The sequence below is a fragment of the Gymnogyps californianus genome, chromosome 1 (genome assembly GCF_018139145.2).
Source record: "Gymnogyps californianus isolate 813 chromosome 1, ASM1813914v2, whole genome shotgun sequence".
Taxonomy (NCBI): domain Eukaryota; kingdom Metazoa; phylum Chordata; class Aves; order Accipitriformes; family Cathartidae; genus Gymnogyps; species Gymnogyps californianus.
The window spans coordinates 70,848,597-71,092,725 of record NC_059471.1 but is presented as its reverse complement, the minus strand read 5'-3'; the positions used below and the strand labels follow the sequence as shown (position 1 = coordinate 71,092,725).

Genomic DNA, 244,129 nt, shown 5'->3' with positions numbered 1-244,129 from the left:
TTCATGAAGCATTTGCAGAATGGCTTCTAATCACCAATAGATAAACCATTATGTTATCTCAGAAATTGCAGTAAATGAAATGATGTGGTTTTATTTGCTGTGCACCTAAATGTTTTATTTACTCTTTGAAAAGAGCTATAAGCTAAATTCCTCTTTCTGAAACTATTAATGGGCATATTTTCTGTCACAGCCGGAGTTGCATATGTATTATGTGACAAGCTGTCTTGTTAAATTCCTTTGAGCAAATCTTCATTTAGTACCGCATGTGCAAATTCTTCTGGAGCCAGTGGGAGCAGCGAGTGCATATCCGAGAGCTGCGTTTCGTCTGTTGAATCAAATTGCCCAGACCACCAGAAGACCAAAGGGGATGAGGGGAAAGATGCGAGCGACAAATTGCGGTACCATTAATGTGCTGGTATGCTGGAAGGATATAGAGGGACATGCCTTTCTGGACACGTAACCACTTGCCAGTGATGAGGAAAGCTGGGGAAAGTGAGGACATTTGAGAAGCTGGGAAAGAGATGTAGCAACTGAAGCTAGTGGGAGAGCATGACTGTACCCACTGTCAGAGTTTCAGTGCACCAAAGCCAGGGTGCCTCACCCCGTAATGACACAGCTAAATGGAAAGATTTTGTTTCTTTTGTGTCTCCACCCAGTTAGATAAAGGTATAGCTAACGAAAGCCAGGTCACACCTGTCTACTGGCATCTTTTCCTCTCTCATTACGTGTGTTACCTTCACAGATAGATTTATCTCGGAACAGAGATAAAGGGGGTTCTTTTTGTTTGTTTTCTGTTTTCTTTTTAATTTTAGAGGAAGCGTTTCATACCTGAAAGGTACATATTACAGTTGCTTTTACTTTCTCTAAGCTTAACTCTGGTGGCAGGACGAGAGCTGCTGAATCTGTTATGCTTGATCCACTGGAGAATAAATATGTAAATAAAAAGTTGGGGCTGCACAGATTATAGCCCTCTGACAATAGTCCATTAAAAGCCATGAAGTAAAACCAGGGATATCTTAAGTAATTTCATGGAATGAAAAAGATTTATGCTTTTGTTTTTAATATGTTTACATATCTTTTTGCATATTATGATTTGAAGGAATTTTGATTCACCTCGAAATACTTGTTAATGCAATGGAAACACTTCACTGTCTAGTGTAGTTCGTTCTAGACCTGCATCTTTCATCAATACTTTCTCTGGGGAAATCCTCCTTATTTCTAACAGACAACACAAACCAGGATAACAGAATTTGACCTACAATGAATTAGGGATGCAGACATGGCTCAGCTGAGAAAGCACAGGTTTCAGTTAGTTGTGGAATTATCTGTCCTGAAGCAAAAATCCTTCTTGAATGTACTATGTGCTCAGATGATAGAATATTTTTTCAACTTCAAGCCTCTAGCAGAATGATAAAAGTCCTCATGTTGAAATTTTTACAGGTGCTTCATGCAACATTGAGTAAATTACTCCGGAGTGAGCTTGGCTGAGGAGAAGTGACAGTACTTTTATTCATTGCACAAGCACCTCAGTCAGTCTGTCTGCTCAGGTTTCTGGAAACCTCTGTGGTCTGATTCACTATTTCCCTACTGTTTGTTCTGGGACTGGGAGTAACTATGCAAACACGATGTTGATGCAATATTGTAGGGAGTATCTAGGCTAATCCCTGCATTCAACTTCTGAACATGTTTGTTGAGAGCAAGGGGTTGGATTCCTTACTGTCTTCTGTCCTGTGCTGTCTGTAAGCCTATGGAGCTATAGCCACAAACAAAGAGTTTTACACTTATTTTCTAACTGTAAATCACCATGCGCAAGCCAGTGAAAGAGATAATTTCTCGTGTACAGTGGACATGTTCTGACAGTTGGCATAAGGACATAGCTAGCACAAGAAATGTATTATCACACTCAAAACCTTTTTACAAATTGTCAGTTTCTGAGAAATCATCTTTGTCTTCAAAATCATCTGATGTAGTCAAGCTAACAGCTTGGTTTTGGTATTGATGGCTAGGCGCTTTCGGGGAAGAATTAGAATTTGCTTCCCTCCAGATTTGCTCTAATATGTCCAAAGATTTAGTTGTTCTACCAGGACTCTTCTGGTGACTCAGAGTTCAGCTGAAGGGCCAGTATAGGAGCCAGGAACATGTTTTCAGAGATCTGTGCCACTTTTTAATACGCATTTCGGGCAGCATCCATCTCAGCTAACACTGAGCACCTTCAGTGTAGACATCTACATCTGAGCTGATCCTGTATGTCCCATTCCAGTAACTGTGAGAAACCTCTGACCAGTTTTAGATATCCACCTTATGAGGAAAGGTAGGAAAGCCTGCTTCCCTCCATCAACTGTGAAGGGATCTGTGCAACGCACTCAGATGTGGAAGTCTGCAGCCAGTTTGGCCATGGGACATCCCACCCTTCGCAGCTGAGCAAGAAGCAGGATTTGATACAAGAAGTAGCTTATTTACAGTAGCAGAATGTGTGAAGGAAGAAAAACCAGCAGACCTTCCAGACCTGCTTTCCAGTTCCTGATTCTCCAGGGAGTGTCGTGTTGTTTTTGGAGACATTTATGAGGGAGGAGAATTTAACTTTTCCATTAAGGACTGCGAAGTTTCTAAGAGCAGGGTGCAAGCCTTTTTAGGAAGGAAAAGATTGACTTCCATCTCTCTGCAGACACTGCCGCTTTTAGTTGCGAAGCAGCAGTATGGAGATCAGAAAGGTTTTCTGTTTTGTCTCCCAGCCAGAACTACAAAGAGATCATTCTCTAGAAAAACACAGCTATGAGATTGCACTTCCTGGCATTGGCTGTGTAACATCAAATTGTAGGTGGATGTGGTGTTCTGATATTGTAAAGTATACGTGGCCTGCAGACAGGCAGGACAGTAGTCCATGGGACTTGGGTTGCATCTGAGGGTGCTGAGGGAGACAGCTATGGCTTTCTGCCATCTTTGAAAGGCTGTGGTCATCGAGGAAGGTCTCCAATGACTGGAAAAAGGCGAATGTCACATCTGAAGGGTGAGAAAGGATCCAAGGAATTGCAGGCCGATTGGCCTAACCTGGAAAGATTATGAGCATATCTTCTGGAAGCTGTGACTGGACACATGAAGAACAAGCACATAACTGGGAACAGCCAGCATGGGCTTAGCAAGGACAAATCATGCCTGACCACCCTGCCTGCCTTCTGTGCTGAGATGGCTGGCTCTGTGAACAAGGGGAGAGCAACGCTCATTAACAAAGATGTTAAATGGTACTGGCCCCAGTACTGACCCCTGAGGGAGGCCACTAGCAACCAGCTGCCAGTGGGACTTTGTACCTCTGACCACAAACCTTTGAGACCAGCGATCCAGCCAGCTTTCCACCCACCATACAGTACACTCATTCGTTTCAGCAGTTTGGCTCTAAGGATGCTATGAGAGGCTACAGGGAAGGCAAAGCTCAAGTCAAGAGGCAGCCAGCACAGGTTGCAACAAAGGCAATCCCGATCAGATAAAAGGAAAACCAAACCTCACAGGGGGGTTGGCTGCCCCACGAGACTCTAGAACCCCCGTCCTTGGAGATGCTCGCAACACAGCTACCCAAGGCCCTGAGCAACCTGATCCGAGAGAGCCCTGTTCCAGTGAAGGGATGGACCAGACGGATGAGAGGCACCCAGACAGGTCCCTTCCGAACTGAATTATTCTATGATCTATTTTGTGGTGTATGTGTTTATATGTAGGTGTGCAGGAGACTTTCAGCACCATCTCTGGCCTTGTGTGGGAGGCTGTTTTGTTCCTTAATTCAAAACAGTCATGTCTATCTTTCTCTGAGAGAAGAGACAACCTTCTGAGAGCTGATGTTTTCGTCTCCACTTCTGTTATGGAGGTGTCAGGATCACCAAAGCTACCACTGTGTGCAGGACTAATTACTGCCTATTTGAGAAAAGGAATATGGGTCTGTATTGCCCTCTTACAAGGTCAGCTGTGGAAGCTGTCTGGGCAATGGGAGTGGGCCTGTGCTGTCCGACAGAGGAAGGGCTCCAGGACAGAGCTGTCAGTCTACTGCTTATCAACCCCAATACACATCTCCGTTTTGTGTGCAAGTTTGTTGTTTGTTCCCCCCTACCCCTGTTCTAAATTAAAGATATTAGAAATCTGTAACAATATTTCAACATGGCCTTACCACGCAGAAGCAGCTAAAGAGAAATAACAGCAAGGATAGACCCACAGGGAACAGCAGTGAGGGGCAGTACATACCTTCTCTGTCCTCCGGATAGGAAACGGAATAACCTTTAAGGGCTCAGCCAACAGTAAACATTTTCATGACATCATCAGAGTTTAATCTAAGAAATTTATGTTAATATTGCCTCCAATACCATGATAGAGATAATGCCTGTGAATGGATAGGAAGCCTCCACATTATGGGGCTATATCCTTGTATACTTCTTGCCATCTGTGCTCATTCTGGATCTTTTTAATGGTACATCAGGCAGGGCTCCTCTGACCCATTTTACAGCAAACCCATCTACACTGAGATTCCCTGTGCGGTCAGAGGAGAGATATAGGTATTTTCAGGGAGTATTTTCTCTCTTTTGATAGCATATCTTCAGAATAGATGACACAGCTTCCTGGCAGCACCTGCTTCTTTTCAGCTTCTGGAGAGGAAGCGTGGGTGACAGGCTCAAACGCAGATATCTGCACTGTAAACATCAAGGGTGAGGATTCAGCTCACCCTGATTTTAGGGTGTTAGGGTCCTGCGTGCACTATAGGAGGTTTTAATTGCCCTGAGCAGCCTCCCACAGGACCCCCAGACGTGCACCCTGTACCCCTTGTGCCAGGGGCTGCATGTGAGCTCAGACCCCCTGGTGCCCAGTCCTTGCCCCAGCTATGTTGTAGGTGTACCTGTGCCCTCTTCTGCTCATCCTGACTTGCTCCCTGGATTCCCCACATTGACTTCACACCTGACTCCTTGCCTGCTTCTCCCCTCTGAAGGACTTGGTTCAATCACCTCAACTCCGATGCCATTTGATGTTGGATATCCTGCTTAGCCTTGAGCTGCAGCTCCAGTAGTTTCCCACAGGTCCTCCACCAGCCCCATGGGGATGTCACAGCCACCCAAAGGGGTCTGAAATGGTGTTAGACACCAATGGGCAGGCAGCTGGACTGCACCTCAGGTGTCTAAAGCATAAGTGTCTGCATGGGAGCAAGGTGTCTAAGCTCTTGGTACAGTCAGTAAGGATCTAGATCATGTAGTTAGCGGAGTCAGGAGAGCAATTTGGCTGACCAAGTGTTGGGGTCTACCTCAGGAGGAGAAGAGTAGCTTGCTAGGCTCCACTGACTGTATGGGCTCAGTCTTCCTTAGCTGCCATGGGAGTTTAGGCTGTATCTCACTACCAGGCACTATAGTTTAGGCAAGCTAAATCCCACCCATGGTGACTAAAAAGAGAAGAAATAAATACATTTATGAGAAAAATATGAAAATGATCACTCTTTGTGTTAAACATTATGATTTTCATCTGAGAAGTATAGAAAGGCAAGAGCTTCATGGATATTTAAGGTTCAGTCGCTGTGTCCGTATGTGAAACCACACACTCCCAGTATATTATATACACTCTCACAAAACATATCCTTTGTTTAGTCATATGGATTTACAAACACTCCCTGGAAGAACAACGATACACTCATTGTATACAATATATTTTTTACTTCTGTAAACTATAAATGTGAAACTATAAATAATAATTTTGGATATTTTGCATATGGTTTTCTGCATTTTGTGATTCTATCTCTACAACGAGTAAATGAAAATATTGGTGGTGTATAATGATGATCTCTTTTAGCCCAGTCTGCTCTGCTCAGTTCCACGGTATTGTTATATCCTCCTCTGTTGCCATAGAAATGATTGATATGTCCAATCACAGCATTCTTGCCATACCCTTGCCTCTACATATTATGTATCTTGCTCTTTAAACCAGACTCTCACTTGGCTCTTTGATATTTTGGGTTATGTTCTGCAGAGAAAAAAGAAAAAAAAGGAAGGAAACTTTGGCTTTCAGAAGGCTGAAACTAATCCAAAAGACAAAGTTACATGTATTAATATTGTGAATCTCCATGATTTTACTCTAAGCCTTGTGACATTTGGTGTTTTTATTAACCCCTGACTCTGGCAAGTGACGACTTTGTGAGAATCTCAGCATCTTCTCATGCAAAACAAGTATTTGCATTGTTCAAAGCTTCCTAGCTATGGAACTTGAAAATGCAAAAGCAAATTTAAAGACCTGCCTTTTTTGGGGCGTGCTGATTTTAGGGGGAATGAATGATGATTTTTGCAGATTTGGGTTTCCCTCTCGAGAAAGCAGGAGAGAAAAATAACTACTCAAGCTATTCTTTGACATGATGCAATGAGTAGCGGTTAGATTGACCAATTCAATTTTGCTTCACATGTTTCAAAACTTAGTAATGCAGGCTGGCTACTTCCAGACTCGGATGTCCATTCCACAGCAGTTTATCACCCTAAGAAATACCCTGGGGCTGCCTGGGCTTCCTTTCCACTGGCTTCCCCTTCCTCCCCAGCAGTGCCTGGAGGGATATGGCACCAGACAGACCTCCCCTTTCCCTGCCTCCGGACAATAACCTTTTTTTTTTTTTTAATTCCTTTGCCCAGAGCCCCATGAAGGCCCCTACGCAGTCCCCCATACATCCTCTATACAGGAGAGAGGGCTTTCTGTTCGTCTAAGGCATTTGCAACACGTGAGTGCTTTCAGCTTGGAGCAAAGGAAACCAATGCAAAGGAAACCAACGCAAGCCGGGTCTTGGGAAAGGGAGCTGCACGGCTTTGCACCCCCTGCTACCTCCTATCGAGATACTCAGCATTTGGTCCGTGCCCCAAAGAATCTTCTAGGAACAGGGCGGCCCAGCCAGCACCAAAAAGGGCTTTCAGTGCAATTCGAGCAAGGCGTGGACGAACCACAAAGCTGCCACTGAACCTCTTTCTCAACCTCTTGCCTTTTTTAGGGGGGCTCTGTAGCCTGATGTCGCCTGTAACACCGATTTCTAGCCAATGCCACTAGGTGGCCCAAGACTGAACCCGCTACAGGCAGCAGCTCTCAGTAGGATGTGCGTGTGTGAGGGGGAGGAATTTAGGAATTATCCTTGGGTGGTGAGCACCACCCTCATCGCTTCGGTAATTTTCAGATCTTGGTTGCAGATGCTGGAGGAGGGAAAGGGGCATCCCAGCAAACCCTCTGAAATGGGAACAAGCTCATTCTCATTTCTCACATGAAATGAAACACTGGGAGTTTTCTCTTGATTTATTCCTTGAGAATCGGGACAAGCAATAGCCTGGAGCCTAATAGTCCTCCCTGGAATACCAGTCACGCTCCCCCCCCCCCCCCCAAAAAAAAAGAAAAATGTGTATTATTCTTCTCTTTTAAGCTTTATCAAAGGCAACTGTTACTATCACCAAGGGCTTATTTTGACCTGAGTTTGCCTTGAGAACACACAATGGATGAGAGGTCTGAGTCCAATATACTGGAGAAGAGAAGGGCTTTCACAGGCCCAGCACATGACAAGGGTGATCCCCACAAGGATCACTTTTGTGACTGCCACCCTTCTGACCTCTTTCCCAGGGGTGCCCTGAAGGAATTGATTACTGCCTATTTCTCGCTTCCCTCCATTCCAAACCTCTGTGTTTTCTGCCCATTCCCGTTCACTCTTATTCCAGGGTGTTCCTTGGGTTGCCCTTGCCTCCGCGCGCGGGGCTTTACGTGTTTTCCTGTAGCAGGAGCTCTGCAGGCATCTCTTTTCCTCCTCTGCCAGACAGTCCAATTCCACATCCCAGGAGGGCTGCGTCCCTCTCTCCTTTCCCTCACTGGCATTTGTCCGGGCATCAAACCTGTGGTTTGGCGCACAGCCCCTGCGATGGTGGTGGCGGCGGCAGCCCGGGCATCTCCCACCACTCTGTCCCACCTGCCACCCTGAGCTGCTCCAGCTGCCTGGGGGGGGCACGTCAGAGGATGCTGTGGGCAAGAGCTGGGAGGAGCAGGGAAGCCGGGCTGCACAGCTCAGCCCTCCCTGGGAAACCTCGCCCTGCTCCCTGGGGAAGGCCAGGGCTGAGTTTGTCAGGGTGTCAACACCTCAAAGGCAAGGAGGAGGTGGGGGAAAGAGGAGATAGAGGCATTGTTGAGCAAGAAGGTGCAAGTGGGTGCCATCAGCCAGTTGTTTGAACTATAAACAATTGCAGAGATGCTGGAAGCTGTAGCTATGCTAAACAGTTGGCCCATCCCCCTCCTGTGGTGTTTCCATTCCCCTTTCCCTCCCTCACAGTCAACAGGGTTTTGGCCAGTGATACCTTCCCTGACATTTTGGATTTGATTAGAAAGCAACATATATCCTATGACATGCAGGCAGGCGAGCACAGAAACGCAAGTCAAGCGTGTGGTCTCACAAGCCCTGACAGCAAGTCAAATATCCCCCCCATCCCCTTACAGGCTTTAAAAATTCCTCATTTAGGGCCTGAGACAGCAAAGGTGAGTAACACCAAAGCGCTCGCCCAGCTCTGCGGTAGAGCATGGGGAGATTTCATTTGGCTTCTGCACGGCAGCTACCGGAGCTCCCACTAACCATTGACAAATTAGATGCTTGTTTTAAAGTATAAAAATATACTTCTTCTGAACTTCGCTTTTATTGAGAGAAAAGGGATGAAAAATGAACTCATAAGCCCCACCTAAAGCCTCTTCCCCAGAGTTGGCTCTGCCTCAGCTTCTCTCCCCACAAACACTACCTGCCTCCCCCCAGAGGGCTCCTCCTGTCTTCCTCGTTTTTAGGGTGGAGGCTAATAAGCCTCCCCAGCCCTGGTAAGTCAGGATTAATTAACCTGCAGATCCCTGCAGGCTTCCAACACCTGCTAACTGAGAGAACCCAGCCAGTCTCTCACGGTGCTTTTTTTGCACACAGCGAGCTTTAGCACCTGGAATAAGGGAAGGTTACAAGCTCTGGCTTTGCCTGGGTGCTTTACAATGAAGGGGGGGAAAAAATGCAAAAAAAGAGAATATTTTGTAGGGTCTGTTTTCTTTCTTTCTTCTTTCTTTTTTTTTCTTTTTTTTTTTTTTTAAATTTAGACCAGCAAACTCTTTTGCATGGGAGGGGCATCTGCTAGCAAGCAGCTCTGTTTCATGCCATTACGACCTTTCTGAGGCTGGGGGAGGCACTTCTGGCTGAGTTCTCCCTCTCTGCTAATGGGCACCCCTCTCTCCTGGCTGGTGGCTGCCATCTGTGGCAACTGTTGTAGAGTGTGTAGTCAGTCACTGTGGGATGCAGTTATCTGATGCAATGGCTCTCTAGGGACTGATTTAGGACCACTATAGTAAGGACAGTTGGAGCTAATTGGATTTTTTTTTCCCCCCCAACCTGGGTTTCCAGATATGACAGGGCAGCATTGCTTTATTAACCCAGCCATGTTCATCCACGCTCCCTGTTACAGAGGAAGGGATTTCTTTTTTTTTTTTCTCTTGGTGTTGAATCACAGCTTAGTGGGGGTTGTTTCCTGCCAGTTCCTGAACAAGAGCCAGGCGGCCTTCCTTGCCTGCTGGAATTTTACAGCATGCACTGAGCAGGGGTGCTACCCTGCTGAATGCTGGCATTTTTTATTTCCGTGAACACTTTTCGTTATCTCCACTGGTAACTGACTCATTTCAGTGGACTGGGCAAACCAGAAAAAAAAAATTTCCCAGCAATGTTCTTCAGTGACTCATTCAGGTGAATAAAGCTTTTACAAATGTCCCCTCATAGCTAACAGGACACTGGCTTGTGTGCAGAAAAATTAAGACGGTGTTTTGCTGGCTCCCCTCCCACAAGAGCCTTGGCCACTCTGCCTGTGAATTGCCACCACCCAGCCCTTCCCTGCCCAGGCGCTCGGCTCTGTCTTGGTGCCAGCTTTGGTGCTCTCTGGGTCCTCCCCACAGCCATTTCATCACCCTAACCGGATGAAAACACAGAGCTGTTTTCTGCTAGTGCTTTGGCCCAACACCTACCAGGCCATGAGGGAGGAGATGGGCCCACCTGGCTGGGAAGACGTTAGATCACTGCGGAGCAGCAGCCTCAGTTCATCTGCCAGTGCTGCTCACCGGCTGTGCGTTCTTTTTCACAGCGCCTTTCTGAGAGAGATGAGAAATAAAGGCCCAAGGGGAGATGAAATGACCTGCTGAAGGTCATAATACAACAAACCTAGCTTCTCTCACAAGTTTTGCTAGAGTGTTGTACCAAAACATCCGGAAAATGACTTGTATGCTATATTTGTTTAGATAATCCTATGCTTTAGATAATGGACAGCTTGGCCCCTGTGCACTGTGATCTACTCATAGGGCAAAAGGAGTGTGTTTCAGAGAGCAGAAATTATATTCTGTCATGGCCATTGATCCTTTATATTCTGCAGTTTTTCCCTGAGGATCTCCGCAGGAATAAGTGCTCCATCTTTATCTGTCCTGAAGATCTTTAAAAGAGGCCGAAGGCTTGCTAGTACCGTGCACAATATCACTTCAAAGCCAGAAGGGAGAACACACTTCCAATCAGCATGGTAAATCTGTGTTCTTCACAGTGCAGGCAAGGGTGGTGGGGGCCCCTTTCAACCCAAGTGCCTCTGGCAGGATCCTATGCTTGAAAGGACTCTCCAGCCACCTGTGAACAACCATGGCAGCATCCTTGATAAATGTGGGTCTGGATCAAGAAGGACCACAGGCAACGTCATCTACATAAATATCAGAGGCTTCATGCCCTTGGAGACCCTATACCTGTGGACACACCTGCTTGTGCCTGGCCACCACTTTCTCCCTTCTTCACACTCTACCTCTCTTCTTTTTTTTACCCCATCTGCCAGCAAAAGGGCAAATCTCCCTTTGTGTGTAGAGCAGCTGCCCCTTCCTTACCACCCACCCATCAACCACAAGATCTCTTCCAACCTAAATGATTCTATGATTCTACAATTCTATATAGCTCTTCTTTCAGCAGCAACTGAAGGCTAGTACCAGAATAGTGGTTCTCCTTATGAACTCCCTACCTGCCCTCCCACACATACAGTTTCCCCGTGAAGCATCCTCCCTAGCATACTGTACTTGGCTTGCCTAAAGGCTGCAGCTCTTTAACCAGAAGACATGCTTCTGGCATTCCTGGGAAGTGAATTACAGTCACGCTGGCAGCTGCCCTCTGCCCTTGTCTATTGCAATAGCTCAAGATGATGCCAGCAGCCCCTGGGCTGCATTAGGAAGAGGGTCGCCAGCAGGTCAAGGGAGGTGATTATTCCCATCTGTTCAGCACTGGTAGACACATCAGGGGTGCTGGGTCCAGTTCTGGGCTCCCCAGTACAACACAGACAGGAACTTACTGCAGCAAGTCAGTGAAGGGCCATGAAGATGATGAAGGGACTGGAGCATCTGACATATGAGGAGAGGCTGAGAGAGCTGGGATTGTTCAGCCTGGAGAAGAGAAGGCTCAGGGGGGATCTGATCCATGTGTACGAATACCCAATGGGGCAACTAAAGAAGATGAAGTCAGACTCTAAGTGGTGCCCAGTAAAAGGACAAGAGGCAATTGGCATAAATGGAAATACAAGAAATACCACTTCAACATTAACACCCCCCATAACTTCTTTACTAAAAGGGTGACCATCCAGACAGTTTGTGGAGTCTCCATCCTTGGAGATACTCAAAACTTGACTGTATGGGATCCTGAGCAACCCGTACTAGCTGACCCTCCTCTGAGCAGGGGTTGGACTAGACAATTCCCAGAGGTGCCTCCCAACCTTAACTATTCTGTGATCCTGCTTGCCGATCCTCGTGTCCTGCGGTCAAGTCCCACTACCCTTACTTGTATTTTCCCTCATCCATCTTGATGGAGTGGTGTTTGGCACTCCTGGGTGAAGGGACAAATTAGCTCTTCTGCAGCATATACTCAGAGACACCTGAGCAGCTGACAAATGAACACCTGATACAGGAGTAGATGAGGAAAAAAGTCTTTCCATAGGGTGTTAAGTCCGGACAAGGCATGTGGGATTCATCCCATCTAACTCTGGACATTTGCAATACAACCATTTATGCCTGAGTTATGTATCTAGACTCCCTTCAGGGTCAAAACAGAGAAATAGGCATTTCTAGAAAGTGATTCATGTGACCTATTTTACATGAGATGAATCATGCCCAAGAAGCGCCTTTCTTTCTCTGCTGACTATTATGAAGAGAGAGAGATGTGAAGAGGTCAGGTTTGGACTTCTACACTGTAGACATCTTATGGCATTTGGGATGATTCCCACCTCTGATACTTGTGCAGAAGTCTATCTGTTATTGCCTAGAATAAATTTTTACACACCAAAAAATGCAGTCAAATTTGACGAACGTCTCTTCGCCTACAAACAGGACTAAACAAACAGACAACTGAAAAGGACAGGCAAACCCCAGAGCACTGGAGATGATTAAAAATTCATACAAGCAATCTAGGGGCAGCTTTATTAGTCCAACAGTGAGCATTTTAGGGGTACAGCTCAAAGGCGCTTTGAATAATGGGACCTCATCTACTACACTGGGCCAAACTCAAGGGCCCCCAACCCTACAGATTCTTTGTGTGGCTGGGCTCCTCAGCCCTGAGTCCAGGGGAGTCTAGGGAACTGGTTAATTGATCAGTCCATGCTACCATCTCTGGGGTGAACAGAGGAGAGCTGTGGAAAACTGCAGCCAGGACAAGATGGCTCAGTAAGGAGATATCTTAGATCTTCCTTTGCAATTGTTAGTCAAGATTCCTTTGCAGGGATCTTACCGGGGCAGAAGATCTTCACCTCATCATGCTGTTGATTGAACTTTCTTACTCATAAACTATCCTTGGCCTGCAACGACAAGCAGCAAGGAGGTAATGTACATCCTTGGCAGTGACAGGCCCTATGCTGGAGTGTCAAATGCTTGAAGGGCACTGCAAGATGACACGACCTGTCTCGTTTTGTCTTTTGAAATATGATGAGGCAACATAGCATAAAACTGTTAGCCCTTTTTGCACTGGCTGGCGCACATCTGGACAGCATCTGGACAGAAGACTGATCAAACTTGGCCGAGGTGGTTTGGCTATGCAGCATGATGCCTGCACACACTATAGGAAGCCAGATTGCATACACACACTCTGGTGGTATGGGTGCTGGGGTGCAGAGTGGTCCTGGGTGCCTTAGACAGTCAGTCTAGGAGCTTGACCTTAAAGTTGCTGCAAGGGTTCTGTGAAAAGGCAGTACAGCTGCAGATTTCATCAGGCAAGTCATCTTTGGGCAAGATGCTTAGCCCCGGGATTTTTCAAGGGAAGCCACAACTTTCAGAGATCTGCATGCATTTTGGGATGTTAGGGTTGTAGAAAAAGAAAGGATTGAGAAAGAGTATATAAAGTCAACTGCCAAGAAAAATGACGTGCAAAGTGTGAATGAAAATAGTTTGTCTCAAGTTAGGTACCCCAAATCCCAAATTAGTTCCTGGTATAAAAGAACTTGTGACCTCCAATTTCTCAGCATTTTGATAAAGACAATAATCTTTTTTTCTCTAAAGTGTTCAGAGATGTCGGATAACTATATAAGATTTAAGTGATACTAAGTGTAGATATTAGTTGTTGTCCTGTAAAATGTAGTATGCAAACATGTTGGAAACTGCTGTGTGATACAGGGGAAAGGCTGATATTTAAACACAATTTTACACCTTGCCAGTGTAAAATTTCATCATCAAAAAATTGTAAAGTGTTTCCGTCCTGCGTTATTTTGGTGGTGAGAGGAAAGTGACTAACTGTTACAAAATGCTTGGAATGCCTGACACTAGGGTAACTGGCCCTTATTTAAAACTCAGTAGTTTCACCCACTTGGTATTGCATTTCCAATGGTATGAAAATACATCTACATGTTATTTCCCAGCAGAGCTGAGGGAACACCAAGTCTGGGCCTTTTTTTCTCTACTGCACAAGCGTCCACCTTGGTGGAGATACATGATCTCCACCACTTCTTGCACTGGTGTGATTCCATGGAGGTCAAGAGCATTCCAGCTGCAGAGGTTTTTACCCCCAACCTTGTCAAGATTCAAGTGCAAGGGAAAACTAGTTTGGTTAGCTCACATTCATCCTCAGTGAGAAGAATTTCAGATCCCGACACTAGTGTAAAGATATCCTTTCTCTCATGCAGGAAATCAAGGACTTGATCAGCAAGGGAACTGCAGGCAGGGTTTGAGCACATCTGGCAGTGTCCTGGGGAACTCTGCAAAGCACTCTTGCCAAGTACTTAGGATCTGAGCTGGGGGAACGCCCTTATTCAGAAGCGTGCATTTGCATGCCATTAACATCCCACCGCCTTCAGTACTTAAGCTCTCTTCTGAACTGGGACTTTATCCTGTGGTGTAAGCCTTCATCTCATCATTTGTCCCTATGTATTTACACCTACCCCAAGTAACGGCTCCAGTCTGGGCTTGTGAGAGGAGGGAACAATAACGATCAAAACAGCAGAAAAAGTTTTCAAGTGCTGTTAGGAAATCATGTGCTGTTTTTCTATCCTTCATATAAATTTTCCTGCTTTTTCCATTTCAGAGCTAATTGAGCTAAGGGCAAATTGCCTATTCACCATTGCCTAACAGCATACTTGTTTCTGATGATGACTGCTTATAGTAAATACACTAGTCTTAAATGGGAGAAGTTGGTCAACAGAGCTTCCGTGCAGTTTCACAAGAAGAGCTAACTAATTCACAGCAGTTAAATATCTGTCCCTTTGACTTCACTTTGCTAGTCAAATGGGTAAACAACTTCCAAACCACGCAGGACTGCACAGCTGAAAATCTTAAAAACTGGCATTGCATGAAAGAGCATTGACCGGCTGCATAGGATTCATCGCACCAGCACGAGATGTCTTCAGCGCAGGCTTCAGCATCCAAACTCACCGTGCCTTCTTCGCAGTCAGTGCTAAGGTACCGTTCCTCCGAGCCACGTTAGCTGTCTGTTTCAGGATGAGATGAACTGTACCCTGGAGGTGCTTACTTCTTTCAGTCAACTGTTAAAGGAAGCTTAGGTGATCAGTTTAGATATAGGCATGCAAAATGGACAGGTGAATCCCATGTTTTATCTGGAGATGACAGCTCTCTGTAGACTCTCTTTGTTCAAAGTGTTTCTGTTATGACCAGAGGACCCCTAAAAGCCTCCACATTTCAGAAGATAAAATGATTATATTGATTAGGAAGTTCTTCACTAACAGTTACACTGAGGAGGTTTACCAAACTGCCGTGTCACAGCAGCCCTGATACTTGGCTTACTTAAAACCAGATCACAGAGGGTAAATATATCATACAGAAGAGCCACCTGGTAAATCAACAAGATCTAGAAGAAAAGAAAAGGACAGAAAATGCCCTTTCAAGCCAAACTGTAGCTAAAATACTTTGCCGCACATCAAAACCGAGCAATGCCCCATACCATTCAACCTTTTGCTATGTTTTGATGACAAGGTTTTGTTTAAAAAAACAATACCTGGAGGATTATATTGTGTCAATCACCGGCCCAAGGGTGACTAATGCTTTTCATTTCAACCATCTATTATGACCAATGGGTGTCCTGTTAAATCATATGCTGCGTGGCGATGCCTAAAGGCTTTGTCTCTTCCCACGGACCTTTCCCTGGCATTTTTATTGGCATGTCAGCAGCAGCTTCATGAGATCTTGGCTTTGCTGTCAGAGCTAACTTAAGAAGTTGCCAATGCCATTTCACCATTTCAGTCTCCCACGTGCTCCTCTTTGCTGTCACGGCCTCCTCGGTGATGCCACTGCCAGAAGTCAGAACCAATTCACTTCTTCTGGGGGAGCGTTATTTTTAAGCCGGTGTGCGGCTCAGCCCTGCAAACCCTTGTTCTGGCAATAGGAGCTGCCCACGGAGAGGGCAGTGCTCTGCGGTGCGAAACCAGGTACGAGGCGCCAGGGAAGGGAGCAGAGGGAACATTTTAAGTTAGCTTCGCTGGCAAAGCCAGAGTTTCGTGAAATTATGGCCTCATGCTCTATAAAATGAAAGGGAAACTTAAACCAATTAAGCCTGTGTATTAATTGTGGAAATCCTTTCGTCGTTCTACATTTCCTTCAACAGCACTGGGTTTTTAATTTTTCATTTGAAAGGACAGTTAATTCTCACCTATGCTTTTTTTTTTCTTTCTTTTGCATTTTGGTCATAATTCACTCTTCATTTTTAGAGTTACTTTCAAAACATAACTCCCTACTCATTGTAAAATATAACACAAAATGAAAATCCCTTCAACATTCAAATAAAAGTCATTTGGAAACTGAAGAAGAAAGCTTTCAAAGGGCATACTTCAGTAGCCTTAATGTTTGTTTAAAATATATGCTTTACACTTTAATTTCGATTTCTATAATTTACCTCACTTAAGCCACAGTTCTCAAAGATTTATGAATTCACAGGGAGTTTGCACAATGCATGAAGTTCAACACGGGGAAAAATTTGCAGGATTAAAAGCAGCTGTACTCAGACTAGGGGCACTGTGGGAATTTATGCTTTCACAGCTTTCTTGCAGAAGCCCACTGTTGGTAGAAGCGCACTGGCTTCATTCTGGTAATGCGATGATTTCTGTACCAACTCAGGCCATGGTTACAGGTTGGTTATTACCAGATCTGTGGGCTTTTTGGGATCAGCTTGCTCTGGATCAGATGTAAGCACACAACAATCTTCTTTCCGTTCAGTTAGCCCAAGTATACAGAAATATTTCTGTGCCAGCTTTATGCTTTTTTACCAGGTTTAAGCTGACAACAGTACCTGCCCCATCAGAAGATGTCCTGGGACAAAAGGACTCCTTCAGAATTTTTTGAACACATTTGAATTGACAGAGTAAGTTCATACAGGTTCAGTGCTCTGCATCAAGTCGTTGTGGCATTTCTGACTCAGTACATGGCAAATCAAGACCATATTCAGGGCCATGCCAAAACAAGGCCTAAGTTCTTGAGAAGTAATCCCCACCTATCTCCTGCTAGGCTTGCAGACTTGACTTGAACTGTGTTCATATAAGTTGGAGGCCTACGAAAGAGCAACCCAATCACCTCCATGCTCACTGCTTTGCTTGTTTCTGCTCTTTCACCACACTGTGAGCACAACTGAGCTGGATAAAACAAAACAAAATCTGAAAATGGGTTATTTCCAACACTGATCTGTGCGATCACATGGCTCTGCAAGTAAAGGCAGCAGCACACCAACAAGGACAGTGCAGTGACAGGAACCAAAGACCAGGAGGAAAAACGTAGGATACATGCCCATGTGCTTGGTGGAGAAGGCTTGGGAGATCCTTTCACAAGCACTGCCTGTAGAGAAATGGCCTGCAGAGCCACAGCCACCGTCACGTTGGTAGAGCAGCTTTTCTTATTCCAGGGCACCAACGTGGTGTGAGCAGGTTGTCTCTCTGCCTTGCTTGTCATCCCGAAGCACGGATCTCAGAAACTCTGGGTGAGCATCCCCAGGTGCCCCTGGGTGAGATAAGGTGCATCAAGACAAACGTGAGGAGGGACAATACTCCCCGAGGAGTTCTGACTCAGAGGAAAGGGAAGGAAAAAAGTTTGCTCATAGCCGCTACATATATGGCTCAGGGCCCTGTATAAGAGGTGAAATAAGTGTCACAGTTGGGTCATGGGAAGATAACTACAAGCCAGCTTAGCTGCAAGCAGAGATAGCCTGTGACAGCCAGCCGCACTCGGTAATTGCATGCTTTGTGTGATAGATAGCAGGACCAGAAACAGCTAGCTTGTTAAAACTTAGAGCACGGGCAGTGTCCGAAAATATACACGGGATCTTCTCAATTAGCCCAAGCATGCAACAGTATTTTCATGCCGGGTTTATGCATTTTTGCCAACTTCAAGCCTGGCTGCAGGACTGACAATTCCCAGTCTGATGTGAAGTGCGAGATCCGGGGCTGCGCTGCGAATTCAGTCTGAGTAGATCAATTAGGGATGTGGAGTCAGCGAAAGACTGTGGCAACATGAAATCACCCCTCCTTGTCCTGTTCTGTTCCAGGGACAGGAGCAGCCTCCTCACAGAGGCTGTGGCTCCATGGATGTAAGTCCTGTGTGGGCACTTCAGAACCAGATTCAAAATGCCCCAGCTAGGTGATGCAAATTGCTGAACTTTACTCTGCTGGTTCAGATTTGTTCACAGATTTCTCTGGGAGCATATTGTCCTGGCAAACTTCATACCATTTCAGCTATCAGCTTCTCATGTCCTATGGCTTTAGATGGACCAGGTACCGTCTTTCTTCAACCACATCCAGCATAAAAGCATAAAGATGATATAAACACCATATTATATTATTTTCATAAGAACATTGTCATATGTTCATTTGTTATCTGGATCAAGTTAGAACTGCTGGGTGCTCCAGTACTGCACAGGTGTGATATTAATTACTACAAGACTAAGGTTAACTTGTCTCCCTAGGCTATACTGCAATGCCATTTGAGGTAACTCTTTCACTCCAAAACGAATTTTAGGACATAGTTTCGTGGTGCCTAAGATCTCTGTGCAGTAACAACTTGAGGAATTCCTGCTCTCACATTACTGCCCACCACTCCTTCAAAGCAGGGCGTTAATAAGAGCTAAAGCAAAGCCTGCAAAAAATAAAGAAAAAAAGTGTTTTCTTTCTTGCTACGATCAGCCCAGCTACCTGACTACTATACAGGGGAGCTGTACTGGCATAGCTGAAAGCACAGCACAGATGTGGAGCCTGGCAGGGGATGGGGAAAGGTGGGCACCTCTAAAGTGCTGACAGTGCTGATAGTACTGTGCCTTCCCTCCAGGTACGGAGCAGCTGTGGAAAGTGCTCTGCCTCTCTTTGCCACTCTTCCCGTGCTAGCGGGATTGCTATATTTAGGCAGCTCCTGTGTTTCAGGAGTCCTTTCAATCCAGTCGCTGATCTGCTAACAGAGGAAGCCAGGGGGTGGACAGTGATGGCCATGAAGCGCACAGCTGGTGGAAAGCTGCTCCTTTTGGGCCCTGCGCAACTCAGTGTCACCTACAGCGACACCTATGCATGCTTCCCTGCGCTCGGGTCCAACTACATGGCTGAGCCTTGCCTGCATGTCAGGATGAGGGTAGCCCATCGGTCTGGGAGGCAGTGCAGTATCCTGGGGAGGGGGGAAGCAGCAGAACGTCACCAGCAGCAGTGTGTGCACAACTGGGCAACCAGAGCTGCAGGAACACGTCCACCTACACAACATTCAGCTGCAGCATCTAAGAACCTGGGTGTGCCGGCAGTGCTCACGCGGAGCAGCCCTCACACGGAGGTGTGAGATAGCAGTGGTGGAAGCAGCAGAGGAGGAGAGGAGCGTAAGCTGCAGGAAGGCTGACTGTGTGGCATCCTTCTGTATATGATCTGCTCCCAGTATGTGTTGTAATCACCAGCACGAGGAGAACTCAGCAGCATGAGAAAAACAAGCAGGCTTTAAAGCCTCCCAACCTCCCTCTGGTCTTGGGAGCCCACTTGCAGCAGGAGAGCTGGACTGTGCAAAGCCTCAGTCAGCCTCGCTCGTGACTCTGTCCTCTGATATTCCTCACCCTAGCTTGAGCCTCCCCCATGGACTTTCCCGGCCAAGGCGAGACCCATTTCCCTAGACAGTACAACAGGGCACATGTCTAACACTTCACACTATCAAGTAGGTCAAAATCACTCCCATTTTCCACATAGGGAACAGAGTGGAGGCAGGAAGTGAGATGCCCCAAGGCTATGGGATGAATCAGTAGCAAAAACAAAATGAAAATTCAGAACTTCCTGCCTCTTTACTCATCTCCTTGAATACTGTTGATGATTAAGCTCTTAAAGTTAGTGCAGTTGATGACCTGTGCATCTCTGGTCAGTGATTAGGGCCCCAGTGTATTAAATGCGGAAAAGAATAAAACAAAGACAATTTCAAAGAACTGGGAAAAAAAATAGAGGGCAAGGAATTTCTTTTGTGGCTAGAACATAAATGTTGGGTTCCCATTACTCCCACAGTGCCTCTTCCAGTAAGGAAGGAAGTTTCTCTAGTTCTACCCCTACGGGTCCACCGAGAGTTGAAATTGGCCTAAGCCACAGCTACCACCAAGAGGCAATGCTATGGTTACACTTCCTCCCCTGCGCGCAGTTTCTGCCCCCCCTCCCTCTTGTCAACACAACCGCTCAAGCAGGCACACGATGAACCAGCCCGGGGAACTGATCAACAGTAACATTAAAAATTCTTTTCCTTTCCTGGGCTAGTTTGCTATGAGTCCTGGGTCACTGCACATCTGTACGAACGCTTATGCTGACACAAGGGACGAGGTGCCAGAGGGCAGGAACAAACGGCCGGAGAAAGGGAGGCTCAGCCTCCCTCTTTCAGGGATGCTGAATCTGCTCAGGAAACTACAGCTCCTCTGTTCCCTCCGCTGCCGCGAGCACAGCGAGCAGGAACGGGTGCAACTGTGTCTGAGGGTGACAGAAAGCAGCACACTGGCCCTGCAGCTTTCTCCTGCTTTGTTCCCGAACAGACGGAGCTGACTCAGATTTTTTGATGCTTGTACCTAGTTTCTCATTAGAAGACACAGTCATTTACTGCTCCGTGTGTGGGGTGACTATCCACAGGGCTGAAATTGCCTTTCCTTGCATTTCATCTGCATTATGATTTTCGATGGCTATCTCACTCTGTCTCCTTCAGGGGTGCTGGTTTCACTCTGTGAGGAAGAGTTAAAACAGACCGCTCATCTTCTTTCCAGTGGTTTTAGGTTTGGTCTTTTAACCTTTAGACTTTCCAAACTGGGTAAGTACGCTGTGCTGGTGAAGAGCATGATGAACATGTGAACAGAGTGGTTTTGGCCACAGCCAGAGAGACTTCTTCCTCAAGAAAGCAACCCTTTCATCCCTCCGTTTGTGCAGGAAGGAAAAGGAAGGTGAGGCGGTGCGGTGCTTCACCCTGGGAACTAGCAGGAAGCTCTCCTGTGGCATTTACTTCTTTATGAAAACTATTTTTTTCCCTAAAGTTAGGGGATGCGCCAGTTCTCAAGGATTCAGAATCTTGTCGTTAGCACTTTTGCTTCTTTAGCGGTCTTCCGGTATAATGCTAAAACAAACCAAAGAACAAAACTCTCTATAATAAAATATAAGCTCAAAGCAGAGAGGAGACACTATGGTGGAGCCACGTCACAGTTATAATAGTGAAAAGGTGTATTTGGGCTGAGAGCTTCAGCTCTAAAAAACTGAGACTGTATTTTTCAGGGGCACAAGAAAGGTGTTACATACTGGGTTTGGAAAACTTGCAGTTCAGAGTTTGGGCTTGAAAACCTTTGCAGCATCCAGAAGTACGCAGCAACAGTCTCTGAGGTAGTATTACCACTATGGAAAGGAGTTATATAATTGTGGAGTTATAATAGACATGTTCCACAGAGATGTCATTTTCATACTCAACAACAGTGAAAAAAGGGAGTATGAGGAGATGACTGGAAATCAGGACATTGCCGTGATGCTGCATGGGGAACCCATCGCGAACACGATATGGAAATCCATTCCCCTGTCTTAAAAAAGAAGGCATTAGAAGCAGAAGTGGTTCAATGAAGGGCAAGTATGGAATGGCCTTCAGCCGTTGTATCACTAAAAAGACCAGAACTTGCTAGCTGGCAAAACCTGAGGGCGAACACAACAGAAGCCTATAAAAAAATGAATGTAATGGAGACAATGAACAGGAAATGACTGTTGTCTCTTCCAACACAAGAACCAGTGGGCGGTTCTTGCAATCTAGCAGATGTTGCTTCAAAGCCAATGAGCAAAGGTGGTCTCCACATAACAAGCAGCTAGTTCATCTTTGGAACTCCCTGCCAGAGGACACTGTAAGAGCCAGAAGCATGTATGAATCCACAAAGTAAATGGGCAACCTAATGGAACGAAAAAATCATCAGAGACTATGAAATGCGGTGACACCAAATGCTGCCGAAGAACTCCCTGAGCTGCAGAGAGCTGGGAGGATGCCCCAGGGAAGTATCACTGGATGGTTAAAGTATCCCTGTGCTCTTCCCTCAGCATTCACCACTGGCTACATCTGGAGACAGGATGCTGGGCTAGACAGGCAATGGCTCTGACCTACCAAGGCTGCTCTTATGCACAAAACGGCAGAGTTAAATAAGCCATGTAATGCAAACCAGGCCGTTGATAAGAAACCTTTGTGGAAATCCACTTTTCAAAACTTATTGCTCCTCTAGACCTGACCCTACTACTGTGTGCATGCACTCGGACAGACCCAGCATCGAGCCCATTTGAAATCATTTGCCTTCTTATGACTACAGGTTCCTGTACAGAGAAAAACAGTTGCCTGGTCCAGGCCTGAGTTTCCTTTCTTTGTAACGACACTTGAAGTGAAAATAAAGTACACCATTAAACTGTTATGGTAATTTATCCTTACACTTTCTGCTCAACAGGTTTGCTTTGTTTTAAAAGTATGTTTCTGTGATACTTATAGCTATGTATATGTAATTTTGCGGTTAAAGTAGAAGAGACAGGAAAACCTTGGTTCCCACAGGAAATGTAACTCGACCTCTCGCAAGCAGGTAACATTTTTGCTGTATCAGTGTGATAAAGAACTTCAATGAGAGGCAAATCCTGCCAAGGTTTACACCTGCGTGCAACTGCCTGATGTGACTAGCTCGAGAGAAGTTAATGAGATTTTTCCACGATTCTGGTTCTGCTGGAGGATGCTTCTGGGCGGGAACGGGGCCTGAGACAATTCTGGCTGTCAGTAAATGATGTGTTAAAATGCCATCTTATGAGCGTTGGATCCGGGTCTGGAGGCTAGGATTTGTCTCTGTTTCTGCAGAGGTCTCTGATGGGGCACGAATGTTTTTCCTGTGGGCCGGGGGGGTGTGTGGGGGGGTGTGGGTGGGGGAGGAAGAGAAAATGAGAGATTCTGCTGGTCATCTCACCGGGGATGGGAAGGGAAAATAGCACCACCACCCACCCCACGGGCAGCGGGGCAGCGCCAGCCACCCTCGTGCGCCTTTTTAATTATTATTTCCAACAAGTGCGTCGCAATATCGGTCGCGACAGTCTAACGCTGATCGTGCTGTCCCCCCAAAAGGCGCGGCGGAGGCAGCAGGGCGGCTGGCAGCGCCCCGCACACGGGCCCCCTCGTTGCCCACGCCGCGGGGCAGAGGCAGGGTGGGCTGCCAACAGCAGCCGGCCAGGCGGCGCGGCAGAACCCGCCCCCTCCAGTCGCGTAGTCCCACGGCCCTGCCGCGGACACGCGTGGGCCTGCCCGCCGGCCGGGCCCGGGCGTTGTTCGCGGCGGGGCGGGGGCCGCCCTCGCTCGCCCCCTCCCCGTCGGGGCTATCGCTGGGCGGCGGGCAGCGGCGGTGGGGCGGGCAGGGCTGCCGGTCCCGGTCCCGGTCCCGGTCCCGGTCCCGGTCCCGGTCCCGGTCCCGGTCCCGGTCCCGGTCCCGGTCCCCTCCCGTCCTCCCTCTCTCTTTCTCTCCCCGCGAGTTTACCCAGCAGTGCTTTGGTGCGGGCGCGTTTCCGCCGGTTTTTCCTGTTGGAGAAGGGAAGGGGGAGCTGTTTTCTCTCTCTCTCTCTCTCTCCCCGCTCGCAGTATATTTTGTATCCCTTTTCTCCTCCTCCTCCTCCTCCTCCTTCTCCTCCTCCTCCCCGGCTATCTTTGTCTGGCTCGCAGCACCCCGCTCCAGCCCCGCGCCCGTGCCCCGCCGCCGCCGGGACGCGCAGCCCCTGCCCGCCGGTGCCCGGCGCCGTTTCATGCGAGGGCAGCGCCGCGGGAAGGGCTCGGAGGCGGCGGGGGCTCCGCCGCGGCGCTGGGCGTGAGCCCCCCATGCGAGAGCGGGGCCGCGGCTGCCGCTGCCGGCTCCCGGCGTGAGCGCCGCCCCGCCGCCGGCCGGGCCGGGCCGAGCCGAGCCGAGCCGTGCCATGCCCGGGCGCGGGGCGCACCGTGAGGCTGCCAGAGGCTGCCGGCCCCGGCGCCGCTCCTGCCGCCGCCGCCGCGACATGGTGTGAGCCCGCTGCCGCCGGGGACGCGCGGGCACCCACCGACCGACCCGACCCACCCCACCGACCGACCGACCGGCCGGCCGGCCAGGGCACCCCCGCCCGCCTCGGGGGGATCCAGCCCCGCACTGCACCGCGGGGAGACAGACGGACCGCAGCAGCACCCCCTCTCCTCCCTCCCTCCCTCCTTCCTTCCTTCACCTCCCTCTCCCCCTCCTCCTCCTCCCACCATCCATCTATCTATCCATCATCCCCCCCGCCAACCCCTCCCAATGCTGAAGAGTTTCAACCCGGCGGGGCTGGAGTGAAGAAGGGAAGGGCGGAAGGGAGGAGAGGAGCTCCGCGCAATTCACAGCTGCTTCGGGGAGGGGAGGGGGGGCGGCCTCGCTATTATTTAACAGAGAAGAAAAAATAAAAAGAAAAAAAAAAAAAAAAAGGAAGAGACGGGAAAATGGCGAACGATTCTCCTGCAAAAAGTCTGGTGGATATCGACCTTTCCTCCCTGCGGGTGAGTGCCCGGGCGGGGGGCCGAGGCGGCGGGGCGGAGGTCCCCCCCCCGCCTCCCGGGGCCGGTGGGGCGGAGGCCGGCGCGCCCCTTGCCGGGGCTGCCGGGCCGGCGGGGGTGGGAGCGGGAGCGGCCGGGCCGGGGCCGGGGCCGGGGCTGGGGCCGGGGCCGGGGCGCGGGGGGCAGGCGGCCGCGTGGGGGGGAGCCCCGCGGGGGCGGGCGGGGGAGCGCGGCCCTGGGCTGCTTTTCCTTTGTTTGCATGTATTGGCATGTGCGTGGAAAAACAGGGCGCAACAGCTGCACGCCGCCAGCAGCCGGGCTCGCTCGCTGGGCTCTGCCAGCAGCCATCGCCTGACAAAAATGTAACCCCGCTTCTCTTCTCCTCCCCTCCCCTCCCCTCCCCCCCCCCCGCCCCCTCTGCCCCTTCCCCCCCCCCACCAGGACCCCGCTGGGATTTTTGAGCTGGTGGAAGTGGTTGGCAATGGCACGTATGGGCAAGTCTACAAGGTTTGTGGCAGAATTTCTTCTCCTTTTATTATTGCCATTTTTCGAGTGGGTACCCGGTGCCTCTGCCGGGCTGACCACACGGCTGAAGGCGAGCCACCCGCTGTGGCAAGCGGAACAGTTAGGGATGATAAAAATGTTGTCCTTGTCATTGTTGCTGCCCGTGACAAGTTTGTCAGCCTCTTGGCTTCTGCTTTTCCAGAAGGGCATGAATTACACTCCCAAGTACCCATCCTGAAATGATGTAGTCCTTTATTGTCCTTATTCCCCCCTCTCCCCCCTCCAGAGAAATGACCAAACCGAGTGGACACTGTCAGCATGTGTCTGGGCTATACAAATAGGTCCATAGGCTTATTCAGAATTGCTGCTGGAAGTCCTCATAGAAGTTACTGCTGCTGCTGCGGTGACTTTAGACAAAGGCATTGGCCTTCATTAAAATTGTCACTCGGTTTCCTTGTTGGAAAACCTTCAAAGTGCTGAAGCTGTCGAGTCGCGGGGGTGAGTGGTGCTGCATCCGATCCCGCTGTGCTGTGCTGTGCAGTGATGGGGGGGGCAGAGTGACAATAATAAGCGATCGAAGCAGGGAAGCTTATTTTGTGAAAATCAGAATTCCCAGAATAACCTGTTTGACAAGTGTATGACTTTAAAAAATAGAAATCGGAGAGTGCCCATGTGGGTGTGAAACTAGCCGACTTTTTTTTTCCCCCTTCGTGTGCATTCAGTGGAACAAACGAATCTTGAGATTGCATGACTTTGCAGTGAGTGCTAGCTAGCAGAATGACTAATTATTCACACAGTCTTAATACTTGGCTAAAGACTGAAGGCTCTAGCCTTAAACTGAGTAGAAATGCAAGGCACGTTTGCAGAGGGAAGGAGAGTTAACTGAAAGTAACCAAGTATGCCTAGCTGCTTGGGTTGTGTTTTGTTGTTTTTTTTTTTTTTTGCTTATAAACAAGGCAGTATAATTGCTGAGTTTCCCTGATGGCAAGATACTGCTGCTTGCAGCTTCAGTAACTAAGTAAAGCACTTCGGTGCCTCTTCTGCAAATGCAGCACATGTCAGTTTGTTTTGAGGGCGTGAACCTCAGCCTTCGTGATGGAGAAGTAGTCTGTCTGTGCAGCGTGCAAGTTGCATTTTAAGACTAGAAGTGGAATAATCAGGCTGCTGCTGTTGGCAGAAAGCTGGAAAAAAGGATATAGCTCAAAAGGCCAGAGGGGAGGGGGGAGATGAGTGAGAAGCTGCACTTTGACACCACCTTGACCATTTCATTTTTTTTCTGACAAATTAAATGACACCATTTAATTTTTTTCTGTGATCATTCTGCTCCCAGAGCTTGCATCACCTTACAAAAAAAAAAAAAAAGTAGGGCGTGAATGTGTGACTTGAAACTCTCCTGTTAATTATTGCAATTTGGTGCATTGTTTCTCGGCTTACTTGTTAATGCTTTGACTTAATGAGCAAAGTCCTCTGTGGTTTAACAGTCTTGACAATAGAAATTTTAAATTTCATTTTCCTTAAGTATGCTAGAACTCTCCTGGACTACCATTAGAAATGAAACTCAGCACATGCATTTATTGATGTGGAAGAGTGAATGAACACCTGAGGTCTAAGGGCATCGGTGTCACTCTGATAACAGGGGGAGCAGCAGGCGGTTTCTGTCAGGGCACTAGTTTTACTGTATGTCTGATGAGATTTCCCCTGCCCTTCCTCACTGGTTAGGCAACGGTGGCAATGTTTCCTCTTGCCTGGTAACTGAAGGGCATGGTGGTTTGGGTGCCAGGAGTAAAAGAAATAGGTAAATACTGCTTTGCTATAGAGCCTGTCAGACAGTAGTGGATTGACAGGTGTGTAAGTTTGGATTGGCGCTGCTACTTCTTAGGCATTTGTCCACATTTGTGTACATAGTCTTAAAATGTGGGCACCTAACAGGGTTGTACGTAAACAAAAAATACCAAAACAAAAAACTTCCTTGCTGTGATTAAGCCTCGTCTTTCTTCATAAAAGAATGCAGTTACGTAAAAAAAAAATCAGTGCAATAGTATTTAACTTTTCTCAGCCACTTTTCTGTTAGGAAAAATGCTCCAGGGACACCCAAAGATGAAACTGTGTGTGTATGTTTTGAGGGCTTTCGGAGGAACTGCGTAACTGAGGCAAAAACGTGGTTATGCTGTGTTTGCTTGTTGCCTTCCGCTTTCCTCCTACCCAGCCACCTCTCCTTGAAATCCCTCTTCCCAGATGGTTTTATTTCCCTTTTAACCGGTCTGTCATCCCAAGGGACTGGCGGAGGGTAGGTTGCCTTTGAGGAGCCGTGCCCAGAGATCTCTGGGGCAGTGCTAGTTTGATGTACTTCCACATTTGTGTATCGGCATCAGCGATGATGTCACCCGGGCGCGGGGAGCGGGATTGGCTGGCTACCTGCCACTGCGGGGAGGACGGAGGGAGCGGGAGAGGGCATGACGTTATCTCTTTGTCTAGCTCATACACCCCGGCGATGATACCGAAGGTCGTTTGCCTTGCTGGGGAGTCCGCTTTCCAGCGGTGGTGGGAAGGAGGCTGCGCCGACCTGTTGAAAAGCAGAAAATAGTCCTGTTTTTCTCCTCTCTGCCTTAGCTGAGCTTGCTGGAAATAGCTCAGATCTATCTAGCTAGCGATATTTCTATAGATGGTTCTGCCTTAGCTATTTATTTAGCTGTATATAGGTGTATAGATGTATATACGTGCATGAAATATGAGGGCGGCCCTTGGTTGTTTGGCACCTAAATGCAAGTGAAGTTACTCCCTGTCACAGAGCAGTGTGGATCCTCCTGGGGTTTTATGCCATTAAATGGGTTGGCTTATGTGGAGTGTGCTGTGGGCCTGGGACCTCGGCGGTGAGGTATTAAAAAATACTAAGTTTTCAGCTGCTCCGCTTAAACTCCGTAGAGTTTACATTATTTTCATCTTCATAACCTCGCTTACACCTCTCCTGTGTGAAGGAGCCTTGCGTTTCAAGAGGAGCTTGTTGCACAGCGGTGGATCGGGGCAAAAAAATGAGCCCGAGGTTCCCCAGCCCTGGGTGCCGAAAAGAAAGGGGGTGTTCTTGGGAAGTGTTTGCCCAGCGCAGGGGCAGGGGCAGCGGCAGGGGTGGCTCGTTCATCCTGGGGCAAAGCAGAGCTCCTCTGCTGCTCATCTGAAATCCTGGGGAATGAAAGGCTGGCCTGGAAGTTGTTTGCCCTTTCGTAGTTAGCTCAAAATCTGAGAATGATGGCACGGAAGGAAGAAGGAAGCTTCTGCAAGTTGCGTCGCTTCTAAGTTAGAAAGCAAAGGGTTAAACGTTGCAAAGTACAGCGAGCGGAGTTCCCTCCGAGCTGATGCAGAAATAACTGGCCGCAGAACCCCCTGAGTCTGTACTTTAACACTTTTAAGGAGCCCCACGCCTCTGCTGGAGTTTGGAGAGAGAAATTTCCCTTCAACAGGTTGGTATCAGCTGATGGGAGCTGAGAGACATGTGCGGGCTTGTCCGGAGCAGGGCCCTGCCTGCCCGCAGCAGGCAGAGCTGGCAGAGGAGCACACCTACCTGGGGCTCAGTGCCCCTAAGCCCTCTTTTAAGCAACAGGGTAGCGATGTACCACCTTTAACTAAGTGATGGTGCAAGGAGGGGATGATGTGAATGGCACAGAATTCGGCAGAAAAATGGTGTGAGCCTGTAACTGTGCTTTCTGTGCCTGCTGCTGTGTTGTGGGATGGCTGTGCCTGCCGTCTCCTTTCCTCCTGAGCTCAGTCCCGCTTCATCAGAGCACTTCGGTGTAACTGGAACTTGTAGCCAGCTTACCAAATGATTAGCTGCCTTAAGGACTTTTTTTGATCTTTTGCAAATACCGGAGAAGCATTTTTAGCATTGTCGCAGTTAGATTTTAGTTCTTCACGTCCAGTAGTAAGCTTAATTTCAAGTTTGGCTTGCATAAAATGAAAACACTCCCGAAATTTTCCTTGAGATAAGATTTGAACTGGGTGTTTGCTTCCTTTCTTTTTTGAATGCAAAAATGACCTGTGAACTAAAGGCATTGGTTAATATTTTGCAAATTTTAACGTCTCTACCATCGGATCGTTCATACAGGCATAAGGCTTATTAATTTTGCTGTTGAGACTGAACTGTGTTAACTTGCTCAGTCACTTTCTCTTTGGTTTTTTTTTTTGAGTGTGTGTGTATGTGTTTTTAAAGACAGCTAACACTTTAAAATAGCTGTTGTGAGTGTGCTGTTACATCTCACAGATAGACATGGTAATTCTCTTGTAGCAGCGATGACTGGGGGGAAGGATGTTTTTGTGCGAGTTCTGAGGCATAACAGGAGCGCAGCAGAAAGATGAGAATTAGGGATGATACTCCTAATTGCCCTCAACGCAGGCCGGTGTGGCTTTCTAAGAGCCTTGTAATAGTTAATTCATAGTGAAGGCTTCTTTTGTTGATTTATGTTGCAGCCTTCCAAAACTGCATGTAAATGATGTGTATTGTCTAACTGCTGGCTCATAAAAGGAAATGATGTAAGATGTGATCGTTTAAATGCTGATTTGAAAATAAATTAAAAGTTGGATAAATGTTTTCCCACGCTAAGGATACTCTATTTTTGTCTTAATGGACTTTCTATCTTACAAGGTGACTGTGTTGGGGGGTAGGAGGAGAGGACAGTGCTTGGTATTCTCTACTAATTCAGTTGATTTCCCCCCCTCCCCTCTCCCCTTTCTTTCTTTCACTGCTAAAGGGACATCATTGTGGATTCAAATGATTTTGTTAAACATGAATACAATTCCAGTCTTATCGCTATAAAGACAAACTGTACTGCAGATCAGTGAGGTCACTGGCTTTCAGGAACTGGTCCAGACCAGCTCTCTTAAGTATGAACTGCCCTTCTTCCCTTCCTCCTCTGATTTTTTTGTGGATTGTGTTGCAAAGGGAGAGTTTGCCGTTGGAGACATCAGGAAGGACCAGGCAGCGGCTGGAATACTGGCATTTCTCTGGGTCGTGCGGCTAGATGTTTGCCCCCCTGTCCTCCCCCAAATTGGCTGAACTTTTGGCCAGTTCTCTATCACCCAAATCCTTCTTAATTAAATATACAAAAGCTAGGCAGGTGGCCAGTTGGGATTACTGATATTTATTTTTATTAAAAAAAAAAAAAAAAAGAAAAGAAAGCAACCTGCCAGTTGTGGGTAACCACATGTCCCTCTTGTTCTTCCTCCCCCAGTCCATCTGTCTGTTTGTCAAAACGTCTTTTTCTTTTTTCCTTTTTTTTTTTTTTTAATCTTGTCTTAAATCAAATTGCAGGCTCCTGGGGCAGGGACTCCTTATTCCTGGAGTAATTAGAAGAGGGCCTGGCACTCTGGGACTTGGGTGTGTGCAGGGCTTCGGGGTGATGGATGTAACAAAATACAGCCCAGAGTCTTACGCTGACTCCTAGGAAATTTTTTCAGCTTTCTGTAGGAAGATTTTTCAACTGATGTGGATAAAATTTCAGTTGAAATCGTCTCGTACTCTCTCCTCGCTTTTTGTGTGCGTGTGCTCTCTCCCCGTTGGCAGTGGTAGGGGGTCATTTCCCCAGGCCTGCGAAGGCGGATGGTTTTCCCCATGAAGGTCTCTGCACCTTGCTCCAGGCATGGGGAAGGTCAGCTTTATTCCTAAGGCCCGGGATAGGGATTTGTATTAGTTTAGGGATATTAAAGAAGAGGAGAAAACCTGGAACGTATGCCTTCCATTTCCTTGCTTTATTTTTGCTGTCTTCTGGTAATGGAAATTTTGGTGACATGTTATCAACTTCCAGGCACCAGGGCCTCGGCGGTAGTGTGCAGAAGTGCTTTTTTTGGCCTTTGTGCTGATGGCAGGTCCGCGCCTCCCACCCTAGGGGATGAGGTAGAGGAATGTCCCCAAAGGGAATCCAGCATTACAAGAGGTGTTCACCCTTTGCATTTCCCTGCCTTCAGCATATACATTTTTTAGTATAAATTTTTGGACTAGAATGCTAGCTGATTTTTCTCATGTGGTCTAGTGCGTGTTTGTGTATACACATTATGTTCTAGTCATCTTCTTTTCAAGTGGTACTTTCTGTTGCAAGAGTGATTTCAGCTGGGTAGGTTGTGTGCCTACCTTCTCGAGATCTGTTTTCCTTGGAGGAAAGTGGTATTTTTGTTTTTCCCATTTTACATTTCTGACTGTACATTCTGGCTCCACCAGAAGTATTTCTCCCTGCCTTTGGATGACGTTGATATTTAAGCTCAATAGCATTGACTTGCACAATGTGAGCTTGACTGTACTCAAAAGTTACAGTAAGATCCTTATCTGCCGCGTTATTTTAGGTCCCAGTCCAACTCCCACTGGAGCTGGTGGAAAGAATTCAACTTGCTTGAACGAGAGGTGGATTTGGGAGGGGATCTCATAGCTTTGCACAAGAGTTTTCTTATCAAATACCTTATGTTTGTAGCATTATGGGTTCCTGATTGTTTCTCAGGTCGGCACAGGCTCAAGAAAAGATACTGTTGGCTCTAAAATCAGGCAACTATGGGAAGGGGGAGGAAAGAACCCGCAACTGTGCATACTTCTTGGGAACCTTGAGGTAGCTTTGAATGTAGAGGACTTGGAGATTTTGACATTGCATCTCAGTATTACTTCCAAAGTGTATTTTCTGCCTTGGATGTGGCGTGAAACACTTGCACAGAGGCACAAAATATGACACTGATTACGAACTGCAGAGTGCTGCCAAATGGTCAATACGCTATTGTGAAGTTCACGATGCTTCCACCTAACCCTCATTCCTGGTCCCCTGTCCTGTCCTGAGCAAGGCTCAGTGTATCTTCTCCTGGGTGGCCACTGGGCTCAGCAATCCTAACTTCTGTGGTATCTATTTCAGTGTTAGAAAAAGGACAGAGCAGCTTTCTGAAAGAGAAACAAGTACAGACTGGAGACACGATAGTCCTGCAGGCAGAGCAGTCCCTTGCTCTGCCAGGCTTTGCTGTCCTGCAACAGAGTGAAATCTGCTGTTCTGAATGTAATGAAGAACTACAATTTGACCTCAGTGGTGTTGATTTCAGTTTGCTGCTGACTGGGAAACCTGTGAGAAGCACCACTGAAGAAGGATGAAATCCCAGAGATTGGGGAATGCTCACCCTTGCAGAGGTCTTGCACTTCTGAGGCACGTAGGTACCAGATGGACATATGGATGGAGTGGGCTTCTCTCCACTTTATTTAGAAATTGGTGCTACTAACTCCTATCTCAAGTGCCCTGTGCAACTCACTGTAGCAAGCATGAAGGGTGTTGACTTCTTCTCCCTGGGGTTTTCCCATGCCCTGCTGCTTGATCTTGCATCATACTGACAAGTGAAGGACCAAGTCTGTGGGAAGATGTGGAGTTAGGAAGAGATAGTGGGACAGCTCAGAGAGAAGCAGTCTACTGAGGGTGAATTTACAGAGGGAATCAGAGGGTGGAGAAGGAGAAGCTGGCTTAAATGTTGAAAATGAATTAGTGGACTATTCATAGTTGTGGGAAACAAAAAGTAGTGTGGAGTCGGGGAAGTGCTTAATGTAAGAAAAAGTGAGGGACCATGTAATTGTCAGTAGAAATACATTAGCATATATAATTTATATTAAAAAAATAATATATAGATATATATTGTGAAAGAGATTAGCTTTTACCCGTGGCGGTTCACTAGCTTTCACTAGCCAGCCAAGCTTTGGGCTTATGCATACCAGGGGAAGGTTTATTGATGCAGGTTTTTGTGCTGATTTCAGCATGGCCGGGGCTGACGAGACCTCCCTCAGCCCACGTAGCTGCGTTGTGACCATGTGCCAGAATAAGTGATGTCTTTTGGGGGAGATTGTTTAACACTCCTGGCAAAATGCTTCTTTCCCACCGAAGCTGCGCCTCCCTGGGTTGCTCTGCCGCTGTAGCTGTCATTATCGCTATACAAACAGGACACTGCAAGTGCCAACAGGCCCTGATCAGCCTGTCTAGTAATAAAACAGCTAATGTGGTAAAACTCCTAATGTGGATGCAGTTATACTGGTATTGTAGTGCTTATCTGGTGTGTCTCCGTCACCTCCCTTTTGAGCTGTCCCATGGCGTGTTGATAAGAGCTGCTCTCCGTGCAGGGATCGCAGTGACTCATGGGTTTGTACCTGGGGCTGAAGGAGCCGCATGGGCTGTAGGCAGACGCTTCCTGGAGCAAGGTAGCACTGCCCCTGGAGAAGGTCTGCTGTGGGCTGGGGTCAGCAACGTGGCTGCTGGGGCTGTTGGTGGTGCGCCATGGCCGCTCGTCTGCTTCCTTCCCTGCCCCTGTGTGCCTCGAGCGCCCCAGTAACTCCCTGGCTCTGGGGCTGCTCGCGAGGTCCAGTTGCTTATTGCTCTTCCCACCACCCTGGCCGGGGGAGTCCTAAAAGATCCCTCTGGGCACCTTGCATTTGCAGCTTTGGAGGCATGGGTGCTGCCCCGCTCCTTACCTGACTCCGAAGGCTTTCCTTCTAGTGCCGCTCTCCACGTGGAAATGCTGGTCCTCACGTCCATCCATAACAGCCATCTGCCTGGTCTTTGGCTCCTCACTCTGTGTTGTGTTATCCCCAAAAGTGGCTTTTCTTTTCTGTATGCCTGTGGAGTTCCCCTTAGCTTCACTGGACGTTTTAGGGCTCTGAAAATCGGGCTGGTTTTAGGTTTGAATGTTTGGGTTACTGTCTTTTTGTGTTGTACCAGTCCATCGTGTGGACTTGTTGCCTCTCGTTCCTGCGCCTGGCAGCTTCACCAGAGGACAGAGGTGAAATGGGAGGACGTTACTTAGGTAGGTAAAAGAATGACAGCAGCTTGAAATACTCCGTTGCACCAAATCTGAATTTTATTAACTTCCTGAGGATTACCAAAGCAATAGTTTACTCCTGCTGGTTAACCTCAAAGCTAATGCACTTTATTTGGGATTTTTGCATTTGGAACTGTTAAAAATTACTTGAGGTCTTAAAAATACAACAGTCAATTTCAGTTAAGCTCTGGTAGTTTCAATTGCTTCTTCCCAGGATTTTGTGAGAGTAGCTGTAGGGGATGACAGTGGGAGAGAGTTCATGATTCTAATTTAAACAGTAAGCTCAAAACAAAATAAACTTGTCTCAAAACCTGCCCCCTACAATTCAAGCTATCTAATGATATTGGCTTGTTTTGTTTTCAAACCCAGGAAAGAAAAGCTTAAGGTCTATGGGCCTTAATGTGTTACAGTGAAGTACACTATGCTGTACTTGGGTTTATGTATCTTAAAGTCTGGGACCACCCAACATTATTGCAATTCATTATTTTTCTTCATTTTTGTGCTTCACAAGGAAAATTCAATAGAATACCTAAAAGGAAGCACAACTGTACCCATCTTACAAGGCTGTCATCAAGAGGGAATACTTGTAGCTGAGTTATAAACCCTTGCAGGTAGGGGTACATAAAGAAAATCAAAATGCTGATGGACTCTTAGCTGTAGTCCACTAGCATGTGCTACTGCAATAATCAAAATAATTCTCGGGGGAACTGGCACAGCAGTGTTTGCATATAATGATGAGGTGTTTGCTGACTGGAAGCCCTAATTGAGTTTCTTTTGCGCTTCTCCAGAAAACTGGTAGCGCTCTTGTCCTGGTTTCGGCTGGGATAGAGTTAATTTTCTTCCTAGTAGCTGGTACAGTGCTGTGTTTTGGATTTAGTGTGAGAATAATGTTGATAACACACTGATGTTTTAGTTGTTGCTAAGTAGCGCTTATCTTAAGTTAAGGACTTTTCAGTTTCCCATGCTCTGCCAGCAAGCAGGTGTGCAAGAAGCTGGGAGGGAGCACAGCCAGGACAGCTGACCCGAACTAGCCAAAGGGGTATTCCATACCATAGAACGTCATGCCCAGTATATAAACAGGGGGGAGTTGGCCAGGAGGGGCAGATTGCTGCTTGGGCATCGGTCAGCGGGTGGTGAGCAATTGCATTGTGCATCACTGGTTTTTTTCCTTGAGTTTTATTTCTTCTTTTTTTTTTCTTCCTTTCTTTGTTATATTCCTTTTTGTTACAATTATTATTATTATATTGCATTATTATTATTGTTGTTAGTAAACTGTTCTTATCTCAACCCATGAGTTTTACCTTTTTTCCCAGTTCTCTTCCCCATCCCACTGGGAGGGGTGAGGAGTGAGTGAGCGAGCGGCTGCATGGTGCTTAGCTGCTGGCTGGGGTTAAACCATGACAGCTGTGTATCTCCACCTATCAGGCCACCATAAAATAACTGAAAAATGCATTTTGGAGTGAGAGCTGCAGATACACACGTCTGGGCAGTAATTTACAGCTTGTTTCTGTGCAGTGGGCTTGGACAGTACTTTTGAAAGATGCTTAAGTAGGTGGGCTGCCTACTGTCCTTTTGGTGTCTAAATCTGAGCTGTGTGCTCTAGGACTCACAGTGGAAAGAAATAGGACAGGGGAATGGCCTCTGGAGATAACTACCCTAGGATGAGATAAATTGCTCTTTGCCTGAGTCTTTGTCTGTTAATTATAATGGGAACTTAGGATGAATGTCTCAGTTGTACATCTTCTAGATGTCTAAGGCTGGACAGGTTGACCCCACTCTGTACCATGCATGTAGTAGCTCCTACAGTCTGTTGTCTTTGTGGGATATATAGTAGGAGCGAAGATGCCTTTGTAAGTGGATGTGTGAAAGTGAATGACATGTCAAACCCCTCTTGCCCATCACTGGAAGGGAAGCATCCCTTTTCCAAAAAGACTTATAAATAAGTGAACTGGTTTTGCATACATTTACCAAGAGGTGAATGTGCTTGCCCTCAGCTAGTATCTCTGCACTCTTACATGAAGGCTGGGAACTTAAATATAGACGGGTTTATTTCTGCAGAACTTCTGAGGGATCTGGTTGAGAAGAACTATCAGTGTGAAAAGCAGTCAATGCCTCATGTCTCCTCTCTGTGCCCTCAGGAGTAAGTGCCGGGGTCTTTCCTGTTCAGATAAATTATACTTCTACAGAGAATGCATTTATTCTAGGTTACTGTTTTTCGGGAGGGAATTATAGAAATACTTCAACTCTTTGGATGATGTTGATAAGGGTTATAATTAAGTGCCTGACATTCAAGCTGGTTTTTCAATGGTGTGCTTCTCTGCAAGGTATCCTTTCCCATCAAACCTGTTTGGGTTTGTTCCCCGCCCCCCCCCAGCCATGTCATTGTATTGCTTCTCCGTAGCTGTAAGCTCAGCTAGTAGAATTCAGTCTGGTTGTGAATCTTATTTTTAAATCTCAATCTGTTGTAAATCAGAGTATCTTTTCTCTAATTAACACTTTGGTCTTTTTGAGGCAATATACTGCATGTTCCTTCAGCAGCTACAGCGGACATTCCTGAAGTACTTGGAAGTTTCATGTTCCGCACCGTTTGTTAAACCGAACTATCAATTGCATGGTAATCTCCCGTCTAAACACAGAAGGAAGTGGAGCTCTCGTGTGCTTCTCCTCTGATGCTCAAGTTATTCACCTTTACTTCGGAGTGAGGATGGGGGAGGGAAGTACAGCAGGGAACGGCTGTAATTTATTCCCAGCCACCCAGGAAGTATGTGACAGAGGTGCAATCCAAGTCTCTGGATGCCAAGTTCTGTGCTTTAATCAAAAGAGATCCCTTCTTTGCCTTAGTGATAGGTGGCATCAGCTTTCACGCTTACCCAAGCCAAAGAGAGGGAAGACTTTGCCTGCTGACCCTCTGGTCTCGTAAGAGCCGCCCAGAGGAAGGGGCTAAACGTTCTTTGGCGACTGGGCAGGTGGATCTCGTAGAGCGAGCCTCATGGTACCCCTGCTTGTTTTGCTCGTGTTTGCGGTGGAATTGTTATGTGCTGTCTTGCAGTTGGTGAGGTTTCTGTTTAAATGAGTTTAGCAGAAAGGCCTGAACTGAATTGCTCACATTTAACTGTACTGCTCTCTGTAACAGAGGTGAGGCAGGTATTAGGATATTTTACCATGACTAAACAGCAGCGTTAATACCTTTAAAATTGGTATATTGACGTTTATGAGCAGATATCACATTACAGTGATAGCTTCAGGGGCCTTCTGCTGCATATGAGAGCTCTTAGTTGATTTAGAAAGCAAATAAATAAAATTTTAAAGCTACCCTAACGCAATCAAGCATGTTAAATCAAAAATGCAAGGTGATGCTATATCCTTAGCTTATCCTGCAGTCCGCTGTTATTTTGGCAGATTAAATTAACGATGTACTGTCGCAGGAGAAGGAACAAAAGGCGCAGCGCTGAGAACTACGGGGAAGTCTCGGGTGTAAAGGACCTCCCTGATTCCACGGCAGGCATTTACACCAGCGCCGTACCTCACACCCGATGTGCTTGTCCCGGGGTGTGTTCTGAGGAGTCCCTGCGCCACAGAGGTTGGGGCTTTGGCAGAGCTGGCACGCCTCCAGGCTCCCTTAAATTGTCGCCTTTGCCTGTGTTTCTGGTGTGGTCTTGCGGGGGAAGAAAGAATGTCAGCCTATTAATAGTGACAGCGCAGGCTTTCTCCTCTTCATCTGTTAAAAATCGCTGGAATGCTTTGAATAACAAATTACTGAAAAATCTTTTTTTTAATATGAGTGTTGGGAAAGGTGCGCTTTGCTCCTTCCTTTCCCCCATGTGACACACAGTGAAATTCTCTGATCTGACTTGTCCTTTGGGGCTATGGAGAACGCTTTATGCAGCTCCCCCTGCGTGTTTTAGGTTCTCGCCAAGAGTTAAATTCTGGAGTGATGACAAGTGAATATGGAGAAAATGTTTCAAGTCGTGTGAAAGAAATGTTACTTGCTAAATAACTTGAGTGTTAAAAGAAGGGATGGGAAAACCTTTTCTTAGCCTTTGTGGAAGTCTTATACAGCAAGGAATAAAAATCTTTAATATTGACCTAATTTTATTTGTATTTAAGATCAAAGAGCTCTTGTGAATGAGTTGCTTGTCTTATATGTTACTGGCTTTATGGTTTTCTGAATGGCTTGAGGCAGTAAATCAGTCCTGAGTAATGCTACCTTTCCTTAGGTTTCCTCTGAGGTAATGGAAGAGTGCTCTGGTTTCCTCTTCAGGAATAAAAATGTATTAGTTATTGAGCAGACTTCTTTCTGACTAAGTTGCTGAGTTTGGAGGTGCCTCCTCATGGACCGAGTGTCGTGGCAGTGCTTGCGCTGGATTTTGGGAAAGGAAGAGAGGAACGGGCAATGAAACCACTGTCATTGACACTGCCACTTCGGTCGCAGATCAAGTCCTTGCTGCGACTGGGGTTTGACTTCGGAGCGTCCTCTTCTGCTGCTGCTCTGCACCTCTTAGCTTTTTGATAACAAAGCATGTAGTCAGCGTGTGCTGTTGTTGTAAGGAAAGATGTTTTGTATACATACGGTGTGGTTGCACTGGGCTGTATGGGAAAGGGGAAGGTTTTATTTTGTGTTCCCCACCAGTAGGATTTCCTATTGCAGAAAGGAGAAGGGAAGGTTAAGCAGGCAGCTGAAATGCCTTGGGTGGGATCTGGTTACTTTATTCCAGCAGGGAGAGGGATCCTGCTTGCTTACATGGTACAGAGCTGTGCTGAAAGCAGCAGGTCTTGGAGATACCTCAACTCACTGGAGAATCTGCCGACCCAGTAGCACCATAACGTGGGTTTTAGTCTGTCTCTGTAACTCAGATAGGAGAAGATGGGAAAAGGGAATGTGAACAGCATTTCAAATCTGTAAAGATGGCATCAGCCTAGTTTGTAGATCCTTGGGAGTTTGGAAACCAAGCCAGTAGCCTTGGGTATTAAAGTGTCTTGTTACTGTTAATATTCGTTCACCCTGCGGGATCAATACGCTTAGGGGAAGAGGAGATGAAATTCTTTTTTCGGGTACCGTCGTTTGAACTGTTGACTGATGTGAAATGGCACATGTACATGAAAACCCCCTGAAGAAGGTGTGGGTGGTACAGTACTTCTGAGGTGGTAGTTTGGCCTGTGAGTTTTGACTGCTCATGAGTCTGTCAGTGGTGGTGGATGGTGCTGACTCGGCAGAGCCTTTGCTCACCTCCTCTGCTTGGAGCCGGTGCTCCTTGTGAGGGTGAGAGGTACCCAATAAACAGGGAATCTCATAAAGCCACTTGCGTTGCTGAACTTTGCCAAAACCTGGCTTTTTGTCAAGGTTAGCTGAAAAGTTGGGAGTGCGTTTTCCTTCCAAGAACTCTTGGTTTAAAGCTCCATTAATTGCATGTCAGTTACCATGTGTGTTATGATAATAACCAAGAGTGGAAAGGACTAGATTTATTTCAGTAAACATTTCACCTAGTAAAAATTTAATAGCTTGTCTGCCTTCAAAGGCCATTCCTTTTTTTCCTGTGCAGATTGTGCACCGTCCACCCAGCAGCAGTACAGAGTGTTTCCCAGAGAGCTGTGTTTATAACCTGACCTTGAGATGCTGCTCTTCCTGAGAGACACATGGGGCTGTTCCAAGGATGCTCCGTCCTGAGTTTTCTTTGCAAGGCGCAGATTGGGTTTGCCTCTGCTGCGCTGAATTCTGTGGGTTTCTTTTAATAGCTGACTATGGACAGCTTTGAAGGATGATAAAAACAACACGCTGAAATGACTAGGGACTTGCGTCTGAATCACGGCCGTCAGCAAAACCACCTAATTTCGGGAACTGTTCTGCGTGACAGCAGAAAAAGTCTTGTGAGTGCCTGAGCCTAACTTCTCTTCAACAAATACGTGATTTCATGATTTGAATGTTTTGAGGGAAATGTTTTGAATGTCTGCTGTCTTAGGCCAGCAGGAGTAATATCCTTAACAGATAGTGCAGACCGCCTGTATATTTATAATTTAAGAGGCCTAAATGTCATTTGAGAGAAAAAGAAGTGCGGTGGAATAAGAGCATGGTAGAGCTAATCCTTCTTACTGCAGTGTTCAGGTGTATATTGGTTTAGTTTAGATTATTTTTCTAAAGCTAGAAGTACTTTGCCTGTCCAGGATCAGGCCCCATCTGCTGAAGTCAGTGGAAGTAAACTGGGTGTCAGCCTGGCTCTGCAACTTGGGGTTAGAGCCATGGGCAACGGCTTGCACATTTTTGGTTCGAGACAATGTTCCCTCATCAGACTTGAGAGAAAAAAGTATTCTTTCTAGAAATATCACCTTTTGGAAGTGCATCATGTCTTAAACTTCTTTGACTTATTCTTTAATCTTTTCTCATAGAAAGAATTTTCTATTTTGCCCTTTTTTTGAGCGGTGGCAGGTTTCTCTCCCTTTCTGTGGTTTGTTTTGTCCTTCTCGCTCTCTTCCCTCATACTCATCTGATGTGGGTGAATTCCTGCTGCCGCTCTCCCTTCCTCTAAACTCTACACTCATCATCCTTTGCATTTCTTCCTCTAGGCTTGTCTGTGGCTTTTTTTCTTTTTTTGGTATAAAAGTAACTAACAAATAGAAAGGATATGGTTAAATCCGCGTGACCTCTGGTATTGGCTGTAGTTCTGCCAAGATGAGTGAGGTTTATTTGTTTTTTCATTAATGTGTTTCTCCACAAGCATTCTGTACCTTCTTTAGATCTTTTTTTGTGGTCTCTTTTTACCCTGGCTTTTCGAAGAAATGAGGCTCTGTCTGTTTTACCCTGTCCTCAACACTTTTCAACCTCAGGGCTGACTTCAGCTGTGTTTTGGTTTGGGGTACAGGTCTAAAATCCTTACAGGTTTCAGGAAAAATAGATGACTGGGTAGATGGGAGTGAAAGAGCCTGTTTGCTCTTCTCCTGCCCTCTGCTTCCCTGCGGAGAAAGCCTATTAAACCCCCTCTTTATTGGGCATTGGGAAGATCTGTGCCCAAGATGAAGGCTTCAGGCTTACCTCTGCTTGCAGCGCTGTCTGTTTGCAAGGTGGAGGCAGAGGGGTCACAGTTGTTACCTGTCAGCGGAGCAAAAAAGAGAAGGAAAATGGTCTCAGGTCTGTCTTTTGCTCCAGTGGGGTAATTTATTATTTCCCACCCCTCCCCGTCTTTCGGACAAAACTGCGGTGCCATCTCCTGAAGTTAGGGGGTTCCCCGCCGGCAGAGGCGGCAGTTGGGGGAGCTCTGCGGGGATGCTCTCTCCCAGAGCTCCTCTCTCTGCCGGGATGGAAGGTGTGAGGTTCGTATATGCTAACTACAGTGCATTGAAAGTCTTTGTCTAGACAAGGCACGCTGCCCTTGACACGTGCTAAGACCATATAGTTAAAGCCTTGGGTACTTGGCGTGCGCTAACCTCGGGCGGTAAATCCAGGGCTAGACAAGCCCCCTGAGGAGGTGGTGGACACGGTGGGGATTTCTTTGCATTAGTCTTCGCTGCAACCTCAGCTGGTGCCTGAATGCAAAACTGCTAATAAACAGTCGTAAACCCTGGATGCTTTTTCTCTTGTCAGCTCCTGTCTGAATAGGGGCTTTTTCATGACACATGCTTGTTTGCTCATGTTTCTCTTTTAAGGAAAGCAGTTAAACTAGGCAATAACTACCAGTAATTCAGTGCTCTGTTAAGCATGTAATAAACCAAGCCCCAGATCCCTCGGTCTCGAGCCGTTAGAGACTGCCGCCCTTTGTTTCTCTCTTTGGGGGGAGGAAGGAAGAAATGGGGCAGAACCGACTTGTTTGGTGTGGGAAGGACAAAAGGGTGGCCAGACAGGGGAGAGGTGTGACGGTGCGGTGCTCTCAGGACGGGCATCACCATCCTTCCCAAAAAGTGCAGAATCAAAACCTGGCCTTTCCTCTGTGCCTGTGATGGCAAACCGTCGTGGCGTCTGCTGCAAATTTGTTTAAAAAAGGGCCTGCAGCTCCTCGTGGTTGGTGCCAGACGAAGCGCCGGGTCTCAGCTCATCCTCCTGAGCAAAGCGGGCACCTCTCGTTGACTACAAGGCTTGCTGTCGTTTTCTGACTTCTGTTTAATTCAGGTGCAGCCCAGCTGTGGGATAGGCAGTAGCTGATTCAATTCTGCACTGTTTGCATCCATTGCTGAAATAATGCCTTCTGCTGAGTTACCAAGTGGACTTTGTTGGGATTTTTTTGGTTTGTTTGTTTGGGATTGTTTGTTTTTTTTTTTTTACAAAGGTACTTGATGCAAGTGTTGGTGCAGAGTGGAAACAAAGCAAAAGCTTTAACCAATATGTGGATAAGTGTTTAGGACAGGTGTCTTACAGAGTTCTGGGAAACTCTTCATGTAAAAACAAAATTAAAGTGCCTTCTTATCTCTGAATTGCCCCTTTGAGCCTCAAACCCAGCCTCTGCAAATCAGTTTGCTCTTTTACAAAGAGAATGGCTTCATGCTATTTCTCTGCATGATTTTGTGAAATGCACTTCCAGAGGGGAGCTTTCTTACACATATGCAGAACAAATTTTAGCAAAACATTTCACTTTCTTCTATCTTCAGACTTATGAAAATGAACTCTGTCATGACTTTTCAAAGTGTGGGTTTAAGCAGAAGCTCTCAAGGCATTTCAGTGCTGATTCTGATGCAGCTGTTAGTTTAAGGAATTTCTTTTTAAACTGGAGGTGGCTGTTAATTATATTCAGGAGAGGAAAATGCAGTATTGAGCTGGATAAACTGTAGTTCAGCTGATACTTTGAGGTTGGGTGTGGCAGGTAAAAAAGACATTCTGTCAGAAAGATAAAAGGAGAAGGACTGGTTTAAATTTTAATACAACTAATTTTTAACAACTTTTTCTAAAATTTTCTCCTTCTGCAACATATTTTACCAGCACTGCCATCTGGGAGAGCACCATCGCTCCCCGCCGCCCCACTTTGACTGCTTCATTGCGATGCTTCTGGCTTTTCAAAACTTGATGTGACTTTTAGATGCTCAGTGCAATTTACTGTAGGACGTTTAGTATACATGAATTTTGTTTCCCGGTCCTTTAGGTATAAGGAGGTGCCTAGTGGCTCTGTAAATGCCGAATGGCAGTGTGTAAGACTGTACGTGTTAGGCAACTGGTAGAGAGCAAGCGGTGGAATCGAGGAAGGAGAGCCGGTTGTCCCCATGGGTCTGACTTCAGCTTGTGGGCTTGCAGCTTCCACGTGGACTGTCACCACATCCCGTCTCTGGTTCTGCGGGTTTGCCTGTGCGATCATCCCCCTGAGACTGTGTGGGCATCACGGCCTTAAGAAATGGTTCATTTAATTCGTTGGGATGATAATAACATTTGGTGGGGGAAGCTTTAAATGTGGAGTGACTGCCCTTGGAGCCTGGAGCTTAGTCACTGTTTTCCTTGCTGGTTGCGCTTCTCCTCCTTGAATGTGGCCAGGGCCATCCACTCCCTGTGCAGGAGTGATGCTCCCCCCTTGGGAGCCGCCTGCCCCTCTGCTTTGATTTGGACCATACTGCCGAGGAGCTGCTTTTCCTGCCCTCCCCGGGAGCGGAGTGGGTGGGAGAGCAGCGGGACACGCCAGGCTTATTATACTCACAGTTTCCCAGCCTGCCAGGTTTACCAGGTGAAGTAAAATTAGTTATCTATTCAGATTTTTCTCACCTTGTGGATGAATTGAGGCGTGTGTAAGGGTGTCTCTGGCCTTATGCCATATTGTGAGCAGCGGGGGATGAAGAAGAAGCTGACGTACATCTCCTCTCCAGCATTATGCACGCTGGTTGCCGCCTTATTCACTCTTTCAGGTGTTGGATAATAATGCTTGGTCTCTCTGGTAGCGGCAGGCAACAAATGATAAAAATCAAAACTCTCCCACTCGATATCTGCAATTTTGAATGTACTCACATAGCCTTTTTTCCAGGAAAACCACGATCGCATCTATTGCTCAAGCTGTTTTTTAAGATCCCCCCCAGCCCCGACTCCCTTGGTCTGCAAGGAGGTGACAGTTGTGGAAGGACTGAGCCAAGTCTGGTTTTCAGGTATTAGGAGGTACTTACAGGAGTTTCTGTTGAGACTACCATCTGGACAGAGATTCATTTGCTGAGGAGCTGTGCCGATTCCAGGGGAAAACTGTTCAGATGTGGTGTGTACGTGTATGGTACTAGCAGGCTGAAAAGGCATTAAGGGAAGGTATAGGCTGCTGTATGATTACTTTAGGACTGTGTGTTTCTTGAAGATGTAACTGGATGAAAAACAGCAGGAAGTCCGGACAAATGGGAAGATCTGTTTCTTAGAGGGATTGGTGCTGACCTCTGTAATGCACTGGGTAGGCAGAAGGCTCTAATCATTGTTAATTGCTCTTATATGGCAAATTCAATAATAATATAGATGCCTGAGTACTTGGGAATCACTCACTTCTCTCCACTGATCTGGACCCATCCCATGCAGGAATTGCTGAAAGAGGGTTACGTTCTTGGGAAGAGTTCAAATTGCAGCAGATTTCCAACTTGACCCCTTGAAGTGTTCAGATTGCTAGAACAAACTCAGGAGAGAGATGCGCTTGCCCTCGGACATGGATCCTGTTTGTCCTGCTCTGCTGAATTTAACCTGTTGTGTTTCATGCTCTCCATGCTGGAATTGATTGAAGATTAGAGCCGAGGGGACACGACGCATACATCCCGCTCTGGGGGCATTGCACTGCTGGAGCTTCACATTTAGGCACCAGAAGGATTAAAGGGCGCCCTTTGAAAAGATACTCCTTCATCTCACTGATAAGCAGCGCTGAACAGGCGGAGGGAGAGGAGGTTAATGCCCCTTTTACCCAGGGTCTGTTTAAAGAAAGGCAGTCGTTTAGCTAAAATATACATCCACAGTCCATTTCTGTTTAAACTGAAATTACTGAATAAAGAAATGCATCCTGGGAACAGATTAAGCCATATGCTAGGAAAGGAGCACATTTCTCTCAAGCTCAGTTGACAGCGGCACACTTAAGGGTTTTCTGTATTAAATATTTGATAAATCTGTAGTAGACTTGAATTCTGTGTGGTTTTAATTACTTTTTATTTTTTAAGCCTGCAGGACTCTGACATTTTTCTTCGTCTTCCCTTTTTTCTGCCCCCCCCCGCAATGATCCCGTTTCATCATGGAATGAGCGCTTGGGTATAATTGGCCATAGCCATGTCCTGGTGATGGGCAGAGCGATTTCTGTGGAGCTGGCCATAAGGCTAAGTTTCCAAATCTGGGAGGTCCAGAAAGCTCTGGTCCTGAAATTTGTTGCTTCAGAAATATTTGATTAACTTTATTGTATTAGCATGAGGTTGGTTTTATTGCTACTTCCTATACTTTATTAAAAATCTTATTAGAAGTGCAAGCATGTGTATTTGCTTCTAATGAACCCCTTCTTTCTCTGCTATTGGCAGCAATTTGCTATAGTGTTGTTAGCAGCCAGTGCTTCCAGGGATGGTGGGGTGGGGAGGGAGGAGTGGTAGGGAGGCATTTGCTCCTCCTATTTTCTTTGAGATATTTTATTTTATTTTATTATTGGTCAGAAAATACTTAGGGTTTTTTTTTTTTCAGCCTGGAGAGAGGGTGATTCTCCCTGTGCATTTTAAAGCAGGGTTCTGGATTTTCCTTTCCTGTTGAGTTATATTTGGAGAATATTTGCCTGTCTGTGGGCCGTAATCATATAGGTGCCACCGGCTACTGTGCCTGTTTGCTTTCTTCCCCCCCCACTCCCAGCTGAGCAAAGGTCGGACCTTTCACCTGCTCCCTGCTTTGCATTTCCAGTCTTTGGATAAACTTGTCTTGCCAGGGAGCCATGGGCACAGGCGATTTCTGCTGAGCAGATGCACCCGTGTTATCTCCCCGTGTGATTTATGTCAGGCAGTGCAGTGGTGTTCTCAAAACACTGAATGGAGAGGGAGGTCAAGGGGGGGAAAAAACCCCCAGCCATAAGCAGTTGCTTGTAGCTGTTTCAGACAGTCTATTCTTGCTGCTGCTTTATCACTCACGTGCTTTGGGCCGGCAGACTCTGGACTGCAGAGGGTAAGAAAAAAATAAATAAATCCACCCCAGAGAGAACTTGGTTTGCTTATTCATAGTGCAGGTATCTTTCCTAGCAAGAACATGAATTTTTAAGGGAAAAGCACTGATCCCATGTGAGCGATTGTGATATTTTGTTGTGAGGAATCAAAACATTCCTGTGTAAAGCAGGGCTGTTAAAAATACTTTCACCCGGCTAGGGGTGCAGGCTGGTGGTTAGGTTGACAGTCTTTCCCCATTTCTCCTTATTTTGACCAGGTCTGCAGCTGTTTGTCTCTCGAGAGACCCTTTCTGGAGATGTTTTCTGTGATTTTATTTTTTTTTTTCCCCTCCCCTAATGGTATCTTCTTGGTCTCTGAGTTTTGCATTCTGCATCCTTCAGAATATGCAATACTTGGGAAATTAATCTTTCTTCAGTCTGTTTTCCAGAAGGTTGTAGGTATTTAAGAAATGCTGGAGACAGCTAAAACAAGAGGCCTTCCCAGACAAAAAATATAATACAAGCCACCTGAGTAGCTTAGTCTTCTCCAGCTGCCTGCTAACAACCCTCCTCTTCCCTCAGCCTCCGGGCCTCTGTGAAGTGTCTCCCCTCCGGATTTGCCAAGCGCTCGGTTGCGTGTTAATCACCAGTAATAAAAAGCATGCTTAAGATCAGATGAGTGTCTAACGATACTTGTCAAGGCTATGTGTCTCCTCAGTCTCTGCAGCTCTTTCCGACAGTGAGCGTGCATGGAGTAATTCATACCCCTCAGCTGCAGCTGAGTGAGTGGCTCACCTGCGGGCACTGGCTCGGCCATTTCTCTCTTCCCTCCTGCCTCGGGCAGAGACAGGTATCGGGCAGATCCTCATTTCTCAGGAAACATCAGGGAGGTTATGTATGATTGGGCAGAGGACGTGTTTGCTGTGTGCAAAACACTGGTGAAACTCCTGCTGAAGGGCTCTGGCTCGCCCCGCTCCTTACTCTGAGACCAGATGTGTTTTAAGAGAACTCTGCTACTATGGACAACCATGGTAAAGATGCTCCCAGAGAGGGTATGGGTTGTAGGGGCACGGTCACGTAGCTGATTAGGGTTGATCTGCGTCAGGGCATATGTTAGCCATGGATGACCCTCTGGCTGACTGCAGGTTTGAAAGCTTAAGCTCAGGTGGGAGAGCCCGGTGGTGCCGTCTTCCTCTGTCACCTGCCTCTGCCAATGCTTGTCAGCACCTTGGTGTTGCCCAATGCCGGTTTAACTCCTTGTCAATTCATCTGTGTTATACAAGTCATCTGCTGACAAAACAAAGATCTGGGTCACTGCTCTTAAAATAGATTAAGCATTAGGCAAATTGCTCAAGCAAGCTCTCCTTTCCTCTGAGAAGGCAATGTCAACCCAACCTCATAGGGATACCCCTAACAAGCACAGCATCCTTCCACAAAGGCCCTGTCAATTTAGCGACGCTTGCCTAATACGCTTTTAAAATGCAATGTCCAGCTGTTTGCACAATGTTTGACTTGTGCTGAGGGACTAACGGTTTTTTTCTTCACATTAATGCAGATATGTGCATCAATATGAACTGTTTTTGAGGTGGTCTTTGCAAATCTTCTCTTTCTTTGTGCTTTGGTGCCTGGAAGTGAGATTTGCACGTTTAACTTTCATACGTAAGACCCATGATAAATGATATCTGTACAAGCTGATTATTGCCCTTGCTTATAGGCAGAGTTTAGTGGTGCCAATTTCATCTTGATAATAGTCATCCGATAACCACTTTGAACACACTATGCCAAGCCCACGTATAAGTGCACAACCGGTCAAGGTTGAATTACTCATGAAATCCATTTTTAAGGTCACAGACAGGCCTCTGTGGACCCTGATCCCAAGTTTATAGGACTTGCTGCACCACATGCCCTTCTGCCAAAGCCCTGCGGACTTCCTGGGCCTGGGCTGCAAAATGTGCTGCCTGGTGGTTTCTTCTGCTTGTCCAGGGGATTTCTTCTACTCTGAAGAGGGCTACCATCACTGGGAGTGGGGCTGGAAAACACACTGATTGAAAAAAGGGAACTGGAAAGTAGGATGTTGGTTCTTCTTGCTCATCGGAGTCCACCTTTCTCTGTGTGTGTTGACCTTACTGTGGGCATGGAAAGCACGGTAGCGAGTGATTTGATAAATTGGGAAGTCCAGGTGGGATTTCCAGTTATGAGGCAAATGGAGTGAAATATGGTTTGGTGTCCCGTGGATGGGTTCCCCGCTTGACCCCATGCCAACCTGGGTGGGCAGTAGCAGAAAAGTCCCTCTAATGATAGGGGAGGTGGCAGTTTTTTACTAATTATGCCATAGAAAACATGGTATGTTTTTGAGGGAGGGGTGGTTGGGCAGTGTGAGCCCTCATAATTCTTTGCCCACCCTTTTCCTAATGTTGTGTTCATAATATCTGCTCCATTGTTGGGTTATAGCCTAAGTAGACTCCAGGCAAGGTTGCGGGCAGTGCCTTGCTATTGTGTGAAACCATCAGCACAAATTCTGCACAAATTGTGCACCTCCACAAGTCTCTGGGGGAGCAGATGCCTTAAAGATGGATCTAACAAAACCAGCCTGCTGAACAGAGAGCTGTGTATGCAGGCAAGTAAAATGCTGGTGAGAGTTGCATGCAACAGGGTTGTAACTGGAGTTTTAAGACTTACCTTTGGGCAACAGAAAATCACTTTCTGTGCGAGGACTCTGCAGCCCTGAAAGCAGCGATGCGAGCACTCACAAAATATAGGGAATGCTGGCAGTGCTTCTGTAATGTGTTAGCAAGAGCACTTGGCTAGCTGGGAATTGAGATTCAAGCTCTTCCTCTGGGATGTGTTCCCTTATGTCCTGCCCCCCAAAGGCTACTCCAGCCGCTGTGCTATAGGAAAGTCTTGGTAGAATTGATCCCGCTCTCTTATTGAAATTTTAGTACTTTGCATGAATAAATGTTTGATTGGTTTGGGAAGGAGATGATATGATGCGTACAGCTTTGTGTGATATGTCGTCACATACAGTGTTTTCTAAGAAGTCCCAAATCTGCACATCTAAGAATATTGAAATACTGTTCAGGTGAAAGAGAGGGTGAAGGGTTGGTTGTTCATGGTAGTTCTTCCACCTGGAAGAGGGGAGACAGGGATGCTAGTATCTACTTCAGCCCCCTCCCGACAGTGTATTTTCAGGAAAAAAAAGAGTGCCTCAGCACTGCCAAGGGGTGAGAGGGAAGGGCAGGCTGAACTGAGGAGTTGCTGTTGATAGGTACCAGTTTTACCCCCAGTGAGGGACTGAGGAACAGAGGGAGTCAAATACTTCTGTAGATACTGTGCTCGATGGGAACAGAAAGCTCCCTCCTTTATCAGGCCTGTATGTCCCCAATGGTTTGTAAGTCCAAAACGTCTCTTGCCTGTCAGCTAAGAGCAAACCATTTCCTTTCACAGGCTAGAGGGAAAATCAAGGGACACTGTGGTAACTATTAATAATGTTTCTCCACTTTCCTATGATGAAGCGTTGCTTTGTTTCTTTTTTCCTTGATGATGAGAAAGCAGAAGTGCCAGGCAGTGATTTTAAACTGCATGCTCCAAGGGACGTCGCTACTTTGGAAATTAACTCCTTTACCTTGCTGTGCTGCCATTGAGGTTAATCCTGACCTGGAGCCTAGCATTTGCCTTTTCATTTTGGATTCTTCCCACTCCCAAATCACAAATCTAATCAACTTAAACAGAAATTAAAGATGCTAAACTGGGAGAAGGCTTTATAATTGTTTTCCTAGGGGGGCTGGTGCTCGCCCTGGCTTAGCCTTTGTCGGTGATGCATTGGGAGCAGAAAACTCTGTTAGTTGTTGTTTGCCCCAAATCATTCAGTCAGGAAGATGGACTGAATGAGGACCAAAAATTGTTTCAGGTTATTGTCACTCTTTTTATTTCAGCTGTTCTCAAGTTTTGCCATACTGAGCCTAGCACTAAACCAGAGTGACCTTCAGCTGCTGCTGAACCTTGACTTTATGCTTGAACGTTTGATTCAGAAAGGTCAAGGGTTGGGATAGAGAAGGGTTTGCTGGCACATGGGTGTACTTACAAGATCAGTCCCAAAGTCATTCACATGACAATATCGAAGTACTAAAATGCACGGAGTAGGGTTTTTCAGCAGGGTGATGCTTGGTTGCTGCACACTTCAGTTGCTTGCTGTATCTTTAGAAAACCGTTATCTCTGTTCAGCATTCCTTTTACAAAATTACAGTAAATTGGGCTCAAAACTTTCATTCTAAATCTGAGAGTGAAATTCATGTCAGCTAGAAAGTAGCAAAAAGCAAATAAAAGTTTACTGGAATGGTCTTGTTGCTTGTGCTGTGCTTTTAGCTATTCTTCTCTTTGCTGGAAACGTTGAGCTAAATCTTAACCAGGGTTTGAAATCAGATGAAGTGCTAATTTTGACTGAAAAGGTAAGACAACAAAAGGAAGACGAATAGAAGAGTGGACGTAATGCAAAGAGGTTGAATTAGTATGTTGAATTAAAGCCATGTGTGGAATATTCCTATTCAAGCATTTCATGCAACTTCTGACTAGGAGCTCTCACTGCCGTGTTGTTGCTTGGTCTCCTCTGTGTCATTACCATGAATTTTTCAGTGTATGAGAGAACTGTATGTGTACTGCACATCAGAATAATATAAATCATGCATGTTAACATACTAAAGAGATAACGCTAACTGCTCTGGCAGGCTGCTAGCGTCTTTACTAAATTGACTTCTAAATCAATGCCCTCCCCTCAGTGTATGGAGCTGTGACAGCTGTCTCTTGGGCATATGTGTGCGTGTATTCATTTTTAGTTCCTGTATCAATCAGTAGCTTTATGCAAGGCTTGATCAGGTTGATAAAAGGCAAAAAAGGATCCTGTCTAATACAGCTTACGGTGAAAGTGGCACAGTAAGTTTCTCCTGCATGAACAGCAGTCCCCTGATGTATCAAGGAGACCTGATTATACAACAGGACTAATCAGCTCTGGATGCTGCCATGAATTATGGGTTGGCTTAAGTGCTGCGATACACATTTCTGCCTTAAATTGACGGCAGAAGCAAAACAGAAAACCAGAACAGAAAGCCCAAATGTCGACAAGGCTTATCTTCTTTAGGTCTCTATCAGGGTTAAAGAAGAGGTTTCTTAGTGTAATTATAACCTGTCTCTTCTATCCAGGCTAGCAAGAATAAACCAGGTTATATTGGAACTTTACTGCATAGTGTTACACAACCGTGCTTATTTAAATGTGGCTATTTTTGTAATATGCACTGTGCCTTAATGGGAGTCATGGATAAAAAAATGCTGACCCACTGAAACACAGCTGAATAGAGAGGTACAACGTTTATGGAAGTTACAGTGAAATTTGGCAATTTTTCAATGTGTTTGCACTTAGGGCAGAAAGAAAGGTGGAAAAATAATAAATGTTGAAAAAAAAAAATCATATCTGCCTGGTGTATTTGTATGCCTTTTCATCCTATGAACAGCCAATGAGTTATTTCCCCCTCCCTTTCTTTCTTTGACTGCTTTCCATTTTTATTTTGCTAAATATGATGGTGTAGTTTTGACACCTTATGCACAGAGCCTCCTCACTTTTGAATTTCAGACACCTGCAATTAATGTCTAAAGCTTACCTATTTACTCAAACTTGGTTGCATCTATGGTTGAGAGAGGAATAGGCGCTTCCAGGTGATTCATCTGACCTGTCTTAGACCCTGATCAAAAGGTGACTAGCTGAAACTAGCAGTTAGATGCCCTGAATTAGGACAGATATGTTCCCTCCCTCCACCCCCATAATTTCCCCAGCTTAGATCGCTTTGTGAAGAGGATGAGGAGGGTGACTTTGGTCTACCCCCGATAATTCCCGAACCAAGTCCACAGCTGTTAGGTGAGTTTGGAGGGGAACTGTGCTTGGGAGGTGGTGGTTCAGACCAAGTGGCTTTTGTACAATACTGGCTCTTGAGTACTCAGCTGTTTCTTAGATATGCAAATCTGCTCCCTCTGATTTGGCTGGGAGAGCTGGGTGTCTGCGTCTCCTCATGATGAGATTGTTTGTTTGTTTATCTGTATGGGGTTTTCAACATTATAAATTCCGAGTATAATTATAATAATAGATGGCATGGTTATTTCACAAACAGTGTGCCCTCTGCTGTGATCAGCTACTGCGTTCAAGAGCCTACGTGCCCATCCACAGCTTCCTGCCCTCTCGCCGTCTTTGTATTCCAGTTGTTCCCGCTTTCCCCTCCTTGAAAACAGCAGAAGTTTTCAAACATTTAGAAAAAAATCATAAAGGAATGCTAAGAACATGATCTAGTAAGGAGGAAATTATGAACGCATTCGTAAGAAGGAGCACTCTGTTGCCTTATTTTTGTGCAGGCTGGGAGGAGTGAGTGACACAGCCCCTGTGACGTGCTAGGTGCGTCTGTGGAGGAAAGCTGGCACTTACCTTGCAAATAATTACAGTCTAAGCAAGCTTAGAAAAGGGGCGGAGTGCACGGAATAATTCAGTTTGTGATTTATTGCACAAGGAGGTCGGCTTCACTTGGGTTCATGTTTAGTTTTTCTTTTAGGTTTCTACCCTTGCAGGGTTCAAGTCACAAAGTAAGGGGACGCTGCCACTCTTACGCTCTTCTTTGGAGGGGAGTCTCAAAATTCAAACCCCCAAATTTAAACGCAGCTGTTTCTCAGGCATTTCTTTCAGCAGAAGCATTGGCTGGGAGAGCTCGGCCCTTCCCCGCCGCCGTCCCCTCAGCCAGGCTGGTGCAGCCCTGGCAGCAAACTGAATCGCCGTCCCTGTGCAGCTGCGCAAAGTGGCACCAGCCGGAGCGGCGGGGAGGGAGGGAGGGAGGAGGGATGCTGGGGTTGGCCCCGCTGTCGAAACGAGCGCTTGGGAAACTGTGGCTGGAGATTGACAATTTGCGAAAGCTGGGTTTAGGGCTTTTTAGTGCCGGCTCAGAAGTGCTGAGTCCTCGCAATGCAAACTCTGCTGGTTCAAATCTGTTTGCATTTATTTATTTATTTATTTAAAACCGGTTGTCTTTCCACTGATGGGGCTTTGTGCCAGTTTGGGTATCCCTCTCCTCCTGCAGCCAGCGGAAAGCTGGCAGAGAGTCTGAGCTCTGGCTAGTGAAAGAGAAACGCATCCGGCTGGCCACCGGCTTCTCACTGGCGTTTTGGGGTGGGGAGGCAGCGGGCTTTGCCTGCCCCACGGGTGCCTGCTGACTGGTTTGCGCTGGCAGGTGCATGGGGAAAGGTACAGTCCCCAGCTGGCACGGGTGTGCTGGCAAAGCCTCTGCAACGCGGTGCTGCTTGCACGGCTCGCCTCGCCCGGGGACAGCCGCGATGGCATGTACCCATCCGAAATAGGACTTTGCCCGCCTCTAAGAGCATGTTGGGGGGGCAGCATGTTGGGCTGTCTGTCCTCGCAAAATGCCGCTCGTGCAGATGAGGCCCCCATTGCCCTTGCTGGGGCTCCGGGTCCGCTGGAAACTTAGCTTTGGAGTCAGAGTGCTTGCAAATACACAAAACCTGGATTAAAAATGTCAGGCTGGAGTGTTGAAGGGAGATCCCTCAAGTCTCACCTATGCTGTGAAGATAAACATCTAGGCCTCTTTCCCCGGAGTACAGCTCAGCCCGAATAAATAGTTCTTGATATTGCTGATCAGGAACACCCCGCAGCCTTCTTGTCTCCCTAGAGTCAGCTCACGGGGCTGCACTCAGAGGTGCTTTCAGCTTTGTCTTGAAAAGTTTCAGTCGTATGCTACTGCTCCTAAAGAAACGTCGCATGGGCCCTGTCAGTGAGGCAAAACCAAAACCCTATTTAGTTGACAGCTTCTCTAGCCCCTGCCCCAAAGAGCGGTAGGAAAACCTGCCCCCTTCTCTTCCCTCCTTCTCCCAGTCCCTGTGTCTGTGGGATGGCGGATGTGCTGGCCAGTGCAATACCAAATTCAATTTTTTGTTGTTTTTTGTTGTATTGGGTTTGCATGGCAAGGTTTTGGTAGCAGGGGGCCTACAGGGGTGGCTTCTGTGAGAAGATGCCAGAAGCTTCCCCTATGTCCGATAGAGCCAATGCCAGCCGGCTCCAAGTCAGACCCACTGCTGGCCAAGGCTGAGCCCATCAGCGACGGTGGTAGCGCCTCTGGGATAGCGTATTTAAGAAGGGGGAAAAAAAACCCTGCACAATTGCAGCCGGGAGAGAGGAGTGAGAATATGTGAGAGGAACAACTCTGCAGACACCAAGGTCAGTGAAGGAGGAGGGGGAGGAGGTGCTCCAGGCGCTGGAGCAGAGGTTCCCCCGCAGCTCGTGGTGAAGACCATGGTGAGGCAGGCTGTCCCCCTGCAGCCCATGGAGGTCCACGGTGGAGCAGATATCCACCTGCAGCCCGTGGAGGACCCCATGCCGGAGCAGGTGGAGGCCTGAGGAAGGCTGTGACCCCATGGAGAGCCCACACTGGAGCAGGGTCCTGGCAGGACCTGTGCCCCCATGGAGAGAGGAGCCCATGCTGAAGCAGGTTTGCTGGCAGGACTTGTGACCCCGTGGGGGACCCACGCTGGAGCAGTCTGTTCCTGAAGGACTGCACCCTGTGGAAGGGACCCACGCTGGAGCAGTTTGTGAAGAACTGTAGCCCGTGGGAAGGACTCATGTTGGAGAAGTTCGTGGAGGACTGTCTCCCGTGGGAGGGACCCCATGCTGGAGCAGGGGAAGAGCGTGAGGAGTCCTCCCCCTGAGGAGGAAGGAGAGGCAGAGACAACGTGTGATGAACTGACTGCAACCCCCATTCCCCGTCCCCCTGCGCCGCTCGGGGGGAGTAGGTAGAGAAAATTGGGAGTGAAGTTAAGCCTGGGAAGAAGGGAGGGGTGGGGGGAAGGTGTTTTTTTAAGATTCGGTTTTATTTCTCATTACCCTATTCTGATTTGGTTGGCAATAACTTAAACTAATTTCCCCAAGTCGAGTCTGTTTTGCCCGTGATGGCAATGGCCGAGTGATCTCCCTGTCCTTATCTCTACCCACGAGCCTTTCGTTCTCTCTCCTGTCCAGTTGAGGAGGGGGAGTGATAGAGCGGCTTTGGTGGGCACCTGGCATCCAGCCAGGGTCAACCCACCACAGTCCGTGTTGTTGTTTCTTGATGGGAGATTAAATCAAGATGCAAACCCCACATCAGAAAACTGATTTATCATTTAGTTTTACCCGCAGGCTGTAGTAAGGGCGTGCAACTTTCTTGATAGGTTTTTCCCTGAGATTGTATTTTGGCTGTGCAACCCTTTTATTTGTTTGAACCAGGGATGCTCCCTCCTTATGTTTACTGTTTTTTCCCTTCGCAAGCCAAACATCCCTCAGGTGCGCAGCTGAGCCAGCCTCGGGTGGGTGGGACTGAAGGCAAGAGGAGGACAAGCGTATGCAGGAAAAGACATATTCTGGATTCCTGCTGTGGAGATGAGTAATTACTGGAGGTTAAAGCAAAACAGGAGAGTTACAGACACAGTTTTGTCTTTTCCTCACATCCCTTTTCCCCACCCGAGAGCTACGTACCTTTTCGTGGTTAAGGTCTAAAGAGCTGAGCCCCAGGGTTGCAGAGAAAGATGTGGGCTCTGTTTTATGATGGTATTGGAAAAACCTTGCAAATTACCTTACTATTTTTCTCTTTTTGCTGTGAACTTTGAAAAGATGATGTATAGCTAAATGCCTAATACTGGATTATCTGCGAAAGCGATTTTATAATTGTTACACAGGAGGTGAGGGTCCTTGTGTACCATCTGGGTATGAGGATATCAAAAAATCCTAATTTGGTTTTGTAGAACTAAGTTTGACCACATAGTGCTTTGGGGAACACAAGGCAGAACTGGACCCTGCTGGCACGATCGCCCAGCCTGGCAGTGGTAAAGGTTTTGTGTACGAGAGCATGAACAATGGCTCTAAATGTGATGCTATTGATTTTCTTCCCCGCAGTGTTTCATAAATACTGTGCAGTTTAACTCGGCTTTTAACCTTGCACGCAGGTTGAAGCGTGAGCCTTCTCACCCTGCGTCAGATGGCTCACCCAGTGAAAAATAACAACCGCCCTACAGCCCATATCCTGTCGGTACGTGTAAATGTGCCTGTTTTGCTGTCCGATTCCCAGCAAAAGTGCCTGAGTGGTGGCAGCCCTCCAGGGTGGTCCCTGGGAGGTCTTGCACAGCTCACCGAGAGGAGCACGAGCGCTGCAGGCTCGGCACTGCCTGGAGCCTCAGGCTGCGATCTGAGATGCCTTCGTTTCTTGCCTGGATCAGTGTGGCATCTGTTTGGACCTAGTAGGGCTTTGTAGTACAGCTTGACTCTGCTCGCTGAGTTTTAGACTGCGTGTGGTACTCGGCGGTTGCCTTGAAAAGGTGGCAGTAGAGTGCTCTAAATAGAAATCTTATAGCTAACTGAGACTTGTTTTTCACCAAACGGTTACTGTTTCACTGAATATTGCATTGCATATTCATTAAAAAACCATAAAAAAGTCCAGTGGGGGAGCTTCATACTTTCTCCATATTTTTTCATCCAACATTATCTCCTAATGTTCCCATTTTTCTGGATGCTCAGGTGTCTCATTTACATTCCTAGAAACACAGCCTTCGTGCTTCCTTTAAAGTCAAGGTTTCTGATCCGTTGTACTTAGTTAGCTTAAGGCATCCTTGGCATCACTCAGAAACACCTTCGAGAGGGGATTGTTTCACAACACAGTGACTGCAGGCGGTGACGTCATGGCGATACGAGCAAAAGAAAAACGATCAGAAGTGTCACCGTGTGAGTTGGGTTTCTCCTGTGCTGTGTCATCCGTGAATGTGTTTTCTTGTATGTTGGGTTTCTGTCACAGCGCCCATGTGTTGTACTGTGCCTCTCGTACAGCCAGCCTTTTGTGCAGGTTATTGTGCAGTTTCTGCTCCCAGTTGCGCAGATCTGGATTTGGTTAGTGCTACACTCCCCTGTCTGACTTATTAATTGCTGTTTCATATGGTGGATAAGTGAATACTGTGAAAAGACGTGCTTGATAGCCATAGTAGGAGAAAAGCCAGCGCCGATCTTGTCTGTAGGTGGAGTGACTACCCCTCGTAAATAAGATGATTAACACACATGCACACACCAGAAAAAAACCCCAACCAAAAAAAAAAAGGTCTTGAGATGTTCCCTTTTTCCTTTAGACATCACTCTTGACTTGCTTGGGGTGATGACCCTGTGCTGCGAGTCTCAGACGGGTGACTCAGAAGGAGAGCTGAAGACAAAACACCTGCATGGAGTTTCTGGTTACCAGACAAGCATCCCGACCACTTCTCGCCTGCGCCTCGCCTGCTTAGCTGGAGACAGTAGCTGTGACGCTTGCGTGTATCTGTGCTAATAAAATGCTCTGAAGTTACCCCAAAAATGAATTATATGCTGGACAAGCAGTGGAAATGTAAACATAACTTTTGTTTCCTGGAGTAGCCCTCTTTGAACTTTGGTGAGGAAGAAAGAGTAGTGGAAAAGGGACTAGAGGCTCTCTCAGAGGTAGTACAGGGAAGGTTTCACTGTAGGATCAGCTAGAGGTGAAAAGGTCTGACCCATAGCTGGTTGAAATGAGTGTTGGCTAAAATTAATGGCTGAAGGTTTGCTTTGCTGTATTTGTCTATAACGCTCCCCAGTGCAGCAATGGAAGAGAGAACATTTTTTTAAAGAAAGGTTTTGGGTTACTGAATCCTCAGCTAATCTGTAATTAGAAGTGTCTCAGAATTGTACACCTCAGAGTGTAATCGGGGGGGGGGGGGGCAATTGGGACATATGGGACCTGTGCGCTCTGCGGATTGACCCACATAAAACAGAACTACAAAAAAATCCACAATGCGCAATTTTATGTCTTTGTGGTTTACACCTCTGTCTGTTTATACTTCTGCTTAAGCTCAGGTTACCAACAAAAGCGTCTAGTTGCAAGAATTGCTAAAAGATTCTGATATTGAATGTGGCTTTTAATGTTGAACTCCTCCAGGAACCAAATTCTTTCATTTTATGATGGAAAGATTTTAAACAAGGGCAAGTGCTAGGTATCTCTGTGTCTTTTTTTTATTAGGGAGCATTTAAAAAAAAAAAAGTGCTACAGTAAGTTAATTGTAGCCGTTAGGATGCTGGTAGCTTGCTCCCATGCTTCCAGACAGTGTAGCCATGGTCCAGCCGTTGCACTTGAATTCTTTGCATTCTAGAAGCACTTGCAGTTTAGCTGTTGGGATCCTTCGGTGTGCAGAAATCCCCGTGGTGGGAAGGCATGCACGTGGGCTCTCTGCTGAAAAAATCATTCGATTGACATCCCACCCCCCCCGGAAAAGTACAAACATGTGCCTGTACTTTCGATGGCTGTTTATTTGCCTTGCAGAGGGTCGACTGCAAAACCCTTTCTGAAATTATGCTCCTTGAAAGCCTCCTGAAGAATGGTGGGCTCAAGCCAGAAAGGTCTTTTTTTACAGCCCTGCTGCCATGAAAGAAATCTAAGTGTAGAAAAAATACAGCTTAAATGCCTCAGATATTTATTTTGCCCTTTCATTACACAAGCCTCTCCTCCCTCCTTAGGCTGGGAGGTCAGGGCATGTGTGTGTGTGGGGCTGTGCTTTAGGGGGGAACCCTGCTGCACAGGCACTTGTGGGCCTCCTCTGGGCTCTGGCCCCTTTATTGTTTTAACAATTAATCTTTCACCCGTTTATAATTTAAAACACTAATAAAATACCCTTCTCTCCCCGCAAATTCTCAGGAATCTCTGCAGTCTCCTGCTTGATTACATATCTCCAAGCTTGCACAAATAAGTCCTCCAGTGGTATCTAGCCAAATGAAACGTTGGAGGGATGTGTTTGACCTTGGTTTGTGCAGTGACTGTACCTTACCCACTTGTCCTGAAGACAAAAGAATGTTGACATTCACAATGTGAAAATAAATATTTGAAGATAGGTTTTGGTCTGCTCAATTTGCTCTGTCAGCATAAACAAAATCCTTCTCTTGTTTGTGTTTTAAGGGTCTGTATTGTAGCCTTCACAATACTAGCCTGTATAATCCGAAAGCCTTTCCATAGGAGGCATTTTAAATTGAAAGTTAAAACCAGAAAGCAAACCAGAAGTGGAACTCCTGCACTCCTGTTATTGCTTATATTCCTTTCTTCCTCCTAAATTCCATATGTGTTTTTTCCTTTTAGGTTTTTGCATAGCTCCACAATGAATGGGATGTTTGCTGCCCCACTCGCTAGCTCAAACCCATGCCCCAGCCCTTGCTTTCTTGGGAGGCCTTAATTTGAAATCAAATTTGAGAATTCCTGTAGGCTGCTAAAGAAAAGTTGGAAGGCTTGCTTCGTGTTGGAGCTCCCACCTTTCTTCTTAGCTGTGGAAATAAATGGAAGACTTGTTTTGGTGACCTGGCATATTTGCCTGAGCGCCTTCCTTTTCACTAATGGATGGAGGGACAGGCTTGTAGCTCTGTGTAACGGTGGGCCATGGGAACACTACTTCCCAGAGCAGGACTTGTGATGGCAGGAAAGGAATAAAAGCCCAAATACCTACTTTTAATTCCATGTGTGTGCATCTGCTCCAGGAAACTTCAAGATGGGAAAAAATTAAGATTCAAGGATACCTGGTTGGTAGCTTTGTTCTTGCATGATCCTAGGTGCGGTTCAGCCTTTCTCTCCTTTCTTTCTCTGCATTGTTGAAAGAGTGTAAGCCCTTGTCTTAGACCTTTCCCCATCCATTAGGACCACCTAAGAAAGTAGGGAGTGACATGCTGAATTTGGACTGGGCCAGGCTTGTTTGCCTGAGGCCGAACAGGGAATCGTGTAGCGGGCTCTAGAGGAGTAACCTCTTGCAAAGAAAATGATTCCTCAAAGTGTGGTGCTAATTTCCCAAAGTGCAGCTTGCATGAGATGAGGATGCCCGTACCACTGAGGTGCGGTGTCTCCCAAGCATCCTGGGAGAGGTGTGCCAGTGGGAATGGGCTCCTACTGATAGAGATGTGACAGTGCCTCCCAAAACTCTCCAACTAATATTGCAAAATTTCTTCTGGAGTTTTGCTTTAAAGACTGAAGGGGACTAGAAACATTTGGCATTGGGTCAAAATGCTGAGAGTATTGTTCTCCTACTTGCTGTGCTTTTATACTTCTAAAGCCAGGGTGAGATTGGAGTGATCTGTAGTATGTTTTCACTTGTTTTCGAGGTACTTCCAACAGTACTGTGCCTGCTAGCACTGTTGCAGACCATCAAGATTTTGTTAGCTCCAGAGAAGACCATGGAAGAGCAATTGTTGGTATCAGTTTCTGCACTGATAGTTCTCTGACAGTCTGTGATGCATGCAACGACCAGATCTGGTTTTGATCTGATTAGCTTGATTATAGCTTGAGGTAGAAGAGCTGTAAACTGCCTGGAAGCCGCTTTGCCATCCTTTGTTTTCCCTGGCTGCTTCAAAATACTGTTGCTTTTTCTTGGAGTTTTTCTCCTTTTTGGGCACCCTTTCCTGCCCCATTTAAAAGGGACTGCTGTGTTTGGGGCAGTATTTGTAGAAAAATCTAATGTTGACAGGCAGTAATATATTTAAACAACTTTCCTTGAAACCTCTTTGTCATCATTGGACTTTCTGGCAGGCTGATTGTATTCTGCAGAGCAGACGCCTGGAGTCAGATTTCATGTTTTGGTTAATTTGCAGGTCATTTAGAGCTAAGGGTATTGCAGGGAGAAGACAGCAGAGCTGTGTGAAAAACATGGGGTTTATCACTTGCCTCTTTTTTTTTTTTTTTTTTTTTTTTAAAGCTTATCCAGAGGAATTAGTTTTCCTACCTTTCCTGCCTTTCCAGTTCATGCCCTAAAAATCACTGAACTTTCAATGAAGAGGTAAACTTGAAGTCAACAGATCAGCTTCTTTGTTTGTGTTTGTTTGTTTGAAAGAAAGTTTAAATTTTTTAAGGTTTAAGAGGTGGAAGTGTAACCAGCCCTCACTAGTGGTCCTTCCAGTTCCTCACCAGGGGCCTTTGCCTGGTGGTGTCCTACCAGGAGGTGGTGCCCTGATGGGACTGAGACCTTGGCAGTGGTCCTTAAGATGAAGAGAAGTCCATATAGGGCTACATCGGTCCTATAGCTTTTATGGTCTCTGCTCTAGCTCTGTTCTGGCAATAGTAAATGACAAATGTGATTCTTGATGGTGTGGGAGGCCAAAGAGGGCACCAGCCGCTTTCTGTTCAGAGTACAGATCACCTAGCTCCTGAGGCATATACACCTTCAAATGGTAGCTCTTTAAACTCACACCTTGTCTTTTTTGCTTATTCTTCTCACTATTGAGGTGGAAGTAAGGCACAACAAGTAAGCATCGAGTAAAGTTAGAGTTGTGATTCAGGAGAGGTTCTCTGTTCCTTCCAGTGCAATATTAACTTTGTAATGGTCTTTCAGGTAAACAAGTGCTGGGAACGGTTCAGGAGTCTGAAGTCTGATCGCTTTAGCCCAAATCCGTGGTTGGAAACAATGACAGACAAGAGGACGCAGCTGGGGCTTGCTGAGCTGCTTTGCCTTTCTGGAGAACGACGGCTGGTTAATCTGTCACTGCTGTGGGGTGCCTGGATGTCCCCCAGTGGGACCGCGGATGAGATGCAGAGTTTGCGTGGATCACCAGGCAGCAGGGCTAAAGCAGGACGGGTCTGAGGGAGGAAAATCCCCGCTCGGTACAGACAGCTTCTGAAACAGTGACATCAGGGTGTCAGCGCCTGATCAGAGCCGTGTCGGTATCTTACTGATGTAGAACGTGCTCCCTTTGAGAAGGGGCAAGGGGAGGCTTATGTGACAGAGCGCTAGAGGCAGCCGTTAAGAAGGAAAGACTGACAAATTTGCCTTTAGTCAGCCAGTGGGGGGAAAAGTCCTCACTGATTAACAGAGAGAAGCAACCAGTTCTGAACTGCATCCGTGGCGTAGACCTTTTCTCAGGCACCAGCAGCTCGTCCTGCTGGCACTGGGAGATTGCGTCTCACTTCAGCACTGATGGGGTGCAATCCGTTTTCCTACTGCTCTCGGATTTTTCCATATTGGTGTGACACGCAGAACCAGGGAGAAGTTGAAAACCAGTTGTTGGCCTGTGAGATCTTACTGGTGCCGTTTGTGGTAGTGGCTTTCATCTGCACGGGTTTGGGGGCTCTGATTAGACCTGGGGAAGACGAATTGAATCGGCCTGTGTCCTGCTTAAAGCACTTCTGTGTGTGGTTGTAATTTGCTTTACCAGAAGAATAAGTGTTTGTCCTTTTTAGCCTGCTAATTTTTTTCCTTCAGTATAGTGATGGCTCAAGTTTTCCAGAACTAGTCCGCTGAGAGGAAAAAAAATGGATGCGTTTAGGCAAATGAAGGCTTCAGCAGCTTAGTGCTTGTCTACATGGGGAAGTTAGTGCGCAGTAAGCTAGGGTGTGAATTTACAGCACGCTAGCTGCTCTGCACTAACTCCCCCTGTGGATGCTGAGTGTGCACTAAGAGCGCCTGTTGTGCAGGTTAATTTAGTCCACTGAAAGAAAGTGTGCTGAAAATTCACACTGTCGCTTCCTTCACCCTGACTTTCCCATGTAGACAAGCCCTTAGTAAGTCTAGGATAAAAAGTCCTTGTTCAGAGGTCTGGCTTAAATTCTTTCTTTTTCTTTCCTCCTTATTCTTTCCTCCTTATTCTTTTCTCCCTCTCTTTTCTCTTTTCAGTGCACATTAAATGTTGCTGGGGCTTTGTCATCCTGGTGAAGGCTCTCTGTACATGTAAATTTGGGGGGAAGGAGGGAATGACTTCAGAGGGAGGCCTGAAGGTGTATCACGTGCAAATGTAAAATGCTTCTGGACCAGATGGAGAAAGGGGCATGTCCTCCAAAGCATAAGATGGGTTTGACTCAGCCTAAGCAGCGTAACCAAAAGCTAGAAGAGCATCGTGATTTGGAGGAATGTACTTCCCCTTGCTTAGAAGATGAGGAGCTATTTATACATGAAACTGTAGGTTTTGTAGATGTATTATTAAATATGTTTAACCTTCAACAGTTAGGGACCCCATCAAGAAAAATTATTGAACGAGTGGAAGCAGCAATTCTCTTACTGATTCCAGAGATATCGGGGTAGATTAGTGTTGTGGAAATTATGGAAACAAATTAATTTTTTTATAGGTCACTTTTGTAGATGTGATGGTTATTTCCCTCGTCACTTCTCACTGCCTATTATCTCTGTTTATTTCCTCTTGGGAGGTAGGAAATGTGAGAAGGAAGATTGCATGATCTGGTACAAAATGTAGAGCTCTCAGTCGTTTTGGTTTTAGATATGGTCTAGCATGTGAAATTTTGGCTGTGTCTTACTGATTTTTTTCAATCTAGATTTTGGAGAAATAGGCGGTTCTGGTGACTTAAGTGATGGAATGAAAATTTGTGTTTCTTCCTCTTACTTGGGAGGGTGAGAAGGCATGGTTACATACGCGTGTGAAAAAGAACAACTCTTTTTCAGCTCATCTCACTGTGCTAAAATAAGCCCAGTCAGATGGGTGAAATGGGTCAGGTACAGCGTTACACCATACTGGCTGTTCGGAAGGATATCCTGGTTCACGATGGAGTTTCACAGAAAGCTTTTCCAACTTGCCTGCCCCAGCCCTGATAAAAGAGGGAGATAGACACTCTTCCCTCTTTTTCTCTCTCCGCTACATGTGTGCTCAGATACAATTCATGCGCGTGTGGTTATGCTGGATGCAGTTAATTTCATCCAGTGTTTCCAAATGTGAAGGAGGATGAGCAATTTGGGGGTAAAAGAGTAACTCCAGGGCTGTCTTGATGTAGAGATCTTGTTTTAGGGATGTGCACAAACACTCGCTGAACTACAGAAGACATAGGCTGGGTTCAGGCTTGGTTGTGTGTTACAGATCCTCCCCATAGGCCCCCTCTACGCTGTCTTAATGGTCCACCACTGTCTTAATGGTCCACCGTTGTAATGGCTTAGAGGCACCGCCACAGGGGATGGGGGATTTGTGTTGCTCATCTTCCCCATCCCTGTTTGTGCAGTGCTTAAAATCAAAGCAATTATATCATCCTCCTCTTTTCAACAGAGCATGTGTTGTTGTTGATGTAGTTTGTCTTTAAAGCACAGAAATTACAGCGGTGGCTTCTGCTCGGTATCCTGGCTGATGTGGCAGTGAGTTTCTGAAGCGTGCTTTGGCCTCCTGTAGCAGAGATCATGAGCAGTAAACATGGATACGCTACTGCTTTGGGGTGTTTTACTTTAATTCTTCCTATCGCTGTTTCTTGTCTGCTGCAGAATTATCAGCTGGTAGTTTGTCAGACTGTAAACATATATTTCTTTATTTTATAGAGAGTCTATAAAACACAGGAAAAAGTTCTGTAGGGTTTGGGAAGAATAGATAAACCCCCAACATATCAGTGCAAAGGAGCAGGAGTTGTGCCTTATAATATAATTGTAACATATTGTTGATGGATGTCTTTTATTTAAACAAGCTAAAAAAAAAACTTGCAACCTGGTAGGTGCTTTTGCTGCAATTTCCCTTCCAAATTAAACTGATCTGTGCCCTTTTTTCCTTGCCTGGTGTAACCTCGCTTAAATTGCTTTGAGCAATTTTTTTTTTTTTTTTTTTTTTTTTTTAATCTGTCTGGTCATTTCCTTTCTTTTCTGGCATCCGTGGTGGGAATATGTCTCTGTTTAGCCACTCCTCCCCTCCTTTCCATTTTTGGGAGACCCTTCTATAAATGTTCCCGGTGCCGGCCTCCCTGGGCTGCCGCTCCTGGCCGTGCCAAGCAGCGAACAAAGCTGAACTTTAGCAGTCTCTTGGCTTTCCAGTCGCCTGCCAGCTTCTGAATAGCGGCTGGGGAGACTGACGAGGCACTGTTCACCTCCCGCTTTGCTGCTCTTTGGCAAGGCAAGGCCGGCCACTGGGACCGTGCCCTCACGGGCTTATGAAGACATTACTCGCCTTCTTTTAGCCTGGGTTTGGGTTTGAGTGACTCCCTTCATAGCTAGCGGGGCACAGAGGTGGGATTGTGCCGTGGCTGAAAGCTCAGGCTCTGCCGAGGTTAGGGCGCTTGCACCGGAGTCCTTCCTGTTTTTTATGGGCGAGAAGAGTCATTCAGAGCATCGCTTTTTCCCTTTGAGCATCAAACGCCTGAACATAATTAAGCAGGGTGAGGAAAAGGGACCCTCTGCCTCCACGGCTTTCCTGCGTGGAGCTGGGAGGTGCAGGGGACACGGTGCAGCAGGAGCCGTGGCAAAGCCTCGCTGTGCAGGGGGCAGCCAGCTCTGCACGCCGGCCGGCTGGCGCGCCTGAGAGATCTCGAAGGTGACAGAGATAAGGCTTGGATCCTAGTAACCGACTAATAAAAGACTTATTCCAGCCTTAATAAGCTCCTTGGACAGATGGATTCTGTTGGACAGATGGATTTAATCTGGGAAAACGATTACATGGCTTTTGTACTCATTAGTATTTTTGGTCTTGGTATTTATGCATTAATATTCTTGCAGTAGGTTGGTGAAAATAGGGTTGTGTAAACCCGCGCTGCTTTCTGCTTGCAGCAGTGGGGCAAGATGCCTTTACGATTCCCTTGCCGCCCATTACGTGGTGGACACGTGTGCTTGTCTACATAGACTCTATATATTCCTGGGATTCTTGCATGACTGAGGTGCAAACTTTTATTTTGATACGGCTGTGAAACCCTGTGTCCCCTGAAGGTGCGGCTGTAAGTGATTTTCCAAGCAGGAATATTCTGCCCGCAGCTCGGGTGCAGCCACCTTTTTGAAGGAGACTTGGCAACTCTTTGAGATAGTGAGGGAGATCAAAGTTGGGACTGTTGGGATGTCCTCATGTCCCCGATAACATAATAGACGGCAGAGTGGACCAGAGGGTAGCTAAATAGCTTCACAGGCTTCATATAACAGAGGAAAGCGCTTGCACCGGACTGGGTGCGTAATAGGAGATGGTTTCAGAATAATTAATGTTAGTACAGAGGACGCTAATAAGCATCATCTCTCCCTAAGGTTCATTGAAAGCAAGAACCTATAGAAGCATGGAGTGAGAAAGAACATGCCAAACATTTTGTGTTTGGACTTTTTATTTTCATTGACCTAAGTGAGAGGTACTTAATTTTAAGCACTTAATTTTCCCGTTATGGATGGGTGTCATTTGCAGCTCTGGACTGGCTGGGGATGTTTGAAATAGCTGAAGCATGATGAAATTTTAGATGAAGTCAGAAACCGAAACTTACAGTGGAAACTTTCTTCATATATTTAATTTACTACCTCCAGAGCTAGTGGAAAAGGGCTGGGGGCAGAGGGAAAGGGAAGAATTATATTCGTGAATTGTTCTGTGAGTGTGTGAGTGAGTGTTTTAATGGGAAAAAAACAAACAAAAAAGTTAATTTCACAGGGTTTATAAACCTACTCCGCTATAAACTTGAAGCGATGTTTGCCAAATACTTATTTTCTTCCTCCTCAGCACTTCATTTTCCTTTAAGTGCTTTACCAATGCTGCCTCTCAGGGAGGATTAGCTCGGCAGTTGTGACCCCTATTTTGCAGGCTTTGGAGGAACGGCCATTCGTGGCAGGAGGCAGCAGCGTTGGGGAGGTGACGAGTTTCGTGACCTGCCATGGAAGTCTGGGCTGAGTTGCTGGCAGTGTGAGGATGCGGGGCTGGGTGATGCTCACCCTGTCGCCTCCCTGATGCAGGGTTACCCCAGGGGATGGGCAGCCTCCCGCTTCTGGCACTGCCCAGGGGGGATCCCCTTTGAAATACCTTTCCCTGTGGAGGCGTCTGCACTTTTTGTTTTCATAGGGAGCCTGCCAAGGCTAAAGTGTTAGTATTTAAAATGTTTCCGTGCTTTCTCAGATGTAGCGTGTCCCTTATCTTTTCCCGCAAGTAGACAGGAATAGGTGAGCTGGCTTCTGTTTCTGCCGGTGCCTGGAAACCCCAGGTAGGGATGTCAGAGGTCCCTCGTTCAGCCCTTTCCTCGTGCTCCCTGCGAGCCGCGGGGTGCAACGTGGTAAGCACAGACAGGGCTCTGGCAGCGCCAGGTGCTCTGCGACTGAAGCACGGGGTGCAGGTTGTGCTGGTGCTTGCGTGGCTTCCCTGCCCTTCCTTGCCATACTAATGTGGATTAGTATTAAAATAACACGGACTTTTGGGTGGAAGGTGTGCATATTCGATGTTCTGATTTTTTTTTTTTTGGGTGTCTCTGATGACTTGTTCAGTAGTTATATGTCTAGACTTTCTTGATGCTGGAAAAAAAACAGAATAAAAGACTCCAGAAATTACATGCTCATGTTTCAGGGACCTCAGGGCTGTTGTGGTGAGATGCTCAAGACCTGGTTGCTGTGAGAGGGGGATGGGGTTGTCAAGCAAAGAGCAATTAAAGAGTTCTTTGGGGAACAGATGATCCCAGCTGTGTAATTAAAAATAGTGGCCTGCTGCTGTCAGTGCTATTTGGGTTTGCAGTTAGAAGCAGAGCTGAGGAGGGCAGCAGGCTGCTGCCCCTCCCAGAGCCCGGCTGTAGGATGCAAAGGCCCTGCTTCAAAGCACCAGGCATCCCCGTGCATAGAAAAACTTGTTCTCTCCGTGTTCGACTGGATGCTTCATGGGTTTCTCTGAAAAAAAGTGCTAACACAAGTCTTTAGTTACAAACAAAAAACAACAGTAAAACAATGGCTGTGGAGCAGCATCGTTTATACTGGCTGGCAGTGCGTCTTAGAAATCGATTTTCCCCAAAGTTATGGAGTTTAGTTTTCTTTTTTGCCTTTTTTGTTCACTGCTGTGGGACTGTCCATCGTGCAAGTGGTTTTCCAGTATGGTGTACTGCATTATATATTGTATTAATAAAGCAGTTCCTAGATAAATTCCTTTATTTAGAGGAGCTGTCCCCTTGGCTTCTCTCCTTTATCTTTTTAATGATGGTTTTGCTCTGCTTTCTGACTGGTGCCATGAATCATGTGGGTGTTAATAGATCTCTGTCAAGGTCTGCTTGCTCACAAAATTCAGAAGGGGAAAAAATGATTAGATGTCTCGTAGATGAAGAACTGCCGTAGCCATATTACAGGTTGAAAAACAAAAAAAACCCCAAACCTGCTAGCATGAGGTTATTTTTCTGTGAGGAAAGATGATTGAAAAGACAATAGAAAAGTAAGTGCAGCATAACTGCAACCCTCCAATTCTTTTAGTCTCATCCAAGGGTGTAAAGGAGTGCAGATGGCATAGGCCTTTTTGACCAACCTTTTCTTTGCTTGCTTGTTATGGTTCTTCAAGGATATTTGCATCCTTTGCCTGCAGCAAACCAGAATTTGTTTTTCTGGTGAGATCTGAATGACACAGGGGAATTTCTGCCATAGTTTTATTTAAATTCAAAACACCTTCCGATTAATTGCATGAAGAGGGATCACGTGGCCAGTATCCTCTGTTTTGGTACAAAAACTGATGTGCTTCCCATATTCAACATGCAAGGAGCAGTTGCTGGTGCGTTGAGCTGCTGGTACTCAGCTGTGATGGATGGTTCAGGGTTGAAGGATAAAGCCCTTTGGACTCCTGACTAAATGCCTGTGCTCAACTCATTGGCAAAGCAGCTAACCGAGCTAGCATTTGTGATGGCCTTTTTAATTCACTTCGGATGCACGAGCAAACTGAAATATGAGGGGACAGCCAGGCACCTCCATGAGTGCTTGCAGATGAGCCGTGAGGGATGGTGGTGGGCTGCTGGAAGCGCTTTCTTGGTGGCAGCTGGGAAGAAGGGAAGGAGTGCCTGCCCTGCAGTGCTCCAGTTTCATTATCACACAGTTGTGGACAGAGGCAGCTGGAGCTCAGATGCCACTCTGAGGCGGAGCAGGCAAAGCGTGCATGTAGGTGGGTTTCAGTGGGTGAATTTTGCTGCAGAGGCAGGGATGGATGACAGACACCTGGGATGAGGGAGACCTTCAGCTACCACAGTACGACCAGCCAGAGCTTGTCTGTCTTGGCTCTGTTAATAAGTGTGTTTGGGTAACACTGACGGAAATCAGAAGTTATCCTCCACCCCACAAAAATACACAAAACCCAAGTTAGCATGTTTGGTTTCTTTGCTCAGAAGTTATGAATTGGTAGATGCACAGTTTTTCTTGCAACAGCTCCTTTTTTGCATCCTCCTTTTGTGTAGCCTAAAACACGGGCAAGTGGAGTGTGATGGTACTTTATCATAAAGCCAGTTTGTAGGGAGACTGAATGAAAGCTTGTGTGAATAAAAGAGTAGTCTCAGCGGGGCCAAAATTTGGGTCCGAGTATTGGATAGCTCCAGCACAAATAAAAAGGTTTCTGCCATAGGTTTAGGGTAGGGGATGGTGAGAGTTTTTCATTTTTCAGCGATTGTAAATCTGTCTGGCTTTGGCACTCCTTGAAAAGTACTGTTTTTTCACAGCATAGCTGTCATACACTTCTGTTTTCTTCTGGTCTTTTAGAAATAATAATTCTTTAGGCTAATCTTGCTCTGAAGGATAGGTATGCATTTACTATCCAGCTCTCCTCTGGACCGTACTGGCCAAATCCCAAATAATTCCCAGATTTAGTGAGATCAGAATCCCAGCCCTGGGATTCAGCAGTGGGTTACAGGTCATGTGTGAACGTGTCATATATTGGATGGAGCTGGAAGCTGCTCTTTTTGAGATGCCTGTGCTTGACGTTGGTAAGTTCTTTGCCCCCCGACCCCTGTTCGCTCTTTCGGGGATGTCTGTACATTATCGCTCTCCTTGGAGATTATTTACAGTGGTTTAAGCTATGCTGATTGCCACAAGTTGAGACTGTCAGTGAAGTGTATTATTTGGGGTGCCTTTGTAGCTTGAAAATAAATAAAAATAAATATTTTTATCCTAGCCTGTATTCTTGGGAACTGCATGCACACATTAACCAGTCCTTGGAAACACCTTCTTGTGGCAGGCACTACTGAGTAAATACTATAATCTCTGTTAAAAAGTGGCAATTTTAGTCTCTTATTCCTTCTCCCTCATATTTCTCCTCCTGATGTTTGTTCAGCTTGATTGCTTGGGAGCATGCCTTTAGGTTGGTGTATGTAGAAGGCTGCTGTATGAAGAGTTATCTTTAGTTTTGGATGGATGTGCTAGGGCATTGGTACCGAGGAAAATACAGGTGTGCTCCCAAGTTTACGTTCACAAGTCGTTTCATTGACTAGGAGCCTAAAGGGACAAATTATTCCAATTTATTCATTACATTTTTGTAATCCTAGATTTGAAGAGTTTCCTGTTTGAATTAGATGCATTGCAAATGGGAGAAACCTACATCTAGTTTATTTACCTACCAAAGAACTAGAAACGGTTGGGTTTGGATTAGAGCTAGAAGTTATAAATTGTTTTACCCATAGCTCTCAGACTTCCTCTTGAAGAGCAGATTCGTCACTGTGACTGAAGGTGACATGAGAACTGAGTCATATACTCAGCCCCATCCAACACTTGCATGTAATACATTTTAATTGCTTTTAAATTTGGAATAAAAGCCCATCTCATGAAGACCTTTATTTTTATGCTAAGAGCATGTTTTGTGTTATTATAGTAAGACTGCATTTTGGGTGATTGTTACATGGCATTTTAAGATAGTTTTTAATGAGGATTTTTTTCTATAGAAGCTTTGCTTTATATTTTTATAAAAAAAATTTAGTGTCTTTTGCTTGTAGACTAACCTAAGAAATATTAAACTGAGAGATAATTTGCCTTGTCTTTTTTATGCGGTGTTCTTATGCCCTGTCTCGGTGTTGAACAATGTTACCTTTGGGTACACGACGAAGTTGATGACAGGTCGATGAAGTATGACGACAAAGTCAGGCTTAATTTTAGTATATTTTATACTCAGAAAGTTCACTCGGTTCTTTTACAGTCTGATTTAAATGCGTCTGTTAGTTGCTTAACCCATGTTTGAAGTGGAAGGAGAAACTTTTGAGCAGGGCAGAATGTGTAATCATGGAAAGTGAATAACAGCTTGTGATTATGGAATTGAAACTACTGGTGAGAATTTTTATAGTGGCATGTAGTTTATATAACTAACCGAATTAAAATTTAACCATATGTGAATATCTTTCCTCTTACGGAATACGTTTACTTAAAAAAAAACAAAACCCAAAGGAATCCAGCAGTTACATGGAGTGCATTGCATTTGATCTCTTACCAATCTTTTGCTAATAGTATTTTAAAATATAAATTTAATCTTAATGCATACATAATTCTCTCCTATTTCCACTTGTTTGATTTTAACTGCCAGAACAGACCAGCAGCTAATATCTGTATTTATCGATACCTGCTTCCACATCGCTACCTCCTCAGGGAAGAGCTTTTGCTTTCAGAGCAATGTTTCAAAAGAAATTTTCTAAGCTCAGAGCTGAGCTCTGCTCCCAGAAGCTGGCAGGCTGGCTGGTCCTGAGGGGATGGAGGACCATTTTAATTTACCTGCTGCTTCTTCCACAAGGAAGAAGACATCTGAAAAAGGGAGGAGAGCGGGGTGGGGGGGGGGGTGGGGGGAATCTGCTTTTTCTATTGAGCAGTACAACTCCACTTAGCCAACTTGATATTAAATCCCAATAAAGAGAAAACAGGAACTTTCTCCTTTGCTTAGTTGTTTTATGTCAGCATTACATCCTCTCAGCTGCACTTAGTGCTGGATCCTACTTTTTAAGATGCCAGTGAGCTGCCACTCTTGATGTAAAAGCCTGTTTCCAAGAACTTAAGCTTTTTCTACACAAAAATCTAAGTATATTTGGACTAGCCTAAGAGCTTCCATGTGGGATCAGACTACAGGTCTGTAATGCCTAGGCTGCTGTCTCTAATACTTGGCAGTGATGGAGAAAAGGATTAAAAATACATATACAGAAAAAGAGAGAGACCTTCCGTAGGATATACTAATCTTTGGCAGCTGATGGTGGGGGTGTGGGGTGGGTGCTTTGGTTTTTTTTTTTCGACCAAGGTTGCACCCAGTTCATCCATGCTTAATAGCCCTTATGGTATAAACCATGTTTCCACCTTTGGCTTTGGTGGCATCCTGTGGGAAGGAGCCTGGCTGTGTGAAAAAGTACTGGTTGAACTTGCTACTCGATAAACAGTGGTAGAAGCACAGTGGCGTGGCTCTTCTGGGTGGATTCCTCTGCCTGGGGAGGAGCACCCAAGAGCTGTCTGCAGCTGGCACAGCCTCATCTTTCCTGCCGTTCATCTCCTCTCATTTCAAGATAGCAAAGCTACACCTACACCTCGGCGGCTTGGTGACCTGTGGGTTGGGTTGCAGGCGCTCGCAGCCCGCTTCCATCTGCCACGCGTAATTAATGATATGTGTGCGTCCGTCTGTTAGAGTATCAGGCTAGTGTAAACAGTCCTTTTTCCTTTGGAAGCACGGCTGCTCAAAAGCATGCCATCACCAAATTGGTATTTGTTTTAATCTACAAGTTGGAAAAATATGTTTTTCTGATTTATTAGGCTGTCATGAGGGCTTCATAAGTCAGGCCTGAAGCTTGCTGTCTCCTGCAATTTCAGCTGGGACTCCCTTCCAAAACTGCTATGAATCCAATTTTTGCTGAAAATTTGTCTGTTAACAGCGAATTCGAGGCTTAAGTAAATAAGTTATTTCAGCTTTAGAAATGTTCTTTTTAGCTGTGAGAGATCTTGTTCCTGAATTTCTGCAGTTCCTTTTGCACTTCTCAACAAAGTACAGGATGAGTTTTATGAAGAATCAAAGCAAGTTTTACATAGTGTTTGTTGAGTATAGTTTCTCAGCTGTAGGGTTTATCTGCTGTAATTTTCTAATTTGACTTTCCAGCCTGTATTCTAAATTTATGGATTTGCTTGTAGATCTACTTTCAAATTTTCATGTGTGGAGTTTGGTGCTTTAAACCGTTCTTACCCTTGGTGTTATATATATATAAGGAGTGAAGAACAAAGCAAAAATTGCACAAATAAACATTTCATGGTATATTCTTATGTACACAAACTCAGATGTTCATCAGATCAGTAGGGAGCAGGACTTTTTCTAATTATGGTGTCCACCAAGAAATAGCTCAGCAAATATGAATAGCCCAGGAAGACAGGAACAAAAGGATGTGACTCATGCAGTATATGTCTTCCAGGGAGACCAATGAAAATGTGAAGAAAGACTGTGAAATTTTGTGTATGTTGTTTTTGGCATCTGTTTAAACCTGCAAAAACCTCCCATTTTTATAAGGAAAAATGCTTTCAGATATCTGCTTCTGTCTTCTGAATATTTTCAGCAGCTTCAGAAACGAGCATTTTGCTGAAAAAAAATGTGGATTATGACTTCTTTGCTCTTTGTTAGTAAAGAGGGAGAATTATTATGATTTACTGTAATAAATATTTTCAGAATATAATAATCTGAAATGAAATATGGGATGCATTGAAGGTTTCCCAAAATATGGAATACATTTTTCATATTTTTCAGAGAGTATATAATCTTATTTTTTTTCCCAGGATGGAGATTATTAAAAAAAGGCTTTTTTTCCACACCAGCAGTTGGTGACATAGTTTGCCGAGCATGCAGAATATAAACAGATGAAAGCTATTTTTGATGTGTCATTGTCTCAGCAAGATGGGAATTGGCAGCACCAATGAAATGACAAGTACTTGGCGATGTCGACTTTACCACATGGCTGTCAGTCTAGCGATTAAAAAGAACTGGCAGGCGAGGATTGCTGTGGTTTAAGCAGAGGAGCTGATTTTCTACTTTAGAGCCTGATTCTGCACATTTTGACTCATTTTGTAGTTCTGAAATCAGGTGACTTGGCTCCAGTGAGGCAGGGGTTGCTTGAGCAACTTGCAGGATCGAGCTCCTCAGGACCACGTCTGCTCCTCTGCAGACCCTCCTGTTGTGCTGCAGGGCTTGCTAGCGCACACGCACGCACGGATGCACGGACACACGGACAGACATGTGCCCACTCGCTGTCAGGGTGTTGCATTTTGAGCCGGAAGGGTTCAGGCCTTGTATTGATCCATATGCAAAAATCCTCCGTGCACCTTTTGGCTCTGAATTCTGGGCTGCGGTTGTATTTGCTTTTTAAAGCATTGCTTCTAGTTAGCATTGGACTAAGGAGGATAAGTTGCTTTTTACTGCTTTCTCTGAAATGGGGATCTGAAATAACTGACTTTCCTCTTCAAGGTACCATGCAGGAGAGATTTCGTCCCTTAAATTAGCAAGTTAGCTGAACACCATTAATGAAGAGCTTGATCTGTTGGTTGATACAGGGGGGCAGACAACATGCCTAAATTTAGGAATTTTCTCTCCCGGTGGGTGGGGGGTGTGTACCCCAGCTATGTCACTTTTTGTGGCATGGTGAAGGGGTAACATTGTTGCATAAAAGATTTTTTTATTTTAGTGTCACAGTTTAAAGGCTAATTGGAAGGATACTTGTAGGCTGTGCAGAAATGCTTAAAGGGCTCCTTGTGGATGGCCCAGCAAAGGCCCTTTGTTCGGTGTGCAGGCTCCGGCTCAGCTCACGTGACGGCAGCAAGGGGATAAATAACGACAAGACATGTGCAAAGCAAAGGATTTACTTATCTTTACAGCCCACCCACCCCCCCCATCTCCCCCACCCTCACCCCGCTGCGGGCCTTTGGCTAATTTTTTTTGTTGAGCACTATCCAGTTCTCTCTTCTGCAGTTAAATTCGGCACGGGGCAGGGGGGAAGGAGGAGGGCGAAATCTCCATCCGAGTTAAGACGAAGTTGCCAATGACTTAATGCTGCAGAAAGGGCAGTTCTCCAGACGTCTTCAGGATTTTAATGAGCGTAGCTGATAGTTCGGTTAGGGCTTTTCTTTCCTTTTTTGACAGATTGCTGATACCCGTCCAGGAAACCTAAATGCAAAAATCATTTGTGGCCGCACCATTGTCCTCCTCCTCTGTCTACCCGGGTCCAGACGTGCTCGCTGTGGCAGCAGCCGTGGGTGGGCTGTCAGCAGAGGTTGGTGGGAGCTGGGTTTTCTGTCCCGGCAAGGTGCTGCATGCCGGTCCTGGTCACAACCCTGCTTTCTGCTGATGGGGATCTACCTCTGCCAGCAGATACCTGAGTGATTGATGCTGGTGCCTGGGTTTCAGAGGAGCGTGCTCCTACTAAACCTCTGCATGAGCCATCTGTCTTTAATGACCTCTCCAGTGGGGTTGGTTTTTTTTTTTTGTTTCCTCCCTCTCAGCAGACAGGAAAATTTTGAGTATTGTGCCTGGTGGTTTCACGTTACTAATCCTCTCAGCTGGCTTCTCATTTTATTGGCCATTTTTCTGAGCACCTTGTACCGGCTGTAGGGAAGGGGGGAAAGCCGCTCTCGGGGGCTGAGGCTCAACTGCTGCCCCTGCGTTTTTAGCCTCTCCTACTTCTCCTCCTGTTTTTCAAGCTCAGTTTTAAGTCTCAGTTGCCAAATGCATGGGACGAGATGGCTAGATCTATTCAAACCTGAACTCACTTTAACATTTTAAACTTATCAGAACTGTATTAAGGGATTTAAAGCTGCATGGCCATTTCAGAAGTGCAGCGGGTATTAATTCCCTGAGCTCCATCATTAATCATTATGGAGGGAGCTGGACCACTGCACATTTTTGACCTATGTTCCCTATATCTGATGAAAGGAAGAGGAGGTAGAATACCACTTAACAGTTGTTTAGTGCAGGTCTTTTTTTACTTTGTTTTGTGGGGGCGTCAGGAAAGAAATGGGGGGTGGCACAGAGTTACCTGAAGCTTTTGAACTCTTTTGGAGGCCGGGAACAATACGTACGTGAAGGGAGTGCGAATTCTTGGCATCACTGGTCTCAGGCTGGTGATCGGCAGAACTTACAGCAGCTTCAAAAAGCTGTGAAAATACCTACTTTAGGTTATGCGTGCTTTCTTTTTTTAATCCTTTTCTAGGCGTTTAGGACATGTCTTTGCTTTGTTTTAAGGAAAAAATGAGCAGGCATCAGTGATTAGCCTTTCCCATGTTGCATACTTAACCAGATATTATGTAAAGCTCCTAGTTACTGTCTTTTTATTCAAATGCAAGATCCAACCTCTCCTACCCCTGGCCTACAGGTTTTCCAAGTGTTTGAAAGGTAGCACTATTTCAGGTACAAGTTGGACTTACTGCCGTGCTCCCTCGTGGAGTATCATGGTTATTTTGCTCAGCACCTCCATCTTCTTCTCTGGGTGGCTGGGCTTCAGGGAGGTCCTGAGCTCGCACAGCTCTGCAGATCCTCACAACGGGTTAGGCCTGCCAAAGGTTTTGAAGAAAACAGGCCTCTTTCACAGCTTTTTATACTAAAGTTTAGTCAGAACTTCTTGCAACTTATGCTTTCAAAGCTTTCGGTTCTTATGGGAAGGGTTATGTTTTGGGGAAGAAAGCAGGCTACCAACCCTGGATGTTTTATAAGAGTGTCATCAGAATAGAAAATCCTCTATGTAATCATTAGCGTCTGATATTGCCAGTTGTTACAAATGCAATATTACACGTTATTATCCCTTGGTGCCCTGTAGTTGTTACCAAAAGTGCCACTGTTTGGTCCCTGACACTGTGAGGGGGCTTGAAATAGCTCCTGGTGGTCTTTTTTTTTTTTTTTCCACCCTCCATCTATTGCCCCCATCACGCAGCACTGCCGAGTTCGGCAGCTGTCGGCACGTGCGGTTGCCTGCATCCGGAGGAGGCGGCTGTGTTCAGGGCTGAACCCCGAGGGGTAGGAAGAAGCTGCATTTTCTCCTCCTCTAGCTGCCCCAAGCCGACGTTAGGGAGACCTTGGCTTTCATGACGAGTAAATTGCATTAAACATGCTCTTTTTACCGCTGCCCTCATGTTGTTAGAGGAGCACATTTGTGCCAGATAAAATACCTGGTTTTGGAGGGGCGTGGAGGAGGCAGAATGAAGGAAGGGTTTTTTTGTGTGTGCGTGGCTTGGACAAGAAAACTTTGAGTCTCTTACGTAGGTTTCTAAATTAATTCGCAGGGGATATGAGGCCTGCAGCTCAAACTTTCAGACATGAGAAGTGTGACCATTCATGTGCCCCCATTTTTTGGGAGGGCTTAAAGAAACTTGTTTTTTTGGAGTGTGCACAGTATCTGCCTTCTGAAAATCACCGACCGCTTCTTTTTCCTTTTTTTTTTTTTTTAACCTTTGAAGTAACATTGAGTGTTACCATTTAATCTTCCGCAGTGCTGATGCTGACAAAATGCCATTGCCAGTGTGATACCATTTCCACTGCTGCACACAGAGGCAGCGAGGTTTTGTGGGGTGCTTGAGGTGAGGGCAGCAGCTTGCTTTCTTGGTTTCCCACCCTTCCCACTGTGCTCATGCTGGGGGGGACATGGCTTGTCCTTCTGGGCTTTACCCCTCCTGCCATGGAGAGGCCCCTTCAGTCTGGGCCCTTAGGAAGATGAAGCTGGTGGAGGTTTTGGGATGCCTTGAAGGGCAGCAGAAGCCTGGAGGGGTGGGTAGCTCAAAGCAGACACACACAGTTCGCCCCTGGATACCCACCTGGTAGTCCCAAGGCCCTGGTGTCCTGCAGTGCTCTGGCATTGCCTCCAGCAAGGTTGCTGATGGTGCTGTGGCATCAACACATCTCCCATTGCGCTCGCAGTCACTGCTCCATCTTGAAAATACCAGACTTCCTCTCCTGACTTGAGCAAATGTCAGGCCTTGTTACTAATCAGTTTTTTGTTTTCCCCCCCCCGCCCCCTACTCTTCCTGTGAGAAGTCCCTGTGCTAGCCTGAAGAAGTGGATCAAAGCTTGAATTTTCATTCCTGTAAACATGGTACTCCCGTGCACTGATTTACAAATCCCATTGAAGCTCCTTATGCTGTTGTTTGGTTTTGAAATATTTCAGATAGGCTCTCATTGTCTGTGGCAGCATGCTTATTTATTTACTCACTTATCCAGGGTGCCCTTTGGCCGGCTGAAGGGCTTCAGTCATTTTTGGCTGCACTTTGGTAGATCTTTTAAGTGTGGTTAGCAAGCATGCTTAAGCACGGTTTAAAATTCTTACGGCTGAGCAAAATTACAGCGTGCTTCTGCCAGCATTGTGGTGGGAGCCAACTGGTGTCGGGGCTGTCTGAAAAAACATGCTTCGAGATGAGGGAGAGCTGTGGCAGAGACAAGGATGCTTGGCTGGGCTGACCTTTGTTACAACCTGGGTTGGCCACAGCCACATCCGAGCCCTGCTTGAGCCTGCCGGCCTTCTGTGCCATCGATAGCTGCTGAGAGCTGCCCTGCCTCCCTTCAGGGAGAAGGAGGCTTTGGAGATGAGACACGAGTTGATGGAGGTTGATGGAGAAGAAGCAGGAGGAAGGAGCAGAGGGGCTTCGGCATTGCAGAGCGGAGGGTGATTCACAGCGCTGGGTGCAAGCCGGGGCAGGAATAATCTGTATTCATCTGTGTCATCCTGCGCTTTCAGTAGGCACTTTCCATAAGTGTTTTTTATAATAGCAGGTTAACCTTCCTGAGGGAAAAAAATTGCCTAGCGGTTTAAGAGTAAAAGTCTGGCTATTGTAAAAGAAAATATGTTTGTAGCGCAAATGGGTAATTATCTCCCGGAGTGTGGTCTTATCTATTCTCTGTTCTCAAAGGATCTGATGATACCATCTCAGTGGCATTTCCTCAGGAAAGTTTGTAGCTCGGATCCCCGACGCCACCCTGGCCCTGCTGGCAACGCGAGGCCCGAGCCAGCCCCGAGCCGCTGGGAAGGGAAGGGGAGGGGGAGAAAGGAGCGCGAAACGGGCACGTTTTCCGAGGGAGACAGGAGACAAAACAGGATTCATTGCCCCCTTTGCCTCCACCTCGCTCCTGAGTGCCCCGTTGAGCCCGTCCGGCGTAACAGGGTATAAGCGGAGGTTTGCGCACGCGTCCCCCTCAGCGCCTTTGCCGGGGCAGCGAGCCGTCGCATTCATGCGTATGCAGCGTGCTAATCTAATGCATGTGATCACGTCTCCTTTCCGTGTCTGGCCTAAGTTACTTAACAACCAGCGGATTAACCTTAGGAAGATTTCCTTTGGCTTGAGGGGGAAGCCTGTTCTTTTCTTCCTGAACAGGGGACTCAAGCCTTACGTAAGGGACCAAAGGCGTTGACCACAGTCCTTAGGTATGGGACGCATGGCACTGTCTTGTGTTGCTGGGATTTTTTAAAGTGTAAGTCATTTGAAGGGGTTTTGGACTTTTTTTTCTTTTCCTCCCAGGCAAGATCGGTCAGCTGCAAACTGTATTAAGGAAATTAAGCATGACATCTTCCCTTGCCCCCAAATCAATAATTTATGTGTACATGTTTGTGTATATACTTGTATATATATGGACACATATATACATGTAGAGATGTACAAACTTTTCCTATAAATCAATCTATTAATATAAAAGAGTCTCAGGAGATCATCCAGTCCTGTGCCCCAAGACTTTGGTCTGTCAGGCTGTTCCTGATGGATATTTTGTGTAGCCTGTGGTCTCATGGTGCCGCATCCTCAGGCAACCTGTTTCTGTGTCCCACTAGCTCTCACTGTTGAGGGTTTTCCTAGTGCCAAACCTGAATCTCTCCTGGTCAGTCCCTGATTTCTGGAGTTATCTGTCATCAATAAGGAGGACCCTGTAGTCTGTAGCAGAAGGCCCCCTGACTTCCAGCTGATAAATGAAAACCAGCAGGAGTTTGTATCTTATCCTTGGAAGAGACACTGGTTTTGGTAGGAATGCCGCCCTCGTTCACCCCCTCTTTTCAGAAAGCCCTGACCCTGCCCACTTGCTTGCTGACAGCAGGTGCTCAGCCTCCCAGCGCAGCAGCACCGGTTTTGCCACAGAGCAATGGATGTTCGTTTTCTTTTTCTTCACCCTCTCCTTGATGCTACAAAGAAGTGATTGGAGTTTTCTGCTGATTTATCTCTCTGAACTGGTGGCGGCGGCTGCTGCTGCTGCTGTGCCTGAGCCTCGGGGCTGGAGGTGCAGGGAGGGGAGCTGTCAGGCGCCTGCTCCGGGCGGCAGCAGCTCGCCCTTAGATCAGCTCGCCCTTAGATCAGTTTTTAGCCATATCCTGAAGTCACACCCACAGACATCTGCTCAGGTCTCATCTGAGTGAGGTGTTAACCGCTGGCACACGGGCGGTGGGGCGAAATGCGGGTATAAGCTGTGACTTGCAGCAGTACGGTCTGCCCAAGGTAAATGGGCTTATTTTGACAGCGAGGGACTCGCGAGGTGTTGGTGCACATACGTGGGCTTCCAGTCCCCGCTGCTTCCACACCCTGCTTTCTACTTACGTTCTCAGATGCTTTCTTACCCTTGGCTTTTGCCCATTTTTTGCCTGTTCCCGCTTGCTCACGTAGCGGCTTCCCTGCTTTGCCTCCTTTACCTCCAAACAAGGACGGGAACTAACTTCGTGCAGCTTGGCTGAAGCTGCAAACAAAACAACCTTCTCCTAAACACCCACTTTTTTTTTGTGGGTAAGGCAGTAACCTCTTTAAAAGAGCATTTTCACCATTCTTGCTTTCGTCTCTGGGGATCAATATTTTTTTTTTTTTTTTTCCAAATCTGCTTTTGATAATTACTGAAAGTGATCAAATCACCCATGACTTTTTGCAAGTGATCCTGTATGTTTAGAGAAGTAACTCCTGGCAAACTAGACCTTTTGGTTTCCTTATGCATTAAAAAAAGGTGACTTGCTCTTCCCATAAACAGCACCAACCTTTCTGTTTCTCCAGCTTTAGCTGAAAGGATGAAGTCAAGCTAGGAAAAATAGTCCTGCGTTCATCTGGCTAATGTGAGAGAGCCTGCTTTCATAGAGGCATGTTTTGAAAAGGCTTAAGTTACTCATATGTTGTCCTCAAAAAACAGAATTTGTTTTCATAGCTGAGAACAGAATAAACGGATTTCTTTAAATGACAGTATTTTTAGTAAAAATGTGGGGAGTAGTAGTAATAAAATTGTCTGCAGCTGAGATAACATTTTATTTTATTTACTTATCTGGTTTTTTTACTGGTCGAGAGCTAACACAAGGCATTGTCATTGCACGAGCACAGCAAAGAGGCGAGGTGCTAATTGCTGTTCTCCAAGAAAGGGACAAGAGCTGGAGAAGCTCCACTTTGCTGGTGAAATCCTGGTCTTTATTAGCAGCCTGTGATCTAATCTGCTCGCTCTTCTTGGTGACATGGTTTTCTTCCTCCATACCGTGTTACAAGATTGGCCATCCGTCCATCCATCCATCCACCCATCTTTGAAGTCCGTAGATGTGGTAACAGAAGCAAAAGTCACGGGACCAGGAGTCTGCCTCAGCCTTTCCAAATTACTTCTCAGTTCCTTGGCACCTCACTGAATACCCCCTGAGACATGCCTGGGGAAAGGTAGATCTTTTTCTTCTCCTGACAAGATTCATCACAGCTCCAGTCACACAGCACAGTGGTAGTTAATTGTGAAGCCATGCTGAAAGTGATGTCCTTGGCAGCAGTAAGTCTTTCTTGTTGAACTGCTTGGCATGGAAGTGGCTTTTAGCAACCCAGTACTCATGATCCTACTTCCTTAATTTATAAATATTAAATTAGAAGAATTAAATGTCTTCTGATTTTAGTCTTTAAGCTAATGAAAGTGAAGTAAATCATGGTTATGGATGAACTGCTATGTAAACTTGCTGCTGTAAAATACCCTGCCAAGTAGAATACTATAATGAAGTAAATCCTATAAGCCCAAAGCTTAATTATTGATTTGATTTAGGCATATATACAAATGCTAAGAAAATACTATAAATTTGGGTTCTAGTGTAAGTTGTAATTCAAGTTGTAAAACAGTTTCCATTATGAGCCTCAGATCGGAGACTCTCAAACTAATTGATTTTTTTTTTTCTTCCCTGTTTTGGCTGAAAGTTTGCATCTGGCTCATTCTCCCTAGAGATTGCTTTGAATGTTTGTGCTCTGTGGTTTTATTTGGGCCTTGGAAATCAGGAGGGTGATAGGAGGAATTAGTTTTCTTCATCTGATTAAATTCTGTCTTTTCTTTTATAGTGGACTAGAGGAGAAATTGGCATTAGGGAGACTTTGATGGCTCTTGAGATGTGGAAATATTTCTGTGTTCGTAGAGCAGTCCTTCAGTGGAAGAGCGCCCTGAGAAACTGCCTCAAACAGAACCTCACATTTTCTTAAAATGAAGAGTGTAAATAATGTCACAGACCCTATACATTAGAACTGTGGCAATTCTGACAAAATCACATGTGTAGGGAGACATAGCATGTTGATAAACATGGTCAAAATTTGGGCACGAAAAACCTCCTTTGAGCCCTGAAGCAGGAGGAGCAAACTTCAAGCTAAATGCAAGTTGAGTTGTTTCAATATAAATTTCTGTCTAAGAAGTGAGGTTGTTTGGTTTTAGTGTATTTTGGGGGGGGGGGGGGAGCGTTTTGTTTTGTTTTGTGTTTTTTAATACTTTTTTTTAATTTCATGGCCTCTTTTTGAGTACCACAGCTTCATTTTGACCACTTTAGAGAACTTTTTACTAATCCTTAGCAGCACCCTAGGGTTTTGCCTTCCAGCTTACTAAGCGGCTGGGAACTTGCAGGGCCTGAGCATTGGACACGATGCAGCCAGGTGAAAGAGCTGAATTTGCTGCAACAGTTGTTCAGGCCAGGCCTTTTCCAGACTGGCATTTCTGCCCTAACTGGGACAGGATTAAACGCTTGGCGTATTTGCTGTCCGGGATAGCTTGGGTGCACCTGCTTTCCTCAATGAGGACATCAGCCCGTAAGCTGTTTGGGCTAAGCGGTTTGCCTATGTGGGTGGTTGAATGGTATCTAACACAATGCCGCTTTGGTCATGATTTGAGGCCACCGAGTGGTACTGCAGTATAAATAAGAAATAAATTGTCGCTGAGCCGGACTCCCACGCTGAGCCTGTGTAAATCCATTCAGTCCCAACAGGCTGTTGTTGCAACTCTAATTAGCGTTTGGCATGAGCTTCCCCCAGTACCCAGACCACGTCGGTAGCTGGTGGAGGGGCTGCAGCCTTATCTCTTCCCACTTTCTTTGCAGAATTAGCCCTCTGGTTCCCTCGTGCTCCTAATTGAAGAGTTCCCATTGAGTTCCCATTGCGTTTGGTCCCTGTGTGCTTCCCCCCCGCCCCGCGCGTCAATGTATGCCTGCCCGAGCTCTGGGGACACCGTGAGCTCCTCTCATCCCCCTGGAGCGCGGGATCTTAGGGAAGGGCTTCAGCTTCCTGTGCTTCACGCTGGGTCGGGTCCTCAGGATGTGGCTGGTGGGGAGGTTGTGTGGGCTGCAGGCTTCCTTCTTCCCTGCTGCCTGGATGACACCGTCCCTGTCTGGTTTCGGCTGTTTGCCCTTGGGAGCTGGTGTCATCATGTATATTTTCGGTGATGCAGAAAAACTGCCTGGCAAACTCAGCCTCGTTCATTTATTCCTATGGATGGCTTGTATCTTGAAAATAACCTGCAGAACATCTGCGTGCAGGGATGTATTTACTCATGCTGTAGACACCAGCTATGAAGTTTCTCCCATCTGTGCCTCTGCCTAGATGGCTTAATTTAATTTCTAGCTTGCTGCAGCCGTACCTGCGGATGTGGGAGTCTGTCAGTTCTACCCATAGACCCAGGGCAGGCTCTTGCTCAACCTCTGCTCCTTTTCCTAGCTTTTTTTTTTGAGGTTTGAGATCCTCTTTGATCCTCTACTCACCTAGGAAAGAGTGAACTGTGTAAACCTGAAGGTAGTTGGTTGTTCTACTCAACAAAAAAACCTCTCTCCTTTTATTTTTTTTTATTTTTTTTTAAAGCAGCTTTATTTTTGCCATGAGTTTCCCCCTTGCTCTGCTTTAACTGTTGGCGTTTGGACATATTAATATCAAACAGATAACCTGGGGGGTATAAAATAGTTATTTAGAAGAACTGCACGTGTAACTTCCGCATTCTCCACAACGTCTTGCTGTAAGCTTGGTCTTCTTTTAAAATACAGGAAGCCTGATAGTTTAAGAGAAATGGGATAAAGCAGGTTGTTGGTATCAAACCCAGCTTCGGAAAGAGATGAGAGGAGGAGCATGGGGAGGAATTGCACTTGGACTTCACATTTGCGTGTGACGTGAGGTCAGGTTATGCATTTGCGCTGGATGGTGCTTTGGTGACCTTCGTCGTTCTGTTGAATGACTAATCAAATAGATAGTTAAATGCCTTCCAGTCCAAGTTGCTAGTCCTCCTTTCCCAACAAAGAGAAGAATAACACAATTTTAGCCCACTGTGCTGCTCCCTGCTGTGCTATAGTGTTGGCCTTGCAGAGGTCTTTATTTGAAACTTGGCATAGGGAGAAAATAATTGGACCGTTGCTCTTTTTTTTTTTTTTTTACTGTTCTGTTAAATTCAGGATGCACTTCCCTCTAACCCATGCTCATTATATGTAATCTTGTAAACTGCCCTGCTAATGCTGCTAACGGCATGATTGTCTCCAATTGTACCTTAGTAATATTCTAATGAATCAGAGGCGCACAAAAGCACCAGGTAGAGGGTGAATTTAGGACCTAATTAATGATGTACTGAATGTCTGCCGCTCTTAGAGGAGGTGGGGAGGAGGGTGACAACTCCTCCGTATTGGATGTATGGTGCGGTTTTTTTAAATAGCTGTAACTCTTGCAGCTGAGCAAGGAACGAGGATGAGGATGTTTGCCTACTGAAGGGTCACAGGAGTGGTTGGCTCCACTAAAGTGCTTGGTGGTCCTCCATCACAATGTCGAGTGAATCATGACCCAGGGATTTGAGGATCTTTTACTTCGCAGGAGTTCCTTGGAGGTCCCACCTTGCCCTGCAAAAATTGTCATTTAAGAGGAGAGTTTAAAGCTGCAGCAAATGCTAGGTGGGTTGTGGGGCGCAGAAGAGGGTCCCTGCAGGTGGAGGGTGCTGCGTGGCCCCGGGCTGCTGCTCGTTTCTGGAACCTTCTTCCTTGGATTTGCAGAATTTTAAAATAATTTGGCATAGAGTAAGCCATCGGTTGAGAAGTGTGGGAGGAGCTGGCCTGCATTAAAGGCAGTCTTTTCTCACCACCCCTGAAACACGGAGCCTTTGGAGGATCTAGTGATTTTTAATTTTGGAAACAAGAACACCTTAGGTTTGAAAGTACACCAGCAGCTCCAGCTCCAAGCCGGGCAAGGTGCAGAAGTGACAGCGCTGAAGCAGTGGAGTTTTGTCCGGAAGGACAAAATGTCTCTACAGAGAGGGAATTCAGAAATTTATTTCATTTTGCTTTGCTTTCAGGCTTATAGATAAAGATCTGCATTTCCTCTACATCAGCAAATCTCGGATTTACAGTCTCTTGAAGACATCCAAATGATGCTGTTAATGTTTGTTCAACAGATCCTTCTTTAATAAAATAGCTACTTCTTCTAGAGACTGTCTTAACCTGCTCATTCCCTTTTGCTGTACTGAAGAGCAGTGAAAGAATTAAGAATAATCCTTCCTGTAACCCCTTTCTGCCTTTCCAAATGCAACATGGAAAGCGTTTAAAACTCAGAAGCTGAAAGTTATAATGCATATACTCCTTGAACAAATCACACCACCTTTTCAGGAATAGGAGATTTTAAATTTTTTTTTTATGTATGGGATTAAGAGTGAAAAATTAAAGGTGGAGGGATCTCATGTGAAGCAATAGTAAGCAGTAGCCTTTTTGAGTAGGTACTCCTCTTTTTTTTTTTTTTTCATCCTGCCTGCCAAATTGCAGCATTGTTTGCAGCATGCCTTTTTATGAAGGCTGGGAAGCCATGCCCACCGTTAAGCTGCTCGTGCGTGCTTTGTTCCCGCCATGTCGAGGCACTTCCTCAAAGTCAAAGGGATTCCTCCCACTTCCAAGGACCACCACAGCCCAGCTGCCTTCAGAACCTGGGTGCACCCAGCTGGGACACTGCCTTCAAGCTGCTGGACCAGGGGACAGCTGGTGGTGGCATCGCAGCTCATGGGTGGTGGGATGGGACCCGTGTCCCGCTCTCCTCCCTTCCACCCTCGTCCCCTCTGCTCCTCTCTGCCAAGGAGAGGTATGCTGGAGCATCCTGCCTAGCCCCCAGCATCTGCTCCAAAAGGACACAGATCTCTAATAGGTCTTGTGCTGTTTTCTGCCTGCCCTGGGATGTCCCACAAGGCATCAATCACCCATATTTAGACTGCACAAATTGAACTGCAGGATGCCGGCAGTCCGGCCTCAGCTGCTTGCTGGAGGAAGGGGAAGTCTGACTCCATTTCCTCGGTTTTCCCTCAGCACCCATGATCTTGTTGCTTTGCTTTTGTGGTGTTGGCCACTCTCCTCCGGATCTGGCGAGGCACCGAATGTGCCTGGCGCTTCTGCTGGAAGAGTTGGCTGCTGTTTCCTGGTCTCAAATGGCTGCTCAGTACAGGGGAACTGACTGCAAATACTCGTGTAAGGCACCAGTCCTGGTAATATTTAGCTGTTCCTTAATATGTGATCTATCTGTAGCAGCTTTTACCCAGGAACATCAAAGCCCTTTTTTTAATAAACATTAATGAATTATGCTTGACAACACAACTATAAAGGTAGTTAGTATTTTTATGGATTAAAAAAAACCAGAGGAAATTGAGTTACATGTTTAAAATTGCACAGGAAGTCTATGGCTGGAGTGGAAATGTGTCATCTCCTTCCAGACCTCTCTTCTTGACATGCACTCTCCCATTTCACACTATCTCGTGGTGACGAACACCCCAGATCTGTGTGTGTTCATGCATCTCCTTCAGTGTGCCTCAAGTTGCTCAAGATAGTAATCCCCTTGTGAACTTTTCTTCCCTGAACAGTTTTGAAGCTTCTGGTAGTTTTCATGGCAAAGCTGGAAGACTAGAGCTGGGGGTGGGGTGGGGGGGATGAACATCTGGAGTTTATCCTGGGAATCAGCTCTCTCTTGGATCCTGGCAATGTTCCCATCTCCACATTGTCTTCCAACCCCAAACCCATTGTCCATGGGAGGACCTTTGATGCTTCTGTGTTCTCTTGTAAGCAGAGGGTTAGAGCTACCTGCTGGGTTTAACAGGAAAATAGAGACGATTGGCATGTTTTTATGTCTCAGAGCAAAGACAAGATGCAAGTGCATGCTCTTTATCTACTGGATGCTAAGGCTGTTTCCTCTGAGGAAGTGGAAGATGGTACAAGAAAACCATTGCTTTATTTCTGTAGTAGTAGACTTTGTAGGATGTGGCTTGAAAAGAGGAGAAAGAAACATTTGCAAACCGACAACATTTAGGGAAGTGGTCATAAGGGTAGAAATACAGATGCTGTTTGGGTCAGACTGTCACTGCATGCATGAATTGAAGCAAAATAGTAGCAATGCTAACATCTAAATGCGTATAGAAGTTTCTCCACAAATAATTTATATGTGCAGAGGTCCTCTGGCACAGCTGCTAGTTTCAGAAGTAGTTTGGCTGAGAGCTTATGGTCTGCTAAAGAGTTTTGCAAAAACATTTAATGGATATTTGTTTCTTAAGGTTTAAAATTTTTGTTGCTGTACCTTTTCATTTCAGGCGCCTTAACTATCTTGGTTTTGTAGACTTGGGAAGCACCTTGCATGTTTTGGATATTGCAGCAGACAAACAATACAGAAATTTGTTTTTTTCCCTGTCTTTGAACATCAGGCCATTTTTTTTACCACATCGAATTTGGGGTACCTGTATTTGAATGTTGACATTTTAGTCACAGCCAAAGTGGTGGGAAGGACAAGTAGAGTCCAGTCCTGGAAGTGCCTGTGTCTAGCTGTGGTGGAAAGAAGCATTGTTAACTCTCATTAATGGCATCATTAAATAGAATCATATCATAGAATGGTTTGGGTTGGAAGGGACCTTAAAGATCATCTAGTTCCAACCCTGCTGCCATGGGCAGGAACACGTTCCACTAGACCAGGTTGCTCGAAGCCCCATCCAGCCTGGCCTTGAACACTTCCAGGGATGGGGCATCCACAGCCTCTCTGGGCAACCTGTTCCAGTGCCTCACCACCCTCACAGTGAAGAACTTCTTCCTTACATCTAATCTAAATCTACCCTCTTTCAGTTTAAAGCCATTACCCCTTGTCCTATCGCTACATGCCCTTGTAAAAGGTCCTCTCTGGCTTTCCTGTAGGCCCTCTTCAGGTATTGGAAGGATAATGGATAAGCCTTCTTTAAATCTAGCTTTGAGGAACCAAATTCTCTTAATCTTGTATGGGCAATAAGTCACTGACACTGTTGAGGCAACTTTTTTTTCCATTAGGAATGAAATTTGGCACTCTGAAGGGAGACTCTCCTGTGTAAAGAGCACATAGGCCAATTGTGGTGGTAGCTGGGATTGCTAAATGCTGGAATTCCCTCATCCTTATAATCTCTTGTGTGTATACTTGTTTCCTGCGCTTGTCTGGTATAATGGCCTGCTGTCACGTGTTGGCTTCCTAGTAGTGGCTCGGCAGGATCCTTTGTGAGGGCTAATGGTGCTGGAAGCAGTCCCTTTCTCTTTTTCTTCCTCCGCCTTGCTTTTTCTTTGGCTGTTCCTTCCAGCTTTCTGGAGTGGGTGCCACCACTTTATGTCATGGTATATCCATGAGACAGATTTTTTTGTCTGAGTTTGGATGTTTGAAGTGAGCAGAGATGTTAGGAAAGAAGCTCTGTTGGTTCCCCCTGCCTCCCCAGTTGATTTTTGATTGCTCGTCACTCATGCCTGTGCTGTAGCTGTGTGAAGGTCACATGCACTCCAGTATCAGGTAATCTTGATTGAAGAAAGAAAGGCTTTGCTCATCATTCACGAGGTGATTCTAGCTGGGGGAAATTAAATCCTAACAATACTTGAATTTATTAGGTATTCTCACTTGAGATCCTGTTTTCTGAGATGAGTGGAGTCGTCATTGCTGGGAGTGCTGAAGATCTGATGTGGAGGAAGAGATGAAAGATAATGCTGTACTTGCACCTACATGCCATATCTTCAGCTCCCTTGCCATTGACCCATCCACCAGTAAAAATACTCTCTTTTGTTTGTTTGCAGTCGTCACCTCCTATCTCCCAGGGCTCTGCCAAAGCTGTAGCACGGCATGGTTCCCCAGGGCAGCCGTGCCAAGCCAGACATGCAGACCTCCATCCTGGTTCCTCGGTGGGGCTCGTCTGTCCTCTCTGCTGTGTTTCTGACCTGCTCGCTCTCGGGTCTCTTCCATAGGGCAGCCTGGAGAAACGTAGCCTGAAGGCCTCCTTTTTAAGTGAATTTCCTTGAAGAAATCAGACTTGATTTAAGCATATCATGTATCTTCTAGTTTGTTTGCTTGAAACATATTGGCACAGAGTCGCCTATACTTTGAATGATTTCTATCTCGAGGCAGAGCTAAAACTTGTCATTAGTAAGCATGTACTTATCGTTGAGTGTGTGACACATTCATGGGAGTCGTAAAAGTAAAACAAATGAACTTCTGCCTGCAATGAACATGAAAATGAAGACTGAAAAGCTGGAGTGATCTACTTTGAATTCACACTAGTAGGTTTTCCTGATCATTTTCAATTGCTTTTACTGAAGCTAAGGATGATTCTTGAAGATTTTCATGTAGCAGTCAACTAGACTGTTCACTTTTTCTCGCTTGCTGCTTCTTGTTGGATTTCACCCACTGATTTCGATGCTAACTATAAATGCAAGTGGCAAACAGTATAATTAGGGAGATTAAATCTCTCTTAGCTACAGGCTTATTCACATAATGGAGAAATGTTGGTTTTCTTCTTTTTTTTTGCGTTTTGCTTTGGAATAGTGTCTCCTGAAATTCTTAAACTAATGAGCAGACTAAATGGAAGCTGTGCATTATCTGTTTTTAAATGTGTACAGAAGATGGCTTATAAGCTACTGAAGCATTAGTAAAAAATGAAAATAAAAAGCAGAGTCATCAAAATCAATTAAAATAAAATCAAGCACGTGCTAATTTTGATAAAATGGAGTGCTGGCATTTGCCAGTAACTTGCATTTGCTTGTTTTCTCTGCCCCAACCATTTGGTTGCATATTGAGGAACCCTTGCTCTGTGCTCCCTGCAGAAACTTGGATGTTACCGTTCCTCAGTTTTAGTTTTTCAGATCTTGGATGATTTTACCTCTGATCCTCTTCGCTTTGCTTCTTTCTTGGTTGCACTTAGGGTTTGTGGCAAAAATCAGAAAGGGAAGACCCTGTAGCTTTCCACCGGTGGAAGGTACAAGCTCCTTCCCTTCTTTCTCCAGTACTGGGCATCTTTCATGCTTCCAGCTTTGAATTCTCGTGTTTATTTGAACTCAAGCCCAGCATAATATCAAATTAAGCTTTTGGGGTTTTCTTGATGTTTCAGATGGAAATTCATTGGAGGCTTTGAGCCTGGTTTTGTTTGTTTATTTTCTTTCCAGGCATCTCTGTTTGAGAAGTGCTGTAGCTAGACGAGGAGTAAGAGTAGCACAAGAACCCTGTTCTTTTTATTTGTGTTTGACTAAAACAACCTCCCAGGCCCTGATCTAGGTAGAGTAAGACCTTTGGGACAGACCTGTGTGTCTGTGGGGACTCAATTGCCCTCCGTCAGGCTGTATGTAGCTGCAGCGGGTGCCCCCATGGTGCCTTTGGGAGGATCAGAAAGCCACCAGCTTTCCCTTGGAAAGAGCCGGTTGTAGGAGCCTGCCTCCCTGCCGTAGACAGTCAGGCAGAGGTGAGTGCTGATGGAAAATGTGTTTTGGGGTGTATGTGTGTGTCTGTGTGTGTGTTTTTCACCTTCAGTGATAGTGGAGCAGCATTTCAGCACAACTTGGCTAGAGGTGGCGCTGCCAGGGGTCACACAGAGCTGCGCCTTGGTGGCTGCCCCCGACCCTCCTTCCTTTGATGCCCTGTAGTTTCTGAAAGTGGGTAGTTTCCCTGGGTGGTGAAGCACCCTCACCTACTGGGCTGGTGGGTGGAATGGGATTCTGACTTTTTGTCGGGGTCTTGTCACCCAGGGTAGGTGATGTGGGTGGTGAAGCAGTGGTTGGTGCTCAGGTTTAGAGCATCGTGCCGTAGTCAGCCCTTAATTCAACTGTGTGTTTGGTGGGGCTGCCCCACACTTGGCATAAATATGCATCTGTGCATGCGCGTGTCTTCAAACACGGCCCATAATTGACAGCACGTTGCGCTAAATCTTATCTTGTATGTGCTTCTCCTGGTGATCCATTGGTTCAGTGAAATTGCTTTAAGTGTTAAGTATTACTCTCGCTCGTGTTCTGAAAGACAAGTCCTTGAACTTGTTATGAATTCTACTTTGACAGCAGTTGCAATAGCTGTGCATTGTATAATTGAGCAATCAATTCCAGCATGCTATATTGATGTTTTCAGTGCAGACACATGATTATAATAAACTGTAATGCTCTTTCAGTAATTAGACAAGTGGCTGTAAATTTAAAAGGCAAACTTTAAAAGCATTGGAACTTTCGGAAATCCAGTTTTATTACAATTTAAAAAATAATTACTTTGTTTTAGCCCTCCTCAGAGTGCTGTAATTTGGGACAGGCACAGCTGGTGTACGTAGACCCCTCCCCAGCATCTCGGAAATCCAGTCCTGCTGGTGATACAACATTCAGACTGGTGGAAAGGATTTTGTTTTCTTTCCCTGATGTGGAGAGAAGGGAGTAGAAGTAGTAGGGCAGCATCACAGCTGATTTAATTTTGTTTTCAGTGCATGACACTTAATTGGAAGATTGCTTAATTCTAGGAACTGCTGTTCTGCACCACCGTACCACATAATGTATTTAGGTCACAGCTGTAGCGTTTGGTCAGAGTACCTGATTGTGTTTAACACGACTGTTTTCCAGATTCAAGTGGTGATTTGTGTAAATGGTAGGTACCTTTTGAGGCAGCGTTACTCAAACTCTCAAACTTTCCTCTGTAGGTAGGTTTGCATATATCCTAGGAAAGTGTGAGTGAGCAAATACCTTAAAACAAGTGGAAGGCTTCTACTTTTTTAAAAACTTATTTATTTCCAGTCCCCCTCTCCACTCCTTTTAGTAAGGTTGGAAGTGGTGGAAAGGAATGGTAAGAGATTAAATTTGGCTGCAGCTTCAGCATTATGTATATCTGTCTTTGTAGGATTACAAATTTTTAAGTTTAAATTCTGAGTGGGGTTAAGCAGTGTTTTCACTTGTGAATCCCTAACCAGAAACTGCTCCCTCTTACTGGAGGTTTCTGGGTTGTCCCCCATCTGGGTCTGTCTCTGAGCCGCAGTGGCTGAGGCGACTGGTTATTTTGCAAAGACCCACGCGGCAGGAGGCAGTGTGCTGGCCCCAGCTGTGCTGCGATCCAGATGTGGCTGGGTGCACCCCTCAGTCAGCTGCATCTGCTCTTGGAGACACCAGAGTATGGGCAGATACATAGGATCTTTCACGACTGCCTCTTTGGAAAACACCCAGCGGAGGATGGAAACTTTGGGCGTGTAGGGCGCTCCTGAGTCGGGGCTGAATGATTGCTGGAGCAGTTTTTTCAGTTTGCCAGGGGGTAGGACTTCAGTCCAAACTGTTTACAGGCTCCCATTTCCATATCTGTATTTAGGGGAGATGAGCTGATGGGCCAGGAGATGGTCAGCCTGCTGTAGTCATCGGGAGGGCTGGCCCATTGCCTGCTTCCTTTATGTTGTGCATCTGCCCTCGGCGAGACGGGACCCTGTGTCCCTGCTGCCTCTCTCCTCCATGTGAGCGTGGCTGCCAGGACGCTTGCAGGGCCAGAGGGATGGCCTTGCTGCCCGTGCTGGGGGGTTGTTTGGGGTTGAGGCGCCCGCCACCCCTTTCTTCCTTCCCCTTCGCCGCCTGGGAAGTGGTGCAGTGTTAGAGAGGTTTCATGGATGGTGATGCTGGGATAAGCTGCCCGGCTATAAGCGGTTACAAAATGTATTAGTCATCCTCCGCAGCTGAACTTTGGTCCTCGCTCCTCTTTTGCAGTCTGGGGCAATACTAAGTTGTCCTGTTTGTTCCAGTTTGCTGAATGATTTACAACCAAAAGCTTGGCCTTTCCGACTAACAATTTTTACATTACATCTAATGACAGTTGTGCTCCAGAGGAGTGACTTGTGGTCTGCAGGAGTAGATGGTGTTGGATCGTGAGCTGAGTAATACTTTTGTGTAGTGTCATGAGAAAAGAGGGGTTTTTTTTCCCCCCCAAGTGCAATTGTTATTAGAAATACTAAAAAAACCCCACAAGTCTGCAGTGTATATCCTACCTACAGTTACAGAAGGTGTGTGTGTTGGGGACTAAAATCATAGAATCATAGAATCGTTTAGGTTGGAAAAGACCTTTAAGATCATAGAATCCAACCGTTAACCTAACACTGCCATGTCCACCACAAAACCATGTCCCTAAGCGCCACATCTACACATCTTTTAAATACCTCCACGGATGGTGACTCAACCAGTTCCCTGGGCAGCCTGTTCCAATGCTTGCCAACTCTTTCAGTGAAGAAATTTTTCCTAATATCCAATCTAAACCTCCCCTGGCGCAACTTGAGGCCATTTCCTCTCATCCTATCACTTGTTACTTGGGAAAAGAGATGGACACCCACCTCGCTACAATGTCCTTTCAGGTAGCTGTAGAGAGCAATAAGGTCTCCCCTGAGCCTCCTTTTCTCCAGGCTAAACAACGCCAGTTCCCTCAGCCGCTCCTCATACAACTTGTTCTCCAGACCCTTCACCAGCTTCGTTGCCCTTCTTTGGACACACTCCAGCACCTCAGTGTCTTTCTTGTAGTGAGGGGCCCCAAACTGAACACAGTATTCAAGGTGCAGCCTCACCAGTGCTGAGTACAGGGGGACGATCACTTCCCTAGTCCTGCTGGCCGCACTATATCAGATACAAGCCAGGATGCTGTTGGTCACCTTCTTGGCCACCTGGGCACTCTGCTGGCTCATACTCAGCCGGCTGTCGACGAATACCCCCAGGTCCTTTTCTGCTGGGCAGCTTTCCAGCCACTCTTCCCCAAGCCTGTAGCGTTGCATGGGGTTGTTGTGACCCAGGTGCAGGACCCAGCCCTTAGCCTTGTTGAATCTCATAGAGTTGGCCTTGGCCCATCGATCCAGCCTGTCCAGATCCCTCTGTAGAGCCTTCCTACCCTCAAGCAGATCAACGCTCCGGCCCAGCTTGGTGTCATCTGCAAACTTACTGAGGGTGCACTCGATCCCCTCATCCAGATTGTTGATAAAGATATTAAACAGAACTGGCCCCAATACTGAGCCCTGGGGAACACCACTTGTGACCGGCCGCCAACTGGATTTAACTCCATTCACCACAACTCTTTGGGCCTGGCCATCCAGCCAGTTTTTTTACCCAGCGAAGAGTACACCCATGCAAGCCATGAGCACCCAGTTTCTCCATGAGAATACTGTGGGAAAGGGTGTCAAAGGCTTTACTAAAGTCCAGGTACACAACATCGACAGCCTTTCCTTCATCCACTAAGCGGGTCCCCTTGTCAGAGAAGGAGATCAGGTTAGTCAAGCAGGACCTGCCTTTCATAAACCCATGCTGACTGGGCCTGATCACCTGGTTGTCCTGTACATGCCGTGTGATGGCACTCAGGATGATCTGCTCCATAACCTTCCCCAGCACCGAGCTCAGACTGACAGGCCTGTAGTTCCCCGGATCCTCCTTCTGGTCCTTCTTGTAGATGGGCGTCACATTTGCTAACCTCCCTGGTTAGCTGGGATCTCCCTAGTTAGCCAGGACTGCTGATAAATGATTGAAAGTGGCTTGGTGAGCACTTCTGCCGGCTCTCTCAGTACCCTTGGGTGGATCCCATCCAGCCCCATAGACTTGTGTGTGTCTAAGTGGTGTAGCAGGTTGCTAACCATTTCCCCTTGGATTATGGGGGCTTCATTCTGCTCCCCTTCCCTGTCTTCCAGCTCAGGGGGCTGGGTACCTGGAGAACAATTGGTCTTACTGTTAACGACTGAGGCAAAGAAGGCATTAAGTACCTCAGCCTTTTCCTCATCCTTTGTCACTGTGTTTCCCCCGCATCCAGTAAAGGATGGAGATTCTCCTTAGCCCTCCTTTGGTTGCTAATGTATTTATAGAAACATTTTTTCATTGTCTTTTACAGCACTGGCCAAATTAACTTCTAATTGGGCTTTGGCCCTTCTCATTTTCTCCCTGCATAACCTTATGACATCCTTGTAGTCCTCCTGAGTTGCCTGTCCCTTCTGCCAAAGGTCATAAACTCTCTTTTGTTTCCCTGAGTTTCAGCCAAAGCTCTCTGTTCAGCAAGGACGGTCGTCTTCCCTGCCGGTTCATCTTTCGGCACATAGGGATGGCCTGCTCCTGTGCCTTTAAGATTTCTTTCTTGAAGAATGTCCAGCCTTCCTGGACTCCTTTGCCCTTCAGGACTGCCTCCCAAAGGACTCAGTCAACCAATCTCCTAAAGAGGCCAAAGTCTGCCCTCCGGAAGTCCAAGGTAGCAGTTCTGCTAATCCCTCTCCTTACTTCTTTGAGAATTGAAAACTCAATCGTTTCATGATCGCTGTGCCCAAGACGGTCTCCAACCATCACATCACCCACATGTCCTTCCCTGCTCGCAAACAACAGGTCCAGCGGGGCGCCTTCCCTAGTTGGCTCCCTCACCAACTGTGTCAGGAAGTTATCTTCCACACACTCCAGGAACCTGCGGGACTGTTTCCTCTCTGCTGTATTGTATTTCCAGCAGACATCTGGTAAGTTGAAGTCCCCAATGAGAACAAGGGCTAGCGATCATGAGACTTCTCCCGACTGCTTATAGAATATTTCATGGGCCTCTTCATCCTGGTTGGGTGGTCTATAACAGACTCCTACCATGATATCTGCCTTGCTGGCCTTCCCCCTGATTCTCACCCCTAAACACTCAAGCCTATTGTCATCATTAAGCTCTAGACAGTCAAAACACTCCCTAACATACAGGGCTACCCCACCACCTCTCCTTCCTTGCCTGTCCCTTCTGAAGAGTTTATAGCCGTCCATTGCAGCACTCCAGTTGCGCGAGTCATCCCACCATGTTTCCATGATGGCAACTATATCATAGTTTTCCAGCTGCACAATGGCTTCCAGCTCCTCCTGTTTGTTGCCCATGCTGTGTGCATTGGTGTAGATGGACTTCAGTTGGGCTATTAATCGCGCCACCTTTTTGGGAGGAGAAGCCCTAATTCCTACGTGACCATTCTCAGGCTCTTCCGTGGTTTCTAATGCATCAATAACCCTTGCGTCTTTGCTGCCACGTGGATCTTCATCCCCTAGAGAGACCAGACCCTAGAGATGGCAGACCGAAGGACCTCGCTGGCACGCTGTCCCTCAAACATTGGCGTGCTGCCTCCAGGCTTATCTCTAGCGAGCCTGGTTTTATCCCTTTCCCCCTTCAAATCTCGTTTAAAGCTCTTTCAATGAGCCCTGCTAACTCCTGTGCAAAGATCCTTTTCCCCCTTTGAGACAGGTGTACCCCGTCTGTCGCCAGCAGGCTTGGTGTCATGTAGACTGACCCATCATCAAAAAACCCAAAATCCTGCTGGTGACACAGGACTCGGAGCTAGGTATTGATCTGCTGTCTCTTCCTGTAGAAAGAAATCTCACAAATGCTTTTGCACCGAAATAACTTTTGCTTAATCTGCATTATATTTGTACCCTGAGCGCACAGCAGGGCAGGTGGGGACTGGCTGCAATGGCAGCAGCACCGTGGGCTTGCTTTACAAGTCCTCCCGAGGAATTTCTTTGCCTTTTTGTTTGCCACAACTTGGTCTGTGAAGGCCTGTAGTGTGTTATTTAAGAGCAGTGAACGTGTTTTGACTAGTTTTTGTGAGGCACTTGGTGTGTTCTTGAGTACTCGGTAAAAAGTAATAATCGGAGAACGTGCAGGCTCCATTTCCTTAATGAATGCTGTTCTTTTCCGTGGATTAACCTGTGAGCCGTGTATGTTGCATAATGGCTTTTCTGTCGTGTCGCCCTTTCACATAATAAACACGTTGGCCACAGGCTTTGGGAATGCAACTTAAATAGTACCCAGGTAGCAACTGAGAGGAAATTGTGTTCATTTTGGTCCTTCTTTTGCCAAATAAATAAATAAAGGGCCCTGCGACCTCTGAGGTTGAGGTTTTGTTGTTGGCAAGTCTGATACAGAAAGGGTTGTTAGTACAGGCTTGGATTCTGAGTCAGGCTCCTGTGCTGACGAAGCAGAAATAGTTTGAGGTCTGAAAATACTGCCTGAGTATTTGAAAATAGTTTGTGTGGACACAAAGCTGTTTACAGATCACTCACTGGCCACGTGCCAGTTTCTCAAGGACAAGGTGGGGTTTTTTTTGCTTTAGAATCACAGATGTACTTGGCAGGGTATCAGAAGATAAAAATGCTGGAAAGAGTCTTTTGGTGCGAGTTCTCGTTTAATTAAAATACATATAACTTTAGGCTAAATGTGTGTTTTGCATCTCGCAAACACGTTGGTAAAATATTTCTTGATTTACATACGGGGTCACAATATAAAACCCAGTCCCCGTTCTTTTTAAGAATGCCTCCTCTTGTATTACTCCCTCAGCATATCCGGTGCCCTAGAAGATGCATTTTAATTTCAGCAGTTGCTGCCTAGTAAATTATGGCTCCCTAGTCCATAATGGCAAGGAGATATGACTAACTGGAAGTGGCACTGATGATGTTTGTAATAACTAAAGGAAGGAGATGCCAACCAGTGTCTGCCCTCAGTAAGAAAAGCGAAAAGCCCTAAACCACACAGTTCCAGCCCTTCTTTGTTGTGTGTTGTAGCACTGGAGGAGTATTGGCAGTTGGATTGGAATTTAATTTTATTTTTTTATATATATATAAAAGTGTATATTTAAGAGTTCATTAACTTTTCTTTACTGCTAATGTTCTGGAATTTTTTTAAAGGTTGCAGATGTGAAATCTTTCATTTTAACCATGTTGAAATAAAACTCGTTATGCAGCCTGACTTCCCTGCTCTGCTCGGCTGTATTGTTCCGCTGGGATGGTATAAATGAAAGCAGTTCTCCTTCCCCTTGCCCCTCATTAATACTAAGCTGTCCAATGATAGCTTCAGATCCTCCCCACACAGCGTGTTTGTTAGCATCTTGTGGTGCAGCTAGACAAAAGGCGGGATGTTCTCGGTGGGGACAGATGAACGTGGCAGTGTGTGTGTTGGGCTCCTCCTTGTCCAGCGGGCTGAATCAACAACAGCAAACCCCAAAACGTATTAAAAAGGGAAATAAAAGCAGTGGAGCCAATCGTTCTCCCTTTTCCTTTCCCCTCCCACCATGTCTTTTGCATTTACAATGAGTTTTTGTACCTTCCAAAATAATTCCCCCATCCATTAAGTGTGCTTGAAATTCAACAAAAAGTTGATTTCTATTTAATACCCCTCCTGGTGTTCTCTGGGAGGCTGGTGAACATTTCAGGATGGTGCCTCGGGCAGCCAGGCCCCCGAAGCAGCGTAGCCAAACGCATGCTGTCCGTGCCTGCCGGCTGCTGCCTGGTGGGCCGTCGCCCATTTCTCGGAGCTGCTGTTTTCGGCAGTAGACCGAATTCAGGTCATGGCGTATGACCTCTGACAGTGTCCCCCAAGAGAGTGCAGGCTGTTTACAACAGTGTTGGTGCATGGAGGGGCAGGGACTAACTATGGTATTGATTCCCCCCCCCCCCCCCGAAGAAAAGTATGTCTTTTGTGGCACTTCTGTGTACCCAATGCTTAAATTCTTAAATTTGTCAGGGGCATCTCTCCTCCTCTTTCAGAAGGCACATGCCCAGCACTGAGGTGGTTTCTCAGCGGCTTCTTGGCAGTGAGCGGAGTGAAATGGGCCCAGGCTTGCCTGGGTTTGCAGAGGGCCTTGGTCACACGATGTAAATTGCTCCGTTCGGTCAGAAAGCTCAGATTTGCACGTCCAAGGGTGATGAGTTAAATGTCGATATGAATTCATTTAAAAAGCAAACAAACAAAGAGAAGCGGCCCCGGGCTCTTTTCATCCAAGCTTATTTTGATGTTACTCTGGAGAAGCGATGGGGAGACTGCTCTTTATCTGCCGTCTCTCGGCTCAGGAGGCGCCCGCATTGTTTCGAAGCCCCCGTCCACCTGTGTGGGGACCCTGGCAGGTCAGTGTGGGCTGCGCTTGGTCTGAGGTAGAAGCAGCGTGTGGTGCGTGACAACGTCTCTCTGAAGTGGCACTGGGTGGTCGTGACGGTGGGGTGGCACCTGGCGAGCGCAGGGCTCGCTCTGGCGACCCGTGGTGCTCCCCCTCAACCTGATGAACGCCGGCCCTGCTGCGGGGGCTTCCTGTGGCCACGCCACCAAACCAGGCCTGCCCCTCCTTCAGTCGGTGGCTGAGATCCAACGGAGGGTGTTTGGTGATGAAAGTGGCTGCTGAGGTGTAAAATGAGACGTAATCTGTATCTGTAGTCCATGTCATTTTGTATCTACAAGTACACGTTTTATCATTTTCGTCTAAATTTTTCTCTTGATGTTCTCCATCTGGCTTGATAGTTGCCAGAAAGAAATTGTTCTGCATAAAAGAGACCATTGCAGGGGTCCAAAGAGACAAATCAGCGTTAGGAGGGGTGGATTTAGTGACTGGTAAAGCCGTTAAGGTAGGGTGAAGAACTGATTTGAATGAGAGCCGGACACAGCAGATTTTAGCTGATGTTTCCAGAGGAAGCCAAGTGTACTCAGAGCCAACCATGTCCACATGGGAGGTATGCCTCTACTCTGTTTTCATTCTTTTCTTTTGTTTTAGTTTGGGGGTTTTTTTGGTGTCTTTCAGTAGTGTCCCAACTAAATTACCTAGGTATGTTTACAACCAGAAAAAAGTACAACCAATAATAAGGTTAGAAGCCCTTCTCTTCTTGGAGAGGGCTGAGGGTAGGGACTCTATTATAAGAGAAAATGAGTGATGGTGTATTTAGTGAAGGTCGCTAAATCTGGGCATAGCCTGGTGGTGGCTGGAAGGATGGGATGATGACTTTGAGGATGGCTCTTGAAGAGGGTATTTTCCAGGCTGCGGACTCAGTCCGGTTAGCTCAAGTGTCCCTGTAGAAGAAGCATCAAATCTGGGGCAGGAAGCTCTGGGTCGCCACCTACAGAGCAGCAAAGCTTGATCCAGCAGCCAGCTGATGGCTGGGGTGTCTGGTGGAGAGGCAGCACTCAGCAAGGCATATCTTTCAAAAACTCCTCAATGGCCTGAAGTTGAGGCCTTGTGGAAAAACACGTCGCAGCCTTGCTGCTCATGTTGCCAGTGGACCCTAGTTCGTCAACCTTTCCTGTCTGGTATTTGGGAGGGAGAAGGAAGAGGGAAATCTGTAAGCTCCATTTGATAAGGGAATGTTTTGTGCCATTTGAGCCAGGAAATGTGTAGCCTTGGGGGATCCCAGTTGGCTGAACGGACTGGGATTGGCATGACCAGGTAACGAAGGGCCAAACATAGCTTTAAACTGCATCGCTGCTAGACCTCTTACCCTCCCCTTCTTTTGCCAGCTTTTTTTCATCTATTGCCCAGTCAAAGGTCTCAGTGGGTGTGAACTGAAATGGGCATAATTGTCAGACCTCCCTTAGGCAAATCTGTCAAAGGCCCTACGGGGGATTGGTGTTGTTTTCCAGGTGAAGTGGCAAGAGAACTGTCTGCCATTGCAGTTCTCTTCCTGTCCTCTCCCATCAGACAAAAACATCTCCTGCTGATCAGTAGGGCAAGGTGGACTGCTGGGCAGGGTGCTGGGAGTTGGCAGATACACCTCCTAACTCTGAGCCCTGCCGTTGACCTGTTGCAATCCTGGGAAAGTTAGGTTGTGGCTTTCTGCCATGGTTTTCCCACCATCTGTGGTTTTTTTTTTTTTTCTGTCCTTTTCTTTCCTTTTTCCTATTTAGGCAATGAGCTGTTTGGGAGAAGGAAATGCCTCTGGTAATGTATATCCAGCATCTTTCGGAGTGGGAAAGCTACCACAAAACTAGCAATCGAAGTAAAAAATCAGTGCATAGAACTCTCTTTTTCCTTACTAGCGGGTAACATCTTTTCGCTCTGTCCCTGGAAGTACAGGACTGATGATAACTGTGCATCTTTCATACTTCACAGAATGCAGTACTATGCATGAGTAAATTGTTATTATTATTTCTTCAATAGACAGCTAGTGAGCCTGTGGATATCTAAAGCAGGATAGAGAGTATGCTGTTTTCTGTTTTGCTTTCCAGGCATTTGATGTCAAGAGTTAGACAGAGGGAAAACACAGAACCCTGTCCTGTCTTTGACTTAAACAGTGGGAGTCTTTAATAGCTTCTAGTTGGTTTGGGTTTAGAAATCATCTAACAGGAAGAAAGAACATTGATGTTAGCCTTTTTTTCTTCTTGTGCGTTTCTGCAGTGATTTGCCAGGCTTTTGTACTGAGGTTATTTGCTGATTTTTATTCTAGAAGGAGCTTCCATGCCAGATCAACATTATCCCTTTTTTACAAAGTTATCTCCATCACTGGAGCCTGTGATTATTTAGCTTACAGAACGCTGTATCAGTAGGAACAGCATTATTTTGGCTACAAATGCAACTAGGTAGACTTTTTGCTTAAGAACGTTTTATGTTTTATTTTTTGTTTTTAACTGAGGAGGTTGCTTTCACTTTGTGCTATTCTGTCTTTTTGCTTGTCAAAAATGCATGTTCTGTTTCCTCCACAAACATTACTCCCATTGCTTTTCACAGGGTAGACCTAGTCTTTCCGGGGAGTGGGAAGAAATGTCTTGTAGAGTCCAAGTATTCGCGATGCAAAGTTGGTTGGTCTGCAACTTTCTCTGTTGGCAAGTGACAAAAAGCTGATGGTAAACATGCATTGGAATAATAAGGTATCATTCATTGCACTGGTGTGCGCAACCTAATAGCAGAGTATTGCTCCATGGCCTATTGCCTCGGGCTGGTAGGATTTTAGAGTCAACTACATGAGAAGCAAATTGAAAAGTTAATTTTGGCATGGGGGCACTGTACAGCACTACTAAGAGGTAGTACCATGGTGAGTTTTCACTTGATAGCATGTTTAAATCTAACCTGCTGCTTCTATGTATATTGTAGTAACTGAAATGTGAATTAGTAGATTTTTTTCAACTTACTTGCTCTTCTTTCCACAACTGTCAGCATAGGATACTGGGAGGTTGGAGAAGTTTTCCAAAGACTTAATTGTGTACAGTGCACAGGATAATCCAAGCTTGCAAGTCATGAGTCATGCATGCTGCCTTCCTTCCTTAATGTGTGATGTTGCCCCATATTCTACTTCCATGCCATTTAGCTGGGCAGCAAGCTTCCAGGAACAGTCCCACAAAAGGCAAGTTAATACACAGGCCGGAAACTGTATTGGTAGAATTACATTACTTGGAATACATATCTTGGATAATTGGGGGGGGGGGGGGGAGGGTAGGAGGTAAATGAGCTGATAGGATTTCTTTTGCATTTAATTTACGTAGTTCTTTGATAACATTAAGGCATCTTAGGGGAAAAAAAAGCACCATGAAAAACAGCACATAACACCGCTTGCCTTTGAACCTTTCCAAAACAAAAATTTTACAGTAATAATGTGTGCAGAGGAAGAAAGAGGCAGGAAGTAGGTGTATTAACTGACTTGGAGAGTGTGGGTAGGCTTGAAATTTATAATGTTCTGCAGATCTTGGCAGTCTACCAAGGATTCCCCTTGTCCCCTCTGCTTTTCAACATGCATAAAGCCCACTGAGATGAGAAATAAACAGCATATTGCTATCAGACATGACTGGGAATATGCTTAAGTAGTGGGTTCAGTTTAAGATCCAGTTAAATGCTGCAGTGTTGCTGTGTTGATGAGAAGAGCTGCATTTTAAAACCCTCCATATGTAAATGAACTTTCTGTCATCCACATGAGAAGAAACAGGACAAGATTTGGGGTTAGCAGGCTCAACTCCATTGACTTGCTCATCCCAACAAGCCATTTAAAAATAGAATGGTGCAGTAGCAGTCTTAAAAATATTCTTATGTTGCTTCCTTGGCAGGATAAACAAGTGCTTTAATATGAATAGATTAATGAAAAAGAGGGAAAGAAAGGCGGGGAGAGTGCATAAGAAATGACAAGTAGTTTGGAAATTTTGGTCAATAAAATCTTAACATGGTCTAAATGAAGGGAACGTGTTGGTGGGCTCTTTTCCATGGGAGTGGGAGCCAGGCTAAGCTGATAGTGCCGATGTTTTGTTGTGACCCCCACCCCGAGACCTGGTAAGGGGCAAACTCTTGCTCCTGGGATGACATAGCCTTTACTACCTGTTGCTGCTACTACGCAGTGCAACCTCTGCAGCCTCCTCAGTCCGTTGGCTCTGGAGACAGTTATCTTATGCTTAAAAAGATGCATCTAGGTTGCTGTCATCTTCATTGTGTATTTCATATCCATACTTAACTTTCTGGCCAGGGCACAGTTATCCTGTGATCCCTAGCCTCTGGTATTTGGTATCTAGCAATATTTTAAGAAACTGCTGTTTTCAGTCAGCGTGGCTCGCGTTTTGCAATCTCATGGCGTTTTTCAGATATTTGGATGGTAATTGCCAGCAATTTGCCCAGAGAAACAAAGCTGCAAGAACCTCTGCAGTGCCCTGGGGATGGGGGAGCCTGGGACACCCTGAGGGAACGTGACTCCAGAGAGCACTAAAGCAGGGGCCTCATTCTGCAAGAAAAATGCTGTCCCGCCAGAGTGTTAGCCAGTGGTGTTGCTGAGACAGTGTCTGGATGGGGCCTTAATGGTTACCACATTTGTGAAGTGCCCTGGGAGTTGGATTTGTATAAATTTTAATCCCAGGAGACTGATTTCAGAGGGTTTCTCCCATCGACGACTTCAGCAGTTCTTTCGTCGCATTCAACCACTTTGCGATTTTGTTATTATTATTTTTAATGCAGACATTTTTCCAAAGCAAAAGCTGGCTATGAAAATCTGAAGATCGGTTTCCGAAACAGGAATGCTTAGCCATTTCATGTTGCAAGCAAAATGTACCAGCATGCTAATAGTTTGACAAGTCTGTTCTTGAACAAAGCTGTTAAGCAGATAAACAAACAAACAAAAACTCTGCTCATGCTTATATGTTATGCTTGTGATGTTTGCTTTTTCCCTCCCTCTAAAAATGTTTTTAATGAAAAGAATGTGGCTTCAAAATGTCCTTTTACTTCTCTCATATAAATTAATGTCATGCAACCCCCCCATATATGTTGTAGATGCTTTGAATATGAACACTCCATACATTATGAAAAGGGTATTTGGAGTAATTTTTAACAATATTCTGAAATGACCGGGGTTTAAATTTGGCCTGGGATACTGAGCAGCCCACACTTCCCACAGTCTGCAGTTCCCTTGCTTTCCAGTCCCTTAGGAGGATTATGGAGAAGCTTTTCCCATCCCTGCTGCAGAAACAGCAAAGCGAAACACGAGCAATTGCTGTGCTCTGCTGTGGCTGTCGTGGCCCAGGTTTTCATAGGGACTAGTGGAGGCACCAGCAGGATCCTGTAAAGCTGCAAGGGAAGGTCGGTTGGGCTGGTGCACATTAGTCATCCTGAGTGGGCCAGTCTCACAGGGAGGAACATCGTCTCGAGAAAAGCTGTGAAACTGAGCCCTGGGAAATTTCAGGCTTCTCTCTGGAAATAGCAAGCCCACCAGTAGTTTGTAGATTTAAAAAGACAAATAGAGCAAACTTCCCATAAAATACGTGGCATCCCATGGATGTCTTGCTACTTCACTCTTCTGTGTGCCAGTTCTTCTGCTTGGAGTATGTTCTGCCACCATTTTAGTGTCCCCACTTTGCTGCAGAATGAATGGTGAACCGTATTTCACTGTTTTTTAAGAAGTTTCTTCTTCCTCAGTCCTCCTTAGTGTTGTGAGCTTTTTTCTTCTGAGATGTCCTTGTTCCTCTCTTATCTTTAGCATATTCTTTTTGTACCACAAACTGTGCTTCCCCATGTCCTTGGGCCTTTTAGTTCCTTCCGCAGAGCTGTGGAAAATAGGGGCAGAGCTGAGAGGACGCATTTTTCCACCTCAGTGTAAAACATTTTCCCCTCCTCCCTTCGTGGGATGGTAAGTCTTGAGGAGAAGACCACAGGCTTTTGTCATTAGGCAGAGGTCCAGGTTGGGAAATTGGAGTTGCATCTCTCCTGGGCTTGCTGAAAGGATTTGGTTCAAGAAGTAGTAACGTCAAGGTGGGGTCGGTCTTGGCCACTGCACACCTTATGACCCTAGCTTTGTTTCAAAATCGAAACCAGCTTGAGACCAAGCTGTAAAAAGAAATGCATGCCAGAAAGAGAGTTTACAGAGTCGGCAGAAGCCTGAGTACAGTAATTTATTTATAGAAAGCATGTGGATTGGTTAATAAGGGGAGAGCGCAGTGCAGCACAGTAAGAGTTGTGAAAGAAAGCAGAGGCTGTGAATTCTGCAGCATTTCATCCTTTCTTATGCACCAGCAATGCATGGCCATTACCTCCATGGAGGGCATCATAAGGTGTGAAGGGGTCAAGATTTCTGGTAGTTTGGGGTGCTTCAGTTCTGGGGTGCCAGTCTTGAAAGAATCTGTAAAGAGATTAAGAAGTTAGTCCAGGAAAAAAATACACTATTGATGTCCATCAGTTATAGTGGATGCTACATATAGGTTTCCGCCTAGGAAACTTAGAAATTGGTGAGGAGAAAGGTAAAGGAACTGTGTTCCGCCTAGGAAACTTAGAAATTGGTGAGGAGAAAGGTAAAGGAACTGTGACTTTAGTGAAATGCTTTGCTGTGTTTTTTATCATTATTTGTGATAAAAGTGAAGAAGTGTAGTGGGCATACCTCTTGCTGGGGAGCTTGACTGATTCAGAGAAGAGCCTTTGGGGACGATGCTTGGGAAGGGCATTGGGAGACCAGGCTGTTTGACTGAAAGTCTCAGGGCAGACTGCTGGGTGTTGAGAGATGGAAAATACCAATACTAGGACCATTTCTCAGTGCCTGTTTAGAAAAAAAATACAGAACAGCTAATTGATACGGCCCCGCCTCGTGTAAAAATATACTGGAGAAAAAACGGTTTTTGTCAGAAGTCAGCTGAGGCGAGTTACAGCCCACCACGGCTGGAGGGACCCATCGTGCTGCCTGCCTCCCAGCCGTGCGATCTGCCTCCTGCCAGCTCTGGCTCTGCTCTGACTGCAAAGCGAACCACTTTAATTTCCTGATCTGCAATCCCCCGCCCCACCCCGCAGTTTGCTTTTTCTGTGTTAACTTTCTGCCATTTTAGTGATCTCAATCAGCTTATCATATGATCCGATGAGTGCCAAAAGGAGCTCAGTGCTCCTGGGAGAAATGTGTGACAGGAGGCTGGAGGGAGGCAGGGGAAGGAAGGGTAGGAGCTCCCCGCTGCAGGAGCTGGGATCTATTAATTCAGCTCCAGCTGTAGTGAGAGACCATACCCTTATGGTGGCGTAGCTGAAGGGAGACGATGTCCTGTTTTTGTCTAGCTATCGTGAGACAGGCGAAGAGAGCTATTGCAGGTCTGATGTGTCACTTGAAGAAACCTCACTTTTTTTTTTACTAGTGAAGACCAAAACAAAGAGAAATGTCCTTCTGCAACCCCCAAGCATGCTTGCATTTACATATTAATACGTCACCCAGGTAACAGGCACTGGTGCATAGAAATAAAATATACAATACATGGAGTTTAACTATTCTGGCATGTTAATAAACTATCATTACTGACTATGAGCTTTGCTAAAGTAAACAGAAGGGAAGCTGTGAATGTAATCTGTCTGTGCTTAATCTTGATAATCATCCTTTTAATGTGGAGAAAAAGAAATGGATTCTAAGAGTTGTATAAGAACATTTTAAAAAGAAACTTTTTTTTTTTAGCCATCTAGAGTGTTTGTTGTTTTTTCATATGAAGTATCAGAAGGGTCCAGCACAGTTGGGGAAAACCCAGTGGCTGGAGCTCGTGTCCGAATGTTTTGCTCTGTGTATGCTGAAGGGATGGGTGAGATGCTGGTGCTGATGGTTCTCTCTCTTCTTCAGGGTCGGCATGTCAAAACGGGTCAGCTGGCAGCCATCAAAGTCATGGATGTTACTGAGGTGAGTAGAGGAACATTCTGCTTTATTAGCAATATGGGTAAAATTTAATAATGAGAGATGGCATATGGCTTACCTCGTATCTACGTTGAAGGGCATGGTCCTTGCATGTGAACGTTTGCTGACTGTTTGCAGGACCTGACCTCTTGAGCCCATCTGCCCTTTATGAGATTTCTGTGCGCTTGTGTGCAGGGGCCTCTGGCCTTCACAAATTGCTTTGGCTGGTCCCAGGACATATGAGCACATGTAGCACTCCCTTTTCAGAAATTTCTCAGAAGAGGGAAAAAAGTCAGATTCCCTGCTTCCCACTTTTTTCTCTTAAGTGTAGCATCTTGCTTTTACCGAAGAAGAAGGTGAGAAGGCTGCTTGACATAGAGGACAGTAGTTTCCCTGGTACACTTGCAGCCTACAAAGGGTATACATTTATTCAGATGAATGGGTCCAATGAATTTCCAAGAAGCCTGAAAGCAGAAACATCTGCAGGAATGATATGCAGATTGCTGGCAGAATTCAGCAGTGTAAAGTAGTAGTTGTAACTGACCCAAGGGGATTTATTGTGGAGCTTTAGATGAGAAAGATGGGAAATTAACACAGCCAAAGAAATAAAAAATATATGCCTGTATTTGAATCCTTAGATGTCTTGCAGTTTATACTGTTCAAAAAGCAATCAGTTTAAATTAAGTCTTCAAAACAGATCAGGAAAAGCCTGGGTTTTTCCCTGTTGATTCCATTTGTGTTTTATAGAGTTACATCCGCAAATTAACACAACAGCTTCAGATTTAAAACTGAATGAGATCGTCCTATGTGATATCTGCAATGCTTGACTGATATCGCACTTCTGAAGAGAAGTTGTGCCTCTTCAAAGCAAGCCTCTTAATTTTTCTGAACTCCTCAATCTTAGATAGGTATTAGGGGAAAAATTATGGTAATGTGTGTGCATTGTACAGAGCAGGGGGTCTTTAGCAAGCTGGTTATATTAAGCAAAACTCCTACAAGGGTGTTGCTGCAAAATGTTTTATATTTTAGTGTGTGTATAGGCGCCAACAAGTAAAAATGGCCTTGGACACAAGCTCCTAGGCAAGTGGCTGGGGTGTAATGGGTAAACAGGCAGGAGAGGGAGGAAAACAAGAAGGCAGGGTTGGGTCAACTGATAGGACTTCAGTCATATCTCTCAATCTCCTTGTGATCGATGGGCAGTGTGACTACCGCTCTCTAACTTAAGCTGTTTTGTCTGCCAAGAGCTAGACATTCTTGCTTTGTAAGATAGCCTGATAAAAATCAATTTTCAGCTGGAGATTTTCAAAGGCTGCCTTCATGAGGACGCAGTGCTCTTTTGCTGCAGTTAACAAGCAGACAAACCAGAGAAGAATGAAGATGCGTTGACACACAGTGAATGTTCTTTGCACAGCGAACGTTTCCATTTGTGCAGCGGTTTTACACAGGGCAGCTTGCTGGACTGTGCACGACGAAGGCTTCTTCCATAACATTAAGATCAGCTATACTGCACGCTCCCTCTGTTTTTAATAGCATATATTAATCACAAACAGTTGTAATGGAGAGGTTGCACAGCAAAAGGAAAACAATTGAAAAATGCTGTCTATAGTATGGCTGAGCTCATGTTGTGGGAGATGGCTTACGTTTTGAAATTTTCTGTAATTCTTGGCTGGTTTTGAAAAGCTAGTTGTATATTGGCACTGTCTATCTTTTCTCTCACAAGCTCATGCTTTTTTAGGGGATGGAGGGCAGTCAGAGGGAGGAGTTTGGAGGTGTTAGCCCCATGCAGCTTAAAAGTGTTGTCGTTCCTACCAGTGGAGCTCATGTGTTTTTGCTTCGAAGTAATGAGCCTGCGGAGGCTAAAAATGTGGTGTAAATTCTTCCAAGTCGTGCTAAGTCAGCTCCGCTTTTTAACACCAGGCATGGATGATACTGTTGCTAACACCAGGCATGGGTGATAATGTTGCATGTACCATTTTCTCAGTGGCAGATGTGGCCGTGGGATATTCCTGTCCACTCTTGCTTACTGGTTCCTTGCCTGTTCCCCAACACTTGTGCCGGCACAACTGCCCTGGGGCCAGATGGTGACCTGGATCAGTGAACAGGCCCCGGTTCCAGGTTAAAAATACCCTCACTCCCCTCTTTCCCCTGGTTATTTATAACCTGGATCGGTTCGTTGATCTAGTTTAGCACATGACATTACAAGCTGTTGTGCCATCGCTATGAAGAAGGTGGCGTGAGACTGGAAAAGAGCTGCTGATGGCCATGGGGGAGAAGGGACAGTAGCTCAAACTGACGTTGCTGCCAGAGATGGCCATATCATCAAGCCATGGCTTCAGTTCCTCAAGGGATGGTTTCATGAACACCTCCTTTTGCTGGCGGACTGTGCAGCTCCATCCTAGTTCTAGCTCACGACAGCTTACGGGGACAGTGGGAGGAGAGAACGTGGGGACAGAGGGGGCAGTGACTGCTACCCTCAGCACTGCCCTGAAAGAAATGCTGAAGGAACCACATCCTCAAATGTACCTTCTCCGCCTGCTTCAAGAGCTATAGTTAGATGAACTGCTCTTGTAGGCTAACGGTAACACTAACCGTGTCCATGCCCATGGGGAAAGAGGCTTGAGTGGAGACTTCCACAAAACTGAAATTGTGATTTTTTGATGAGCGACTACTGAAGCGCTAGGTGATATGTGCCTCTGTGCATGTTTAACTGGCAGTGTTATGCCTTTCTGCTTAAATACAAGCAGTGCCGTGGAGGATATCTGGTTGTTTTGTCTAACCTGTGTTGAGAACAGACACAAGACTTTTCTTTATTCTGTGATACCTCTGATCCAGTGCTTGCTTTGCCAAACTTAACAAATTAGAAAGCCTAATATGTTGGCACGCTCTGTGGGCACACCCCAAATTTTCAATTTTCAAGGCCCCAATTCTGCAATTCACACATTGCTCAGGATCAGCAATGTTACATCAGTTCTGAGCTGTAAAGCTTTAATCACCCGAATGGGAGGGATGTCAAAGTCAGAGTGAAGGCTTTCCTTAAAAAGTTTTGGTTGGCATGAAGAAAACGAGGTAGTAGAACCTCTGACTAGAGAGGTTGGAAGAAACATTACAGCTCTGTAATGTACATGGTGCTGTGGAAATGCTCTTCATCCTTCTTAGCTTTTCTTGTGGTTTTCTCTTCAGATTTTAATTTTGAAAAGAATGGTGGTAAGGATGAGAAAAGAGGAGGTGGGCTGAAGATATCAGCTTGATCTTTGAATATATTATGACTAGTTAGTACTGCTGCCTGAAACAGGGGGGTGTTGATGTGCATAAAACTTTCCTGTCTCTTCCACTTTCCTCCTCTCTAAACAAATTAAGAAAAGATCTAGAAGATTGTATGGATCTTTATAGATCTTCAGATCTGCAGCACTAAAGCAAGCACTAAAGGATCTGTAAGATCTAAAGATCTGTAAGTCTTCCTACAGAATGATGCATATGTAGGTCCTAATTTCACTTTCTGAGGGCAAAGCTAGAGCGCATGTAGAGTGAAAAAATTTCACTGGAGCATAGAACAATAAAAACAAATAAAAACAAAAAACCACCAGTCCTCATCAATTGAAAGCTATTCTGTTGTTGGAATGAGCCCAATGACCGTAAAAGGGGAACAATATGAACTATCAGCGTATACATGCTTTAAAAATTATTTTCCAAAATGTACATCTGTAGGATGAATCTCAGGCTGCACGTGTGTTGTGGGGGGAGGTGTTATTTGAGAGATTCCTGTAGTCTATCTTTAATCTTTTTATTGTAGGGTGTCTGTTCCTTTTGGGGCATTGGTTTGGAGAAGGCAGTGTTCAATCCGTGTTGACCCCTTCCACTCACTGACCGTGCTATTAGGTTTCCATGAGCTCCTTGCTGCATACTGGTGTGCAGCACTGTAGCATACCAAGTGAGCCGTGACTGATGTTATCAGATGCAACACAAGTACGCTGTAAGATTTGGCAGTCACCCTTTAGTTAGAAGAATCCATTTTCTTGTGAAGCAAATAACATTTAAAACCTTAGCAAAGCTTACTTGGCAGATCTGTCTGCATCTAGGCTGTTAACTTGCATTACACCCTAAACAGACGGCTTGACTCTGCCTAACTCTTTTGGAGATTTTCTTTGCAGCTGCATGGTTGTTTCCAGTGTCACTCCTGTGTTCCCCTTCCAGCGATGCTTTTCTCTTTGAAAGGTTTAGTAACTGATTTTGAGGGAAAAACATAATCGCTTCTTTTCTGTTTGTTATAACCCCTGACGCTGCTGCTTCTTCCTCCTACCTCTTCCCACACACACTCTTGGCATCCCTTGGGAAAGTTTTCCGCATGCCGTTTTAATAGCAGCATTTCTCAGCTCTTGTGCCCAGTGTTTCATGACTTGTCCAGTCTAGTCTGTGTAAAATTATGCTAAGTAAACAACTGGATACTGTATCCTGCTGATTTATGAAAGAAGCTGGATTGCTTTTAGTGCTTGCCTGTCTTGCCCTTTCTGTACGTGCTCTGCAGAAAAATTAACAACCCCAAACCAAAACCTCCAGGCCTGCAGAGAAATGTGGCACATCTCCCGTACCTAGACAGGAAAGGTTACCCGAATTATTCATTGCTATCTTCCCGACTCCGCTGACTGCTTTTTTCTGTTGCAGTAGGAAAGTCACTTTGATTCTTGTGAGTCTGTATCTTATGGCCTATGTGGTGTTATAAACTGTGATCATGTGGATGATCTATCCATCGTCCATAAGACATCCCAAAAGTGATCTGCAGAAGGACTGCAGATAAATAAAAATGTGTGTGTGTTCCCACACATGCAGGCAGACAAAATGAGGGGAACACCAAAAGTTTGCCCTAACTTTTATGTGCGGTTTTTTTTCATGAAAACCCAAAGACAGTCGGTGGATTTTGATCTATTTGGAGGGAAAAAAATTAAAAAGTTGATGCTTCACTCTAGAAGACTGGGAAATACAGATCCTCACGGCACTGTGCAATGGAACTGGGTCAAGCCAGTCTGGAGAAGCTGAATATGGGCTGGACTTCTAGTGTGTAGACATGAATGCACTGCTTTACCTGGCTTTACCTGGCTTAGTGCAGCTGCCTGACAAAGTACTTACATACCAGTCCATGGCTGTACTAACTGCGAAGTTAGCCAAAGCAAACCTGAAGCCAGTAGAGTTACCAAAAGCCTTTGCCATGTCCCTTCCTCTTGATATGAATTGGCGAAAACGGATCAGGGACCTAAAAATCCAGATTGTTCCCATGGGGAGTACTGGCACCCTGCTTGCTTGTCCCTCAAATGTGAGGTTGCTTACTACCAGCCTGTACAAATTTTGTAGTCTTTGGTTAAACAGTTACTTGGCAAAACAAAGAATCATTCTGTGGAAAAGGAATAAATAGGAAAGGTATTTACAATGTGGACAGCCCTGCTGCCCAGTCTCTCCTGAAGCTGATAAACCTCGGATCTCTTCCAGGGATTAGGTCAAAAAAATTGAAAAAAAATAAGAAGGGAAAAAAAAAAAGCTGCTGGGAACTTTATATTACAGTTCAGAGGAAAACAGAGCTGGACAGAGTGGTCCCTTGAGCTGTAATGTCTGGTTTGGGAGGAGGTCAAAAAGAGCTACAACAGTTTTGCAGCCAGTGGGGCAGCCTTTTTTGAGCTGCAGGGCATTTGTATAATTGACTGTTTCCCTCCTTAATATGAGGTTCCGCACCTACCTCTGCTGTATGCCCTCGCCCAGCAGCCTGGCAGAGTTCTTCCCCCTGCTGTACCATGGCTCTGATGCTGGGAGGCTCAGCCCTGCGATGCTGGCAGGGTCTGCGGTGCTGGCTGATGTCTGTGTGGGACTGGGCTCTGCTGCAGCCCCTGTCAGCTCCGTGCTGCCTGTGTCTCTGTGAGACCCCTGTTCGGGTCAGGCAGAGGTGTCCTGTCCGTCTTCAGGATGGGGGCTGTGCATAGGGCCTTGCAGGGGGGCTCACAGTGTCAGACATGTTGCAACACCTCTGTCCTTGGGTGGCAGAGCAGTGCTTAGCCTGCCAGCTCATAGTCCTAACAGAGTAGAGCGACATTTAACTCTGGAGAGCCTTTTGTCCTTACAGTCATAGAAAGAGCAGTGACTTTTATCTCCCAGCAAGGCAAATACATCTAACACCCGGCTTGAGTCAGATCTGTGATTTTTGGATGTGATCCAAGAAACTTTCCTGGAGCAGTGCTGGCACCAGTTTGGATAAAGGGCAAACTTTCACTCTTTTCATCCAAGTCCTGGGGGTGGTTAGCAAGACTTTCAGGCTGGAGAAGCTTACTGGGGAAAGGGAGGATGTCAGGTTTGCTGCGGCTGCAAGAGGGAGGTTGTATAGGAGCTCCACATGCGGTTTGAGGTCAGGGCAGAAAGCTGTGGCTGTTATCAAGCAGCTTGGGAAATAATATGCAATATGGATTGACTGGAGAGAGCTTGTGTTGAGCACCAAGGCTCTGCATTGCTATATCCCAGCAAAGAGCAACTTCACACTGATACTGTGTGGTTGGGGGAAAAATTGACAACGGGGAGAGGAAGAAGAGAGATGTAAAACATTCATACATGCTTGTTTTTCTGTCTGCTTTTTTCAGCATATGGTTTCTTCTTAGTGCAAGATTTCTACCTGAGTGGAAGACTGTTGGCATGCACAGCCTATTGTCAGTTGTCCTTGCGGGTATAGCTCTCTATATATTTTAACATGCTTGTTTTAGAACCTGACTGTTTCAAGGCTGGAAGAAACAGATGTTTTCCTTTTGCCATGAAGGTCCTTGAGGGCACTGTTGCTGCCTCACCAGCATCTATTATCTGTCAACAGCAGAAGAGCTTTGACTGTGAAGGCTTCGTGGTGCTTGTTTAGTAGTATTACTGTTGCGTGGCTTTTCAGCCGAGACCAGGAGATGGCTTCATACTCAGGGTTGATCATGGATCACTGTGTTAAGAATGTGCAAAGAAAGCTGTGCTGCCTCTGCCTTCTCCTCATCTGTGTGCTTATGCCAGGTCTGATGTGCAAGGTTTTTGTCCTGTCTAGCAGAAAATGTTTTGCCAGTGCTCTGTAAATTGTAATGTAGTTTAGATTACACAAACTGAATTTATGGCCATATACAGGGAACTTTGCTGTAGTTTGGAGCGCAGAAGAATCTCCTTGTTTTAGGGAAGCAGCTTTAAAATTTTGCCTACCTGGCTGTAAGAGAACCAGGTAACACTCTGCTGTAGCTCAACAGATGATGCTCAGGATATACTCCTCAGCTGTGGCACTGAGATCTGTTACTGCTCGTCAGTATGTGAGAGCACGTGTTTAGTACTGGAGCATAATGGAAACTAGAAGGCTGCGTAGGCTACAGCTGGCGTCCATTGGTGGAAGGGCAGGATTGCGTATTAAGAAGATTTCTCTTCAAGTCTTGAGCTCTTTGGACAAGTCTGGACTTTTTCTTTTAAAATTTCTTTCCTTTGGTCTGATGGTGCAACTGCATTGACACACTCAGAAGGAAAGGATAAGTCATCTCAGTGAGCTACTGACGTCTGTTACCATAGTTGTAATGAGTAGGACAGGTGCTTGAATTCCAGCTTTTAGGCACTGTTTATCAGTCCAAATGGGCAATACTTACGCATTTAACTGTAATCCTGTGCCTGTTTTTCTTCAGTCCTTAGGCTTGGTATCTGTAGTCATCTGGAGACCTGCTGTTAGCATTGACAAGGAAGTCACTAATGACAATGTGATTTCATATGTATAAGAATGACTGCTAGCGTCTATCTATGTTAGGGAAATCTGGACCCTAATACTAGCAGTGGTGAAGGCTCAGTGTGGGTAGTGTGCGGATGCTTTCACAATCATGATATTTAACCTACCGGTCATACCTGCACCGACATGAATTTGAGCAATAATAGCCTCTGCAAGTTCTAGTGATGGAGCATTTTTTCCGAGCCGAGGGGAGCATTTGTGCCGGTGGCCTCGATGCGGGCGATTCGCTGCTGCCTTCCCGAGCGCTGAGCTCTGTTTGTTCGACCTGTCTGAGGAGATTCGAGTTCTGATGGGAAACAGAAATGTTTTGTGTGCAGATAATAGCAAAAAGTATGGGGCTGCATTTTGTATCATTTCTGTCAGACACACAGTACAGCTCAATTTACCGCCGGTGAATCAGACATATTGTCTACTCAAGGAAAACAAGGCAACCCTGTCAATACAGTGTTAGAGCATGTGTGCTCTTGCCGGTTTGGGCAGAGTAAAACCAACAAGGTTTGTGACAGAGCATTGTGCTTTCATTTTAGCAAGTATCTAGGCTGAACCTGGGTCTGCGGTGTATTCCTCCTGCCTGAATAGGCAAGCAAGAAGTCCAGCATGAGCTGCTGTCTTTCAGAGGTGTGCTTTAAAATCTGGCTTGGGTATTAGGATCAAAGACAGGAGAATTAATTTTCTGTTTATGTTAAAGGGGATATATCTGCTTGAAATGTAATCTTTCTTGACTGTGTTTAATTGTAGTTTCATAAACCACACCTGCCTGTGGGCTCCTCCTGTTTCTGCTGTGACATTGCATATTTTTATCTTGGCTTCCTAAGGAAATGAGGCTTCTCGGCGATAGTGCATGTGTCCTGCCTTCTTTTCCACCAAATACCTTTTGGATCTGCTGGTCAACTTTGGCCAAGTTTAACGAGGAGGAGAAATTCCAAAGATACGAAGTCCTGACAAGTTATGTGAAAACCAGCAGGCTGTGCGGAGAAGGGAAAGGCTGAAATTTATAGCATCTGCTTTGGGAATGGTAGGCAGACCTTAGCCACTGTCTGTTATCAGTCAGCTGGCCACTGTTTTGCAGTAAATCAGGAGAGGGAAGTAGATTACTTCCCCCCCCCCCCCCCCCCCCCCCCTTTTGTAAAAGAAAAAGTTCTGATGCTTGACTTTCAAGTGAGTGCTGCAGCTATAGGAATGTGTGCAGGGTAGCACATGCAAAGTACTTTAAAGCATTTTAAAATCTCCCTCTGGTTCCTTCTTTAGTTTATGGGTTCACAAATAGTATTGTACATTTGAGATTATCCTGCATGATCTCTCTCCCCCTCTTTCTCTTTCTAAACATGTGCATACGTATATATAAATATAAAATAACAATGTTACTCTCCAACATTTAATGAGACAAAAATGTTTGCTCTAAGTCCCTCGACAGTGCTCCTTTTGCAAGACGCAGCTTGAGTGATTGTGTAGGGAGTTGTTGGCTAAAATACAGTCTTAAAGCCCAGCTCCTAAATCTAGAGATTATGGCAGCAAGTGCTAATGCTCAAGGACCTGGGAATTCATTGTACTCTAAGCTGACTTGTAACCACGATGAACGCTCCCCTTGTGCCTAACAGGAAAGCGTTCTTCTCCCCCTGTGCTCAATCTCTTAAATACGCAATGGGAAGCACATGGCTGAGCTAATTGTTAAAAGAGCCTTGAAGATGCTGTGCAAACTAGTTCAGTTGAGCAACATAGGAGAAGATGCTGTTTGTCTCCTGAGCCTAGAAATGTCTCAAGTCCTTTCCAACAAGGGGCCTGTGTACATTCCTCTAGATAGGTTTAATCCAAAAGGGATTAAAGCCCACTGAGTGTGCTTTGTGTAGCCTCTCTGGCAGAGAACATTTTCTACTGCTAAATAAAAGTGCAAAGGTGTTGTCATTAAATTGCAAAAATTGGTGCTTCATAATAAGCACACAGTTTAGTTTTGCTCTCCTGTCCTTGCTGTCTCTCTTAGTAAGACCCTGCTTCAAGCATGATTAGATCGATGGGAGTCTGGCCAAGGAGGCATCTTTTGTTCTGATGATTCCCTGTTGATTTTTTTTGTGTCAGGCTTTATTTCTCAAATGTTTTGATCTGAAAGGTGTGTCTGTGAGAAGTAAGCGAGTTAGCAGCAGAAGCAGCTGCTGTTCGTGTGTGGAGAGCAAGCACATTGGTGTTGTGTTTTGCCTCATGTCCACCAGGTAAAATACTAGTTTCTTTACCCAGCACATCACTGGTGCAAAAGGTGTGATGAGAGTTCAGCAACCTGCTTTCTTTTGCACCTAGTTCTGCGGGATGATGAGGGCCTTTATAAGTGTCCCTCTCTGCTTAGTGGAGGGGTCAGTTCCAGAAATGAACTTTCAGGTTTTTGTGTGTTGGTTGGTGTATGAGGTGTTTCTGCAGTGTTTCACTAGAGCAGGGATGTTTTCCACTGTAGCTCCTTGTTCCTGAACTGAATTTTAGTGTTTGATTCTAGAGCTGGTAAGAACTAAGTGGAAATCCTAGTGTAAATGCAGCAGCCCACGGACCTTCAGATAACTGTTACCGGCCGCGCAAAGCACCTTGGCTCTGCATGTGAGAGCAAGAACGGAGAGTGTCCATGATTCCTGAAAATCATTTTCTTATGTGGAATATTTTACCGAATGGAGATGTAATTGGGCAAAGAGACCACAGGCAACAGGGAGAGCAAGCATCCCCATGGCTGGCTGCTTGGCTCCCCCTGTGCTAACCTGTCCTCCCAGCCAGGGCTGCGGGCAGCCAGGCAGCTGTGAGTCACTGCTGTGGAAACAGTGATGCAAAGGCAGCACCATTAAGGAGGGTTTTATTTGTCTTTTGCGTATTTTACCTCAGCAGCCTTTTCTCTAGCATTTATTGGTGTTTTCTCTCTTTGAGCCTGTGAGACAAACCCATTTTTATAAACGAGTTAGTTGTTTTTCACTGTGAATTTTTCTTTTTGCTTCTCTTGCTACGCCCCTTTGCAACAATTTTTTTAAATCTAAAGCCTTGAGTCAATTATAAAATGATAGAGTTGCACTGATTTATAGATCAGAGGGGGCTGCATCATCAAACAAGTCTCCACTCAAATTTGAGTCCCTGAGGGTGATGCCAGTTCCTATTTCAGAATTGCTGCTGCTCCTCAGTTCGGGTTAAGGGAGTTGGGGAAACGTACCTAGCCCAGTCTTGATTTGCAACACAAATCGTTAGCGTTTGCACTGTTCTTGTAAAAATGGAGGGATCAGCATGTAGATGCAAACTCATTCTTCCTTTCCATGCCTACAAATGTAAACAAACAAACACACATGTAAATTCAGGAAAGGATTTCTCCCACTGGCAGGAAAGAAAGGAGGGTGGCATCCTGTTGTGATAGCAGTGCTTCCTCCTGACATAGGTGTCTACGGGTTTTCCCTACTTTCTATTTACTTCTCCCTCGAGATGTGGTTTTACAGTACAGCAAAGCCAATTTGATGTCTGGCTGCTGCTGCAGGGACAGCCTGGCCTCTCTTCCCCCTATTTCCCAGCTCCCCTTGTACCAGCATCTATCTGGTCCCATCCTTCAGAGAGCTCCACCGGCAAAGAAGTATTTTCTTTTTTTTTTAATACAGATCAGCTTACTGCTGTTTTCGCCCCAGCAAAAGCTGGTCGGGTGGTGGATAAGAGGGGCCAGGCAGGGCAGGGAGTGGGAGAGGCAGCAGCTGGGAGCTGGTCCACAGCAGCAGCATCGCCAGCTGGGAGCTGGTCCACAGCAGCAGCATCGCCTCAGGGTTAAAGCCCTGGGGCTGCCTGGGGAACCGCACCCCCGCAGCCATCCCTTTGCAGCATGAACCCGGGAGGAAAGCCGCCTGCGAGGCCTGTCCGACAGCCTGGCTGCATCTTCCTTGGCCACCTGCGACAGCCGCTGAGGGACTGTTTGTATTGCTCCACACCTGCAGATTTAGGAATAAAGAACAGAGTGTAAAGGTCTTCTGCAGGGATTCCCCCGCCCTCTGATTCTTTCCACTGCGCAACAGCCTATTTTTAGTCTGCTTACTTGCCTCAGAAATTACTTCACTTTCTGTTTTGGACCATTTCCATAACATTTATTGTGATTCTGAATTCCAGTGTTCGGGATAATGTCAGAGCAAAGTATTGTGGGGTAGCAAGCTTGGTTCCAATGGTGGAGTCAAAAGACCTGTACTGAGGTTGTGTGATGCCAGCTGCCTCTGATCTGGTGACCCGTGGGAGACTGGCTTAGGTGAACCACATTTTGGACCGTGCCCCGTATTTGCAGGCAAAGAACCTTGTTAATCCTGAGTGTAATGGTGCTTTGGTTAGTGAATGGCAAAAGAAAACAGCCCTTTAGTGGGCTAATCCAGGTAGCTGAAGTAGATCAACCTCTGAAAGACATCTGTTTGCTTTAAGTGAAGGCTGGAATCAAAAGCCCAGCCTGCCCTTGCTGTATATGCCTGTGTGGTACCATTGCTAATTCACTGGATATCACTCTTTCTTCCTCCCAATATTTGTAAGGTATGATTTAAATCAGCAGTTTCTTTGGGAATAAAGTGGTCTTAAGATATGTAAGAGACTATAAGATATATAAAGTTAGAGCAGACTTTACTGTGGGAAACAATGCTCCATTTTAACATTGTTGCATATGATGCATCTAATGATTTGCCACTTTGAGATATAAAAAGTATATAGCTAGTTCTGTAATAGGTGAATTTCATACAGCTGGTTGATAAAGCAGAAGAATGCAAATCAGTGGGTTTGGGCAGAGTGTTGTGGTTTCATAGGAAAGACCTTCTGACACAGTAGCATCCCTGAGGCAGTGCTGGATCTGCAGGGGGACGAAGACTGGCTGGCAGTTAATGGGAATTTTTCTTAGAAAAAAATGACAATGCTTCTTCTAGTGGTCTTCTCTGTAGCTCAATAATGCAGGGGATGAATATAGTTGTGGAAACTCAAGTATTCAGGAGCTGTATATTTGGTGGACAGCAGACATTGTGCCTATTGCTAAGGCACAATATAGATCAAAAAGTTGGATATCAGTGTTTAAGATAAAAAAAAATTACATTTAGTATCAAGCCTACATTCTTGGGAATTTTCCACATTTTTGTTTTCTGAGTCTTAATTAAGAACCACTCATGATGGCTTGGTGCCTGTTTTGGATTAGTGGTCTAATCCATGATTGTTCACAAAATACCCATATTCATCAGCCTTTGGAGGACAAATAGCTACTTAGAGTGTGGATAAACAGTCACAAACGCTCTGCTTAGCACGGGTCCACTAGCTGTTACGTGCTCCTTGAGATATGGCCATCTTGACCTGGTGTGGCTGATGAGGAAGTGATCTCTTGTGCAAGGGTTTGTCTAAATTTTTCCTCCTGGTTGCACTCCAAGCGAGTACGTATGTGACTGCTGTGCTTTTGGCCATCACTAGAGGGCTTCAGAGCGAGAAACCTGCTTGCCTTCCACATGGTGTCAAGACCCAGAAGTTTCTTCTGAAACCTGATACACAGCAACATAACAGAGACCTTGGAGTTGTGCTAGTAGGAGCTTAGTGGTGTTCAGCGGCTTTTTGCATCTTCCATTCAGGGAAGTTGTTTCATCATTATTTTTTTTTCCTTTTTTAACCTTCTCTTTTAGTCATCTTTACAAGGTGAATGGTAAAACAGGGCCTTACCCGGCCCTCCAGGTGTGAGGCGAGTAGGGCTGGTGGGCAGCTAAGAGCAGATAAAGAGTTTTGCGGCGCCCTGCACTTCCCTGAAGGGAAGAGGCCGGGACGTGCAGGTTGTTGGTGTGCATGGGCACGTGCCTGCTCTCCAGGCCAGCACCGCGGTGTCGGCATTGGGGAGAGGTGGCCAAAACTGGGTTGTGACTGTTGCATGGCTGTACGCGCTATGGCTCCTGGGGAAAAGTGTCTACTCACGAACCAAAGGCGTGAGGGAATAAGGGCTGTATTGTATGAAAGACAACCTTAGCTGGATGTCTTGCTTTGAAGAGGTTTGCCAATGAGTTGGAGAGCTGCCCTCAGCCAAGCCCGCTTTCAGTGAGGAAGTTTTATAGGTCATGAAAAGCAGCAACGTCCTTTTTTTCCACCGTGCCTTGCCTTTATATGCAGCAGCGCACATGCACTGCCGTCATCCCTTGTGCTTTGGATCAGCAGCTCGGCGTTAGCCCAGGGAGAATTTTGAGCGCCTCCGATTTCTCTCCGTGGTGTGGGAACGCTGGAGCACATAATGGCTGCGATTCAAAGACAAATGCTAGCTCTTTGCTACTGATCACTTTGGCAGAAACCCCCAGATGCTCAGAGACTACAGATGGAGCTGATTTGGGGAGAGTTTAAAAAAAAAAGGGGGGGGGGCACCCACAACCTTAGAACTTCCTTTTTTTATTATTATTATGTTTTGCTATCTTTATAATAACCTCCCTGTTCTTCCTTTTCCTATTCTGCACCCCCCACCCCTCGCTTTTTAATTCATGCCAGCCAGAGCGCAGCTAAAGGCTTTTCCTAGCGGAGCGTCATTTGTTAGTAAACGGGCAAAGACAAGCTTAACCAATTTAACCAGCAATTTATGTGAGGCTTTCCTTTTTGACTGGGCTTTGGGATTTCTCCATGCACCCATTGGAGGGACGAGGCTGCAGGAAACCACAGGAGAGGAGCCTCCAGCCGTGACGGGCTTTGTTCAGATGCCTGTAGTCTGGCAGAAGCTGACCTCCACAACACATGGTCTTTCACTTAGCTGCCTCTCTCCAGCTATTGGAGAGGTCCGATTTGCTGTGTGTGGGATTTCTGCTGCTTCCATGCTGCTTGGTAATGTTTCCAAACCAACCAGCGGATCCTTGCCTTGGTGGTGGAGCTGGAGCTGGCAGGGTTGCTGCAGCCTGTCCCTTTGTGCATGGCTTCATTGTGACACTGCTCCGCGCTGAGCAAATCCGGTGCCTTAAAGCATATCCTCCTGAATTTTGAAGCTCTCCGAACAATCCAGGTTTCCTCCTTTGGATGTAAAGGCACACCCCCCCACACCCTCCCATCCACCCCCCACGCTTTGGCTGGGCTAATTGCTCTTTGTTTGGTTTCAAATCGGTGTGATTAAGGGAAGATTTTTTCAGGCTGTCACTTTGTCACGTTATGGGACTAGCATAGTAAAAAGTTGTAGTATCTATTGGGGTGAATACCCCGAGCACAGAATTACAGGCCTTTTCCTGCTCATGAATCATCTTCCCCTGAGACCCTGTAGTGATAGCATTACTTTTGTTTTAAGGGAAAAGTCCCTGAGAACACCATTTATTTATCTGGTCAAGAAAGGCCATCTGTTTGGTTTTTTTTAAACACGTAATTTTTGAATTTATCCTTAAGGAAGGCGTTGCTCCGGGCGTCAGACACTGGCTGGTGGGCGTAGCTGGGTGGCCTGGGGCCACGTTTGGCACAGGAGATGTGGTGGCTACTGGAGGCTGGGGAAACCAGAACAATACTCTTTCTGAGGGAGATCAGATTATTCCCGTATAGGAGGATTTCAGTAAAACACGTTATGCCTGCGTTTATGTTACAGTCAAGTTGCTGAGTGTCGCTTTTTAACAGTGGTTTGTGGCACAGGAGCGGGCTGTGCCTGTCTGAACTGCCTGTCTGAGAAGAGAGACCTCAGAGCAGCTCCCAGCAGGCTCACAACACACACACACCCCCCACCACCACCCACACACCCAAACACGTCCTTCTGCCGCCTTTCTCTGAACACGTGTGATGCCCAGCAAGTGGAATAAACAAAGAAGCGACCCCATCACCACAAACCCAAAGGAGTGGCATTGCCCTTCGGCGCCCCGGGGAGGGCTGCAGCCGGGGTGGGGAGGTGGGTGTGCTTCCACCTCTTCCCTGCCTGGTGCAGGGTTTTTTCTTTCCGGGTGAGGTGGCCTGGCCTCTCAGGTTTCTCTTACAGACTTTGTGGTTGATTTAGGTCTGTCAAGGGAGAGTTTTGGATCGAGTAAACCTCGTTGTCTTCTTACCAGCACCCAGGTGTCGGTGCCTGGCTCCCTTGTTCCTGTTCAGACTGCTTTCTGCCTGCTGTGCATATGCAACCGCAGTTTTAAGCAGCTATCTGACGATTTATTATTTCTGTCCCTGTAGCCCTGCAGGTCCCCTGTGCTAGTTGTGGTGCAGTCGTGAAAGGCAAGGCAAGGCCAGCAGGTCGGGGGCTAGTGGGAGCCCCTGCTTTGCAGCACGGGGACAGCAGGGCGTGGAGCAGCCGAGCCTCACTGGGAGCTGGTGTCGGGGTTGGGAAGTGGACTCGCGTCCCTAAACTCCTGCCAGCACTCTCAGGATTTCACCTCAACAGTGAGAGACTTGTGCTGGGATCTGAGCTGTTTGTTTTTAAACTGGAGAGTGAGATGACATAGCAGCTCTGATTTTTGGGGTGAAGTACCGTTTAATAAATGCAAGCCTGTTCACAGCCCAGCAGCAAAACCAAACATGTACTGTAGTATCAGGACCATTTATATTTTCTCCAGTCCTATTTTCTTGGCTGTTAATCGTGGTGTCTTTGTCACCTGCCCAGCTAAGGGTAAATGCAGCTGGGGTGTAATATTTTCTGCAAGTATTTGTTGCTTTTATTTATCCTGATGGAGGCAGAAGGGCTTTTCTTCTTGGGCAGGTAAATAATTAGCTGGCTATCGGCAGCTTCCTTGCTTGGAGAGGGGGAGGAAGGGAGAGAGGGGACTGTGACGCCCCGTCTGATAGATGGACATGAGCATCTTGTGGCTCTGTTCATTGTTAATTCACTCCTGCAGCACCGCTCAGCTGTGAGGTTTCCAGGCGTGCTTGGCAGCGCTGACAACAAAAACATCTGGTCCAAGAATATAGTTCCCTTCTGCTGGCAGCTGCATGAAAATGATTTTGTACATAGTGGCACAGTGCCAAATGCACTTACTTGTACACTAAAGTGCACAGCCTTTATAGAGCTTTGGCAGTGCAGGGCGATTTTAAATGCTGTGCATAAGTCAGCATTAATCTACCAAAGAAAATCAAAACCTCAGCAACCGATTTTATAAAGAACTCCCTTATCACGCGTGCCCAGACGTGGCCATACCTTTGTACCTGTCTAACAGCTGTTCCTGTCTGAATACAAAGCAAAAGCCTTTTGGTCGCAGCCCTGGTTGTCATCTGTCCTCCGGAAGGGTTCGGCACAAATATGAAGGGAAATTTGCCCCTCACAGATGTCCCTGAACTCCTCTCGTCAGCAGCCGCATTTGTCTGTTACTGATAGAGGTTGTCTGTCTTCCCTCTTGTTTTAGGAAGGACCTAGTGTGTGCTGAAGAAAATGTTAGCTGTGAATCAAGTAGTTTGTGTGTCTGCTGGTAAATTGTAATTTGAGTGATTGGACCTGATAATTACAGAGTCATCATCATCATCTTGTCAGTCAATTGTAAATCATTCTGTAATGGATTTCCTTTTTAAAAAAGAGCTGTATTTCTGAGTGCAAGTGTATTTTAGAGGTAAAATATAATATCTGTATTCCTTCCTGCTTTGAAAACCCTTAGGGTTGTAAGCGTGGATCTCATTCTTACATGAACAAGTGAGTTGAAGAGAGGTCTTCGCTCCAGCAAAGCTGCTCTCAGCCCATATATTTCTAGTTATTTCTTTTCTGTTTATTCCCACAGAGTAGCTGAGCTTGGTGGTGCTTTTTCACCCCCAAAGCTGCTGTTGGGTTGTAGGTTTCAGGAATGCTGCAGAAGAGCGTGGAGGAGCAGAAACCCTGGGTCTGGTCTGGCATCAGTCATGGGCCTGGGTTTGCCTTTTGCAGAAGGAGCCTGTTCCTCCCCCAGAAGAAGCAGGTAGTTTGAGGGCTTGGACAGGGTATTTCTGCGGGTGTGTGTAGGGCTGACTGCCTCACAGCTACTGACCTGATGTTAATCCTCCACTCTGTCGCTGCTGGGAGGAGCAGTTCTCACCAAACCAGAAAGAGAAGGAAGAGAAGGTGGAGATGGTGGCAAAGGGAGGAGGAGCAAGCTTCCTCCTGCCAGCTTTCAAAGCGGTCTTTGCTTGCAATGTCGGTGAAAGAAATTGAAGGTTTTTTCTGGGGTAGTTCTAAAATTGAAAATGGAATTTGACAAGCCTGTAGGGCTTGGTCAGGTCTCCTCCCTTCTCACCCCAGCCACCCACGGTCTGCGTGGACAGTATATATTCAGCCTGTTTCTCAAGCACACGACGGTGGGCTGGTGTCGCAGCTTTCTTTGTGATCCCTTCTGCCTCTCATCTGGTGAGAGGAACGGGCCTTTGAACCTCTTGGGTCCTCCCTGTTCACGCCTGGCGTTTTGCATTTGCAGTACCTTCTCTGCGTAAGGCAGGCGAGAAGGTTGTGGATTACCAACAGAGGTTGAGCGGTGACTAATGTTGGACCAGAGGAGCTAAAGCGTTTAACCTTTAGGCAAAGATTACCTGAAATTAAAACTTGTAAGGACTTGCACACTCGCACTGTGTCATTCAATCATGTTTGTAAGACACATGTACAGATCGGACGATTCCTTTTATTCCTGGGTAATTTACATATTTTGGCTGCTTCACAAAAGAAACCTTGTGTTGAGTAAGTCCGATCATGATCTCACACTAGTCCTTGCTTACAAGGTGTTTTTTGGAGGCTGTAGCGTAGCCCAGAATTTGAAGTTTTCCTTTTGTGGATGTAAAACAGAGTGTAGGTTACCGGCAGCACGTACAACGGGCGTTAAACATGGGTATTAGCTCCTAAGCCAACATATTACCTTCGATGTTTGGGGATGTGATGACTGTCTGTTAGATGTCATTTCATCTGGCAGGTGTACCTCTCTCTGAGGTATGCTTAGAAAAGAAGCATTAAATCTATTTCTTCATAGTAATGGGCTAAGTGAAGTATGTCACTTTATAGAAGTGGATTGGTGGGCTGCAAAGAAAATGCAGTAATTTTGTTTCCAGGGCTTTTCTTGGTACTCATTTTCTGACAAAACGCAGGGCTTTGTTAGTGTTGCAGACGGAGTTTTAAATATTTGGAAGGAAAAATTGCAGCACTCGCAACATTTTAATGAGGAAGCTTTGCTTAATTAAAGCCTGGAAGACTTAGGGAATGCGGACAGCTGAGGCATTAGCAATGTATTACAAAGTTCTTCTTCCACCTACCAGTTGATTTGGGTTCAGAAGCCAAAGTCAATAATAAAACTTGTAGTCTTCCAGCGACTGTTTGCTGGCCTTAACCGTTGGTGCTACCAGTGACCAGAGCCTGGATTCATTCTGTCTAATTTTGGGCACGTAGTGGTTGTGCTGAAGCCTGCAGCGTAGCTGCCCTGGGTGCCCGCAATTTAGCATGGGGGGAAAGGTGCCCATAAGGGGACAGGTCTGTCCACCTGAGGTGGGACTCGTCCCATAGAGGGGTGAAGGTCACTGGTGGGACTGTGTCTCCTGGAAGTGCGGGGTACTTGCTTCGTGACTGCCAGCTACTCACTGCTGGCAATTGTGGTGGTGCTTGTTCATGCTCCCCCATATTTTTTTAAATTTTTTGTTTTATTTTTTAATATATGATTGATTTTGGAGTACCATTGCCAGTCTGCTCCCTCTGCTTCGCAAATCTGTGTGTTTGCTTTTGGCCTAAATAATATTATGTAGTGAGCAGTGCCAAGCCCTCCATCACTGTCAGACGAAGAAACGGCAGCATGTGATGGAGCTTCCGAATTTCTCTTGTCAGCTACTTCTCCAGCCCCATCTCTTTTTAATAAAGGATCCTATGCGAAACAGCCCTGAGGAAATGCCAAAGTGGGATTACTTTTCCTTCCTCTCCTTTGTTGTGTTCCTGTTCGGGTGTGCATGGTTACAGCTTTTGGGTTCCTGATCATGAACTGTTGGGGTATTTTTTTTTTGTTTTTTAGTATTTGAGTTTCATTCAATGTACAAAATGGAAGAGGGGTTGTAAATAAATCCCTCTTCATCTACAGGACTTGTCAGTGTGGGTGTGAGGCTGTATACTGAACGAATGTGCCCTGTAAGGGAATCAGTGTCTTCATGTAATTATAGGTTTTTCATGACGTATGTACTAGAAGAACATTTGTGTTATGCCAGAAATGCCATTTTTAATGTATGTTACCTTCCCAGCTTAAATTTCTGCTAATATAGCTTGTGTGGCATTTGGTACATAGCAAATCCACTTTCAGTCATTTCAGCCTTTTGTTTTCTCTCCTCTCTCAGATGTTTGCCTTCTGCCCTACCCCCCTCAAAGTTAAAGCTTAGTTTCAAACTAGAACTTTAGTTTCTTGCTGAATCTCTCCAGCTGCATCAAACCTGCAGGACTCAGGAGCCTTTTACATCTCCCAGGTCCAAACTGTGGCACAGCAGCGTCTGGACTACACATGCAGGGAGGGACCCATGTGTCGATCCCCTTCGGGAAGGAGATCTGCCCTCCACGTGGGAGTGGTGGGGCTTCACACTGCCGGGGTGAGCAGGGGCCAAGCAGTGGGCAAATGCCTCCCCTGGCTCTGCCGCCCCCAGAGATGCTGCTTTCCTTGGCATCAGATGCACACTGAGACTGGAAGTAGAAAAGCTGTGCAACTTTTTGGCTTTGTGCATAAGCCTGTTTTCTCTCCAGCATCTACGTCTCCTCTTATTGTCTGAGCCCAGAGCTTTGCATAAAGGAAATTGTTTTAATTTCTTTCCTTCACACACAGACTTATTTTTCATATCTGCTAGCAAGGGCTTGTTCTGATCACAAAAAAACTGAGACTGGATGTAGAATTGTATAGCAACAGGCATTTTTAGTGTGAATAACAGTAATGGAAGTAGGGTACTAAACCTTCCCTCTTTTATGAGAGCTCTGAAGATGTCAGTACAAGGCTAGCTTGTTCCATAACTTTTAAATAATTTAGGCTTGGTGAGGATGGACAGTTGAATTGTATAACTGGGATAAACATGCAATCTGAGCAGGAAACTCTTTTAAGTAATCATGACCAGGATCGAGGGACTAGCCTTGGCAATGGTTGAAGGGATTTGCCCTTAGGAGGCTTCTGTCTTGGTTGTCTTCAGAAAAGCCCATGGCATCCTGGGGTTTTACTGGGGGAGGTCAGCAGTGGTGCAGTCTCTGTGCCTTCAGCGCAGCTCATTCAGTGATGAGCGAAGGCACCGGGGGCACATCAGGCAAGAAAGAAAATATTGTTGTCGGAGTGATTGGCAGAGGAGGTGGTTTAGGGGGAGACAACAGACAAGTATTGTCTTCACGTGGTTTTTGGCTTCTTCCTCCCTGCACGTGATTCCATCTCCTGTGCCTGCACAATACTTCTACACAGGCTCCTTCGGGCAGTGCTGGGACCCTGCTTAAGAGCTAGCCCTCCCTCGTGCTTTTTTGTCCAGTTAATTTAATTGTTGCTTTATGGCTGCAGCCTCAGCGATGGCACTGTTGCGAACAATTTGGCTCATTTTCTTTCTTGTTTCAGATGGTGCCTTTAGCATGCAGTAGAGAGGGTGTTGTGCCAAGGGGAGACAAAGCAGCCTCTGTTTTGCATGTGTTAGGAAGTGTGTTTCTAACCTGCTTGATGAAATCTTGCCACTGAAGGTAACCAAACGTGGTCATAAGGACAGCACTGTTCTGCCAGCCAGTTCTCACAAAACTAAGATTTTTTTGACCCTTGAAAAAGCATCACAGCCGTCTTCTGCAATCGCTCTGCCTGAGCAGTGTTGCCAGTTTGCTGCTTCTGGCAGCGTGGCTCTGTGCCAATGGTGGAAGCAGCTCGGAGGCTGGTGGGCAGCTCACAGTGACAAGATGGGCTGCAGAAAGCTCGCAAATGGTAAAGCCCGTGAAGGGCTTTCACTGCATGGGCTGCATATGTGGACAAGGGGCAAAGTCTGAGAGGCACCCTCACAGCGATGGTGGGGTGATGCTCACCACCCACGCCACTGCTTGCTGGATGTCTAGTGCTCCTTCAGTGTCACTGAGTGCGTGGCATGACGGATGCATTTTCTTAAGGGCGAACAGTCTGGAGGCCTTTGAACAAGTGCGTGTTTGGGAAGGACTTGAAGGACGGTGCAGAGAAATGAACATGCTGATGCCAAGGTGGGAAGAGTCTGTGGGTAAGGAGTCCAGGAAAGACAGACCTTGCGCGTGAATTGGGACAGGCACAGTGAATGCTGGGGGTGAGAAGGTAACAGAGGAGAGAGACAGAAGGGATATAAACTTGCATGAGGTCTTTAGCTTGAGGGTAACAAAGCTCAAAGGCTCTGTAAAAGACTCAAGAAAGACGAGATGTAATAAGAAAGTTGGAGGCTCTTGTATGTTAAGATTTAGGAGGGACCGTATATGGACTTGTTAAATGTTTACTGCACATCTTGATTAAAGTCTTTTCTTTTAAACAATTTAGGCTTTCCCTCCCAAGAAGCCTGTGTTTGGTATTTTCTTTTAAGAACTATTTTATGTCACATTCCTAATTCCGACACTCCGTTGTGGCGTTGGAGAGGATCGCGTTTCTCCACATTGTGCTCTCAGCGCTGCAAGCTGCTCCGCTTTACATGAACTTCCTACCTTGGCAGGCACTGGCAGGGACTTGCCCAGCGCTCGGAGTCTCATTGCTTTTGTGGTTAGGTTCCTCCCAAAATTACAATCTCCTTCCCAGCTTGGAGGCAGCACCACAGCTCCCAGTTCAAATACTGCGCTGTGTGCAATACTACCCCAACTTTTCTCGCCAAAACATCTCCCTCATGTGTGAGAACTTTATTAACAAGTGTATATATTATGGATTCCAGCACCAGAAAAGGTCGCCTATTGTGCTAGGCCCTATTCAGACTTTCCCTGTCCTGGACAGATTCTGCTCTGAATGGATGCCGTCCAGGTCTGGGGTACAGTGAGGAGGGAGGATGTGACACACAAGCAGAATGGTGATTTGCAAAAGCTGGTGTCGTGATTTAGCCAGTAAGATTTTTATTTGCGTTTGGTGCCTTTTAGGACTTGTTTGTTTGTTTGTTTGTTTGTGGGTGAGAGGAAGTGGAAAGGCAAATAAACTGGGTTTCTTGTGGGCTTCTCTTGTTTTTCTTCAACTTGTGTGTTGGGGGGAGATGGTGAAAGAAAGGCCAAGTCGTCATCATTTTGATGCCTCTGAAGGCAAACTAGTTTCCTCTCCACCACTCTGGGTGTCTGTGAGTTAGCAGTCCCTTTCCCCTCCCAGCACCGGGCTGAGGCTGCTGCCTGCCCCTCCACACAGATCCCAACTGTCCTGTGATTTAAAGGTTCCCAAATCCCACAAGCCACCGCTGGAGCTCGTGATTCTCAGCAGCTCAGCTTACTCTGAAACCCCAGGCAGACTGTTGCCAGCTGCCGTTCTCCAGGCAGTGCAGCTCCGTGGGTATAGGCAGGCAGAGCTTCCTGAGCAGCATGGGGAAAGCAAAGGAAAGGAAACTTGAAGGCTTCCCTTTCCCCATCTGCCTTTGCTTGCGTGTTCGGCTTTCCACTGTTGGGGAGTGGTGTTAATTCTTGAAACACTTGGTTGTAGCTTAAAATGACTGGATGCCATTTTTGCGGGGAGAGCTGAGATATGTCACTGTCTCATTTCTTAAATCAAAAAGGAAAGTTACTGAAGGGACCAATTTGTATTCCTCTGCAAACTGATTTAGGGCAGCATATAAATCATCTGGCAGGATAGGCAAACTTGCTGTTACCTTCGTCATGGAACATTGTCTTGCTTTATCCTTGCTTGGCTGTGTTTTCTCATTCACGTTTCCCCTCATCGTACTACTAGGGTAAATAAAATCTTCTGAAATTGTCCTGAGTTTATCCTCCCCAAGCTGTGCCATCCCTTGAGAGGGCAGAATCAAGAGCTAGCAAAGAGCAGTGATCAGGCAGCTCTTCCACCCAGGGGAGCATGGATGGAAAATCACCACTTGCATGCCCTGGGTGCTTCCTCGCTGTACCTTTAGGTGTTTGTTTTTTTTTTTAAATTCAGCTCCTGAAATAATTTCCTTGTGCTGTAGAGCTTGGGAAACAGTGTTAATCTCCCCCTTACTCCCCCGGGCGTGTTTCTCAGACACAGCTTCTTGTAGGGGTCTCGTACCAGTTGCAGTGCTGGGGCAGGTCGGGACTGTTTTGCTTGGTCTCCTGAGGCACCTAGACAACGATGTTTAGGGAAGTACATAAAAACAGGGCAGGCATGAAATGATTTTTCTCTTCCTTTGGTTATGTCCTCCCTGCTTCTGGCACTTCTAGAGCTGTAGTTCCCTTCTCCCTCTCTACCACCGTGTCCAGCAAAGTGCTTCTGAATTCCTCATCTTCTAAGAATTTGTATAAATAAGCAGGATTTTCTTTCAATAATGATGCAGGGGGGGTTACCTTTGGAAAACGTGCTGAAATGGCATAATTGAGCTGTCCAGATTAATATTCCTTACATGGATCTGCTCTAGCAGCTTTTATTTGACTGGGAGTTACTCCAGCGGCAACCATAGTCAGATACTTAAATCATTCAGATACTTAAATCATCACAATTTTGTAAATGGTGAGGTAATGAAAATAACAAGCCATTGATTTGCCGTCTGCATGCAAAAAAAAAAATCTGATATTTAGCGTGCAATGATGAATGGAAGAGCAAGCGGTGCTGAGATTTTGTGCTACAGCCGCAAGCCAGCTGATCGGGCGCCGCTAGGTGGCATGCTGAGAGGTAGCACTCCTGGTTTTCTTTTTAATGTGCTAATTCAAGTGGTTAGAAATTATCTTAGTGTACATAGGTGGATTTCTGTGCGGGTGTCGTGTGCAGTTTTTAATCTTTACAGGCAAAGTCGTTTTGATAAAATAGCGTTGCGGTTAGAAATCCCTAGAGATGCTGACATGTCCATTTAATCTCTGAAGGGAAACACATGGAAAGGGAGAGGAAAGCCGCTCCAAGCTTGATTTAACCACGTGAGTCTTGCAAAAGTATAGCTTACTGCAAAAATTACTGGTAATCAGATGTGCTGTCACAAACAGACAGCTAATGTATAAGTATAAAACACTTACACCAGCCCCATCACAGGCCAGACAAAGAAGGTTTCAATGGGAGTTTGTATCCACAGATAATGGCTTAAAGTGGTAATTGATGCCAGCTGCATAAAATCACTAGGAAGAGCTCACCAGCTGCCTCTCTCCTCCAAGAAAAAAAGATGTACTTTTGTATTACTTCATGAGAATGACAGTCTCTCGCCTCAATCCGTTTTAATTTTCTCCTTTTGTGATCCTGGCACCTCTGCAAACGGAGGGACTGTTAGTGGTGGTGGTGCAGCACGTGTGTTCTCGGGAGGTGGTGAGGGACCTTCCATCTCTGAGGCTGGCTCACATGTCCAAATCCCGGGATGGCTGCTGAAACACCTCCCTCTGCACAGGAGGATCCCTGCTGCAGGCTGCAGCCTGCCCTCCCTGCGGCATGTGTGTCCATAAGACTTGTGCGGAAACGGTCTTATCCGGTGAGATTTTTGGGTGGGATTCATCTCACCCTGATGTGAGACATCTGCAAGATTGGTGTCTGGGTCTTGGCTAATGACCTCATCCTCCTTTTGTAGTTAGTGGGGAGAAGTAAACGCTGGTAGGGCGCACATTGTTTGGCCTCTTTCAGATGTCCACATTGGGATGAAAGCAATTGTACCCTGCAAAAAAATGTTCCTGAATCTGGAACAGAACAATTTTGGACTGGCCACCTGTTTTTTTCATTTCTTTTTTTTTCATCTTGCACCAATTGCTGTACCACAGTGGTACTGCAGCCTCCTCTGTGCTGATTAATCCTCATCATAGTTCCTGTCGCCACAAAGTCTTCAGGACTCAGTGCCAGGGAGTTATTGATCCACATTAAGTAAGTGGAGTCCTCCAAAGCCTGGCAAGAGTTACTGAATCCATTTATTTTTGTAGGCTAGAATTTGGACTGGATTAAATTGTAGGTGAGATGCTATTTGTGTTGTGGACAAATGCTCAATGACAGCTGAAATAGGAGTTTAGGACCATTATTAGCCTTAGTTAAGGGAGATGCTTGGAGTTGCTGCAGGCCATTAGGCAGGTGTGTTGACACAGCCACGAGGAAAAACTGAAAGAGCAGTAACTGCCTGCAGTCTGCTGGGTCTGTGTGTGCCTTTTTTTGTTGTTGTTTGTTCTTTGGGTTTTTTTGGGGGGTGGGTTTTTTATTATTTTGTTTTTCAGAAATAGATCCTGTGTAAGCATTGTCATTTTGGCTGTTTTTACAATAGATAAACATGAACAACCTTTAGGACATCCTGCCCATTGTATTGTAAAAGCTGTTGTGTTCATGTGCTGACGGTAGGAAATAATTTTTATATAAAGAGTCAGTACAGAATAGCAGATTAATCCAATTGTAGATATTAACCTATCAGCGATTAAATCCCAAACCATTAAGTTTAACAAAGCTCCTATTACAGTTTTTTTGCCTAAATTCAAGGTTCAGTGTGGTAGTTTCTAGTATAAGCATGTATTCTTCTTTTTCTTCTGGTTGGTGGTTTGTTTTTTGGTTTTTTTTTTTTTTGCATGTGGTCTAAACAAATAAAAAATCACACAACAGCAAGGACAACAGAAGCAGCTGAGGAAGCACCGAGTTAGCTTTTGGCTCAAAAAGCTGTTCTGGTAACGCTTTCTCCTAGGGCTGCTGTTCACTGGGAACTTTTATTTACAAGATTATTTTACTATTTTGTTCAGTGTTCCAGAAATACACAGTATTTTACTTAAAAGATGCTTCATGAGAAGATTTAAGAATAGTTTATCCCTGGTGCATTTTGGGAATTCTCTCATAATAATTTACAAGCAAGCACTGCATCCCACTATTAGCGTATTTGAAATAATTGTTTGCTTTGTAGCATAGGGTGGTTTCTTTTGCTAAAGCCATGCATACCAGTGTGTATAAATAGTTAACATGTACTTAGTATTAACATCTGCATATGTCGTGAACAGGATATTTGATTGCTAGTGTGGTACAAATTGCAAGGAAGTTTAAGGCTTAAAATTTTCTCATGTAATCAGCTTTGACATTACAGGATAATCAAAATACGTGCTACCATTTCCATCAGCCAGCCACCCTAGGGAACAGAGGTTTCGGTTTCTTCCTGGAATCAGTTTAAGGTAGACATTTTGCCCCTGGATATCTAAGGCTAGAAAATTGCGGAGCAAATAAAGATTGTGCCTAAAGGGGTAAACCAGCTGCCTTTTGATTCGTTGCCTTGAGAGGTGCTAGATGAAGGCTCCCACTGTCTAGGTGTGGTGAGAGAGAGCTGGGGGTGGGATGGTGTCTGCTGCTTCTTCTGTATCTGCTGGCTGTCTGCTCAGACATCACCGTCAACGCGTGCGTGGATCCTTCCATGCAACGCGTCCTACTGTCACTTGAAAAACGGATTGTGAGTGTTTTTCAGGAGTGGTTGCACAGTGTTACCCATTTCAGCTCTTTGAAGGGATGACCTCCCTTCACCTGAGCTGCTCTCTGCTTCGCACCTCGCTGAGGCGGGGGGAGCCGGGGGAAATCCTTCCTCTGCCTTTGTGTCCCAGCATCCTGTTTACTGCCTGGGCTCCCGGCCCTCTCTTCCTGATGCACTTGCTCTTCCTCCACGGGGGCAGATGGAGGAGGAGGAAACTTGTGCACGAGGCGAACGCCTTGTCCGCACAGCAAGGGGAATTCCTGATCTCCACCTCTGCTTTCCTGTGCCAGCCCCATGCTGGCACTGAGGTAGGACCCTGTGGTTCCCACCATGGGGGGACCCACCTTGGAGGGCCTGCTTCGGCAGCCGGCTGCGCTGAGCCGCTGCCTCGCATTTAAACAGAACTGGTTGCAATTTTCAAAATTAAAGGAAAAAAAATGAGGAAGATGAAAATAATACTCCTCTATCATAAATTCACAGATTTTTCGGGGTTTCTAGTTCTCTGTGGTATGTAGAATAAAAGCCTGCTAGCTATGTATTTGCTTAAGGTATTACAAGCATAGGGTTTTTAAACAGATTCTGTCCTGCTTCGTCATTGGATGAAGTCCAGTGCCTCCTTCATTTGCTTTTTTGCACTACTGAAAACTTGGGAAACTAAAGATCTGTTGTAGACCATCTCAATAAACAGGATTTTGATGGCACAAACATAGGATGTGTTTACTGAGCATGATGCTGGTATAAATTGAACTTTTTAAAAATCTACTTGTGTGAAAGAGCAGAGGAAATAAATAATGCACATGGTGTATTAAACATATGTTTTTTGGGTTTTTTCCAAAGGACGAAGAAGAAGAAATCAAACTGGAGATTAATATGCTAAAGAAATATTCTCATCATAGAAATATTGCAACTTATTATGGTGCTTTCATTAAGAAAAGTCCTCCAGGACATGACGACCAACTGTGGGTAAGCAGAGATTTCTCAAGCATGTTCATAAGTCTTTTCCTTTTGTTTGAGGATGACAGAAATATCACATTATGGAAAGACAAACTAATAGAATTTGGTGCTTGCCTGAACAGATAGATAAGTGAATCACATAGGCTAATCACGCATCCTTAAGGGGATGGCTGAACCAAGATTTGCTATTAGCAATGGATTTGCTCTTTAAGTAACTTTTTTTTCCCCATTTCCCAGATGGATAGTAACATGTTTCATGGGAATAAGGCAGATGAGCTGAGCAGTAAGGATATGTGGCTGTAAAAAGAAAGCTGCACTTGAGAATTGTACCCATTACATTTCTCATCACACCTCATCTACACCCTCTAGAGGATTGAAGTTTGGGTTTGAAATGGCAGGGTACAGACATCAGTGCATGTTCTTCCATAAATAAAAGGGAGTTAAAGAATAAGATGTGTTGCAATGGTGTGATCAGTTTGATTCCTTCAGCATTGGATGTGCTCTTACTCCTGTTGCTGCTAATGCATTTTGCATAGCTGAGCAAATCCAGATTCCCAGCATTAAATTACAGTGATTAAATCAGTCCTTGAAAATGTGGTAACTAATGTGAGACATATTCCATATATGTCTGGCACGCATTGGAGACGTTTGGTTTGAATCCATTTTCCAGGCAGAGATGCAAAATAAATGATATTCTCTGCTTCACAAGGGTTTCCCAAATCAATGCTGCAACCTGATTATTTTGCTTCGCTAGACAGCTGGGAAGTGTGTTTAATGTTGGTTGTATGCTGATATTTGTTTTGCAGCTTGTTATGGAGTTTTGTGGAGCAGGCTCTATCACAGACCTTGTGAAGAACACGAAAGGGAATACTCTGAAAGAAGACTGGATAGCATATATCTCCAGAGAGATTCTCCGGGTAAGGAAAATAGTCTGCTCCATTTGAAAACACAGAACTAGTCTTACAGAGATGTAGCCTAGCTTGAGGTTCTGCAACAAGCTGTTTCTGATCAATCCCGGTAGCCATGTCATCTCTTTGAGAGTGTGTAGGAGCAGATAGTTGCCTGCTCCACATCATTTAACTTGGTGTGAGTTGTACTGTATTGCAACAGCAGCTTTGCAGAAAACAGCAATTTTTAGTCATGAGAAGCTAGTGGAAGAACCAGTGACCTTACCTATTGTAGAAGCTGTGAAACAGTGTCCGTAAGACACTGTTTTTGAGAAGCCTGAGGTTGTAACAGTGTCGTAACACAACAGGGTGCGGAATGGGCTTTTCCAAATGTGCTTGCAGCCGTCTTTCTCTGCTCCTAATCAAGTCTGTGGAGGAAGGGAGTTGTTGGCGCAGGCCAGCAGTTAGGACTTCTGTGCTGCGATGTGCTCGCATATTGTATATTCCTGCAGTCTATCTAGAGCAAGCAGCTACGTCGTATGTGGTTGTGCGCTGTAGAGTGCTAGCAGACGGCGCGGCAAAAGTTTCTCAGGAAGAGGGATGCCACTTACCAGTTTTTCTAAAACTGAAGCTTTAACTAATTACTCTTTATATTTAATTTTCAGTTGGTACAGTTTAAGTGCTTTTTGAATTGGCATTTGTTTGCTGTGCTAAGTAAATCTGGTATGGTTTTCCTCGTGCTTCTTTGTAAAACAAATTGCCTCCTACCCATACCACTACACAGTATGTTTGTTCAATTGCCTCATCATAAATGAAGTTCTGAAGGGCTTTGTGTTAAAGGAAACCACCACTGGCTCTTGCATAAATCAGTGGTGCTGTTGTCTGTGTTACACATTTGCTCTGCCTTGGCAATTTTTAAGATGGTGAGGGAGGGAGACGTACGATTCTGGTCTCTTGCTCTAATTCCAAATGCTAGGAGAGAGTCCGGCTGCTGGTGTTTGGGCTAGCACATTTTAAGTTGTTTACGAGGGAGAAGAAAAGTTGAATACGTACTAATGGTTGTATTTCAAATCAAATGGATAGCATGCTTTAATATGAGGAAAGCTAACTTCTGCAGGACTGATCTTATGCTTGATTTGAGAACTGTGTGACCTTGGAGGTATTGCATGCTATGTTGCATTCATCCTAGGTTCTCCTTAGGTAAAGTAGTCACGCTCGCTGAGAAGAGGAAAAAATTGTTTACCTTAGAAAAGAGTTAGGTGAAAGCTATTTTCTCATTCCTGTGAGAGATTTGCAAAAGGAGCCTTAATTGCTTGCTAGCAGGAAGTGGAATATCTGGAAAAAAGGAATGCTAAACTCACATTGCTATAAGACATTGCAAAACCTGATTCGACACTGAGTTTGTCAGAGACGGAGGAGAGAGGTTGTGTAACAGAAAGTTAAAATGAGCTGAAGTGCCAAAGATTGGCGCAGGTGGACACACAGGTGAGGGTCAAGCCAGTGGATCCCTGTGTGGTTGGAGGGGCCTGGGGACTGCAGGAGAATAGAGACGTGCCCCTCTGTCTCCTCCCAGCCCTTCGCAAACCCAAATGTGTTTTTTCAGTAAGGTTAGATGGTACTCTGGAGAGAACAGACGATTATCTCTCTGGCTGGGTCAGTGTAGCAGAAGGCTTTAAAAAGTATCCTGTGTGAAGCTGTGGAAAAGCCTTCATTCCTGTGAAAAATAAAACCACACTTAGCATTAGCTGCCAGCGAAGGGTCTCGGGGACATCAGCCGTTCACTTGATTCGCTTGTGACATGTGTGGGGAGGAGCTGTGGACAGTGTTTTTTTGTCACACTCATTAATGTTTTAAAAAAAGAAAATAGCCCAATGGTTATGTAGGCAAACTGGTAAATGATCATTTAATGAAGAACATGTGTTAGGAAATATTTCTCTACAGCAACCACTACTCTCTTAACCTCTTGCAGCTGTAAAGGTTCGATTTCTTTATTTTTCATAAAACATTAAAAGCCTATGAGGGCAACACAAACAGGCAAGACGATCCCACCGGAGACTACAATTTTCCGAGCAGAGAGCTGAGGAGAAACCAAAATACAGGCAGTTGCTAAGAGGGTTGCCTGTTGTTCTCCCAATTACATTAGAGAGTAAAATGCAACATATGTCTTCCTCAGCCCTCCCTCCACATGGCTAACGCTTTGGGGCATGCATCCAGGTGCTGTCTCAACAAAAAGCACCGTATGCCAGGAGGTTTTGTTTCCTTTGGAAAGTATAATGCTTGTGCTTTTTTTTTTTTCTTTTGCATGTTTTTTTTTTTTCCTGAGGAGCAATTATCTGGCTTCATATTTATGAAGGCTAGAGAAGAGAACTGCAGCTTTGCAGAAGAGCTTTTGTTTGTCGTTACTTGTCCCTCGCCCTCAAACATAACTGCCAGTCCATCACCCTCCCACCCCCTTCTCGGGGGTGCATATATGCATGCTGATGCTGCCTCCTTTCTCCCTCCACCCCCCTTCCCCGGACTAAATTCTGGGTGACCCTCTGTGTGTCAGATGTCAGTGACGTACACTGACGCTGATGTCATTTACAGTGTCATTGCGTGGAGACTTTCTGGGAGCTGAACTTTCTTCACGCGACAGCTGAGAGGTGTTTGCACAGTGCAGATGTTGGGCTGTATGTAGGTACAGCGTGTGCATGACCTGGGGCCTGTGTCTCTGCTCCATTACCTAAAGCTGTGCGGGCGGTGTGCTGCTACAAGGCTCCCGTGGGTCCCATTGCACCCAGCTGCTGAGCAAGAGCCCGAGACCCAGTGCTATGGGCTTTGGGGGTACTGGGTACAGGTAGTCTGTGGCTAAGCCAAGAGCCTAACTCTGAATGTCCTCTCCTTCCTCTCTTCTCCTTAATGCAGGGGTTGGCACATCTTCATGCCCATCATGTGATTCACAGGGATATCAAAGGGCAGAATGTGTTGTTAACAGAGAACGCAGAAGTGAAACTCGGTAAGTAGGCGCGCACGTCCACTTCCTCGTTCATTCAGTGTTTGTTTTCTGATGTTCACAAACTGATTTTGTCCTCTAAGAGCCCTGTGACATGTTCTGTAGCATGTGCACTCTGTCACTGCTCCTGTGCGAATCGAGGACCTGCACGTATTTCCTCTTGCTTTGGGAGGATGGCATGCATTTCATTAGAAGATGTTGGCTTTCATGCCGGAATCGATGAGGGGACCGTTTTGTGCCCCCCACCAAGCCGTGCGTGACTTGGGTTCGTTCTGATTCCCTTTATTCTGGACTCGGGAGATGACGGGAGTCACTCTTTTATTTGGCTTTAATTAAAATAGCACCAGCTGTGCAGGTCCTGGACACAAAAATACGATCTGGATGGCACACTTGCAGGAGCTGTAGCATCAAGTTCAAAACGCAGTTCCAGCTCTGGCACGCCTGCCAAAAACCATGCTCATCCCTGACCTCTTCTCTCCCTTCCAAGTGGAGAAACTCTTTTTTTCCTTCTCTCTAATCTGTCTCTTCCAGTTACTGCACACTTTAACCTTCTGTGTTTGTATCACGCTACATTCACCACCTTTTTTTGGTTAAATATAGAGCCATGCTGAAGCCCTCCCACCCAGCCCACATCCCTTCTGCTTTGCATTACACCTTCCTGCAGCACGAGGCATGGGAAGATGTCCTGGCTGCTGGAGGAGGAAGCTCTCGAGAGCTTTCCTCCTTTTGGTCCAAAGTGGAGCACGGTAGCTCCCAAACCGTTGCTCCCACCGAGCTCGTCTACACCAGTTTGTCAGTGTCGCTCAGATGATGGATGCAGTGAAGCTGACACAGCCCTCCTAGAGCAGATGCAGTTACTGGTATAGAAAGACATATATCACTGTTGTCGTGAGCAGGGAGAACTGAAGGAAGAAAACAACCTTGTAATGTAATTGCCTTGTAATGAAATGGGCATCTCTTTTGCAACCTGTGTGCCTGTGTGCTCAAAGTTAGCACCTCTTGAATAATCCTCATCTTTTGCTCCTATCAACGCATCTGCTCTGTGCATTAGAGCAGAGAGCAGTTCCCTGAGCAACAGATTATTTTTGCTGTCCAATTTCAGAGCAGAAAAGGTGGACGGCCGACAGGGAGACGTGTTCGTGCATGTGGTTTTCCCATAGCATGAGAGGTACCTTTGGGAAGCAGCTCCTTCTGTATAGGCAAAGGTGTTTGGCTTCACCATTTGGGAAGCGAATAGCTCTTCCTCAGCCTCCCAGGCAGTATTTTTGCAGCTGTATGCTCCCTTCTGCACAGGCAGGCTAGTGAGAAGTGCAGGAGAGGAGGTCGTACGCTGCTGTGTCCCTTCACGCTTGTGGCCCAAGCACATTGCATGTGAACCACAAGGGCTCAGCTGCCTCAGTATTAATCATCATATTTCTCCTCAGCATGGTTCTCCCATGTGGAACATCCACAGGGTTTTATTTCCAAATCACCTTACAGAAGTAATCACTGCATTATTTTTCCCCTCTTATTTTATTTTACTCTTTTCCCACCCGCAGTGGATTTCGGTGTGAGCGCTCAGCTGGACAGGACAGTTGGCAGGAGAAACACTTTTATTGGAACTCCGTACTGGATGGCTCCAGAAGTTATTGCCTGCGATGAAAATCCAGATGCTACGTATGATTACAGAGTAAGAGAGTCCTGTTCACAGAAAAAACCCCGACCCAACATACAAAACCCATACACTTGCAGTATGAACGTCCATGAACAATGGCAGTTTTTGAGACTTCTTATGCTTTGTAGGAGCAATACTATTTTGTGTAGGTACATTCTTATTACAGGAGTACAAGGTATGGGTCACTGGCAAATTGTGACCTTCAACAGTTACCGTTACTTGTATTATCATAGCTTTGAGACATAAGGAATATAGGACTTCAATGTGCTGTAGGTGCTCAGAGAAGGCAAAAAAGAGTTCAACTGGAAACGCTTGTGTTCTGAATTTGTATAATGATTGTACTTTAAATTGTCTTAGACTGTCCCAGTTATTGTAGTAACCCAGAACAATGCATTTTAGGTGTTGCCTTAAATAGAACCACCGTCTGGAGGGCCAGTGAAGTACAGAATGAGCTCTTTAAACTGTGCCTGTTCCTGATTTCAAGATACATATACATGTTGATAAAAATTTATCCATTGCAACATTTCTCAACAAAGATCATTTTTTACATAGTTTACTGCAAACCAAAGATTTAATTACTGCAAAACCATAATTGGCTTGATGGTATTTGCACTATGCTTAAGAATATTATGTATGTGTATTTAAAGTTAAATTTCTCTAGTGAAAGCATACTGTAATCTTAAAAGTTCTTCTCAGCTTGCTTTAATGAAAGCACAAGGAAAGAAAAAATTGTGAAAATATGCTTTTAAAAAAATCTTCACTTAGACTAATGCGGTTGTTCCAACTTTTAACCAAGAAGGGCAACAAAGATATCGGAAAGCCTGTGATTAAGGCTTTACAATGAATTTTAGAGCTCAATATCAATTATATCAATTTGCTGAGATTGATAGTGGTGTTCGCTATCAGTATGCTTGTGTATGTCTAAATCTATTTAAAAAACCCAGATTATTTGAATTGGTGGTTTTGTACCTTTTGACTAAGATTGATCAGATTGATCCTATTTCTCTTGATTTAATAGCTTTTTACATCCATCAGCTAATTGTACTAATGATAACGCTTTATATCTTTGCAGATGGAGTTATTAGGAAGGAAGGGTGGCTATTAAATGATCTAATAAAGGAGAAAAACTCTGCAATATTTGTTAATGCAGTAGTGATGTGAAAAATAACTCCTTCTGCCTCTGAAAACACCTGTTTGTTGTTCCTGGTGGAGCCTGTAGGGCACTCTCCCCCAAAAAATTCATGGTTGAAAGATTTTGTAAGATCATGAGGCTGTGCAGTTCAGCTTAAATGGCTGGATTAGACCAAGAGAAAAGATTGTCTTGCTGGGTCTGAAAATGCGATCATTAGAAATGCTTCTCTGCTTGTAGTACAAGAAGAGCTTATTTGCTCATTAGTTTTGACTAATTTAAAAAAAAAAAAAGACTAATGAAGACTGCTTTGCTCAAGAACAGCTCTCTTTCAGCAGCCTTCTCCCAGTGTTTTGCCCCATAAGCTGTGGCAGTCTCTGGAGTTGGTTCCTCTCCAGGACTCTTCCAGCTCTTGCCTGTGTTTGACCCTCCTGGCTCTCGCTCAGGCTCTCCCTAGTCAGGGGTGCTGGTCAGAGGTGATAACTTGAAAGGCTCCCACTGAAGGACTCTTGTTCCATAATGTTTCAAGCAAAGCTGAGATGGCAGGGAAGTAGCATTCGCTTTGGCTGCAAGCAATGTGGCCAACAGAAGCTTCTTGCAGTTCTAGCAATGATGGCTATTCCCCTAGATAAAGCTGTTATTCGATTATTGGGACTAGAAAAAGTTCAGGACTGGGTATATTCCATTAATCTGTATTTGTTCATTTATTTTCTGGTTTAGACACTGAAAAAGACCTGCCAGGTTTTGGGGTTTTTGCCCTGTAGTCTTCATAGTCTTTTGTTTTCTCCATCTTTTGTTTGGGAGAATGGGTACGGTGTTTTCTGTGAATCTACTGTAAGGAAATCATAGAATCATAGAATACCAGGTTGGAAGGGACCTCAAGGATCATCTAGTCCAACCTTTCTTGGCAAAAGCACAGTCTAGACAAGATGGCCTAGCACCCTGTCCAGCCGAATCTTAAAAGTGTCCAATGTTGGGGAATCCACCACTTCCCTGGGGAGATTATTCCAATGGCTGATTGTTCTCATTGTGAAAAATTTTCCTCTTGTGTCCAGTCAGAATCTCCCCAGGAGTAACTTGTACTCATTACCCCTCGTCTTTTCCATGTGACTCCTTGTAAAAAGGGAGTCTCCATATTCTTTGTAGCCACCCTTTAAATACTGGAACATGGTGATAAGGTCTCCCCTAAGCCTTCTTTTCTCAATGTTGAACAAACCCAGTTCTTTCAGCCTTTCCTTATATGGCAGGCTTCCTAGTCGTTTGATCATCTTTGTGGCCCTTCTCTGGACCATCTCCAGCCTATCCACATCTTTTTTTGTATAGCGGGGACCAAAACTGAATACAGTATTCCAGGTATGGCCTGACAAGTGCTGAGTGGGATAATGACTTCTTTATCTCTGCTGGTGATGCCCTTGTTGATGCAACCCCGCATCTTGTTGGCTTTCTTTGCCACAGCAGCACACTGTTCACTCATATTGAGCTTGTTGTCCACCAGGACCCCCAGGTCCCTTTCCACAGAGCTGCTCCCCAGCTGGGTAGATCCCAGCCTGTGCTGCACTCCTGGATTGTGTTTTCCCAGGTGCAAGACCTTACATTTGTCTTTGTTGAACTTCATAAGGTTCTTGTTAGCCCACTCTTCCAGCCTGTCCAGATCTTCCTGCAGGGGAGCTCTCCCTTCTGAACTGTCCACTTCCCCACTCAGTTTGGTATCATCGGCAAACTTCATCAGGGTACACTTGATCCCGTCATCCAGATTGCTTATGAAGATATTAAACAGCGTTGGGCCCAATATCGATCCCTGGGGGACCCCACTTGTGACAGGTTGCCAGTTTGAAAAGGAGCTATTTACCACCACCCTTCGGGTGCAGCCTGTCAGCCAGTTCCCCACCCACGACACGGACTACTTGTCTAGACTGTAATGCATCAGTTTCTCTAGGAGGAGGCTGTGGGAAACCATACTGAATGCCTTGGAGAAATCCCGGTGGACAATGTCCACCGCTCGCCCCACATCAACCAAGCGGGTTACTTTGTCGTAGAAGGCGACCAGGTTTGTCAAGCACGATTTGCCCTTGGTGAATCCATGCTGGCTTTTCCCAGTCATGTGCTTCATTTGATTTGTGATAGCCCCCAGGAGGATTCATTCCATAACTTTCCCAGGGACTGAAGTAAGACTGATGGGCCTATAATTTCCTGGATCCTCCTTTAAGCTGTTCTTGTAGATGGGGGTGACATTAGCCTTCTTCCAGTCTTCTGGGATGTCCCCCAATCTCCACAACTTCTCAAAGATTATGGAGGGCGGCCTCGCAACCACGTCAGCCAGCTCTCTTAACACCCTTGGGTGGATATTGTCAGGGCCCATCGATTTGTAGGGGTCAAGCTCCTGTAATAGTTCACATACCAACTCTTCCTTCACTGACGGTGGGTCTATGTTTGCATCAACCTGCATTTTTGTTCCCAAGGCCTGGGGCCCAACGGTGCTGGTAAAGACAGAGATGAACAAAGTGTTGAGAACCTCTGCCTTTTCAGCGTTGTTGGTGACTAATTCACCTCTCCTGTTTAACAGTGGGCCAGTATTTTCCTTCTGTTTCTGCTTGTTGTTTACATACCTGAAGAACCTTTTCTTGTAGTTTTTGACATCTCTGGCCAATTTCAATTCGAGCTAAGCTTTTGCTTTTCTAACTGCATCTCTGCACGCCCTGGCAGTGCCCTTGTTCAATCCTTTGTAAACAAGGGAATGTTGAAAATTCTGTTGTTTCGTAGACTTCGATTTTGGGCAAATGTATTTTTCATTGTCATAATGTGAATATATTTTTATGTGTTATTAGAAAGGATTGTTTGCATACTCTGTATGAATACGCATGCGCATTTCTGCATATATATATGTATTAGATGAAAAGTAGGATTTTATGATACTGTTACAAGAAAGAAGTAGCTTATTTAAATAGCCGTGGTATTTGGTTTCAGTCTCACCTACAGGGCCTCTGTAAATAGTATTCTCTTACTGTCTGAATGGGTAAATCCACCTACTAACATATGGTCTCTCTCTTTTAATGCAGAGTGACCTTTGGTCATGCGGCATTACAGCCATAGAGATGGCAGAAGGAGCTCCCCGTAAGTGATACGTGTGCTTCTCCAGTGGGCTGATTAAGACTGAAACGTATACTTGGGAGATGCTGGTTGTAATCTAAGCCTAGTTTTGAGGTTTCTGAAAGTATCCTCATGTTATTTCTGTTCTCTTTGGTTTTGCCTGCCCTATAAATATAAAATCCCATAAATAGCAGTGCTTTTGATAAAGATAGGATTGTGTTTGAGCACTACAGTGCAGACTGCAGTAATTTAATTTCTATAGCAGGAATATTTGGAAGCTAATCGAGTGTCAGACTTCCTTCCTATGGGTAGTATATTGTGTTTTGGAGTTGTGTCCCAGTTTGTGTATGGCCTGGCCTGGGATGCTGAAACCTCAGCTGGGGAGAGGGGCAGTGGGGCCTCGAGAAAACCGACCTTAATGAGAAAAGCATCTGTAGCAATTGTTTCTGTGTCAGCTTTCTGTTGGTCCGGGTACTGCTAACATTGCTTCTCCTTTTGTTTCCACTCGTCAGTGAGTGGTGTTGATCTTCCTTAGCAGTTACATGACTTAAACTGTAAATCCATCTTCAACACGAAGTATTGAACTTAATGCTCCCTGCTTGAGAATATTTATCAGTTGATACGGGTATTTTTGAGAGAGAAACCTGGAATCCAAAAATGCATAAATTTTTATAGCTTATTTTCCCCTCACATAGTTATTCTTTTTGACTATCAAGGCAGACAGCAGATATGTGCGAGGAGGACAGAAGAATTTAAAAAGAAAAGAAATTAGGCATGATGTTTTGGGTTTTAATGGTGATTTTTATGAAAGTCCCTATAGAACTAGCAAATATGCTTACCCTCACCCCCAACTGAACCTCTGTATTTAAAAAATAACAGCCTAAGGTACCTAAAACTGAGTTAATTAAATTTTTTTTACACATAAACAACCACCACCACTACACCACAACCCAGCCTGAAACCTCTGTCTTTGAAATAATCATGTTGAAATAAAGTATTGATCTTTTCCTAGCTAAAAAATGCTCATTTCATTATAGCTGCTGCCTGATTTTTTTTGTTGTTGTTGTTAATGTAAAATTTATAAATCGAATCACAATGCTCTTGTTTTAATTCATGTTTTAGGAGGTCTGATGGTTTGGGTTTTTTTTTTTCTTCTTAATTGCATGTTTGCATGAATGCCCATGTGAGAGCCCGCTCCCAGGACACCTCAGCCAGCGCTGTATTAACAGCGTTTGAGCTACCACTTGACCTCCTTTTTGCTGTACCTTTTTGTTCAGTGCATTGGGTTGCCTGGATGGCTTTCAATTAAAAGCTGTGTCTGTGGGTTTTGTAAGCCTGGAATTGGACAATAATATTTTTTCCATTTCCAAACCAAAGCAGAGCTTGGCCCCTCTTTGTGTAAAAGCACAGGAGGGGCCTTTGAGAAGCAAGCAAAGATCCAATGCAAATGCTGAACAGCTCTTGCCTTGGTCTGTCCTCTGGCACGTGGGCTCTGCCTCCTCCTCCAGCAGCAGCTGAAGAGTCCATCTCTAAGCTTGGTGGTCTGATAGGATCCACAGGCATCCAAGAGGCTTCTCTGCCAAGGTTGTGGCCCCTTATTTCTGAATCCAGAATCCTCTTCACATCAGTCTGTATCTCCTGAATTTCTGTTGTGTGGAAAATGTTACCTCTTCCTGCAGTGATCATTCAGGCTGATGGTGCAAGAGGTCAAGCATAGGAAGATGGTAAAAACAGAGGATTTGCTTCTAGTGACCTTTCTTGGGCAGCCTCTCTCCCTGCTCCCTTGTTTCCCTGCGTTGGCTCTGCCGTGGTGCTTTGCTATGGAAAGGTTGTCCGGCAGAGATCCCGGACTCCCACTAAGTGTCCACTGAAACCAATGGGACTTTTTTTGACAAAAGTCATGGGTTTGCATTTCAATTCTGCAGGGAAGCCTTTTTTCCATACAGACCCTCCCATGCTCCAAAACTGTCAGGCCTTGGAGTAAAGAAAATCTCCAAGTCTGGAGAGTAAAAATGAGGCGCCCTCCATAATGGGAGAGAAGGGCAGGTGGAGGGAAGTTTGTATGAAACAGTAACTGTGTCATTCTTCCCTTCTGCCATCATCATCTCCCAGTATTTTATTGACCGGAACGTAAGTTAGGTGATTTGGGGCTGGAGGAGGGCCATGCACAGATGTTGCCATCATGGTTGATTCTGAAGGTTAATCCGTGCCTCGACCTCTTTCTCTTTTTGGGGCCGCCCTTGGCACATTGAGCTGTGGAAGTGTTGTCATTTCGGACTAATTCCATTTAGCTGTGTTGCTGTCTGCATCTGCTGCATGTGCAGTCGGGATGGTGGGAATGGTTGTGGAAGCTGAAGCTGTGGTATTGACAGAGAGCAACTAAGCCAAAGTCTATGTTTCTGTTCGGTTTTCTTTCCTTCAGCGCTTTGTGACATGCATCCCATGAGGGCACTCTTTCTGATACCCAGGAACCCTCCCCCACGGTTAAAATCCAAGAAATGGTATGTCTTCATTATATCTTGTTTGTAGCCCTTCTTGTAGCGTGATGTTTTCTTGTGTCTCATTGCATGCTGTTTTGTTACTGCTTCCACAGAACTGTAAAGCGATTTAAGTGAGCAAAAATCACTCTGTTGTTATCTTCTGTGCCACTGAATCAAAGCATGAAATAAAAAGTGTGCGTTGTTTTATTTAGTTCTGTTTTCACAGAGAAATTTTATCTCGAATTGTGTGAAAATAAAAAACAAGCTTTTTTTCTTGACAGAGCAGCATCTGTAGTAAGGTGACAAATGGATCCATATTTTAAAAAATAAACTCCCGCAGCACTCTTAATATGCAGTATGTTTTCTCAGATGGATCGTAACACAGAAACAGAACAGTACTATAGTGTTCTAGTTGCTAAGTTGAAAGGAGCTATTAAAACTAATGAAGGCTTTTACTATAATTATTGTAAACGATTGGAATTGAGTGTGTGCTTCTTGCCAGCTGAGAAGAATCCATTAGTATTGGAGGATTTCCTCCCAGTTACTGGTTACAACTGGCACATATGAAACAAAAATACTCCCTAGAAAGAGGTTTTGTATAGATTGAATGTGATCACAGGATGCTGTGATCCTGTCAAAATAATGAAGTGATTTGACTGCCTATTCAATATCAACATAATATAAACTTGGCTTGCTTGCTGGGCTTGGTCTTTGCCTGGATTGACTTATTTATGCACTTGTACTGTCAAGGCATCCCTCTCCCTTTCTCATACTTGCTTTCTGCATATGTTAAAGGAATAGAGATGCATATACAGTATTTGCATAAGCCTTTCAATAACCTTTTTATTTAAAATAATAACACTTAAGGCGTGAGGAATAAAAAAAAAAAACCAACAAAGTTACCTTGAATTCAGCCTCTTAGATTACAGTAGGAAAGTGAAGCACTGGATGGAAACCGTTGTTTTTACCCTTAACCGTGTAGTGGAGGTGTTTGGCGCCCAAGCAGGGGAGCAGGTTGAGAGCACCTAGCAATCAAAAAGTAACTCTGGCCAAAGCCAGTGCTGCTGTGACTCAACTGTTTTAATAGTGTGCTCAGTGGCAGGTTATGACAAAATAGGCCAAATGATGAAAAATGCAGTTTTGAATATTTCCATTATTGGTGTTTTGCTGGTGACTTCCATCTGGAGGGGTCCTCTTTCAAGAGTTCAAATGAAGTGCAAATTTAGGAAGGTGGTGCTCTAGCTTAGCTAACTCCCATACCCTGTCATTTTATGCAGTGTGCAGGAGGAGCTCAGTTCAGTTCATGCCCTTAAATTGCGTTGGTGAGAATTTGACCCCAATTGCCTGTGTTGAACAGACAACACTGTTCAACACCCGCCTATTGTTCTACAAGGATTTTTTGTGTGTGGCTCTTCAGGTAAAAAATAAAATAATCTTAAATTCTCGCAGACCTATCTCAGTGAGCCCAGGTGCGTACAAAAGCAGCACGGTGCTGCTTCTGTCAGGGGAATGTTGGCCGCAGTTCTTGCGGCTTTCAGTATGGCTGTTCTGAAGCAGACGTGCCCTTAGATAGCATGGGCAGGTGGAGACACACCAGAGCTGCCCTGCCCATGCTCCAAGCAAGCTGGATGCTACCCAGCTCTGGTCCAGAAGTAGCAGAGCTGGGTTTGCATGATTTGCCTTTACTAATAGATCCTGCCTTTCAGGGCAATTATGCCTGTGAAGGAGGGCACATTACTGTGAGGCTGTGCCTAAGCACTGCAGGTATGTTGGTATCGCCCTGTGTCCATCCAGCCCTGTGTCCATCTAGCCCAGTGCTCAGGTGGAGCACACTCAGCTCTGTTTAGGAGGCACACTTGCAGACAGCACTTGTACCATCCTCTGGGACATGATGCTCTGAGGAAAGGAATTAGACTTTGAGGAAGAACAGAAAAAATGTTTGAGCTGAGTTTTACCTGTGGTCTTGTTTTGTTTTGGTTTTTTTCCCTCCCTGCTTTCTCAGGTCAAAAAAGTTTTTCAGCTTTATAGAAGGTTGTCTAGTGAAGAATTACATGCAGCGACCTTCTACAGAACAACTCTTGAAACATCCCTTTATACGTGACCAACCAAATGAAAGGCAAGTCCGAATCCAGCTTAAGGACCACATAGACAGGACCAGGAAGAAGAGAGGAGAGAAAGGTATGCAGCTTCTAAAAATCAAGTATTGCAGCTTGTTAAAAATACGTATTTTTGTCCTGCTTTGCATTCTGAATCCCCACCCCTAGAAAAGCTCCAAACAACCCAAACCCGTGAAAGATTCTTTTTTAATTCATGTTTTGACTATCAGCAGGCTTTTAGGTTTTGTTCTATCCTCTACAGAGAAAGTATCAATTTCAAGTGTCTTATTTTCAGATAAGTTAAATTTACTCGCTTCTGGGTCACTGCCTCTTCCATACAAGCATTAAACAGTATTTAGAAGGATATTGGCGTATACCTTTCCCTTTTTTGATCTGTGGTAGGTTCATTCCTGGAATGGTGCCATAAATCGGACTCGCAGGAAATAACCCATCACAAGAGCTATGAAACAAATGTCTTGGGCAGCCTGTTCTCTTTATTCAGGTGGTGCCAAGGTTCTCCAGGTGTCTTGTCTTACATATAAAACCTGGTGTCGTTCAGGGAATTTGCTGAAAGTCGGCTGCAAAGCACTGCACTGCTTTACAAGCGTGGGAAGATGGGCTTGTATATGTAGAATGAGTTCTAGGGTCTCCGATAGATCTTCTCACTGAAGGGGATAGGAACCGGTTCACTATCCAGTGCAACTCCCCACTGTCTTAAAATTAAAGATAAGCACTATCTTTAAGCCTTTGTTTCTTTCCCATTAGATGAGACGGAGTATGAATATAGTGGAAGTGAGGAAGAAGAGGAGGAAGTGCCTGAACAAGAAGGAGAGCCAAGGTAATAATTGCTTTTGGGAGGGCTCTGGGCAGTCCATGCCAAGTAAGTCCAAAGGTCTGTGACTATACATCAGGAGCATGCTAAATTTCTGTCTCTTATTAAGTGCACGCACAAGCCACACAAACCACCCAAAGGGTTTGAATACCTGTTCTGTGACTGCTAGAGGTTTAAAGCTCCCCCTCATATGGCTTGGAGCCAGTGAGCTCTGGACGGAGGGAGATTTATGGCAAATATGATTGGTCAGGGGCTCCACAGTGTCAGAGCTGGTCCTTACTTTGCTTGGCCTCATTTCACACCTTCCACTGAGAGCGTCTATTTGACATGCATCCAGTGTCTTCACTCCGAAAGAAATGAGATTAAAATTTAACATCGTGCTATATTTTATTAATGTTCCCCTGCTTTGGAAAAGGTATTTAATGGCCCATCAGGCTTTATTGTACAGGAGGCTTTAACTTCCTCTTGTTGCAGTTCCATTGTCAATGTGCCTGGAGAATCAACCCTCCGACGTGATTTCCTGAGACTGCAGCAGGAAAACAAGGAACGGTCTGAGGCCCTTCGGAGACAGCAGCTGCTGCAGGAGCAGCAGCTCCGCGAGCAGGAGGAGTACAAGAGGCAGCTGCTGGCAGAGAGGCAGAAGCGCATCGAGCAGCAGAAGGAGCAAAGGAGGCGGCTAGAAGAGGTAGAGACAGGAGGCTGGAGCTCGAGGGGCAAAAAAGCCCCTCTTCAAGCTTGTGTTTCCCATTCCCACGCCCATTTAAAAAGAGTTCCCTGTAGCCCCGGCACATCTCAGGAAAGAAAGCAACATGTGCAAATCCACTGGCAAATGTAGAGCAAAGCACTTAAATCCATGTCTGGCTACTTGAATATGAGCTGTCTTCCAAAGTATTTGAATATCCAGCAGCTCCTATGGAGGCAACAGGAGCCAAAGCTGGGTTGTTTGAAGGTATTTGGGGGGAGGCTGTGTCTTGGTCTCTGTTCCAAAGAAGAGGCAACATGTCTAGACTTTAGGTAGCTGTAGAGAAGGGGAGACATTAATTATTCCCAGATGGATTTTTTTTTTTTTTTAAAGTGGGCAGTGCCTCAAGATTACTTTTTTTGGGGCCATGACATGCTTCAAATTTCCCTTTAAAGCTTTCTCAAACATCTGTGTTTGGCACTCATTCATGGTAGGTAGAAGCCTATTTTTTTATGTATTACTCTCTCATGCATAGTAGCATCATGACTAAAAGTCACTTAGATTTATAAATATGATTTATAACTCAGTGTTAAAATTATAATTCTGCAAAAATTACAAATATGTAAGTCATACTTCTGTGATATGGTAAGTATGCAATTTGCATACACTACCTGAAGATAAAAGAAAATGAATGTACGTGTACAATATTGTTCTGTCATTCTTTTCACCTCCTAAGATCTCATGTACGTTTATATGTATGTAGATGGAATATGCAGTGTGAACTTCAGAGGTGGGAGGATTTCAAAACAGTTCTTCAGGCCAGAGCTGGGTATGACAGAGCTGAAGTGAAACCAATCCTCTGGCTCCTCAGGAAGTGCGGGGTCAAATTCCAGTCGTCCTTAAATGACCTCTTGCTTGAGTCTCTGTTTCAACTGTTCACTTAGCAATGATGGAAAAACTACACCCCGTCTGGTTTTCCAAATCCTGGTAATGTTTAACAAGGACACAACCAGGGCCAAATGTTGATTTGCATCCCGTGACGCGTTTACATAACAAATAATACGAAGTTCCAAATAGCTTTCCAGGGCACATTATGCTCCTTATCGCTCTTTTTCAATGTGCAAGTGAGTTTAGTGCTGCTATAAGGAGGGATTGGTAGCAAAGACTCAGCCACACATGAAGCCAGGAGGAGGGACAAGGGGGAGGCATATAAAGTCCATTTCTTTTCTCTTTCTTCCCCACCCTTCTGAGATTGCCAAGATAAACATTGTAGCGCTTCCAACTGTTTTTAGACTCTGGCTCTGTAGCGATTTTTGGGGGGGGAGCAAATAATAAAAAGAGGCGAGGAAAATACGAAAATAAAATATTTTATTGATATTGTCAAAGGTGGGCAAAAGTTGAGATACCACTTCGCCTCTAAAATTTTTCTTAGTATGGGAGTCAATGATTTCTTTTAAATGCCCCTTTAGTCTCTAAGGTTCTGCAGGCAGTACTTTTTTGGCGAGGAAGGGGATTACGATTAAATTATCTAGGTCATTTAACTTCAGTAATCAGTGCAACTCTTAAAATCTGGAATTTTTTTTTTTAAATAAAGGAGATGCTGCTGCTAGTAGTAGAAACAAAGCAATGCACCTTTTTGCTGCACAGGGTTGAACTTCTTGGGGATGTTGCAGAAATCATAATTTCATGAGCAATTAAAAAGAAAAGGCAATTACCTGAAAGTTATGTTTAATCAGTCCTGCTTTTTAAAATACAAAACAGAACTAACAACTTCCGCAACCACAGGATGCCATGTAATGTAGGTTGATGTATTACTGAATAAGGTTACACAGTAAACCATGTAAAGTTTGTAAGAGAAAAGCTTTTACCTTTTATTGAGTCTATAACCTCTGCCTTGTTCCCTTGGAGACATAAATATGAATGAGCTATAAAGGTTTCCTTTTGCAGGTGATGGGGCAGGCATATTGTTCTTAAAGTGAATTAAAAAAAAGGCTCACATTTAGCTTTCAAAAAAACCCACTTAGTTCGTTGGATCTTGTGTTGGAAAAATGTATGATCCCAAGTGATTTTTAACAAAACAACAGCCAAAACAAGCTCTTGAAGATGGGGGAAGAGTGGTAGACACATATTTAGATAAACATCAGTGTTCTGACACAACTGAAGGCCAAAATATTGAAATGTTGTCACTTTGTCCTTAACTCACCCCCCCGTTTTGATGAAGCCAGTAAACAACGAAGAGCTTGGTAATGTGAGTTAAGATTAGTGTCAGGCATTGAATCTCTGGGCTTCCATCGCTTTGCTGATATTTTTACCAAGCCTTGCTTTCTTGCAATTTTTGCTTGTGTAGAGTAAGTATATGTTTGGATATACCTGCTTAACATTCTTTGGGAAGAATTTTATGCATTAGATAATCTCCCTGGACAAGTTGCTTATACTTCCCCCCCCTCTTCTCCACTCCTTCCCCCCCCCCCCCCGCTTCCTAAATTAAAATTGAGGGCTTGTTCTTACAATGCTGGCACAGAGCCTAGACAATTTTGACCAAGACTGCAACAGGAACGGTCTTTAGGACATCTGCCAAAAACTGTAATTCTCAGCAGTATTAGAGAAAAGATTACTTTTTAAAAGGCATGTAGGTGACTTCCAAAACTCATTGTTGCAGGAACCTTATAATTTGTGTATTACTGAGGAGGTGGAAATGATATGTGGTCGAAGTACAGAAAATTACCTGAAACATTTTGGGAAGGGGACCCCCCTTTAAAAATCATATAAAGACTAGTTGCATAAATATCAGCTATATGACATATAAGTGTTTAGATGGTTAAAATAAGAAATCTGAGCTGTTCCTGGCTGTTTTAACATGTGTCTGTTTCTGTTCAGCAGTGTGGAGACACTAGTGCTCAGTGTGACGGGTATTGAAAGGCATTTGAATCTGTACTTTGCAAAACTGAGTCTGGTTTGGGAAATTCAGAATTAGCTGTGGTGGAATCCCATTCTGTGTGGACCTTCACAGTTCAGGATAACTTTATGAAATGGTGTCTCTGTCCCTGGTTATTAGAACCTAAGATGGATGTTTTTGAAGTGGTATAGCTCCATTGGCAAGTAGTACAGTCCTGTAGAAGCAGATTTGTGGAGCACAATAATTAAAGTGCTGAGGACCCAAAGACTTCACTCCACGTGTTTAAAGACAGGAGGAGTTCCTTTGGATTAGCTGAGGTCTAGACTGGGTGCCTGCTTGTGGTTGGAGCGCATCTGCCTTTTTAATTTCATCCAAAAGGAGTGGTTGGCACTCCAAGACATCTTCAAAATATGAAACAAAACTGGATAAGTGGAGATGATTGGATGATTCACTTCAAAAGAGCACTCTTGATCTGAATCAAGATGCTAATGTAGGTGTACCCACAGGCAATTTTTGCCAGGGCTTTGTTTCTTTTACAGAAGGGGAGGTTATTCGTATCTACTTAATTTGAGTTGCTTGCAGTTTGGGTTGGTACTGAGTAAGAAGTTCTACTTCTGGTTTATCTCTAGTGTGGGCAAAGCAAAAGTCTCTTTATTAATCTTTGTAATCCTCTTCCTAAGCTGATACCAGGCTACCTAATTCTTTGTGAAAGAAATCATTAATATATGTATTTATCAACCTTCATCTGAATATAAGACAGAGGAATAATATTTTATGAATATAAAATTAGAGGATCTATATTTATCTTCAGCATTTCACTGTATGAACAAGGTCCTGAATTTGTTGGTATACACCAACTGCAAGTGTACTTGCATTGCCCCCTCCTGGTAAATCATGCTCTACTGCATGGTCTTCCAGTTTGGCGATGTCGGGTTCCATTATGAGATCATCATTAGTGCACCCTAAAACTGGACACGGAGCCAGAGTATTGACATTGTATTTTCTATATGGTTTTTTGTGTTGTTGGTGTAGTAAATGCCAATTTTGTGAAGTGCAGTAATTTGAGGCAGTATGGGCTCTGTCAAAATTCTGTTTTGGCATCTCTGAAATTTCTTTGAGGAGTTCCTGCCCTTACCTTCTGGTTAACAATTAGTTCCTTGAAAATTAGCTTTTCATCTGACATACGCAAGAAAGTTGGTAATACCATATCCAACTAAAGAAGATCTGGGTATGCATCCATAATTTCAGTGAATCCAGATCTATACCTGCTGTCTATTGGGCAACAGTGTTTTACATCAGGCCTTTTTTGTAGTGCATGATAAAAATTATATCTAATAATCACACTTACTAAATTTAGAAGGCCAAGTTTTATAAACAGAACTGACATTGGTTTTAACTGATGGTTTTCCCTGTCCCTCTCCCCTCCTTTGGGCAAGCCTAAGGAACACGGTGACCAGGGCTTTGGTGTTTCTTTGTGGAAGAGTTGCTAGAGGCAGTCAGGAAGGTAACCTTGTGCCCAACAGAAGGGTGGTAGGAAGTCAGCTAAAGGGCTGCTTCTGAAGCCAGCTTGGGTCAACGACGGCTTGCCACCAGCCAGCTTTGCCATCGCTTTGACAAGATGTAGACTGGGACCCAAGAGATGCTTGTCACTGTAGGTTTCCTTTCCCTGGGTTTGTTAAAAGTAAATTCCACTTTGTTAGAGGCCAGTAGTTTGATGCTCAGGTTTCAAAGGCCATGTGCAAAGGAAGTGAAACCTTTTTCTTATGGCTAGGGCCGGGAATAAGCAGATCGTGCGGGGTGTTTCTGGGGGCTTCTGCAGTGCCGGGTGCCTCCCTTCCCACCCGCCTGGCGAGGGGCTGAGGCGGTGTCTGATGCGAAGGCAGAAGCGATGCCGAGAAACCTAATCTCTCTGTGTACTTTGGCGCGTAGACAATAGCACATTTGTGCTTTGGAGATTTGACTTAAATGCACACTGGTGGCAGAGAATCCTTTTTTTTTTTTTCCCCCCTTCTTTTGCTGGGTAATAAATATCTACTGTCGGTGCTGAGCTAGCAATCTGGCTGAAGGTTTACTTAAAAATCTCATCTTTTAACAACTGATTTTGTTTATTTCATGATGCCATGGGAAATCAGCTCTCAGTCAATTTGTAATTTATTTTTCTCATACTAAATTCAGTTATTTATAATTGTTGCTGAACACTTCTGCATTGATTCAAGAAGCAATGAATTTGTTTCATCCAAAAGGCCTAAGCTCTGCCCATCTTCCTTGTAGTGAGAATGATGCCCTCCCAAGATCTGCAAAATATCCACTTAACAATGTCAACACAATATTGTTAGACAGACAGGCTTCATATGTTTAAGAAGTGTTTGAGTTGATAAATGTGCATATTAACCAGTCAGCAATGTGCTGTCTCTTGCATCCTCAGGGCAACAGAATTATTGTACTTCACATCTTAGTTTTCTTAAACAAAGAGCCTGTCAGACTTGATTAGCCAAGAAGCACCTGAATATATTGACTTAAATATAGAAATTGTTTGACACAGATGCGTATGTTCAGAAATAAAAGTGTCTACTTAATCCTTTTACAGTGCTTAAAAAATGAAGGAGGGGAAGCAGTGAAACCTACGAAATGCACCACATGCCGTAGCTGCCTTGCAGCACTTTTGCTATTTTTATATCTCCATTCATTGAAGAGAGCTTGCTTAAGCAAGAGAGAAAAGGCTGGTAGATGGATTTAGTTAGGAGAGGAGATGCAAGAGCAAGGCAGCTGTGTTTCTGAGAAGATACAGAAAATGTGGGGGAGAAAAGAGCTTATGTCTTGTGGCACAGGAAGCTGGTAGTGAACCCAGGATGACGCTCTGGGCCAGGAACGAAGGCGTCATAGTTACAGAGTGGGTGTATTTGAACAGCGGTTTTCAAGAAAGTTGCATCTTTCCCAAAACTGCAGCTAGTTAAAGAGAATTGCAAAGCAGGCTGTTTTATTTAAGTACTACTAATTCTTGACCATCTTTTTTTCCCCCAATGTTTCTTCTCCTCTGCCGTGTCAGTATCAATTCCAGAAGATGGAAAAGGCTGTTGAGCTTTCAATTACTTCATAGTCATGCAGGGTAATGTGCCGAGCAGAGAAAGCTCATCCTGTGAAGTAACACGGGGAGTGTAGATTGGCCTTTGCTTGTTCAGTTGGGCACAACTATGAAATGCACACCAGTAACTGGATTTGTGAACCCAAATAAAAGCTTAGTCTGAGTGCTCTTGCAAGAGTACTTGGAGTGCTCTAAGACTGGCAAATCTGTGGCAGCTTTGCTTCAACAGAAATGGTGATAGTATTAATCTTAACCTAAATGCGAAAAGGAAAACCAATGTAGGTTTTCATTTTGTACTTGGGATTAAATCCGAATGTGCTTTTTTTGGTTTAAATTTCTTCTATAATTTTTTAGCATATTATAGAAATCTATAATGGAAGTAAATGTTGTAGAGATATTCCCAGTTGATGGTTGAACAGGAGACAGCTGGGTCTTTTGACACTTAGGCAGTTGTGGGAGGCTGCCTGGGATTTCGAGGTAGGTGGAGTAACTGGATGCTTCTGTAGAAGTGCAGGAAGAGTTGGTCACGACTGTACGGGCATTTAAAATGTCTCCTCTGAAGTCATATGTGGTGCTGTATAGACATAAATGGGTCAGTTCATGCTTTCTAGAGCCATTTTCCAGGTTCTTTTCAGACTTGAGCAGACTTATCAGCACCAGTTTGTACTTGGGTCATGTGTGGAAGCTTATCTGTGTCAGTGTAAAAGCTTAGCTCAGCTGTTTTTCCTGTTTTACATATAGGTGCTTTTGATGTTCTGGGAGGAGCTGAGGTGCTGTTGGTCAGCTTTCCTTCTCTCTTAGGCAAAGTTTTGGGCAGTGCATTAAATCAAGCTTGGCTGTTGGGCCAACACCACCAAATTCTTAGCAGACCATGAATTGTGTTAAGAGAGAAGCTGCTTACCGAAAGCTCAGGTAGTTGTCATTTGAGTTTTAGCTGATTCAGTGGGGCTGATAATTCTCTTCTGGCAACATTTAGATAATGTGTTGAAGTCAGGAAAATTGACACTCTGATTAAGATTTGAGTTCAACAGTTGTTCAAAGATGGAGATTTCAGTGTGACCCTCTCTTGAAGAGCAGCAGTGAGCTTCCACACCTCGGTTGTCAGGAATATGGTACGTGACTTTGTGTGTGTGCGTGAAGAAACCAGAGAGAGTAAGCAAGGCTGCTTTTAGGAATAGTTGTGTGCTGGATATGAGTTTGTTTCCTGGTGGAACACTTGCATAAAATGTTTTGTCACTCTGTTGCAGAGCTTGCCAGCCCTGGTAAATCCCTCTTCACAGTAGAAAAGAACCCCACCTCTTTCTTTGATAACAACAAAAGTAAAACTTTGTGGTTTCTTTTCCCTTTTTGTAGCAACAAAGAAGAGAACGGGAAGCTCGAAGGCAACAAGAGCGTGAGCAAAGGCGGAGAGAACAGGAAGAAAAAAGACGTCTGGAAGAGATGGAGAGGAGGCGTAAGGAAGAGGAAGAGAGAAGAAGAGCAGAGGAGGAAAAGAGGAGGGTAGAAAGGGAGCAGGTGAGTCCATGATACAGATATATACGCAGTAGGTTTGTTTCTTCTAAATTCTAATTTAATTTTTTAAAAATTAGTAAGCCTAAAGCAGCTTAGAGGCAACCTAACCCTGACCCTTTCATCTTTGTTGTCTCTGACAGCAAACGCACTAACATAGATCATAGGGCTTTATGGAAAATTCTGGCAGCCTCAATATTCCGTCAAAAAAAGAAGTCTTGTTGCGGTACTCGTTCTAAATTCAGCTCGTGCCCCTGGGCTTGACTAAAAACCATCAGAATTGGCGAAATCATCACTGGGGCTGAAAATCGTTTCTAGGCTTGTCTTGCTGGATCAGTGGTTCTTGCAGGACATGCCCCTGTTCAGAAGGCCTCCCAAAGAAGGGCAGCTCTGTGGTGTGTAAGCTTTTGGCACCCAGAATTGGTCAGAGGCTTGTCATAAACTTTGAATATTCTGAATTTGAGATGGAACCTTTGAGCTGCAGAGGGTTTTTCCTTCCTAAAACTTAAATATGCAATCTCCCTCTCTTACTCTGTCTATTTAAAATCAGCTTTAATAGTGTATGCCAGTTCAGGCAGCAAGTATATCTTAAGTTGAGTCAGTGTGCCCTTAATACTTTGAAAGTACAGGTGAGAAACCTTTTAAACTGTGAAATTCGGCTGCTATATTTATGCATGAAATCTGCATGTTTTAAAATCCTTTAAAAACTTTAATCAGGGTGATAATCAGGGTAATAATTACTGTACATGTACTGCAAAATACTGATCCCAAATAAAGGGCCAAAACTACTGTCCTAGAGGCTGATTGTAAATTTCCCATTAACTTCAGGAATGCTGGTTTTGGCCTGATATACCTTAATTTTTTCTTACGTAAAGTCACTGTATTTGAGATCATTGATGATCGTGTTACTGGGGAATTTTATTGTGTTTGTATGTATTTCAAAGATTTTTGAGTCAAAAGGAGAGAAGACTAACCAATGGGAGTAAATATATAGAAAATCTCTAATTACAGCACAGCAATTTGCTTTTGGGCAGACACCGGGTATTCCCCCAGCTGCTTTTTAAACTGTTGAAATGCTAATTACGCACAGTGCCAATAATGACAAATGGTTAATTGAGGTGGCCAAGCTGAACCACTCTGATTTTTTCTTTTTTTTTTCTTTTTTTTTTTTTTTTTGAAGAAAAGACATGCCCTCTCTTAGAATTTTTGTTAACCCAAACTTTGGCTCAGCCAATGTGCGTAACAACAGTATAGCGTATCTCATCAGTCTGTCACAAGACTTCCTATAGCTCCCATCACTGTGTCACTGATCCATTAATTTCTTTATGCATACACTGTAAATGTGTGCGTGTGCTTGTGTGTGTGCGCATGCACATGTTACATACTTCCATTAATTGCATGATAGGATGTTACGAGCTTGGGTTTGGTGCTTCAGAGTTTGAGTTCTTCCAGGGGGTCAGGCAAAGCAGCGGGTAAACCTCTCGACCTGTTGAGGCTGCAGGTGAAGAGATGGCTAGATTGCAAGAGCAAGCGAGTTTGGTCTAATACCTGTTTCCTGGTGGATGTTTGTTTGTGTCATAACCATCGCATAATTCAGCAAGGCTGGCAGCGTCTGCTCAGGAGAAGCTTCTGGTGAGGGCGGCAGGGGAGATGGCAGGGCAGGTCCCAACTGCACTTGGCAGAGCCCCTCTGGGGGAGCTTGCTCCAGGTCTGCCTACACTACGCCTGGCTCTAGCTGTTGCTAACAGTTCATCGCACCAGTGCAACAAACTAATGTTTAATACAACTTGCATGTGACTTTGTATTGGCTGTGTTGAGTCAGACTTGCTGTGTTTTAACTTTCCAAAACCTTCAAGTGCATTTTGCTGCTTCTTGAAACCACTTCCAAAATACATAAATGAGCTCTGGCCCATGCCGGCAACATTTGCAGGAGTGCAAATTTCAGAACAGAAGGGGCCAAAATCTGATGCTCAGGAGGCAGAGCTTCCTAAATTGTTCTGCAGGCACTAATCCATCCTGAAGTGCGTTTCTCATTAAAGCTGAACTGGGGAAGTAGCGTGTGGTGTTCCACCCAGGGGGTTCTGATGCATTCCTTTTGAATAAATTTATTGCTGGGTAATTTCTATGTGACAGGAGTATATCAGGCGACAGCTAGAAGAGGAGCAGCGGCACTTGGAAATTCTACAGCAGCAGCTGCTCCAGGAGCAGGCCATGTTACTGGTAAAGCACTGTATCTGTTTTGTTCAGTAGCTATAGGATCCATTTATCTGGCCAGTCCTAGGCTTCCCTCAGTCGGGCACAGCTGCACTGACAGTATGACAACAAAGGAGCTTGATTAAAAGGCCATTTATGCATAGCGTTGTGGGCTGACAGGCACATATGAGAAGTGCTGTATGGTCACACTGCTTTCTGGGCAGTAAGAGGAGGCTTTATGTTAAAGTGGAACAGTTCTGGTGTGGTGGTCGAGTTTCTGAACAGACCTTGGCATTCAGTGAAGAACTAGAGTGCTTATGTTGCAGATCAAAAGCACACATGATATGTAAATCCACCCCAGGATACAATGGCCTAGTGTTGGTCTAAATCATTGTTTTATGAACTTTACACTGGATTTAGTATAAATAACTCTTTTTTTTCCTTTAATAAAAATCAGTTTTGACATAACTCTCCAATCATATCAAGCTTAGCAGTACACTCTCAACTTTCCCAACATGAGACACATGCCATATTGGTCTAACTTAGCTCTTGGTTACACTTTAACAATGAAATAAATAAAATAAATAAATAAAAAGCAACAACAACCAGAAAGGTGCATTTTTAACGGGATGGATAGGGACACATCCACCGTACAGTCAATGTCACGTCTTGAATTACTTACATGTTCTCTCAAAGGAATACAGATGGCGAGAGATGGAGGAACACCGACAGGCAGAGCGACTCCAGCGCCAGTTGCAGCAGGAGCAAGCCTACCTCCTGTCGCTGCAGCACGATCACAGGCGGCAGCAGCAGCAACAGCAGCAGCAGCAACAGCAGCAGCAGCAGCAGCAAGAAAGAAATAAACAAAGCTATCATACCCCTGAGCCAAAATCCCACTATGAGCCTGCTGAAAGAGCGCGTGAGGTAAGTCCTGCTTGTGGGCAGGAATCTGCTGCCTGCTCCTCTGCCCTTGCCTGTTGGCGTCATCGTGACTGTAGTTCTGCTATAGTACAGTCGGAAGCCAAAGCATCACTCGTAAGGGGCAGGATATTTTAAAATGTTGGCCGCTGGTTTCCAAACCCAAGGGCTACTTCTGAGTACTTCTGCTGCAACCATCGGAGTTCAGAGTTTTGAGGTATAAAGGGTGGAAAGAAATTCTGGAAGGTTGCAGACTGAGGGTACCTGGTTTTGGAAGCATCATGTCAGGAAGTTAATCTCATCTGCACTTCATCAGACATGTTTTCATAGGAAGCATTGGTGCAGTTGGTGATCTGTGTCTCTGGTAAGTACTGGTGATTGGAAATTGGGAGGCAATTGGAAATCACGAACCTATGAGGGATGCTTGCACACAGCACCTCTTTACAGAAGTGGTGCTTTAGCTCATGCTCTTGGAAATTTCCTTCTCATGAACACAAATCTGAATTTCATTCGTTTAATTTCTAAGTGTTAAGTATTCTCTTCTGAGATCATGTCCTGCTCTTATGAAACTGTGGTGCTGCCTTCTTGGACTTTGGGCACTCAAAAGTCGATCTGAAATCATCAGAGTGCTGTTTGTTTCAGTGAGTGGTCCCCTGTCTTCACTGGTCCACAGGTAACATTGCTAAGCAAGTAATTGCTTCTTTGATGCATACTTGGCTCTCTTTCAGCAGTCTTATTCTTATGTTTCCCTTGAGCAGCGTACTGCCCACAAACCACTAGACTGGGCAATGCTGGTCAAAGCTCTTAATGGCATTCATCACCAGCATGTGGGAACTAGGTAAATACATTTTGGAACAAGAACAAAAAAAATCCTTGGGGCTGTTGAACATGATAAAATAGCTTTCAGTCCACCTTTGTCCAGTAGCACTTCATTGCCTTTGAAGTATTGCTGTTTGGGCTTGGTGAGCACAAACTCATTTTCTTGTAGATGCTGTTGTCCAAGTTCTTCATAAACTATGTTTGTGCTATCTCATCCATTCCTCTTGGTGGTTGAAGTATCTGGTACGTCTCTCTCTCTCGGAAGAAGTTCAGACTTGTCTGGTATGTGGTGGTGCAGGCATGGAACCAGCCCTCCTGTCCTTGTTGCATGTTCCTAGCCCACCTCGGTGAAAGCATAGTGCCAGTCCAGCGCTCCTGTCCAGCCTGAAGGCTGGCTTTGGGGGAATGCAGAACCCTGTCGGCTCCTCATCTCCCGTTTTCCTTTCAGAATTGAAAAGGAGAGAAACTCCTGAAGATTCAAAGTGTTACATCCTTTAGCAGAACCACTGACTCAGCTATTTTTCTGTCGTAGTCTTTTTCTTTTGTGATTGCTGTAGCTAGAAGGAGTAAAGTGAAGGCACGTAAAAATTGTGTTTGTAGTCAGATCTTCCCAGAGACTGCTGTGTAATATTATTTTTAAAAAGTGTGGTAGAAGTATAGCCATAATATCTTGGTGCCTGGCAGTGGGAGCAACACCAGTTAATCATAACAGCAGGCATTAACTCTGATGTCATTCTTGACATAAAATAGTGAGTTGGAGCGAGTGATCTGTGCCTCATGTTTTCAGGCATACTGCTCTCCAGAGAAAGTCTCCATCTACGGAGATGCTGACCGTCAGGATGATAAGCCGAAGTGGACTAACTTTCCTGTTCTGGCAAAGTCTAATGCTGATTAGGTTTTTTTCCCCATTGCAGTAGCAATGAGGATATAAGGAAAAGGACTTCTAAGATTGGCTCTGGGAAACAGCGGGGAGCTTAGAGCAAGAAATGAGGCTTAATACCGTTTTCTGGCCCAGACAGTCAGATGACTGGAACAGGGCCTGTTTCTATCCAGGGATGCACTCACTGTCTCCTTCCCACGTCTTGCCTGGTTTTAAGGACATGTGGCTTGTGCAGTTTATGCGCTTTGTGGAAGAAACCTCCTATCATCTGCAGCTAGAGACATGAAAGCCTGTTCCTTCAGACAGAAGGACTTGAGGCTTTTCCTTGTTCTAGTCATAATAAGGAGTCTGGCCTGTTTTTTAAACTTTAAAGGATGGCTCTGTGAAGTTGAACACGGTGGTGAAAATGATTGTATGGTGAAGATGCTTGCCTCCATTATTGTTGTACTTCCCAAGACATGGTGTATTTTGTGTAGACCTGGCAGAAGCTTGTCTGCTTGTTCCCATAGGCAAACTGTTACTGTCCTGAAATTTTGGAAAGCAGAGGCAGGTTGGGTTTGTAAAGCAGCCCAGCTGAGGAGTCCTGGAAACTTGCCTGTGTCTTCTGACATGGGTATATGAACAGCCAGTCTCTCCAGACCATCACTGCTAGGGAACAATTAGGAAACTACCCCAATACTGGTTTTGTGCTCCAGGTATAAGGGTTAAAGCAAATCTTGTGAGCAGAATCTCAACAAATGAAATCAGCCCAAGCTGCCAGTTTGATCTTTCTTTGACGCTTTGATAAAGTCCTGGGAGTTTAGCGTTCCTCAGAGGCAGCTCCCCTGGCAGAAATTCACACGCTGCCCTGGTTCCAGCAACGGACTGTCTTAGGAAACAGGAGGATATTTCCTTTCTGCCTGGAGCCTCCCTCCATCTCTTGCCCTTCGTACCTCTCTCTTCGTTCGCAATGCTGCCGCCTTGGAAGTGGCGACATTTCTGCATGGGGACCTCACTTGATGTTCTTTTGAGGACTGAGCACTTTCTGACTTAGACTTCCCCTCGACAAGCTCTCAAGGTTAGTGTACGATCACTTCCATACCTCCTTGAGAATGAGAAATAAGCTGCTGGGGCTGTTCTCTGCAGCCTGTGAGGTCGTGTTGGAACTATCTGATAAGAGAGAGGATGACCAGTCCTACAATTTCATACCTAAAGCCGAACAGCCTCCAGTATTGCCGGGTAGAGAAGCATATCCTATCTCTTCTTGCATTGCCAAAGAGAGAAGCACAGGAAAGTGGATAATCAAATACCATTGGTTGAGTAAGGTGGGTAACTACAGTAAGGGATAGCAATGGGAAATGTACTTTTATATTGTAAAGTTGTTTCTGTTTTCATATATCCTTTTTATTGTCTGTGAGGAAAATACTGATGGATAATAACTAGTCTAGGCAGAAAGAAGCCCCATAATGGTCTTTCATCATATCACTTCACATCTTACTGCCTGCTGTATCCTCTCATCCTAGTATGGATTTTCCATATTGGCATACTTGCCACTGGTATAGTTCACTCTGTGTTTTACAGTGCTGGTGAAAGCAGTAGGTAAAAAATCCTGCCGAGCCCCAAATGTATTTGGTTTCTTTATGGTAAAGGAAGGTGGTACTCGCCTTCATATTTCTGCTGTAATTGGTTTTATTGACTCCAGGCTTAACCTCCATTTATTTCGGCTTAGGTGGAGGAGAGATTTAGAAAAACTAATCAGGGCTCCCCTGAAGCACAGTCTAAACAGATGGGCAAAGTGTTGGAGCCACCAGTGCCTTCAAGATCAGAGTCCTTTTCCAACGGAAACTCAGAACCTGCTCAGCCTGCCCTGCAGAGGCCGATGGAGCCGCAGGTAAGTGCCCAGGAAAATCTTGGTGAGCCTGGAGGAAATGTGGAAGTCCCAACGTGTTTCCTTCAAATTTGCAGATCTTGGCACTTAGAAAGTCTTATGTAAAGGGTAGCACTGTTACACAAAGCACCTCATTCAGTAGATTTACTCTTTGTCTATTTTTGCTTATTTTATTGATAAACTGATGGATTTGTGGTTTTGGTGATGGTTTGTTTTGTGGGTTTTTTTTTAATATTAGAGCTAGATTAGAACTGTTGCATTCCAGTATTATCTGTGCAACAGTGGAATGGTGGGCTAAACACTCATGACAGTTGCAGTACACTTTTACAATTCAGAATTTGATCTGTGCAAGATACTATCAAAAAGGATACTCAGGAAAGAAATGAGCTTGCTTGGTTTTTTAAATTCTTGCGGGAAAAGCTAACTAAACAAGTGGTTTTTTAATAGTATGAGCACTGCTTCAGAGAGATTTACAAAACATGACTAAGAAAAGCAAGTTTGTTGTCAGTAGGCCTACAGTTGCTAAATAGAGCTCTGTACCACCCCTGGAAAATAAAAAAGAGGTTGAAACCACTGAGCTGAGTGGCTGCTATTGTTCTGTTGTTTTCTAATGAAGAGCCTCCAGATCTTGGTATCTGTATCTCATATGAATTAGAGCATGAATTTAAAAAGTAACCTTTGTCTAAAACTTAGACATAGCCCATAAATTCTGAGTGATTTAGATATGCTAAATTAAACAGTGTAGTTCTGCATTCAGTTTCTCTGTTTCTATGCAGAATTTTCTTCTCCCAAATTAAGTCTGTTGATGACAGTGCAAGCTAAAACCGTCCCTGATTGTGACTAGGTATTGCAGCTCTTTTGGGCAACAGGAGAATTTGAACAGACGGGAGAGTGGGAGAAATCAGGACAGAACTTCATCTCTTACTCATTAATTCCTGGCTTTTATTCAAACCTCTATGACTATTTCAAAATATTAGACTTGTATCTTCATGCTCTCTGTGCCAGTTACTTTTAAAGTCTGGGTCTTCCACTCACATTAAGGATAATCAGGCTCTTCAACAGCTGTGTGTATTAAAATTGAGGAAATAATAATCATATAAAAACAAATATAACCAGCCTACTGAAACTGGGATTGAAAGCAAAGTTTTGCTTAATTATTAGGTGTGAAAACAGTGTGTTCCTCAGTTACAACCTTTCCTCCTCCTTAGTTTCAGAAATTAACTCTGAAACGCAGGTTTATGCACAAGGAGGGAGTAGACTGAAGGGTCAATATGGATTTCAATGGAAATCCCAATGGAGTTTTAACTCTGGAGTCACTGTTGTGCCTTCTTAGTACGTGTAATTGAATATGTGTGCGTGTACGTGTGTGCTTAGTTTGTCTACAAATATGTATATATGTACAGTGTATGGTACATATATGGTGTAAGTATAATATGTATTGTACGTATGTATACTATATACAATATATATTATGGGTTTTTTTATATATATTGCAATGACTGTAAAGGAATAAAGGCTTTTGCATTATGGTCTTTCTCCAAGTTTGGAACTGTATCTAGTTCCTAAGTTTATTAGGTAATGTAAATGTCTGTTGGTTTGCACATTTTACAGCATTCTTTAATTTTGTACATTTCTTCAATTGGATATCCGCTTCAAATTTCCCAGCCCACCAGTGCTGCCATGAGACCCGACCAAAGGCCACTGAAGACAGGAAATGGAAGGCGACTTCTGTCTTGAGTGGCCTTTGGACACAGGCTCACAGTGCAGATATTAGGTCCCCTTTTCTTCTGGGCACCAGTGTATGTGTATGTGGAGAGCGTATCTCACACAAAATGCATATGTGCTGTATTTTCAGTCTGTTACGTTCTTTGGGCGCTTGCCTTGCTTTTAAGTGCATTGATTCCACCCCACGCTTACCTAATGCCATAACCAATTTGTCTCTGCCCGCCCCACCTGCCTTTATTCTGTGTTAATTGGAAAGCCAGTTATACTGAGCGCATTGAATGTTTTATGTTTTGTTTTCTTGTAAGGTACAGTGGTCCCATCTGGCATCTCTCAAGAACAATGTTTCCCCTGTCTCGCGATCCCATTCCTTCAGTGACCCTTCTCCCAAATTTGCTCATCACCATCTTCGTTCCCAGGACCCATATCCACCTTCACGCAGTGAAGTGCTAAATCAGAGTTCTGACTCTAAGTCGGAGGTACCCGACCCCACCCAAAAGGCTTGGGCTAGATCAGACAGTGACGAGGTGCCTCCAAGGGTAAGGAGTAGAAAGACAGATGTGTGCTAATTTTTTTATTATTAATTATTATTTTTTTAAGGATGTGATACCCTGGGCACTGGGAAGACTGTGCCCTTGTGCCAACATTGGTAACAGTATTTTGAAAGGCAGATCATAATGTAGGTGTTCAGTCAATGGGTTAATGATAATCAACCTTAAGTACAATATTGAAGCTTCATATAAAATTGGCAATTATTTATAGAATGCAGCTATTTCAGAGAGACAATTTATTATGCAAAGTTAACAAATCATTACCATATTCAGGAAAGAATTTAAAATATCCCTGAGGTTATTGCTCAGAGTTAATTTTCCTCTTCATTTGTTAGCAACCCAAACTATGAATCATACACATACTTAAAATTGAGATGGAACTGAACAAAAAGGAAACATTCAATATATTTCCTCCTCCTCTCCCCGTCTCCCCCTCCCCCCCCCCCGCCCCATCCACTGGGATTTGCTTCTTCTGAGTATATTCTTGCTCCCCCACCAGTCTTTGCCTTCTGCTGATCCATTCCCGGGCATTTGTTTGGTTCCCCTAAGCTTATTCTCCTAATTCTCATGCTGTTTCAGCAAATTGCTTTGTGCCTCCCCCGCTTCAGTCAAAATGCCATATTCTTTATAATGTCTCAGTAGTTGGAGGGTAGTGGGGTGTGTATGTGTTCGTGTGGTAACTATTAAACACTACTTAATGTTAAGACTAAACTTTGAGCTCTCTTCAAAATCTGAACAGTATCCCAGCTTGGTTTTGTGGGTGTTTGTTTATTGCTTTTGGTCATTGATGCTAGCTTGGACTTAGAATTAAATGTTGTTAAAATCTTAAGAATATATTCTGTAGCAGGAGAGGTTTAATCTTCCTCTTCTCTCTCTCCTCTTCATGGGTTTAACACATTCTTTTTTTCTCCCAAGGTACCTGTGAGAACAACGTCCCGATCACCAGTCCTGTCCCGCCGTGATTCTCCACTGCAGGGCAGTGGGCAGCAAAATAACCAAGCAGGTCAAAGAAACTCCACGAGGTTTGTAAGCCTACAAGTCCTCGCTTTTCTTGAATTGGAAGGAAAAGGCTCATGGGAAGCCAGGCATTCCCAAGCTTTTGGCATTGTCTGTTGGACATGAAAGGAAGATGAATTTCGATCCCTTTTCAGTAATGATTAATATTAATTTCCCTTGGTGTAGCATGTGTGCCAACAAACACTGGCAAAATTTCTTCTTCCCTCTCTCCTTTGAGTTGCCTGCCCTGTAACTTTAGCAGTAATTTCAAAATATCCTTAAGATTTCTGAAAAAATGTGGCCATTCATGAACATCTTGCCTTTTGGTGCAGCAGGTCATCTTGGGCGTACTGTGGGGATTACTGGCAGCAGAAGTGTTTGTAACATCTAAGTGAAGAGATCTCAGAAACTTTCTGGCCTCTCAGCCAGAACCAGGCTTTAAGAGGGGGAGAAGCGTCCATGAGCTGTGACACAGAGCATCTGAGGTCAGGATGGGGGAGGAAGGGGCTGCCTCCAGAGCTCAGCAGAGCAACGTGGACAGGCCACCCTGGAATTGGCTCACTGGACAGGGGTGAGGGTACGCTGAGAGGGACAGGCAGTGATGTCTTTTTGGCTTGTGCTTGGGTGGCCAGGGCATTTCTGAGCCAATTTTAAACCTGCTGCATGCAGGCTGAGAGAACTGTCCACTTTAGGTTAGATACGTAACAGCAGGTAGCCAGTTCCAAATAAAAAAATAGCTTACACCCACCTAAACCTTTTTTTTACGATCCTAAATAAGATAATAGGTATTTCAAAGGGAGCCACTGCCTGGGTTGTGAAGCGTCACTGATGCCCTCAGCTCAGTGTTAAGTGCTCTTTCAGATGAGTTATTAGCAAAACACTGAGGAATAGTGATGTTTGAGTTTAGAAACAGGAATCTGAAACTGAAGTGTGTGACAAAGACTTTCTTCCCTCCCCTGATACAGCAATATAGAGCCTCGTCTGCTGTGGGAAAGGGTGGAGAAGCTTGTACCAAGGCCAGGCAGTGGCAGTTCTTCGGGTTCAAGCAACTCTGGCTCACAGCCTGGCTCCCACCCCGGCTCTCAGAGTGGGTCTGGAGAGCGGTTCCGGATGAGATGTAAGTCCTTCGCCCACTCTTCATAATGTCGCGTTTCTAAATTTATTAAGTTGTGAGACACTAAATAATGAAGGATGATAACCCTTGCTGGGAAAGACATTTGAGCATGCAGTATCAAAGATGTGTTAGCTTCCAGTACCCCCCTTGGCTGTATGTCCTTGCTTGGGCAAGACAGTAGGCGCAGAAGTCATTGTGAAAGTGTTTCATTGTTCTTTGATACACATCCAGTCACTGCTGCATTTTCCTATGTGCAAACAGCCCAGTCTCCCTTCCTCATGTGTGCAAGGGCACATTTTGATGCTTGTTGCCTGTCACCTTGGTGGTTGTTGATGGGGTGCAGACTGCTACAGATGGGTCTCAGCTGGGGTATGTTGGATGCTGATGCAGGTTTTCCAGCTTGTGGCTGCACTCGAGTTGCCCTCTTTGATTTACAACTGTGTGACAGTTTACTTTGGCTTCAGTCATAGGTCGGCTGCACCTATACAGATCACAGCTTAGGATGTTTTTTTGTCTAGTCCTTCAGGGACAATGTAATAGTGAACCAGTGAAAATTAGGTCTTGCTGTCAGGCACTGCCTGATAGCCTTCTCACCTCTCTTACCCACTCCAAAGTGAAGTAAGAAAACATATTTTAGCCCCCTGCTTAATCTGTTTTGTTCTGTGTTCCTTTTGGGGTCTTGACACATGCAGCATCATCCAAATCAGAGGGTTCGCCATCGCAGCGTCATGAAAGTGCACCTAAAAAACCTGAAGAGAAAAAGGAGGTCTTCAGACCTATCAAGCCTGCTGTAAGTTGCATCCACTTTCCCCTGTCCCCCTCTCTTTCAGGTAGGCCCACAAAAAGTACAGTGTGAGCTTCCATTCATGGTGCCATTGGGGGTGTACTTCAGCTTGAGTTGGAGTTTGTATCTGTGGGCCTAGCGGCATGTCCTGGGCTCTGCAATTGCCTGTACACATCACAGTACTTTAAACGTTAGAATTTGCTCTGCTTCTGGAATTGATTTCTGCTCTCTGGTCTTCCTTCCTTCCTAACCTTTGCCTTTCTTTCTTTCAATCCTGTGCTTCCTTCCTGGGGCTGGACCAATGATCATGCATTTGACCTGAATGTGCCAATGCTGGGCTGAATGGTGCAGGGAGAAGTGGTAAGACCTTAAATTGTTGCTATTTTCTGTGAAATATTTCTGACATTTTCTTTATCTGGCTGCTGTTACAGTTGATTACACCTCTATATCCTGTTGTATCTGGGGGATCACAGTGGGTTTTCACAGTATTTCCAACTTTCCTTAAAACTTTTTTCTCTTGCCATTATGATACCACACTAGCACCCAAATCTGTCAGTTAAAGCTGCTTTCTTAAAGAAACATAGAGGTTGATCCTTCCCTTCTGATAGTATAATGTGTGAAGTATTTGCCATAAACTGTATTCAGCTAAATAAATCATAGCTACACAATTGAGAGCAGATTGCACTGACTGCAGACCTGGTTTGCCCACACTCCAAGCTGCAGACAGAAAAGCAGCTTATTTCCCATACTGTTTGACAGTTGTGTGCGACTGAGCTGGCGCTAATGAATCTGACTTCTCAGGTGAACTCCTTAGCATGGATCCATGCAACTGGAAATGGATCAGAAGGTTTCAAGATCAGCTCTCTGCAACTGTGCCTTGGGTGGCTCAATAAGTCTTAGGATCTTTCCGCTACCTTTCTGCCTAGATTTCTTGTGCTGGGGGCTATTAACCTGCAAAGTTTAGGAGAATGAACTGTGACAGTCAACCACTGTGTGAGAGTGGGTCCAGGTGCTTGTATATGTCCTTCAGATGGTATAATGGGATAAACAGAAGTCATAATTGGGATAGTTTGGATTCAGAGTGTGCATGTTTTTCTATAATGTGGCAAGGCCTCCTTAGGTTGACTCTTTTGGTGCTTTAATTTATCAGAAAGTGAGTTTTGGTAACTATCAGGAATGAATAAATGAAAGGAAACAATACTGCTGGGGCTATGGAAGCACAGCAGTGGACAAGTGAGCAAACTCGGGCACTAATCCTGTGGGTTTGTCTTGCAAACTCTTCTCCTCTCTTCCTTGCAACGTTAATTTTTTCCTCCCTCTCCCATCAGGATTTAACTGCATTGGCAAAGGAATTGCGAGCGGTAGAGGATGTGCGACCTCCACATAAAGTAACAGATTATTCATCCTCAAGTGAGGAGTCAGGGACGACGGATGAGGAAGATGATGATATGGAACAAGAAGGAGCAGATGAATCTACTTCTGGACCAGATGATGTCCGAGCAGTGTTAGTTCTTCTAACAGTGTTTTCCTTCTGTTTTCCCTCTTAGGGGGTTGAAAGAAAAGCACGTTGGGTATTTTGACTTGTAAGTTAGTTCTTTCAGCTTACAACAATCTATAAGCAAGACATAGCAGCCTTGTATGTTCACATTTTGAAACACTGAGGGTAATCTTTTCAAAAAGTAGACTTCTATAAATTATGTCCTTTCCCTCTTCTCCCTTGATTTGTTATAAAACAAGAAGCGGTGTTTAACAAACTCCTGACTTTTTTTTAATAGAGACGCTTATCTAGGCAGGTTATGTAAATATTCCACTCTGGTCACAATATAAATTCATTTTGAGTGTGCCTTGGTGCAGGGCACCGAAAGCTAGGGCACAAGTGCTATTATCTCACTCCAGTTATTTCTTGTCCGGCAAATAGGTCAACGTTGAACTTGAGCAATGGTGAAACAGAGTCAGTCAAAACCATGATCGTCCATGACGATGTGGAGAGTGAACCTGCCTTGACTCCTTCTAAGGAGGGCACCTTAATTGTCCGACAGGTATTGCTTTTCCTTCCCTGTGCAGTGCTGCACCTTTTCTGTGCTCATTAACCCACTCGCTCATTCACCCATGCTGTTTCTACATTATATTTGTTGTTCGTATTATCAAGACACAGCTGTAGTGAATTTCAGACGAGCAAGATGTTTGATGCATGCAAAGAGGAGAGTAGCCCTTCACCCCTTGCTTCTGTTTTGCATGCTTTCCAGTGACCCCCATGGCAGCACCATGCAGAGTACCTCAAAGTCTGTGGGAGAGAAGGGTAGAAAAGCTGCAGGTGTGTGGAGCAAGTATCTGGAGCGAGAACTTAGTTTAGTTTTACCATAGAACCAAACGTGGCTCTCAGGAGTGGGGCTGGGAGGGAGGCTGGAGGGGAGCATTGAGGGGTTTTTTTGTAATTGTTTTGAACCTGTAGTTGAGGGCATACAGACCAGCCAGATAACATACGCACACACGTACATACAAATTCATGCAACAGTTAGTGTGGGGGAACGGAGAAGTAAAATAGGTGGCGAAGCAGAGAATATGGACAGAGTTAGAGCGCGGTGTTGTTGCCTTTGATTCTGAAAATATTGCATTCTTGTGCCTCTGAAAGGTAATGATTCCCTGCTTTTAAATGAGCTCGTGTGTTAATGAGCGTGCTAGCTAGCTTATAGGAGTTTCCTTGGTAATCGCATTTCTGAATTTCACAACTGAATGCCAATTTCTTAATTGAGCCCTCTGGTTTGAAAATTAACATTTCATGCTTATTGTTTTAAATAGTTAGCTGAAGGCATTCACCAGACAGTCCAAACTCGTATCCGTATAGGATTTAAGTTAGTTTTAAACAAAACAATAGGGGAAGAAACCCTCCCCCCACCCCCAAAAATGTGCTTGTCCGCGTTGTGGTGGAAGACTTACCGGCGCAGTTACTCTTCTGTTAATTAGTGGAATGGCTGTGCAAGTCAACCACACGAACTAAGCTTTTGCCTGCCAGAAGAGGTGGGAATTTGCTGAATTCTAGTAGCTCTGCCCACTTTCCCTTTCCATCCAGGCATCAAGGCATGGATTATCAGCTTATTTTTAAAAATAAATAAAAAAATAAATGTAAAAAGGTAGAAAGCGAGCGAGGGAGAGAAGGAGAGAGGTTGTTAGGGATATAGACCTTTAAGCAGCACTTGAGCAAGACAAGTGTGCCTGTTTTTTCTACAGAGTACAGTTGACAAAAAGCGTGCCAGCCATCATGAGAGCAATGGCTTTGCCGGTCGCATTCACCTCTTGCCAGATCTCTTACAGCAAAGCCATTCCTCCTCCACTTCCTCCACCTCCTCCTCCCCATCCTCCAGCCAGCCGACACCCACCATGTCCCCACAGACACCCCAGGACAAGCTAACTACTAATGAGGTATGTCTTACACCACAGCTGGCTGCTTTCGTAGGGTTATAGCAGCATTGCCTAGTAGCTAGTTTGCAAAGGAACTCCAGCCAATCTCCCCTGCTTTTTTTTTCTGTCACCTTTGTTCCCACCCCCCGAATAACACATTTCAGTTCTGTGTAAAAAGCCCTTAACTCTAGAGCAGTCCCACGCCAAACTTGCCAGTTTACTATTTTTGCTTCCTCTTAGTGAGTCATTAATTGCATGGCGTTCGTTTTAAACTAAACTTGACTACTGCATTTTCAAGCCAATACTCTTTTTTTAATTCTGTTTTATTCTGGGAGCAGGCTAATTGCAAGCAGTGTGCCTCTTAAAAATTAGCGGTTACTTTTGGCTTTGTCAGTAAAGGCTGGGCTAGTAACTCTGCACGTATGAGGAGCTGCTTGTGGAAACTCACCCTTTGGGAGAGGAAGCGGCTGTGGAGGGATTTTGCTCTTTAAAGCTTGCCACATGGGCTGGGTGAACAAATCAGGTGTTGCCCGGGAGGGTTGTGAAAGCCTGGGGTATTGTTGTTCTGGAATAATGAATGGGGGAAAATCTTTGGGTTTTTTCCAAGTATGTGTGTACTGTGAAAAGCAGCTGTGTAAAGATGACTCTTCTCCACCAGCGCTGGTTGTGTCCAGGTGGAGAAGCAAGGCTTCGCCGTGGGGGAAACTCCCTCTTGCTGACCTGGGCTGATCCCAGGATGATGCCTTCCCTTACTCACCAAGTGCTGGTGGGCAAGCCCCATCCTTCATGTGTGTGTAACCCCTCGCAGCAGAGGAGATGCACACGTGTGAACGAAGGGCATCATTCGCCCCTTACCGCCCCTAGCAGCAGGCGAGGAGCCCGGCGTGGTGGCTCCACTCCCAGCTGGGTGGCCAGCCTGGTTTTTGGGGAGAGCCTCTTTCTATATGCAAGCAGGAGTGGTACAGGGGGAGCGAAACTCAGTGAAAAAAAGCTGCTGCTTCTCAAGGTAGAGCTGTCCTGCCATTGTAGGCATGCAAGTGCTGTGACGAGAAGGAGAGGTTGCGGTGAGCTGGGTAGGCTGATGGCAATGCACGTGTTTATCACAGGCTCAAAAATGCTTCTGAACCATGTAGCAAGAGGGCGGGTGGGAGGGTTTCCTCCTGGAAATTCGGTTAGCATAATACTTCATTTTCAGCTATGCTTCATTGGTCTTTGATCTTTCTAAAAGTACACTCTTGTAGGTTATAGAGATCGGTTGATTGATCCAGAGATATGCTTGTTCATTACTTTGATCTAAGCAATAAATAAGCAGGGTTCAGCTAACTCAGCTGGGGAAGTGGAGGCTGTGACAGTGGCTGGTGGCGAAGGAGCATTTCAGTATTGAGCTGTGCAGGGGAGTGATACACTCATAAGACCCGTTGCTATTTTTTCCGCAGAGAGTAGAGGCTTAGAAAGATCAGAGGTCGAAGATTAGTTGATGATAAAGAAGTGTCTCTAACTATGTTTGCGTAAAGCTGAGCAAAAACCCAGTGCTGCTTGGTATAACTTACCCACATGCACACCCTTTATATATATACTTTTTTTTTTTTCACTTGTCCCATTCTGCTTCAGTATGCAATGTTGTCACTATAATACTAAACTGGCAAGGGTTTTTAAGTCGTTCCATTTCCACTTTTAACAGTTCATTGTTTCACTTGTCTTCTTCCTTTCTTTATATTTTTTCATGTTTAGACCACATAACTCAGCAAGCACCAGTGATTTTATCCACTACATATTCATAGCTTCATATCACCGTTTGCTACACCTTCCACACTAATGAGCCCCTTTGTTCAATACAGGTTTAATATGTTGCTTTGTCAAATAAAGGTGGAAGAACCTGCTGCAGCTTTCTGGCAAGAGGCTCAGGTTAAACAAAATAGGGAGAACGAACAGTAGTGGACATTGAAACATAATCCGTAGTAGAAGTGAACGCTTGATCCCAGATGGTTCTGATTTTGTTGCACAAGCCAAGAGATCAAACTTCATAATTTATTAAACTAGCTCACTTTAGGAGATGCTTTATAAATTCAAGAGTTGTAGGTAGTGGACAGCTTGCAGATAAGATAGTATACATACATTTAAGCAGATTTTTTAAAAAAGAGACATTCCCTCGCTTTGTGCCTGATTGTAGTGGCCAGTCCTAAAAATCTTTGCTAGCAGCTGAGGTGACAGGGACGATGATTTAGCTAATTACATTTCACTGTAACATGTGCAGTGTGCATATGTATCTAGTTCAGGTGTGGTGCCTGCAGTGCGTTTTGTATCTATAAAGGAAGTATAAAAGCTTGGGGAGGCTCTGTAGCATAATTCTGTAGTGACTTAAAAATGTTGGTTGTTGTTATCCGTGCTTTTTATTGTCATTAATATTAATAAAGTTGAAATTTACATTGCAGACTCAGTCCGCTAGTAACACACTCCAGAAACACAAATCTTCCTCCTCCTTTACACCTTTTATAGACCCCAGATTACTACAGATTTCTCCATCTAGTGGGACAACTGTGACTTCTGTGGGTAAGTAAAGTAGCTGAAGACGACAATTGAAAAAGGGTTCAGTGACTTCAGTGGCTCTTTAAAATACTTATGAATGTTATCATCATGCTTTTTATTTGATTTGCAATGGATTGCATAGTTTATTTCTTTTTCCATTTACATTTCTTACAAAAAGAAAGTCTTGCTCAATATTCTCAGTTACTGGTTTGGGTTGTATGGTATAAAGAATATATGGCCAGAATTTAGCACTTGAGGGATATTACATGCACTTTACTTTTCTTTTTTTCAGTAGGATTTTCTAGTGAAGCAATGAGATCAGAGGCAATAAGGCAAGACCCTACGCGGAAAGGATCAGTTGTCAATGTGAATCCCACGAATACGCGGCCACAGAGTGATACCCCAGAGATTCGCAAATACAAGAAGAGATTCAATTCTGAGATACTGTGTGCTGCCTTATGGGGTAATGCAACCTCTTCCTCCCTTGCATCCTGCACTTTTGAAGTGCAGACATGCCACTATGAGCTTACAGGCTTCGAGAATGTATCTCTGAAAACTTAGCTGGTTCTCTGCATTTATTCCATGCTTGTTTGAATCTTTTTGTTGCAAGAGCTGATTATTATTATGTTTTTTACAGTATGTTGCTTCTGCTTTGATATGATTTCCCACTGCTGTATATATGCTTCTGATGGCACAGTTCAGACTTCATTCAGGTGATCAGGATGTCCTTTTCAGCTCTCTCTAACCCTGCTGGTACATCTCTGGCAGCTTCTGGGAGCTTGTAGTCATCTTTGCATTGTACACCTGGTGCACACAGAGTATTTCTTTTGAAAAATAATCATCTTCTTGAGCCTCTTGCTAATGTATCGTTGCAGAGCTTGAATAAGATGTGTTTCATGAGATGACTTTCAACCTCAGTCATCAGTTTATGTAGGAAGGAAGAGGGAAAAGAGAAGGGTAGGACAGATATTTTCCAGTGTGAGACTGTGGCTTGGTTTCGTTAAGAGTGGTTAGTGCAGAGAGAAGCTGGGTATGGGGTGTCAGCTGACCAAGTGTGTCTGGCCGTCTTGTCACGAGGGATAATTTATGTTGGTGTCAGACAGTTAGTCAGGATCCTACACTGGTGAAAGGCTTAGAGCAGTGCTTGTTGCCTGCTACAATGTGGAATCACTGCTGCAACACAGCAAAAGCTTTTCTCTGCTGTGTCATTTCTTTCTTGGTCAGAATCTATGGGGCCACCTGAATTTTTTCATTATCTAGATGTTAGTAGGTGATGCTTGTGTGTGTTACGTATATATTTATCTAGTATTCCTAAACTTAACAGACTGTAAATTCACATGCATGTCATTTTAAAAACTATGAAGAAGAGAGTTGGCCATTCCCCTGAGTCACACGATGATTGTGTAGAAAACACAGTGCACTTCTCTTGTTTACATTTTCACAGCTCTTTCCAAGGCTTTAGTTCTCTTTTGGGGTTGTTTCCAGCATTTCGTGTTTCTCAGAACAGCACTGTTGTCCTATCCTTCTTGCCTGCAAAGCCATGTCAATTAAATAGCTCTCCTGACACGTTATCTTCCTATCTGCTGTTTTCTTTATTTCCAGAATTTACTGGTAAGAATTTTTACCCCAATGCTATTCCTGCATGTATTCATATGAATAATTCTCTGATAAAATGAAGACTTGTACAAATGTAAACTTTCAGGCTGTGAGAGGGCGAAGGCAGAGAGAAATCGTATGGGATCAGTAAAGATGACTCATAATTTCTCTGATCTGCCTTGTTTTGCCAGTAGCAATTTGTGCTAATGGTTTTATATTTCTTTGATCTATGTATCTGACTGTTATGGTGATTTAAAGTATAGGTGTAAAATCCTAGAGGTGTTTTACAGCTGTAACAAAGCACTTCCTTGTTGAATATTTAGGGCCAAACTGATGGTGATGCAAGCTAGTACACATGCTTATTTCTTGATAAGGTTTAGCTTCCTTTACCCTTAAGCAAATTAAGCCATTTCATGGTGATGTTTCTTATTCAAAAAGAGGGGGGCTTGCTTTGCTTTGTTTTGCTTTGCCTTTACCAGTGGTAATGCTATAGTATCTGGCACGTTGCTGATTGCATTAGGTCTATGATGCTGTTTCTTCTAGTTCTGAGTGGTGAAAGTCCATGTTAATGACGTGGATGCAGTAGCATAGATTTTTACACCCAGCCTCCACAGAGAGCCTGTCCTTTTCAGGAAGCATTTCCATTTGTTTGAAAAACCAGAACTGCTTAATTGTGAGATGGCAGTAGAAGAGCTCTGCTGGCTGTGAATAAAGACAGTGCCTGCATTTTAAAATACAGGCACTGCTTGCCACCAGCATAGTACCTCATTAGTTTAATCTCAGAATGCATATAGCTAAGGGAAGGGGTCAAGGACAGGCGTACATGTGAACTCGAAGCAGAAACAACTGTACCACAAAGGCAGCAGAGGAAGAGATGAGGGTGGAGGTGGGAGCGATTGAGCCCTGATGCACAAAGAGGGCAAGGAACCCTGAGGGAGCAGTTTGCATGTGGCTTGCTTTGAATTGTAATCCACGCTGGAAAAAATACAAAAATATGTGTCGAAGCTTGAATCACTTACAGCTTTAGTCAATGGGTCCTGGAGCTGCAGGAAGGAAACCGACTGCTGGGTGCTTCCTTGGCTGGTTTGATGCTGCTGCAGCCTGTGCCGAGCCCTGACTCAGTGCATGCCTCGCTCTCCCTGCTTCCTTCCACCGCTTCCCAGTTTGAGGATGTCTCCGAGTACGGGAGACGGTCCGGGTGAAATGCCCCTGGGGGCTGTGGGATGGGATCCAGTGGGTGCAGACCCATGTGGGGGATGCAGAGGCAGGAGGAGGGCAGGAAGGGGACAGAGGAGGTGTCAGCAGCTGAAGGAGAGCCTGGAAGGGCAGCAGGCCCTCTCCCAAGACAGGCTTTGTGCCTGCCAGCATCTGTGGGCTCTCCTGCCTGGAGGAGGCAGAGGAGTAGCGGAGCAGCAAATTTGAACAGAGAGACATGATAGTTTCTGGGGACTTTTCAGAGCGCCCCAGCACCCAGCAGCTCAGGCCCCTTCCCCGTCATTATCTCCTCCTGGCTGCCACTCTGCTCCCCTCTAACACCCTGTCCCCTTTGGGAGACACCTCATGCCCCCTGGGTCAGGGTTAATGTGCACTCCCTTTTGCAAACCGCTCCCTTGCCTGGTAGCCAGGGTGTTGTTTAGGTGGCGTTCCTCGTCCTTGTGAGCAATGCCCTTTTTCGATACTGTGAGCAGGCATGTCACTGCTATAGATGCAGACTGCACCGAGATACAGACTCCTGTGCGCTGGCCCCATGTGCTGCATTAGAAAAGGTTCATTATGGGATCAGCCCAGATGATACATCCATTGGCACCAGTATAGTTATATCTGGGGATTAATTGTCTGACTAGGGATTAAGGCCGTTAAGCAATACAGCTACGATCATCTTGTGTGAGTTTCGCTTTTCTTCTTTAATTATTTTATTATGCTTAAGGATGACAAGTTTTACATTGGGATTGCGACATAGAAGTCTAATAAAGCGAGTCATGCATTTGATTTGATTTCCATTCCCTGTACTGTATCTGACCTGTCTCTGCACAATTTATGAGCTCCTGGACTGAAACACTATTGCAAATAAATAGTTAAGAAATTTAAGAGTGATAATATATTAACAGATTTTTAAAACCTAGTCTCATATGTTTACATATATTTATTACTAAAAAAATGTAAATATTTTTATATACTGAGGTTTTGTGGACTCTTGGAAAGCGTTCCAGTGGATGTTTGGACCTTTGTATAAACTGGCCTACTGACTTTTCTCATCTGTATTTGCTTGATCTTTAGGAGAAATCTGTGGAAACACAAGATTACTATAATTCCTCTAGTTTTAACATTCAGATGGAAAAGATTGTTGGGAAGCTGAGGACCAACCCTGTGCCTATCCTTTTACAAGAGGGCTGCACCACAATCTGTTTCTCCCAGTGGGGACCACTGCTTTTTTGCAATGTCCTTGTCAAAAGCACCCTGTTACCAACCCCCCTATCAACAGCTAATACATCTTTGGAATACATAAGCTTGGGTACCACTTTGTGCCTCACCCCTCCTCCAACATTCGCGTGCCTTTTTGTTTGGGAACTGGTGCTCTAGAAAGCTCCCCATGGTCTACCAGTCTCTCACTCTCTTGAACACTGCAGTTTGGTGTCAGTAGGTACTGTGAGCAGGTAATGTAGAGAGCCTCTACATCATGAGATCTTTTAGGCTGCAGGCAGCTGACACCCAACCAGCGGTGGTTAGACCTGCTTGAAACAAGACAGTTGCTATATCAAGCATCATTTCATCAGAATATGTGGAAAATCTGTGTGCTAACTTGAATCTTTGGTTTTGTTTCTTCCAGGAGTGAACTTGTTAGTAGGCACTGAAAGTGGTCTGATGCTGCTAGACAGAAGTGGTCAGGGGAAGGTTTATCCGCTCATCAATCGAAGACGATTCCAGCAAATGGATGTACTTGAAGGGCTGAATGTTTTGGTGACAATTTCTGGTAAAGTTAACTGTTCAACGTGATTTTTTTTTCCCCCCATCTTCCATGGTATGTCAGAAAGCTTTTCTTGGCAGCCTGTGTGTTGAGGGGGAAGTCCTGACTTGACTGAAGTCAGTGGGTTTTCCATCATTTCACCTCTCTGAGTCTACAGTTTGTTTCTGCAAGTGAATCATTTTCCATACAACACTCTGTGCCTGCTTACCCTCTGTCCTTCCTCCTGTGGAGTGGCCTTTAAAAATGCTGGACGGGTTTGGGGGAAATGTGTGGCTTTGTTTGTTTGTTCAGTGTTTGGGAGCTGTAAGTTAATGCTTTGTGAAGTTTGTAAAAATGGCATTCTTTCCCTCTGTCATGATTACTTTCAATCTGGCCTCTTTCTAACCAAAACATGATTTGCTACTTGATTTTAAAGAAGTCTTGTGTGTTAAAATCTGTAGAATGGGAAATGCTCTTGTGAAGTAGGTAAATAAGATGTGCAGTGAGCGTGTGTGTGTTTGTGAGAGGGGAGTACAATGGGTACATGATGTGGAAATTACCAGTGTGAGAAGGCAGATCGGTGCAGCTTTTGGCCTTGTCTCTCACTGGGCGCAACTGCAGATGGCAAAGCAACGGGAGATGAAGGGTGGTGGTGATTGTTGTGTTTGTTTTGTGTGCGCTGATGAAAAATGTGTTTTATGAAGCTTGAGGTTCCAGACTCTTTGGCTCCAGAGAGTTATTGCGTAAGGTTATCCTGCCATTAAGCAACTTGATGTGGTGCAGTGTTAATCTTTTTTCACAGGTGTCATTCAGCCATTTACCTTCCTTTTGCTTTGGTTTGTTTGTGAAATCAGCCTTTGCTATGCTGTGCATGTGTGACAGGGAGAGGATGTTAAATGAGGTTTCTCACAGTGGCCCCTGTGTTGTTGTTCAGAGCCACCCAAAATTTTGTTGACACTCCGGAACCCCTCTGACTCCACTGGAGGAGCTGTCTGGCTCTCCCAACACTTGTGCAAAAGGACACTCACCTAGACAATTTAATGCAATTTAATGCATTAGCAGTGTTATGCTACTACAGGTCCAAAGAACTGTGCCAATGCTGGTGTCGTCAACACGGGACTTTGTTTCTGTCTAGAACAACTGTATTTTATTGGCTTGTTGCTTGCTGCGTCCTCAGCTACAGCTATGCTGTGAAATCTTTAAAAAGAAAAGATGAATCAAGGAGGGTTTAAGAAACCACAACCTGCGGTGTGTCCTTTTGATGCCTAATGCTGTACGTTAAGATGTAAGCTGTTTGAAAAGCACCATTAGATAGAGTTTATTCTATAGTAGACCTTGTAAACAAAAATATTGTATAATCCAACTTGTGTAAATTCTGTTGGTTTGAAGCATACCCTACACAGGCAACAAGTGTCTGTGATTCAATCTTGTGTGTAATTGTTTTAGGTTTATTTACGTTTGCGTCAGTCACGATCCGAGTACCCTGACACATCCGTTTTCTTTGTTTCCTTCAAAACTATTGCTTCCTCTGTGGAGACACGCTACATTAACCCTTAAGAAATCAGCTGATCTTTGGCTGGTTTATGCCTTCGTCTCTGTCACATCTCATGCGTTTTATGGGAGGTTACTGGAGTACGAGGCAGGAAGGAGGCATCCCTGCCTGCCGAGAGGCAGGGCTGGGGGAGCATACTCAGCGAAACTGTGATGCTGTTATGCCCAGGCTCCCCCTTACATCCCTCTTTTGGCTTCTGCGCTGCAGTTCTCAATTTAAGCTACCCTCATGCTGGACTTCCCTTAATATCTTTTATTTGCAGTGAGGTGCTCCACCTCTCCAGGCAGACTAGGAATGCTGAAATGAGGTCATGTTTCTGCTAACAGTCCGTTTTGGCAGATTGGTTATGGAGCTGCCTCTGAGCTTTGTCCGAGGACTGCTACCACTTCACTGGGAGCGTTGTTCAGCTCCCTACGGGGCACTCGGCCCTATGTTCCCTCGACTTTTTCGGGAAGTGATGTGCTGACAGTGGTGAGGTTTGAAAGGTGTCACCACATTGTTCGAAGAAGTTGCAGTGCATTAGGATTTCAAGGGGATTGTCACCTAAAATTGCTTTTAATATACACTCTTGAGTCTGAAAACCTGAAATCAATTCTTACCCCAATTTATATCTGAAATACAAAACTTTTTGACAACAAAGCTTTTGATACTGAGATACTGAGCTGCTACAGCTTGTACAAGAAAGCTTTGCAGGTCAAAGCAGAGTAGTTAATCGGTTCTTCAGTTCATACTGTTGGGAGGCAAAAACATAGTTTCGGCTGCTCAGGTAATACAATGCTGAGAGTCATAAAAATGCCAGAGAAGGGAGCAGTGACGTGCATACAGAACACGCTCCACTTGTGGCTTCCTGAGGGTTTTGCCAGCCCAACTGGCTGATGGTGACACTCGGGAAGGTAGGAAAGGATGACAGAGTAGAAGAACTGGTTGGAATCTGCCTGCTTAATAATTAAAAACCACAGCGACAATAAAAACAAAAACTCAATATAGGAAAAAGGACTTTGCATTTGAAACGATGTCTGTGGGAGAATCAGAGCCGGGAGTTCTCATAGAAGTCACTGACTGATCAGTTCATTTAATGGCTGGAGCAGAGTTTTCTTTCTTATTTCATGACCATAACAATTAGACAAAAAAAAAAAAAAAAGACCAGATTTTTGAGAGCTGTTTAAACTGCCTGGTAGAGATTTACAAGCAGAAGGATCTAATCCCCCCACTCCCAATATGAACATTAAGAGCAGCATAACTTGTTGAAATACATGTATAGCCATGTTTATATAGCTAACCAGTCCTGCTCTTTTCATGTCAGGCTGCTGAAAGGCAGAGGAATTTCCTGTCTTGTGACTTTCCTTGTGGTCTAGACACTAAAATACAATGGGAACACACTTGAGATATTTCTCTGTTGTTTTGAAAAATGTTTCTGGTTGGAGAGAAATACCCTAGTGCACATCATGTGAACCAAAAAAAAAAAAAAAAGAGCCACGTGCTGGGAAATTCCCGTGTGTACTGTTTGTTCTGAGTCTTCAAGTTTGACTAAGCTACTGGGGAAGCTAAAGCCATGGAAATACCTGAGAGAGAATTTGTCTCCCGGTGGACAGGGACTTGTGGTGGTTTTAAAAACTTTCGGTGCTGACCTTGTACTGACCTTGATCCCTCTGAGCTCTTCCTCACCCAGAACTGCAGTGTCTTCTGGTCTGGACTGTGTTCCCTGTTTTTTGGTGTTTCTAAAAGGGCCCTTGTGGCTATCGTTTGCAGTATTTTCATGGGAGGACCTTTCCTTGGTCAGATGTGGGACTTCTGAGAATATTGTTTCCTGCTCTGGTCCCTTTTCCATATCTTCAGAAAGCTACGGAAGTGGTGGGGCTTTATCGCTTTATGAAACATGGCTTAATAAATATGAAGTCAGGCAATAAATGAGGGTGCTCATTTATTGCCAAACCTGCTGTGACATTTGTAGTGGGGATAAACAAAGGACAGTGCAATGTTACTTCACATTTCATTTCGTGCCATCAGAGCACAAGGGCTTTTAAAATTAAATAGCAGGTCCAGTATTTGAAAATGGGTCTCCAGTTCCACTTTAAAATTAAGCTCAGTGAACAGATTTTTGACTTTGAAACTGCCTCCTCTTTTCCTCCTGCCCTTCCCCATCCAAGTAATCATAAAAGGATCTTTTAGACTGTGTGTCTTTGTAACGGAACAGCTTGTGGCGCTGGAGTCCATGGAGCAGCCTGTTTGCAAGCTGTGCTTCCCCATGTGCTGCCCCAGCCCCTGCAGCTGCTTTTCCCGAGGAGTCCAGCTCTGTTTGGGGATCCCCTGCCATCAGGGTAGGGGCTCTGCACCAGCTCCAGGACCCCAGTGTGGAGCTGGCTGGGCACAGCAGGATGGTCTTAATGCTCAGGCTTCATGTCCTGCTGCAACCGATGTCCCCTGATGCTGTACGCTCATCCCTGTCTCTGAAATGAGCAGCCAGCTGTGAACTGATCCATCAGTAGGCACCATGTGAAAACTTAAAAGACAAATTAAAGACATTAGCTGAACTCTATAGCTGGATCTGGCTGGCAGGCTGCTAGGTGGACTGTCCTGACAGGTCATGGCTTTTTGCAGCGTAGACCAGTACTGTGTCACTTGGCCAGCCCAGCACTGACCGCAGTACAGGCCAGCTGTCGTCTTCTCAGTTCCAAGGGCCATGAAACACTGTCCACAGTTGCCCGGCTGCCTCATTGTGGCTGGTGAAGCACTAGCATGGAGCTACTCCACTGACAAGTTGGGTCCCTGAGAGCATCTCCTATTTCCTTTCCTGGCGCAGAGACCTCATGGAGCCGTATTAAATGGCTCCTAGTCAAAGCAGGAATGATCTCTCTTCCTCGCCTCCAGCTTCATCTGTGGGACTGTAATGGCTTTGGGCAGCAAAGGCACTGGAGGAAGGAGGATGCAAGCTTTGAGTATGTGCATTTAGGGCCACCTTCTCGCTAGTTCAGCAAATGCTTTGTAGGCCATTAGTTGTTAAAGAATCACTGATAAAGTTTATCATGAACCTTGCTCTGCGTTCAAAAAGGCCTTCTCATATTGAGAGTTAAGAGTCCTAGCTGTATTTTGATGACCGTGGCAGATGCGTTGTCAATTGAAGATAGGGCAGCCTGGGCAAGTAGATTCTCTCACCTGTGGAGAAGAAACACCTCTTGCAGTTTCTGTGTGCAGCCTGATAAGTATTACACCCCTTGCAGCACAAGGGAAGGGCTGCTGACAAAGCAGTTGTCAGCTTTTAGCAAGCGGATGAAGTTTGCATGGACCGTGTGAAATTCTCTCACTGCAGTTTCAGATATTGTACATTTTTCCTTACAGCAGAACTGGTGTAAAGTGGTTCAGTAATGAAATTGTTTAGTGCTGTTGTCTGGTGTGCTTTTCCACCAGGGGAATAATGAACAATTTTATTAAAACTTGACCAGTTTGCGTCTCCGAGGATGATAGAAGGGATGGAAATGTCCTGGTCACTAACTAGAAGGAATTTGTAAAATACATTTCATCACTGTATTCTTCTTCACCTTTGCTTCCTCCTTTCAAACCAGTCCTACTCTCTTCTGATAGCCGTATAGATAATTTCAGGCCTCAAATTCCATCCTGCTGCTCTTCTACAGTTTTGTGCGAAAAAGAGCTGTTCTGACTCAGCTATGTATTTTTTTTTTTTATCTCAGTGCATGACTCTCTGGTGCTTTTGTTGTGGGAGTATAACCCTTTTCTAATAAAAGTTGTTTGCGTCCTAAGAACCAGACAACCGAAGGACTGTTCCCTTTAGTTTGTCATTTTATGTTCACGTGGTATTACCGTGTCTCTCTGTCATTGACTGTCAGGAAAGCATGTGTTTGGGTGGAGTCTGGAGTAAAGCCGTTGTGGACATAAAAACTGAGGGAGATCTCTGTGGATGCAGCAGTTTCTCCTTCATTGTTATTTTGGTTTGCTCTGCAGGGCTTTCTGTTTGCTTGGGCAGGGTTTTTTGCACTTACCTTCCTATGGAGAGAAACCAAACTTTTTCATTTTGTGGCCAGGTAAGAAGAACAAGTTGCGAGTTTACTATTTGTCCTGGTTAAGAAATAAAATCCTTCACAACGACCCTGAAGTAGAAAAGAAACAGGGCTGGACAACGGTGGGCGACTTGGAAGGCTGTGTGCACTATAAAGTTGGTGAGTAGCGAATGCAGTAATCAAATCATCGGGATAAAAGGTGGCTGAGAAAGGGAACTGCAGTGCATGTAGCTGCTGGGTTTAAGGTTTGGTTTTATTTCTAGCTGTCTTCCCTGTCCCTCGGGGTGAACTTCTCTGGCAAAGCACCAGAATAGATGGCAAGTTACTGGGTTAAACTGAATATGGGAGAGGTTTTGTGGTGGGATGCTGGGCTGTGAACTGGAGCGGGCGCAAATCCCCATCTGTCTCCTTCCCGTAGTGAATGCAACTTCCAGGAGAGTGCTAATAAGGCCAGTGAAGGCTGGTAATGTTTTGCCACCTTTGTTAGACCCTTTAGGTAACAGAGGGTCTCTTGTCAACCAGCAGCTGTTCCCTTCACCAACAGGTTTCCCTGATCTTTTACCATGATGAAATCACATGCTGGAATGGAGTGAAAAAAGTTTCTCTCTTTAATGTAGATTTTAAAGACTAGGGGGGGAAAAGAAAAGGAAAAAAAAGAAAGAGAGTGGGAGGAGAAAGCAAGCCCAGCTAGTGCATGAGCTTTGGGGAGGCATCTGGGAACAGAAGCATATGTTTAACTTCAAGATGATTCATTGATTCCCCTTAGCTCACGAAATTTCCTAATGCCATCTCAGATCCACTGCAGTACAGTTACGGGATGAAGTGTGTTTTCACTAGGCAGGTGCCTTTTGAGTGGTTTTAAGTAATTTAAATGGATTTGGCTGTAGAAACTTCCACCAAACCTAGTGAAAGACATGTAGCATTCAGTCAGCAGAGTATGCAGTGAGTCTGCTGCCCTGCAGGTGGGGATATGAACCAAGAGCTCTTTCTCCTGCTTCGGTTTCATGATGCATCTTAATGGGCACTGGATGTTGTCTTTGATTTGGTTTTCTCCTAAGAGCCAGCTCAGTTCCTTTCCAGCTGTGTCAGTCAATGCGGAGCAGCAGCAATCAGACTGAGCTCAGTCTCCTCCTGTCATGCGTGTGCTCTTGGAAAAACCTGCTAGTGGGGTGTAATCAATAACGATGGCAGTAAGTGACTGCTGAACCAGGAGCTTGACCCCAAAACCGATTAATAATGTACTTCTCTGGTATCATACCCCAGGGTGTCAGCAGCATAATGAAGTGGCCTGTTAACAATACATTAACAGCTATTGAAAGGAGGCTTTCCAGCAGGGAAGTGTCTGAAACAAAGAGCATTCTCTTCCAGATGAAGAGGGGTTTGTTACCCTGGGCTGCAGCCTGGCACTGAACTTTCCTCTGAACCACAGATGTACAGTAGACTTCTTCAGGTAGTGAGAGGCCTCTTTGACAGCTGCGCTTCAGTTCCCAAGAAGGATGAGCTCTGCCAATAGTTGGGCTCACAGTCTGGAGGCTGCCACCGAGGCAGCTGGCACTGATCGCTTCCTTGTCTCTTTGATGCAACAGGGGTCTTGGACGTCAGGGTGAAGTGGTATTTATGGATCTTGATTGCTTCAGGCAACTTTTGGCTCCTCTAAATGATAAATTGCTCTTTTGAAACTTAAGATTTGGGTGAATTCCCAGATAGCACCCAGAGCAAAGGATGAGGATTATCAAAGGTCCCCTTTCACAGATAAGGTGGTTTTGTTCAACACTCCGCTCTTCCCCGAGAAAAAATTCCAAGAAGTCTTGTAAGCTAGACAAGACTGAATAAAAGCTCTGTTTTTAGTCAGTACAGCTGTGGAGGTTGAGAGACTTTTTTTTATCTGTTGAAAAAGTGTCAAGGCCTTTAGCACTTATAGTTCAGTAGTCTTGCTTTCCTGCAGAGTAAAAAGAGAGCAAGTAGTAGCTTTGTCTCCCTGTTGCCTACCAAGAGACAACAACTGCAGGCTTGTACAGTAGTAAGATATCTAAAAGACATTAAAATAGTATTTATTAAAGGAGTCTTCTTCTCACAAGTCTGAGATTTTTCACTTCTGCCATGTTTCAAAATCAGTTTTGGTTGGGAGATAAAATGGCAGAAGGTGAAGGTGCACAGAATTACTCATTGTTTTGGAAGAGTGTCATATTTCCCCTAAAACTTGGGGTAAAGAGGTTGCAGAAACCTCCAGAGGTTTCTCAGTGTCATCTAAATAATGCTAATTTTTTTTTCTCCACCTAAAAAGAGTGCTGGAAACAGGTTAACAAACCTCAGCATTTGGAAGTCCCCATGATCTGTTCCTTCCCAAATCCAGATGGCAGCTGGAAATGCAGATCCAGCGACACTTCTGGAATGGCCATTTCTAGACTTTATCAGTCCCCTCCTGAGAACAGTAGTAGTGAACAACATTTTTCTGATGGTTAATTTAGCCAGCTGTTTGAATGTGACAACAGAGTTAGCTGATCCACCAATGCTCCAATATATGTAATGACACTTTATTTCTGATAAATTCTGTGGACTTTTTTTTTTTTTCCAAATGAATTATCTCAGACTTCAGGGACAAAGGAAAGTGCTCTGCTATCAAACTTGCCTTTTGCTTTTGAAATTGACTTGTTTCTTAACTTTTTATTTCAGTTCCTTTTTTTTCCTCCTTTCCTCTGGGGAATTTTACCATCAGCTCAAAATACCACTGCCAGTGCTGTCACTGGAACTGCCAATACACTCTGCCACAGTCATAGCCTTCTTTTATTGGAAATGTCCCTGTCTGAAAACCGATTTTCTTGTCTTGATGAGTAAGCACTGTCTAATGTGGGGAAAAAAAAAAAGTGTAAATAAGTGTGTACAGACTAGGTAATTCAAAACATGGTGACAGGTTCAGTTACTGATAAGAGTAATGATTTTTGTGGCATAAATGTGTCAAAATACTTAGCTACATAGAATTAGCAATCCTAAAATGCAGTGTTACTAAAAACCTCCAAATGTATGTAAGTATGGAGAAATATTGTCGTTTTCTGCTTTCTTGAAGTAACTGGAATGACTTTGGAATTACTGATGAATTCTTTTTTGTTTTGTTTAATTTCAGTAAAATATGAAAGAATCAAGTTCTTGGTAATTGCATTGAAGAGTTCTGTGGAAGTCTATGCATGGGCACCAAAGCCATACCATAAATTTATGGCCTTTAAGGTAACAGTATATTTCAGCCATACGTAGGATTTTCTCATAGCCACTTGCAGTTACACTTTACAAAAATGTTCTGACGTTTTGTCATGGCCGTATTACAAGTTCTTTAGTAAATCTGCCACAAACTTCGTATTATATTTTAGTTTAGGAGTTTTTTTAACTCTAAGAGGCAGTACGCTTAAAGTTCTAAATTGTAACTGAGCATAAACGAATAATCAAAGTGACACAGCATCACAACTGTTTGTTTCATCTCTCTATAAATAAAACATGAGGCAGAGAGAAGTGAACTGAGTCTAAACATCTTCATCTGAGCAGAACAAGTCATTAACTGATACTCAGCATTGTCATTTTTTTTGAACGCTGCAAGAATGAACTTAGCTGGCTTGGTATAATTACCAGACTGATTTACAGACTGTCGGTTGTGCAGATTGAAGTAAACACTACAGGAGTGTCAAATTGCCCTGAACTTTGGGGAAAACAATTCTTACTAAACAACAAACAGACCAACTAAGTAAACCCCACAGAAAATAGCTTACAATATTATGTGATTGAAATGCAACAGGTTGCAGAGTAATCTGTCCTTGTCCATGAGAGACATGTTAGCCTAACTGGTCTGGTGGATGGGGGCCAGAGGGACATGGGAGGAATAACCCCATAATATGTGCATTAGAGCGTGTTTTTGTAAAACCCACTGTGGTTCTAAGCAGTAATGTAAATCTCACTGATGATTGTCTCACAGTCGTTTGGAGAATTGATACATAAGCCATTGCTGGTGGATCTAACCGTAGAAGAAGGTCAGAGACTAAAAGTGATCTATGGCTCCTGTGCTGGCTTCCATGCCGTTGATGTGGATTCAGGATCGGTCTATGATATTTATCTACCAACACATGTAAGAGCTTCTGCTGGGGTCAGGTTTTTTCTTTCTTTCTGGTGTCCCGTCCCTGTCCCTGTCCCCTTTTCTCAGATGACCAACATGTCAGGCTGTCCCTGTGGATCACTGCCGGATGCTGGCAGCAGTAAATTGGGTGGAGGGGTCTGAGCAGATGCGGCCACATGCGCTTAGGGGCTTGTGCCTCACTCTCTGTCCTCTCCTCATGGTCAGTATGTCTCCATGGTTGGGAGCTGCCCACTCAGATCTGATGTGGGCCAACGTGACTGTTTCAGGGGTAGCAGCTAAATGGCCAAGAGCGTTGCAAATGCCCGGCAGAGGCTGCAGGGGAGGTGGCAGTACAAATGACATGACAGCCCACTGATGAGATTCAACAGGGTTGGCAAAGGCCAGGGGGCCTCAGCTACCAAGGTTTCCCGTTGTTCATTGTACACAGAGGTGTCAGGTGAGCCTGCAGTGTGTGATGTACCTCCCCAAGCACTATTCACTACAGTGCAGAGGTCTGAGGTCTGCATCTGGGCTGCTTGCCCCAGTCTCCCTTTCTGCCCGTGGAAAGAAATGGGCACTCCTACAGAGAAGTTAATCTTTCCTGTTTGTAGATGTCTGCCCTAAGATGAGAGGATTTGTGCCCCAAGGGTTTACAGGTCTGTGTTGTCACTGTGTAGGGTGTCTAGCTCGGGGGGAGCAGAGCTAGCACTTCTAAAGTGAGTGAATCCCCAATCTGCTGTCAGCCAAAATCAAAGATCACCCAGCCCTTTCTCTCAGCACAGGCTCTGTGGCATTAAAACAACAGGCTTCCTCTTCTCTTCTGTCTCTGTAGATCCAGAGCAGTATCCAACCTCACGCAATCATCATTCTCCCAAACACGGATGGGATGGAGCTACTGGTCTGCTACGAGGATGAAGGAGTTTACGTCAACACGTACGGAAGGATAACCAAGGATGTGGTTCTGCAGTGGGGAGAAATGCCAACTTCAGTTGGTAAGTGCCTCTGGCGAGTCATGTACAACGTGCTGTTAGGGAGCGTGAGTGCGTGCACGCGGACAGAAGGAAGGTGCATCGGGTTTGATTTCAGATTCAGAAGCAGCAATGCTGTAGTATTCCTGGAAAACAGCTGCGCAAAGTGGAGGGTAATCATATGGATCTGTTTTGTGCTGAGTTTTTAAGAACAAAATCCAAACAAGCAAGTTGCGGAGTTCAGGAGTGAAAAACTCACCAGCGCCTCTGTAGGCTGCTGCAGAATTTTTGCTAGACAGCCACAAAGTTGTGGAAACCTTTCAGTATAAAGACATGTAAGGTGGCAGATGGGTAAGATACTATTATGGGTAATACTATATAGATAACAGTCTGTGTATCTGATTTGATGTGTTTAATTCACCTGCAGATTGCTCATCTATCGTAGCATGATAGTTCTCCCACATCTCTCCGGTTCAAAATCAGGTAGTTTTGAGAGTGGGAGCAATGAGTGTAGCAAAATGGGCGCAGATTTGTTACGGACACAAGTACACACCAGGATCCTTCTTACTGCCTGTGCTGCCGTATTTCAGTGCTGAGCTGTGGTCACACCTTCCTTTTGTTTGGGCAAGCACATTGCATTTTATGTGCTTTGGAATGGATGCATGTATTGGGAGATGACTGCTGATAGCTGTTCGAGCAACGCAAACAATAATGGAGGAGGAAATTTAAAGAGGTTTCATGCACAGCTTGTTCACTCCTGTGGTTTTTAACTCTTGACTAGGTCTAAAAGCAAGCACAATTTATCAGCTGGCAACTTGCAGAGCCTTTGGGGACTGGAGTGCCTGTGAAGTAAGTGGTGCTGAGGCAGCTCACACCATCTGAACATCTCATCTGACAATTTTTAGAAGCCATTTGGCCCAGTTACCACTAGTGACATATTTAAAAAATAAATAAATCTCCAGCATGATGGTATATGCAATGTTATAGGTGTACATTATACTGTAGTAGATAATTTGATTTGATTTCAGTGAAAATTAATATGAAAAAATCTATAAAAGGGAAGTACTGCAAAATTAAATATTTTAAAATTTTGCTTGCTAAAAGCTATTGTTCTTTTTATTTTTCTGTTAAGTATGCATGCAAATCAGAGGCAACAGCTTATTCCTCATTAAGTCCCATATGTTATTTTTGGCAGCGTTCCTAAGACTATCCATCAAATTGCTTTTTGAATATACCTTTTCACAATGCTGGTGACTTTCTCCTTTATTTGATTTTTTACTGCTATCAAGAACAGATTTTTTTCCTCATGCTACTACTAATCTGTTTTCCCCCAGTGACACTCTAAGGAAGAATGCTTGATTTTTTTGCTTTATTTGCGCACAAAGGAAAGCAGTATGACAAATAATAGTATTTCCACTTGGAGAGCTTAATATGAACCTCTTTTGAGATATACAGAATGCTTTTCAGACCAATTGGCTTTCTCAAGGAGATCAGTTTTTTGAAGTATTACTCCTATTAGAGGAGGCTAGCTCATTTTTTTTCTGGTTTTCCCTTTCCCTCTCCTCTTTCTCTATTTTTGCTGACAAACTCCTTCAAGGAGGGGAAATAACACCATAAGACACTGAGCTGGTGCTGGGGACATACTGGAGTGGATGGGTTTAGTCTATTTAAACCTTGGGTTCTGCTTTCTCCTTGTCAACACCTAATTAGCCTGTCTCTTTGCCAAACTTGGGAGAAAAAGCCTATGTAAAAACTCGATGTTCCTTCCATTTAATTGAAGGTTGTAAAGTTCCTTTTGTGTCATGAATGCTCAGGGAAGAAGTATATAACTAACATAGAAAACCCACAGGGAAATTTAAAAAGAAAAAAGAAGGTATTTTTAGGCATCATGAAGGTGCTGAGGACAGAAATAGCACTCTGAACATGTGTGTAGTTATAATACGCACATGCAGGTAATTTTTAACTAGAGTGCATCAATATATTCCTCTGCTTTTTAGTTCCTCCATGTTGCCCTCTACCTGTCCTAATGCGCTGTGTGCTGTGTTTTCTTTCCAAAGCGTACATCCGATCCAACCAGATTATGGGCTGGGGAGAAAAAGCTATCGAAATACGATCGGTGGAAACTGGACACTTGGACGGTGTGTTTATGCACAAAAGGGCACAAAGACTCAAGTTTTTATGTGAACGCAATGACAAGGTATAATTCCCCCACCCCAGTTTGTTGCCAAGATGATAAATGTGTACTTTAACTGGGTACTTGCGTTGGGTTGACCCTGACCAGCAGCCAAACACCCACCCAGCCTCTCACTCCCCTCTCCCATGGGATGGGGAGAAAATAGAAGGAAGGCGAAAACACTCGTAGATCAAGATAAAGACAGTTTAATAAGGGCAGCAAAAGCTACGCACGCAAGCCAGGCAAAATAAGGAATTCATTCACAACCTGCCGTTGGCAGGCAGGTGTCCAGCTGCTTCCCAGGAAGCAGTGCTTCAGCACGTGTAACGCTTGCTTGGGAAGACAAATGTCATCACCACAATGTCCCCCCTGTCCTCTCCCTCTCCCTGAGCTTTTGTTGCTGAGCATGATGTTACATGTTATGGGACATACCTTTGGTCGGTTTGGGTCGGCTCTCCCGGCATTGTCCCCTCCCAGCCTCTTGCCCATCTCCAGCCCTCTGGCCTTTGAGGGGCGACGGGGCCAGAGAGACAGCCTTGATGCTGCGCAAGCGTCGTTCAGCAGTAGCCAAAACACTGGTGTGTTAATAACACTGTTTAGCCACAAATGCAAAGCCCATGCAGCACCATATGGGCTGCTATGAAGAACATCAGCTCCACCCCCACCAGACCCAGCACAGCACTGCAATTGCACTGTAAATACCAGGGACAGTGAAGGCAAATTAGAGCCACTGCTGTCCTACCTGTTGAATTTACCAATCTCTTTTCTTTGCAGGTTTTCTTTGCCTCCGTACGGTCGGGTGGAAGCAGTCAAGTCTATTTCATGACCCTTGGCAGGACTTCTCTTCTGAGCTGGTAGAAGCGATGGGATTTGGCGAGGAATTGCTGACATCCAGAGTCTGAGATCTTCATAACTCGGAATTATTTTCAACTGGAGTACAGACCTGCACTAATGCAGCACTCTGTGTAAATGTGTGTGCAGGCATCACTGGTGTTAGGTTTCTTTTTGTTTTTCAACTGAGGCTGCGACGCAGCTGGTGCTGTAAAGATATTGCCATCAGGTGCTACAGTGTCTTTGAGATTTGGGATCACACTAGAAAGCTACAGGTCGTCTTTTCACTTCAGCTCCAGGATTCCTAGGCTTTGAAGGATTCTGTTTGTTAGTATTAAAACAGAGAGGGGGAAAAAAAGGAAAAAAAAAAAACCCAGACTTACCATGAACATGCTGTTGAGTGGACAGGAGGCAGGCAAGAGAAGGTGAGAAGAGGTGTAGAGAGTCAGACTGGCTGAAACAGAGGGCAGATCTAGTCTAGTAATGTTAACAATGTATTTAAGTGACATTTCTTTTTTGTAATGTGACAATATGTGGACAAAGAGGAAGGTGCAGGTTTTAAGAAGTTAATATTTATAAAATGTGAAAGACACAGTGACTAGGATAACTTCTTCTTGGGGACAGGGAGGGTGGGAAGGGGCTCGGGGTGGAATTCTTGGGTTTTTTTGGTTTCTGCAGTTTTATTTTGGCCTGGCCAATAACTTTAGTCATTTTCTGTGTACCAGGTATTGCCTGAAACATGTGCAGGTGATTAAAAAAAAAAAAAAAAAAAAAGGAAAAAAAAAAATGTTCATTTTCTATAATGATTCTGTGTTAGGCCAGAACTTGGTTATGTCACAGTATTAGCACTGCCTCAGTTAAAGGTTTAATTTTTGTTTAAACCTAGAAGTGCAACAACAGTTTTACCACAGTCTGCACTCGCAGAACTAAAAAAAAAAAAAAAAGAAATAAAATCCAAACTACATATGTTTATTTTTTGTGCCTACCTCATTGTTTTTAATGCATAAAATAAAAGAGGTGGTTTAGTTTATACGTTTTTAGGTGAAAACCATTAATGTCTAATTTAATCTTAATACCAAAACTACCAGATTGAAAGGTTTCTGACTGTTATTGCATAGCAAGTTTCAGCAGGAGGAGAGAGTGGTCCATTGGGGCAATAGCGGTAGCGGTATGGCAGTGAGACACTGATTAATGTAATTTGCTTACAAAATTTGGTGAAGCAAGCATTTTTTTAAACCAGTTTCATCCTTAATAGAAGTCTGAATTTAGCCTAAAAGCAGAGGTTTCACTCTCCTAACACGTGGGCTTAGTAACAGGCAGGTAAAAATAACTAGGCTAGTTCTATAAACTTTTAAATGTTGTAGGAAGCATTTTGGGGCGGTGATGTTTTTCTTTTTTAAGAATGCAATGCACTAAAACTCTTTTAAGAATGTAGTTAATACTGCTTATTCATAAAAACAGCGTATACCTGTGTTTAGATGTAAGATCCCAGCTCTGGCTTTTTTTTTTCTTTTTTTTTTTTTTTAAGTCAGTTTTATTTTATGAATAAGTTCTGACATTTGTAATAAATGTCTTGAGAGTAATAATTTGTTTAATGGCTACATGTTCATTACTTGAGAAACCTTGAGTGTATAATAATCTGTTGGTGTTGTAATAATGCACAGTGTCACGATTCAGCCATGTTCCTTTTTGGTTTCACTTCTTTTTTTTTTTTTTTTTTTTTTTAAATTCCTTTGGTGGGGTACTTTGTTGACAGCTGCCTTAAGCTGTTCATTCAGTGAACAGGCTCTCAGTGTTTCATGGGCTTTGTCTTCTGCTGCGGTTAACTTTCCTTCATGGCATGACAGGTAGGGCTTTTTAAACATGTATTCTTCAATTCAGTCAAGCCGATGGCTCGAGCGACTGGTCACACAATCAATTAAGAGCCAAGAGCACCAAGTGTGCAAAGCTCAGACTCGACAGACCCTTCTTTTGGTGTCAAATCTGACTGCTGTAAATCCTTCAACCCCAATCAGCATTGCTGCTGAAGACTCTCCTTCGAACATCGTAGATGGTTGAAAAGCGAGCGGTAAATGCGTACCGCCAGCGCACGCACGTGCATACACACCCCACTTCCCCCCCCCACCCCCCCCAAAAGAATCAAAACTCAAGAAAGCCTTACATTTGCTGGCGGAGGAATACCTAGAACTATTTTTTTTTTAATTGTATGACTTTTGGATAGCGTTGAAGGTGAAGGATGTGTTCTTTTCAGGCCCGGTGTGGTCAGCCAGAAGAATGATCAACTTTTTGTACTATAATGAACTAAAGGGGACTCGGAAACGCAACGTGATGGCAGACGTGGGTGTAATCACACGGCTGCCCTGTAGTGTAGTTTGCCGAAGCTGATTCGATCGATTGTCAGTCTGCGTGATTTAAATCTTCCAGCGCTATGTGGTCAAAAATTAATCTAGTCCTTGAAAGCTGATGCTATTCACCTAGAGGAAGATGCTCCAGTACTGTAGGGATGCCCAGGTCACGGATACGTGCTGTTGAAGTTTTGAGGCTCCGGGGAGGGGGGGGAATCTCCTTCCTTCGGTGGGGCTGCCCGCCTGGCAGCTTCTGCCTCCACAGAAGTGCCAACACGGCAAGGTAAAAACAGTATTGCAAAACCACTACGTATACCAACATCGAACTCTTCAAACAGTGCTTTTGTAAGCAAAGAAGAAAAGAAAAGCTCCTAGGTTTAGTTTTAAGCTTTAATAAGTAATAATTTTCTGTATCTTTAAGTCAAAGTAACCCTAACTTGTATGACTGCAGTGTTTTTATTTTTTATCTTATGCACATGTTATGTTGGAGAAAATGTTTACAAAAATGGTTTTGTTACACTAATGTGCATCACATATTTATGGTTTATTTGAAAGTGATTTTTGTGGGTTTTTTAGTTTTTCATAGTAGTAGTAGTACACTTTTTGTGATTTATAACCCCAAACTCTGCTGATTATAAAGATGCTAAACAATAATACAAAATGACAAACTGCATTAAAATTACTAATCGTAGAGCTGCAAAGCAGACTGGTGACAAGTAAAACACTCAGCCTTTTTTTTGCAGTGCTATCTAACTTGTCTTCTGTGTATTATGGAAATTACTGTTTTTTCCCCGTTTTTCCTTAAATAAAGTCAAATTGACACCTACTGTATGTGGAAAGTATTTTGAATATCTACTGGCTACAGAAATCAAGCTGCATGTTGCCTAGTTGCATGTATCGTAAGAACAAAAGCCTTATTGTCAAATCTCATCATTTTAGAGACTTTGACAATAAATGTGGGCTTGTGAGGGCTTTTTTGTTGTTGTTCTTTTTTTTCCTTAAAGCCCTATCTCCTGGTGCAGTTGCTCTTTTGAGAATTACAGTTTTCCTTTTAAAGGAAAAAAAGTGAAAAGCTTAGAAACATTAGCGAGCGCCCGGTGGCTCGGAAAGAAGAAGTTGCACAAAGGAGAGCCTGGGTGCGTTGTGAACGTGCCCTCCCACCACACCGCTTTCAGGCATGTGATTTTTGCGAGCTGGCGTTACTTACTGCCGAGAGAGTGCGATGAACGGGAGTCCTGAGCCAGATTCCCGCATGGCATAAAAGCGCGGCTCCAAAAAACTCGGGCTTTCCGAGTCATAAGCCGTGAGTACTGAGCAGGTTTGATGCAAAGCCGCTGTTGGCGTCCCCGGGGTTCTTGTTGGCCTTTGCCCATGTTTTTCCACCATGGGCTGTGTCTGTTTTCTGAAGTGGAGATAAGCAGTAGACGTTTCCTTCCGACTAGGCGCTAGGCTGGGCTCTGCTAGAGGAGGAGGAGGAAGTCTGTGTTCCCAGGTTGCTGCCTTTCCTCGCACTTTCATCTGCAGGAGGCATGGGATGTGGTGTAAGCTGAAAAACGTTTCAGGGTTTCGCTTGCTTCCTATGGACAAAGGTATCTGAAATCCTCGAGCCCCACAGCTTTTCTGCTTCTGCAAGTGTAGATACTGACTGAGCTTAAAAAACGAGCAGGACGGGCCGACTGCTGGTCAGGCTCCTGCCGGCTCCGCTCCAGTTGCTGCTCCGGAGCTGCTGGTTTTCTTCAGTCATCCTTGACCTGTTGAAGGCTTCCCTCAGTTAAACATGCTTAGCGTAGTCGAGCACCTTAGCTAGTCGTGAAGACAGATAGGAGCTGTTGCTCGTTACAGTGTGCAGTAAGTAACTGAAAGCAGCAACCCCAGGTGCGAGCTTCACAGTGGGCGCTGGCAGAGGCAATAGAGAACATGCAAAACCTTCACGCTCCTGTGAAGAAAGACACAATTGCAGTGATTTACAGGAAGAAGGCAATTAAAAAATGAGAGCATTGGAAACTGAGCAGCAGATCTCATTCCTCTATGAGACTTGTGTACAGAGCAGTGGTGAGAGAGGCCCAAATTTGTACCTCGTGAGGGGAGGAGGGATGTACACAGCACAGAGGAGAACAAATAGTGCAGCAAAAGAACATGTGCATCCTCAAAATTAACAACTGCAGTAGTCAAGCCAGAGAAAGAAATGATCAAACATCAAAAGAAGCATTTGAAACAATTTTTTTACGAAGTTTTTAAATACAGAAGTTAAATGTTAGTAATGAAAAGTGTGGAACACTTAACCCGTGAGATTAAAGTTAAAAACCTGCAAATTAGAAAAGATACAAGAGGCAGCCCGTTTCGGGGGGTTGCTTTGCTGAAAGACACATGCTAGAGCATTAGGTTTGTATAGGACCTTATATGAAAGGGGGAAAGTCTAGTTTTGTGGGCTGCCACCTTTTGTGCGGAGAGCTTGTTAATTCTTCTGTTTGTATCTATATCGTGGTCTGGGATGAGGACTGTAATATTGCTAAAAAGAGACTGAAGTTGTTGGAGAAACAACTTCAAACGCAAGAAAAGAGCCTATGGCGGAGAGGGGGCTCGGCACCGTGTGTTCAACACGGGATTCTGCTGTATCAAAATGGTCCAAGGCAACAAATTTGCTCATAGCAATGCGAATGCATTTCCACCTCAGTGTCCAGTGCCCTGTTACCCACCTGTGAGCTCCAGCATCTCAGCCCAAAGCTGTTTCTCTCTTCTTCCAACATCACTGAAGAAATACCAGCACTGAGTTCTGCCGTGTTGCTTGTGCAGTATTCCGTAAAACCGGCCTGGTTTACTTGGTGCTGGCTCTTGCTTTGCCCTTAAATCCCGAGCAGTCCAGCAGGGAAGCAATCCTGGGAACTTAACTGTGAGAAGACTTCTTTTGCCACATGAGGAATGTGCTTTATGACCAGGATTTCAGCTGCACAGGAGGGGTGTCCCTTGCCTGCTGGGCTATTTTGGTGCATGTAAGGGACACAAGTTCAAAGAGCCGCGTGCGCCCAGGAGCTGTAAAAATGTTGGCTGCAGCTCTTCCAGTATGCGCAAATTCACTGCTGAGCTCCGGCAACCCAGCTGTTGGCCTGTTTCCAAGCCAGTAAAGGCGGGAAGGCTGGTAACAACTGTCTTCTTTGGACTTAACCTCCTGTTCTTAAGAGATTTTTTTAACACATTGCAGCGTTGGTGCTGCTCGGGGAGGTGTGGAAACGCAGGGTCAGGCGCCGGTATTGCCGCGTGGACTGCTGTGGAGGTTACTGGTTGGGGGAATTGAAGGAGAACATCAGGTAATTACTGTCACTCAATTTTCACTCTGTGATCCTGTGGCTCCACGCAGCATATGCTCCGATAAAGTAAAAACTCTGCTCTAGAAATACTGACCATCGTACTCCTTCTCCTTATCTCTCTGGTTTATCCCACTCTTGTTCTAAACAATAATAAACTAGGGAGAGAAGGAGGGAGGAAGGTGTTTTGTTGTTTAAGAAAATAAATCCCTGACTCAATAAAAGTATGCCTATTCCAGCTGAGAAAATGACAGGGTTTTTTCCTTTGTTAGATTATAACAGGAAATTCACTTTAATGTTTCATTCTTAGGCTTTTGTGGTTCTATGGGGTAAATATGTGGCATGGGAAAGTCAGATTAATTTGTTCCAACTGCTGTACACAGTTCAAATTTTACTCGCGCTCTGTGTGAAATTTTTATTGCACAACCTCGTATTTGTCATTCAGCGTAATTTGTCCATTAAAAGGCATTACCACACTTCCATTTTATTATAATATTTGCATCTCCTAAGCAATTTTACCCACGCTATGTTAGCCATGGAAAAAAATGCTTTTCTGGCTGTGAAACAACTGTTGGAGTGAAGGGATTGTAAAATACTGTTTGCCTCGGCTCTTGTCACAGGGCGATGACAGACAATTTTCGGTAGAGTCCCGTCGGTATAGTTAGCAAGACTCTAGTCTTACAAACAGGCAAAGCTGAAAGACGGAAGAGAGTAAATGATGTGTTTGGGAGCTTTTAGTGAGTCAGAGAGATAGTAAGAAAACAGAGGTTTTAGTTTGAGATCTTTCACCTCAACCATTAAGCCATCTTAGCCCCTTGGGGTACCAGTGTCTCCCTTGGTGTGTGATGAAGGTGATAGTGTAACCCACACGCTCACTTTCCTGGGCCAGATATTGATAATTCCTAACCTTTGGCAATTCAGACAGAAAGCCGTTAGCAAGGCTAGACTTGTGAGAAAGCAAAGCATAGAGGAAATTCACGTTTTCCTGTTCTGTTTTGTTGCAATGATTTTACCGAATTTTTCTCCAGTGCTAAGCATACACGTGCATGTAGATGGCATAGAGCATGCTTACTTGCAACAAGGATGGGTCCTGGCTTTTGGCAACCCTTTGTCTCCTACTGGTAGTGCCACGAGGCAGAGAGTGGACCTGGGTCCTCCTAGAAGAGCCTTGTCAAGAGCCTTGTCAACCCCACTGCAGGCTTAAGCATTTAACCTCAAACGTAACATAGACGTAATCTAACCTCCGTTCTCCCAAGCACTTAGTTGTGTCCTAACCTCCACCTCATGCTTAAATGTAGTCCCAAACCTGAAGGCAGACTTCCTAGCAATGGATCCTACCATGGTGCAGACTACACAAAGCAGCTGGCAGAGCCAGACTTGTGTGCACGTACAGAAGCTCTGTCCTAAGAACTGGCTCGCTAGGCTTCGTTAAGTCCTAAACCTAGCCCGGTCAAGTCACAAGAACTTCTGGAAAATTCATATGGAAATTTTCTCGATGTTTCAGTAATGAAATTAACTGAAAGATAAGAAGAGAGCACAAACTGGCATAGATTGTTAAAATGCGAAGTATGTAATTATAGACTCATAGTTGTAATGACTCTAATGGATATCAGAGACAAGTATAAAAGAATAAATTATTTCAGGGCATAAAGAATCAGTTATGGGTAATTAAGCTGCAATTATCATTACTGTGCTGCTATGATAGGTTTTTTTAAAACTAATTTTTCTAAAATGGAATAATGCAAGTTAAGCATGAATTCATCTATTATCTGCCATTCAGATAAAAACACTTTTCTAGTGCTTTTCAAAATGTGGGACAGATCTCAGTTTTACACTAGTGAAAACACCAGGGATTTTTATGAAGTGATTTATTTCACATCACACAGCTGTCCAGTGGCATCATTTAAACTCATGTTCAGTGAAGTGCATAAATCCATGCCTACTGCCAATCATGTAAGCCAGCAATCAGGTTCAACAGAGTTCTTCACATGCTTAAGATGAACTGATTTGGTAAATTGGTAATCCAGGGCTCTAATTCAGGGCGAGGATGGCACAGCTTAGAGCGGCCAACAGCGTTCTTGGTTCAATCCACAGTGCTCAGGTGGCTGAACCTGGAAATCAGCTGTTGAAAAGTTTCAGTTTACAATATTGAGACGAACGGTCATTGATGTCACCTCGCCTTAAAAGGGCCCTTGTAAAATGTTTCAGGTGAGCAGCTGAGCCATGAGCAGGGATGGTGTGCGAAGGACCAGTAGTTCTGCTCATGAAATCAGAGACCTGAGATGGCAGTGGCATTACAAACGATGAGCCAGAAAGGCAGCGGGCCACCTTCTCTCTATCTTAAGGCACTGAAGACTTTGCAGCTGGAGAGTAACTCCTTACTGGTACCAATGTACAAACTCAGATGTTAGAAGTGACAACACAAAATTCAGATAGAGGTTAACTTTGCCTGTATTGCATGGCAACCCGCACGAAGGAGCAAGGAAATGAATTCTAAGTTTGCTCCTAGCACCCTCTCTCTATGGATGACCCAAGGTACTTAGGGGTATTTGCAGAGGGATTACTCCGAGTCCCTAAAACCTGGGTGCCCTTTGGTATCCTGGCTGGCTTCCAGCTGCTGCTGCAGAAGTGTTGGGGTTCCCAGGGCGATGGGGCTGTCTCAGATATCTTGGACATCCGGAAGGGAACTGCATGCTTGGGTTTAGGTACCTAAATCCCGTGAGAGATTTTAACACGTTTGTCATGACGCTGAACTCCTCAGTGCAGGGCTTGTCATCCGTTGCGTGTGTTTGTGTACTGCCTTGCGTAACTTAACCCGTTGATGCTGTAATACAAACCTTTAGAAAAAGGATTTAAAAAAAAAATGCCGAAAAATTGGAAAATACCAGGGTTTAATGTTCCTAACTTAAACTTAACCCAGACACCTCTTACTACTGCTCCGCATTTAATTACATTTATAGACTTTTCTTGAAGTGCCGTACTTACTCTACAACAGATGGTCCTCATGGGAGGGATAACTGTTCAAAAAATCTCTTTATCCTCATTAATTAGTTTGGAGCCTTATGTATATCTTACTTGGTGTCATCCAAAGTGCTCATTTTCTCATAAATTATATCAACTTAGTATGTTTCACAAATACTAATGAACTTCTCTACATTCCTGTAAAGTGAGGGAGGGTTATCATTAGAAGCACTTTTTTTTTCTGTTATCCTAACTTGAAATAAGGAACAAAAGGTTGGATTTTTTTACGGAAGAGAATTTAAAAAGCATTTTGTTTCAGAAAAGTCAAAGTGGAACATTGCAGTATTTGGTCAAAACTAATTTCTTCACTTCTAATAGCTGTAATATTTTGCTTGCTGTAATAACCACCAGGATGTCATCATGTCAACTGTAATTTGAATTTTAAAGGTGTTTTCATGTTGCTCCATACATCCATCACCCCTATATGTGGTGCTTTTTGAATGGACAACTTCTCTCATGGTCCAGCACACCAAGTTTGTCTCTGACGGAAATGTGTTACATCAGATTACATTTATGTTTTTGAGGGGTTGAGTATACCTGTAAAAACCCATGTGCTGGGTGAGAGAAGGTGCTGATAGGTAAATGTTTTATAAATTTTATGGCATCGATTAAGTATTTCAGAGTGTATCAATTAAACAAAATATTCTGTCTTGGTGAAACTGACCTCAGACAAAATTTACCTCTCGCCTTCCTTGATCAGAGTACCTGTGTTTCACAAGACTAGCATTTTTTCCCATGGGAAGTATCAGTTAAATGGCAAATTCATTTTCTGATTAAAAAGGAAAAGATTGAGATGGAAAATGCATAGCCCCCCATGATTTTTGTATATGAAGCACTGAAGCGATATTTTGTCCAGTTGGCCAAAGTTTTCACTCGTGAGCTGCCCCATGCCTCGCTGTCTGCCCCAGGTGAGAAGCCCTGCACTGCCTTCAGGCCACAGCACCCACAGGTCTCAGCTGCAGATGCGTGGACAAGCAAGTGCCAGTCGCACGTATTTTGGGTAGGTGCCTCAGAGTGATGATTCGTGTTAGAACAACTGAGATTTGGTGGGGGGCGAGCAACAACAACTCAGGACTCTGCCAAGCACGCAAGCCCTTCCTCAGGTGTGCTAAACACAAGCAGAGAACAAGTCTTTTGAGTTCAGCCGGCTGTATCTCCAACTCACTGAGGGAAAAGAGAGCTTGCGGTAGATGACTGTTAATTAGAGAGGAGATAAGCTGGTTGTTTCCTAAGGAAAAACATGTGCCCAGTAGACCAAAGGGAGGTTTAGGCTGAAAAGGACGAAAAAGGGTGATTGCGCTATACTATAAAACCAGTGTCTACAATGGGGCCCTGATTCCTGGTGCCTGTTTCTCAAGCTTGTCCTTGGAAGATGATTTATTCACTGCCTTTAAACATGTGTATTCTGCCTAAAAGTGCAAGGTGCGTACATTGATCTTTCTTTTGTGAAGAGAGTGCAAAATAGATTTTTCCACAAATTCTGCTTGGGGGCTTTTAAGGAGCGATTCATTGCATCACTGATGACATGGGAGGTGGGCACAACCCCTCACGCCGCAGCATGCGGGCAAAAGGAGTAGATCCCCTTGTGCTCTTTGTTGCACATGTGCACGTGTCTACGAATCAAACAGAACATTATTCAGCACTGTTGTTCATGCTTTCACAGAGAATGTCTCACAATTGTGTTTCTTAACTGAGATTGATCCAATATATTGATCCCCTGGGATCAGTTTGCAGCTGAGACTCATCGCAGCGGAATATTTGTTCCTAAGAGACCAGTCAGAATGGAGGGTCTGGAGATCGACTAACAGTTAAAATGTTCCCTTATAGTTTTTTCCCAGTCAGAAATATTGCCTGGAAGTGAAATCTGTGAATCTGGATTCTGCAGGAACTTGGATGGAGTGTAAACCAGAAGAAACCTGGAAATCTCTGCTCCTCTCTAAAGTCAACTGCACTCCACGTACCTGAGGACGATGAAAGTTAATTCAGGTGAACTGTGAGGAAATGGGCAATGGAGAGCTGCCTTCTACTGGTAGAAGGTGGTGAGCTCCATCTTCCGCTCTCTGATTTTTATGCACCCCGTGACCACAGTACAGCCAGGGATCGCACTGCAGCTACTTCCAAACCCGTCTGTGAGTTCCTGTACGCACCAAGGCAAGGGAGCAGACAGCCCCCACAAACATCCCTGTGCCTGGGATCTGCTGATTTCTGCTCCTGCAGGACAGACGAACCTCCTTCACCAGACCCTTTGGAGCCACTGCTGATGGCGGGGCTGGCCAGCCCCTGGCCACAGAGCGACACCAGCAAACCCGCCTGGGCCTTTGCTGGCCCTCTTCATGGAAGGTAGTAAAGTGCTCTGAGACCCATGTGTTTCGGTGATCTCCTTACGTGGGACTGCCACAGTGGGTGACCTAGGCTGGGGTGAGGGATCTGCTTTTGTCACTCAGTGCCCCGGGGACCCCGAGGGCCGGCTGTAGTGAGCCGGGCTGGGCCTGTTCCCCCTGGCAGCTCCGCCACGGAGAGTAGGAAGAAGAGCAAGAGGTCACAAAAATGATCAAAGTGAAGCTGTTGATCTCTTTTTGCCCCACTTCTATAAATAGAACCAACCCTTTTGGTTTCAGTTTTATTTCTAGTCAAGGAGAGCATTGTGTTCTCATTCCCGTTGCTGAAATGGCTAAAATGGCTCCTAGGTCTTCTTCCCATTCCTTTGCGATAGCAGCACTGGATGGAGGAAGACGTGATTTCCCAGTCTCTGGGAGATGTTTGCATGGCGAGGCCAAATACACAAGAGCTCAAGTTCCTCTCTCGACACCCCTAGGAGAGGGACCAGAGGTGCCAGGGACTGCACGCCAGCGGAGCTGGGGTTGGGTGCTGCCCACAGCTGTGCCCCATAGCCGGAGGACGCAGAGGCTGGGGAGGCTTTACACGTGGTGCTACACCTTGCGGCTTGCCAAGTTGGGTGCCACCGGCTGGGGGAAGCTCCCTGCAGCAGGTCCCACTGCGCGGTGAGACCTGTCGTTTAGGATCATCCCACACCTGGCTGCACTTGCTGCAGGAGAAGCAGCTTTCTTCCCTCTGGCAACCATGCCTTTAGGGCCTGCAGGACTCGTTGACTTCTCAGAAGTTTGAGAGGCTTGTATTTTTGCAGCAGCTGTAAATTCAATCTATCTTATTTGGAGAAGTGTTATTGGTCCCATTCCTTCCTCCTTTTCTCTGCTCCTTTTTTCCTGCTGTCTGCCCTTCCTTCCTTTCTTGAGTGGCTATCATACTTCTGTTTCTGCCCAAAGCAATGTTTGTCTTGCAATGTAATGGGCTGAAGCAACACACTGGAGATTTTTTCAGTGGATGCGGCTATTGCTACTTCTAGCAAAGATACGACTGTGTGGTACTGGGATTGCATTTCTGCACTGCAGTGTGTAACCGGGCATGTATCCCAGTGCAAACTGTCCCAAGATGGGTAGACACTCTAGCTTTTAATCAAACAGCTTTGGGCTAATATGGAAATTTGTGCAAATAATAGAGTATTTGCACGAAGGGATGAAGCTGCGGAAGAGGTTTTGAACAGGCCAAATCCAAATCTTGCTTCTAAATTGGCCATCTGTTTGCAAAATGTATATCAGCAAATGCTATAATTTCACGTACGTGACTTGGTTTCAAGTTGACTGTGGTAACTCTGAGGCTTGACTAATGAAGTTTTGTAATAGCCGTCTTCACTACTTACTCTGGAAAGTGTTGTCTGTGCTGACATTTCTCAAACACCAAATGCAAAGGCCTAGAATTTCCTTTTGGATTTGAAATACGGTGCTATTAAGCAAGCCCATTTTGCAAGTTCTAATCTCACTCCAGGAAACACCATTTTCGTGAAGAGGTGACCATCAGAAAAGTGCATCCAGTTTCCTTCCAGGAAGATCTGAGCTGAGCTTGTATCTCTCAGCACGGATGCTGAGGGCTTGCTGGCACACAGGATAGGTTCTTGTGGGAGTTTTGTGCAATGAGAATAGATTGGGAGATGCTCAAAAATCTGAAGTTTGCAGAGGCAGTGGCAGTAAATATTTTTTGGAGGTTGTAATGGGTCAGAGATAAAAAACTAAAGTGTGTCTTTGTCAAGTGAATAACATTGATGCTGTGCACATAAATAGTTCTAATCATGATGCATAAATTCTGCTTCTTGCAGTATCTTGACCCCTTTGCATGTTGCACATATTTCACGTTCTTTTTTTCACTTTTTTTTGATGAGCACATTAAGATAGCCAACTTCAAGCCACAGTCTAGAGAGGTTCACATCTTGGGTAAAGAAGGTTTCATTGCTATTTCACAGTAAGAGTTTTCACACAAGCCATGGAGACTTGAGAGTTGCTTGGGGCTGGCAGTTTTGTTATCAGCGTGTATGGTGTTTGTAGCATGCAGGTATGAAGGGGCTGTGAATCTCATCTTGGAAAGTTTTAATGATGACTGTATTTATTCTCAGATTCATAAGATTTTAACATTTAAGCCTACTCTTACAAAAGGCCTCCAAGAAAAACAAAATTTCATTTACCCACAGTTAAAAAGCAGTTCAATTAATTCTAGCACTTGGGATTTCTGTTGTGGTTTTCCTAAAGTAGGGAGGCTTTTCCTGGAAGGACCTTTGAGGTCACCGCTGTACTGCTGCTTTGATGATTAGTTCAGGTAAACTCCTAGTACCGGATAGCAGGGAACAATCCTTTTCCAGCAGAAATACAGTACATTTTAAATGTACAGTCTTAGTCCCTTAGATGGAATGTAGACATCTCCTTACTATATGTTTTTAAGATGTATTGTGGCAGAAAATTTCAAGAGAGAGAGCTGTTAACCATGCAAACTTACTTGTGGCTCTTGGATGTTTTCCCCTTCATACTTGTCTGAGATGATTGGTGGGACAACACTGCCTGCAGAAGCTGGTGGGGAACAGCCTCTAAAACAGACATTGGGTAAGACTGGACACATCCTCTTAATTTCTCCTTTAGATTCTTCTTTCTGTCCCTTAAAAAAAAAAAACCACCAAAAACCCCAAAGGTTTTGTCTAAGTGCTACCATTTAAATGTGTTAGGAACCCATTTCGGTGTCTTCAGCTGTTAAGAGATTAAAATTCTCACTTCACTACACTTAAAAGCTTCAGCCTACTTCAGCTGAGTATGATTTGAGTGTCAGATCCATCCAGTTTGGAAAGGCATGGTGCCTAATTTTGCTGAGGAGAGCAGGCGAGCTCTTGACGTATTGACTCAATGTGCTGTTCACCACGTACTATGGCACCCAAACACTGGCTAACCCTTTCTGCTTTTGGCAGAATGCATTGGTAGTTGGATTTCTTCATGATTTGAAACAGATAGTTTGTAATCCATTTTGCTCTCATTTACCAGAGGGGTCCCCTTGAGCTACAATGATCTTGTATTTTGTTCTCTTCACCTCTACTCTCCAGGTGTAGTAACTAGCATGTCTGTTATTTCTCAAGTACTGTAAAAATGCGAGTGTATAATTTCACAAGTTAAGCTTAAAATAGCTCAAGTGTAAATGTCAGTAGCTTTTCACATAGATACATTGCACTTTTTATATTGCTTTACTTTTTATAGTTTTATATTGCTTTTTTATTGCAAGAAAATTGATATTAAGCTTACTTATGATATTTAAAAGATATTGCAGGGAAATGAAATGCTGCCTAAATAAACCCTGTCTAGAGACCTAGACTCTTCGTCTTGGAAAGAATATGTCTGAATTTTTTAAGCTGCACAACAAGAGCTGGACTTGAGCAAACCCGTTTGGCCATGGTTGACTGAGGTTTCCCCCTTTGGCTGGCGCAGTGCCCAGACAGGTAGTCCTGAGACAGGGTCACATTCAGATTTTGTCAGGCCCCAGGTTTGAGGTTGTTAAGGCCCAATGTCTCAGTTTGGGTCATCTCTATTTAACCTTTTTGCATAAGGCTGTGTGAGTATGTGGATACATGAATGGACTTATTTTCCCCCTCAAGCCTGTGCTGGTGTGTTGGGGCTTAATTAAACTGATGGACTGAAACTTATTTATTTCATCACTGTTGGGAATTATTTTTAAAAAGTGATGTATTTGAGACATATTTAAAGAAAGTATGGCATCCTTGAAGTGAACAGTGTGTGATATGTGAAAGGAGAGGAGGGAACAAGCAGCTAAAAACAGAGCTAGTTAAGTTAGCAGTGTAAGTGCCATTGTGCACAGACGGATGGGTATCGGCTGTCTTTTTGGTAGATACTAAGATATACTGTATGAACTGAGGAAGAAGAATGTACTTTAACTGAACACTGCTAACGCTGTAGAACAAAAAAGATCTGTAAAAACCTTCATGAAACCTAGTTGGTTTTTTTTTCCTGAAATAAGTAGGGCCATATTTGGTGTAAAGTGGTTTTTTTTCTTTAATATTCAAATGGAAAAATATTTCAAGTTGTTTCAGTCTCTCGTGCTGCTGAAAAACCTCTGCATACATGATAAGATGAGTATTTATTGTGTATCACAGATGGGGAAGGGAACTGTTATTTTGGCTTCTTTTTGTTGAAATGTTGATTAAATCTTTCACGAAAAGAAAACTGGCAGCAGACCAAAAAAGTACAAGACCGCCCATTAGAAAACATTAATTTTGTATCACATATTCAAACTTGACAAAGTGGAGAGAACAATCCATTAAAAAAAACCCCAAAGAAACAGAAGAAGAGTGAAGAGCCAGGGCTGAAAGAAGAGGTAAGTGAAATACTGATGTGACAAATCGCACTGTGTGTCTATTTCTGCAGCTGCCTTCCCTGCTGTACTGGCGTTCATAACACAGTAAGATTTGGATGGAGGCACAGCCACTGATTCAATATTCATAACCTCACCAGCGGGAATCATTATAGAACAGTATATTCCTTCAACTCCAGCTGCTGGAAGGAAACGTTATATAGGAAACTGGGTGTATAATTTTTGTAAAAAAAACAACATTCTGCCTTGATACCTTGTTACGTTGAGCAGGTCATGCTACCACCCAGCCTCGCTAGCAAGAGCTCTGCGTTATATTTAGGGCAATATTGACGTGCTTGCCATTCACATTAACCGCCATGTCGTGGCTCTCGGTACTTTTGTGTGGAGGGCAGTGATGACTGAGGCCATCAAAAGGAAACACTTCCCACATCCAACAAAATTGGAGAAATGTAACTTGGAAGCATCTCACAATGTGGCACAAATTCCTTGTCATATTTGTTAGGAGAAAAAACATGCAGGTAACGTTAGTCGTAATAGATGTCCTGCAGAATGTCATAATTAGTAATTCGAGCCAGCATTCCCAAACTCCTATATCCTAGGGATTGCAGACAAATTTGAAAATATACATCAACAGACCACATTAAGCTTTAAGACACGAGTGATTATAGTGGCCATTTGGCTTGGTATCTTCCAGGACGTATTTCTAGAAGCAAATTCTCGTTGTTCTTGGGTGCTTTCCTCTCATCTCGTTCCCCAGCATTGCTGACTTGGTCCAGTTGCAAACTGAACCAGTTCAACCAGGGTGAGCTTTTTGTTGTCAAGTGAGCAGTAAACTTATCAAAATCAAATTTGTAAAGAGGAAGCAAGTTGAAGCCTCTCGATGTGTGGCAATTCTTCCGGAACCGGGCAGGCAACACGCAATCTGGGATGGCCCCCAGGGACAACAGATCAATGAATACTTGCATGGAGATGTTGCTTAAGTAAACACAGTCACAGGGTCTTATTTCACAAGCATGTCTTCCTATTACTTGAGTAGTAATAGGATGCTTTTTGTACAGTGAACTCTGGGTACCTTACGGCTACCTTGCTCACCTAGAAAACCTGAGATCTACAACTTCATGAGCCAGAGTGCAAAGCGTGAGGTTTGGCATGAAACGGATGCAAGAGCTGAAATGTTTTCAAACATGAGGTTGCCCTTGGGGGCATATCTACATTTTCAGCTGCATATTTGTGCTGGAGCTCCATATGGTTGCGTGAGTAGTGTGTGTACAGTACATTTTGTTCTGCAATCAGTGTCCATAGGTTTCATTTCACTATGTCCCGCATGAACACAGATTGCCGATAAGTGCTGTGTGTTGTGATCAGCTGTCCCATCAAGCGTTGCGCCAGTTCCGTCCCGGATGTTTTCAGGAAGCCTCTGCATGTTCTGCACAGTGCCCTAGAAAGCACAGGACATCTTGGGCCCACGGGTGTCATTCCTGCAACTCCTCCGCTCCCGCAAATGGGTGCCTTTTTAAAATTCTGCCTCCTTGCGTGGAGAAAGCCTTGATGTACTTTGTGGTCTTTGCAGTCAGGCATATAAACTAGGGACTGGCGAGTAGCTGAATCTGAAGGTAATGAGAAAGACGTAAGCAATCAGCTAGTCCTACTTCTGGAGATGGGTCAACCAAAAGCAGGCACAGGGGCGCAGTGCTGGGGGTCAGAGGGATGGGATGGCAGGGAAAGACCTCCATTACATCAAAAGCCACTTGCCTCAGGCTGTGGGAAGAACTTGCTGCAATGGCCTGCTAACGTGAGAACTCCTGCAAGTAGACTTGGCTCTTTGCAAATTTGCCGTCCGTTGTTTGCTAACCCACTTGGTAGATGATGATGATGATGCATGACAGGGGAATGTGCAATGCCACCATAAAGCGCCTTTGCCCGGCACTAAGACTGAGTGGCAAACAGGAAGCTGTTCGTGACTAGACACGACTGGACTCCTGGGGCTGCACGGTGCTGGATTCAACTGGTAGGAAGAGAATAAAGGGCACAACAGAAAATATTGTTGCAGAGCTTTTAAAGTTCATATTACGCATACGTGTGGTTCTGGCTGTCCTACCTCCAGCAGGGTATAAAATTACAGAAGGTACACACACAGGCAGCAAGAATGACAGAGGGCCCGGAGCTCTCTCTTGGGTCAGAGAGGCTTGGGTCAGAGGACCCGACAGCCTCTCCTGCATTTGTACCACTCTGTGCACTGTCCGTCTTCTGTGTCCTGGCCTACTTCTGCTCATGACCTACCTTTTACTGTGGCTGTATCAGTAGGTAACTTACCTCTGTACAAAATAAAGCTTCTTTTAATAGCAAAAGATAATAAAGTCCCCCATCTAAATATATAATCTGGTTATAGCAGCCTGGGCATGACTGATAAGGGCGCTGGGAGGACAGAGGTCCGCAGAGAGGTGAAAGTTATGGAGGAGAGCAGGTTAAGACATGGACAAGAACAGGCGTCAGAGGCACAGCAGAACTTGGCTCAGGGTGCAGATGAATTTACATCCACTTTGCTGCAGGTAAACTTGTCCCCTGTCTAGAAAGACCTATTTCTAAAAGGGGCTTGATAATGTGCATAAAATACTACAGGATTTGCAAACCCTGCATTTTGTTTATTGAACGTGAAACAGCCGAACCCAAAGCAACTTGAATTTACCCATGACAGATCCTGAGTGAGGCATAAGCCCTGTTGAAAGCATAACCTCTTTAGTTTATTATTCCTCCTGTGCACCAACTTCTGATGAAAACCCCTCTTACAAAAACATCAAAGTTGGCACATTAAGAGTCCTTTCCTCAAGGTGCTGTTTCTTCATCTTCTCAGAAAGCGCAGCCTCAAGGAACAGTTCTGCCAGGCACTTTTCTTCATTACAACATTACAAGGTTTTGAAACGCTCATTTAAGTAGAGTGTTAAAACCGGTGGCTGCTTACATTGTTAAGAAAACACTGCATATCTCCCTTTGGCAGACTGCAGTGCCAGAAAATTTCAAACCTTTTCTCTGTTCCACCAAGCCTTCAGAAATAAGAATAATTTGATGATTTGAGAATATACTAGAAAAATAATTCTCTTGTATTATAGCAGTGATTCTGGAAAGTGAAGCAGTAAATTTATCCTAAGACGAAGAGACAAGTGGTATGAGCAAGCTCTGGAGGGTGGCATCCTAGTTCTGACGGCTCCGTGAATGCCTAGCTGCAGGGGTCCTGCAAGAGGCTGTCAGCCTCTAATAAACATGGTATCACCAGCAAACTCATTAACGGATTTTGACCTAAAATGACACAGCACTGCTGCTACTGAATTTTTTAATGTTGTAGAACTATATAAAGTAAATACTTTTTAATGTAGTCCATGGGTTCTCCCTATACATATAAACTTCACTAAAATGCTATTAGCTGTGTTATTAATAAGTAAACTTTTTCTGGCTGGTGTTTTGCTGTAAAATAGTTTTGAGTTGCCGCAAACATTCACCAGTTTACACTAGACAGTTTTGGCCAGATTACACTGGTGTCCCCTGGCGAGCACAGCCAGCATCCTGTAGCTGTTCCACTTCGCATGGGGCAATGAAGAAACAGACAGCAGAACAGGAACAGAAACCCTGCAGGGCTTTCATTTCCACCCTTTTTGGGGGGACTTTTGCAATTGGAATACAACCCTTTCCTCTCAGCAGGTGGCGGCCTCTATATTTCTCCATGTATGGATACGTATATGTCTCTAATTTTTTTTTCTTTCTCTTTGTCTCAATCTATGTATTGAAAGAGAGAGAGAGTTTCTAATGATTCTAAAAATTACCATTGGAGTGCCAAGGAGTATGTGTCTTGTTTCTTATCTCCAGGATTTCTCTTGGATATTTTAAAATCCAGCAAAAGAGCCTGTGACTTCCGCATGGGACATGCAATTACAACTCTCTCATCTCAGGCCAGTTTCATAAACACATTGTGAAACAGGCAGCAGCTCTGAGCCACTGAGGAGCAGCAAGATACTCTGTTGCTGAGTGCCACGTCCTTGCTGTGCAGAGCTGGCCAGCTGCAACTTCAAGGGAGCCAACGATGGTTAAAGGTTCCAAACAGTGCTGGCCATATCATTATGGTATTAAATGGTTAAATTCAGTTCCCCATTTTTTATTTTTTCAGGTAACTATGGTATCAAGCCAAGAGCCATACCAATTATTCATACATCCTGCTGAAACCACTATCCCTGGGAAGCCTATTCACAAGAACTTGTACATTAATCAAAATAGTAACTTGTAAAGGTCCTGAGATCTTTCAGCTTTCCGTGAAGACAAGGGGAACGGCTCAGCGCTTATGAGAAGATCAGGTTTGATGAGCTGTCCTTAAAGTAAGTGCAGGGCTCTGCTGGGTCCCCAGTGAAATAAATGCCCTTGAGATAACAGATCCTGGAAGCCACAGCCAGAAGGACCAACAGGGATCTCAGTTTTGTTGGGAAGGAAGTTCTCAATCCAGGGATGTTTTGAAGGAAAAAACCACAACTTTATTGCAATCTTTCATTAAGTTACCCGAATTTTCCTGTAAATGGTAAACCCTCATGTTGGGTTCTCCCTACTTCCAATTAACTAAGTCCAAATGAATGCTCTTCCAGCTTGTCATTAAGGAAAATTTGCGTAGCAAAGCAACATTGTTGTTAAAATCCCTTCTTTTTCTTTTCAAAATAGAATTGATAGCAATGATTTAAACAAATAACATTAAATATTGTCTTGACTTCCCATTATGTGTAAAATCCTCCCAAAGTCTTTAAAAACCAGTTGCTGAAATGATGAGTTCCCTTTTCAGCTGGTACAGAACATCATGTGTTGGAGAAGGGCTTAGCTCAGTGCATTTGAAGGCTGAAATCCTCCTAAGATTAGTTTTGCTGCCCCATGTGTATTTGTACTCCTGTTACATGGTCAGCTATTACAAATATAACAGAACCCTCCAAGCTCAGCTGATGCTAACAGTTTTTATTAAAACAGATGTGTTCATTAACCTGAATGAATGGTACAAAAACTTACTTTCTTCAGTGCTTCACAGTGTATGTGCACCAACTGAACAGATAAATAGAAGATAAAAAGACAGACTAAGCCTACCTCATCTTTATTGCAAGCAGATGCGATCTTGCAGCATCACTTCAGGTTGCTCTTGTATTTCTTCTTTAGAAGGACAATGGTGATGTTGGGATTGACTCTTTTTCTTCTGAACTGACTTGATTTCTCCTAATTCCTGTTTTCAAATACGCTGATTTTTTTTCCTCCATTGAGAAACAGTATCTCTTGCATCTATTTATTTGTTATCCATTTATTTGTAACCCCCTCTTCCATTATATCACTGATACAGAACAAGTCTATCTTGTCTTATTTTTTTCTCAAGCAGCTCCTGATGCCAGTCAGAGTTGCTGACCATTGTGACACTAAACACAGGACAAGTACTAAGGAAGAATGCCAAGTACAACTGAAACTTTGGTGTCTTTATTTCTATACCATATGCACTTTCATATGTTTTGCACTGTGTCCTCCACCCCAGCCCCCCACAACTCCTGTGATAATGAATTACACATCGAGGTAGTGGAGTAGGAAAGAAGTACCTTCCGTAACTGTATCCACTAAGTGTATTTCATACTCCTGCTTCTTAAAACAAGTGCTTGAAATATATTTGTGTGTCAGAAGGATAGTAAAACTAAGATAAATGAGAAGATTTACTGCCTGCATTAAATAAATGACTTCATCTTCTTGGTGAGACAAAGATTTCATTCAGGAACATGTAATAAAAAATGAATGGTTAATATTACCCTCCCAGTACACCTACAGTAATGTATGATCCATAACAGCTCAATTTTTCCCTAATCATAGGACATATGTTTGTCACTGTTTTTCATAGCTATGAAGTTACTTTTTACCAATTAAATTTAAGTTCAGCTAACAAAAAGGCAATTATGAACAAAAATCTTTGTCATCTGTTTTTCCCTTTGCATCTGGAATTCCCTGTTTGCTGCGTTGGCTGCTTAAACCAAGCACCATAACTGATTTAGAAATCTTATGTTGTCTCTGTTGTTCTGCCTCATGTAACTCTGTATGACTTCATGCTCCTCAACTGGACACAGTTCCTCCCCTGTCTACTGTTATCATGGGCTTTTTGTAATCACTGCTGTGTTTTTAAATCCCTCTACACTTTTCACATGCAAGACCTCAGGGCACATTATGTTGCTTCATATATAAAAAGACTGATCACGCTTGCAAGCAAACACTGCAATTTTGGAAGTGGAGGGGAAAAAAAAGCTACTCAGCAATCTCAGATTTGCTTTTTTCTCGCATGGCCCTAGCGCCCCTACTGACTCACTGCCTGCAGTCTGAGAAGATGCCATAGCTGTGGGAAATGTCTGCTCGCTGTTCTCCTTGGCATCACTAGCTCCCGGTCAGCCCCACCAGTCAGCCCTGACACGGTGAGTGACCATGTCAGTGCTACAGCTTTGCCTAAAGCCCTGCACTGAGGCATGGTAGATAATGTATGCTGTAGGCTTACTCCATCCGAGCAGTGGGGATGGCTGGTAGCTTGGGGAAGTGCTCAAGCTGAGTGGCAAGTTGTGGTCCACCTGCCTTGTCAGTCATCATCTGCAGATCTGCAAAGAAGTACACATGCATCCATGCTTGCATTTCAGCAGTGATCCCACCGATTTCACTTGCAGCATGTAATTATCAGCATCTGAGGCTTTACACTAGCGAAGTCACTGGTTGACACACATGACAAAATTCAGCATATCTATACATAATTTCATCCATGGGAGAAGGAAGGGCAGTAAGAGATTTTTTTTTCACTTTTATTGTAATTTTAGAGAGGCATTCGGATGTGGTGATGGTGAGACTGTCACTATTTAGCAATTTAAATTACCCTCTCCAGTTCAGTGTGTAGGGACAGAGATAACACTTTACCTCTACAACTTTCAAAGCAACTCAGCTTTGCAACAATCCTCCTTCACTGCTTGTCCACGTTGCTTCATATGTCACGTAGACTGTGCCCAAGGGTGGTTTTCTCCCTTAAATAAAAAGCCACCAAATCCCATTTTTTTAGAAATCATTTCTTTATTTCACCAGTCTATGGCTGCGTGTCTGTGCACAGACAATTTAATCCGCTGCTGGCAGTCTGTGTGCAGCACTAGTGGGCAAGACAAAGACCTTCCAGTGTCCCAGGCAGGTATTGCAAACATGGGTGTGATGTTTATACCTCACGGATGACCAGTGCAGGGAGAGTCCTGTTGGTCAACCCAAACTCCATTTGTGCTGAGGGCAGGCGAGGTACTTTTTATTGCTTGAAGTACTTCTGGCCTCATTGCTGCTGGCTCTGGGCCTTTCTAGCCGTTACTTTGTCCCTTGCAGCCTGTTGACTTCTACAATGATGGTCTCCTCCTCCCTGCCCCTTCCAGCTCTTGACAGTGTAATTATTCTTCACAGCCTGCCTGATTTCTTTTGCAGTGAAAGGGTCTGTGGAAATCCCAGGAGCCCGTAGCGGGGAGGCAATCTGTAACCAAGCTGTCGCTGCTCTGGCCAAACGAGCACTCCCTCATGACAAATTCTATGTCTCTTGGCCCATCTCCTCCTGTTTCTCCCAGTCAGTCATATACAACGGGTGTATGACAGCACTTACTTCTCTGGAAAAGCATGCGAATTCCTTTATTCTTGGCATCTGTTGTGCATTGGGCTAATTCCTCCATTTAGTCTTTCTCTTTCTGTCCCATCTATTTGGTGATTCTCAGAGTTGGATAGCTTCTTTTCTTCCCTCTCCATTTCTGTGCTCCCCAAGAGCCCATCTGGGAACTGTGCACAAGGACATTATAAATTATTAAAACCAGGTTTGCCCATATCACTAAGCCCAAGAACATGTGTTGGTGCAATAGTTGTGGTTTACTTTGCATCTGCTTGCCAGTCAGCTTTCAACATTCAATATTTCTTAATGCCTCGTCACCTTATTCTTATGTGAACCAGAGACATTTTATCCTATTTTTAATTGCGTGAAGCTGGCTCAGCCAAACTGAATAACAGAATGAATAGCAAAGTCCATGTGAGTGCAGTTCCTGGATGCCAAACATCATCAGCCACAGAGCCGCTTGGATGAGTTCCCCCAGGACAGACAGCAGAACCTGGGAGTCGCTAGAAAAAGCTGGCACCTTAACTGTCCCTTATAGAAAAGGTCTTACCCGACTCCATGATGCCTGAATTTCCACTACCCCTTCCATGGACTAGGGATAATGAACAGACACACCTTGCTCGTGGAGGCCTTCTGAAAGCCTCTGTTGCAAGGAACTGCCAGAACGCTAAATATTACTCGAGATTTTGGTTATTTATTGGGATATTTGCTCCTAGGGGAGCAAAATCCACCCAAATGTGGCAAGGCAGCTGTGTGCAGCCCTGGTGTGGGAAATAGCGATCTAGTGAGATGCGCAACGAATGAGACATATGAGGAATAGCCTGGTCTTCAAGTTAGGAATTTCACAGCTATGCTCCAGCATCTTGAGCTGTATAAATGAATCATCAGCACAGTGAAACCACAGAATGACACTAGCTTCCCTAAAAGAGTCTCTCTATATATATAGCTGCTAGACTTGCATATTTCTGTTTATAAATACCCAGTAATAACTGACCGCAAAGTGACATGGCCGCCTCAGCAGACAGCTCCTAAAAGAATACTCGTTCTATCTTCTGTTTCTTCCTGAGTTGTTTTAAACCAGACCTTTGCACCTCCAGATATACTGTTTTAACTTAAAGTCCTGGTACTGGTGCATGTGATCAGAACATTTTCTGGGTAACAAGACAGCCAGGACAGAGTTCTTCTGAAGAAAGTTTATTAAAAGTGTTGATCCTTGTTAGGTGTAGCTGAGGACATTATGTTATCTGGGAACTGCACTGCTATTCTGTAGCTATTTGGTTTTAGTTTAGTTTTCTAAGGCAGGACAGCATATGTTACTGCACTATAAACTCACTTTGAATCCTTTAGCCTGCTTCACCTGTATTTTCCAAGGGGCTGTGTTTTCAAAGAGTCGGGATTTGTAGACACGTGATGAAAATTGGTCACTGGTGGCATGTACAGATGGGAAACGCAAAGCATTGCTTCACGGAGGGAAAGTCAGGCAGAGCCCAGTCCTTACACGCGCTGATGGGCAATGACAAGTTGACCAGTTAGCATTGCTGTAGTTGCGAGTGAGCCCAAGGATGTGCTGCACCTGGCCTAGACAAACCAGTTGTGGGTGAGGTGGGAGCAGAGGACATGAAGTGGGGGGAAGGAAAGGGCTGGAGTGTGGTGGGAAAGGCCATGAGGGGAGAGCTGAAGTGGCTGCAGTGGAAGGGGGGTGGTGTGTGTCAAGGGCATGGGGCACAAATCTCCAGAAGAGCAAGTAATGCTAGTTCTGCTGCTCATTGAACAGCTTGCTGTCAGACGGCTTTACCCAGTGAATGCAATGAATGCATTTGCAGCAGTTGGTAGGTATGATCTTTTCAAAGACATCAAACCTCATTTCCTGCAGTTTTGAGCTTTTTCAGTCTGGTGAATGTCTGGGTTATTTGCTGGGAACTTGCCTGGCTCTTGTGACCAGGGTTACCATTAAAGACTCCCACCTCTGTTGTGTAAGTCAGTCAGTCACTCATATAGTAATAGCCTGAACTTAGACTTAATATAACATGTCACCCAATCCTACAGCCCTTCTGTCTGGTTGCAATACAGTGAACTGGAAAAGGAAGGACTGGAATAATTTTATAATTCATGAGGTCAGATTCTCGGAATGAAGTGCAGGGCCTCCAGAAAGCAAGACCCGTGGTTTCATAGACCAAATGTGGGAGTTTAGCATCAATGCAGAGGAGTTCTTTCTTTTCACCGAGAAGATGGAGCACCACAGGGCAGTAACTAATTTTAGGTGCATTATCAGCCTTTCAGGTTCACGGATAACAGGACTGCTTAAGGAAAACCGGGCAGCCATGTGTGGGCCTGACAGCTGTAGAAACCCTTGCAATGACTGTGTTGATCAGGATATAGAAACTGTAAAGACCATTACAGATTGAAATATGGGGCTTCCTGATTTTTTTTCTCTTTGTTTATTTACTGAAGTTGCTCTAATGTGGTAGATATTGCCTGCACTAAAGAATAGGTGCAACCCAAGCATATGACACATAGCCAAAGATTGCAGTATATTAATAGATGTCATTATCTATACGTTTCTTCTCTCCATAGTAGATGGCAGCATGGTCTCAAAACCTGATAATTTTTCATCTCTTAAACAATATTCTGAGGTGTCCAGTGTAACTGAGGCTGATATTAGTTAAAGAAAGAGTTCATGAATTATGTTAGGGTTAAATAAAACCCTTACACGCTTGCTGCAATAAACAGCTATGTTGTTTTTATTACTCATTCGTTATTTGGTTAGTGAGAGCACCGCAAAGCCTGAGCCTTAGGCTAGGACCCCAGTGCTCCAGACCAGGGCTGCTCAGCTGAGGTTTACAAAGTCCGGGGAGGGAAGGCTATTTTACTGAGGTCTGCTAGCAGAGACCCGTGTGCTGGCTCCAGCTCCGGCAGGTCAGCCGGACACCACACGCTGCCTTCCCGGGCTAGCAATGAGGCAGTGCATGACAGCTGCTCCCTGAGGGACCAAGAGGCTGTAAGAAATGCAGAGTTGCCTGCAGGAGGCATCACATGTCAGGACAAGGCACAGGAAAAATGGGCTTGTGGTCCAGTTCCAGACTGGTCTCCCACTAGATTTCCCTCTTCTAAATAGGTGGAGGCCAACATTGCCACAATTCATAACCCATTTCTTACCCCTTCTGCTCATGAGCCTGGATGCCATAGTCTGCTTATATCTGTTAATTCTTTATACTCCATTGCAAAGAGCACCTTAATGTAAGCTGTGGCACTAAGTTGGATGTTAGGGAAGGAAAGGGGAATCAACCCATTTGTGATTCACAAGTGATCTGGGAAGTCACGAAAGATTTATGCTGTCCGTGAAGAACTTGCTAAACCACATTATGTGAAGATTGCAACTATTTAGCTGCTGACTATGCTGCAGGACACCTTTTGTTACCCACGAGAATTTTTTGGTGGGTAACAAATCAAAAAATAATTTGAGGTAGAGCGTGAAATAGTCATGTGAAGACATGAGTGTCTGCAAACTACCGTTCGTCAGAAAAAGGGAAATTTAGTCATATATTTAGCAGTCATTTCCCCTTTTTTGGGAAATCCAAATACATATTTTCTCTCTCTGTCTCTGTCTCTGTTTCTCCCATCCTCCCTCTACGGAAGGAAAGAAAGGTGGGTCTAAAATGTCGTTTGGTTCTGACACAAATCTGATTGGGCAATGAGAGACAAATTTCCGCTGTGTGTTGAGCTAAACCCTATATAAGATCCTCACTAGCAGTTTTCAGTCTTATATCTTTTCATGAGAAGCTAATGGCTGAAAGACTGCAGAAGCACAGGTAAGTGAATCCGATGATAGAAATTTGGGAATTAAAACCTCCCCTAAACCCTCAGATTGTGTAGGGCTTATGGAGATTGCTAGCTACTAAACGAAAGGGACCAGAAAGCTCTGAACAGAATAACCAAGTATCTTCATCAGGCAAAGGATCTAAAGGGAGAGAAACTCCCCTGTTACAGGGTATGACATGTGAATCGTGGGGCTTGTTAATGCTGCAGACAAAGCCACTAACACCTAGTCCAGGTGTAGCCGAGAGGGCCTACAGCTCCATGCCAATGCCCTGGAAACCCTTGCAGATCTAGCGGTAGGGGAGATGACCCGTGGTTATGAAACAGTATTATTGAGCAAGAGGTTGGCTTTGTGGTGTTGTAGAGATGACAATAAGCTGGAAATAGTTTATTATACTCAAACTATTAGATGTCAGATAAATATAGCTACTAGAACATGGAGAAATTTGGATTAAAACTGCGTTATAAATATGAGCATGATGGGATACGCAGAAGATGCCTGAAGGAGAGTACCTATGAATATGACTGTGTTATATTGGTAGAAATATGTTTTTGCTTTTGGATACAATTTGAAGTAGTTGTCCGGTCATTTAATATTCATCCTATGGTACAATCATAGTGTTAGGCTAATGTTAAATGCATGCAATTTACATTTCTGTATATAAAATGGAAATAGTATGTACCACGTGCATACGTGTACTGTATTGCACATAAATACCTTACATAGAGCATAAACTGGTGCCTATATATAGCATGTTTTATGTATTTTTGCCTGCGGTACACTGAGATAACACATAATCAATCAACAGAGTAGCAGCAGCTGAAACCTTATGGCAGACCAGAAGGCATTCAGTGATGTACGCAGAAGTTGCCTTGCCCATGCCAGGCCAATACGGATGACAATTAATGAATGACTGGCAGCGGATAGTTTTGTTTTCCCTTAGTGTCACCGTATCTGATTTTTAGGACAAGTTGTTCAGGGTTTTTCTCATATTTTTTTTAGCATAGATAGTAATAGTGTCCATGCTGAAAACTCACTTGCGCACCACCAGCAAGATGGGTGTGCATGCCATGGGAGTCAAAGTTTTTTGTCCCAAGAGAAACATTTGTTGGAGACTTTGAAAGCTTGGCTCTGGTTATAGCAGGAAGCTTGCCTGCAGCCTGATCTATGCTAGCTGGCCTAGTTTGGTAGCCACAGTGGGGAAGATAAAGTGACACAGGATTTAATGAGGTCTGCACAATCTTGGGAGACACCTGAAGTGACTGCTTAAGACAGCTGAAGTCTATTCTGCTGCATCTTTGCTCCTGTGTTCACCCAAGCTACTACACTACAGCTAACTTGAACCAGCTGACCCATGCCTCAGTCGCATCGTATTGCAAAATAAGCAGAGCTAGGTTTTTCCACGCGTAGCTGTTGCACTGAAAAGCCGTGGGGACAGCAGCATCTTGTGGTATGTTGTTTGCATCTCCTGGAGTGAAAGGAAAGGGACAGAAGTGATGTGTTTGTGCCAAACCAGATGCTCTTTTTCCACAAGTCAGCCCCTATAAACTAGGGATGAAGAAGCCTTTCTGCTCACAAAGGGTGAACCAAAGCTCACCAGGTCCGGAGTGAGGAAAAGAGCAGTTAACTCTTAAGTTAACTTTGAGTATTTTCATTGTATCTTCTGTCTTGTAATAAACTTCCCTGTAGATTTCAAGACGCTTTCCCTCGATCTTCTCCTTCCGATTTCCTCTGGGAAAAAATGCGTGGGCTCTTCTTTGTCCTGGTGACGTGCACAGCAGGCGCCTCTGCTTTCAGACTCCATCAAGTCAAAAGCACAGGTAAGGGCATGCTTTTTTTTCCCTTCTGTCTCCCTCTCCCTTCTTTTTAATGTGCCTGGCTGACAGTAATGTAAAAATATCTCTGATTTATATAGAAAACTGCCCAGATCACACCGTGTTTTTCAAACACTACTATGAACTGCATGGAGAACCTGTGGTTCTGAAATGCCCTTCCCCCAGATACAAACATTTGGATTTTTCTGCCTTGACCCCTAATATCACATGGTATAAAAATGGTTCAAAAACCATGATATCAGGAAGAGATGAAGATCCAAGAGCCTGGGCAAAAGGAGATGCACTCTGGTTTTTACCAGCAATGCTAGAAGACTCAGGAGTATATATCTGCACCAGAAGGTGGGTATTTAAAAGAAAATCCAGTGCGCTAACAAGATGACTGTCTAAAATACATTAGCTTGATTCTAAACTCCAGTTGTGTTCAGAGAATGTCTAGATAAGATAATTTCTTCGACAACTTTATTAGAGAAAAAAATGTGGAAAGTTAGAACTCTTAAATGCATTGTGTGTCTCCTATAGATACATATACTGAAATGCGGATAAATCGTGACACAGTATTGCCACTCAGGCTATGATCTCACGAGGAAATAGTGTACGTGAGAGTTTGTTCTAGCTTATTTATGAACCAGTCAGGTCTGTGGCGAGCGGGTACATGCTGCAGGCAGGGGATTCTGCAGAACACAACTCTCCTGTTACAGCTCCAGAGAAGCAAATAGCCTTGTTTACACTTCAAATTGCCTTACGAACCATATACGAAGGCTCTGGAGTTGCTTCCTTCTTCCCTCTTCCTTATCCCTGGTGTTTACTTTTCTTCTGCTTCACATTTTAAGCCAGACTTTGATTGCCTTGGTTTTGCTGGAAGATCTGTCATGAGACCCTGACTAGGCTGGGACCAGACTTGTGATGATACTGCAGTGGGTTGAGACTTGGTCATCTTTTTCTGAGTATCTGACAGCCCACTGTACAGTTTCAAAAGGTACCAGGGTCTGGATTTGTCGGGGACTGAGAAAGGCAAAAACATCTGTCACCATTGGAGCCTGAACTCCAGAAGGTGTCCTGAGTCCTCGTCCCCTGCCAGCTCCTCCTTCCAGTCAGCCTCCCAGTACACCCCTGGCAACCAGCACCTTGCTCTGGGATCTACAGTGGAAAACATATCTATACGTCCCTGGAGCTACCTGTGTAGAGCGCAGTTTCCTTGCTGGCAAGGCTCACCTCGTGAGTGACATGCGTCAGCAGTAGAAGAGATGGACAGGGAGAACTCAAGTTAATAGATCATGCTCAGCATATTGGGTCGGCCCTTCCGCATGTCTCAGCAGCGATGGCAGCGGTGGGGCAGAAGAGAAAACTTTCATAGTGAGGCCAGAATAACAAAAGGTTGCAAATATTGTCCTAGAGCACAGAGTAGTTGCCTGAGACCTTGAAGGGTGTTTTTTAATCCCCTTTCTGGACTATTCTGCCTCAGTTCCTCAACCTATAACACTGTGGCAGTGTTATTGACAGCTATAGTAAAATGCTGTGAAATCTGTTTGGAAAAGATATGCAAGAGCCAAGTACATAGCTTCATCACAAACATTATTACAGGATTAATAAAGTACAAACAAATTGTATTTCCTTTGCAAGTCATCCCACAGGGAAGCCACCAGATTTTTTCCAATGCTCTGTAAAATGAGGATAGAAGCAAATTATCACAGATCTCTGCTTCTGCTGAGCAGAATTTTGGATTTAGGCATCTGACCTGTAGGTGACAGCCGGTCACAGCACTCTAGCAGTAGTGCGAGTCTGTCTGCTCGCAGCCCCCAGCTGCTTTCGAGGAGGTTGCAGCCCGGACCCCCTGGCTTTCCTGGCCCCCGCAGGGGTCACGCACTGCCCTGGGTGAAGGCATCTCCAAGGCAGGCTTTCAGAGGTCAGAAAGGACATAGTTTAAGTACCTATCTCCCCCAGTTTGGTCTTCCTTGGGACTGGAAGCAATTGTCACTTGGGGCCAGAAAGAAAAGCTAAATATTGCAAAACTTTCAAAGCAGGAATACCTTCTTTTCTATGCAAAATAATACGTACTTACAGAAATGCCTACTGCTTGTGCAATAGTAACTGTAGATGTATTTTAATACATGCTTTAAGCTTTTTATTTCATCCTTAGGTCCCAATCATTAGGGTTTTCACAGTCAAGATGTCTTTCAAGGAAATGGCAGAGGGTTCATGACACACCTGCTATCGTTCAGGCGAACATGTTCCCCCTCCTTGCAAAATTAAAATCATGCCGTAGCCTAAGGGTGCACAGCAAACTTGGTATACAAAAAAGAAAAGAAAAGACTGACGCTCCGAGGCAGACATGTGTCAGCAACATGTTTAGACTGTGCCAAAAAACCAGTATCAGTGATTTTCCAGCATCCCTCCTGGTATGATCTCAGTCTTGGCCTCTTAGAAACTGCTAAGGAGGGAAACGGAGCCAGGAGGAAACCGAGGGTGTCACTTGAGTTCCCCTTGTCACCGGTGGGTGCTCACCTCTCCCCGCTCTGTCTGCAGGAACTCCTCCTACTGCGCCGAGGTCTCCATCCACCTCACAGTCGTGGAGAAAACAGCTGCTCGGGAGATTGCCTATCTCCAGGTCCTCTTCACTTTCACCTCTGGCAAGATCGTTTGCCCTGACCTGTGGGATTTTACACCAAATAGGACAAGCCTGGAGCTCAAGTGGTACAAGGTAGAACTTTCACCTCCTCTTTGTGCAAAGCCTAATCCCAACCTGTTTGTAAAGGCACATACATCTCCACTTTCTGTTTCTCTTGAACATCATGTTGTTAAAGTCATGAGCACAGCATAATATACTGGGAATTTTGGGGCACATGTATATGTTTTAAGAAAGGTTCTCTGGGGTGGACTCAGCACAGGGTGAAGTGCTGGATATGTTAGATGCTCTCACAGGCACTGTAACTATTTTTAAGGCTAGATTACCTACCCTGACTCCAGGGTTCACCACTTCAGATTAGGCCCTTCTCTTTAGCGCTATGCTTCTTTTTATGGCCCCTCTAGTGAATCCCATAAAGTAGGACCTCCCAGTGATGCTTCCCCCGGGTGAGCTGTTCACATGGGGTAGCTTTCATTAATCAACTGGAATACAGCATTTGGAAATACTAGATTCATCACACAATGCTTATAAGTGTTCTCTTGCCTAACTTGCCGGTCCATGGCTTTTCAAGTAGGCAAGCCTGGTTTTGCCTGTGAGGTCAAATATCCTTCACATGATCACCCTCAGCTGTACAATCTTGCACTGGACAGCACGGGATTCTTCTTATATTTTCATAATACCTTGGTTTAGCTTTTATTTACACTCCCACTATGATCGTATGCTCTGCCTCGTCCAGCTATCATTCTTACCATAGGATGCAATACCTAGGCCAGCTTCATACAGCAGTGCCTATGTTGTGATTGGTACCATACCAGCAAAATATCTCTGCTCCGGGTTCCCTTCAGAAGCAGGCTATAACCCACTTACTTACCTAAGTAAAAGGCTGCTCCCCTCAATATGGCTCTTGCTACAACCATCAGAAAGAGCTAGCCTGCCTTCAAGGAGAAGGAACTTCATTGCTCCTAGCAGGGCTCCAACCTGTGTGTGAACAGAGCCTTAGTGATACAGAGCCGGAATTTATCACAGTTTATGAGATTGCATAGGGTAAATAATAGTTTTGTGAAAACCTGCATGATTACTAGTATTTGTCTTTGAAGAATGCCTTGGAATATTACTCTTATGAGGTCATGTATGGAAAGTAATAGTGTTGTGAAAACCTTCATGGTTACTAAAATGGTTTTGTCTTAGAAGAATGTCTTAGATTCTCTTAAGATGACTCAGAAAAGAGCTTATTATATCTTTTCCATCTTAAAACGCGCACTTTATTGAAAAGCTATGCACACAGATTGTAGACAGATTAAAATAGCAACTCTTCACACTTCATATAGTGCCTCAGAGCATTTTAGAGACGGATACACACTTGAAGAACTTGCCCTTTGGTGGGAAAGTGGAACTGCTCAGATTTCCCAGTGACAAGTGAACTTTTAATAACAGAGAGACAGGGATAAGTAATTTTGTCTGGAAGTTACACAGGGTGTAACCACACCTATCGGAGCCATAACACCAGTTGCTGTCCATTCTCCAGGATGCTCTGCCTTTGGAAGATGACGATGAAAAATTCCTAAATCTGAAAGGTTCAGCTTCTCTGATCATGACTTCTGTACTACCAACAGACGCTGGCTACTACACCTGCAAGATGTCATTTCCATTTGAAGGTGTAATGTTTGAAATCACCAGAACAATTCAGCTGGAGACTGTTGGTAAATATTGACCCCTTAAAACGTTACAGCACTTAAGAAAATCTCTTTTTTTGTTAATGAAACTCAGGAGAGGAACTCATATTCGGCCTCTCAGCACTGCCACGGAAAGCGGGACGCCATGGGTGCTTGCTTTGGCACCGATGAGTTTCCCACAGCACCCCGGCAGGGCTGGGGTCACCCCTTTGCCTGACGTGCAGCAGATTTGCGGGAGGCAGGACTCGATGTTGCAAGTGCCTGTGGTTAAACCGAATAATTTATGTCTTCGGGGGGGGTGGGGGGTGGTGGTGTCACTGCAAATGACTTCAGAGGGCTTAAGAAATAAAACATTTGCTACTCGCTCAGGATGGGGGGAAGGCCGCTGTTTCGCAAACGGGTGTAAACCGGCTCGCCCCGCCGGCGGGGGGGGGGGGGGGGGGGGGGGGGGGGGGGGGGGGGGGGGGGGGGGGGGGGGCGCCTGGAGGGGCGGGGCGTTGCTGCGCCGAGCGGCCAGCAGGGGGCGGGCGTGCCCGTGCGCCGCCAGCACCGCCCCGCCCCTGGCCCCGCCCCGCCCGGCGGGCTCAGCCGCCCCCTCCTCGCCGCGCCGCCGGCCCAGCCGCACCGGCGGGGGGGCGAGTGCGGAGGGGCGGCCCTGGAAGGCGGCAGGCTGCTGAGGGTGCTGCTTCCTCCGGCTGGGTGCTGGTGCCCGCTGGTGGAAGTGACTTTTGAAACATGGAAGTGTCATTTTCGGCCACTCGCACATCCGTTCTCCGCTTGAGCTTGCGGCTTTTTCTGCTTTTGCGAGTGTGAAATGGGAGTGCAAGGATCTCGGCACTCACTGCTCATAAAAAGGACCGTGCTTAGTGCCTAACGTTACTGTTGCTTCCAAAAGACCCTCACTCATCTGCCATAAATTCCTCATGGTGCAGCTTTCAGGATCAAGACGTGAGCTTGGTCCTATCCGTCTCCACAAACACAGATCTCTGGGCTTCAAATTGGAATGTCTCTCTTTGCCAGTGGGTTTAATAATCAAATGCTTTCCTGGGAGATGAAAGGTCTTGAGCAAAGTGGCATATTTCTCTCTATAGTTCTGGGGCAATGCCCAAATTTTCTGTTGTGCTAGCACTGACTCTCTGTTCTCTTTCTCTCTCCAGAACAAGAAAAGAGAATTACCCCAATAATTGTGTATCCAACACAAAAGACGACATCAGCTGCTCTCGGTAAGGCCTAACATTATTTTTGGAAACATCTAATCAAGCAAAAATTAGAGCAGGTCCTCCTGTGGTGTAATTTGTTGGCATAAATTGTTGTAGTTCTTTTGATCTCAATTATATTAGCTGAGGGTCAGTGCTGGAGTAGTTTTTGCATGTTATTGTCTACAACTAGATGCTGTCTTCCATGTAGGAGAAGCTGTAGAAATGCTGTAGATTTTAGCCACTAACAAAGCAAGAAAAGCATGTTTGTACCCTTAGATCAGCTGCTCAGAGTACCCCTTCACTAAGAATTACTTGTTTTCAATATTCCCTCAAATTGTTCTAGGTTGTCTGGTGGCTTTGAATGAGCCATCTCGATCTAGGAGACATTTTTTCATTGCTTTTTACTGTTTGAACTAGGCAGTTGTTGTTAGTTAGAAAGTACCTTGATAGGATCTCAATTTTTCTTTGAAGATTATATTATGACAACAAATTTCTGTTGCATTTCCTCTTCTCAGAAAATGCCAGGTATATTTTACATTAAGCTTTTTTAACTTGTGTACTATACACAGAGCTGTGTCCTATGATGTTTTAGTTTTCCCTGCCACTTTTCTTTCCATCAGCATAGGACTACCAAGTCATTTTTTTTGCCTATCTAGCTCTGTGGAGTGTTTTGTATCCCTTTTATCACCATCTGCACAGATATAATAATAAAATTGTATGCATTATTGAGCCCTGTGCTTTCCGTATAATACAGATACGCACCAGTCTGAAGGCTCTTTATCCTTAGCTCTGAGTTAGTTACAATAATTAGAGCAAAATTTCTGAATTTTTGCACAATCACTTTGTCTCTGGAGGTCCCACCTGGAGCTGAATGCCCTTGCCCACAGCACCTCTGAGTGAAGCTACACTGCTGGTTAATGCAGCTGCTCCAGAGTGGTAAATCACACCATGCCATTTGGGCTGCAGTACGTCAGAAGGAGCAAGGCCACAAGAACACAACCTTGCCTCCTGAGGAATGTGTCTAATGCAAGAGCTGCTAACTGTTGCAATGGGAAAATAATTTGGTTAGCAGCGGGAAGGACTGCCAGACTGAAGGATCTTGCTGCCAAGGAGCAGGGGATCAAAAGCAACCTGGGGCTTAACTTCAGTTTTGAATTCAGTGGTGCTTGACGTGTGTGGAAACTTGATCTCCTGCTGGAGATGCTGGTTTTCACCAAAAGAAAGAGTAGTTCTTCATATGTATCCAAATGTTTTTTTAATCTTTCTTTTACCAACAGGCTCCAAGATGACTCTCCCGTGCAAAGTGTTTGTTGGACTGAGCAGCCACGTCCATACTGATGTGGAATGGCTAGCAAATGACACCACCGTCGATGTGGTTTACAAGCAAAGCAGAGTTACAGAGGGAGAACGACAGTAAGTCTGCCTGAAAGTGTTTCCTTGTGCTTGTTGTTTTAACCTGCAGTGGTTTTAACCTGCAGTGTTACAGGGGCTCTCAGTGCAGCTGAATGCCAGGTAATGAAATGGGATATGGACAGACCTGAAGTGAAGGTGACAGCTGAGAAAAAAACAGGCAGGCAAGCAAAAAAACCCCAAATCCAACCCAGGCAAGGTGAAATCAGTTCTTTATCTCTGGTTTTTATTCATGGTATACTGCAAATGAGCCAACTTCGAGGCTTAAACTTGAAGCACGTTTTCATGGGCAGCTGAGCTGATGTAAGAGCTCACTGCAGTGGAAAACAATGGGACTTGATCCTTCCCAGTGCTTCTCTTATCTCTCTCCTTGCCCCGTGCCAGCGAAACGGCAACATCCTCTCCCTGACATTCATGTGGTTCTCTGAACACACTAAGACAACGGAAAACTATCCAGTGGTTTGTGGTTGTTTTTTTTTAAATATCCTTGTTTTTCTCCTTAGGCTTGTTCTTTTCCACATTAGTGAGTTAAACTGACTCACAGAGACGCCCAGTGAGTGCTAGAGCTGGCGCCAGAGAAGCACTGGGGGGGATGCTGGTGGGAGGGAGAAGCAGGATGTCCCACATCCTCTTGCCCTGATCCATTGTCTCTCCCAATCTTGCGGAGCCTTCTCTCAGCTGCCTCATAGCTGTATACCTCAAGGCTTTTCCAGCTGCCTCATAGCTGCATGCCTCAAGGCTTTTCCTGCTAGGAAAGGAGGGAAAAGATCTGTTTTCTGTACCTGTGACATGTCACCTGAGCAGTGCTAACTTGCTATGTTTAGGCATGCTTCTAGTGCTTTGCAAATGTGAGGTAAACCTACCGACTGAAATCTCTTCACTGAGGTCCAAGTCAGCGTTTTATCTCTCATTTAATGAAGCTGAGAGTGTCCACAAAGATCATCACCCTCACCTGGGTCACGGTGGCTCTGCCTGTACTGGTGGACAGAGCTGGGAAGGTTCCTGGGCTCTGGGATGCCATTGCCTCTGCTGTTAATGGTTAAACTGGTCACTCACCAGCCAGCACCTTCCCAAACAGCTGCTGTCTGTCGATTAGGATTTAGCATGGGGCAGGGACCATTCCCAACAGAGTTTGGAGATGTGGCATCCTATTTTGAGGGACAAGAGTGTTTAACAGTTATGGATGTGAGCTGGTTTTGGCTGTTTGTGGCCATCAGTGCCAGATAACAACCTGGCCATGTTTAGTTTATTGCACAGCTGCAGCCAGAGGTAACATGGTAACTCAGCTGTATGCCCAAGCCTTTGCATGTTTTCACATTCCCCACAGCATGCTTGAGACTATTAATTTATAACATTGTTTACATGGATAAGTGACAGTGCATTAAACTTGTTGTCAGGAGCCATAAAGTGTACTGTGGCTATAGTCTCTGCAGGCTTTAGAATAGAGCAGCACAGGTACTTTCTTACTTGGACTCTAAAAATTATTTTTATTATTACTATCACTGTCATTATTACTGTTATATGTTATTATACAATTGCACAAAGACAGGGACCATGCCAGCTAGGGCTCATGCAGAGCCCACAGTTTGTGAGACACCCCAGTTCTGCAGGAAGCCCTCAGAATGGCAGCAAGGCAAAACAGACCAAATGCCACCGGGAAAACAAATTCCCCGCAGAAATCTCTGGCAAAGCACCCACCGCCGTGTTCCTGCCTTCCTGCGGTACAGTCCCGGGAGGAGTGCACAGGGAACTCCGCTGCTGCAATGCATAGCAGACTCAAGATCAGATCATTAAAGAGCAGCTGGACAACTTGTCCAGCAATGACTAAAAGATATCAAGAGGCGATGTTTGACTGCAGTTAGAAAACCACTTTTAAATAGTTGGCCTGATGAAACAATCAGGTTGAAATAAGCTGGAAACTTCCTAGACAGTTTCTTGTACTGAGCTCTTGGCTTTGGGCACATGATAGATAGGAATGGTGGTTTGGTTTGCTGAGTGAGCATTTGCAGGGTTATGTTCTCCATACGTCCTCTTCCAGCTGATAGTAAGAATTAATCTCAGAAATGAATAGGTGGTCAGAGAGAAGGAATTAGGTCCTTCAACAACGCCGTGTAGAGAGCTCAAAGATACACAAAATTCTGCTTGCCTTTCTTCCCTCCTTTTTCTTTATTTTTGCAAGACAAATCCAGATCTTTTTTCCCTGGAAGATTCAAGAAGTGCAGGATGGGTACTGACTTCTGAGGCTCAAATAGCTGGCACAACTGGGCTGGAAGACACAGATGTCCTTTAATGCTCAGGGGCTAGTTCGGAAATGAGCAAATATCCAATGCATTTTCTTGCAATGTGCTGTTAGAATGAACACATCAAATAGAGAAAAGCCAGATTATAAAAGGATTTAACATTAAATTTTTCTTTTTCTTCCAGAGAAATTGTAGAAAATGGTGAAAACTTCATTGAAGTGCCACTGATTTTTGATTCTGTTGAAGAAGTGGATTTTTACACAGACTTTACGTGTTTGGCCCAGAACAGATACGGCTACCAAGTACTGCCAACAAGGGTCAAGCAGGAAGGTAACTAGTTTGACTGCTTATTTGGGATAATTGTTATCATTATTCTAATGCTAAATTATCATCTAAGCCTTTTATACTGTCAGAGCTAGTATTGGGATGAATTAATGCCTGGGGAAAAGCTGGTTGCCTCTTTCACCTGTAGACTTTGGCATAGCCCGTTCACAAAATACGCTTTCTTTGGGTCATTCACTGACATTTTCTGCAGGGATAAGGATCTGTGCTGGTATATCTGTTCATTGGATAGGGCTCCAATTTAGATCCACTTTGTGAAGTGATGGCTCCAGTAAGACTACTGGCAAACTCCCATTGGGTTCAGCAGGGCCAGATCTCCTCCAGTTCCTCAACAAGTAGTGGGAAAAAAAAAAAAAAAAAGACAATAGCAGAATAAAGATCAGAGTTCCTTGTCCTCATGCACAAACTGCCGCCAAAATAACAAGAAGTGTAAATTATGATGGGTGTTGTTATTTTGGCTCCTAGTGATGGGAAGAGAAGCCCTAAGCTCAGTGCAATTAATGTTGCAGTGTGATAGACCATTGGCCAAGAACCAGCTGTAAAAACAATGTGAAGCAATGCTAATTGTTTCTTTGCGTGACATTGATGAATCACCAAAATTTGCTCACACTGTCCTAGAAAGGCATATGAACATTTACAGTCTTCATTATGAGTTATAACTCATGACTCACTCCAGCATCCTATGATGAGGGATTTGTACTCATTTTCTAGATAATGTGCTGCCGTTGTCTTCCATAAGCTACACAGGTATTACTACAGAGGAGGCAATCCATGAATCAATATAGGCTGGAATAATCCAAAATGATCTGGACAGACACTGGTCTTGGAAATTAGCTGTATTTTGGGAAAAAGCTCAGAGTCTTGGCTTGATCATTAGTAATTTATAGGCTGCTCTGTATGAGAAAATTATTCACAGAGCTTGAGGGTGGACTAGCTGTTATGTACTTGCTCTCCACACAGTGCTTTTATTTCCTGCTTGGAGTGTCTCTGCTTCCACCAAATTCAGATAGAAAGCACATAGCCACTCTGAGCAGGAGTTGGGAAGAGTCATGTATGTACAAAAGGATTGAACTTTAAATTCTCACCCCGTATTGTTTTCCAATTCTTCCTCCCATCTTCATAAACCCATTTCCGAGAGCGCTCAATCAATAGGCCTCTTCCTTTCACAGGTGATCAACCCTGCTAGAAGGTTAACTTGCAGACATCCTTTTTATTGTGATTTCTCCTCTTCCTCCTTGAACTTGGAGAACTATGTTCCTGGGAGGTTTTTTTGAAAATATTTCATTTCTTTACTTTTCCAGCTGTCGGCTTGTCCTGGTACATTGCAATGATTCCCGTCGCATTGGCCTGCGTGATCGTGGGGGGGATATGCATACACAAGTGCTGGAAGCGCAGAGCCGATAAAGGATACACGATAGCAAAGGTTTAAAATCTGCTTTATTCTCCAACCGCCAACAGAAGAAAAAAATCATCCTGGCTATCTTTCACATGAGACACAGAGAGACATTTCAGACCAGACATACTGCTTTCCCAGCAGATGGATATATATCAGCTATTTTCCTCTTCTCCAAGTCTTCTACAATTTGATGAAGTTATAAATATAAATTTGCATTTTCATGCTGCTTAGATGCAGGAAACCTGCTTCTATTATTTTGCAGCTAGGGTGCAATCTGTAGGATTTTGGAACACAGAATACTAGGAACGTGCCCTGGATATGGGAAGGGTAGGGAAAGGGAGGTGCTCTTGCCCTTTGTAATTCCAATAGTCGTATTGTTTGTTTAAAAAAAAAAAAGGAAAAGAAAAACCCTAAAATCTAAAAACAGAAGCTAAGAAAGCTTGCTACAGAAGGACTATTCCACACCAGAGTGAAAATGCAGTTTTCTTATGCATCCAAACTCATTTTATTTTACTTCAGTCTAAAAAGAGCCGTTTTTTTTCCCTTTTCCAGAGCCAAATACAGTTGTCATGGCAACTGTATATCTACGAACTTTTCCACAGAAAATCTAAATTTTTTCGCCGTTTGGATTACTCTTTGCTTAAACGGACTGTCTCAGAATAACCCTCCCCCAGAGATAGCTACATCAGCATAACAGATAATTGTACACTGGAGAATTCAGTTCTGTTTTATCTACTAATATCTCATAGCTGGAGATTCATAGGCAGCTGTAATATGTTGTTATCTTTGCCAAGAAAAGAATTTGGAGGGATGTTTTAGTGTTTTGAGAGTCATTTGACTAACACAAAATTTTATTCCTGGAAGTGATTTGACAGATTACCAGTAATAATGTACAGTCTCGCCCTTCTGTGCCTCTAACTCTTTCATGACTGGCCTGATTCTCCTCTCTGATATGAGTATAAAAGTCTGCCATAGATTCCCGTAAACAATGAGTCTGCACCAGTCTAAAGCCGGTGCAGCTTCAGGAACCTTGTGTCCTTTAAATTGAAGTATGCAAATCGATTACTTGTGATGCAAAATGCTGCCTGTTAGGTTAATCTAACTGGATTCCAGTCTTGACATAATTCAGAAGGGAGCAATAAATAATCAGTGACCATGTTGTACTTTGAGGATCAGAATGAGTAGAATGAGTTAGTTACTTCCTCTTCCAAGAGATAACACGATAGCTGAGAAGTAGTTCCATCATACGTATTGTGTATTATCTTCATCTGTATGGGAAGGGAAGAGATCCAGTCTTAAGGTCTAGATTGTTACAGACCTATAACTGACACCTCTCACAGACACCAAAGATAAAGCTTTTTGTTTGGGTAAATCAGCCCAGAGGTTTTTCAGACTCTATAGGAAAAAAAATAATCAGGAAAAACGTTGACTCCAAAGAACAAATTGTAAAGTAAGAATGTTAGAACTGCGTGTGGTCCCACAAACTAGAGAAATGAACGACTCGCATCCATCTGGGAGAGGCCATAATCTAATTGCTTTCCACCATCACTTATAGCTGGTTCTGAGTTTAGCCTAATAAATATTTGGAAGGATTTTGAAGAGTAGGATGTGGCTTGAATTAAGAAACTCTTCAATCTGTTAGCAAGAACCTTCACATTTTATGAGATTTAAGGCAAAGTCTCCCTTTAAATATTCTAAATGTTTGCTGTGAAGGTACAGGCACAGAGATTAGATTTCTGACACAGTCCGAGTCAATGACAACCAAATAAGACCACAGGACTTACTGTTTCTAAGTGCAGGCTGTTAAAGATGATGATAAAGAATACATATATTTTATGGGCAGAGAGGAAAAAGGTGGCTGCAAGTGTGGAAAACAGTCAATCCACTTGGATATCTGTTCTTTGAAGGAAGAAAACTATAGACGAACTGACCATTGCTGGAAGGAATATGAAAAATGTTTTAGGTACATCAGGAACGCTCGTTTTTATCAAGCAATTGCTAGTCTGTAACGAGAGAACAATTTAGGTTTGCCAATAAGTGTAACCTTTCAAAATGTGATTTGTTCTTCCTATCCATCTGTATCCTCCAAGAGTAGTGTGATAACACATCTGGCTGTAGGCGCAGGGTTGGATTTCACTAAGAGGTGGAAAAGAAGTAGAATTTTTGGTATATGGAGTATCGGTGCCATAAGAAAGTTAAATACCTCGGATCCTCCTCCAAACTAGAGAAGGAGAAAGAAATGTGAATGCGAGATAAAAATTAGGCATACAGAGAACTGATGTTACATACTCAGTGGCATCTTGAATACAAGGGGAATGTAAAGAAACAAAGGTTTATCTTTTATGAAGTGATATTTGCTTCTCTGACTACTGGTATAGTAATATTCTGAAGGCTTTCATTATAGGTAGACTTGTTCAAGTGTACTACATAGTGTAAATGTTTTACAGGTAGACTTGAACAAGTGACCTACATCATAATGTAAATGTTTTACATTGATTTGTATTGTTACAAATCAAGGGTATCACGGTCTATATCGTTTTTTAAAATGTTACGTGAAAAATGGAAAAAAAATAAAAACCACAACGAAGTGCTGGTGTGTGAGTTGGGTGGAAAGGAAGGTGTGAGATGGCTCTTTTCGGAGTGGCAGCTCTTTCCTGGAGAGGTGTGATTTTTTTCCAGCGCTCTGCTGCAGAGGGGCTCGTCCCCTGGGGGTGCAGTGACCCCTGCTCTGTCTTCAGCCGCTTCTGCTCTCGCCTGTGGCTGTGCCTTGTCACACTGAAGGGGGACCGAATCCTGATGGGCCAAGCTCCTTTCCTGACTGCCCCACATTCATGGCTGTCCTTGCTCTGCAAGTCCCCCGAGCGTTTGGGCTTACTCTGGGCGGGTGGTATTGGGTGATCTTTCTCTGCCTACCAGCTGTTGAAGTATTGTGTTCCCCCACTGACTTCTGTGGGGAGACTTCTGGAACTGTAGGTTAACACAGATTGTCACTGTGGGGATGTGAATTTAGCATGTGCTCCCCAGGCAGGGAGATCTGTCTTATTCAGTTTCCCAAAGGCAAAATTTTTGTCTCCTCCTTTTTTCAGTCAAAATTAGAGAACTGCAGTTGTCACTGTACATTAGGTAGGTCCATCCCGGGAAGTTCAGAGGCATTAGCCTCAATGTACTTTGAGGAGAAAATGTCCTGAATCTCAAGGCAAATTGAGACTGAGGACTTACTTGTACTGGTTTATAATCGGACCTGAAAAGAAATACAATATCAGGGAATGCCACTTCACATCAAGGGTTCAGGGCTGTGCACCACAACATTTCTCTTCGGAAAAATTAATGATGTAAGGAGGAAAAGGCCACCTCATTCCTGGGACTGTGTGGGTTTATAGCATTTGCCAGAGAGCTCATCTATCTGCAACAACTTCGAAGGCACACCTACAGAGGGGAAGAGACTGGTGTCCCATGGTCTTGACATGAGTTAGCATCCAGGACAGAGGCTGCTCCTGCAGAAGTAGTTCTTTTCAGGAAACATGAGTTCAGTTAACAGTTGTTTTCTTGTTTTACTCAGCATATGTGATCTTGATGTCAGCTATCCATCTAAATAGGCAGCATAACTAATGTTTGACCAGAGTAGCACCTAAAAAAAAGTAAACATGTAATTTGGAGAGCACCAAATAATTAGGTCTGCTGGTTCCCAAAAAAACCCCCTTAAATAAGTGTGGGAGCAAATGGAAATAAGAATTGGATCTGCGCACAGAGCTGATCCTGGCAGGTCAGGATAAGAACGTCACTTTTTTTTATTCTAGTAGCTGGGGAGGGAAGATGTGTGTGCAGGAGGACAAGAAACGTGAAATACCATTGCCAGCAATAATGCTCTAAGTATGAGAATAGCAGCTCCAAGTGTTTGATGATTATTTTGACTCAAGTCTGCAAAGCAAGAGGCCCAAGAGAGCAAAACAAAGTAAGGAATAGGTCTTATGTTTTGGAGCTGAGAACTCCCTGTCCACTCATAACCTTGGAGCTGCTAAAGATAGCCTAGGGTGGGGTGCCTCTCATCCAGCCTTCACGCAGCCAAAAGGAATACAGCTTGTCCAAGCTAGCCATTGATGTTTCCTCTCCACTCAGTGGAGAAAGAGTTATCTCCAGTGCCTAAAATAAATGGGATGAATTGCCCTCTAGAGGTGCCTGTCTTTTTCCATCAGTTTAAGACAAAAAGTGAGATGAATCCACCCTGGATTACAGGAACCATTTGTTGTGGACCACTGGATTTCAGGCTATCGGAGAAGTTATAAAAAGGAACAGGCTTAAGCCCAGAGACACCCTTTCATGTAGTCGAGGCTGCTGGGCTTTCTTGGGACATGACTTTAGTGCTGGCAGCTCCCTGTGCAGAGCAAGGACACAGGCTCACATTAAATAAAAATACTATAAGAGGTTGGGAGGCAGGCACAAAGGTGTGTATTGTGGAATCCAACGTACCAGGCAGGCTGAAAATACCTGGTCAATGCCTTGGAAAAACGTTTGTGGCTCATGGACCATGTGGTCATGAAGTGCCGCAGCTATTACAGGAAGAAAAGAAAGAGCTGCCGTGTGTGTGTGCGGCTGAAGTACACAGAGCTTCCCTGGGACCAGGAGGAAGCCTGCTGTGCGACTGCAGGCGAGCTGGGGGCTCTCGGGCATGCACGGGGCAATGGGGGCTGCCAGCCCTTCCACAGCGCTCAGCTAGCTCAGCTCCCACTGCAGCCAGCGCCCGCCTGCTCCTAGCAGGCACTGCTGGGCAACAGCAGCAGACCGGAAAAAATATTGTTATGCACAAATGAGATATCATAAAACTAGCCTGCTGCCAGTGGACAAACACAAGCTGTCGATAAGAAAACCACTAAAAATATATATAACTCATTAGTCTGCTTTAGTGTGTTCCTTGCACTGGAAATTATAGTCTATATCAGTCGATACATTAGGTAGTATACACTATGTAAAGAGCTTGATAAAGCAGATGAAATATAGCACCTATAGTTTTCAAGAAGGACGCATCGTTATCTTCCTGCAGTTCCTCAAGGGAGAGCCAGGCACCTAATAATAACGGGGAAACTTTTAAAAACTCACATAGATCCGAGCTCACTTGTTAGAACTTGGGAAATTCATCCATTACTGAATCTTTAACTGCAAAGTGTAGTTTGGCTTTTATAGCTGTCTGTCCCTCCTACCAATTTCAGGTTTTTGCATCAGTCTAAATTGTCTCACAACCTGACGACAACTTCAGGTGTAAACAGCAAACTCCTTCGTAACATGTTGAAAAAGTCGATCTCTCAGTCCTGACAAGAAGTGAAGGTCCTCTCTTTCTCACTGTTTCTACTGGTTTGTCATCTGTTGAGTAGTGCCACAGGAACTTCACTTAGATGTACTTAAATTTCGTAGAAATGCAAGTCTTGATTTCTTTGTGGACAATGAGGCATTACCAGCTTTTCTGTCTCGTGGGGCTTGAATGATAATATTCGTTTAAAGCCTTAGAAGTCCTGTTTTGCCTTGGTTATAGAGGATTCATCCATCTGCTAAGCGGTGGGATAAATGAATCATCCTGTTTGTTTGCTTGCTTTGGCTCCCAAACATGCTTCGTCATAAGTGCTAGGGAGGCCAGACTATGACTGGAAATAGTTGATATTATGTTTGTTTACTTGTGTCGTGGTTTAACCCCAGTCAGCAGCCAAGCACCACACAGCTGCTCCCTCACTCCCTGTCCCCCCCTCCTTGCTCCCAGTGGGATGGGGAAGAGAATCAGGAAAGAAGGCAGAACTCATGGGTTGAGAAAAGAACAGTTTAATAACTGAAGTAAAATATAATACTAACAATAATAATAATGAAATATAATAATAATAGTAATGAAAAGGAATATAACAAGAAAAGGGGCGGGGGGGAGGAAAAAAAACCCAATGATGCACAATGCAGTTGCTCACCACCCGCTGACCGATGCCAGAGCTGTGATCCGCCCCTCCCGGCCAACTCCCCCCTGTTTATATACTGGGCATGACGTTCCATGGTATGGAATATCCCTTTGGCTAGTTCAGGTCAGCTGCCCCGGCTGTGCTCCCTCCCAGCTTCTTGCACACCTGCTTGCTGGCAGAGCATGGGAAACTGAAAAGTCCTTGGCTTGAGATAAGCGCTACTTAGCAACAACTAAAACCTCAGCGTGTTATCAACATCATTCTCACACTAAATCCAAAACACAGCACTGTACCAGCTACTGAGAAGAGAGTTAACTCTCTCCCAGCTGAAACCAGGACAACTTGCAAAAAAAAAAGACTCTCAAGTAACTTGTGGCTTTCAAGTTGGGGACACAGCTGAACTAAGTAATTAAAGAGTATCGTTACATGTACCCTCAATACATTGCTACCGCTCTTTTCCTTTTGTCTGGGACTTAACCATGGCTGGTCTTCAGCCGATTTGAGAACTCTCCAGAGGAGACAGTGGGCAAGCCACAGTGGTTTCTCAGCTCTCGTCATCGTAATCTGGCTAGCCTGTGGGTGCTGTAGACTAGGGCCTCCTTCTTGTGAGTAGAGAAGAGCTATCAGCTCAGGGGAGAAACAGATGCCTTGCCTTTGATCACAGCTGATGGGTAGTTTACCTGCTGAATCTAAGCCAGTAAAATGCCGGAGGAAGCACAGTAGAGAGAGATCAGAGATTCACATCTCCACCTAAGAGTGGCAGAGCTGTATGGCTGATTGCTCCTTGCTAGGAAAGAACGTATAAGCTTTTTTTTTATTACCGCGCCAATGTGGTGCCATTTAGGAAATATGGATTGCATGGGAGAACGTAAGGATGAGTGGAAGAGGGTGGCTTCCCATGGGGAGAGCTGTGAAGTGCTGCAAGGACACTTGGGGAATGGAGAACTTGTGAAAATAGGCAATATGAGCTTATCTTCTGCCTGGTAAGGCAAAGACAGTCCATGGTAACTGCCCGTAAGCACATCCAGTGGGAGAGTAAAAAAGCAAGGGCATGTAATTATTTGTGCTAATGAAGGAGACTGGGATGAAAAATACATAACCAAAATTAAGTTGGCCGCTAATCACTCCAGCAGTGAGGTCCTGAAAGAGCTTCTCAGCAGGGGTAATGGCTAGGAAAAGAAATGACTTTTAACCTGGAGCTGGGTACAGCTATGAAAGGGATTTGTTGTGTGTGACAGCAGGGGGCCTTCCTGCAGGGCTGCATCACATCCTCCGGCTTTGTGCTCTTTATTTCCATTGAAAAAGGACTGGACAGCTGAAGGTAAAAAATGCCATCTAAGAGTTTAATTACCGTGTTATTATTTCCTCAGTTAAATTTCCAGTGCCCATATTTACAGCCCTTTCAAGCTTGTAAGGGCTGAAAGATCAAAAGAATTAAACACTGAACACAATTGCTGGATATGTCTTTGTAGGCATGTCCAAAGTCCTAATCTGCTTTAAACTCTGCCGGGAGATGCCAGTTGCCCCTGGAATATAGCCCTTAATGAGATTTGGCTTTCCTGCTGGAGGGAGTGATCCAGTCTCTAAACAAAACTGTGTTGTAAGAGATGAGTTAGCTCTTCATATGACCAAGTGCCTGCGTTATGCAGAGAAGAGGAGGAGGAGGAGGAGGCCCTTAAACGCTGCTCTGTCCTTTTGCACTTCAGTCTCATGAATGTTGCCTTCTGCTTGTTTATTTTACTGTTTAATGGCTGCTCCTGTGGCATTCACTCTTGGCCGTGCAGTGGGATCCACGATGGAGCAACGTTGCCCCAGCGAGGGTCCCAGGAGCTTCCCAGCTAAGGCCAGCAGGATCTCTGAGGCTGCAAGCAAGCAGCAGGAGCGAAGTCTCTGTCGGGAATGTCAGGTCACTAGAGACAAGGAGCAAAGAGCGCAGTAATGATAGGTGGCCCTGGCATCCAACTCCCAGCCCTGGAAGAGTGCTTTAGGACACAGAAACCAGCTGCTGAAACACGACTGTTAGAGGCTTGACAGAAACACTTTATAGCTTATGGGATCACATTTCAGGATTAGTGCCTGTGCCTGGTTGTTGGTTGTTTTTTAAACTTCAATTATAAAAGCAGAATGTTGATTTACCCAAATGCAATCCCCTCACCCCTCCTTCAATCAGTAACTCAAGTTTTTCATCAACTGTCTACCCAGTGTGGGACACACTGGTTATGCAGAGGCAGTCTGAGACTGCGTATACATCAGTCACCAACTTTGTAGTTTAGATTTAGTGCTTGTAATATTTAACATTGGCATTCATTCTATTTCTTTTTGATTAAGAAAACTAATTAAATCTTACTTCTACAAGGATTTTTAAAAGTGGATCAGGGGACTTCAGTCTTGTTATTCTTAAAAACAAATTATTATGATGCAATGCTTTGAGGAGGTCTGAGCATGCCACAGGTTGTTTGCACAGGCAAAACATAATTTACAGAGATTCTCCTTGGTCCTAGGTCTCTCCAGGCAGTTGGTCCAGTTTCAGCACTTCCTTTTTCTCCATCTTCTTTTCATTTATTATGCTTGTAGCATATATTTCAGCAAAGTGGATGCAAGGGGACCAACTGTACAACAAGTTGGCTCAGGGTGGGATGGGTTAATTTTCTTCAGCTATGTACCTTTGCCAGTGTTGCAAATCCACACAGCTTTCCGTGCGGGTCATGAAGCCTCACCTGGGGCTAGTGTAACTCTTACATGATGAGCTATGTGCAGGACTCTCGCAGATAAGCTCAGGAGGGGAAGGAATCCTCTCTGAGTGGATGTTATCCCCGTTTACCCACCTTCCACTGAAGAGCAACAATTCAGAAAACCCAGCAGAAGCAGGCAGGATTATTCTCTTTCCTCCTGCTTTGGGGGGGCTGTTTCAGTATGTGGATGGGGAGGGAGAGCAAAGAGACCAGTCCCAGTGCAGCTCACCTGCAAGCAGTAGTCCTGCTTCCTCTCTTCCCAAGACATCTTGCTCAGGAAGGGGATAAAGAAGACTCCCCTGAGTCTTCTCACACCTCTTCCTTTCCTCCGCTCTGTCAGGGCAGAGGAGAATGGGAGGGGGCACATGGTGGGACCCAATCTCCTGCATGGGGGGAACAACCAAACAGAGCAACCTGCACAGTGAACGGGTGGAGACCTGAGTGGAGATGTCAGGTCTTGGTGTTTTGGTGTGGCACAGACAGGAAGGACCTCATAGCCCAAGACCTGGCAGCCTTGCAGGCTCTCTCTTCAGCTCTTTGAAGCCCCCGCGTTTCTGGGCACTCAATTTTTCCCTTCAAAACAAAGCATTTTGCTCAATCATTGAAAGAAACACCAGAGAGGGAGAAAAAGGATTTAAAAACAAGTGGCGTGCTGACATAGGCATATTGGACCATAATGTCACTGTAGCCTGAAACAAATAGGCTTTTATTTTGGGAGAAGCACAGCTCCCCCACCTCCCATTCTCTTACATCCCACTCCTTACGGTGGCCAGGGCACCCTGCCTGCCCTCCAGACCCCGTCTCTTGTACTACCTCCTGTGAGAAAGGGGAAAGCCCTCTTACACCAGTGGCACATCTCTACTTCCATGGCACAGTCCTCTCTTCATTTCAGGCTATTTTCTCTGGTCAGCTAAAGTCCCAGGTGATGTCAAGCCAACAGAGTGCCCCAGGCGTGGCTGTTCCTCTCCGTGCGTGGGTATTTGGATGCAGTTACTTTGACTTCAGTTCCTAATATAGGGATGTTTTCCTCAGGGGTGAGGTAGTTCAGATTGGCTCACGAGGTGGGAGCCTTTGACTCCTCGCTACATATCTAACATGAAAATGGGCACGTAATTCATTTTTTCGACACCAACCAAAATATGTCACTAACTCATGCATGCTTGTGGTCATATACTGTCATTCAGCCTTTCCACGTGAGCTGAGTAAAGCTTTAATACGTGGGATCAGAGACTATGAAGTATTTGTGTATTACAATAAAATAATGACGTGAGCTGAGGCATTTTTAATGGATTTTTTTTAATGCAGATGTTGATAGTATTGTATTTTCAAACTTCTGCATTTCTCATGTCATTTAAACACTGTAAGAGTGATGACTCCAGTGTTCATATGGGAGAGCTAAATTTAGGTTGGGAAATAAATGTCAGACTCCTAATGAAACACAGTAGGTTGTTAAGAAGTCACTAACGTAGTTGCAGCTTTTTTCACTTGGTCTGAACTCGTCCTTTTAGCACAAATAGTTAATGTGTGCATGTTTTGGGTGAAGAAAGGGGCAATTTTAAAGTTAGCACAGTTATTTTTTGCCACATGTAATTTGTTTGCTCACCTTTTGACCTCCTTGCATTCAAAAGTCCTTGACTTTGCTTACATTTATATTCACTGACATAGCAGAATTAGACTAAACCCAACACTAGAGCTTGGGTATTTTAGTTTGACATGCCATTAGCCTGACGGACATATGCTTTCCTCTGAAATATTTTAGACTTTTGCAACTTACTGTTCAATGGCTTAATATATTCTTTCAAAAAAACC

The 244,129-nt window shown here is 44.8% G+C and overlaps 2 protein-coding genes across 33 annotated transcripts; both read left to right on the top strand.

Moving 5' to 3' along the window:
• Positions 1–24,391: 24,391 nt before the first annotated feature.
• Positions 24,392–194,703, top strand: MAP4K4 (mitogen-activated protein kinase kinase kinase kinase 4). 32 transcript variants are annotated; one of them, XM_050915560.1, is made up of 33 exons: positions 24,392–24,486; positions 24,925–24,990; positions 106,715–106,771; positions 134,703–134,828; positions 135,626–135,736; positions 138,611–138,701; positions 140,237–140,367; positions 144,538–144,592; positions 146,991–147,069; positions 149,051–149,226; positions 149,910–149,982; positions 150,451–150,661; positions 157,990–158,151; positions 160,279–160,365; positions 161,128–161,262; positions 164,664–164,825; positions 166,853–167,083; positions 168,011–168,117; positions 169,057–169,208; positions 169,898–169,995; positions 170,341–170,349; positions 171,318–171,493; positions 171,908–172,028; positions 173,218–173,409; positions 175,821–175,938; positions 176,207–176,377; positions 180,338–180,481; positions 186,044–186,178; positions 189,141–189,241; positions 189,978–190,127; positions 190,948–191,107; positions 193,141–193,280; positions 194,031–194,703. In XM_050915560.1, exons 1-33 carry the CDS (start codon positions 24,430–24,432, stop codon positions 194,112–194,114), a joined length of 4,068 nt encoding a protein of 1,355 aa, XP_050771517.1. In that variant the 5' UTR covers positions 24,392–24,429; the 3' UTR covers positions 194,115–194,703. The 32 variants fall into 32 exon arrangements, with proteins under 32 accessions (XP_050771517.1, XP_050771515.1, XP_050771528.1 ...); XM_050915558.1 differs by having other exon boundaries at positions 161,035–161,262; XM_050915571.1 differs by lacking the exon at positions 173,218–173,409.
• A 26,203-nt stretch (positions 194,704–220,906) lies between these two features.
• Positions 220,907–236,246, top strand: LOC127013131 (interleukin-1 receptor type 2-like). Its single transcript, XM_050891799.1, has 9 exons — positions 220,907–220,932; positions 222,630–222,760; positions 222,856–223,114; positions 225,299–225,473; positions 226,924–227,098; positions 228,229–228,294; positions 229,548–229,683; positions 232,105–232,250; positions 233,564–236,246. Exons 1-9 carry the CDS (start codon positions 220,907–220,909, stop codon positions 233,689–233,691), a joined length of 1,242 nt encoding a protein of 413 aa, XP_050747756.1. The 3' UTR covers positions 233,692–236,246.
• Positions 236,247–244,129: the final 7,883 nt, after the last annotated feature.

Bases quoted from the DNA above. Each gene is read 5' to 3' on its own strand.
- LOC127013131 (XM_050891799.1), top strand. From the start codon at position 220,907: ATGGCTGAAAGACTGCAGAAGCACAG. The intron at 225,474-226,923 runs GTAGAACTTTCA...TCCATTCTCCAG, and splicing joins TGGAGCTCAAGTGGTACAAG to GATGCTCTGCCTTTGGAAGA. The intron at 232,251-233,563 runs GTAACTAGTTTG...TTACTTTTCCAG, and splicing joins AACAAGGGTCAAGCAGGAAG to CTGTCGGCTTGTCCTGGTAC.
- MAP4K4 (XM_050915558.1), top strand. From the start codon at position 24,430: ATGGCGAACGATTCTCCTGCAAAAAGTCTGGTGGATATCGACCTTTCC. The intron at 147,070-149,050 runs GTATGTCTTCAT...CTGCTTTCTCAG, and splicing joins CGGTTAAAATCCAAGAAATG to GTCAAAAAAGTTTTTCAGCT. The intron at 173,410-175,820 runs GTATGTCTTACA...TTTACATTGCAG, and splicing joins ACAAGCTAACTACTAATGAG to ACTCAGTCCGCTAGTAACAC.